General features: G+C 43.3%; 1 protein-coding gene across 1 annotated transcript; it reads right to left on the bottom strand.

Moving 5' to 3' along the window:
• Window positions 1-52857: 52857 nt before the first annotated feature.
• Window positions 52858-178477, bottom strand: LOC148540817 (calcium-activated chloride channel regulator 1-like). Its single transcript, XM_088482194.1, has 14 exons — window positions 178319-178477; window positions 162367-162507; window positions 156396-156552; window positions 148711-148819; window positions 137561-137744; window positions 130158-130382; window positions 87140-87364; window positions 85240-85417; window positions 77715-77821; window positions 76144-76365; window positions 70119-70389; window positions 67059-67223; window positions 61215-61442; window positions 52858-58258 (listed from the first exon to the last, which is right to left on the bottom strand). The coding sequence occupies exons 1-14, from the start codon at window positions 178475-178477 to the stop codon at window positions 57915-57917; spliced, it is 2715 nt and encodes a 904-aa protein (XP_088338320.1). The 3' UTR covers window positions 52858-57914.
• Window positions 178478-217293: the final 38816 nt, after the last annotated feature.

Genomic DNA, 217293 nt, shown 5'->3' with positions numbered 1-217293 from the left:
ATTAAGGCGCAACTCATTGTCAGATTTAATAATTGGCCACCTCTGTTTTGCTGCCGTATGAGTATTATCACTCGCTGCATTAAAGGTATTGACCCAGGGCATCCGTGTCCTGGATGAATTCTTCTTTTTCTTAAACAATAGATCATCTCTAGACACTGATAATGCTCATAGTTTAGCACATATTAATTGTTGTAAATTATATCCTCTATCCACAAAATTACCAATCATATTATCAATGTGCATCTCAGCATCATCATCGTTGTTACATATGCGGTGAGCTCTAATAAATTGTGAATACACCAAACCATATTTGAGGGATTTAGGGTGAAAGCTAGATGCATGTAAAAAAGTATTCCTATCAGTAGTTTTTTTGAACAGAGACGTACTCAACACTCCCTGTGACAACCTAATTTGTACATCCAAAAAGATCACTAAATCAGAAACAATATTGTAGGTAAATTTTACAGAACTATCAGTACTATTGTGCATATTAAAAAAATATGTAAACTCTTGCTTAGTACCAGACCATATCATAAATAAATCGTCTTATAACATGTATAAAAAAATCATATTTTGGAAAAATTTGGGTTATTGAAAAAGAGATCCTGTTCAATCTGAAACATAAAAGAATTTGCATATGATGGGGTCATATTGGACCCCATCGCACATCGAGATGTTTGTAGGTAAAATTTACCATTGTACATGAAGTAATTTTTGGTTAAGACCATCTCTAGGAGATCCATAACCAAATTAACATCATATCTTGACGGGTTGTCAGAAATCAATCTACGCACTGCATCTGGTATACAATCGGGAAACCGGCTGCCTTAATACCGACAGACGGCTTCCCGACTGCCATATCCCTGCAAGGGTGAAATGCCGGGTATCTATATCTAGATGCCTGTCATTTCCTCGACGCCAAGAGACAGGCACCCGGCATCCCGATCGAAGGGATGCCGGGCGCCACGAGCGGACAGCCGTGGGGGGGAGGGTTAGGTTTAGGGCACCCAGGGGGACTTAGGGTTAGGCACCCCCTGGGAGGGTTAGGGTTAGGCTAGGGGGAAGGAGGGTTAGGGTTAGGCACCCCCAGGGGGGACTTAGGCACTTGGGGGGGAGGTTAGGGCTAGGCACCCCTAAGGAGGGTTAGGGGGTTAGGTCAGTTTATACTTACCTTAGCGATGATCAGGATTTCCAATGCTGTCGGGCTTCCGCTGCCGGAAACTCTGCTTTTGTCAGCCAGGCGGTATTTCATACCGAATCCCTGCATCCATACCCAAATCATTGGGGATAACAGTGTATAGATTGGACACATCTATACTACACAAAAAAGCATCATTAGGAATATCCTGAACTGCAGATAATTTCTTCAAAAAGGCAGTAGTATCCAACAGAAAATGACAATGTCCCACTACACATGGTTGTAATAAACTGTCCAAAAAGATAGAACATTGTTGAAATAATAATCCCCGTGCTGCTATAATGGGCCGACCCAGCGGGTTATCCAAACCTTTATGTATTTTAGGCAGCATACATAATAGAGCCACTACCGGGTGTTTAGGTATCAGCGCCTTGACCAAAGATTGTGTAATGATACCCTCTTCAACAGCCATCATCAACCTTTTTTCAAGTAACCTCCTAAAATCTGAGGTAGGGTCAGATTGTAATAACCGATACACAGAAGAGTCAGCCAATTGTCATTCAATTTCTTCCATATATACATCTAAATCCTGTATAACAATAGCCCAATAACAATAGGGCAAATAATATTATTAGGATAGCCAGACAAATCTTTTAAAGTTTAAAACTCCTTAGAAGTTAAATTATATTTAATGTTGGATTATATAAATATAAATATAATGTTGTTAAAAATAAAAATAACTATAATAAATATAGACTGACAACAGATGGTACAAATTGTATGATATAATTTGAAATATGTGTTAGTATAGGGTTATGTGAGTATATATATATATATATTTATATATATTTGCTCAATGAGAAATAATATATGAGAATGTATCAGAGATGTGTCTACATATTAAATATGAATATACGAATTAAGGTAAATAAAGTAAATGTTTTATGAGGTTTCTCTGAATCACTGAGAGGTAATCTAAATGAATTAAGATACTTCACCTAGTACATATTGAGATGTTGAGATCCCTATATAAGGGAAGGACTTTGACCTATTACCCCTATCTTGAAAAAGCTCCCAGAGAGGAGTGAATTGCGTCGAAAGGGGTTAACACTGTGACCAGTATCACTGCAATTTGGATCAAAGGTGGACACTATTGCTCACCGCTACCACTGATATATTCTGATGAGAATATCACAGTGAACCAGTGTCACGACCCTGTCTAGTTGTCACCTTTTTGCCTTGGGACTTACCCCTGTCAGCTCCCCCATGGATCTGTGTGTGTAATTTGCCTGGAGGATTTGCTCTGATTATTGCACCTGGTCTCTCCTCTGTCTGTGAGCACTGCTAGCCCTGATTGGAATCACACAGGTGTGGTTCTGATTCTCAGAGCTGCAGAGATGAATACTCCCTCTGCATGTTGTGCCTTCCGCCACTCAGAATGCTACTACCAGACCACCTGTCCGTATCCACCAATTGCTACCAGACCCATGGTATATATATCCTCTCCTGATAGCATTCTGGGCCTGAACATCTCGTCTTCCCGTGGTGTATGGTTCATGCATTCAAGTCTGTCCCTGTAACCTGCTACAGCAATCCCTGGCGCTATCCAGAAAACCTGTTTCAGCTGTACCTGGCAATCCAGTAAATCTGCTGGCAGCAACCCCCGGTGCTTCAAGAAAACCTGTTACAGCCAAGCCTGGCAATCCAGTAAGCCTGCTGACAGCAACCACTGGTGCATCCCGAAAACCTGCTACAGTAATACCTGGCATCCAGACGTCCTGTTACAGCAATACCTGGCCTGTGCTCTGCTGCTAGTCCTACTCCTGGTTGGTCCCTGGCACTCTGTAAACCTGCATCGTGTTACCCTGCCTTGCTTCCTGCTGTGGATCAACTCCTGCCCCTGTTACCTACCTATTCCCTCCCTGAACCTAAAATTCCCAAACCTACCCATTCCTTCCTGAAACCTGTTATTTCCAATTATCCTGTCCAGCCTGCAAATTCCCAAACCTACCCATTCCTTCCTGAAAGCTGTTATTTCCAATTATCCTGTCCAGCCTGCAAATTCCCAAACCTACCCAATCCTTCCTGAAACCTGTTATTTCCAATTATCCTGTCCAGCCTGCAAATTCCCAAACCTACCCAATCCTTCCTGAAACCTGTTATTTCCAATTATCCTGTCCAGCCTGCACCTGAGTTCTAGCCTTTGTCATAGTAATTTCAGATTACCCTGTTTAGCCCTCGTCTCAGCATTACCTGACTTCCCTTCAGCCATTGTCACATTCCAGTCCTGAGTCAAGTTCCAAGCTCATCAGTTCAGTCCACGTTGTTCCAGTCCAGAGTCAAGTTCTTAGTTCATCAGTTCAGTCCACGTTGTTCCAGTCCAGAGTCAAGTTCTTAGTTCATCAGTTCAATTCAACAAGTCTCCCTGCTGGTCCCAGTCCGGTCCCTCCAGTTCCTGTCATTTATCATCAAAGGCAGTTTTCACTGCTACCCAAGTCTTGTAAATAGAGCTATTTACATTATCTGTGATTCCAGTCATGCCGGCCTCCGTTGAAACCCGATCACCACCTGAGACAGGTAACTCGCAGACACCAATCATGACAGAATGTTCAGGCCCAACGATGGTGGCGGATCAAGCACCTATTACGGGACTAGATGCTTTCCGTAACTTGGTCACCCGCTTGGATTCACAGGAGGCCATACAGCATCAAGTGCTACAGCTTTTGAAAATCCTGAATAACCGGCTAGATGTTACCCAAACCTTACCTGAACCCCTAACTACCTTCCATCGACTGCTGGAACAGCTTCAGGCTCTACTCACCAAAATTTTTCAGATCATTCCTGAATTTCTTAGAGCTGCCTCTATCTCGACTAAAACCTCTGCCTTGGAATCCCTAAGAAACAAGGATTCTTCTGAACCAAGTACTGTCAGACATCGTAGTTACCCACGCCCCAAGCTCTCTGTGGTCGAACGCCAGCGGCGCAAAGATTTACAGCTCTGTCTCTATTGTGGGAGTTCTGACCACTTCATTAAAGACTGTTTCCTTTGCAACTCCAGCAGTGGTTCTAAGTGTCAACGTCTCAGTGCCCGTTCCGGTTCCAGCCCGGATTCTGCCCGTTCCAGTCCCAGCCCGGAGTCTGTCCGTTCCGGTCCCAGCCCGGATTCTGCCCGTTCCGGTCCCAGCCCGGATTCTGCCCGTCCCAGCAGGGGACTCCAGTCAGCAGCCCCAGGAGGGGTTTCAAGTCTCGTACCCCAGGAGGGGGTTTCTAGTCTCGTACCCCAGGAGGGGGTTTCAAGTCTTGTACCCCAGCAAGGGGTCTCAAGTCCCATTCCCCAGAAGGGGATCTCAAGTCTGGCACCCCAGCAAGGGGTTTCTAGTCTCGTACCCCAGGAGGGGGTTTCTAGTCTCGTACCCCAGGAGGGGGTTTCAAGTCTCGTACCCCAGGAAGGGGCTTCAAGTCTCATGCCCCAGGAGGGGGTCTCAAGTCTCGTGCCCCAGGAGGGGGTCTCAAGTCTCGTGCCCCAGGAGGGGGTCTCAAGTCTCATGCCTCAGGAGGGGGTCTCAAGTTCCTGTTATCAGGGAGAAGTGTCTTGTACTACAAAATCTGATCATGATTCCTGTTCAGCGTCTCCTGCAAATATCGTTTCAGAAGATGATAATCTCTGTAGCCTGTTCTCAGCTTTGATTGTTGATGCCACTGTCTCTAGCTCCCCAGGACTCCTTCCAGTTCCATCAGTTGGTCCGAATACCGAACATCTGTCAGCTTCTGTTGTTTTGACTCCTCATAAATCGGAGCATCCTCAAGTCTCTTCCAGCCCTGCACCTGAATGTGCTCCACAGTCCTCGAAGACACAGGATTCGTCGGATACTTCACCATGCATTTATTTTGATGGGGACTTATCTCAATACTATGCTTTATTGAAACAATTCTTCGGTATGATGAATTCTTCTCTGCCATGTGGAGTCAAGTCTACTAATATTGTAGAGTTTGCTATCTCATCTTTTCAAGGTAAAGCTTGGGACTGGGTTGCCCCTATTTACAACTCCAAAGATCCAATGCTTCAAAATATAAAGACTTTCAGTGAAGCTGTTGTCAAAGAATTTGGTCCTTACCCTGTAAACCAAAATTCTAGTGAAGTTCTCAGTTCCAAAATATTGTCCAAGCACTCTGTTTGTGCTACCAAGAATTCGTCCTCCACTCCTCTGAAATCTGAACAAGGTCAAGTTTTCAAGGGCCAGCGTGCCGAATTCCAGGCATCCCAAGAGAGCAGTACTTTTGAATCTGTAACCCAGAACATGACTTGTGCACACACCTCCTTGTCCCCTTTCTGCTACTGTTCCTCCCAAAATTCTGATCCTGTCCTTCCCAGCCACATATTTCCACAGGAGTTACCAAAGATTCCTGGTCCGTTGGTTGGCACAAAACGTTCTCGCAGCAAAAAGAAGAATCGGCAAAGGTCTTGAACTATCTCTTTTGTAGACTTTCCACTCCAAGTATCCCAAGAAATTGAGAATTGGGAAGATGTCTGAAGAAGGTTTTTGTTTTGGTGTCCGGAGTCCACCCATAAAGAGGGGGGTACTGTCACGACCCTGTCTAGTTGTCACCTTTTTGCCTTGGGACTTACCCCTGTCAGCTCCCCCATGGATCTGTGTGTGTAATTTGCCTGGAGGATTTGCTCTGATTATTGCACCTGGTCTCTCCTCTGTCTGTGAGCACTGCTAGCCCTGATTGGAATCACACAGGTGTGGTTCTGATTCTCAGAGCTGCAGAGATGAATACTCCCTCTGCATGTTGTGCCTTCCGCCACTCAGAATGCTACTACCAGACCACCTGTCTGTATCCACCAATTGCTACCAGACCCATGGTATATATATCCTCTCCTGATAGCATTCTGGGCCTGAACATCTCGTCTTCCCATGGTGTATGGTTCATGCATTCAAGTCTGTCCCTGTAACCTGCTACAGCAATCCCTGGCGCTATCCAGAAAACCTGTTTCAGCTGTACCTGGCAATCCAGTAAATCTGCTGGCAGCAACCCCCGGTGCTTCAAGAAAACCTGTTACAGCCAAGCCTGGCAATCCAGTAAGCCTGCTGACAGCAACCACTGGTGCATCCCGAAAACCTGCTACAGTAATACCTGGCATCCAGACGTCCTGTTACAGCAATACCTGGCCTGTGCTCTGCTGCTAGTCCTACTCCTGGTTGGTCCCTGGCACTCTGTAAACCTGCATCGTGTTACCCTGCCTTGCTTCCTGCTGTGGATCAACTCCTGCCCCTGTTACCTACCTATTCCCTCCCTGAACCTAAAATTCCCAAACCTACCCATTCCTTCCTGAAACCTGTTATTTCCAATTATCCTGTCCAGCCTGCAAATTCCCAAACCTACCCATTCCTTCCTGAAAGCTGTTATTTCCAATTATCCTGTCCAGCCTGCAAATTCCCAAACCTACCCAATCCTTCCTGAAACCTGTTATTTCCAATTATCCTGTCCAGCCTGCAAATTCCCAAACCTACCCAATCCTTCCTGAAACCTGTTATTTCCAATTATCCTGTCCAGCCTGCACCTGAGTTCTAGCCTTTGTCATAGTAATTTCAGATTACCCTGTTTAGCCCTCGTCTCAGCATTACCTGACTTCCCTTCAGCCATTGTCACATTCCAGTCCTGAGTCAAGTTCCAAGCTCATCAGTTCAGTCCACGTTGTTCCAGTCCAGAGTCAAGTTCTTAGTTCATCAGTTCAGTCCACGTTGTTCCAGTCCAGAGTCAAGTTCTTAGTTCATCAGTTCAATTCAACAAGTCTCCCTGCCGGTCCCAGTCCGGTCCCTCCAGTTCCTGTCATTTATCATCAAAGGCAGTTTTCACTGCTACCCAAGTCTTGTAAATAGAGCTATTTACATTATCTGTGATTCCAGTCATGCTGGCCTCCGTTGAAACCCGATCACCACCTGAGACAGGTAACTCGCAGACACCAATCATGACAACCAGGGCTCATTAATGTAAAGCTGCTCCATATCACGAGGAGATACTGAGTGACGCGGTACAATTGACGGGGTAGATAAAGATAATATTTTCCAAGAAGACCGCAGCATCGGTTGGACACCTTCCCCCCGTCTTGGCCACGACTGTGTCCCAGTGCACAAATATACAGACTTTCCCACGCTCGACTCCAGGATTGCGAGTGGAAGTTAGCCATCACCGTACTTGCCGTCTGGATTACATCACAAGTGGGCCAACTCTTTTTTAACAAGTGTTATCTCCAGGCCCTATGAGCAAGGGGAAACCGACATATTACAAACACCAAGCTCCGACTTATGTGAGGAAGCACTGGATATAGTGGAAGTCCGAGCTACTCACTGGAATATTTAGTCGGAGAATCATAACTCTGGTTCTACATACAACCAAGCGGTGAGCACTTAAGTATAATTAAGTATGATATATTATACTTGAAAATCAAATAAAGACTATCCACATGTGGATCCACTATACAACTTATTTGGTATTTTAACTAACCATAAGTTACTTTTTATAGCAGTGTGCTGGATATATTACTAACTTTTTATAGATAGATACTATTATAAATACTAATATTTATAATTGTTTGTTCAATAAATGTATATTGGTGATTCAGGGAAGCCTATCTCTGTGATCAATCAAGCACTTGTTTATTACAGAACAGCAGTAGCGTAGCTTTTTCTTTTTTCTTTTTGAGGTTTTTGTCTTATAGGTCAGGCTAGCAACTGACACTAAGCTTTGCAGCACTGCCAATTGTGCAAGAGACTATATTTGATCAATTATAAATTTTCTGAATTTAAAATATGTTTTAAATTTCACAATTTCAATTGTGTTCTACAAGCGCCAGGTATTAACTGAGGACATTAGTTCTACTAATAAGCCTCAGTTTATTTTTTAGCATTTGACTCTGTTGACAACTCTCTTCTCATAAAAACACTACATTCCCTAGGTCTGCAGGACACAGCCCTATCCTGGTTCTCATCCTACTTATCTAATCACTCTTTCAGTGTTTGTTTCTTTGAATTCACCTCCTCTTCACTACCTGGAGTATCACAAGGCTCAGTCTTAGGTCTTCTGCTTTTCTCAGTATATACCATATCTCTTAGAAAACCAGCTCTTTTGGATTTTAGTATCATCTGTATGCAGATGCTACTCAAATCTACATATCCTCTCCAGATTTGTCACCATCTGTATTGGTCCACATTACTGAATGTTTCCCTGCCATTTCATCTTGGATGTCATCTTGCCACCTCAAACTTAACATTTCCAAAACAGAATTAATAAGATGTCCACGAGCAAATAGTAGTTACCAATCTGATATCTCTAACACTGGTGATAACTCGACAATCAAACCCACCCCACAAGTTTGCTGCTTAGGTATCATTCTTGACTCTGAACTGTCCTTTGTTCCCTACATTCAATATGTCTCCAAATCATGTTGTATGCAACTAAAAAACATTTTCAGAAGATAAAAATAGGATATATGAGCACAACAGTTTTGAATAAAAATATACAATTTATTTATAAAGCAGAAAAAATTAAATATACATGTATACAAACAATATTCAATGAGTTAATTAGAGAACGTGATCAATAGTCCCTGTGGTTTTTAAGTGATTAGTTTTCCTAATCACTCACTTTTGATATCGCTTGACACATAGTATAACAAAACATGCCAGGAGAAAAATAAGCACTATGATCCAGTGTTTTAATGCAACTTTGTAACAGTCCTTTGTTATTAGAATGGTATTTTAAAGATTACAGCTGTAAAGTCCACAAGGTATGCATACCGTTACAGATTGTAGTAGGTCTCAAACCTCCCCCCGTGTGCTCACTTCAGCCCCTCGCTTAACCCTTTGTTACTTTCAGGACTTAGCACAGTGCTATCATGGACGAGGATAGAACTCTACTTAAGGAGGTAGATTTCAGCGTGTTTCCATCTTGGTCTTTCAGTAGCAGTGGGGCGCAGTGAGTATTAGCACAACAACCGGAAGGGAGGGAGTCCAGAAGGCGGCTTAAGTATTTGAAAATTAGTGGTCTTAAAGCATCTGTCCAGCAAACACCGGGTCATCCCTTATGCATTTCTACACCTTGTACATTGGCGGTTTCTTTAAAGGTTCAAGCAATGAATATCCTGCTATGTCCTGGCTGTATATTTATTTGACTTTTGTCCAATAGAAATCTTTCTTTCACAGATGAATGTTAATCAACACCTGAAGGTAATTAGTCAATCACACATACTAAATATATTTGCAAGGTATATAAGAGAGAGTAGATACACCATTAAAACATATTCATATAAAAATATACAACATAAAAAAATATATATAAAAAGAAATATAAGAAGATTAATTCCCATACATCAATTTATACACAAAATGTAATAACAGGATGGCATCACATATATTATCATTATAGACCAAGAGATGACTATACAACTATATCTAGCACCTGATATTCTATTTAAACTGTATTTACTATATCTAGCACCTGATATTCTATTTAAACTATTTTCAGAGTATGACCATATCTTACACAAGGCACTGTAATAGCTCTAATACATGCACTGTTAAGGAACACATGCCTATTTTGCATAAGCCCTCTAGAACCATAAACTTCTGTCTATAACATCTGCCCTTATTCCCTTAGAGCACAGGTTCTCAAACTCGGTCCTCAGGACCCCAAACAGTGCATGTTTTCCAGGTCTCCTCACAGAATCGCAAGTAAAATAATTAGCTCCACCTGTGGATCTTTTAAAATGTGTCAGTTCATAATGAGTACACCTGTGCAGCTGCTGTGTGACCTGGAAAATGTGAACTGAGTGGGGTCCTGAGGACCGAGTTTGAGAACCACTGCCTTAGAGATTAATACTCTCAACGGTACTGAGTTGCTGCCAGGTCTTAATCTCAGAGTAGTAGAGGCATACAAAATGACAGGTGATCACATGATAAAGGCTGGAATAGTAGAAAAACACTTGCAATACAATGAGACTGAATGGTTCAATATGTGTGTAGATAATAACAACAGGAACTAACAATAGTAATAACAGACTGTAACAGGTGATAGCAAACAACGATGTCAAGGTTCCAAAAGTAAGGTGATACGTAGCAATAGATGTTTTGCAGGAAGCATGAGACCATAGATCAGACCGGCTAGGCACACAGCGATAAGAAATACAACAGCACTGAGTAGACACCAGGATCAGCAAGCTAACTCCAAAGCAAGAACCTATAACTGGCATGCAGTGAAAGGCTCGCTACCTTTTAACTAAAACATGGGCCAATCAGGAGTCTCCACAGAGACCAGCCCTCTAATGAATAAACCTAATGCAGCTGAACAGCTGAACATCTCAAGCAGCGTCCCAGCTGCTAGGTAACAGCCGGGACCAAGAGACACTTCAGCAGTCTAAACCCTGGTCGCTTACAGACCATCAGGACCATCAGCCTGTGCAGCCTGCATGATGTGGCATCCCTGTCGCCTGGCAAAGGAGGTGAGCCATCGCAATGGTTCATAACATGCACTCATTCTCTCCAGCATTGATTATTGCAATAGTCTCCTTACTGGTCTTCCTCAAAACAGACTCCCACCACTATAATCCATTTTGAATGCAGCTGTGAGGTAATCTTTGCTAATTGTTCGTCTTCTGCTCCCCTCTGTCAGTCCCTCCATTGGTTACAGGTTTTCTGCTGTATTCAATATAAAATACTTTTACCTACACATAAGGCTATTAACCAAACTACACCAATATACATCTCTTCACTTATTTCAAAATATCTCCCAACACAATCTCTCTGCTCAGCGCAATATCTGCACCTATCATCCACACATATTACTTGCTCCTATTCACAGTTACAGGACTTTTATTGGGCTGCACCAACTCTGTAGAATACCCTCCCACGCAAAATAAGACTTTCCTCTAGTCTCAAAATCTTCAAGTGTTCACTGAAACCAATCTCTTCAGACAAGCTTATCAGATTCCAGAACATAGCCTCCATAAGCTTTCCTACCCATTTACATCCCCACTATACAGTCGACACATCACTCTACATTTTCTTACTTTCACATCCTCTGTGTGACTGGGTCATACAGCCCATCTTATATCTCTGCAATCTGGCTGGACCCTTTTGCAATAGGTTGTACCTATCCTTGTGTATCAATGCCTATTTCCTATAGATTTTAAGATTTGTAGGATTTCAAGCATGTCACTCTTACCTCTATATCTGTCTGTTACTACCCAGTCTTGTTTTATTACTGTTTGTTCCCAATTGTAAAGCGCTATATAGGTAACTGTTATTAATAATAATAATAATAATAATAATAATAATAATAATAGCAACTCTGCCCATTACACTCCCACAACATGGTTCTCTTCTATGCATACATGCGCAGTTTGCTAAATATCACTAGATGTGACTGTATTTGAATTTACACGCACCTCAGACTCAAGCCCAATGTGTGCTATAAGAAAATGGTCACTGCTCTCCAGTATACTGATGACAGCATAGGTGACTGTGCCCAAGGATATGTGATTATTTTGATTAATTACAGGGGATGTTTGATGAATTGCATGAACCAGGTGGAAGGGATAGAGTTAGAGGAGGGTAATTTATTTTTCTCACTGCTGAGGGTTTCCTCACCCCTGTGCTGAGGCCAAATTCTGACATTGGCGCTCGTCAAATTCCAACATCAACATTGCTGCTTTTTCAGGCAGTACCCACACAAATTACAATTTTTTATTTTTAGAAAATATTATTAGTTTTTTTTTGCTTATTCCAACATGTAAAAAGAATAAATAATGAACCAAAGTGTGGAGTACATAATTCCTTCGATTTTTACAAAGTCATCAACAGCACCACCTCCTCCATACTTGACTGTGGGCTGAATGCAAGCAGGAAGCATTTGCTCACCTGCCACATGACAAAAGAACTTGCGCCTCTTGGACTCAAACAAATCAAACTTTAATTTGTCCGTGGAAATAACCTTCCACTTACTAGTGGTCCTGTGCTTTTTTGTCCATAAAAGCTGCTACTTTTTATTTATTGGCCTAAGCAATGGTTTTCGGCCTGCAACACATCACTTCAAGCCATCAGCTACAAGGCGGCATTTGACAGTCATGACTGACATGCTTCTCTTCCTCGTTTCCATCAGAATACCAAGGGTCTGACAAGCTGTTTGTAATCTGTGCTGTTTGGAACACATTCTGATACATTTTTTCTCCATTTTTGTGGTCACTTAAGGTTATCCAGTTCATGGGCGATCACGTATACTGAGGGTACACTGCACACTACTGAGAGAAACCTTCTCCAATCAAGTGGGCACCCAGCTGGTCAAGGGGATGGAAGCAGTGGGCTGAGCACAGGTTGAGCAGTAACACCAGGGCCCAGAGCCACACATTCCTATGCTTTCAGCAGCCCAGAGTCACGGCCAGCAGACTGGCAAGTGTTATAAGGCTCGGCAGTCATTGGCGGAGGCTATGATCACTCTCCCTCTGCAGTATCATCTATTCAGTACTGGGAGCATGGCAAAGCAGTAGCACTGCAAAGGGGGACATTTGTCATCCTCAGCAGCTGACCTGGGCCCCTCCAGCTGTTATGAGCCATTATGACAGCTCATTTCAGTAAGTTCTGGCCAGAGATGAGAGGGTTAACACGCAAAGACTGTCACATTGAGGTATGGTCCAGGCTTATTGCTCCCAGCTAGGAAACCTCTGTGAACATGCAGCATTCAGAAGCTCATAGTGGTAATTACCATAGGCTGGTCTCATTTGTTCACACAGGATTGGCTCTGACTTCTTTTATAGGGCAGTCAGCCCATTCCTGCCTTGCCAGAGATAGTTTCTTGTGGAAGTCTTGCCATCCAGTCCCTGTTCCTGCTGTTGGTATTCCTGGTTCCTGTCCTGGCTCTGCCTTGCATTACCTGTACGTGTTGCAAGTATACCTGGAACATTCATTATGCTGCAAATCCACTAAGCCGTTAGTGTTGTGTACTGTTGCTACACCACCCTGTAATATATGTACATATCTCTGGCTGATAATATCCTCTGCAAAACACACACTGATTAATATTTTGCTATTCCATTCTGCATTATATTTTATGCTGCAATTCCATACTGCCAGCTGCATGTGTTTATTGCTATACCATCTTGCAATATATCTGTTTTTTGTGATTGACACTAGTGTGTATATATGCAATCAATTTGTTATTGTCCACAGTGCACGCCACTCTGTGGTAATTACCATGCAATATTATTACTTAGTATTGCTAATATACATGCAACCTGTTATTAGTGTGCAATCTATTTTGCTTGTGTCCTCGGCTGCAGGCTGCTCCCTGGTTAATATTACCTTTGTACTACTACTCCAGTGTTACCTTGTGAACTCCCACTGTTTGTATAAGTCCCTAATGTCCGGAGATTAAGAACTGGCGGCATCCTAAGTACTGCTGAGTGCATCGTACTCTATAGGAACATGAGCGGTTGTTATAGGAAGAAGCCCTCCCTAGAATGACTCTAGGGAACTTATACAAATACAGGGGAGATTCATTTCACCAACAAGCCCAGGCTTGGGTAATCAGTACTAATCCTCCCCCCTCTCGGCTTCCCTGCTTACACAAGGGGTGGCCATAATAATTTTTAAACAAGCCGTATTCCTCAGAATGTGGACACTTTCTTAGAGTGTTGTGGTGCTTAAACATCTTAAACTCATATGTTGCTATAACTAAGACATAGGACCTGTTTGGAGTGCAGCATCTGTTATGTAAACTTCAGAGTATTCTAACTCCTACTTTTATGACTCTTCTAGTATTGGTAGCTATGCAATTAGTGTTAAAGTTCATGAGAAAAACAGATTTATCTACATAATTACACAGACAAATATATTATTGCAGAGCCTCGCCAGGAGATCCGGCTGTGTCGGTCAAAGGTCACTCTAGTTTTACTACAGAGCATTGCAGCATAACACTCTGCATATATACCTGCTAGTTTGACATAATTGCTAAGATACTGTATGTCCCTGCCTTACTCATCTCTTTATCCATAACAGCAGTGAGGATTGAGAGCTCATCTCCTGAGAAGCTTGCTGCTCTCATGCTTACAACTGAATGAGGCTTAAGAGCAGTGACAATACTGATTGACTGTTCCACAACATAAGGGCTGTCCTTGTCATCCTCCGCTCACTACTGCAACATCTTAAGCTAAAATAACTGATAAATGAACTTTTCTACTAAATATAATAGCCTTTTTGTGCACATATAACATGGACAGTTTACTGCGCCAAAAAGATCAAAATGTGCCAAAATGTGGTACAAAATACAGTATATTTTACCCCCAAGCAGTACAGTATATAAGGACCCACACCAAGATCATGCAGTCAGGGTAGGCAGAGTAGGCAGAGCCTCCCCTGTCATACTTCCTGTCAGACTGCAGAGTTTTGACTATAAATATTATTAGAATAATACAATATAACTTATAAATATCTTCTTTGTATTATTCTGATTGGTTTTATAGGCAAAACTCACAAAAATTGCAGCACTCCCTGGAATACAGGGAGATATGAAGCAGTAAGAGCTCAGCCTCACCTTTGATAGCTCAGACACTGTCTGGAGCTGGGGGCTGGGCCACAAAGCAGCCAATAAAAATAAGAGCTAATGGAGGCATGCTTCACTGTGAGGGGGCGTGCCTTGAACTCTGACGGACACCTCTGACGATCAGATGACCAGTCCAGGAAGTACTCAGGCACCAGAGCTCAGCACTGCAGGAAGGAAATTGGCATATGTAGACAGAGGAAACGCACAAAGGAGAAAAAATTATGGAGGGTCCGTTGCTAGGGGCAGATCTGCGTGTGTGTGTGAGGGATTTTTTTGTGCTAGGGGAGATCCTAGGTCAATTGTTCTGTGTGTTTGTGTGAGGGAAATCTTTTGTTCTAAGGGGGATCTTCTGTGCTAGTGGGAGATATGTGTGAGGGGGATTAGTGCTTCAGGAAATCTGTTTGTGTGGAAGGGAGACCTGTGTGAGGGGGGGGAATCTGTGCAAGTGCGGAGGTTCATATATCAGTGTGTTAATCTGTCTCTGATACTAGCCAGTGCCCAGGGGCATTTCAAGAGAGGAGGGGGCCCGTGTGCAGTCTCTGTCATTGGCCCCCTCCTCTCAGTCCAGTGGCTGGCAGTGCACAGAGTGCAGCACGGCCAGTGCCACACTGATAGACTCTGGGCACTAGAGTGTGTCCAGAGTCTATAGCGCATGTACTGTGCATGCGCAAAACGATGGAAAAATGTCTGCGGCGACCATTTTCCAGGCGTTGTTAAAGTGCTGACACCAGTGCTGACGTGGGACTCCGGAGAGGTAAGTATAATAAGGGTGCAAGGTGTGTGGTCCAGGCACCGCACACCCTGCACCCATTATAAATACGCCCCTGCCAGTGCCTCCCCATCCATTGACCTCATCGCACGACCCTGTCCCACACACATTGTTTTAAAAGCTATAGGATGTAAGACAGTCCAGGAAGCATGAAGAAGTATGACCTTTGTTCATGAATAATTGATTTGGGATCCTGAGTGTTCATTAAATGGATGCATAATCGTATAAAGGCTGGGCAATAGAATTTTGTCCACATATGATGACATTTTAAAGGCATTGGAGCACACCTGCAAGCCCTGGATATTACAATCTAATCTGATATGAGATGCTAGAGGTTCAACCACCAGTGCTAATATCGGAGGACAATGGACAGCCTTGTCTAGTTCCATTTTGGAGGGAGACTTTATCAGAAGGGATAGCAGTGATTTAAACTTTATCAGACAGGTTAAGTAAGGTTAAGAGTAAAGAGCCAATATACCATGCAAAAAGTCTCCAGAAATGACTAAAGCTTATAGAGTGTAAATTATCAGGGGCAGATTAGTCATATGGCCCCTATACACGGTGCGATTCAAAGTTGGTAAGATGTGTTGTAAGATTGCCCTTGAAATTCTTCATACGATGTGGTCAAATGGTGTACGATTGATCGTTACGATCATAGGATAAGATGCATAGAAGTGTGTCACATGGTACATGATCGGTTGAGATCTCTCTGCAAAACCATCTGATCTGCACTCCAGCTAGAGGATGGCAGGGATGCGCATCGGGGTCGCAGAACACCTATTTTCATATGATTGGTCTGTACAACCCGTATAAACTGTCCTAATCGGGTAAAAAATCGTACCGTGTATGGGCAACCAATAGTCCTTACCAGAACTTTTCCCATGCATCATGGGGCAGCCTGTAGGTTTCATAATGGAGGCTGCAAAGACTTTTGGGTGGAGTGCGAATGTGGGAGGGCATAGTAGTGAATTATATTGTTTGACATCATTAAAATGCTCTGTTATGGAGGATGTAGTTATTATACCTCCTCGATGGATGCGGCAATTGAAATCCCTGCGCCGGAATCCCGACCTGTGGCCAGAACACCGGCGCCAGAATCCCAATGCCAGTTGAGATGCTGATTCCAAAATCCCAACAACTGGCACCCTGAACGTAAGTATAGTGGACCAGGTTAGCTGTTATTCACCCGGGGGAAGAGGGTTAGTTTTAGGCACCATGGGGGGGTTAAGGTATGGCTGCAGGGGAGGGGAGGTTATGGTTAGGCACCACTGGAGGGAGATTAGGGTTAGGCACTATTGGGGGAAGGTTATGTTCAGGCACTAAGTGAGGAGGGTTAGGTTTAGGCACTAACAGGGATGGTTAGGGTGCAGGGGGGAGGGTTAGGGTTAGGATGTAGCAAGAGAGGGTTTGGGTTAGGGGGTGAAGGGAGGAGGGTTAGCATACTTACAGAGCCCCTGTAGTGATACAGAGCATCTGGATGCCATTGTTGTTTTGACAGCCGGCATCCCGACTGCCGGTCTCCCATACCCAACCCCTATCATGGTGGTCACTAGTTTGTTGTCTATATTATATGTCAGTCAAAATGTTGTTCCCTGTAATATATGATGGGCACTAGGATACTTTCTGTATTGTATTCACTCACTTGGCTGCTCTCTGTATCATATTACAGTCAGTGAGATACTATTTATATAGAGACCACTAAGATTTTATTTGCATTGTTTTTCGGTCACTAGGCTGCTCTCTGCACTGAATGGGAGTCACTGGGATGCTCTTTGTATTTTATGGTGATTACTAGTATGCTTTCTCTATTTATTTTGCCAGCCAATAAGAACCATTATATATTGTATGGCAGTAACTAGAATCTCTATTGTTTGGCTGTTACTAAAATGCTCTCTGTATTGTAAAGTGGTCACAAGGATACTCTGTCTATTGTATAATGGTCTTTAGGATACTCTTTGTATTGTATGATAATCACTTGGATCAGTATTTCCCAACCTCAGTCCTTAAGGGCACACCAACATGATATCCATGCTTGAGCACAGATGGTTAACTCAGAATAACTGTACTAATTAAGACACCTGTATGGCTATCCTTGAAACCTGGATTGTTAGTGTGCCTTGAGGACCATGGTTGGGAACCCCTGACTTGGATGGTTTATATAGTGTTAGGTAAGAGAGGTGGTCTCTAACCTGAATTGCTCACATTTCTGTGGGATCAGCTCCTTCCAATGGAGTCTAGAGTGAAGCCTGTCCAGATTGCAGCAGCAAGGGAGATTTGGAACTCTGGGTTTCGCAGTTGCACAAACCCAGACGGAATCCTCACTGGAGAACAGGAAGTTTAAAACTCTCATACGCCCACTACTCTGGGCACTGACACTGGCTAGCATCCAGTATAGTAGGCCAAAGTTTCCTTAGTGCCAGGGACTGATGATTGGCTATGCTGAAGGAGCATGACAGATTGTGGCTTCAGCCACTGCAGCAAGCTGCCTATTAAGCACTGGGAGTGCTGGTACATTTACTTTTAGTTGTTTATTTGTGTTAAATGCCTGTGTGTGTCCAGGCCAAAGCCTATGCATGCTAAAGTGCAGTGTCTGTTGCTATTAAAGACACTGCTTTACCGAGTACCTGCCTGTCTTAAGTCCTCATTTCTACACCATGTGTAAATCAGTTACAAGAATGCTCATAATATTCTATGTCAATCAATAGGATGCTATCTGAATTGTATGATGGTCAGAGCTTTACTCTTTGTATTGTAGTGCGGTCACAAGAATGCACTCTCTGTTGCACATCTACCTCTGGGTTGCTTTCTGTTTTGCTTCATAAGTCTATGGGATCTATATTGTATATAAATATAGATATACAGATATATAAGATATATATAGATATATAAGATGCTCTCTCTATTGTTTCCCACCCAACACCAAAGAAAAAGAGAAAGAAAAAATAGCCAAAGATTAGTGAGGGAGGGGGAAATGCTGAAAAGAGACAGCTTCATGTAGGGAGATGACCTAAATAAACTGCAGCTCCACTCGTAATCCCACTCATTAACTCTACCAACTGCAGCCGAGGGGTCAGTGAACTGATTAATAGGTCACTCTCCATTTGATATACCTTTTTGGCTGATTGTCCCTATTGGGGTCTGTAGTCTAAGGTTGGTTAACCAGGCTTTGAAGGTATGGTGGAGTCTCATGTGACCTATGGAATTTCTAAGTGGGCAATTGGTCCTGCAAGTTTTTCTAGACATCTGATTGGCAGTCATTGATCTTTGCCAGCTGCTGTTTCTATCAGTCTAATTTTTCTAAAACATAGATATATTTTATAAGAGTACAATAAAAATGATGTTTAGGTAAGTTCATCTTAACAATAAATCAATTCACTGACCTTTTAATAAGTTCACTGACCTCTTGGCTGCAGTTCTTTCCTGCTACATGGGGTACCGACCAGGAGCTAAATGGATGCCATCAGCCTGGAAAAGGGGATCATCAGTGTAACATATGTGGGGGTGTATAAACACAGAGCCAACCAAAGAAACCACCCTTCTAGCCTTCAAAGAGTTGACCTTCCTAGCTTTGTCCACAACCACACCATGGCCACCCTGCCACTGCAGACATGGAAAGACAGACAACTAAACCAGCGAGCACCAAGGCCACAACTGAGCGACCAATTCCAAGTCACAAACAATTGCGAACCACAAGCCAAGAGCTACCCGAGGCCCCAAATCATTCACACCAACGTGTACAACCAACACTGCCAGTGGCCCAAACTCTTCAGCAACAGCAAAAATAAAGAAATGCCCCTCAGCCACTATGACACTACCACACGTGAGTTACCAGCCGGATAAAGGCTCCAAACAAAAAAAGGCCAAACCTAATGCAGTGTCTTACCTTGCATACGCTTGTGAGCCAAAATTATGCCCAGGAAGCTCTAAGGGTCCTAGGAACAATGGAGCAAACCGCAAACCCCTCCAATCCAGCGAGATGACCTGCCAACAGTGAGAGGGGTATAAGTCACCAATCAAGGCAGCAGCGGGGGTGAGGGACCTAAACCATAATCATTGAAAGTGGGACAAGGCGCCAGCAACCAAATTCTTCACCCCATGGACATGACGCACTACAAAACAGATGTTACACTCCAGACACCAAAGCACCAACTGCACTAAAAGCCATAAAACTGGCAACAACGAAGATCGTTGACGGTTAACAGCCTGTACCATGCCCAAGTTACCACACCAGAAAATCGTGTGCCGGTTACAGAAGCACACTCCACACAGTTCCATAGACACCATGATAGGGACAATCTCCAGTAAAAGAAGGTACTTGATGAGCCCACCAGACACCCACTCCTCCAGCCAAGCGTCGGCCAACCAAGAACCCATCAAGTGTGCCCCAAAACCCATGGCACCTGCTGCATGAGTGAAAAGCTGTAACTGCAAATTAGAAAAAGGAAGGGTGGGACAGAAACGCAAACTATTAAACCAGAGCCAGAAATTAATCCCAAACCCTGAGGTCCTGCCATAACTCCGCAGGCAATCTAATTAAGTGGTGAGGCTTACGTACATCCACAGTTGTAATGCAATTTCCTACAAAAAGTCCTACCCATGGGAATAATTTGGCAAGTAAAATTAAACAATCTAGTAGAGACTGCCCCTGATACAGTGATACTTTGCCAAAATAGTGGCGTCATGTAATTTATCCACCATCTCCACCGACAAATGGCAACAGCAAGCCGCAATGTCAGTTTTGATGCCCAAATAAGAAAGACGAGTGCAGGGACCCTCTGCCTTATCTGCAGCAGTAGAAACCCAAAGTTTCATGAAATCAACCCACACCAGAAAAACAGCAAATATTCGCAAAGTGGGGAACCCCCGGGGCCGACACAGAGAAAGTCATCCAGGTAATGTGCAGTGCCCGACTCACCCATACCCTTTCTTCATTTGACCACTTTTGGTAGGTACTAACCACTGCATACCAGGAACACCACACAAGACCTGCCATTATGGAGATGCTTTGACCCAGTCATCTAACCATCACATCACAATTTGGCCCTTGTCAATGTTGCTCAGATCCTTACGCTTGCCCATTGTTCCTGCATCCAACGCATCAACTTAAAAAACGGACTGCTTACTTGTTGCCTAATTTATTCGACCCCTTGACATGTTCCACTGTAATGAGATAATCAATGTTATTCACTTCACATGTCAGTGGTTTTAATGTAATTGCTGATGGGTGTATAATTGTATAGTGGCACCTAGTGGAACTACACCCAATAACTACTGCTTTCAATAATGCAAGGTAATTCAAGGTAACAATTGGGATGGTGAATAATAAGGACAACCATTCCAGTGGGGAATGTTCAGTGGGAGTGACAAAAACCAGAGGAATACAATGAGAACACTGAGATACCAAAAATTCTATATGTAGTAAACAACTAGAACTAAAATGAACCCAATTGATAGCAAGTTACAAGAGGGGGCCTTCGTCCATAGGAATCTTCCTGCATCATATTTATCTGCCGAAAAGGGATTGCAGAGCCTTTCTATTTTTCCCCAGAGTCTGGGCCAGGAGTTGAGCTTGATGGAAGGTGCTCCCTGAGCCATCTTTGCAGTGAGGACTGACATTGCTGCTCCTGGTGTTTGGCCTCCATATTAATCCTGCCCAAAAACCCTTCCCTGGAGCCAGTGGCTGTTGGTTGCTCGACACCTCAAACCCTACCTTTGCTGCTGGGCTATCTACCGCCCATTTCAACCTGCTCGTTTTTGTCACTGGAGCATGCCATGGCTGTGGGTGACAGTGATGTGTGATCAGGTGAGGCAGGTTAGCAGAACCTTTTCCTTAGGTATACTCCAAAGTTTTGACTGTAAAAATTATAAGAAAAATGTAAAGAAACAATTATAAATATCTACCTTTGTATTATTCTAATAATTTTCTATATAAAACTCTGTAGAGTAAAAAATGTATGACAAATGAGGCCCTGTCTACCTTTTCTGCACATCCCTGATCAAAAGTACCAAATTTCCAGCACTATATACTGTTGCACCTTTGTATAATGCCCACATGAACCCTCAGGTTTATATATGTGTCTGTAAATCTGGCTTTGATACTAGCCAGTGCCTCCCCAGCCATTTACCTCACTGCACATCACTGGTTGGTGATGCTCAGATGGCAGGCAGTATCTCCTGACTATGTTCTCCAGGTGCCCCATGCGTGTGACTGTGTTACTGGCTATGCTACCTTGCTGCTGTTGGGCTGACCACTGAGTGCCCATTTCAGCCATGCTACCTCCTTACTGCCTCTGCTGCGGCTCTGCTATGTCTGGATTCTCCCTTCACTGAACTCATGGGCATTGTTGCCGGCCATTCCCCGATGATTTCCTACCTCTTGCACCTTAGCATAGCCTGGTTCATCGAAGCCTCTGCTTGTGAAGCACTGGGGGTCTCCTGCTGCAGTCCCTCTCTTGCTGGTCTTTCCTCTGCAGTTGGTGCCTGCTCTGCCTGACCTCAAGCCTCCTGTGTTCAGCTCCAGGATCAAGTTCTCTGACACCTGGTGTACCAGCAGTTTCTCTCCCCTGTCTGTCTTCTCCCCTCTTCTTTTTGTTTCTCCACCTTCCCTTCTTTCTATTCCCCAGTTTTAGTCCCATTACCTCCCCTGTTCTTCTCTCCATTCCCCATTCTTTTTTTTAATCTCTTTTATTCCCTGCAGGTTCTAGACCTCTTCTGTGCCTCCTTCTATCTTTCCAGGATTGGTTCCTGATCCCACTGTTTATGTCCTGACTCCTGACCATCTCCCTGCACAGAGCACCTTCCCACAACTTTCTTCCCTGGCTAGTGGATCTTGGAACTTTTGAGCCCTAACACCCTCTCTCACAGGTTTATCATACTCGATTTACGTCACCCCCATGCTTGCTTCACCATAATTTTTTATTTTAACATTGAGGTATGTCATATAACTACAAGTAACTCCAGTAATCCACTGCAGGGGAACAGAAAGGATACGTATAACAGAGGCAAGATTCCGCAGGCTGTGGCACAGTTAACTGGGTACCTTGTTCAACTGTTGTCCTTCTCATTAGCTCTTACTGTAATGTTATGATATTGCCACCCAGTGGTTCCCTTGGTGTATTACTGTATCTGCTCTTTAGTATTTCTTTTTACTGTGGCCATACTCATACTGTTAGCAACTATACTATGATATTGCCACCTAGTGGCCTTCTTGGTGTATTACTTGTGTTCTTATATTTTTATTTGATTGTGGTCATACTATTTTCAATTCTTTTGTTGTGTTTATTTTTTTTCCTGTCCCACTTTATTATAATTTGTCCTTTGTTACATGCATGTTTATAAATATATCTGTTTGATTATCTTGAAATAGCTTTTGAGTTGATAGTCCCATTACTTTTGGCCCCTTAAAAAGTGGGAGGCACATATAGAAACCATTGTAATTCCTACACCGTTCACCTGATTTGGATGTAATTACCCTCAAATTAAATCTGAAAGTCTGCAGTTAAAGCACATCTTGTTTGTTTCATTTCAAAGCCATTGTGGTGGTGAATAGAGGCCAAAATATGAAAATTCTGTCAATGTCCCAATATTTATGCACCTGACTGTATGTTGACACGCCACCTGAAAGGGTACTTTGTCATTCTAGCTATCACGCCTCTTGATTATTTAACCGTTACGCTTCCTGTTTTATTCCTTTCTCCTTCGTGCCCTTTGGGCATGGATAAATTCCTGGATAAAACCGATAAACAGTTAGCTCCCAGGCACTCTAAAACATCCTCTAAAATGGGCAAATCCAAACCTGCTTCCTTCACCGAGCGATGAGGCCCCAGTGTAATCAGGTTCTTCCAAACCCTTCATAGCTATAGAGATATCTGACATCAATATCCATTTTATAGATAAAAGGTGTGATAATATGGGGGCACACATTTATGCAACTCTAGCCCGAATTGACTCTAAGTCATCTCGTTTATCAGCACTTGACAGTAGACTTAGGGCCATATTCAATTTGAAGCGAAATGTCAGAATTGGCATTTTAATTATCGTCTGTTTTAATTATCCCCGTATTCAATTTCAAAGACTTTTCGCCGATGCGAAAAATCTTTGAAAAAAAATGGGGATAAGTTTTCACCATGTTTTACATGACGAAAAAAAGTGCAGAATTGGGGTTTAGGGGTGCAGGCTTAAAAAAAATTAGCTTGCACCCCTGGGAGTATCATTTAAAAAAAAACTGTCAAAAAAAGTTTTTTAAAAAATCGGGACATCCCAAAAGATTAACTTTAAATTTGGGAGTGAAAAAAAAAATAGGGGAACAAAATACCAAACTAACGAAATTAATTCTGGTGGGGTCCCCAAGTATGCGGCAGGTGTTTTCTTCATTGCACAGAGTAGCGGCAGAGTAGCGGCAGGTGCATTTTTGCTGAATTTTTAAAATTAACTTTAGGGACTTAAAAATATGATTATCCCCATTTTCATGTACCCCAAATTTGGTAGGAATAACTAATTAAAAAAAAAAAATCTAAGTGCTATTCTTCATCACTTCTTCATAGCCGCAAGAAAACACCTGGCGCGGCTATTTAAAAACCCTAATTACCTTCGGCAGGGAATGACAGGGGTACCCACAGTGATCCCCCAAGTCAGGACATCATTAGGGGGGTTCCAGGATGAATTCCCCCAAATTCCCCTATTTTTCCTGATACTTACCTTTCTGCAGGCTCCTGTTTTCGCCGGCTCCATATTGAATATGGGGATAAAGCAGGCATGTGCCTGATACTTTATCCCCAGAAAAGCTCTGATGTCGAGCGAAAAATCCAGCACGGACTTTTCACTCCCTAATTGAATATGGCTCTTGGGGCCATATTCAATTGGAAGCGAAAAGGCCGTTATTGGCTATAATTTATCGCCGATGACATCAATTTCAAAGACTTTTCGCCGGTGTGGAAAGTCTTAGTTTTCACCATGTTTTACCTGGCGAAAAAAAGTGCAGAATTGGGGTTTAGGGGTGCAGGCTTAAAAAAATAGCCTGCACCCCTGGGAATACCCCCTAAAAATGAACTGTGTCAAAAAAAAAAATTAGGGACACCCCCAAAAAAATTATTTCATTCAGGGGGGGTTCCCAAGTATGCGGTGGTGTTTAAAAGAATGCGGGTGGTAGAGGCAGGTGCAATTTTGAAGAATTTTCAAAATACACTTTAGGGACTTAAAAATATACTTACCCCCATTTTCATGTACCCCAAATTTGATAGGAATAGTTATTTTTACAAAAAAAAACTAAGTGCTATTCTGCACCATTTCTTCATGGCTGCAAATATGCTCCTGCTGCGGCTATTACAAACCCCGACTTACTTCAGCAGGCAAAAATGGGGGTACCCATAGTGATCCCCCATGTCTGGACATCTTTATGGGGGTCCCAGGCACATATCGTGTAGTGTTGTCCCCGGCAGGCTGTGCTCAATGTCGTTCATGACATTGAGCACAGCCTCTGAACGATATCATTAACGATATCGTTCAGCGCCGGGCTCTCTCCCCCATTTCCTGACATACAGCAACCTGACGAGATCATCAGGTTGGCCTGCATGTCAGCCCGATGAACGATGATGACGAACGACCCGCGGGAACGCGCGTCGTCGTCGTCGTTCATCTTTTTGGGGTTAAAAATGGACAATAAAGTGGACGACTGAACGATAATGATATCATTATCGTTCAGTCATCCACTTTATCGCCCAGTGTGTACGCACCATAATACTGATACTTTTCAAGATAAGATTGACGATTTGGACAACTGCCACGTCTGTACAAACTAGGAATTTGTAGGCATCCCTGAAAGCACTAAAGGTACACTTTTGTTAGAGCTCTTGAGTGTGGACATACCTGTGGCTTTGGACATTTGTGGTGAGCTCGTGGTTTCTTAAATTGAGCAAACCCATAGGTTGGGACCTGAAAGGGAGGGGGATTGGTCTAGACCTCATCCCATTTTTTATAATTTTTAAGATTACCTGGCCTAATAATACATTCCTACTGCCTATCATAGGGCTCAACAATTGCAGGTGAATTATATCAAAATACTCATATTCCAAGATTTTTCCACTCTGGTATACCAAAAGCATAAGGAATTTAAGAGGTGTGTCGTCAGTAACATACTCTAAACATAGGTTTTGCATCGTTATATCCTGCAAAGTTAAGATTGTAAATGGCTGCACTTTGTTCTTACAAGACAGATCACCCTGTAGATCCCCACATGGCTGAAATCTGTCTTATGCTCATGGGTCTTATCAGGGGCATTTTAAGAGAGGAGGGAGCCCGTGTGCAGCCTCCGTTTGGGCCCCTTCCTCTCTGACTACGGCTTAGTGGCACTGAGCGCTGTAGATTCTGACTTTATGCCAGAATCTACAGTGCATGCGCTGGACTCTGGGAAAATGGCGCCCGCGCCTACTTTCACGTGCCCGCCACCATTTTCCCAGTGAGTGTTTGCTGCTATACAGCACCGGTCTGGCACTGCAGAGCAGCACTTCGGGAATCAACGGAGAGGTAAGTATAATTACCTATGGGTACAGGGTGTGCGGTGTGGGCCCCTCTGGACCCGGGGGCCCGTGTGCCCCTCACACCCTGCACCCACTATAGATACGCCCCTGGGTCTTATCTATTGAATGTTGTTTTTATGTATGAATAGGATTTTGTTACCTTTCTATTTGTTATGATCCGCGACAGAGGATCATCTTGGTGGCAGGTCCTGGCTGTATTAGGTGACTGGGATACATCATCATGCCTTAATTCCAGTTCCGGCTCTTATAGGTTACTGGAACTCTGTGTCTGTGTGCAGATTACTGCTGTATTCCTGCCTCAGTTTGTGTTTAGAGCCCAGCTGCATACTATCCTGTCATTAGGTAGGTTTTCTGCAGGGATTACGCTGATTGGTTCCTGTTTCTGATAACTTACAGCCAGCCCTAGACTTCCTGCCAGTGATATCGTCTGACTTCCAAAGTACGTGTTTGGTCCTGTGCTCAGAAGCCTGATTTCTAGCCGGTCTCACCTTGTTCTGCAGTTCCAGTGTGCTGAGAGTATTTCTGCTGCGCCTTACGCCTGTCTGCCTGATCAGAAGTCGAGTCATCTGCTGTGGTTCCATCTGCTCACGTCCTTGCTGGTAGGACTTCCCGGAACAGTGACTTATTCAACCACAGTCTACCTCTCCACAGCCCGTGGCACTTCCTTACCGCAGTCCATTCTAGTCACGTCATTCTGTGTCTGGCTGATTCAAACCAGCAGTGTTCTCTACCTTGCTGCCTCCAGCCTGTGTTCAAGCTGCGCCTGTGTTCACCTGTCTGCTCAGTCAGTGGCTTGACGTACCTCAGCCCTCAAGGCTTTCACAAGCGGGTACTAGGGAAACCTCTGATGAGGTTAGGAACCGGTGGGTTACAGGCTAAGTCTCCTAATTGCGGTCAAACCCAGGTTTGACTAGACCTGCCCAAAGGCACGGAGTCTAACTCACTTGGTGGTTTTCTCCAGTGACCCCTGGGATTTGGGTTTTCGCCACACCAAGTGAGCAGGTCGCGGTCCTCTGGACAGGTACCTGGGAGTGACAGAATACTGAATATATATATATATATACACACATAACACATGGAAAACTAGGAATAACACAGAGGAATGGCTAGGACTGAAACACAGGGACTGAGTACACTTATATGCTACTTGGGGGTGCACTGGAGGTGTACACGGGACTTGTACAGAAGCACAGGGATAGGGTACACAAGGATTCCCCTTGGGAAGCACTGAAGGTATAGACAGGACTTGAACTGAAGCACAGGGATAGGGTATACAAGGATGTGTATTTTGTACACAAGGTTCGGCCCTGGATACACTGGCAGATGACTTTGGGATTTGTACACAGGGATGTGGATTTTGTACACAAAGGTGCGACTCCGGATATACCGGCAGATGACTTCGGAAAAGTACACAGAGATGCAACTTGAGCCACACAGGATGAACTTGTAACTTGTACTGAACATGGAAACTGAAAGCACAGAGGTGCAACTTGAGATACACAGGATGAACTGCTAACTTGTACTGAACAAGGGAACTGAATGCACAGAGGTACACTTGAGACACAGGATGGATTGGTAACTGAACACGGGGACTGAATGCACAGAGGTGCAACTTGAGACACACAGGATGAACTCATAACTTGTACTGAGATGAGGATTAAACACACGGAGGTGCGACTTGAGACACACAGGACGAACTCGTACTGAACACAGGATTGAATACACAGAGGTCTCAGGGAAAGCACAGCAAGCCAGGAACACCGAAGAAAGAAATACAGCCTCTGGAACATGAGACGGTTGTCACATGGAACGACTGCATGCAGTGATACAGTGATGTTGATCAGCAACTGCCTGTTGCAGGAGTCAGACCTAAATACCCCATGGCAGCTGGTCATTGGATCATGAGATCAGCTGGGAGACTGCCGGGCTGCCATTGGAGGAGACTGATCAGGTGAGATGAACCAACATGGCTGCACCCATGCCTGCTACCACAGGAGTCAGGACGCATGCATGGAAATCCTCAGCTCTAACCCACCACTACAACTGGCATCTGCATGCCTCAGAGCCTAGAGGCACCAGTACAGTGCTGAGTAAAGGCCTTTCCCAGGCTGCATTCTGACAGCCGCACCATGTTGCTTCTGTCGCACCTTTGCCCTCAAGGCTGCACCTCAGCCCTCAAGGCCTTACTGTGTTATTCTTGTCGTATCTCAGCTCTCAATGTCACACAGTGTTGCTCCTGTTGCACCTCGGCCCTCAAGGCCACTCCGTGTGGTTTCTGTCGCACCTCGGCTCGCAACGCCGCACCTTGAACCTATTCTGATACTTCAGCTGGGAGCTCTGCCACAGTATTGTGCATATCCTGTCTAGTCCTTGTTTGTTATTTGTATGTCTAGTTCATGTCTATTATTGGCCTGTCTAGTCCATGTCTGTTATCTTGCCTTTCTAGTTCTTGTCTGAAATCCTGCAATATCACAGTTCAGGTCACTCCTGATGTGCAGCCTGTATTGTTTGTCTAGTCGCTCCTTGCCTGACAAGGGAACAACGGGTGGCTGTTATTGGTGGAAGATCCTCCCATTGGCTCTAGAGGTTTCACACAACCATGCGAGAACCGTAACACTATTGAGGAGTGTTCAACTTTCCTTTTTCAATTTCCATGCCGCTTCCCACATTCCTAATTGATGCTCAACCAAAATGGTCATGTTTAGTATCGGACACGTACCCATTTGTTTAGAATGGTGCCCGTTTGCACGTTTTTCGTTTTGGAAGAAAAGAGTAGAAAATGCCGTTCGAAATTTAGCATTGCGATATTGTTTACCTTACTTCGGTTCTTACTGCAACATTATTGTGTTTTTTACTGTTTATGTATGACATGTTTTTGATTATTGAGAGTTTGCTATCATGTCTGCCTTATTTTGATGTTTCTTATTATTTCCCAGTGCCTGTGGGAGCACCATTACGACCCATGCTTTGTTCCTTTTATTATCCATTTCCACTTGGCAGTGAATTTGCCAAACTCCATAACTTCAGTTAGCTATGCTTCCTAATGTTTCCCATCCTACACTCCCTTCTTTATCCATACCATTGAAACTAGTCTCCTGGAATGTTGGAAGTTTAAACTTTCCCATTAAATGGAAACTCATTATTACCCATCTCAAATGACTGTGTTCTGATATTCTTTTTCTTCTGGAAACTCATTGGGTTGAGGGTGCTGAATCTGCACTGAGGGCTTTGTGGCTTGGGGCCTGTGTCTTGGCTTCTTTTCATTCTAAATTTTGAGGGGTAGCTATTGTTTTCCACAAATGCCTGGGGTCCCAGTGAAAGGGCTCCCCTGGCTGTGGCATCAGTCCCCCGCTAGAAAGGGTCCGGAGCTGGCTTTAAATATAGGGAGAACCATATGCAATTTTTTTCACCCTATATTTAAAACCAGCAAAAAAGTAGCAGCAGTTTATTGAAATAAATATGTCGATATTATCCTTACCCCATTCATAATTTGTTGTTTATATTTATACAACTTTCCCTCCAATTTTTATGGTTTTGCTTGTGTGGATCTATGATTCCTAATGTATGAATAATTGATCATCTGTCATAAAGATAAAGCTAGAAGTAATAGAGGGAAATGACAAAGAACAAATAATAATGGGAATCTATTCAGATATATTCAATTATAGTTTGTATAAATATATCCTTAGTGTATAAATATGTTATGTGTGTTCATTTTAATATAGTCCTGTTATAAATAGGGCTGTAGTTGCACCCATTTCTTCCTCTCTCGTCTATATATCTTTGGTCCGATCTATGGTGTCATTTCTGTAATATATCTTGTATAGATGGTATAACCTCACTATTCAGACAGAGCTGCTATTTAATCCACTATGGGTTAATGAATACTAGACTTAAGTGATTGATTTTAATCCGAAGTATAAATGTTAAGTCTATCAACATGACCTTGTGGTTAATCTCTCAAGATTGAACCAACAATATAGGGAATATATCTAGAAACTAATTTGACTCCACAACATGTGATTATAATAGTTTTCTTAATGTGGTACCAATTAAGTATAGATTTCACTGCTTGACGATGTTAATTAGAACTATTTATATTGTTTTAGTCTAAAAAGTGTCTGTATTATGAGTAAAGTCCAAGATAAGGTTGCTGTACTATTGTTTCCATATGAATATAAAAGTAAAAATAATATTCCTAAATAATTATCAGGGATAACAAACGGAAACATAAACTACAAATCCCATAATTCTCTGATCTGCTTGACCAGTGCTTGAGTCCGATCATGTGACTAATATCACATGACTCGATCACGTGACTAGTATCACATGACCGGAACAATGGCATCCTAAATCTATGTGGATGCCAATAGAATGCTGGGTGTCATGTGACGTGTGATGATAGACCGTTATGCATCACATGACACGTGATCATCATGACGTGTCACTGGACATGGGTCTCCACTATTGTATCGGATAGCGGAAAGATAAAATACCATGGCAACACATTGATACAAATGTTTAGAAGGAACTTACCCCTGGAGACACATGTTATTTATTTACATCACGTGACCGGAGCCGGTTCCATAGTTAGATGAGGTAAGAACAAGCTTTAAGCTTAATGAAATATAAAAAGAAAGTTATCTTATATAAATTAAGTGTAATATGTATGTAGGTCTGCCTCCAAATGAGTATGGAATTGGTTTTAGAAATATATAAGTTGATTGGTTGATAAATTGGAATCATGTGAATTTGAGCAATTGATTAGAAGGGTATAAAAAGACCCTCCAGGACATTATAAGTTTACCTTTGAAAAAGCTGCTAAATGTGCAGCAAAACGCGTCAGTGGACTGCCTCTGTCCAACAAGTGTTTTATTGGACACTGTAAACAAGCCTGGACCAGCCTCCTGATAATTCTGGACCTCCATTTGGGAATTATCCTGTATACATTCTTTGGATTTAACCATCTAATCCACACCATGAATTTCTGAGGGCTCCGAGTGCAGAGTATGGACAATATGCCAATAGGACCATCCCTCTATTGGTGACAGGACTTGGTAAATATTCCAGGAATTATTATACCCACAATACACATTTTTTTTTTTTGCTTTCAATTGAGACTGTGAAAACTTGGTACCTATCATCCGGAAGGCCTATACAGGAACAGGCATGAGATTATTTGTTGGAAGAGGCTAAAACGTTTATGTTATTGCTCATTTATTCCTACTTTTAATTTTTAACCTTAATTTTTATTGTTCATAATTTGACTGTATATTATTTATGTGATTTGCAATATTGAACATGTTTTAAATGTTTGTATAAATAAATATCTTTTACAACATTATCATATACACATATTTCAGTGCTGCTACTTTTTTATGTTTCTAATACTTGAGGGTTTGACGATCCCCCCTTAAGCAGCTGCTCCGTTAAACAGACCGTACCAGTGCCTGTATACATTACTTAATATATTTAAAACCAGGTCTGTCCCTGCTGTCTGGTGCTGGTTCTTAAATTACAGTGTAACCCTACACATTTTTTTCCCTGTATTTTTAAGAACCAGGACTGGCTGGCAAGTACGAGGCTGGTTATGCTTTAAAGGGGGACCTCATGTCATTTTTTTTTCAATAACATTAACCCATTTTTTACAGGTCTTAACACTTAAGCAGCCAGCACATATCTCACTGATGTGTGCAGGCTGCTAGCTCGGAAGAGATTTGCAGAGAGAAAATACTACAATCTCAGGGGAGTAATCTCATCTTCACTTGCAACTCGGTGGACATATCTTGATCTGCTTCACCATCGGCCAACTCACTTTCTGCTAAACTTTTAGTAAATTTGTGAGATGAAAATGGGAAAATCACCCGAGATTCGGCGATGCAAATCGAGAATAAAAAAAACTAAACTCGACCATTCTTGAGGCTTAGTAGATTTACCCCTAAGTGGCAGCGCAGTGTGTTATTCTTATTCATAAAAAATCTTGTGACATTGTAAGTGGTATCACAGTGTGTTATCCTTTTCTTATTCATAAAATAATCTTGTGACACTCTAGGTCATTGATACTGCAGTGTAATATTTAAAATAGTACAAATTGACATGTGTGCTGTACCCCACTTCTGTTCACTTGTGTTTGTTGATATGAAGAACGATCAGTTGAGAGGAGAGCAGGAACCACATGCTAGTGCTGTAACTACTGCCAGTGCCACCAGTCATGACGATACTAGTCCATCTACATCATCTAATAAAGCTGATGCCCAAGGGCATACAGGGCTTAAGTCAGGGCATCTAAAATCAAGAACCAGTCTTTTACAGTGGTAAAGAAAAAAATGTCAGAAGGAAAGTTAGCTGCAGAAAAACTTAAAATTGGCAATGTGCCTTTCGTCACATGAAGTGGCAAGGAAAGGCTAAGGCATTGGCCTTTATTTATGACTGGTGGTTCTGCTTATGATGATGTAAGCACAAGTGAACATGCTGACATAGAAATCAAGGATGCTTCTGTGGAAGTGCACCAGGATGAGCAGGATATTTGTGTAACTGATGCTAATAAGGATGTTGTTGATGAGGATGTTGTTTGTGTAAATCAGGCACCAGTGGAAGAAACAATTATTGCCCATGATAAGGAAAATCCCATTGTCAACAAAACAATCCACTTCTTATGTGTAGAATTATTTCTACCCAAATCCGGACAACAATTATTCTGTACCCTTTGTAAAGCCAAAGTAAGTAGAGGTAGGAACCTTAACCACCTAGGAATCTCCTCCCTGTTACATCATCTGCAGCGCATCCATCCAAAAAGTTTTTGTGTTTCGTGTTGACTCATCTGCATCACCAGTGGGTCTTTTGGGAAAGTTTTTTTTTTTCTTGGCAGGTGCACTTGCTGGAAAAACTGATGGAGAAGCCATCGCTACATCACTTGCCACTTGAGCTGATAATTTGCTTACCAACAGCTTTTTGCATCTCTTCAAATCTGTGTCCATAGGAAAGAAAGATACAACGTATGACTTAAACCTTATATCTTAAATCTTGCATTTGCTCTGTTCAGCTTGTAAACATATCTGTGCTTATGTGGACAGTGGGTACAATGGCATTTTGGAGGCCACTAATTAATTTTCCCTGTACAGGCTGAGAATTGCTTTTCCAGTGAAGTGGAATTTTGATGGGATTTGGTAGCAGGGACACAGGACTTCAATTCACTGTCTAAAACCCACTGCATTATTAGCAGATATTGGATGCACATCTAATACCAGCATAGATGTTATGGCATCAGTGATCCGCTATGCAACTGGGGGAATGCTATCATACTTGCTCCCCCTTGCAAAGGATTGTTTAACAGTCTATTGTTTTTTAAAGTACTACTAGTAGTCTTCTTGGTCCCCTTTTGGGATGAAAATCCAGTCCCAGCAGCAGGCATAGCGCTCAAGGATTCTTCTGTGGCAAGGACTGATGTGAATGATTTAAATATTTTTTGTAAATGCCTCCCCTTCCTCCTTAATTATATATTTGCTTCGGAATCAAACATTTTAATTAAATTTACTACTAATCAAATCATCCTTTCCATGCCTTCAACTACATACATACTCCAAATCCCTCAGGCCTCTTGATAAATGCAAACATGTTTCCTTATGTGCCATGTTGGAAGTTGAACTGCCATGTGTTTGTGCCGCCCACTGATGCCGCTTAGCTTAGTCAGCCTGCTAGCTTGGTGCAAATTTTGGGCCTAAACCAAATGAAACAAATACTGTGAGCTGTGTGGTGGTCCAAAATTGACTGGAAATGAGTGGAAATTAATGGTATTGAGGTTATTAATACTGAAGGAACAAAAAAAACAAATTATGTGATTTTAGCTGTTTTTATCATTAAAAAAAAAAAAAAGGCCAAAACCAATACACGCAAGGGGCGGTTTTTGTCGAAAACCAAATCCAGATCCAAAACACGCATAGATACAGTACCAAACCCAAAACACTGGGATCAGCACACATCCCTAATTATTAGTTATGTTGCTAAAAAAAAATGAAGCGACAATTGCTTATAACTATCTCCAGAGGTCCACTGCTGAGACCTTTAATGTGTATACTTCCCAGCCAAGTTACACCTCCCTTCAGGCTTAAAAACAGGCAAGGCAACTTTTGGAACAAATTCTCCTCTCTCAGGCTAAGAGGGATTTTGCCAAAAACAAGTACTATAGATGGGGAAATCAAATGGCAAATTATTGGCATCTTTGTCTAAACCTGGAAGCGGAATTTTATAGTAGCTGTGAGAGACCCTGCCTCTAACACATTACATAATGATGCCAAGGAAATTATTTCCCTTTTCCACATCTATGATAGAAATCTGTAGAAGGGTGCATCAGTGGATAGCACTGTTCAGACACGGCTATTTTGCGATGCTCAACTTTCCAAACTAAAACCCTCTCAAAGGGAGTTTCTTGCTCACGACATCTCTTTGGCTCAGGTCCTCTTGGCAATTAAAGGCTTACAACCTCACAAATCACCTGCGCCTGATGGGTTCTCAGGTGATTACTATAAAATTCTACAACATGATATTGGCCCTGCTCTGGTTGAATTATTTCAGCATTTACAAAGACATACAACTCCCATTCCAACATACAATGATACCCATACTATTTTACTCCCTAAGCAAAACACTGATCCATAATTGCTTACCTCATACAGACAGAGCACTCTAATTAACACAGACTTTAAAGTTCTAGCTAAAATGAAGTCCTCCATGATCCCGCCTATTTTGGCTGACCTATTCAGGCAAAATAGATGAGCAATTTGGTTTTGTGAAGGGGTGTCATTCGGTGAGGAGTATGCGCATAGGTTATTGCAGCAATCCTAGCCTCCAAAAGGTTTTGTGACCTTTAATTGGTGCTTCTTAGTATTGACGCACACAATGCTTTTGATATGGTGTTGTGGCCTCATCTGTTCGCTGTATTGGATAACAGGGCCTTCGATACAGAATGTATTAGTTTGAACCAATTTTTTTATACGTGTCCCAAGTCCTCTCATCTAATAAATAACTTATGGGAGGACTATATTGAGTTACCAATTACTGTTTAACCTTGCATTGGACCCCATTTTGAGGCTAATACAGAATCGGCCTACTTTTCAGGACGTTTCTTTGGGTAGGAAGAAGATTAAAATGTCGGGCATCATCATAAATACTAATAAATCATTGGCTATGCTTCTAAATACCACTCTCATCTGCTCATGTTGGAGAAGCTCTATTCCTTTACAATGGTTCACAACAAGCCTTCCATAATTGGAGAACTGGCTCCCTAAAAATTCAGCTCAACTTTATGATTTCAATATCACTAGTGCAATGAAAGGCCATCTATTACTTTTCTTTCTTGGCAGAGCCAATCTAATTAAAATGGTCTCATTCCCAAAACTGCTATATGTACTCCAGTCCCTCCCTATTCTCCTGAATCAAAAAGACACCAAACATAATCCTCTATGTTGTAATTTTATCTGGAGGGGTGGATGTGCTAGGATCAGCCTTAGGAAGTTACATCAACCCAGGAATAATTGAGGCATCAACTTTCCTAATATTACTGACTGTAATCATGCAGCCATTTTACGTTATCTGTGGGATTGGCTGAATGACACAGAAGTATACACATGTACTGGCCTACAGCAGAGCTTTGTTCACCCCCTAAACCTTTCTAGTTTCTTCAACCAGCACGAACAAGAGATTCCTCTGGACCTCCGGGATAACCCTTTGTTATGCAGCACTTGTACACTTTGGCTTATTCTTTTCCATAAATCCAATTTGAATGCACACAAATCACTCCTTGCATCATTTTTCAACAATCCAGAGTTTCTAGGTGGCATGGCTTCTTTACAATATGGCAGGTGGGAAGGTGTGCATTCTGTTTCCCATCTAGTGAACACCACAGGTAAATGCTCATTAACATTTACTGAAGCCTTGGAAAAATTTGAGGTATTAAGATATTATCCTATGGCTTTCTTACAGACCCAATATTATGTTACGTATATCATTAAGGCTTTCTCAGAACTGGATCGGAACAATACACTTGATCCGTTTCTAAGATAACCTCACCTCTGCATAAAGTTGTTACCTCATATTAAATGTTTTTAAGGGAGGTGACTGGTAGACTAATTTCTCTTCCCTTTCTACTGCCAAGTTGCTTTGTACATCCATTCTTCCTGTAGACTTTTACCTTCTAGCATATTCACTGAATTATTCCAGAATATTCTCCATCATGCTGTACCTGCTGATCACCTAGGAGGTGCTGTTTGATGGGGCTTTCAGAATTGCATCATTGTCCAAGTGTTCTTCTAGTGAGACTGTTCTATTTCATTGTCTTTGGGACTGTCCAGTAGTTAGGTGCTTCTGGTTACTGGTATGTAATTATGCTGCAACTTAGTTAGTGAACTATGGGGCTGATTCATTACCGTACGCAACTGCAATAGCGATTACACACGCAGTTCAACTGCTATAGTATGCTACTCAATGCCCATTGCAGCACTGCACAGGGATGCCCACTTTGCTTAGCACACATCTGTAATGTTTAGCTAGACTGCAAAACCATCGGTACAACCAAGTACCTGACCTTACTCTGAAATTGCTAACATTCACACATGCTATGAGACCAGACTACATAGGCCAGTGGCTAATTTATGCATGCTCCTGCAAAGGTGTGCGAACGCACTGGCACGCCTGCGTTTCCCCGATCACCCCCCATCAACAGACACAAATGGCATTTCCTGTCAATCACTCTGCGATGGGTCTGCATAGTCACTGCAGTCGTAGTCCTGATCGCAATAGCTAGTTCATGCACTGTGATGCTTACGCATGTGCAGAATGCAACAATCAGCTGATTGCTTGCATAATTGCAGTTGCGCACAGTAATGAGTCAGGCCCTATGTCCCATTTGGCCCCGAATAGGCAGTGTTGGTGGCTTTCTCTGAGAACCTAGAAACTTCTTCATAAGAGTTTATAATACACCTCTTAGTAGGAGCTTAGGGTTCGATAAAGACCTGCTCGCTAAGCCGCGGATGCACACTATGGTCAATCACTGCAACCGGGAATCGTGCGCTTGTAGTACACAGACTGGACGCTACTTTGAGTGACAGAATGTGCCGTTTGTGGGTGGTAACAGGGGAAGGTGGTTGTGAACGGGGCAGCGGTGCTGTGAACGCAGGCGTGTCTGGGCATCAAAATGGAGTTTTATGGGTGTGCATAATTAGCAAAGAAGCATCATTGTATAGGTCACTTGGTTGTATTTCAGCCTGCAGTGATCGCAGTGCTTGCGGCGGGGTAGGGTCTACCTCAAGCGCTGCGTGCAGTTCTGATGGCTCTCGATGTTACTGATTAATCATACACTTGCTGGAGATGACGTGTGTTGAGAGACAAAAGTGGGCATCTTTATACCGGCGTGCGCTTACTCTGCCGTCGCTCTCTAAGACATAGAGAGCGTCCTTAAACTAGACAGTGTGATCGCGGAACTTACATACCTGGCCACTTTTGGTTGCGAGAGAGCGCAGCTGAGTGACCGGATCTGAATTTGGCCCTTAGATTGCTAATGACCCTCCAATTTCTTAGTTAACTTTGATTGGAGTTTAGGTTATTGTTTCCTCCCTTTATTACATATCTCTCTGGGCGCACTTGATCTTCTACTTTATTGATGTTTTTGTTATGTACAGTACATGTACAGTAAGTGGCGGTTATTCCAGGAAGATCTTCTGCTACTGGGTAGCTCCCATTGTACATAATTTTATTACATATTCATAAAATTCTATTTTACCACTGTGGCCGGAGCCCGACCACACGTGATTAAATTGACTGCCATGGCACTGAAGGGATTAACCCTCATGCCGCGGCACCATTTTTAAAAGGACCTTTAGGCGCAGTGCTCCACATACTACGAATGTATATGTAATGTGTTTGAACATGTTAAATTCAATGTGCTGTGCGCAGTTGTGGAAATTTACTTTTAAATGTATAGCCTATGCACTTATAAGGAATGTATAAGTTATTTTGTTTTAGAAGGCTGTAACATTTAGAATCAAATGGTTTTGAGATTTTCTCACCTCCTAGTGATATGTTAATTATCCTGACATAGTGACCAAACCTTCATTTACAGCACTTTCATTGAAATGCAATGCAGAGGTCTCCGGTGTGTCTCTATGTACAATACTCAGCAAGTTTGGGGAAAGCAATTTGTGTTTAAGAAGCTTCTATTGTGTGTAAGAACTTAGAATGTGTTAAGACTCAGAAAGCCAAAACTGGTTTTAGTCATAGACATGTGAAAGGACGAATGCCATTGAAAATTTGCATTATATGTACATTTTCAGAAACAGTATATGCTAACTCAGTTTGTGCTTTAGGCAAAGCAACTGTTCTTTGGGTGGTGATGAGGAAATTATGTTAGTATCTTTAAAATGCAAGATGTGTTTATTTATATTTTGTAAGCTAGTATGATTGGCTAGAAGGAACACAGGGCGGATTTACCCCCTGTGGTAATGTGTATTGGAGTGACATATATAACAGGCCTGCGAGCCTGGGTTGTGTACATCCTTGTATATCTTTTGCGGAGAAGACCTGCTGTTTGATTTCTGTATTCTGGTATCCCCCTTCAATCCGAAGGGAGGGTCTTTTTTAAGACTTTGAGCAATAAACACCTTACCTTGACTACAATTGCATTTGAATCCTGTGACCAACAGAATTGCGCCAAACGCTATTCCATTCTCGTAATGTTCTGGGTTGAGCCAAGCATCTCCGAAGCTCAAGCCCTCTACCCGCTACCGTGCAGTGCCTGGTCCATTGCGAGGGATCAGACGGGAAAAGCAGACACCAAACAGGAGGTGTGGCTGCAGCTAGTCAATGCATACTCAGCAGAAGTGGTTCCAGGCGCTGGAGGCAGGAGCCTGAGTGTACCTAAGAAGCGGTTCCAAAGCCGATAGTAGAGTTTGGTGGTGGTATCATCGTCAAGCCCACGGCTCACTGGGTAGTGTCAGTGACAGGCGGTCACTGATGGTAAGCAGGAATCCCTGATACCCCAGTGGAGATCAAAACCCCAATCTGTGATCGGGAGTCGGGCTGAAGTCATCCAGTCACAACCACACCAAGGGACACATTTATCAATGAGCTTTATCAGCTCCCATCTGTCATTTTTCAAACAGATGACATTTGGGAGCTGACTGGCTAGAACACCATTATCATATGCAATAAATTTTATCACACGTTGTGAATGATAAAACTCGTTGATAAATAAGCCCCTTTGTCTCATATGTAATAGCCTACAAGTTGCAGGCACTAGCGTGATTTATGCAATCTAGTTGTTAGACTTACAGTGACCATAATTTAATAGGCAAAACCAACCATCTCTTGCTCTGCGAGCAACAGTGCTTGCAGCAGCCCTCTCCATAGTTTTCTGTGGCTACAGGTATTTAACAAGCTCAAAAAGCTTAGCTTTTCCTACATTTTTATTGGTCCTAATACAAATAATTTAACATTGGCAACCTAATATGGTTAATAAATAATAGTGTTCAATTAATATTATTACTCATTAATTTGGTACCTTAATACACTGAGGGCCTGATTCAGAGGTGTAAACAGTTGCCATGTTGGCTGTGTCTTTTTGCAGAGTGACAGCGCTGATATACAGATGTGTCCTGCTACATCTTTGCTCATAGCGCGCCATACAGGCTTCTAAGTCATGGCATGAGACTAGCACAGCGTGTGGCGGTAAGGCGCAGCGAGACTTGACAATATCCATGGCATGCAATACACAGCTTCACCGCTTGGTGGCCAGTGCTTCACTGATTAAAACTACTTTGGTGAATAATACAGCAGTTGATGGATATGGCACAGAATACAATAAAACAGTAAGCTCTGACAGGTGGGCCTATCACATACTGTACAGTAATGCAGAGTGTAAACAGTGTCTTAATACAGTATACAGTACTGTAGTAATTCTGCACGGCACACTATTAGAAATTAGTAGTGGGGTTTTAGCAGGGCTGTATGATATAATCACTGAACCACAAATCTCAGCGCAGAAAGAGGTGTCTCTGTATTACAAACTGTGTGTTTTATACCGTACTCTTGTGGCAATGTTGGCACTGCTGTGCAGCTTGGAGTTTGTACAACATGTCACAAGTCAGTACACATCAGTAAGTGCCGGTCACTGTGGCACTGTAGAAAGTGGTGTGTTATGCACACACAGTGATGACATGCCTTAGAAATGAGTAGTGGGGCTTGAGCAGTGGTGTATGAAACCATACTTGAACTACAAGTCTCAGTCCAGAAAGCAGTATCTTTGAATTACAAACTGACTGTGCATGTTATGCAGCACACTTGCGGCAATGTCGGCACTGCTGTGCCACTAGGAGCTTGTATAACATATCGCTAATCAGTACATATCAGTAAGTGCCTTCACTGCGGCACTGTAGAAAGTGGTGTGTTCCGCTCACACAGTGATGGCATGTCTTAGAATTTAGTAGTGGGATCTGAGCAGTGGTGTATAAAGCCATAACTGAACTACAAGTCTCAGCCCAGAGAGAGGGGTCTCTGGGTTACAAACTGACTGTGCGTTTTATGCTGCACACTTGCGGCAAATTCCACAGTGCTGTGTGGCGCTCACACAAACATGTCATGCCTTAGAAAGTAGTAGTGGGGTTTGAACACTATGAAACCATCAAGTTACAGGACATAAAAATAGTACACACTGACTACCTTGCAGCATAAATACACTGAAATTCACACACACACACACACACATAAAACATGGCCTACACGTGCGTACGTTCCGATGCATTAGTATCCAGTATTGTGCATCCTACGTGCTGCTCTGTTTCCACTATATACAAAATGGCTGTGAGACAGCAGCCATACTCAGGGAGGCAGCTGCATATCCTCCTTCAGTGATGGGTTCAGCTGCTGATCAATAATTTTGAAAAGCGATAGATCTATAACATAGACCTGGTAAAATCCATCAGTAGCTTCATCGCTCACCACAGACAGGTACACAGGATATGGTAGTTTCACAGGCCAGATGTCATACAAAGTCTTCCAAACAGCAATATTTTCTTCAGTGGACTCGCAGGTCCCGGATCCCTAACACTAATCACCCCAGGCCTATAAGCTGGGCAACTATCTCACCATCAGGCTCCATTTTCCCAGTGCCTCTGCAGTTCTTAAACCAGCCTCACATAGGTGTCTGTAATCAGCTGCCTTTCCAGACTCTGATTGAGGCAACACCTGAACTGGACATTACACATGCCTAATGCCTTTGCTCTGCCAAACCTGGGAGATCTGGATATTTCACATTTACTTCATGTGGAATTATGCTGACCCTGTCACAATATATATACTGTATATATTCACTCCCAAACTCGCAAGGGTGGAGGAATATCCTTCTGTTAAAGAAGCATTAGAGAAGTCTGGGAATTATATATGATCTGTTATACAACAGGAGCAAATAATTAAGGAGATAGTTTGTCTTAGTATGAGGATTATACACCTCATTCACATCTAAAGGTGGTTTCTATCAAAATCAAGATCCAAACCTGGGAGACCAGAATTAGGTCTGAAAGATAGAACAGACTTTATATGTTCCTATATTTAAGGATTTAAAAATACTCAGGAGCTGTCTAAGGAATAAACCAGTATTAGCTGACATTAAAAGGGTGTTTTTTACACATTTTGAGACAAGCAAATCAAAGATGCCACAGAACCCCAGTTGAAGTCGTGATCAATGAAACGCATTGGGTGATTGTCGTCACAATTGACAAAGATTTGTTCAATAATCCTATTCCTTATAATTGGGATAATGACAGGTTATATGCGAATAAGAAAAGCTTTATGTATTTTTGAATTTTAATAAAGTGTTTTGGAATGTTAAAGTCTTTTGTGTATCAACTCTCATCATCCATTGACTCATAATCTATATATATATCAATATTGTATTACCAAAGGGGATTGAAATTGTGAATATTAAGTGCTCCTCAGATTATCATTTAATTTATATATATATATATATATATATATATAAACACACAACGGAGAGAGGTGGCACTCAACAGACTTGTTGATAAACAATATCCTTCATTCCAATGGCGTTTCGGGGTAACCCCCCGTCTTCAGTCGGGGGGTTACCCCGAAACGCCGTTGGAATAAAGAATATTGTTTATCAACAAGTCTGTTGAGTGCCACCTCTCTCCGTTGTTTGCATATGGGGCTAGTACCCTTAGGAGGGCACCACAGCAAGTTATATTTGGTTCGGTCCGTGGAGTGTCGGGTCAATTTTGGTATATATATATATATATACTGTCCTCAAAGGCTTTCACTCCACACTTGCTGCAGCTTCATAGGGTGCCAGTTATAGTAAATAACAAATGAACATGTTCCCAGAACGGCACTCCTATCTCATACAGATCCATATAATAACCCCACTGGGACTGGGTATATCTTCATTCAACATTTCAAGAAATGTAATCTTTTCTTCAGGAATACAAAAGATAAAATGTACAACACTTACCTTTATAGCGCAGAGGTTCTTGAACTTGGTCCTCAGGACCCCACACAGGTCACATTTTGCAGGTAACCCAGCAGATGCACAGGTGAATTCATTACTCACTGACACATTTTAAAAGATCCACCTGTGATTCCTTGAGGAGACTTGAAAAACGTGCACTGTTTGGGGTCCTGAGGACTGAGTTTGACAACCTGTGCAGTAGCGTGCAGACAGGCACTCCAAAAAAAATCTGAATGCATCCTGCCTTGTTGCCTTCCCTCGACAGATCAATACTCACATCAACAAAGCTGGCGACACTCAGAGGACTGAAAAGAAAAGATTCAACACCAGGCCATAATTTCACCATTGTTTCCATCTCCTTTATTGGAAATTTTCCTCAGGGACAATAACAAGTACAAAAAAGCACAATAAATACCCACATGCAGATTGATCAGATGCCTCCACCAGGAGAGATGACATCACCAGGGCAGCGTGCTTACTGTTGACTTATCTCACAAGATGGATAGCGTCTGGTTACCTAGGTGACAGACATCTAGATGATGTCATCTCTCCTGGCGGGGGAGAGATGTGCTTTTTTTGTATTTACTTGTTATGGTCCCTGAGGAAAATCTCCAATAATGGAGATTGAAGTGTCAGTGAAATTATTGAGATGGGCGGCTGCAACCCAGCCTCCCAGCAGCTCACCCATCCACACCTCTGGCTCCGCACCACCAGCAGCACGACCAAGAGCCAATTTCAGCTGCATACTACGGTTGCTGACCTCCGCAGACCAATCAGAACAGCCATGCACTTGCAGCACACCAGCAACACGCTGATCCAGCTCACCAACAAACCTGCAGCTTCCAACCAATCTGCAACGGCCGCAACGTCGACCTAAATCACCACAACAAAAAACCTACCGGTAGGTAAGTACTGCCAAGACTCACACCAACACGCAGGACGCCGCACAGGTGTTCCAACCCACTCTGCAAATCCCCCCACCCCCCGAGACTTCCTAGACTGTTGACCATAGGTCCAGCAGGGGTGACGTGCAAGGTCACTGAACCGCACGGGAAGGAGCCCCCTAAAAGGGTCCACCTACCTCCCCAGTCTCATCACCACTCATCACTGAACCCCACCCACCTGCCCGGGATCTTAACAGAGCAGCATTGTGACTACTCAATAAAAGATTTTGCCCAAAATTACTGTGTCTCGCTGGCCTCATTTTGATCCTATTCCATTCCCCTTTTCACATTACTCCAAACTACACTCCATACCCAATCACACCCTCCTCAGTGAAATTATTACCTGGTGTTGAATCTTCTCTTTCAAGTCTTCTGAGTTCTGCCCACTTTGTGGATGTATGCAAAATTCCCTTGCTCTGGGCACCAAAGCTCCTAGTTACACCTCTCCCCATGGCTGCAGTGGCTCAGGCAACGCCTTTTGCATTAGGTACAGTATTACTGTACAGTTACAATAGTTAAGTATAGCCAATCAGGATTCTCCATAGCACCATTACTGTGTGACATAACATGAATGGGCTTTGTGTGACATAAACTGTTAGAGACATGAATACTGTGTGACATAATGTGAGATCAATGGTTAACCACCGAAGATTGATGGTTTTGCAATGCTAGGCGGCAAACCAATTGTTCACTGCCATCAATGGCACAGAGCCAAATGGTGTAGGGATGGCCATCAACCATCGATGTTTTCAAAACATCGATGGTTGCCAGCCGATGTTAACTATTTTGCTTGGCATCCTTTTGCACCAAATAATGCCACCATCGGCCCACCATATGTGCAACATCAACTCTCGCGCCAGCCTATGGCAGGTGCAGTGTCTTCGTCTGAAGTCCATCTAAACATGGCCTCTATGGCTGCAGCTCATGTCTGAGAACACAGTACATCTGAGTGGACTAAGTCAAACATCAAAATTACCTCTGCTGCTCTGTGTCTTGGAACATCTTCAGCCATCCAGGTTGCAACTTGGCGACTAGGCCACATCCTTGCCAAGTGTCTCCAGCCCTCAAGGCTGCTACGTAACCACCCGGTCACCATCCTTGCAAAGTATCTCCAGCTCTCAAGGCTGCTATGTGACCACCAGGTCACCATTCTTGCCAAGTATCTCCAGCCCTCAAGGCTGCTACATGGCCACCAGATCACCACCTTGTCAAACTTCTCCAGCCTTGGGCTACAACTGCACTATCCTTCGGTTGATCCCATCGCTCCAATAATCCTCAGAACTATTGCCTCCTTCTGAAGTGAATCTCCCTGGGATTCATTACATCTATAAAGTTCCCTATCCAGCGCAGATAGTCTCCTGTTTTCAATTCTATTCCCTTTGGGTTAAGTTGGGAAACTCACTCTTCTCCTTAGGTCGCAGAGATTGGGCAACCATTTGCACCACCCCTACATTAATTTGTTAACAGAGTAGTCAGAGAAGAAAAAAGAAAAACTTAAAGTATTTTGCAAAAAAACAGACTGAACCATGTGTCTAATCAATGTTTTAACATTATACAGTAGGTGCAGTGATGATTAGCTTGCTTATAATGTCTATGTAAACAAATAGTGTAGACATACAATGATCAGTCCTTGGTTTTAAAAGAGTTCTCTTCTTCGGGAGAGAACTCCAGCCTCTGGCTACCGCAGTGCTGCAGGTAAGGAGCCGGACGCCTGCTGGTAATAAAATCTCAGTGGGAATCCGGCTTGGAGTACCCCTGCGATGCCGGGCTGGAGGACACTGGCGGCAAGTGCAGTGGTGCACCCGGTGCACGTGCACCTCCAAGGTAATCTAGGACTCAATATGGCGGCAGTGTGATAAACATGTCCCTACGTGTTTTATTAGACACTTATCTTGAAAAAGACACTGCAGAGCATTGAAACGCATTCATAAAGTGTCTTTTTATCCAAACCCACATATCCTATGTGATCCACATTGCCTGCTTGGTGGTATTCCCGGGATCCATCTTCCCCAGTAGTTCTATGTTGGGAATCATTTAGGGTATGTGTGTGATTCACATTCATTTTATATTCTAATAAACAGATGGGTACAGCCATCATTTGTGATTTTACGTTTGTTTTGGATTTCTTGGGTTCCATATATCGCTGTCTGAGATCCTTCAGCCAGACAAATGAGAAGTTGGACCAAAAAAGAAACCACTATATGCATTTACTACATTTATCCAAAGTAAGCATACATGTAAGCACCAGTCTTTTATGCACCATTTACATTTTGCATGGGAACTTGGATACTATAAAAATCTACTTGGATTTGGACTTCACTCACACCCTCCATTATTCATCTGCAACAAGGGTGTGAATTATTGAATTTGGACAGTATTACTACATCTGTCTTTTCTGTTTTAATGTTTTTTCTATATGTACGGACTGCTAACTTGATAAACATCTGAGACTTCAAGTATTTTGGGAGCACCCACAGTGCAGAATTGTAAGATCATATCTGTTTTACCTCCAGCCCCAGTTCTATTGAAGAGATTGACTATCTCTTGTTTAGTAGCTGAATCAACTGAATCAACTTCTGTCAGCGCCGTGTTTTTAGTATTCTTTGCCATCACACATAGTCATTGTTCGGCAGCAGACATGAGTTGCTTCTCCAGTTTTGAAAATAGATACAATAGGAGGCAAACCTATATAACTAAATGGGATAATATAGAGAGTGTTACATCCAATCAAGAAAATTATAGTATAAGACATGATTTTTTCAGACTAGAGGAATTGTTAAAGCTGGAATCAAAAAATTGGTTCGACAGCACCAACCTACAAAAATATTTAGATAAAGAGATGATTCCTAGAGGGCTACGTATCTTCAAACCCTCTATCTTTCCAACCCATTTGGAGTTTCAGGGTGAATGGGAGAACATTTTAGATCAATGTTCACTATCTCTCATGAAACTAGTGATTATATATAGAAACTCTAAAGTGGATCAAATAATAAAAGAAATTGATGATTAAGACTAAATTAGAACCTTTAAACAAAAGAACGGAGTTTATGGATTATGATAACAGGATAACAGAGAAGATTCTAAAATTTGAACAGAATATCACAGAGAATAAATGTAAAAAATTTAAAAGGGATCTAGATGACTATAAGAAAGTACAAGTGAGATCCTTTAGGACGCAAAATAGAATTAAACACCTACCAAATCCATCTATGACAACTAATGTCAGAAATCTTCGAATTTCAGGCCAAACAATCCATCACCCATTGTCAGGGTGACAGTTTACGAGACGGAGAGTCCTCTCCGATCGTTACCAGCGTTCAAATGGGTATTCTAATCCTGACAATAGAGAACCAGAGACTATGCCTTTTCAGAAACTCTCTAGAGAAAATAGAAACCTAAGCGCACATGCCCTAAGATTAATCATCTTAATACTTATGAATATAGGGAAAAAGAGCAAGAGGTTTTTTGTAGGGAGAGAGAACAAATACCTTTAGGAGACAGGGTGGAGAAAAGTCAAACACCCACCCACACCAAAAAGATATCGGACTATAAGTGTAGAGGTAGAAGAGGTGGGAAAATGGAGAAATCCAAGAGATTAAAATTGAACACTATGGTTAAGAGTATCTTTAATTTGTCTTCTAAAAAACTGTCCAAAGTGGAATTATGTTTGTTAAGCAAATGTTTAAAGTTTTCTCCATCTGCAGAACTAAATATAGTTGATCTGTCTGTAGAGCTGAATAGGTTTATTCATAACCTTTGCAGACAAAGATTCTTCGCTAAAAAAGTAATGATTCAGGACAGTCAAGATACTCACCCTATTCTCCTTGATTCAATCAATTATCCCATTATAGACATCCTACAAAGCCTACAAAATGAGTCCAATCCTACTGAAGGCGATGAGACACCACAAAAAATATTCAATATTGATAAAAAAGGTCTGAAACTCAAATCTGAGTTTTTTCCCATTAGCTTTAAAAGTAACAGTAGTGAAATATTTTATAAAACTACATTAGAGAGCTTTAGAACCCTATGTACATCGAACGAGAAACCCAAAAGGAGTAATCTAACTAAACAAGAAAGGAAGGCTCTTAAAGAATTAACCAAAGATTCATCCCTTATAATAAAAGAGGTGGATAAGGGAGGGGGTCTAGTATTACAGGACAAATCGGTTTATATCAAAGAGGCCCTTAGACAGCTTGGAGACACTAATTTCTATAGTGTTATTCCAAAAGATCCCACCAAGATGTTCCTATATGAATTAGAAGGGCTTCTAGCAGAAGCATTGAAGGATAGAGTCATTACAAAAGAGGATTTCAGATTTCTTTTACCATCTTTTCCTACTGTTCCAGTCTACTATCACCTTCCCAAAATACACAAGTCCCTCACCTCACCCCCGGGACGTCCCATTATTTAGGGTGTTAATTCTCTGACTTCATTTCTTTCTGCATATGTGGATGCTTATCTTCAACTATGTGTCTCTCAGTTAAGATCACATATACGTAACACTACACATTTTTTACAATTAATCCAAGGAGTTAGGTGGCAATCATCCTATGCCTTCCTAACCCAGGACGTTCAGAGCTTGTACACCAATATTCCCCACCAGTTGGGTGTGGAGGTAATAAGGAAGATACTGACTCGTGATGCTGACTTAACCGAGAGACACATATGGTTTCTTTTGGATTGCATCCAGTTCATTCTATCTCACAATTATTTAATTTTTTCGAACACTTTTTATCTTCAGTCCATGGGAATGGCCATGGGGACCAGGTATTCACCGAGTTACACCAACCTCTACATGGGTCAGTTTGAGGAGGATGCTCATGTGGGGTGGTAAACTCAGTGACCACTTGGTCCTCTATGGCCATTACATAGATGATCTGTTTATTATTTGGGATGGGGATCTTGACACTGCTTTGGATTTTGTTAATTCTCTCAACACCAACACTTTTAATTTGTTTTTTCTAACTCATTTGACAAGAAGAAAATTAACTTTCTGGATATCTCTTTTGAGATTTGTAATAATCAGATCTTGACCTCCAACTTCATGAAAGAAGTAGGCAGTAATGCCTACCTCCATTTTCATAGTGCCCATTATACACCATGGAAGATCAACATACCCAAAGGACAATTATTAAGTCTTAGATGGAATTGTACTACTAAGGAGAGCTTTCTTGAACAAGCCATGACTATGTTAGAATCTTTTAAAGCAAGAGGTTATCTGAATTATATTCTTGATAGGGCTCTAAATGAGGTAACGGATACTAATAGAGATTCTCTTTTAGTATCTAAAATGAAATCAAATACAACATCAAAAACAGGACAAAATTCAATAACCAGTCATCGGAAATGAAAAGCATTATCAGATCAAATGATCATATTTTAAAGTGTGATCCAATCCTTAGAAATATCCTTCCAATGAACCCTAATTTTATTTTTAGAAAAAAATCGATCATTGAAAACTATTCTTGCTCCTAATTTAATGAAATGCGACCAAAATCCTGAAGAAGCAAAAAAGCTGACTTGGTTAAGGAGAAAACCAGTAGGTTTTTATAAATGTGGCAATGGAAGATGTATTACATGCAAACATGCCCAAATAAAACCAGTACAATACTTTCAGTGGCAGGTGATAGAAAATTACAGATTTACAGCTTTATTAATTGCAATACCAACTGGGTGGTGTATTTACTCAAATGCGGGTGTGGTCTCAATTCTGTTGGACAAACGACAAGACCACTAAAAGTGCGATTTCTAGAACATCACAGGAATATTTTGAATAGGGTCCACAATCACAATATTCCAAAACATTTTTTAACACACCATCAAAGTGATCCTAGCTCTCTATGGGTTATAGGTCTGGAGCATATTGACCGTACGGTGAGAGGAGAGGGAGATAGGTTCAATAGACTGTGCCAACAAGAGATATATTGGACCTTCCAGTTAAATTCATTGTTTCCCAGTGGACTTAACGAAGCACTGGAGTTAAATACCATCAGATAGCCCCAGTTCTATGTGGACTCATTAGGATAATAGAGGATATATAAATTTATGGGTCATCTTAGCTTTCTCAAGATTGGGGGGATTGCAGTTTAATCATCTAGCCTATTAGAATTCTATCTGGATCTTCTACCCTTATCTTGTTCCGTCCTTTATTCAATTGAATCGTGCTGGAATTTATTATCATCATCCAGTTATAAGTATCACTTTGTATGTGTGACCTTTTGGGAGCTATGGACTAATCTAATAATTCAAATAATCTGGATATATATCAATACTTGAGGATTATCGATATTCCAAGATTTGTTTTGTTGTATTTTGTCTTTATATCTATATGCAATCAGTGGGTGTTATTGCCATTTGAGGAATGTCTAAACCTATGTTGCTGAATGGGTCATTAGGGCATCTATTTATACTCCTTTATTTATATATCATTCCGATCTTGTCTTTGGACAGATTGGAATGTTGATTTCCATATACAAATGTCTGTAAAAGTGGGTTTTTCTTATCTATCAATGGAATGTTGGTTTTCTCATAGGGATCTACCTGAGGGACTGACGTTGTCAAAGGGAGGTAATATATGTGGAACGCGACACCGAGTGACGCTGCGCTCCATGGACCAATTCCCCCTTTGAAATTAGTGATTCATTCTTAGTCCCCTCCCTACGTCCGTTTCTCATGTCAGCTGACGGGAATGAGGCTTGGAACGCACCGCCAGGGGACACCTCGTCTCAAGCTACTATGGAAGTTGTCTCACTGTAGATCACTTGTCATCTCTCAACCAATGAGAAGGTGGTTAATCACTTCTCTAACGGACACAGAAGAGAACCGAATTTTAGTAAGTGTTCTATAAATATATATTATATTGCATGGGTTATTGGTTTGCCTCCATTTTTAATCTATCTATTTTTAATCCTTTTTAACTATGTTTTTAATTGATTCTGCAGATGTATGTTGTGGTTTTGATCCATGTGAACTCTGTGATTAATCACAGCTGGATCTAATCGAATACAAATGTTTGGCACTATTTAAAAGCTGCACTTAGACCACTATGGTCACCTTCAAAAAGCTGCCAGCAGGCAGTGAAACGCATTGGTGATTCACCCTGAATCAGACCTCTTTGCGAACCTTGCATCTACTTGGAAGGATTTATCCATTTGGAACGTTGTCCTTATTGGAGTTTCCTATTATTCCCTTAAACGGCTACAGCGAGTATGAGGAGATTCCTTTTGTGGTTGGGACATTGACTACAAAGACCATCGCTAATTAAGGATACACTGGACTTCTCTTCACCAGACAAAGTTGTTACTTTTAACGGGAGCATCTAAATGGACTTGGTGCGGTGCATATCGACAGTGACAGAGCCTGACAAGGGTGTATGCTTATACATGTGAGCTTTCTTTAAACTGACATGCATGTCTACCATTGATTATTTTTGTGCCATATACATTTGTCTATTGATTATTCCAATTTTTATCTTTATTTGTGATTTATGAACTCTAGTGTATATTAAACTGTGCATTACTTATCCAATCTGCGTTGTCCAACGCAGCAACGGTTAATCTGCGTACCATCAGTCGGCTGTGGTGACCCATGGGGTCCCGCAGCCGGCCACTGCAGTTTACCCGACGGAGATCCTGGCTTCTTCCCTCCCCCGCAAGGGCGGCGATACGCCTCCATTTCGGGAAATGGAGGGCATCGCCGCCCCCTCCCCGCCCACAAACGGCAGCAGACTGTCAATCACTGACAGTCTGTTGGCAGTTTGCGTGTGGTCTCGCAGACCTGTTCTGCACATGTGCAGAACGTGTCTGGCGTCTGTGCAGATTTCTGAACATCGGGACTCTGCGATCAGCAGTGCACGCTGAATCAGGCCCTGTGTCAGGTAGTATGGGGAATCGAATCATGTACTACATCTCTTGTCTGAAGGGGAAGATCATACTTGCCTACTTTATTAATTTCCTCTCCAGGAGATGCCCAGAGTGGAGATGCAGGTGGGTGTTGATGGGAGTGGGGTCGGTTATTAAGCCTCAGTGTCTCATTGCAAAATGCCACGAGTCGCGCATGTTTCAATAGGGGACAGGGCCAAATTACGCAATTCTTTTATAATCACATCATTATGTCTGCCCCATCCTCACGAATCCGTGGATACCTGGGGACAGGATGCGGGAGGAATACCTACAGTTCCGGGGGAGCGCGGGGAGGTTACCCAAAAAATCAGGAACTTCCTGCAGGTTCCAGAAGAGTAGGCAAGTATGGGGAGGATGTTGCATGTGATGTATTGGGGTGTGACATTACATGGGGGATGAAAGGGTGTGATTGCCACCATCCAGGATTCCTCCTGACAGTCCAGATAAAAAAAAAAATCACTTTTTATTTTAAAAGTGATAGTTTAGCTGTGGGGTTAATGAAAGCTTCTTTTGAATTATGCGTTGATATAAAGAGCAGACACCCTACACAGCATTAGAGTGTGTGCTTAGTCCTATCGGCAACTTTTTGACTTCAAGTTGAGAAAATACTGTATGAATTAATTAAATGCAGCAATTGAATATATATTTTGTTTAATTGTATGGTTATTGTGAAGTAAAATGCATATTACACATATTAAGGGACTAATGTGAATGGCTAAATATTCTCTGTAAAGCGGAATATGTATGCGCTATTTAAATAACTGGTAATAATAATAATAATATGTTGAAAGCATTGTCCTAAGATATGTTAATTTGTATAGGGATGAGGGGACGCCAAGGAATTTTTCATCCAGGGCTTCACTTGGTCTACAACCAGGAAACCCCTGGGTTACTTAATTTTAAGAGAACTATTCAATTGTTTTGGGCGCCCATCCTCGAGACTGCACTTCTAGTGGATTTCTGTGGCCATCATGACCAGCATGGGGCTGACTGTGGTCGGCGCTACACTGGCTAACTAGGGCGGGCGGGCCGGTACCGTGGCCGGCGGCACCCCCCCGCGCCGCCAGTCCAACGGTGCCCAGGGCACGCACCCCGCTCGCCCTGCCCTAGTTACGCCACTGCCAAGGATAGTAAATATTCAGCAAATACAGCAGGCATAAGCTCTTAGGGGTATGTTTAGTGTGGGTTTTTACAAGTGGAGATGTTGCCCATAGCAACCAATCAGATTCTAGCTATTATCTTCTAGAAGGTGCTAAATAAATGATAAATAAATCTGATTGGCTGCTATAGGCAACATTTCCACTCTTAAAAAACCCGAACTTTAGTAAATATACCCTTATTATGCACTAGTGTCACTTACAAATGTGTGCCAAATAAGGAAATTAAAGCATCATATTCTTTATTTGTTTTTTTATTAAGATTTATATAGCTGATATGTTTAAACAGACTTTTACAAACTGACATTATAATACAGACATTTAACAAAAATAAAACAAAAATCTAAATGGTCATCATTGTATAAAAAAATATACATATTTTTTGCCTTCCATACCTTTATTTTCTTTATAACACATTCATTTACTTCCACAAGCTATATATCATCCTTGGGAAAAGCACATGTATGACTTTTAATAGTAGCACCTATTATTATATTTGCAGTTTACATTAGTGAATACTTTGAGCCCAATCCACTAGACAGAGCTAATTGTGCTAGTGGTGACAGTGGTATCACTAAAAGGTGCGGGGGCTACAGGACGCACTGAGTGACACCATCCAATGGGGGGGGGGGAATCAAAATAGCAGAGCTGCTTTGCTATTTTGGTATCAGCCTTTGGATGGTATCACAGTACAGTGCAGATAAATGACCTGCACATTCGCCAGTCATCAGCAATGCGCTGGGAGAGGTTGGGGGCTGGCAAGCACCCCATCTTTAAGAGTAGGACGTGACATGTTGTCAAGCACTTAAAACATCACAGAATAGGCCATGGCCCCTTTTGTGTGCAAGCGTGGAGTCTCTCAGTGCCGCGATGGGTGTCACTGCCCATAATGATGCCACTGATGAATGTACTTGAAGGGGTTAATTTACAAGTTTACAAAAGTGGAGTTTTAGCTCATAACAATCAATGAGATTCCTGCTATCATTTATCTGGTCCATTCTAGAAAATGATGCCTCACATCTTATTTGTTGCTATGGGCAATGACTCCACTTTTGTAAATTTACCCTGAAGTGTATGCTTGGCAAAATAACTAACTTTAATAGTATGTGTAACTGTTTCCCATATTTTAACATTTAATGTAATAGTACTATACTGACAATTTAATGCAATAGTACTAATAAAGTAATTTTATTACGTGGTCTGTCTACGTGACATCGCCCAACACAGCACCTTTGTGTGGCTTAATGTTTGTTCTTAGGGGGGGATGGGCTGCACATCCTAATTACAACATTATAAGAGGTGCTACCATGCTGTAGTTCTTAAGCAGAAAAAGGGGGAAGCTGATGCACACTCTAAAGCTGCATACACACACAACAATTTTGTTACCAACGATTTTCTGACCAATTTTCTGACCGATTTTCTGACCGATTATCTGTCAGATTTTTTAAAGTGTAATCAACAATTTTTTTGAGCTACAAACGATTTTTGCATATTAACTTAATGAAAATCTTTGAGTTGGCCAGTCTGACTGAACTACAAACGTGAACGCACATGAACGATAATCGTTAATCGTTTTCACTCAGAAAGTGAACGATTTTTTCAACGATAAATGATATCGTTAACGATAATCGTTAAAAAATTGTTTTGTGTGTATGCACCTTTAGAACTAAGAAGAATAAATATAAAAAATATAATAAAATATGAATTAACATGGTTTTATATAGAGGTTCTTAGTACATGTTTGACCAGAGATGTTTGCCCACCTACCACTTCATATTTATTATTCTTAGTACTTAGATTGTGCATCAGCTTCCCCCTGTATTCTGCATTCATTTTTGTTCTTGTCTGATGAACTGATTTCATCTCGTCAATGCTAAATTAACTTAGTTCTTCTCACTAGTTAGAGAACATGAGCCACCTTTATTATTTAGCACCATTATTATAGTACCTTCATGTACATGTAGAGTAGATATACAGTACAATGGCCATTCCTTGGTTTTAAAAGTGTGACTCACTGAACCCCTTTTCCCATGATGCTCAGCTAGCAATTGGTCATGGACGAGCTGGTAATAATGACAGGGATGATGATAATGATGATGGCTATCCATGCCTGTTGAAAATAGGTTTTAAATCAGCACAGCCCAAGCTTTCCATAATGAGGATCCCTTATATATTTTAACTAGCTGTTGCGTGTGCTTTTGCCCACGATGAAATAGTTTCTACCAACATTTTTATTATTTGAGGTGTTCTAGATGTATTGTTTTGCATAGGGGCTCTGTAGTAGGAGAGGCCTACATGGTCAGCAGTTCTATACAGAATGGGGGCAGCAGCGCCTCCACTCACCACTCACACCAATGTTACTGTGTGCCCTGTGCACAGACTGCTACTGTATGTTGCCTATCATATTCAAGTAAATGCTGGCACCTCTCCCCTACCCCTTTCCGGATGTGCGCTTAGTGCCACTGACAGTCTGCTGCTGATCTGCGTGTGATCAAGCACACACATTCTGCCAGGGCCAGCCCTAGCCCAAATTTTTTGTTAAGCGAATATATTTTAGGTCCCCGCAGGCATATTGTTGTGCACGCCTGAAAAAATTTAGGCCATGGTCTCATGGAAAAATCCATACCCCATTTTTATCACACTGGATGCATGCTCTCTCCATTGAATAGATGCAGCATGCACGCGCACGGCAATTTATTCACTGCTAGCTCAAAGCAGCTACTGCCTTTTGTTTGTTTTTTAAGGAGGATAGATATGGCTACTATGCAGGTGTATAGAAGTCACCCATTGTCACACACACCAGTCAGACATTGTCTTGCATACCCACAGCAGTCATCTATTGTATCACATGCACACACAGACAGCAGTCAGACATTGTCACATACACATCAGTCATCCATTCTCTCTCACACAGCAATCAGCCAATGTCACACACACGAGTCACCAATTCTCACACACACGCACGCACACACACACACTACAGTCCCCCATTCTCTCTCACTCACACACACTGCAGTCCCCCATTCTCTCACTCACACACAGCAGTCCCCCATTCTCTCTCACTCACACACAGCAGTCATCCATTCTCTCTCTCACACACACACTGCAGTCCCCATTCACTCTCACTCACACACAGCAGTCCCCCATTCTCTCTCACTAACACACAGCAGTCCCCCATTCTCTCTCACTAATACACAGCAGTCCCCCATTCTCTCTCTCTCTCACTCACACACAGCAGTCCCCCATTCTCTCTCTCATACACACAGCAGTCCCCCATTCTCTATCTCACACACACACTACAGTCACCCATTCTGTTGACCCTTTGCCTCTGCGCAAAGCTGACACTGTGCTTAACTTTCCAGCCAGGGGTCATTACCTCTCCTTGGTGGGTTCCCTCCTCAATGTGCCCAGCATAATTAAAGAGCCGACCAAGCTGCACCACTCCTTCACTGATGGCGCCCACCTCAGTGTCCCTGGCGGCTTGGATGGGCAGTGCTGCCGCCTCAGCCCGCAGCAGGAATATGCCTGCTGATCCTTCTCAAATGTGGGCTGCAGCTCCCATGAGTCCCTCTGCATCGTCCAGCTCCCACAAGTCCCATCGCATCATCCAGCCCCAGCCCTGTCTGCGCCTGCGACGTGATGTCGCTCCTTACAACCAAGGGGCCACCCATTACAAGCACGGTGCAGCTGTGTCACAGTGACACAGTCTGCCCGCCCAGCGGCCCGCTGCCTTGTGTTACATAATAATTTTGCATTGTCGCAGCCAAGGCGCCCGCCCTACTCAGCTGCGTATCACGCGTAATTATAGAACTGGCCCTGCCTCTACCCCTACATACACAAAGTGTGACAGCATACTCTCTTACACATACACACTGCAACAGATACACCCCTTTCACATACACACTGAGTGACAGCATGCTCTACCCCTACATACGCAAAGTGTGACAGCACCTCTAGTCCTACATACACAAAGCGTGACAACTCTTCCCCATACATACACATAAAGTGAGACAGCACTCCCTCCCCCTAAACACAAAGTGCTACAGTACCCCCAACCCCTCTACACAGAATGTGACATCAGTCCCCCTCTGCACAATGTGTAACAGTACCCCTACCCTTTCTACACAAAGGACCTCATTCAGAGCCGCTTGCAAAAAGCGAGCGCACTCTCTGAATGAGAGCGGATGCTTTTTTTTTTTTTAAGTCGGCCTCCTGGCCGCTCACTAAGCTGTAGGTGACCACCCACAGCTTTTGCAAGCGGCAGGTGATGGTCGCGACCATCGGACTTGCGACGAGACCCTTGTGGTAGGGTCTTGTCTGCCGCAAGCCCCAGTGAGCTTCCGGCTCTAATAGAGCAAGGAGTCAGCAGCGAGCCCCCTCCTCCAGCATCACAAAGTGCAGGAGAGCGCTTCCCCCAGCACCTGGTGCAAAAGCATGGAGTTCGGGTGGACTTTGATGGTGCCACATATGCTGGAGGCTCTGAAGGTCAGGTAAGGACGGCAGTCCATCAGCAGGCAGTGGGCGCATTCCTTCCTGAGGAGGCGGCAGATGTCTATGGAGGTCACTTTCATGCCGACGTAACAGCAAAAATCAGCACTGGTGTGCGCTACACTTCCACCTTGTTTTTTTATTTTCACAGCCACTGCTTATTAGCCATTGTTGTTCTCCCTAGCACCCGATGTCGAGTTGAACCTCCCCCCCAACATGTACTTGCTGCACCCCCCCTGTCTGCACCAATGGCCATAGGTTGTCAGTGAAACTGCATACAATGACAACCACTGGCTATAGCATTCCCAGAAAATGGGCATACATGCCCCCCATTTTCAGGGACTCTAACTGACACAGCCCCCAAATGGCTGCAGCCTGTGGGACTGCAAGTGAGCTCACAGAAGGAGATCTGCACATGCGCAGCAATGATCCTGTGCATATAAAGATATTCGGACATCGGAGTTATACGCAAACCACTGGGTTTGTGTACGACTCTGAATCAGGCTCAATAAACATTAGCTGTAGGCCTGAGTATCAATGTTAACTCCTCCCACTTTTCCAGCAAGCCCTCCTACTAAAATTATTGCTCCTCCCTTTTTAAATAGGTAAGTTTTAATACCTCACAAGTTTTGTGAAATGAGTCAGTGGTTGTGGTACTATTGGGATTTTTACGTTGTTATTGTTTGTTTGCTTTCTTGTTCTTTTAAGCACTTCCAGAGCTACAGTATTAGCCTTTCACAAGCACTTTTGGACATTACCATCAATTATTATAGTGTAAAATGACTGACACTGATATTTTTCCCAGTGTGCAACTTAATAGACCTCAAGTAGCATTTTCTTTTTGTTTTCCAAATCTAATTACTTTCCAGCTCTGTCTCAAACATGGAAAGTAGTAGTTAATGTTGCCACAAGATTGAGAAGCAGTGTGCTCATTGTTATTGATATGCCAATGCCTGAATTGCCTGGTGGTGCTGGTAAGAACAGTGCTGCCCGTGCCAAATTAGATGGCTCTGACTTTTGATTGCTCTTGTCTATAGCAACCAATGTAAAATAAAAGACTGTCCCATTTTGAATAGCAATATTTTCAGGAGTAAAGCTGAACTGTTCTCTGGAGCCGGCTTCCAGTGGTATAAGACTGGAGACATTGATAGCTGTGCCATTCTCAAAGTTGTCTATTAATGCCTGGCTGTTGAAACCCATTCGTAAGTCATAACTTGAGGCTGAAAATTTTAAAATATAAGTATAAATGGTCATATAACTTACCAAAGCATATATAGAGTAGTTAATTAAATTCTACTTTCATTCCCACATTCACCTCCCCACACATGGCCAGCCAAATTGGATCTGTTACTCAGATCAAGAGGGTGGCTAATTTCTGGCCTGTTATTGTGGCTATAGAATTACTGTACTAACAGACGACCAGTGGTCATCTTCCAAATGTATTATCCAATCGGCAATCTGATCAGTTTTTATATGGTTTTCTGACATTGTGCTAGTTTTGGTACCACACACTGTGATAATGGGCAGCTGTTGATAGCCAGCGTAGCTAACACACATCACAGTTATAATCATTCTACCCAGATTATGAATGATTCCGAAGAGAGCTAATCTGTATTTTTTTCCACCTATTAAAGAAAGACACCGATTTCGGGCTAGAGATGGCCTAAGAGACCAAGTTACCCTTTTGGGCCCTCTCCAGATTCCAGGGTAAGTGCAATTTTGTTAGATCTATGATCTTTTTAAAGCCTCATGTGCTTAAATAAATTTTAGGGTTTTGAATTTGATCAAAAAGAATGTTAGCGGCTCCAGAAATAATTTGCCCCTTGAAACTGTGATTTAACCTCAGCCAAGTTCAGGAGTGTTTTAAGAGAGGAGGGGGCCTGTGTGCAGCCTCCGTTTGGGTTCCCTCCATTGAAGTAAATGGTGGGAACCACAAAATAAGCTTTTGTAACCCTGCGGCTCTCCATTGACTTCAATGGAGGGAGCCGGTCATTGGCTGAGAGAGGCGGGAGCTGACCTCTCTCAGCCAATGAACGCTCAGATACGGCTCTACAAAGGCAGAAGCCGCGTCTGAGATCTACATTTGGGAGGTAACAACCATCGTGGTTGTTGCCTGTTGTGTGGATCGCATTACTCATTTTTTTATTTTACCAAGACCATGGATGCCTACCATGGAGAAGTGGACCAGTCCAGGTATGTGTGAGTGTGTGTGTATGTATGTATGTATTAAAATTTTACAGTCACAGTATGTGTGTATTGTGTTTATTTAAATATTTCTTTACAGGTGAACTACAGGTACCAGGGAGCCCTTAATGCCCCGCATGCTGGTACTTGTGGTTCTCCAAGTACCAGCATGTGGGGGAGGCTTGCTGGGACCTGCAGTTCTACTGTAAAGACCATGTATATACTCTTCTTTTTTTACACTACACTTACACCATCAACCCGCCACCCACCGCCCAGGGGTGGCGGGGATAGCCCCAGGCTATCAGTCTAGGTCAGGGGTGCCCTGGAGAGGGGGACCCCTTTATTGGGGGGATCCCCAGGGATCCCCAGTCTGGACTGACTAGCGGTCAGAGTTAATGCTTTGGCTGGGGGGCCTGGTGAAAGGGCTCCCCTGGCTGTGGTATTAGCCCCCGCTAGAAAAAGTCCAGTGCTGGTTCTGGATAATACAGGGGGACCCTATGCATTTTTTCCCCTGTATTTCCAGAAACAAGACCGGATCAGAGCCCAGTGCTGGTTGCTCAAAGTACGGGGGACCCCTACATCATTTGTCTACCGTATTTTGGCAACCAGGGCTGGTTCTGACTAGCCCAGTGCTGGTTGTGCTTAAGTATGGGGGACCCCCTACGTCATTTGTCCCGCGTATTTTGCACATCCAGCACTGGGTCATTAAAGCCCGGCGCTGGTTGCTCTTTTGGGGGAGGGGTTACGCCATTTTTTTATTTATTAATTTTTTTTAACTTTTTTACACAGGTTTTCATTTTTATTAAACACAGATGCATGGACGGAGATCTGTCCATGCATCTGTTTCTTCATGCATGCAGTACGGAACTCCTTGTTCCATGCCTGAAAGCATTTGGAGAGAAATGTCACCGATTCCCGGTCTCGTCGCGTTATGTAGAGCCAAACTCTCTCGAGAATACGACGTCAGGAGGATGACATTTGGCCTCGCAGTAGGATCCGAGTCAGGTGGGAACACCCAAGCCGCGGCTTGGGTGGACTCAGATCCCCGATATTCGTAGCGTTTTCCACAGAATCCGAACCACTCATCCCTATTATTAAGTATCCAAGATATGCCTGGAAACTTGTGTATAAACCATTATGTCCATTTATGCATTGCCTGCAGTTCTTCCTACACGGATTCCAGTCACGTGGTCATTCACAAACATGTCGACAGGCACCATTTTGACATGCTCCGAATATCGTCATGTTCACAATGTCATGTTCACAATGTCATCATCTGAGATGTCGCCATGTGAAATAGTGACATTCTCAGAGATAGGCGCCAGTGGGAGGATTAGGTTGCAGGGAGTGGGTGGATACTTAGGGTTAGGCACTAGGAGTAAGGTTAGGGACAGGGACAGAATACTTGGTATGCCGCTTCTGAGACGCCTATTCCAGAACTGCACGTCACATGACCGCCGGGACCCAGAGGAAGACGATGAAGCCGCTGGGACCAGGCAAGTAACCATAGGGCCATCAGGGACTTTAAGTCGACATTCTATCATGTTGACATGTCATCCTTGTAGACATGCTGAATTTCAACATGGACACTCTCAACATGATAAGTATATTGACATTTCGGCCATGTTAACATCACCATGTCAACCTGATGCACGTTAATATGATAAATGTCAACCTAACATACCACACCCTTCCTGCACAAACTCACTAAATTTTGCCTATCCGATAATGCCCCATTACAGCCCAGTTACTCATCTTCGGTGGTAAGTGCAAATGCGAGTGAAATGCATAAGACTCTTGCATGTGCTCAGTTCGGGAGCATGTGCAGAGTGAAAACACGCAATATATGCTTTGAAAACGGTATTCTGCAGCATGCCCAGTATCTCTATCTAGATGTTTTGTTCATAGCTACATACTCCTGAAGGGGGCCCCTTAGCAGCTCACACAAAAGAACATAGTTTCGCCAGGTAAATAATTACATTTAGCACATACCATTTCCCCGATCCAGGTCATCGCCAGTTGCTGTCCAAGACAATATGACTTGTTGGCCTTCAATAACTGCCACCAAGTCAATGATTTTACTAGGCTTAAAGACATCTGTTTTAATTTCCGGAACATCTGATATGATAAAGGCACCTCCTGAAGATATTCGGCTGAAAGTTCCCAAATTCTGAGGTTCAGAGGTAAGTTTTGGCTTTGGTGGGTTGCTGATTATAGTACCTATTAAGAGAAATTAGTCAATTGTAGGGTTTTTTCTCCCCAACTTTAGAAGATGAAGTGTGGTAGAATATATAAACTGTAGGCTGTAAGATTAGTAAAAGACAAATCCCCTTAAAAATTAAATTATTTCAATACTTTATTTAGTCATTAAGGGAACCTAAAAGGCCAATTCTAAGACCATTTCTTTCTGATCACTCCTGGTTTATATAAATGTTATATGTAAATGATGTTATATTCATACTTAAATATTTACACAAGACTTCTTTGCGGATTGGACATGCCAAATAAACTTAATGTACCATTCCAGAACTTATTGCTGGAAAATAAAACTTTTAATTTTTCCTGCTTAGGATTTTGTATGTACTTTATTATTTTTAACAAATTGTGCTAAACTATTACAAGTTTTGAACTAAGGTATCTTGCAGAAAGTTGAGATCATTAAGAAGATTTAGTTCCTCTATACTAGATTTCCTGATTAAATAATAATTAAGTACACTAAAATCACAGTGCTCTAAAGTATCAGTATTTTTTCCACGACACCCCTACGAAAAAAGTTTCTTGTTGAGAAACTCAGCAAAAATCAATAAATGAAGTAAATTCTGCTTACAGATGTGCCCTCATACATCTAGCCTCAATACACCACGCAGCGTGACTTGCCTGGTGTGAGTAAGCCACCAGGTCCCATGAGATTCAGCTAGCGCCGGGTATCTTTTTTGTGCCTTTTTTTGCTGAAAATGCGTCTCAGGGCCGGATTATAGGGAGGGCGACAGGGGTGATCGTCCCAGGGCCCCACACATAGGGGGCCCCACACACTGTCCCCGGCCCCAATCCCCAAGAGGAACTGTTTTTTTTCTTCTCTTCATCGGAGCCGCCTGCTGCGGCCCACAATTAAGCCCCGCCCCTGGATTTGGCTCCGCCCCTTCTTCTGCCGCTGCTCAATATGCCTTTCCCTGCCTCTGAAACAGTAAGTTATGTACAGTTTATGTGTACTGTGTCTATGTCTATATATATGTGTGTGTGTCTATATGTATATATGTGTGTGTATATATGGGCCCCCACATGTTTGTTGCCCAGGGGCCCCCACAGAGCTTGATCCGGCCCTGAAGGGTCTGATTCAGCATGGATCGCAATTGCAACTGCGTACGAAGATCAAGCAATTGTTAGCCTTTGTGTACGCATATAAGCTGCACTGTATATGCAACTAGGATACTCCATGCAGACTGTCCTTATTCATTTGATATGTCACACTTGTATATCTGTGTGCACTTGAGTCTGTATATGAACAACAATGGAACTTGAAATGAAAAAAAAGCTGCGGCTGATACATTGTAGCACTTTGTATACAGGTTCAGTGGACCTGGGACACCAAGAGGGGCTTTTTTGTGCAACTGCAGCAAAAATGTACGAGGGTTGTTCAAAAAGTAATGCCTAAATGCTCATAACTCTGAAATAAAATGCAGCATTTATTTGAAACTTTGTCAATTTGTAGTTTAATATGTCTGCTAACTATATACAGTCAGGTGCATAAATATTGGGACATTGACAGAATTTTCATATTTTGGCCTCTAGTCACCACCACAATGGCTTAGAAATGAAAAAAAACAAGATGTGCTTTAACTGCAGACTTTCAGATTTAATTTGAGGGTAATTACATCCAAATCAGGTGAACGGTGTAGGAATTACAACGGTTTCTATATGTGCCTCCCACTTTTTAAGGGGCCAAAAGTAATGGGACTATCAACTCAAAAGCTATTTCATGGACAGGTGTGGGCTATTCCCTCATTATTTCATTATCAATTAAGCAGGTAAGAGGTCTGGAGTTGATTCTAGGTGTGACATTTGCATTTGGAATCAGTTACTGTCGACTCTCAATATGAGATCCAAAGAGCTGTCACTACCAGTGAAACAAGCCATCATTAGGCTGAAAATCAAAACAAACCCATAGCAAAAACATTAGGTGTGGCCAAATCAACTGTTTGGAACATTCTTAGAAAGAAAGAACGCACCGGAGTGCTCAGCAACACCAAAAGACCCGGAAGACCACGGAAAACAACTGTGGTGGATGACAGAAGAATTATTTCCCTGGTGAAGAAAAACTCCTTCACAACAGTTGGCCAAATCAATAACACTCTCCAGGAGGTAGGTGTATATGTGTCAAAGTCAACAATCTAGAGAAGACTTCACAAGAGTGAATATAGAGGGTTCACCACAAGATGTAAACCATTGTTGAGCCACAAAAACAGGAAGACCAGATTAGAGTTTGCCAAACAACATATGAAAAAGCCATTACAGTTCTGGAACAACATCCTATGGAAAGATGAGACAAAGATCAACTTGTACCAGAGTGATGGGAAGAGAATAGTATGGAGAAGGAAAGGAACTGCTCATGATCCAAAACATACCACCTCATCAGTGAAGCATGGTGGTGGTAGTGTCATGGCGTGGGCATATATGGCTTCCAATGGAACTGGTTCCCTTGTATTTATTGATGATGTGACTGCTGACAAAAGCAGCAGAATGAATTTTGAAGTGTTTCGGGCAATATTATATGCTCATAATCAGTCAATTGCTTCAGAACTCATTGGACGGCGCTTCACAGTGCAGATGGACAATGACCTGAAGCATACTGCAAAAGCAACCAAAGAGTTTTTTAAGGCTAAAAAGTGGAAAGTTATGCAATGGCCAAGTCAATCCCCTGACCTGAATCCGTTTGAGCATGCATTTCACTTGATGAAGACAAAACTGAAGGGAAAATGCCCCAAGAACAAGCAGGGACTGAAGACATTTACAGTAGAAGCCTGGCAGATAATCACCAGGGATGAAACCCAGCGTCTGGTGATGTCTATGCGTTCCAGACTTCAGGCTTTAATTGCCTGCAAAGGATTTGCAACAGTATTAAAAAGTGAAAGTTATATTTAGGATTGTTTAGTTTGTTCCATTACTTTTAGCCCCTTAAAAAGTGGGAGGCACATATAGAAACTGTTGTAATTCCTACACCATTCACCTGGTTTGGATGTAATTACCCTCAAATTGAATCTGAAAGTCTGCAGTTAAAGCACATTTGTTTGTTTCATTTCAAAGCCATTGTGGTGGTGAAAAGAGGCCAAAATATGAAAATTCTGTCAATGTCCCAATATTTATGCACCTGACTGTATGTAGTTTTGTTTAGGTAGTCCAAGAAATACAATGGAATCCAAGATGAAACAAAGAGCCGTCATTGAATTTCTGGAAAAAGAAGGCTGCAGTGCTACAGAAATCCACAGAAGACTGAAAAAAAGTGTATGGTGAGGGTACAATTGACTATAGCAATGTCAGAAGGTGGATGAAGCATTTTCAATTGGGAGAATAGTCCGTGTGCGACAAACCTCGTGGTGGCAGACCATCAACTGCAGCGACAGCAGAGAGCTGACACAGTCGATGCCATGATTCAGAAAGACCATTGTGTGACCATCAGAGATATCAGTGATGAACTTGAATGTAGCCATGGCACTGTAAAAACACTAATCAATGATTTGGGATTTCGTAAAGTGTGTGCTAAATGGTTTCCAAAGCAATTAACCAGGGATCATAAGGCCCAGAGGGTGGAAGTGTGCAATGACCTTTTGACCAACTTTGAAGCCAACCCTGAGACGTTTTTGGAAAATGTCATTGCAGGAGATGAGACCTGGGTATTCCTTTATGACCCAGAAACAAAGGCCCAATCAAAGCAATGGAAACACCCAAGTTCACCTAGGCCAAAAAAGTTTAAATCACAGTGATCCGTAAACAAAGTCATGGCCACATTCTTCTGGGATTGCCGAGGTGTTATTCTCATCGATTACTTGGAACAAAACCAATCAACAGTGATTGATACATTATTACACTTAAGAAGCTGAAAGAAACCATCCGCAAAAAAAGGTCAACAATTCGACTGTCAAATGTATTCTTACACCATGACAATGCCAGACCTCACACTTCGATGGCAACATCTGCGGCCATTGAAAAAATGGGGTGGGCAATAATGCCACATCCACCATACAGTTCTGATTTGGCCCCTTCTGACTTTCATCTGTTTGGCCCTCTCAAACACTGTTACTGTGGTCAATATTTTGAAGACATAGAGGTTGTTAAAAACGTCATACGTTCCTGGGTCAAACACCAACCACTGGAATTTTCCAAAATGCATTCACAGCTTGGGTTGAGAGGTGGAGAAAATGTTTGAGGGCAGATGGTGAATTTTTTGAGTAGAGTCATTCTGTTACTAAGACTTCAAAGTGTTTTACTGCAAATTTTCAAATCTGTATCTATAATAAAATTTGAGTTGTGAGCATTTAGGCATTACTTTTTGAACAACCCTTGTATAAGGACAGATATGTATGTGTCACCCTTAGGTTCAGTTATGTGGTGGTGGACAGGGTTGTGCTTCTGTTCGTCCACATAGTTTAAGGTTGGCAGCTGGGTCTGCCCATAACATTGATAATAAATAATTTGGTTTGGTACTCGACTACCATCTTGTGGCACCCCTGCAAGTGCTCAGTTTGGTAACCACTGTGCTAGGGATAACACCAGCATATGAGAAAGATTTGGAGCTCACCTACAGTAATAAAGCAGGAAATGCTCCATAGGATTTTCATAAAAACAAAAGACATAAATAGACTTAAACACATATATTAAGGAAATAATGTTGTGACATAATTTAATTAATTTTATTATTGTGTTCTGTTTTTGTTTTTAAAAGACTCTTATACCATCAGGTAGCCCGGAGAGGGTGAAGGCAAAACAATGTACCTGTATTATATATATAAAAAGATATATGGGCGACCTCCAATAAGGCCACAGCTCAGTCCCATCCTCCCTAGGGAAGTCCAGTGTTGGTCATACTGTACCAATAGCTTCCTACAGGTCTGTGAGGTTATACACCACTCTGCAGTTACAGCACCTACTTTTACTGGGGCCCAAGAAGCAACTGCACTGGTGGCCAATTTCCTCTCCACGGACTTGACTACACTTATCAAGTGATAACTACAGTTAGTTAATAAACAAGGCAGAATGTAATATAGTACTGTAAATATAGTACAGGTTGAGTCTCCCATATCCAAATATTCCGAAATATGGAATATTCCTAAATATGGAATTATTTTAACATGACTGAGATAATGAAACCTTTGATTTTTGATGGTTTAATGTACACAAACTTTGTCTAAGGCACAAATTATTAAAAATATTGTATAAAATTACCTTCAGGCTTTGTGTACAAGGTGTATATGAAACATAAATTAATTTAATTTCTGTACACAAACTTTCCTTGAGCCACAAAATTATTGAAAATATTGTATAAAATTACCTGCAGGCTGTGTGTATAAGGTGTATATAACACATAAATGCATTCTGTGTGTATATTTGGGGCCCATTCCCAAGATATTTCATTATGATATGCAAATATTCCAAAATACGGAATATTCCGTTATCCAAAATACCCCTGATCCCAAGCATTTTGGATATGGGAGACTCACCCTGTATACTGTATTTTAGTACTGTAAATATAGTATACTGTAATATAGTATGCACTGTAAATATAAATAAACCAAATTGAGTGTTATAAATATTGGCATTTCATTATTGATTAAATATTATTACCATTCTCAACATAACCAGGCAGGTATAGTGCTCGACTGTTTGGTAAGGCAACTTTTCCACCTTTGTCTTGATTCTCAACCTGCACTTTCAGGTTGTATCTTCCATTTCCTTGGTATTCAATGAAGCATCTGGTATAAATGCCGTCATTCTTGAAAATATCCGCACCTTAATGGAAAGCAAAATGTAAAGCAAACACATATTGTTACACTGCCCATAAGCAGTAATAGGGAGTGATTCTGAGTCAGACGCAGCAATGATGTCGGTAGAAATATGCACCCCCATTTATCATCGATATTAAACACCAGCGCAATTTTGTGTTTAGTATCAACATGATACAAACGAAAAATGTACCAGAATTTACCAATACTTACCCCTCCGGCGAGGTCCAGCGAAGTCCTCAACCTCGGGGCGGTCCTCCACTGGGCTGCTGGCAGCCTAACACTGCCAGCGACGAGGCTCCTGTGTTATGTGCATGCGCGATGGTCTGTCTGTGCATGTGCATTACATGGGGACCCGGCAGTGCCTGGAAGGCTTTGCTAAAGCCGGAAAGGCAGCCCCGGATCTCCATTGCGGGCTATGGGGCCTGCATTGCTCTCGCCATCTAAAAGATGCCAAAAGCGATGCTTGACAAACATTGGTAATCTTAGATTACCGCTATTTGTTAAATACAGAAACCTGCCATAACCCCTTTAGCGAGCGATTCGATAGTAAATGGGGACAATGGAGTCATGTTTTTTGCCTGTACACTCATCTGAGTAGCGATGCTCATGATCCCAATTTTGTACGTACAAAGTCGCAGAACAGAGTTGGATGCACAGTAGCAAAAGTGTATTGGAAATGTATGGGCGTTCCTGGAGGTGGCTTCTCAGATGCACAGAGATGTTGCATAGTATAGGAGTGTAGCAGGCGTGTTGCTGATAGTGGTTGCATTCAGTAATGCAGAACTGTCTACATAGGAGGCCACATTCAGGCTGATAATCTGTGTCTGCCAAAGAGATACTGAGTGTCTAAGGTCACTGACAGTGGGTGTCTCAGTCCTGGCACATTCATACACGCGAATGTACACCAGGGAAGGGCTTTGTAGCAGCATTAGCATACAGTCGCAGACGTGACTGCGGCAAATAAAACCCAGTCATGGGGGCGCGGCTGCATATGACTCAAAAAAGAGTGATTGGATAAGAGCGGAGTTTGTTAAACCTCAAGTCTGGGAGCTGGCTTGTGTGACACCATGTGATTGATTTGGTCCTATTGTGAGAAGGGTGTGTTTTAGTGTACTATGTGAGACCTTGTGGGCTGAGACAAAGCCTCTTTTGTTCCTGTCTGCCCACCCATTTAGGGTGCAAATTTGGTTGAGTTATTTAGTTAGTATAGTCTTTGGGTGCGCTCACCTCCATTGACTTGTTTGTTTGCTGAATCACCCTCCCAGGGCAGCGACATCACCCTACCGGGTGGGTAGTCATGTTAGAGGGTTGAGTGGATACCTATTGTTGACAGTTGTTTATTTATTGGTTAGTGTGCACCTTGGGCGATATCCACTGGCTATGCATGTCTGTGTAGTGCTTTGTTGGAGTGGGGCGACTCTGGACATCCTTTCTTTGCCACCATACTTTCCATCATTTAAGATTTTAATATAATTTTAATAAATAGCTAACAAATTATTCTGCCAAACTCATGTCTCCGAGTCTTTATTTTATATTGTTGTTTACTTAAGAATGTTTTTTTATTATGTGGTGTATGCACAGGACACCCCTCAGATGATTTTTTGGTTTAATTATTAGGTAAACAATAATTTGATTATCTCAATATCTTAGAGGAACTCTAACCCCTACTGTAGGGAACCGTATTAGGAGCTGCTGTAGTTGTCTATGCAGCTGTAGGTGCACGTTTGTGTCTCTGGTAGGGAAAGTAGATTAGACGCCATCAGTTCTAGGATTGAAGTGAATGAATATACACTATATAAAGTGCTGCAGAATATGCTGCCACTATATACACAAAGAGTAATAATAGTTAGAGGATACATTTTAATATACATGTATATAATTATGGAGATCTAATTGTTTAGTACAGTAGGCGGGCAGCACAAACAGGAATCGGTATGTAATCAAATACCGACAGTGGCAGCCCGGCAGGTCGAAATCCTAACAGCTGAAGGTAAGTACCCTAACCCTCCCCTCTCCCCCCTCTAACCCTCCCTTAGGAGTGCCTGACCCTAGCCTCCCCCTGCTAGTGCCTAAACCTAACCCCCCCATCCTCGCATCATAAACCTAACCCCCCCGGGGGGGGTGCCTAATCCTATCCCCCCCCTAGTGGTGCCTAACCACCCTCCTTCTACCCTAAACCTCCCAGGGGGTGCCTAACCCTAAGTGCCCCCGGGGGTCCCTAAACCTAACCCGCCCCACCCCTGCGCTAAGACACCCGGCATATCTTTGTTCGGATGCCGGGTGTCGGGATTCCGTAGTGGGACTAATGATAGGCGTCGGGATTTTGACGCCTATCTTTAGTCCCATGTCGGGATGTAAGTGTCGGGATATTGGCAGACGGGATAGCGCCCACCGGTATCCTGATTGCATCCCGCACAAACATATCTTTAGAAAACCCATGTTATCTAATGGCTGGATGCAAACATTTTTTTATCTAAAAAATGTGATTGTGGGTAGTTTAATAATGGCCACACATGCAGAAATATTATAAGTATATCTGGCCAATTTGATAACACTCTCTGTAACATCACGGTATAGTGTCAAAATAAGCACAGGGCAAGTTAATGAACTGTTCGAAATCAATATAATTTATGTGCAAGTCTAAACTTGTATTCCGCTTCGGAATAAACAGTTTAATGTCTCTTATGGGGAGATGTATCAATCCTTGAAGAGTGCTGAAGATGGAGAAGTTGCCCAAAGCTGTCATTTATCTAGTACAGTCTTTCAAATGACAATTAAAAGCTGGTTGGTTGCTTTGGGCAACTACTCCTCTTTATCTTTCTCCAATGCTTGATACCTCTCCTCCATTGATTCTTCAAATACCCTAATAAAAAAAGTACCTTAGCATCTAAAACCTTACCTGCTCCATTGTCCAAAAGCTGCAGTGTAACAACACTTCCATTCTGTGCTTCAATAAAAGCAGTAACCTTTACTCCTGTAACTGGAGCAAACCCCTGGGTTACCGTCACATACACAATCAGTGGACTGGGGTACCGGCTTGTGTCACTGTTCATGTATGCTTCAGCTACAATTGGCGGCACATTTGGATTGGCTGCTCTGGAACTCACTGTTAAACCAAGAACTTGCTCTGCTGGTTGAGCGTTACATAAGCTGTATTCCCAAGCACCTCTCTGCAATGAAATGTATACATATTTGCTTATTAAGGTGATATAACATTTACAAGTATATATACTGTATATATATATAAAATGTCAAAAAATATTGTAATGTTTTATGCTAAGGAAATTAGCAATTGATGTCATCCAAACCTGTTTCCATAAGAGTCTTTTTCAAAAATAATTGGGAATAGCCTACATGTCAGACAACATTTTTTTAAGGAGCAGTTAATACATAGGATCATCTTTTCTTGTAGTATTATAGACAAACTTCACATTTTATTAAGCTACATTAAGCTTGAGCACTATAACATGTTTAACCGTAATTGCCTACTCTTCCAAATTTCCAGGAGACTCACAAACTTGGGGGGATTTTTTCCTGCTCCCAGAAAAGAAAACACCTCTCCTACAATGAATCGTGTCATAGCAGCTCCTCTCCCTGCAATGTATTGTGGCATTGCAAACACATAATATGTAAGCCCACAACTCTCCTAGGACACTCCCATCAGAAGTAAAGGTCCTTGCGTCCTTATACTTGCCACCCGGTTACCACTCAGAAACGCCTACTTTATGCTGGTCTCCATTCGCACATGATGCTGCATTCATGCACCTACTTGTGACTTTAGACACATTGTGCGGCACATGCACACACCCTGTTTTGTGATTCAGATGTATGCGTCATGTTGGTGTGTCCGACTCAGAATCAGGCCCTATGGAGGTAAATGTAATAGGGTCCGAGTTTATCTTGTGGGACAAACTCACACATTTAAAGGTCAGAGGGCCTGATTCAGAGCCGGACGCTCTGACCAGAGCGCTCGCTCTGAATCAGGGCCCTCCTCCATGAAAATGGAGCGGCCTCCTGGCTGCTCGTATAGCTGTTGGTGACCAGTTATAGATGGTCGCGATGGTCTTGACCATCGCGACCATTGGACTTGCGACGGAGACCCTGCGGTAGGGTCTCCCTGCCGCATGCCCTGGAGTGATTTTGGCTCTATCAGAGCCAAAATCACTCCCACTGACATCACTAGTGATGTCAGTGGGGCCGGCTTCAGACGGTAGGCGTCCCCATGGGAACGCCTCCGTCTGGCAGGCACGCCCACCAAAGGGGGCGTGCTGTCAATCAACATCGACAGCACGCCCCCTTTGGTGTGAGACCCGGAGCGATGGAAAGCCCGTCGCTCCCCAGGTCTCGCGCATGCGCACGACGGAGCTCCCTCCGTCGTGCGCATGCGCAGTGGGGAACATCTACCTACTTGCGAGCGTACTGATGCTCGCGAGTGGGTCTGAATGACCCCCAGAGTTTGTCCCACAACTCACCAAATGTAATAGCCTGCAAACTTGTGAGTTTGAGGCTATTACATTATGCGACTGTGTGTTCCTATGAAAACTTGGACCTTTTAATGTGACTAGCATAAAAACATCAGAGTTATACAGAAGCCTTCACAGATCAGTGAGAACACCTCTATTAACCTTGTGGTTCCCATCATAGGCTACAATGTAGCGGTTCTCACCACAGACTTGAATGGCACTTTCCCACCATTGAAGTCTATGGGGGAAAGTTTGAGAGACGGGCTGACCGCTCAGAGCCATTCAGTGGGCAGCTACTATGGAGGCAACCCGCTGATTAGCTGGCAGCTCCTGTATTGACAAGAGTCACGCAGGTTCCAATCACTGTAAACACATACACTTCCTCCTGTCCGACCTGGTTTCACTTGTCCAGTTCATCGTTTTTAACCCCTTGCATGCCTACTTGCACAGATTATTAAATCAGGGATAAGGGGCTGGGAAAGCACTTCTGCACTAGGTTTAGGTTTAAGAAGGTATATATACTTGTGTAACGGCCCCAATTAGACAATTTGTGGTACATATGAAATCATTCTATGGGGGTGCTGCCAAGGACAATAAGTAGGAGTTTACAAAAAAGAGAAGAAAAGGGTATTGTCTCTTTGTTGGCGCACATAGAGGATAATTGTATATAAAATATAACTTTTATTAAATAAATTATTTAAAAAATGTTTCGCCTTATTAGTGAAATATTCCAAGAAAAAATATAATAAAAACATTGAAACAAATGTGTGTCATCAATTGATATTAAATTATTAATAATTCATTTGTCTCTGTGTCCCTTTCAGTTATGTTTCTGAGTAAAGATTCTATTAAATGTTGTTTTCTCCAGTGTCATTAATCATAACATATATTTATATAGTTGAAATCAATTGGCCCTGCATGTACTACCCACAATTGTAATTAGATATACTGTGTTGAAACTAAACCAAGATATAAATTCCATTGGTGATATTATGCTGCCATCTATTGGTTATGGTATGCCATTACACCTTTAGAACCAGGTTGATTTAATGGGTGCTATATTATGCACAATGTCCTCTATAAGGGCCACCTATTTGTATTCATGGAATATTGTCACATGGGAACATGTATACAGATCTTGATACAAATCTTTGTGTCGCCTATTGGGTTAAGAAATAAACAATCAACTGCAGCAATCATATAAAACTAATTAATATGTGGACATCTTAATGCCCTAGTTGATATTAATGCTTAACCCAAATATAAGGATTCCCTTGTATAGCTATAGGGTTTATTCGTGCAGTATGGTACTGTATTTGGTTTATGCTCAGAATGTGGCACCCCCTGTTGGTTTTAATTATACCTAATACAATACAGTGCTATTGTTATAGCTCCCTCTATAGGGCTGCAAAATTGTTCAATAAACTGTTACTCACTCAGACTAACATTACTGAGTGTTTAATGTGGGTTCCTCATGCCCAGCTGGAAGGTTTAATCACAAGTAGTAGTATTGGAGTAGATTATATATATTCACACTACTTGCTCAGAGTAACACTATAACATAGTCTGAGTACTAGGAAAGCATGTTAATGCATGCCATTTTCTTCACTGTGATAATCACATTTGCTTATACACACAGTGGATGCAGTGCTAATAACACAGCATAGGATTATCAGCAGCAGGAGCTACAGAATTTTTAAGAGTATCAGTCTGAGTGAGTAATAGTTTATTGGCATTCTGTAGCTCCTGCTGCTGATAATCCTATGCTGTGTTATTAGCACTGCATCCACTGTGTGTATAAGCAAATGTGATTATCACAGTGAAGAAAATGGCATGCATTAACATGCTTTCCTAGTACTCAGACTATGTTATAGTGTTACTCTGAGCAAGTAGTGTGAATATATATAATCTACTCCAATACTACTACTTGTGATTAAACCTTGCAGCTGGGCATGAGGAACCCACATTAAACACTCAGTAATGTTAGTCTGAGTGAGTAACAGTTTATTAAACAATTTTGCAGCCCTATAGAGGGAGCTATAACAATAGCACTGTATTGTATTAGGTATAATTAAAACCAACAGGGGGTGCCACATTCTGAGCATAAACCAAATACAGTACCATACTGCACGAATAAACCCTATAGCTATACAAGGGAATCCTTATATTTGGGTTAAGCATTAATATCAACTAGGGCATTAAGATGTCCACATATTAATTAGTTTTATATGATTGCTGCAGTTGATTGTTTATTTCTTAACCCAATAGGCGACACAAAGATTTGTATCAAGATCTGTATACATGTTCCCATGTGACAATATTCCATGAATACAAATAGGTGGCCCTTATAGAGGACATTGTGCATAATATAGCACCCATTAAATCAACCTGGTTCTAAAGGTGTAATGGCATACCATAACCAATAGATGGCAGCATAATATCACCAATGGAATTTATATCTTGGTTTAGTTTCAACATAGTATATCTAATTACAATTGTGGGTAGTACATGCAGGGCCAATTGATTTCAACTATATAAATATATGTTATGATTAATGACACTGGAGAAAACAACATTTAATAGAATCTTTACTCAGAAACATAACTGAAAGGGACACAGAGACAAATGAATTATTAATAATTTAATATCAATTGATGACACACATTTGTTTCAATGTTTTTATTATATTTTTTTCTTGGAATATTTCACTAATAAGGCGAAACATTTTTTAAATAATTTATTTAATAAAAGTTATATTTTATATACAATTATCCTCTATGTGCGCCAACAAAGAGACAATACCCTTTTCTTCTCTTTTTTGTAAATGCCTACTTGCACCAAAGAGGATGTGATCTACACTAGGAATAGGTAAGTATGGAATTTTTTTCCAGCTCCTGTATTGACAAGAGTCACGCGGGTTCCAATAACTGTAAACACATACACTTCCTCCTGTCCGACCTGGTTTCACTTGTCCAGTTTTCCGTTTTTAACCTCTTGCATGCTTACTTGCACCAAAGAGGACGTGATCTACACTAGGAATAGGTGAGTATGGAATTTTTTTTTACAGGTGTTGTGGATGCTACTGGACAAGTGGACGTGAATGGCTACAGGGATCATAGGTAAGTATGCATGAATGTGAGTGTGATTGTGAATGTGAGTGTGAATTTGAGTGTGCATGCATGTGTATGTCTTGTCTTTGTTTTAATATTTCTTTTGCAGATGAACTACCAAGACTGACTCAACAGAGCCTGGTGCTGGTTCATAAAATACAGGGGATCACCCACATTTTTTCCCCTGTATTTTAATAACCAGGACAGGCTCAACAGAGCCCAAGCAGGTTATGCTTGTGGGGAGGGGTCACACATAATTTTTGTTTTTTGTTTTTACTGTTTATTTTTTTAAACACACAAAAACGGGCACAGATCTCACGGATCTGTGCATGGTTCTGTGTAACTCAGACCTGCTCAGGCTAGCCTGAAGCAGGTCTGTTTTCTCAAGTTTTCAGGCAGTAATAATGGGCCTGATTAATTACAGATCGCAGCTGCAACAGTGTATGCAGATCAGCCGAAGGTGCATACTGTGCATGCATATGCTTCGCAGTGCGCGTGCGTGAATTAGCATTGCGATCACTCTGCGATCATGCACGCAGAAAGAAAGCCATTGTACATGGAGGGACAGGACATCAGCGTTTGGGGGTGGTGACAGGAGAGTGGTCAGAGAAACGCAGGCCGTTTGAATGCCGTTTCCTGGACGTGCATAAATTAGCCACTGCAACGGCATACGCAGCTTAAGCTCACTGCGTGCGACGAGGTTAGCAATTTCTGAGTAAGGTCAGACCTGCTGTAATTGTGCAAGAGGGGCCGGTGTTCGACTTGTGTTCCCGATGTATACGCAGGATTGCAAGGTATTACAGATACAAGACAATGGTAGTAAGCGTCTCTATGCTGGCTGTTCGACGGCACTGCAATTGCATTCACTAGCATATTTTCCCAGTAGACCTGCGTGTGTAATCACAGCCGTGATCGGATTAGTGATCTGTAGTGAATCAGGCCCTGTGTGCGAGTTAAACAGTCACACTCAATTACATTGCCCAACTTGTATCCTCACAATGGCAAAAACATCTGGATGCCTGCTTTGCCATTGCGAGTTGCGGGGGTGTGAGAAACATACGGGTTTGCATGTTCTCGCACCCTATTACATAGGGTAAGTTGTAAAAAGGTGTGAGTATAGCTCTATACCTGCACATTTTCCAAACTCCGGACTCGATTACATTTCGCCCTATATGTGTCAATTTTAACATGGATAAAGTAAAAAATATGGCAGCACCAAATAATTTGTAAATCAAAATATGAAGGGAAGACAAGACGCCTGGGTAGAAGGAACTATGCTTATATGTTTAGTTAAAAAAACAAAGGTTTTTTGCAAATTAATTTTATTATCACTTAAAATTTGGTACCATACCTCTGCGGTACCTGGGATCGTTAGACGAGAAGACTTTGAGATCGCATCACTGACAAACTGGTCATTTATATAGACTTTCCCATTTGGATCTGTTAGCTTGATATTTGGAATTGCGCTGGTCCATGTCACTAAAAAGAAAGTGTCATTCCCTATGGAATTGTCGATGGTAACTTTGCCATTCAGAAATTGATTATGTTGTATTGTTGCTGCAGTACTCTCAATCTGTTCAAGGAAGAGAAACAAGTTTAGCATTATGTAAAAATATAACCCCCAGCCCCGCAAAGGCAATACAAGTAATACCATTAAGTATGCAATGCCGGGGGAGGAATCTAAATGTATCCCTCTTTGCACTCCAGATTCTCTTTCCATTTTAAAGTACTGTATGTGTTAACGACAACCACAGATGATATCTGCCAGAGTCAAACTCAGATCTTGATATATAAATCACAAATACAATGTCCCCATTGTACATTGTATGGGGCCGCTGGTGTTCTATGATAACCATGTGGAAACTGCTGTTTCCCTTGATTAATGGGAAAGATAGGTTTGTGAAAAGGCCCCTTAGAATTTGATGCATTTAACGCAAGTTATGCTGCACACACACATGGGATGCAGTCAGGAAGCTGATGGACGAAATGCCGACCGCCGGCTTCTCGACTGTCAAATCCCAGCAAGGTACTAATGACAGGTGTCAAAATCCTGACGCCTGCTATTAGACCTACTCCAGGAGCCCGACGCCCGGCATACCGAATGAAGGTAAGCCGGGCGCCGGGCACGGACAGCCGTGGGGACGGAGGGTTAGGTTTTATGGCTCCTGGGGAGACTTAGGGTTAGGCACCCCCCTGGGAGGGTTAGGTTTAGGCTGCGGGGAAAGGGTGGTTAGGTTTAGGCACTTAGAGGGTGGTCTGGGTTAGGCACTAGGGAGGTAGGTTAGGGTTATGCACCCCTAAAGGAGGGTTAGGGGGGGGGTAAGGTTAGTTAATACTTACCTTTAGAGATGTCAGGATCTTCACTGGTGCCGGTCTTCTGGCGTTGGGATTTGAACCGCCAGACATAGGTCCGGCGGTATTTCATACCGATCCCACACATACACACACAAAAAAAAATTCACATTTGCCAGTTTGAGTGGCACATATCTCCTCGCTGATAAGTGTTTTTTGTTTGCAAATAGATTGAAAGCTGCAAGATATAAGAGAATGTCCTGGAATGTACCTGAACAATAAATGGGTAAAAGAGGGTGTCTGTGGTGTTGCCCTTTAACAAAATTTTCTCCTGGTGCACTACACTACTATCAAGGGCTGGTAGCAACAATTGTGCTGCAGTGTTTGGGCACCTGCAACAAATACAATACGTGGTTGGCTATTCTGCTGCTGTTCCACCGCTTCACCTGTACAGATGCACAGGTCATAAATATATTAAAAGCACAATTTAGGACACAGGGTTATACATTTTTCATAGGTATGCCAAGTACAAAAAAGCACATTTGTGTTAAAAATGGGACTTCCGTCTCACCCTAAATGACCCCAACAGCTTTATATTTTTATTCATGTTTTAATTACGTTATGACATACCAGAACAGACTGCTGTATATCATCTCCGCTGCTGGATTTGATCACACTGAAGGAGTCAATCAAACCGTTTGCATCAACTTTATCTGATGCATAAAGCTGTAAACCACCTGTGCACAAAATGAAATGAATTCAATTGAACATCATGGTGACAAAAATTACAAAATTGTTACACTTTCTATCGGATAAAATGTGTTGTGTGCAAATCACTTAACAACTAAAATATAACCATAAACAAAGACATTGAGAGTTAGATTTGGCAGAAACTGTTAGCTATTTATTAAATGAAATATTTATTTAAGGTAAAGTATGGTGTCAAAGAAAGGATGGACAAAATCAGTCCAATCCATAAATATATATATATATATATATATATCTGTGTGTGTGTGTATATATATATATATATATAGATAGAGAGAGAGCGAGAGCGAGAGAGAGCGAGAGCGAGAGAGAGCGAGAGAGAGCGAGAGCGAGAGAGAGCGAGAGAGAGCGCGAGTGAGAGAGAGCGAGAGAGAGAGAGAGCGAGAGCGCGAGAGAGCGAGAGCGCGAGAGAGAGAGAGCGCGAGAGAGAGAGAGCGCGAGAGAGAGCGCGAGAGAGAGCGCGAGAGAGAGAGAGCGCGAGAGAGAGCGCGAGAGAGAGAGAGCGAGAGAGAGAGCGAGCGAGAGAGAGCGAGAGCGAGAGAGAGCGAGAGCGAGAGCGAGAGAGAGAGCGAGAGAGAGAGAGCGAGAGAGCGAGAGAGAGCGAGAGCGAGCGAGAGAGAGCGAGAGCGAGAGAGAGAGCGAGAGCAAGAGAGCGCGAGAGAGAGCGAGAGAGAGAGAGAGAGAGAGAGAGAGAGAAGCCAGAGCTGAGGCAACTTTGTCTGTTCTTACACTGGCTAAGCTGATTGAATGTAGGGGGATGTATCCTATTGCAAAAGGGAAGATAAACTGCACAGGTATTAAAGGAAATTACTGAAAATAATATTTCTGATACCTCAAATATATCTAACTTCTATTGACATAATTTAATCACCACAAGGGTGTAACTGCTAACAAAATCTAATTCAGGAACACAAAAAGAAAAAAAAGTGTTGTTCTTGATGCAGTGCACTAGAGAAAGGTCAATGTAAATATAAAATGTAACTTTTGTTAATAATTAGATGCATAAAAGACAGCAAAATATTTATAAATAATTCCACAGAATTATTGAAACAAACAATATAACAGAAAAGTGTAAGGACATATAACAAGGTGAATCTTAAAATAAATTGGTAAGTCTCCCTTGGTCTCTAACAAAAAAAATCATAAATACAGAATTTTAGCATGTGATTATAACCCTAATAGACAGCTAATATATGAACTCAATGTACTATATCTGTATAATTTCATATAATTGTTTGGTATTATGTTGTGCTGTCATATGAGGGGCAAACTTCAAGCATTAGGGGATCCCCTGGATGTAGGCTGAAGTTAATATCAGCTCTATGTTGTGCCTTTAGCTTGAGTGTAACTATATAATAGCCACAAAGTAGAAAAAAGATGGTACCATATCTCTCTGTCACAGAGTATCTTATAAACAGTGATGGTAAATATATGACTACATTTGTCCTCCAGTGTAAACAGATTCACTCTAAAACTGCTGTATAGTAGTAAAATCTATAACTCACGAATGAGTGGTACTAATTTATTATAGTCATGACTGATAAACTTGACATCACTCTAATTAATTAGTATATACAAGCTCCTCTCAAGCTCATTTTTGTCCACTCTGCACTATGTTTTATATAACTGTACTACATACGATTACCCATTCATGATAATATGAAAAGTGGCTTCTAGTATAGTCACCTCCAAGATTCTACATTATCTAACTGATATGATTATCAGTGTCTTATAGATCTCTCTAATTGTAAAGCTGGGTACACACTGACAGATACATTGGCCGATCAATTGATCGGCCAATATATCTGCTGCACGCCGGCCAGTGTGTACCCGTGATATGTCGGTGAACGTCGTCGTTCACCGACAAGTTGCATTGGCTGTGCTGCACAGCTGATGGACAGATTTGTCTGCAGACATACCTGTCCAAGGGCAGGTGTGTACTGGTGGTCGGCAGACCGCCCATACACACACAGGGACAGCCTCAAGGAGGGGGGGTGGAACACGCCCCCGACCCGCCCACCGGCCGCCAAGTCCTGCCCACCAGCCGCCGGGAACCGAGGGCACAAGCAGATGATGGCCGTTCAGTGTGTATGAACGACCATCACCTGCAGATTTATCTGTAGATGACTCGATCTGTAGATATATCTGTCAGGTGTGTACCCACCTTAAGTCTCAAGGGAGGATCATATGATGTAATTATAGCTTACATAGCTTTAACGAAGAACTAGATTCATAATGGATTTTCTTTTCTTTTGGCATTAGTATGCGTGCATTCACAACAGAATAAAGTGCCAACTTTAATGCCGACAACATGTGTATATATTAAATTGTAATGTGCAGTTTGATATAGAAATAATTAATCACATATAGTGGTTATAACGCTGGTGTGTTTGTCTGTTTATGGACTAATATACATCCCTTTTTCCCCCTCCTCATACATATGATAGAATGCAGGATTAAATGTGAGGAGGGTTCGTTCATTATATACTTATCGCGCTAGTATGTCTTATGGTAAGAGACCAGGACTAGCCTTCATTCTCTAAACATCAGCAGCAGGATGCAATTGGGAAACCGGCTGTCTTAATCCTGACAGCCGGCTTCCCGACTGCTTTTTCCCATCGAGGGTTAAATGACAGGAGTCTATATGTAGACGCCTGCCATTTTCCCGACGACGGTAGACTGGCGCCCTGCATCCCGATCGAAGGGATGCCGGGCGCAGCAAGCGGACAGCCACGTGGGGGGGGAGGGTTAGGTTTAGGGCACCTGGGGGGGGACTTAGGGTTAGGCACCCCCCCAGGAGGGTTAGGGTTAGGCTAGTGGGAGGGAGGGTTAGGGTTAGGCACCCCTAAGGAGGGTTAGGGTTAGGGGGTTAGGTTAGTTTTTACTTACCTACGGACGATCGGGACTTCCAGTGCTGTCGGGCTTCCGCTGCCAGGATCTCTGCTTCTGTCGGCCTGCCGCGGACGGGATTCGAACTCCGGCCAGAGGGACGGCGGTATTTCATACCGTTTCCTCAGCAGCATATAGTTTATATACAAATCCCTCTTCTCATTCACACAGCAACCTTAAACCAAACTTAAACCAAAAGAAAAGAAAATCCATTATGAATCTAGTTCTTTATAAAAGCTATGTATGCTATAATTACGTCATATGATCCTCCCTTGAGACTTATAATTAGAGAGATCTAATAATAAGACACTGATAATCATATCAGTTAAACTGGGTACACACTGACAGATATAATGGCTGATCAATTGATCGGCCAATGTATCTGCTGCCCGTCGGGCATTGTGTATACTCGCGATATGTCGGTGAACGTCGGCGTTCACCTACATATCACATCGGCTGTGCTGCACAGCCGATGGACAGATATGTCTGCAGACATATCTGTCTATCGGCAGGTGTATACGGGTGGTCTGCAGACATATCTGTCCATCGGCAGGTGTGTACAGGCGGTCGGCAGACCGCCCGTACACACACAGCGGCAGCAGCGAGGAAGGGGGCTGGACATGCCCCCCGCCCGCCGGGACATGCCCCCTGGTCGCCCGGACCTGCGGACAGGCACAGATGATGGTTGTTCAGTGTGTACGAACAACCATCATCTGCAGATATATCTGTATAGTGTGTACCCACCTTTAGATTACGTGGAATCTCGGAGGTGACTATACTACAAACTGCTTTTCTTATTATCATGAATGGGTAATCGTATGTAGTACAGTTATATAAAACATAGTGCAGAGTGGACGAAAATAAGCTTGAGAGGAGCTTGTACAGTTATATACTAATTAATTTGAGTGATGTCAAGTTTACCACTCATGACTATAATAAATTAGTACCACCCATTTGTGGGTTATAGATTTTACTAATATACAGCAGTGTGATTAATCATAGAGGTTTTAGAGTGAATCTGTTTATGCTGGAGGATAAATGTAGCCATATATTTACCATCACTGTTTATAAGATACTCTGTGACAGAGAGATATGTTACCATCTTTTTTCTACTTTGTGGCTATTATATAGCTACACTCAGGATAAAGGCACAACATAAGAGCTGATATTAATTCAGCCTACATCCAGGGGATCCCCTAATGCTTGAATTGTGCCCCTCATATGACAGCATAACATAATACCAAACAATTATAATGTATGAAATTATACAGATATAGGACCTCATTCAGAGCCGGACGCTATTTGCGCTCGCTCGTTCAGAAAAAGGGGCTGGATATTTAAATAGAGCACTCGCTCTTTGCGGTCTGTTGACGCCTCTATGTCTGAGCGAGCGTCCAAAACATGCGCTCATTATTTTGTAAAGTCGCCCCTTTGCCGCTCGCATCATACGTCATCTCCGCTATTTATTAGATTAATCGAGTACATCGAAAGGCGTATGAACTGCTCGCAATTATTGTGGTAGCATTTTCCTACCGCAATCATGCGAGCAGTTCAGGCTAAAAGACAACCAAGTGACGTGATCGATGACGCTGCTTTGTTAATTATGCACACCCTTAAAACGCCCGTTTTGACCGTTTGGCATGCCTGCGTTCGGAACTCCACTCCCCATTTTCAAGCACCTTCCCCTGTTACCACCCACAAACGCCTCATCCTGTCACTCAAATTAGCAGGCATTCGCTATTTTGCGAGCGCACGATTTCCGACCGCACTGACTGGTTGGCGCATGCGCATTACAACCCATACGCATGCACAGATGTGCGAACATCACTCGGAGCGAACGAGCGGCCGCTTACGAGCGGCTCTGAATCAGGCCCATAAGTACATTGAGTTCATATACTAGCTATCTATTAGGGATATTGGGACTCATTCAGAGGTGGTCGTTAGATGCAAGCGGTCGCTCTGAATCAGGGCGGCTGCATCCATCCTGAACGACCGCCTCCTTGTTGATCGTTAAGCTGTGGGTTAACACCCACAGCTCTAATGACTGACATGGGTGATGGTCGCGATGGTCAAGACCATCGCGACCATCGGGGCTTACGACCAGACCCTAGGGTAGGGTCTGGGCACTCGAAAGCCCCAGGGAGCTTCCTGCTCTGTTCGAGCAGGAAGTTTCCCACTGACATCAGCAATGATGTCAGTCGTGCGCTCCATCGTGCGCATGCTCTGTGGGGCAACATCGAGTTGGTTGTGAGCGCTCAACACTCACGACCAACTCTGAATGAGCTCCATAATCACATGCTAAAACTCTGTATTTATGATTTTTGTTTGTTAGAGACCAAGAGAGACTTACCAATTTATTTTAAAATTCACCTTCTTATATGTCCTTACACTTTTCTGTTATATTGTTTGTTTCAATACTTCTGTGGAATTATTTAGAAATATTTTGCTGTCTTTTATGCATGTAATTATTAATAAAAGTAAAATGTTATATTTACATTGACCTTTCTCTAGTGCACTGCATCAAGAACAACACTTTTTTTCTTTTTTGTGTTCCTGAATGTAGGAGGAGCTGCAGCAACACTGTGCACCCCGTCCCAGGCAGTTCCCATGAGGCATTGTGAGAGGCTGAGGCCTGAGCTGCTGCCGTGTGGCTCACTGACTGTATTCTCGATGCCCTTTTCTGGAGCCGCAGGTTTGTGTATCATATGTGGGAGGTGCCAGTAGGAGGAGCTGGCAGGGGGCAGGTGTGCCGGCTGGTGGGATCTTTAATAAATTATGCTGTATTTATTTGCCTGTATTTGTGTTTTTAAGTGAAAGAGGTGTGTGTGTGTGTCTGTGTCAGTTTGTGTGTATGTAGTCTTTGTCAGCAGTGGCGTCATGAGGGGGGTGCGCGCCACACCCGAGTGTCAGCCTCGGATGGGGTGACACCAAAATGCCGGCTCCTCTGCAGTGACAGGAGCCCAGGTGCTGCAGTGTGACATTCTCCTGCAGCACCAGACTCCTGTCATAGAAGAGTCTCCGGGGCAGCCCTGCATCTATAGCGTAGGTATGGACATCGGAAGCCGATGGTTAGCAACTGTTGATGTTTCTGATTCAATGGAAGTACTTTTTCCATCGAATAGCGGGAATTTGATGGTTGCCAGCTTTCCGATGTCCATTTGATGGCTGGCTGCTGGGGGAGCAGGTGAGCAGTGGGATATAGATATATATATATATATATATATATATATATATATATATATATAGGGAATATTTATTGTGGTTAGATTTTTTTTCCTTGGAAGCCCCCCTTTAAAAATCCTGCATTTGCTACTGCAATCTACAAAGCACAATAACAACCGACACCATGCATTATGCATTGCAGGTGGATACCACCCAAGCTGCACAAACACAACTATAAATTGTCTACCCACCCATTTGGGTGATGACACTGCCCCCTGTTAAGATGGTACTGCCAACTACCAGTCAACGAAGGGAGCACACCTAAACTAAGTAATTGCACCAGGACTGGTGACCTGCGCTTTGGCCTATAGCCCAGCCCCCTTAAATAAATTCAGTACCCTGCACTACCATAGACTACTAAGCACAAAGTGATCAGCACCCATGCCAGCCCCATTCTAGAGGTTTACACTACCTCTTTTATATGTAATAATTCAGTTTCTAACAGAGTATGCTGGCACTGCATAACTAATATATCGTAAAGAACAATGAACAGTGCTTTATATGGGAAATGGCAAGATGATATTGTGGCGTATAATTGGTTCTCCCACTCACACATCCCCTCTGCCACCATTTAAAATGATGAACAAAATTGATTAGATGGTTCTATATTACAGAATTGCAGGACACTGGTTATACTGGCTATATGTATGCTGTAACTCAATGAAGCTCTCACCAGCACATTATAATATTTGTTTGTGAGGTATTGTACACCTTTAAACAATTATTTCTGTTAGTTTGTATAAGGGACCAGAAGGGTCTGACTATATTTGTGTATAATATATAAAAATATATTACAATGTACTTCAAAACCCACATATCCTACTGTGCATTCATGTTATGTATTAACCCAATTAAACCACATTATTTCCTAATTGTTAGTGATTTCCATTTGTATTTGAAGCAGATTGTTATCATTTTATTTTCATTCTTAATTATCTGTAGGTGGCCTTTGTGGGTTGTGGAACGAATTGCACCATTTAGGTCAAACTCCATGAGCTCAATGCCATGAAACATTGAAGAGTGGGGCCAAGATGACGCGATTTGCCAGGAATCACAGCATCTTGTACCCTCCCACCTATTTTGCTTAGAAGTGGGCAAGATATGGGAGAGTGACTTGCTCTCCTGGGAGTGGATTGCCTTGTAATTGCCTAAATATGATGGCCTAATAATGCAACAAAGATAGGAATTATCCCATACAATGTACTACAATCACATTGGTTCAATCAGCTGTCATTATGGATAAAGATGTACCTAATTGAACAGGGACATAACCCACCTGTCATGCTAGATAACTGTTCTAGTCCTGGTTCTGCTTTGCCTCCAAGTGCAATAGTGTGAATAATTACTCCACTGTTCTTTGCTTCATTTAAACAGCTGCTAATACCAGAGTCCTCACCATCTGTTAACAATACAATTTCTGTGCCATATGTGTTTCCATCCATACCTTTGTTTACCTGCACAAACATAAATACCAACATTCATTATCCAATGGAATATTTTCCTTTTAGGTCTTACTGCAAAGAATACACCTGGTTTGGGGTGTTCTGATGTTAGAACTTGATCTCTGTAAGCTTTATTTATCAATTGAAGATACAACTGTCACTTAGCAATAGCCACCAGCTACCTTCTTCAGCTACAGCACAGTTGGTGTAATGGTTAGCATTACTGCCTCACAGCACTGAGGTTGTGGGTTCATTCCCACTATGGCCCTAACTGTGTGGAGTTTGTATATTCTCCCTGTGCTTGCATGGGTTTCCTCCGGGTACTCTGGTTTCCTCCCCCACTTCAAAAATATACTACCATGTTAATTGGCTCCCAACAAAAAAAAAATTAACCCTAGTGTTTGTATGTGTGTGAGCATGTGGTAGGGAACATAGATTGTAAGTTCCACTGGTTCAGGGACTGATGTGAATATCCAAATATTCTCTGTAAAGTGCTGCGGGATATGTGTGCGCTATATAAATAACTGGTAATAAATAATAAACAAACTTCTATACTGAATTATATTTACCACTAGCTAGGATGATGTGTTTATACAAGTCAGCTGTGTAGTAGGAGGAGGCTGGTCTTTGAGACTTCTCTCAGTTGGGTAGTTCAAGTATAAATAGCCTCACTTTCTTATAATTCCTTATTACCCAGTTGCTGTGCGGTTCGGTTCTCCAGAAATCCGAACCCACCCGAATTTCATGAATCCGGGTAAATCTGAGTCGCCGTTCTAATCTCCTGAGGAGATCTGGGTAAATTTGGGTCGTGGTTCTGATATTTTTGCAGTTTGGAATTCGGATTTTAAATCCGAATTTCGGGTTTTGGATTGCATAAATTACATGATTTTAGCGGTTTTTAAAACTTTTTATCTATATTTTATTAAAAAATTCAGATCCAAAACAAAAACACTTGAGGGTGGTTTTTTTCAAAACCAAATCCAGATCCAAAACCTTGAAGGAGATACAGATCCAAAACCAAAACACGGGGGTTGGCGCACCTCCCTAGTTGCAATATACTGTATCTGTGTTCCAGTTTATTATAGTTCTTGGATTTCATTGTTATCTTGTGTCTTGACTATGGCTAGTTTTGGATCTCGCTTGCTTTGTTTCTGTCCTGACCTTGGATTGTATTTTGACTTTGCTTGTCTGTCACCAGCCCTGACCTCGGACTGAGTACTCACTATTCTTGTCCGCTATTAGTTTGTAACCTAAGTATGCACTATTCTACTTTTTGTGCTCAGTCCATCTGTAGATCAGTAGCCAATACCCTGAGCTATTGAGCTGTTATAATTTTCAGTCGAAGACCTGGGGCATCCGAGTACTGGTAAGCATATCCAGCTTTATAGAAAAGGTGTCTCCAAGGGGGAAGATATCTCAAAGTAGCTATAGGTTGTTCATTAGCACTATTGGTGCACCATCGGCCACACCATTGGCCACACCATCGGACTTTGCACCTGCCTATGGCAGTCACAGTATGTCCGAATGACCATGGTCGCCAGTGTCAGTGTAACTGTGTCTTTAGACGTCCACAACATTCCCACTCCTGTTAGCCACCCCACTTGTGCCTAATGCCTTACCTGCATCCACCTCTGTATCACCCCATCTATCTGCTTAGGGGACTTTTGCAGGCATTGGCACTCAGGTACTGCATAAACATTTTCACCTAAACTAAGCTACTGATGAAGGAAATACCTCAAATCCTTTGCGAACTCCAGCACATATGTTTGTATCACCAGTAGCATTCGTTGGAAGAAACCTTTTAACCTGTTCACGCTGGGAGGTGGAAACAATCTTAACTAGTGTGGTCATAACTGTTGCATCACTGGAGAAAGTGACAATTCCAACATATGATCCAGATTCAATGATTTGCATGATGTACACTTCAGAGGCCTGGTGCATACGGGAGATTCGATCTAACTGCAAAGTAAAAGGGACAGTTTTAAATGTTATGATGTAAATAAGAAAAAAAAATTCACAATGTATTTTAACATGATATACTATATACTTGCATTATACTAAGTGTAAATCATTGTAGTAAAGTGAAGAGCAGTTTGTTGAAATAATGTTTTATTATAAAAAATTATTAAGCAGATAAATTAAGGAACATGAATTACGTTGTGAAATCACTGGTCCTGATACTGAATGTGGCCACATCTTGCGATTTTGATCAAACTGTGCATGTGCAGCAGCCAACATAAGCAACTTAGAGCAGCTACGAATGTTTCTGAGCTGTAAACATCTTAGAAGCTTCTCAGAAACAGAGAATGGGTGGTAATGGGGCATTTGCACTTTGGAGAAGCATCCTGTCAGGAGAAGCATCTCTTACTGAGCATACGCATTAAGTAATCCTGGTCCAAACCCAGAAGTAAAGTGATAGTGAATGCGTTAGTTGTCACTTTACTTTTCAGCCTTCATCAGGATAGGCTATTTTTGGAGCCTGTATCTTAGCGCATTCCCCTAATAAATAATTCTAAAAAAGCATTCCAGAAAGGGGCATAACTAGAGGACTTGGAGCCCAGAGCAAGCTGGAATAAACAGCACCCCCCCCTCCCTATCATTTATATGATCTGGTGCTACGATCCGCTACCAGGATTTCTGACAGCCTTAGCAGTTTCTAGTCCTGGCTGTTGCTTTGTCATCAGGGAAGCTGTCAGTATTGTGGAAGCATTCAGCTGCAGCCAGTCTGCAATCTAGCTCTCAGTGTGTATGCAGTTCAGCTGTATTGCAATTAGGAGGATGGTTGCATTGGTTCCTCTTTCTGTTATATTGCATTCATTCCCAGTATTAATTATGGGAAGGCCTCATAGAGGGCCTAAAAACAGTAATTACTGTGCATGATGATATATAATATACATTCTATAATATTCTAAATAGATGTATCTGTGTTTGCTCTCTATTAAGATACAGGAGGCTTGTTATGAATATACCAATTATTGGATTTTAATAGACAAAAACATTAAAAGTAAAAAATTATTAAAATGAAATCACAAATTCCTTAGTATAGCAGCATAGTTCGCAGATGACAATAGTATCCAAATAAAACAAAAATTTCACATATAAAAGTAAATGTAGAACAATATTGTATATATAAAAAGAGCTCTTTGGAATCTGTTGTCTTGTATTAACAGTCAAAGTCCAGAACTCACTGAAATGCTTTTAGTATAAGCAAGTCTATAGCTTATGCTGGCCATACACGCTACAATTATCGGGACGATCCGCCCGATATCGGCGGATCGCCGCGATAATTGTAGCGTGGGGGGGCGACCGAGGGTTAAATATTGCTCGGTCGGGCATGCTGGATTGTCCAGCATGCCCGTCCGATGCGATATTACCCGGTAAACTGTCGGCCACATCGGGCAGTGTATGCCCAGCGCAGCCGACAGATAGACATTTCCTGTGTTCCTTCCTACGGAAGGAACAGGGAAATGTCTCCTCCCCCAGGGGCGGAGCGCAGATGTTGGGCTATACACTGTGAGATTTCCCTCACAGTGTATGCCGCGGACATCTGCGGCTGACAGCCGGCCAGATAAAATGTCTGTCTGTCTGACAGACATTTTATCTGGCAGTGTATGCCCAGCATTAGTTAAGTGTCTGATTAGAAAACATGTAGCGAATATGTTGCCATTCCAGTGTTATCATATAATATAAATAAATAGACAAGCCGGTTTGTTATAGTCAACAGCTGTTTGTAGTTTAACTTGTGTCCCACTTGCAGTATCACTGTCCACAGTCTCCTATGTATATATATATATATATATATATATATATTGTGACACAGTTAGGTTAGGGGGTCCCTCTCCTGGGTAGAGGACTCCTTCCTTTCACACACAGCAGCTGGGAAACAGTACGCCAGACTGGATGCAAGTACAAGCTGGTCGGCGCCAGTCTTTATTGTACAATGTCAGAAACAACATAAAGAAAACATAAACATAAATCCTAGCCCTGTCGGGGCACTAACTTCACAGGTAGTTCCCTCACTACCAGAACCTGGCAGGGCCTAATGCCCTCACCAGCAACAAGGGCACAGCACAACACTTACAGTTAGGTTTTCAAGTGTCTCTGAGCAAACTCCCTGTCTGCTCTCCCAGATGAGACAATCAGCCCTCAACACACTAGGCTTATATTGGCCACTCTCAGGTGGAAACCCTAACAAGCCTGTTACCAGGCTGCAAGAACCAAAACCTGGAGTGGCCGTGGGTGGAGCCCTCCCTCTCCTCTCACCCACAACCCCCAGGTCCCAAACCGGCTTTTCAAAAAGCCGAAACTCAAGCCTGCTACACTGCAGACTTTCTCCTGGGGGTTTAAAACACATAAGACAGGAATCTGGGACAAATGTACCTGCCACCGACCACTTTACCAATGATCCTATCACATATCCCCCCCCTTTGTTTCAACCTGTGGGGCGGAACAATTGAAGCCCCCAAACAATGAACGTGTGACAACGCATCAGCATTGGCCAGCTGGCTTCCTGGCCTGTGTTCCACTGAAAATTTAAAAGTTTGTAACGCCGAGAACCATCTTGTAATTCTCGCATTACTGTCTTTATTTTCGGACATCCACTTCAAAGGGGCATGGTCAGTGATCAATTTGAACTTTCTTCCAACCAAGTAGTACCTGAAAGCCTCTAACGCCCACTTTATGGCCAACGCCTCCTTCTCCACTGTGGCATAGTTTCTCTCATGTACATTCAACTTTCTGCTTAGATAGAAAATAGGGTGTTCCTCACCCTCCTTGTTCTGGGACAGGACCACTCCTATACCTACTTCTGATGCATCGGTTTGTACTATGAATTCCCTGTCAAAATTAGGAGTCATCAGGACTGGTTGGGAACACAACGCTACTTTCAACTCCTGAAAAGCTTTCTCCGCCTCAGGACTCCATTCTACCATGACTTTTTGTTTGCCTTTGATCAGGTCAGTCAGAGGGACTGTCATGGTGGCAAAGTTGGGTATAAACCTCCTGTAGTACCCCGTAATTCCCAAGAAGGCTCTCACCTGCTTCTTATTCAGAGGCAGTGGCCAGTTTTGTATGGCATCAACTTTATTGAGCTGAGGCTTTATCAGGCCTCTGCCAATGGTGTATCCCAGATATTTTACTTCCTCCATGCCTAGACAACACTTTTTTGGGTTGGCTGTCAAACCTGCCTTATAGATGGAGTCCAAAACTGCTTGTACCGTGGGTAAGTGAGACTGCCATTCAAGACTATGAATGACCACGTCATCCAGATAAGCAGCCGCATACCATCTATGGGGCCTTAGAATCCTGTCCATCATTCTTTGGAAGGTAGCAGGTGCCCCATGTAGCCCAAAGGGCAACATCTTGTACTGAAACAAGCCCTCTGGTGCTGAAAAAGCTGTCTTTTGTTTGGCGCTCTCGGTTAACGGTACTTGCCAATACCCTTTGGTTAGGTCAAGAGTGGTTAAATACCTTGCCGTCCCTAGTCTCTCAATCAATTCATCCACTCTTGGCATCAGGTAGGCATCGAATTTTGAAACACTGTTCAACTTTCGGAAGTCATTGCAGAAACGCACACTCCCGTCGGGCTTTGGAATCAACACAATGGGACTTGACCATTCACTATGTGATTCTTCAATAACTCATAACTCTAGCATATTTTTAATTTCTTTCGACACCGATTCTCTTTGTGCTTCTGGCAACCTATAGGGCTTTAGATTAACTTTAACCCCTGGGTCAGTGATGATGTCATGTTTAATGACCGAGGTTTTCCCAGGTACGTCAGAGAACAGCACCCTATTTCTGATCAGAAACTCCTTGACCTCTTGTTGTTGAATTGCCGACAGGGTTTTTGCCACTGTCACTTCGGGAACTAAGGGCCCTGGATTTACTGGAGGGGCTCGGACGGCCGACAGTGCCGTTCTATCTTTCCAAGGCTTTAAAAGATTTATATGGTATATCTGTTCCGGCTTTCTTTTCCCCGGCTGGTAAACTTTGTAATTGACCTGCCCCACTCTTTCTAAGATTTCAAAGGGCCCTTGCCATTTAGCCAAAAGTTTATTTTCCACAGTGGGAACCAATACTAACACTCTGTCCCCGGGAGCAAAGCTGCGTAACCGAGCATTGTGGTTGTATACCCTCTGCTGTGCCTGTTGAGCCTGTTCCAGGTGCTCTCTCACTATCGGCACTACCGCAGCAATTCTCTCCTGCATTTGAGAAACATACTCAATCACGGCTTTGTAAGGACTAGACTGCCCCTCCCATGTCTCTTTGGCAATGTCTAGTAACCCCCTTGGGTGTCTCCCATACAACAAGTCGAAGGGTGAAAACCCGGTGGAGGACTGGGGAACTTCTCTTATGGCCAACAATAAATACGGCAATAAGTAATCCCAATCCCTACCATCCTTGTCGACCACTTTCCTAAGCATGTGTTTTAACGTCTTGTTAAACCTCTCGACCAGCCCATCGGTTTGGGGGTGTTAAACCGAAGTTCTTAACTGTTCAATTTTGAACAGGCGACATAACTCTTTCATGACTTTTGACATAAACGGTGTACCCTGGTCAGTTAGTATCTCCTTGGGTATACCCAGTTTGCTAAAGACATGAACTAGCTCTCTGGCAATGGTCTTGATTGACGTATTGCGCAACGGGATCACTTCCGGGTACCTGGTAGCGTAATCCATTATGACCAGAATATACTGGTGTCCCCTGGCAGACTTCATTAAGGGTCCAACCAAATCCATCTCTATTCTTTCAAACGGCACCTCTATAATAGGCAATGGAACTAGTGGACCCATAAAATGTGGCCTGGGAGCATGATACTGACACTCAGGGCAGGATGCGCAAAAGTCAGACACCTCTTTATGAAGCCCGGGCCAGAAAAACCTCTGCATTATTCGCTCAGTGGTTTTCTCTACCCCTAGATGGCCTGCCGTTATATGACCATGGGCCAGATCCAACACTGTTCTTCTGTAGGCTTTGGGAACTATTAGTTGTTCCACAATATCTTCCCCCTTCTTAGTCACCAGATATAACAAATCCTGACACATTGCCATGTGGGGATAGGACAAAGGACTATCAGGGTCTACGGATTTACCATCAACTACTTTTACATTCTCCCTGGCTTTTACCAAAGTAGGGTCATTCAACTGCTCCACGGCAAAGACCTCTCTTCTGACCTCTAAATCAGGCAGATGATCACCTGGCCCAACAACACTTCCCACCTCAATGGGAGGCACATCAGTTGGCGGGCCACCGTCACGTTCCGCATTCTCTAGTTCGCCAACCATAGTAGAAAAAGGGAATAACTCTGACTCAGAAGAAACTCCCTCCTCCACTACATCGACAACCTTCTCAAATGGATCGGGGTTGTTCACCTCTGGAACAAAACGGCTTTCCCACAACTTCCAGAAGTGAGCAAAGTCTCTCCCCAATATTGCATCGTACACCAGACCATGCACCAAACCCACAGAAACTATAGCAGAGCCACATGGTGTCTCGATGTTCACCTCGGCCGTAACATAATATCGAGTATCCCCATGTATGCAGGTCACACCAACAGTTTTCCCTGTATGCCTCAAGGGGTTCACCAGCTCAGCTTTTATAAGTGTCACCAAGCTACCAGAGTCTAACAGTGCCTCTACACGGTTGCCATCTACAGTGAGTACACACATGTGCTTATCAGTCTCAGCCTGCCGGTCAGCCGTAGAGGCTGTCTGTGCAAAGAAAGACCCCCTGCGGTAGACATGAGCAGTATCACATTGCATAGGTTCAGTTGTAAGTGAACAATTAGCGGCAATATGGCCGAAGCCACCACATCGGAAACACTGAATCATATTAATGTCTAGTCGTTTACGGGGCAAGAACCTTCCTGGCCTGGCAGGCCTGTCTCCAGGTTCTACACCCTCAGTCTTAGGTACATTCCACCGCCCAGCACCCTTCTCCCCTGGAACAGTCTTACCAGTGTCTGTGGGAGTTCGCCGGTGCGCCATCGGGGCTCGGTGGGGCATACTCATCAGCTCCTCAGCCACCACGTACCTCTCCACCAGCTCGACCAACTGGTCCGCGGACTTAGGGTCTGCATGGCTCACCCACTTGCGCAGAGTCGCAGGTAACGATCGCAGGTACTGGTCCATCATGACCCTTTCCATGATCTGTGGTCCCGTCAGCATCTCGGGCTGTAGCCATTTTGAGGACAGATGGACGAGGTCATGCATCTGCGAACGTGGAGGCTTGTCCATATGGAACTCCCAGTGGTGGACCCGTTGGGCACGAACAATGGTGGTGACTCCCAAGCGAGTTAGGATCTCCTGTTTTAGTTTTTTATAGTCCTTGGCATCAGCCAGGCATAAGTCGAAATAGGCCTTTTGTGGCTCCCCAGACAAAAAAGGGGCCACCAGACTTGCCCACTGCTCCTTGGGCCAACTCTCCCTTTCGGCCGTTCTTTCAAATGCGGCGAGATAGGCCTCCACATCATCGCCCGAAGTCATCTTTTGGAGGAAGTGACTGGCTCGTACGGAGTGAGTGGTGGTGGGAGGACCAGTAGCAACATCTCTGGGCCGGGCGACCAGGTGCTGTACCACCTCTTTTATGGTCTGGCTGTTTTCTGCTAAGGCCTGGCGGGTTTCCTCAATGGCGACCTGTTGTTGCCTCTGGGCTGTCTCCAAGGCCAACAGTTGCACCCTGGTGGATTCCTGCTGAGCCCAGGTAGATTCCTGCTGAGTCCTGGTAGATTCCTGCTGAAGTTTGTTTGTCTCTTGCTGAGCTGCTGTAGCTTGGAGCAAGGCCTTAATGTCCTCAATTTTGTCCTGGGGTGTAGGTTGGAAGCTGAACCTTGCCTCTCTGAGCATTGGCTGACGCCTCCTCTATGGGACTCCAAGGACACAGTGTTATTTCCACACTCACAAATTGGGTGTCTGTCCCTTTAATTTTTAAATGGAAAGTTTTCCTCTTGCTGCAACTTCAGTGTGTGTGGTTGCCCGCATTCTCCACCATATTGTGACACAGTTAGGTTAGGGGGTCCCTCTCCTGGGTAGAGGACTCCTTCCTTTCACACACAGCAGCTGGGAAACAGTACGTCAGACTGGATGCAAGTACAAGCTGGTTGGCGCCAGTCTTTATTGTACAATGTCAGAAACAACATAAAGAAAACAAACATAAATCCTAGCCCTGTCGGGGCACTAACTTCACAGGTAGTTCCCTCACTACCAGAACCTGGCAGGGCCTAATGCCCTCACCAGCAACAAGGGCACAGCACAACACTTACAGTTAGGTTTTCAAGTGTCTCTGAGCAAACTCCCTGTCTGCTCTCCCAGATGAGACAATCAGCCCTCAACACACTAGGCTTATATTGGCCACTCTCAGGTGGAAACCCTAACAAGCCTGTTACCAGGCTGCGAGAAAAAAAAACCTGGAGTGGCCGTGGGTGGAGCCCTCCCTCTCCTCTCACCCACAACCCCCAGGTCCCAAACCGGCTTTTCAAAAAGCCGAAACTCAAGCCTGCTACACTGCAGACTTTCTCCTGGGGGTTTAAAACACATAAGACAGGAATCTGGGACAAATGTACCTGCCACCGACCACTTTACCAATGATCCTATCACAACATATATATATATATATATATATATATATTATATTACCTCAGTCCAAGTGAGCCGATATATTGTTGCACCTTATATCATAAGCGGTCTGCTGTAATCACATGGCCACGCTGTGGAAGTCCGCGGACCGGGTGCTTTCGTCCATGCAGGAAATGATGGCTGGCAATGTGGAGAGGACACGCTGTAAATGGCAATGAGTGGCCGCTGCTGATGTCGTTCCCACAGACCAGATGCTAATGTCCGTGCAGTGAATGATGACTGGCAGTGGAGGGAGGAGATGGTGTGAGCGGCAATATACTGCTGCTGCTGCTGTTCCCGGCTAATGATAATAGGACTCTTGAGTAGACACAGACATCTGGAGCAATATCCGGAACAAGAAATGACTGGAGGGTCTATGGTCAATTCGTTTCGTCCCGTGAAATGCTGGGACTTTTTCAAGACTGAAGACTTAGGTCCGTGGTGTCTCCTTATATTCCTCCAGGATCTCATTGTTTAATTATCTGATCCACAGCACCTGAGTCTTGTTTTTTGTGTTGCAGATTATCCCTATTTGTCCGACATTCATTTAAGTATATAGAGATCAATTCTATCTCTTATATATATATCTTTACCCAGTTTCAATATGAACATACTATAGATTGTAAGCTTTCAAGCAGGGCCTTCCTATATATATATATATATATATATATATATATACATATATACAACCAAAACCAACCTGCGCTATATTAAAAACAGCCGCTCCTTTCAGTAAGTCCACTGTTAGTAGGACCAACACATAAATACAAAGCAATTACTTCAAGGGCGCTACAACACACTTAATAATACAGACAATTCTTATATTCTTCGTAAATAACAATCCCTTCAGGGTTTATAGGCTCCAGTTATTTCTGTTTTGTGAATGTAGATAACAACTTTCGTGCTCGCTTTTCAGAGCTGATCGGAGAGTTCATATGACAAAACTTGTTTTAACGTCCTTCTTGAGGTTCTATAAGATACCCTCATACCAGAAAAACACCCAAGATAGGCCCAAAGGCCAACATTAATACAATGTAAAACAATCTTTATTAAAAAATTCGCAAATTCAGATAGATAAATGTATAAATATGTTAATACATCAACATCTTTTATACAGATAAAAATAGATTTTCCACACCTTACAAATGAATGAAGGTTTATAACATAATGTCCACCATTAGTGTAAACCCTACGCGTTTCGTCTTACGTCAAGACTTCATCAGGGATAGATCTATAAAATACATATTTATACGAATATATTGGGTGTTTCTGGTACAAAAAAAAAACACAAAAAAACCAAAAAAACCCAAAAAACTAAATACACATAAAAAGTTCATATCACAGGAAACGTACCTCGAAATACATATATTTAAGGATATAGTATGACAGTGATCAGAACGGCTCTTGGAATCAATAATTAACCTATTTGGAATTAAAATATAGATTCCATCAGTTCATTATTGTAACTTAACAACATATTCATCTTTCATCAATTTTAAACTTGAATTACATACCTCACACTCGTTGTACATATTGAGATAAATCAGATCTTTAGATCATCAAAATTAGGTTATACAACACCTGTAGATATTAAACGGTATAAATTCTTAATTATATGTCTCAATAACCTTATACTTTCTCATTATTATCACTAAATAAATAATAGCCCTCTAATATTTACTTATTTTCAAACTTTACACAAATAACATCAGTTGTTTGGATACTTTGATCTATATCATACATTAATCAAAGCTCCCATAATTTAAATAATTATTACTAAGTGCAAATAAGCATAATTAAATCACATAAACTCACTTATAGTGTTTCTCTTACATTTATCTTAAACAATAAGGCTATATAAATTCTATCACAAAAATAAAATAAAATTCCAACCCAGAACATAACTGGAACATTCCTTTAGTTAATCAATGCACCACTTACTTTTTAGGTCCTTCTTTCTCTCAATCCCACTGCCACAATGAACAACCCTTTACTGTTCATCCTTATAAACCCTTAAAGATGTGACATCACTTCCTCCCAAATCTTATTGGAGTATGGAACATATATAAAAAACCTCTTTTAAATATGATTCTAATAAACCCAATTTCCTAAACTAAATAACAAAACATTTCTACTAGTAGAGCGCTTAGAAATGGATAAGCGCTCTACTAGTAGAAATGTTTTGTTATTTAGTTTGGGGAATTGGGTTTATTAGAATCATATTTAAAAGAGGTTTTTTTATAAATGTTCCATACTCCAATAAGATTTGGGAGGAAGTGATGTCACATCTTTAAGGGTTTATAAGAATGAACAGTGAAGGGTTGTTCATTGTGGCAGTGGGATTGAGAGGAAGAAGGACCTAAAAAGTAAGTGGTGCATTGATTAACTAAAGGAATGTTCCAGTTATGTTCTGGGTTGGAATTTTATTTTTTTTTGTGATAGAATTTATATAGCCTTATTGTTTAAGATAAATGTAAGAGAAACACTATAAGTGAGTTTATGTGATTTAATTATGCTTATTTGCACTTAGTAATAATTATTTAAATTATGGGAGCTTTGATTAATGTATGATATAGATTAAAGTATCCAAACAACTGATGTTATTTGTGTAAAGTTTGAAAATAAGTAATTATTAGAGGGCTATTATTTATTTAGTGATAATAATGAGAAAGTATAAGGTTATTGAGACATATAATTAAGAATTTATACCGTTTAATATCTACAGGTGTTGTATAACCTAATGCTGATGATCTAAAGATCTGATTTATCTCAATATGTACAACGAGTGTGAGGTATGTAATTCAAGTTTAAAATTGATAAAAGATGAATATGTTGTTAAGTTACAATAATGAACTGATGGAATCTATATTTTAATTCCAAATAGGTTAATTATTGATTCCAAGAGCCATTCTGATCACTGTCATACTATATCCTTAAATATATGTATTTCGAGGTACGTTTCCTGTGATATGAACTTTTTATGTGTATTTAGTTTTTTGTTTTTTTTTTGTGTTTTTTTTTTGTACCAGAAACACCCAATATATTCGTATAAATATGTATTTTATAGATCTATCCCTGATGAAGTCTTGACGTAAGACGAAACGCGTAGGATTTACACTAATGGTGGACATTATGTTATAAACCTTCATTCATTTGTAAGGTGTGGAAAATCTATTTTTATCTGTATAAAAGATGTTGATGTATTAACATATTTATACATTTATCTATCTGAATTTGCAAATTTTTTAATAAAGATTGTTTTACATTGTATTAATGTTGGCCTTTGGGCCTATCTTGGGTGTTTTTCTGGTATGAGGGTATCTTATAGAACCTCAAGAAGGACGTTAAAACAAGTTTTGTCATATGAACTCTCCAATCAGCTCTGAAAAGCGAGCACGAAAGTTGTTATCTACATTCACAAAACAGAAATAACTGGAGCCTATAAACCCCGGAGGGATTGTTATTTACGAAGAATATAAGAATTGTCTGTATTATTAAGTGTGTTGTAGCGCCCTTGAACTAATTGTTTTGTGTATATATATATATATATATATAAATATAATGATACTTATAGAACGCGGCACTGTCAAGAGTTGTTTCTCCAAGCAGCTGCTGAATGAGAGATAGTCAGTCTCTTCAATAGAATAATAAAAGTAGATAGAGCAGCGCTGAATGAAATTTATAATCACAATTTATTAGACACAACAATTAATAAAACAATGAATACAATTATTAATAAAGCAAGTCTTCCTTCAGTATTGAATGTACAGATGTATAAGGCACATATAAATTAAATTATGGACATGCATGTGTGAAATAGAAAGCTCACATGTAAATGAGCATAGACCCTGGGCAGGCACAATCAATGTTCATAGACACCACACAGAATTCAGTTCCAAAAGGAATGCTCCAGTTTGAGAAGTTGACTTTACCGGCGTGAAGGATAGTCCAGCATTATCCTTATTAGCGATGGTATTTACTGTAAAGGTCACAACCGCAGATTTCCCTGGTATAGCGCTGTTGCCGGTGACAGGATACTGGGCAAAATCCAATAATGGACAACGTTCCAAATAGAAGAAATGGTGCTTCTGGATAAAGTGCAAATTGCAGAGTGCCTGGTTTGTGGTGTAACACCAACACATTCACTGCCTATTGGCAGCTTTTTCAAGGATCTAGCCTTTCATATAACACTGGTGGTATGTAATTAAAAGGATGTTTTTTTGCAATGGTGAGTGCCCTCACAGTGTGATTTTTTGGATACAAGTGGACCTCCAGATTTTTTCTGATGGTGTTATTGAGGTTGCAACCCTAATGGACGGCATTGCTGCAGTGAGTGTGGGCCTTATTGGAAATATATATATATATATATATATATATATATACTCCACAGCAGATACAGCGGCACTTGGGAGACTTCACAATGGGGTGAAACAACATGTTTTAAATCGACGTTTCGGGATACGGAGACCCCGTCTTCAGGAACACACAGATAACAAACATACAATGACAATAACCTAAAATACCTGTGACTGTGCTTGATTGAACCATCTGGTCTGCCCACCTCCGGCAAACGGACCCCACACATCCGGTCGCGGCACCCGCGAACCGGAAGTGACGTCATCCACTGCCCGGAAGATGATGCAGACACATAGTGCAAAACACAAACATTAATATATTGCAAAAGTTGTAGCAGCGCTGACCTTACAATAGACAGCGCTGTTTGGTGCCAACGATATACATCTAAAAAAAGTGAGAATATAAAACATTAAAAATAAACGTTTGGTACATACATGTATAAATGTGGCCACATTGCCATCTTGTGGCCAAACCACAGATATACACAACAATAATTTACTGTGCAACTTACATATTGAAGTATAAAAGTAGAGTGCCATCTAGTGACCATAAGAACAATAACAAAGTGTCAAAGGACACAAATACAATCAAAATAGTGTCATTAAAAAATAAAATAATAATAATAATAATAACTACTAATTACCACACCTGTGGTGTACAGGAAAATAATAATAATAAAAAAATAATGTCATTGAATGCCAACATTATCCTCAAACATGTATTAATAGTGCCAAAATATAAAAAAATGAAAAAAATTTAAAAGAATAAAAATGTATATATGCATACATATCAAAATACACAGTAAAGTCCCCCTGCACATACCAGAAGACTACTAGAAAATATTTTTATATGATCTCTGTACCACTATTATGGCTAGCTGTCATCCCAGGGTAATTACACAAAGACAAAAAATGTAGTACCATATAAGTAACCTAAGCTGTCAACTGCTTCAAAATGCATAAACTTCTTAAGGACAAATATATTGTAATCCCCTTTACAAAAAGTTATGGATCCCCAGAGACTCATTAAGGCCCCTGTGTCTAACCGGAAGATCCATTTTGTTTCCCTTTGCAATAGTTTTTTAGATCTATTGCCTCCTCTAATAGAGACCGGGACATGATCTATTATACGGTATCTCAACGTAGCCATACTGTGTTTTAAATTGGCAAAATGGCGTGCAACAGGTTGTTCGCTTTGCCCCAAAAGAAGGGCCGCCCTAATAGCAGACCTGTGCTGGGCCATTCTCTCCTTGAACTGACGTTCTGTCTTGCCCACGTAGTGTAATCCACATGGGCAAGTTGAACGTACACAACATACCTCGATGTGCAACTCAGATTCCACTGTATCTTAAAAAAAAATTTTGGCCACTGGTCTCTACTGACCCAGAATTACCCATGCTTCATTCGTCTAAAATCATGTCGAGTTATACAAGGAATAGAAGTATTAGGGACTGGTTGGTCAAAACAGACATCACTGGCTTTAAAACATCTACTAATGAGCCTACAGGATTGCTGTTTTCGTTGTCTGGGATGCACCACGTGCAATTATTTGGTTCCAGGAGAATTTATCTCCCACCCGTATACGGGTAAAAAATTTAAGATACAGTGGAATCTGAGTTGCACATCGAGGTATGTTGTGTACGTTCTGTCTTGCCCGTGTGGGTTACACTACGTGGGCAAGACAGAACGTCAGTTCAAGAAGAGAATGGCCCAGCACAGGTCTGCTATTAGGGCGGCCCTTCTTTCGGGGCAAAGCGAATAACCTGTTGCACAACATTTTGCCAATTTAAAACACAGTGTGTTCCTGAAGACGGGGTCTCCGTATCCCCAAACGTCGAATTAAAACACATTGTTTCACCCCATTGTGAAGTCTCCTGAGTGCCGCTGTATCTGCTGTGGAGTGAATAGAGGGGAGTGATCTCCGCCTCATTGAGGGCACCTGGAGCAAGGTATTTGCCCAGCTTGGGGCTTATGGAGTGCCGGGACTATTATATGCATATATATATATATATATATATATATATATATATTGCAAGTACACATATAACATAATAATAGTAAAACAATATAATAAAGAATTTCCTTATATTATTTATCTACATGATTAAAACAGGAGGCTGGATTTGTTAATCTTGTATGTTTATTTTACATCTTTATTTATATTTATGCATTTATGAAAGAGATAGGAAAAAACAGGATAATTGGAAAATCGCTATTTGTGTACTTGCTATATATATATATATATATATATATATATATATATATATATACACAATGGCATCGGCTCAGCACTCCTCATTCCCATCAACAGCTGCCTCTGTGCCCTCCTTAGTAAACTACTAATAGCGAAAAAGTGAGGCGGCACTAGAGTGGTGACATTTTGCAGCTCGCGAACCGGCGACCATTGAAGAGCGGCGTTCATTTCAATTTAGCTCAAGCCATGAGCCAATCACAGCTTGCGTAAAGGCAGTCAAAAGAAAGCGGCCATGGCTAGCCAATCACGACTCACCGCATCATGGCTGGCGGAAGAGTCAGTTCGTTGGCGGCAAGCAAAGGATGAAGACATCGCGCAAAGAGCTCTGGCGGGTGCGGAAGAGGCTAAAAACTGCCGGACTCAATAATTGCAATAACGCTATATGTGTACTTGCTATATATATATATATATATATATATATATATATATATATATATTCACAATCCCTTTAGGACCGGCACTCTCCCTCCGTGTTCAACTGCTCAGGTGCACTCCGTACAAAATTTCAAGGTGTCAACTTTATTATACACTATTTATTTATCTACATCAGTCTCCGATAGCGAAAAAGTGAGGCGGCACTAGAGGACTTTATCCATCTTTAATCGTAACCAACGTTTCAGGGCTTCAGCCCTTTTGTCAAGGTCATATACAAAATATAAAAACATGTCTTACCTTTAAGTAGTCACCCAGGTGTGATAGTGAAACTCGTGGGTAACACGCGCTTCCGCACACTGCAGTCGGCGTCCTATACTGATGACGTGGTTGCTGTGAGCAGCTCCATGTTACCGATTTAGCTTCCATAATCAAGAGGCGATTACCTCTGTCACCACCACGGATAGACATGGGCACATGATCAATAATAAGGTGCTTTAATTGTGACAAATTATGTCCTTTCTCAGCAAAGTGCCGAGCTACCGGCTGATCACTTTCTTTGCCTGCTAGCGCTGCTTTTATAGCACCACGGTGTAATGCCATTCTGTCGCGCATGGTTCTGATAGTTTTTCCTACATAAGCAAGTCCACATGGGCAAATTATCATATACACAATAAAGGTGGTAGTGCATGTAAGGACATGATTAATTTTATACATAATATCCCTATGTGGATGTTTAAACTGGTGTGCTACTACTATATTACGGCATGTGGTGCAGTTCAGGTGGAATTGGTATGAAATACCGCCGGCCGCCTGACAGGAGCAGAGTGCGACGCAGCGGAAGCTCGACAGCGCTTGAAATCCCGATCGTGGATAGGTAAGTATCCACTAACCTAAAATCCCATAACCCTAACCCTCCTTAGGGGTGCCTAACCCTAACTTCCCCCCCAAGTGCCTAACCCTAATCCCCCCTCTAAGTGCCTAACTCTAACCACCCCCTTCCCCGCTGCCTAAACCTAAGTCCCACGGGGGGGTGCCTAACCCTAAGTCCCCCCCGGGGGTGCCTAACCCTAACCCTCCCTCCCCCTAGCCTAACCCTAACCCTCCCAGGGTGATGCTGGGCGCCGGTCTCCCGGCGTCGGGGAATGCGGGCGTCTACATCTAGACGCCCGGCATTTCACTCTTGCCGGTATAAGACAGTCGGGAAGCCGGCTGCCGGTATTTAGGCAGTCGGCTTCCCGATTGCCTCCCGTTCAGGCACTTATAGCATCCATTCTTTCTCTTCAAGAAATTAGAGTCACTTTGTTGGTGTTGATCAAGTCCCGTGATGTCTGTGTGTACAATATTATCTTTGATATTACGTCCTCTGAGGAAGCACGTCATTGGTCTATATTTTTTAAGACCAGGTAGGTTGATATCTGTAGCTATAATTGGCCAACATGCTTTACTCGCATGTTGTATCACTGGGCTCGCAGTAGAGAAGTGATGCTTCCAAGGAATGACCATCTTGTCTTTTTTCGAAATAGATTGCAGCAGCTGTGTTCGTTCTATACTCAATACATCAGCCTTTTGTCTCCTAAGCTGTTGCATGTCATAACCCCTATCAACAAATTTAGAGATGACGGTATCAATCGCTGCCTCTGCTTCTTCTGGATTACTTGTAATTCTGGCAGCCCTCAGCATCTGTAAGCGAGGAAGACCTCTTTTCAGTGACGTTGGGTGATGGCTAGAGGCATGCAACAAATTATTTTTATCAGTAGGCTTATTGTAGAGATTGGTTATAATTTCACCGCCTTTGACAGAAACCTGAACGTTAAGATAATTGATCGTTGTGTAGCTATATTGAAAGGTTAATTTGATCGGTGAATCTCTACTATTGATTGTCTCCATCAGACTGACAAACTGCTGTTCAAGCCCCGTCCAAAACATAAATAGGTCGTCTATAAACCGGCAATAAAACAATATATGTTCAGAGATTCCAAAATCTTGAAAAAACATTAGTTGTTCCTCTTCCAACATGAACATATTAGCGTATGTAGGGGCCACGCTACTGCCCATGGCACATCCAGAGCATTGAAGATAGAATTTACCGTTATATAGAAAATAATTCCTTGTCAGTGTAAGTTCTAATAGTTGTAATAACAATCCTATATCCAGCTCACTTCTCTCCCGCGCTCTCACTATCCTATTAATAGCTCTTAATCCCAGTGTGTGTGGTATCGATGTATTTAAATTACAAACGTCCATCACACACATAAGGGTTTGATCTGGGACCCTCATAAGTTTTATCAGATGGTTAAGAAACATCGTAGTGTCTTTAAGGACTGATGGATATTTATTTAAGAGCGGCTGTAGGACACGATCCAATAATTGTGCAACAGGTTGGTACAGTGAATTACGCGCAGAAATTATTGGTCGACCTGGAGGTCGAATCATATCTTTATGAATCTTAGGAGTTAAATACAAGATCGGAACAATCGGAAAATCCTGTATGAGGGCTTGTCTTAGCTTTTTAGTGATCAGCCCCTGTCTCTCAGCGCCCATAAGGATTGTATCCAATTCGGTTTTATATTCGGCAGTAGGATCATATGGCAACTGGCGGTATGTTGTTGCATCCTTTAAATGGCGTTCTGCTTCGCACATATAGTCCTGCAAATTAAGGATTACCGTAGCTCCGCCTTTATCAGCCGGTCTAAAAATAACATCCTTGTAATTACTAAATTGTTTTAATGCTACAGATTCATCTCTGGATAAGTTGGTATGAACTCGCTTGCTGGCCACATTGTATCTATGTACAGAATCATTAAGTAACCTAGTATATGTCTTAATGGACGAGTTATTAGTTTGAGGATCAAACTTGGATTTAGATCTTTGTTGTAAAAACTCAGCATGAGGTTCTATTAAAGTACTATCTGGGGAATGTTGAAAATGTTCTTTCAACCTAAGCTTACGGGAGAATTTATGTAAATCCCATTGCCACATATATTCATTATGTTTAGTAGTTGGTACAAATGACAGGCCTTTATTCAGTACCCTAATTTCTGCTTCACTAAACGTTCTAGATGATAAGTTCACCACTAGATTTTCTTTCTGCCTGCTCTGCCTTTGGGTCCTCTTGGTCTGCCCACCCCGACGGGTGGCCGACCTATTGGTTCTCCTGTGATTACAGATGTTTCTCCTAAAGGGAAGGAAGGTTCAGTAGTGGGAATATCTGAATCAGGTGCTGCGAAGTCACTGTCACTATTCGATGTGGCCGGATCACTTGTGACATTTTCTCTTCTCCTACTCCGCTGTTTAGATCTAAAAAAAGGTTGCCTCCTTTGTTCATTTCCCATAATCCATCGATAGACTTTATTCTCCTCATAATCAGATTTGACAATTTGATATTTGTGTTGCTTAAATCTCACCAATTCCTTCCGATATGTTTCACACTAATTTCTAAGTTTCCATGGCTGATTCACTTTCAAAGGTGGATTTATTGCTGCTTTCAAATTGATTGATTTTTTCTCTAATATTTTTCAATTCCCTACCTACTTCAAGGTAAGACATGTTTTTATATTTTGTATATGACCTTGACAAAAGGGCTGAAGCCCTGAAATATTGGTTACGATTAAAGATGGATAAAGTCCTCTAGTGCCGCCTCATTTTTAAGCTATTAGTTGTTTACTAAGGAGGGCACAGAGGCAAGCTGTTGATGGGAATGAGGAGTGCCGAGCCGATGCCATTGTATAACGGGAACCCTTCTTAGGACTTCCTACCGGGTTAAGGCACCCCACGCTATTCTATTACCGGAATCATTCAGGTTATTGGTGAGCATCTGTACAATATTGGACATTATGGAAAATGCTGCAAGTGCGAGCAACAACACTGATTATCCAGGATGTAGAGGTGTTTATACCTCACATAAAGAACCCTTTAGTTTTATGGATGATGAAGCTGCGAATATACTGAATATGGATCAACTTACACCAGGAGACACAGCGAGCATCACAGATGATTTATTTCGCCAATTATTAAAAATGAAGAGAAAGGAAATTGATTTCCAACTACATGGCATTTCATTGTCCAATTATTATAGAGAGAAACTCATACCTCTTGGGTTTCGTGGTAAGAACACTCCTACGATTGGACGATTCAATCCAGAATTTTGTCACAGATGGATTGGTATTCTAAACAAATGTGGAATGGATTTAATGCTCCTCGTAATAGAGGAAGCAGGTAGGGAATTGAAAAATATTAGAGAAAAAGTCAGTCAATTTGAAAGCAGCAATAAATCCTCCTTTGAAAATGAATCAGCAATGGAATTACAACAGAAACTTAGAAATCAGTGTGAAACATATCGGAAGGAATTGGTGAGATTTAGGCAAAACAAATATCAAATTGTCAAATCTGATTATGAGGAGAATAAAGTCTATCGATGGATTATGGGAAATGAACAAAGGAGGCAACCTTTTTTTAGATCTAAACAGCGGAGTAGGAGAAGAGAAAATGTCACAAGTGATCCGGCCACATCGAATAGTGACAGTGACTTCGCAGCACCTGATTCAGATATTCCCACTACTGAACCTTCCTTCCCTTTAGGAGAAACATCTGTAATCACAGGAGAACCAATAGGTCGGCCACCCGTCGGGGTGGGCAGACCAAGAGGACCCAAAGGCAGAGCAGGCAGAAAGAAAATCTAATGGTGAACTTATCATCTAGAACGTTTAGTGAAGCAGAAATTAGGGTACTGAATAAAGGCCTGTCATTTGTACCAACTACTAAACATAATGAATATATGTGGCAATGGGATTTACATAAATTCTCCCGTAAGCTTAGGTTGAAAGAACATTTTCAACATTCCCCAGATAGTACTTTAATAGAACCTCATGCTGAGTTTTTACAACAAAGATCTAAATCCAAGTTTGATCCTCAAACTAATAACTCGTCCATTAAGACATATACTAGGTTACTTAATGATTCTGTACATAGATACAATGTGGCCAGCAAGCGAGTTCATACCAACTTATCCAGAGATGAATCTGTAGCATTAAAACAATTTAGTAATTACAAGGATGTTATTTTTAGACCGGCTGATAAAGGCGGAGCTACGGTAATCCTTAATTTGCAGGACTATATGTGCGAAGCAGAACGCCATTTAAAGGATGCAACAACATACCGCCAGTTGCCATATGATCCTACTGCCGAATATAAAACCGAATTGGATACAATCCTTATGGGCGCTGAGAGACAGGGGCTGATCACTAAAAAGCTAAGACAAGCCCTCATACAGGATTTTCCGATTGTTCCGATCTTGTATTTAACTCCTAAGATTCATAAAGATATGATTCGACCTCCAGGTCGACCAATAATTTCTGCGCGTAATTCACTGTACCAACCTGTTGCACAATTATTGGATCATGTCCTACAGCCGCTCTTAAATAAATATCCATCAGTCCTTAAAGACACTATGATGTTTCTTAACCATCTGATAAAACTTAAGAGGGTCCCAGATCAAACCCTTATGTGTGTGATGGACGTTTGTAATTTATATACATCGATACCACACACACTGGGATTAAGAGCTATTAATAGGATAGTGAGAGCGCGGGAGAGAAGTGAGCTGGATATAGGATTGTTATTACAGCTATTAGAACTTACACTGACAAGGAATTATTTTCTATATAACGGTAAATTCTATCTTCAATGCTCTGGATGTGCCATGGGCAGTAGCGTGGCCCCTACATACGCTAATATGTTCATGTTGGAAGAGGAACAACTAATGTTTTTTCAAGATTTTGGAATCTCTGAACATATATTGTTTTATTGCCGGTTTATAGACGACCTATTTATGTTTTGGACGGGGCTTGAACAGCAGTTTGTCAGTCTGATGGAGACAATCAATAGTAGAGATTCACCGATCAAATTAACCTTTCAATATAGCTACACAACGATCAATTATCTTGACATTCAGGTTTCTATAAAAAGCGGTGAAATTATAACCAATCTCTACAATAAGCCTACTGATAAAAATTATTTGTTGCATGCCTCTAGCCATCACCCAACGTCACTGAAAAGAGGTCTTCCTCGCTCACAGATGCTGAGGGCTGCCAGAATTACAAGTAATCCGGAAGAAGCAGAGGCAGCGATTGATACCATCATCTCTAAATTTGTTGATAGGGGTTATGACATGCAACAGCTTAGGAGACAAAAGGCTGATGTATTGAGTATAGAACGAACACAGCTGCTGCAATCTATTTCGAAAAAAGGATGCTATAAGTGCCTGAACTGCACCACATGCCGTAATATGGTAGTAGCACACCAGTTTAAACATCCACATAGGGATATTATGTATAAAATTAATCATGTCCTTACATGCACTACCACCTTTATTGTGTATATGATAATTTGCCCATGTGGACTTGCTTATGTAGGAAAAACTATCAGAACCATGCGCGACAGAATGGCATTACACCGTGGTGCTATAAAAGCAGCGCTAGCAGGCAAAGAAAGTGATCAGCCGGTAGCTCGGCACTTTGCTGAGAAAGGACATAATTTGTCACAATTAAAGCACCTTATTATTGATCATGTGCCCATGTCTATCCGTGGTGGTGACAGAGGTAATCGCCTCTTGATTATGGAAGCTAAATGGATTATAGAACTTAATACCATGGTGCCATGGGGTCTTAATGACAAAATTAGCTGGAACGCATTGTGATAGGTTTATTCGTAATTCACATTTGGATATACCTTTTATACAAGAATCTGGAGGTCATCTTATAACATGGAATTGTTTTTGCTTGATATCATGTGGCACGATACATCAGAGATGCATTAGTTATATGTATTATGTGCAGTGTGTATACATAGCAACTAATAAGAAGTCATGTTGTTTAGTAATTTATGATGCTCTATTTGTGCTTACATTGGGATTATCACCCCATGTTAGCATTTTGGTGATGGTTTATTAGTATGTCACGGTATGCACGATATTCCATATGTTTACTTGATGACGTGTGGTTGCCTCGGTAACAGGGAGCTGCTCACAGCAACCACGTCATCAGTATGGGACGCCGACTGCAGTGTGCGGAAGCGCGCGTTACCCACGAGTTTCACTATCACACCTGGGTGACTACTTAAAGGTAAGACATGTTTTTATATTTTGTATATGACCTTGACAAAAGGGCTGAAGCCCTGAAAGTTGGTTACGATTAAAGATGGATAAAGTCCTCTAGTGCCGCCTCACTTTTTCGCTATATATATATATATATATATATATATATATATAACACGTCCAAATAAACAGAGGCACTCGGAGACTGATGTAGATAAATAAATAGTGTATAATAAAGTTGACACCTTGAAATTTTGTACGGAGTGCACCTGAGCAGTTGAACGCGGAGGGAGAGTGCCGGTCCTAAAGGGATTGTGAATATATATATATATATATATATATATATATTAGGGATGTGCAGGCTCGGATAGGTTCGAGTTTGCACGTGGAGTTCGGATTTTTCCCTCCAAAAAAACGGAACTCAGAACGAGGCAAAACGTCATCTTACATGGACGAACATCATCATTCCTGGACAAAAGACCAGGAATGATGATGTTCGTCCATGTAAGATGACGTTTTGCCTCGTTCTGAGTTCCGTTTTTTTGGAGGGAAAAATCCGAACTCCACGTGCAAACTCGAACCTATCCGAGCCTGCACATCCCTAATATATATATATATATATATATATATAGCAAGTACACATATAGCGTTATTGCAATTATTGAGTCCGGCAGTTTTTAGCCTCTTCCGCACCCGCCAGAGCTCTTTGCGCGATGTCTTCATCCTTTGCTTGCTGCCAACGAACTGACTCTTCCGCCAGCCATGATGCGGTGAGTCGTGATTGGCTAGCCATGGCCGCTTTCTTTTGACTGCCTTTACGCAAGCTGTGATTGGCTCATGGCTTGAGCTAAATTGAAATGACCGCCGCTCTTCAATGGTCGCCGGTTCGCGAGCTGCAAAATGTCACCAGCCGCTGGGAACTGGCCATTGAGATGTATCCCGCTGTGGACACATCTCACCAGACTGCAGGACTTCTGGCACTGGGATCAACACTTGATCCCAGTGCTGGCCATTGCCCAGGCCGGCGGTGCCCCCCTCTGCCGGGCCTGTCAGATGGCGCCCAGGGCAAGGCACCCCACACACACCTTGTTCTTTACGCCACTGCTTCCACATCACTGCAATATGCATCAATAAGGTATGCTAATTTGTAGAACTTTATAATAGATAGTCTCATTTGAAAAACATCTGTTACACTACACATCAAATGCAATTGCCTTTGACAAGCGGTGGTACTGTAACCTCACTTACTCTTGTGGTTAGAGGGATCACCAATGATGTATCCTCCATTGATCCTCCACCCTGAGTGGCAAATACTGCTGCAAAAAGGCTACCAATAGCATTCTTTTTTAATGAGTTTAGATAAGGTGACTTTTTTACATTTATGTAATGGAAAGATCTGCTGATATTGTCATTGAAAAGGTCAACTTTTAGCCAAATCTAAATAGTTTAAATGGCAATTTAATTGTACATTTACTTTTTGTCACAAGCCCAGAGGTGGATTTAGACCTCACGGGGCCCTAAGCAAGACACTGATTTGGGGCCCCCTTCCTCAAACAAACCATACCACTACCTCAATGACAGCAGCACATCACTGCTTCACTGACAGCAGCACATCACCGCCTCACTGACAGCAGCACATCCCTGCCTCACTGACAGCAGCACATCACCGCCTCACTGACAGCAGCACATCACGCCTCACTGACAGCAGCACATCACTCCTCACTGACAGCAGCACATCACCGCCTCACTGACAGCAGCACATCACCGCCTCACTGACAGCAGCACATCACCGCCTCACTGACAGCAGCACATCACCTCCTCACTGACAGCAGCACATCACCGCCTCACTGACAGCAGCACATCACCGCCTCAATGACAGCTGCATATCACTGCCTCACTGACAGCAGCACATCACCTCCTCACTGACAGCAGCACATCACTGCCTCACTGACAGCAGCATATCACCTCCTCACTAAAAGCAGCATATCACCTCCTCACTGACAGCAGCACATCACTGCCTCACTGGCAGCAGCACATCACCTCCTCACTGACAGCAGCACATCACCTCCTCACTGACAGCTGCATATCACCGCCTCACTGACAGCAGCACATCACCGCCTCACTGACAGCAGCACATCACCGCCTCACTGACAGCAGCATATCACCGCCTCACTGACAGCAGCATATGTCCCCTAGCCCCCCTCACTGACAGCAGCACATCACCGCCTCACTGACAGCAGCACATCACCACCTCACTGACAGCAGCATATCACCGCCTCACTGACAGCTGCACATCACCGCCTCACTGACAGCAGCACATCACCGCCTCACTGACAGCAGCACATCACCTCCTCACTGACAGCTGCATATCACCTCCTCACTGACAGCAGCACATCACCGCCTCACTGACAGCAGCATATCACCGCCTCACTGACAGAAGCACATGTCCCCTAGCCCCTCTCACTGACAGCATCACATCACCGCCTCACTGACAGCAGCACATCACTGCCTCACTGACAACAGCACATCACTTCCTCACTGACAACAGCACATCACTGCCTCACTGACAGTAGCACATCACCTCCTCACTGACAGCAGCACATCACCGCCTCACTGACAGCAGCATATCACCGCCTCACTGACAGCAGCACATGTCCCCTAGCCCCTCTTACTGACAGCATCACATCACCGCCTCACTGACAGCAGCACATCACCGCCTCACTGACAGCAGCATATCACCGCTTCACTGACAGCAGCACATCACTGCCTCACTGACAGCAGCGCATCACCTCCTCACTGACAGCAGCACATCACTGCCTCACTGACAACAGCACATCACTGCCTCACTGACAACAGCACATGTCCCCTAGCCCCCCTCACTGACAGCAGCACATGTCCCCTAGCCCCCCTCACTGACAGCAGCACATGTCCCCTAGCCCCACTCACTGACAGCAGCACATGTCCCCTAGCCCCCCTCACTGACAGCAGCACATCACCTCCTCACTGACAACATCACATCACTGCCTCACTGACAACAGCACATCACTGCCTCACTGACAACAGCACATGTCCCCTAGCCCCCCTCACTGACAGCAGCACATGTCCCCTAGCCCCCCTCACTGACAGCAGCGCATGTCCCCTAGCCCCACTCACTGACAGCAGCACATGTCCCCTAGCCCCCCTCACTGACAGCAGCACATCACCTCCTCACTGACAGCAGCACATCACTGCCTCACTGACAGCAGCATATCACTGCCTCACTGACAGCAGCACATATCCCCTAGCCCCCCTCACTGACAGCAGCACATGTCCCCTAGCCCCCCTCACTGACAGCAGCACATGTCCCCTAGCCTCCATCACTGACAGCAGCACATCACCGCCTCACTGACAGCAGCACATCACCGCCTCACTGACAGCAGCACATCACTGCCTCACTGACAGCAGCACACCACCTCCTCACTGACAGCAGCACATCACTGCCTCACTGACAACAGCACATCACTGCCTCACTGACAGTAGCATATCACCTCCTCACTGACAGCAGCACATGTCCCCTAGCCCCTCTCACTGACAGCATCACATCACCGCCTCACTGACAGCAGCACATCACTGCCTCACTGACAGCAGCATATCACCACCTCACTGATAGCAGCACATATCCCCTAGCCCCCCTCACTGACAGCAGCACATGTCCCCTAGCCCCCCTCTCTGACAGCAGCACATGTCCCCTAGCCCCCATCACTGACAGCAGCACATCACCGCCTCACTGACAGCAGCACATCACCGCCTCACTGACAGCAGCACATCACCGCCTCACTGACAACAGCACATCACCTCCTCACTGACAGCAGCAAATCACCGCCTCACTGACAACAGCACATCACTGCCTCACTGACAGCAGCACATCACCTCCTAACTGACAGCAGCACATCACCTCCTCACTGACAGCAGCACATCACCGCCTCACTGACAGCAGCACATCACCACCTCACTGACAGCAGCACATCACCTCCTCACTGACAGCAGCACATCACCTCCTCACTGACAGCAGCACATCACCTCCTCACTGACAGCAGCACATCACTGCTTCAATGAAATATACATTTCTGACAGAAAAATTTTATTATTTTATACTATTTTATTCACTTACACTGCTATACAGTTAAATATTTATTCACTAAAAATATTTCAAATTACACAGCGTATTCTGAACTATTTTGTTCTCCTACTTATTTTGTCACAACAGGGGCTATTTTATAAGATGGATATACCACACTTGGTGTGTGGCTGCATTGATATTCGTATGACTTGGCATGCGTTTATCAGTGCAACCGCACACTGAGAGTGGTATATCTATTATATTTATGTATCAGTAATAAATATAACAGTTGCTATACTAGCTTGTCTTGTAACTGAAGCCCCTCATGACTACTTGAGAAAGAGGCAGGTCCCTTAAATAAAAATGGGACATTAATATTTTCTTGACCTTTAAATAAACATGCAGTAACCTCGCTTCCCCTATTGTGAAGGTGGATGTTGGTGAGCTCTATTGCCCAAGATAGTATGGGAAGCACTGGCATGCACCTCACCTCTCCCCCACCAACACCCACACACACACTGATTGTGAAGGTGGATGTTGGTGTCTGAGCCCAATTGCTGCAAATAGTAAAGACACTGGCAGGCACCTCACCTCCCCTACCCCCTTCCCTTGCTGCAAACAGTAAAGGCACTGGCATGCACCTCACCTCCCTTAGCTCCCCTTCCCCTAGCTGCAAACAGTATAGGCACTGCCAGGCACCTAACATGCCCTTAGCCACCCTACCCCATGCAGTAAAGGCACTGGCAAACACCTCACCTCCCCTAGCCCCCCTCCCAAAACAGTAAAGGCACTGGCAAACACCTCACCTCCCCTAGCCCCCCTACCAAAACAGTAAAGGCACTGGCAAACACCTCACCTCCCCTAGTCCCCCTCCCAAAACAGTAAAGGCACTGGTAAACACCTCACCTCCCCTAGCCCCCCTCCCAAAACAGTAAAGGCACTGGCAAACACCTCATCTCCCCTAGCCTCCCTCCCAAAACAGTAAAGGCACTGGCAATAACCTCACCTGCCCTAGACCCCCTCCCAAAACAGTAAAGGCACTGGCAATAACCTCACCTGCCCTAGCCCCCCTCCCAAAACAGTAAAGGCACTGGCAATAACCTCACCTGCCCTAGCCCCCCTCCCAAAACAGTAAAGGCACTGGCAAACTCCTCACCACCACTAGCCCCCCCAAATAGTAAAGGCACTGCCAGGCACCTCACCTCCCCTAGCCCTCCCCTTGCTGCAAAGAGTAATGGCTCTGGCTGGCATCTTACCTCGCCTAGCCCCCCCCTTACTGCAAATAGTATAGGCATTGCCAGGCACCTAACCTCCCCCCTAAGCAAATCCCCTCCCCCATCCCCCCTGGTGTTTGTGTAGGTGGTTAGCTTTATTGCCCATGATAGTAAAGGCAGGACTCGCAGGCAGTAACCTCACTTTTTATTCAGCAGCGAGCATCGCACCTCACTGTCTTCCTGTCTGTATTCTTGGCTCATCAGAAGGAGACACTAGATTAGATAGAGTGGTGCGCTATCCAATCGATGCACGGGGGCGGGGCTAAGCTCCATCTCATCCAGCCTGCTGGAGCCTGGAAGCAAGAAAATGCCCTCTGGCATGCTTAATTATACATCCCCATTGGCTGCTACGGCCGGGTCCTAAGCCTATGCCTGCATTGCCTAGCGGTAAATCTGCCTCTGCATGAGCTAGTCTTTCATATTTAATCAAATTAGAGGTTTCATTATTCTAGATGTAACACACGAGTAATAGTTTTATTATAAGGAAATTAAAGCTTTATCATTTGCTATTTGCAAGATATCCCCGGAAAACTCCCTAAATCTGTGTTGGCTCCTCCATTTCTGACCGCGATGCAGCCTTCATAGCTTTCTGCGCAGGCTGCTGAGCTGTCAGATTTACCAAGCTCCGTAATGCTGCACACACCGCCTTGGTCCCGATAGCTAACTTCATCTGAAGATGGCATTTAGCCTAAAGTAGCTATGGGCTACAGTAACGGGGATTTTTTTTGAAGAGGGATCCTCTGGATCCATCTCTGTCGGCCCCTACTGAAGCATACGCGGGCCGCTTGCCATGCATGCACAGTTTGTGTGCAGACTTCAAACTAGGAAGCAGAGTGATAGTGTAAATTTTCACTTTGCGAATTTAGGCATTAAAAATGTATTGCATGGCACATTAGGGTTTGGTAAACTTGTTACATTTTTTAATAAGTATCTCATTTATTGAGGTGTGGCCATGTCAGGGCTATTATGTTGGGAATTTATGATCAGTGTCTCATGTAAATTTAAAGGGGAAAGGATTGAAAGATACATAAATGTTATACTAATTAAACTCTAAATACTCAAGAGATTAACAAAGCTTGAGGGGATATAAGCACCCATTTTTTTTTATTGAATCAATACTAGTTTGTGCAGGGTAGGTGCTTTAGTTAAGGGTTGGGGAAGCCAGCTGTGAATCTAGATTAGCCAGCCAATTAGGGTGCCTTTGGGGGTGGGTTCTATCTTCATATATATAAATTGGTCGTGGTGCCAATTTCCCCTTTCCAGTTTTTGATCCAGACTGATTAGGTATACAGTGTTTTACTGAATTATTGTACTTTTTATCTTTGCCTTTTTCACTTTATACATTTTCTAACTTCTCTTCTATTATTTATTTACTTTTATTCCTGTATTCACTGTCCTCTGCTACCCTCCTTTATCTTTTACCTCAGCCTTTTACTCCCAATTTTCTTGTACTACTCAGGGCCGACACGATGTGATAAGCCCGCTCTGCGCAGCAAGGAGGTGCCGGGCTGGAGAGACGCTGCTGCCACCTTTTCCATTTGCCGGGCTCCCGCTGGAGATTTGTTACCAGCGGACTCGGCACTATGATTGAGCTCTTCCCAATTGTACCAGAACTAACCCCCAGCAGCAGAGATATAACCATCTCCCAGTTCATGGAACAGTTACTGGATAGCCCACTGGTGACCTGAGTGAGTGCCATGCATGTTTCTGGGGGTGCTGGAGGAATATATCTAAGTGTTCCCTAAATGTTATTACATTGTGGCTATGGATCTGTTAGGATCCACGGGTAGCGGCCATAGTTGAGCATGGGATACTACATACTGTCCTGTCCTTGTTCTGGCTGTTGCAGGCAGATAAAAATCCTGTCTTATCTGTGTACAGCTCACAGGCTGTCATTCCTGCCTGTCAGGTGCACACTAGTTAATCATCAGTCTGTGTGCAGAGTTCAGGTGCACACTAGCCTGTCATTAGGAATAGCTCTCTGCAGGAAATGTCTCTGATTGGACCCTGCATGTCAAAGTTACAGCCAGCCCTGCACTCAGTGCTGGTTATACTGTCTGACTACCACTGTATGTAGCTCTGTTCACAGTTACCTGAGTTCTTGCCAATCTTCCAAGTTCTACCGTTATGGTATCCTGATCCTGTCAGTGTTCAGCCCTGCTGTATGATTGCCACAGTCCTGTCTAGTCGTGTCAGTCTGCATTCAGGTAATGTTACCTGCAGTGTTCTCCACCTCACTCCCTCCAGTTTGTGTTCCTGCCACATCTGAGTACACCTGTCTGCTGTATGGTTCCTGCACCTCGGCCTGCAAGGCCGCATCTAGCCATGTCAGTTTATTCCCAGCTATTTTTCTAGCAGTGTTTTCCACCTCACTGCCTTCAGTTTGTGTTTTCTGCTGCGTCTGAGTACTCCTATCTGTCATCTGGTTCCTGTATAATGGTCTGCTAGGTCTCAAATTGTGTTAGTACTATCACGGCTCAGTAGCCGCATTTCGTCTGTCTCAGTCGCGTCACGGTGACTAGGCTGCATCCTAGTCAAGTCCTTCCCAGCTATCATAGCCACATATTGGCTCTCAGGCCAAATCCTTGCCAAGTACATCTCAGCTCACAAAGCTGCACCTTGGCCACTGGGCTGCATCTTGCCAATTACATCTCAGCTCACAAAGCTGCACCTCGGCCACAAGGCCACATCCTTGCCAAGTTTGTCTCAGCTCTCAAAGCTGCACCTTGGCCACTGTTCTGCCTCATTATTGTTTTTTGTCTATGTTTCTTGTTTATCTTGCCTGTCTTGTCCATGTTATTTTGCCTGTCTTGTTTAGTCTGTTATCCTGCTATATCCTCTTTCCTGGTCATTCCTGCTGTGCAGCTAGTTTAGGTTGAACATTCTCTGCCTGCCTGACAACTCAGCTTGCAGCATAGTCCCTAGGCTATCCTAAGATCCATTATCTGCCGCTGCTAGTGCGCTCTGTTATATCTGTTTAGTGTCACTTCTCTGCAGTCTCACTCCAGTTAGCAGGGCTGGACTGGCCATAGGGCACTTCTGGCATTTGCCAGATGGGCCGATGGCCAAATGGGCTGGTCCGGCCATCTGGAGGTCCAACCATCAGCAGGGCTGGCCCATAGGGGTGGTGCATGGCCACCACTGTCTGGATTGGAACCAGTGACATGCTCACAGGCGAATTCAGAGAGGGGCACCTATTGCAGCTGCATGGCTGCACCAGGATGCAGCTGCTTGTGTCAGCCATCCCCGGGCTGTGCAGCTACTACAATTTATATGCGGTGTTCACCCGCCGGCACATGCAATTAAGTTAAAAAAAAAAAGCCGGCATGCATGACATCACACTGTGCCGCATGATCGAGGAGCCACTTCATGTGAGCAGCAACAAGGTAAGTGTGGGGGCTGCGGCTGGGTACAAGGAGGGGGGCTACTGAGTACATAGGAGGGGGGCTGTTGGGCACACAGAGTGCGGCTGCTGGCTACATAGGAGTGGGGGCTAATGTGCACACAGAGGGGCTGCTGGGTACATAGGGGGAGAATGCTGGATACATAGGAGGGGGGGCTGCTGGGTACATATGAAGGGGGCTGCTGAGTACATAGGAGGGGGGCTGCTGGGTACATAGGAGGGGGGCTGCTGGGCACACAGATAGGGGCTGCTGGGTACTTAGGAGGGGGGCTGCTGGGCACACAGAGGGGCTGCTGGGTACATAGGAGAGGGAGCTGCTGGGCACACAGAGAGGGGCTGTTGGGCACACAGGGGCTGAGTACATAGAAGAGGGACTGCTGGGGCTGAGTACATAGAAAAGGGGGTCTGCTGAGCACACAGAGAGGGGCTTGCGGGGCTGAGTCCATAGAAGGTGGGCTGCTGGGGACACAGAGGGGCTGCTGGGACTAATTATATAGAAAAAGGGGGACACAGAGGGGGGCTGAATACATAGAAGTGGGGCTGCTAGGGCTGAGTACATAGAAAAGAGGGGCTGTTGAGGCTGAATACATAGAAAAGAGGGGCTGAGTACATAGAAGTGGGGCTGAGCACATAGAAGGGGGGTTGCAGGGGCTGAGTACATAGAAAAGGGGGGGTGTAGAGAGGGGCTGCTGGGGTGAGTACATAGAAAAGAGGAGCTGCTGGGGCTGAGTACGTAGAAGGGGGCTGCTGGGGACACAGAGGAGCTGCTGGGGCTGGGTACATGGAAGGGGGGTTGATGCTAGATCCAAGTTGGCAGAAGGACCTCTGTTGTCAAAACCATGTTACCACTACTACAGGGCTGGTCAGCTACAAGTAACTATACACATGGGCATAGAGGGGAAATATAAACCTGTGAATACTGAAGGAAGGTGGGGGTGTTGTGATATGATGAATGGGGAAGAGTGCAATGAAGTGGGGGAGTTTTGTGAGAGGAGGACATTGAAGGGAGGAAAGGGGTGCTGTGCCCAGACCAGCCTACAGACTCTCATCCTGTCACATCTGCCCCATGGACACTCACCCTATCACCTACCAGGCCTGTCCCTGCACACTCACCAAATCACCTACCAGACCTGTCCCCATACACTTACCCAGTCACCAACCAGACCTTTTCCCGCACACTTACCCAGTCACCTACCAGACCTTTCCCCGCACACTTACCCAGTCACCTACCAGACCTTTCCCCTCACACTTACCCTGTCACCTACCGGACACTCCCTGCATCCTCACTGTCACAGTTGGGGCTAGAGAGTTACCTGTATCAGGTTATGAACTGGAATAACTGGAGGCCGGCTGGACTGGAACCATGGGTAACATGAATAGCTCTTTTATTAGAAGAAGTGGGTAGCAGTGAGAACTGCCTTTGGTGATGAGTGACTGGAACTGGAAACTTGAGACGTTGGAATGAGACCAGAAGGAACTTGGAGGGACCGGACTGGGACCGGCAGGTAGGCTGACTGAGCTGGTTGGGGTACAAGTAGATGAGCTTGCAGATGGATGGTAGCACGGAAGCTACTTGGTGCAGCGAATGAGCCGTAAGAGTGGACTTGGAAGAACCGGACTGGGACCGGCAGGAAGGCTGACTGAGCTGGTCGGGTTACTAGTAGATGGGCTTGCAGACGGATGGTAGCGTAGAAGCTACTTGTTGTGGCTTGGGAGGCCGTGGGTAGACGTGGGTAGCTGGGTGGCTACATGGAGTGGCTGGATAGCCGTGGGTAGACGCTGGTAGCTGGGTGGCTATGTGGAGCGGCTGGATAGCCATGGGTAGATGCTGGTAGCTGGGTGGCTACATGGAGTGGCTGGATAGCCATGGGCAGACGCTGGTAGCTGGGTGGCTAGGTGGAGTGGCTGGATAGCCGTGGGTAGATGCTGGTAGCTGGGTGGCGACGTGGAGCGGCTGGATAGCCGTGGGTAGGCGCTGGTAGCTGGGTGGATACTTGGAGTGGCTGGATAGCCGTGGGTAGACGCTGGTACCTGGGTGGCTACTTGGAGCGGCTGGATAGCCATGGGTAGACACTGGTAGCTGGGTGGCTACGTGGAGTGGCTGGATAGCCGTGGGTAGACGCTGGTAGCTGGGTGGCTACGTGGAGCGGCTGGATAGCCGTGGGTAGACGCTGGTAGCTGGATGGCGACTTGGAGCGGCTTGATAGCCATGGGTAGACGCTGGTAGCTGGGTGGCTACGTGGAGCGGCTTGGGAGCCGTTGATGAGAGATGGTAGTGAGGAAGCTGCTTGGAGCGGCCTGGGAGCCATAGGTGAGAGATGGTAGTGTGGAAGCTACTTGGTGCGGCCTGGGAGCCGTGTGGAGAAGCTGGTAGCGTGGAAGCTACTTGGAGCGGCCTGGGAGCCATAGGTGAGAGATGGTAGCGTGGAAGCTACTTGGTGCGGCCTGGGAGCCGTAGGTGAGAGATGGTAGCGTGGAAGCTACTTGGTGCGGCCTGCGAGCCGTGGGTGAGAAATGGTAGCGTGGATAGTTGAGCGCAGCAGGCTTACGGATAGCACTGGTCTAGGAACCAGCTGGAGCCTGGGACATACTGGTACACAGAGGTACAGCTATAGCACAAGTAGTACACCACAGAATGTAACAAGATGTTCAAGCACAGAGTGCTATTAGAGGAGGATCTATATACCTAGAGTCTGGCAGCGATTGGTGGACACAGACAGGTGGTCTGGCAGTGGCATTCTGAGTGGAGCAAGGCACAACATGCAGAGGGAGTAATCATCTCTGCAGCCCTTGAGAATCAGGACCACACCTGTGATTCCAATTAAGACTAGCAATGCTCACAGACAGAGCAGGGTCCAGGTGATTAATCAGTTTGGGTAGGAGAGCAGTCTGCACACACAGAGATGTCACAGCCAGCATGATTCAGCCAGAGCAGATGTCCCAGGAGAATTTCAAACACAGATCCATGGAGCAGCTGGCAGAGGTAAGTCACAAAAGGTAAAAACTAGCCTGGATTGTGACACTCACCATGTCACCTACCATACCTGTCCCTGCATTCTTACCCTGTCATCCACCAGACCTGTACACAAAGACTTTCTCATCCTGCCAAATACCAGACCTGTGCTGCCCACAGCTTCTGATACTGACAGGTCAGTCTTCTGTGAGGGGGCTGGAGCATATTATTTTTTTTCCTGTGGGGTGTAATATTATGTGGTATGGAGGTGTATTAATGTCATCTGAGGGGTGTAATATATTGTGGTATGAGGGTGTATTAACGTCATCTGAGAGGTGTAATATTATGTGGTATGGGGGTGTATTAATGTCATCTGAGGGGGTGTAATATATTTTGATATGGGGTGTATTAATGTAATCTGAGGGGTGTAATATGGTATATGGAGGTGTATTTAAGTTATAGGTTGTATATTAATGATATCATGGGGGAATAATGAACTTTGGAGGGGGGAGTGTATGCAGGTGATGTAGCAATTTCACTTGGCAGCTGAGTGCCTTAGTGTAGTATTTTTAAAATGATGAATGATTTACTTTATCAATTGCAGGTATATCAGAGATAATAAAAGCTGGCATGTCAAGGAAACAGGCCTGAATGAAGTCAGCACTAATTCTCCGTTTCCTGAGTACAAGCTTTACAGATTGTTTAAGCGCGCTCCAAGATCTGTCCCTGGTTGATGACATCACTACGTCTGCTTTTCCAAAAGGAGGTTGCCACGTGGGACTCGGTTCAGGAAATGGACCGTTTGACGCTGACTTCATACAGGCCTGTTTCCCTAATATTCCATCTTTATCATCTCTGATGTACGTAAAAGTAAATCTATAATTGTTTTAAAATGAATACACTATTTGCACTCCCTGTTCTATATGTTTTAGACTATCCATATGCTGCCCTTGAGGGAGGGTAAAAAAGGGTGCTGCAACTGGTGTTATTACTGAACAATTTTTTGGACTACATACTTCACTTTGCTTTGGGCACGGTGGCTCGCTTCACTTGCCATAGGTTTATATTCCTCCTCTATACCCACGTAGATAGTAACACTGGTAGCTGACCGACCCTGCTGTAGCGGTCACATGGTTGTGACATCTGAGGTCCTTTCTCCAACTTGGATCTAGCAACGACAGTGACCTGACCCGTGACCTTACTAGAGTGTGCACTGTGCAGCATTTTTAACCCCCTTGGTTTAGTGGGCTCCTCTGTGGTTTGTGCCAACTTGCAGTGGCTGCCATATAAGAAGTCTTATTATAAGTACTGTAGTGTACACGGCCATGCATGCATATGAGGGACCGTATATTTCTGTTTTCTCAGTCCCACTGTTATAAATTCTTTAAATAGACAAACATCATATCTGCTGATGAGATACCTGCCAAGCATATCTTTATGTGTAGGCATTTCTATGTGTGGCATAATGTGGAAGGGGCATTTCTGTATGTGGCTTAATGTGGAAGGGACATTTTGTTGTGTGGCATAATGTGTAAGGGGTATTACGTGTGTGTGGCATAATTTGTAAAGGGCATTACGTACTACTGTGTGTGGCATATTGTGTTAGGGGCATTATTACTGTGTGTGGCATAATGTGTTATAAGGGGCACTACTACTGCATTTAATAATGTGTTATAAGGGTTACTACTGTGTTATACGGCGCTGCTACTGTCTCATTTAACGTGAATAAGGTACACTACTGTGTGGTGTAATGTGACTAAGGTTGAATTGGTGGTACTATTGTGTGGTCACGCACCATTCCCAGCGAGACCACACCCTTTTTTTTGGGGCATGCCTTCGGCACACACTCTCTCTGCTTCTAAAATGTATAGGGGGACACCAATGCTCTTAATATACTCAGGCACCAAAATATGTACTTACGACTCTGCTTTGGTGTGCACAGATGTGTCATCCTCTTTGTTCAGCACCTCTGCCCTAAAAACTTCCTACAGTGAGCACTATCTAATCCTCCACAATTGCTAAGCTAGGGCTTGGTCAATTGAAAAAAGGCCTACCGTTTTCTCTGTGTATGACCTACACTAATGTAGTGCCAGCTATACCTAACTGACCAAATACCAAATGTCTGCCTATAGCACGTTTGAATCCCCTGCAGGATGAGCTCTGTTGTGTGTATTTTAAAACTGAGAATGATATATACTTTTGTGTTTTAAATTATATGTTTTTAATTATATTTGTAAAGAGCATAGACTAGGTAGGAGGAGCCAGGAATAGTAAGGGGATGAGTCTATACCTGGGACCAGATGCTGGCCCCGTGGTGGGCCTGTGTGCTTGAAATGCCAGGGTCTATTTTTAGTCCCAGTCCGGCCCTGCCAGTTAGCCAGTTGGAGAAGGACTGCCACATCACCATCCTGTCTTGTCCTAGTCAGCAGTCCTGTGGTCTCGTCTCATCTCATCGTGTGAGATCGTAAATGAATCTGTGTTTTGTGCTGGGATCAAATTACTCTTATATTTACATTTCAAATCTTGCTTAAAGTTTAAATTTTTTTTTTATATTCACCAGACTCTGCTAGAGTGTTAGGTTGCTGCATACAAAGTACATGATACATGTGTGTACATTACACCCCCACCCTCTGTGCTCAGGCCACCTGCTGGTAAACCACAGCTGATTGTACTAAGTACCCCCAATACTTCTAGCCCTCCCCCAGCTGCCTATTCCTGTAGGACTGGGTTATCAAGCAGGTGATAATACCCTTGTAATGGCATCCTCACACAGGGGCAGGTAACTTACCCTCTTAAAGTTTATGGCCCTGTAACTATAATTCACTGGTAGGAAATTTGCAGTTCTGCCTGGGGCAAAGGTTATCTCTGAGTGGTCACAGCACAGCACAGCAACATTTCTGTACCAAGGGTAATAGCTGAAGAATGTAATGTTCAAGGGTGAGTCAAAAATTATCCGCACTCCAGTTGTATTAAAACTTCTGTTGGCCGCACAGTCGTGTCAACGCTTTCCATACTGTGTCGCTGTCTCCCCAGTCACTGGGTTTGAACATGTTACGTCAGTTCATTTGTGAATGCAGTGCAAGAAAAATTAACTGCCCCATTTGTGATTTGCACGAAAGACGACCAGCATACACTGATTAGTTTTATGTGGTCTGAGGGTGTGTCTGGTGGCGATATTTAACTGCCCCATTTGTGATTTGCACGAAAGACGACCAGCATACACTGATTAGTTTTATGTGGTCTGAGGGTGTGTCTGGTGGCGATATTTATCGAAGACTTTGTGAACAGTATGGAGAAAGTGTTTTGCCACGAAGAAGTGTGTATGGATAAAGAAGTTCAAAGAAGGTTGCACAAGTGTCAGCCATGAAGATGAGCCAGACGCCAATCCACGTCCATGACTGATGAGAACATTGAGCGTGCTCAATTATTCTGTTGAATAGAAGAGTGACAGTGGATTATGGGCCTGATTCAGACCCCCTCGTGAGCGCTCGCTAGCGGGTCGATGGTGCCCTAGTGCGAATGCACACGACGGAGGGAGCTCCGTCGTGCGCATGCGCGAGACCCGCATAGCGACGGCCAAGCCGTCATTATGGGTCTCGCACCAAAGGGGGCGTGCTGTCGATGGTGAGTGACAGCACGCCCCCTTTGGTGAGCGTGCCGGGGGCGTGGCTGCCCAGACGGAGGCGTTCCCATGGGAACGCCTACCGTCTGGGTCCGGCCCCACTGACATCACTAGTGATGTCAGTGGGAGTGCTTTTGGCTCTGATAGAGCCAAAAGCACTCTAGGGCTTGCGGCAACGAGACCCTACCACAAGGGTCTCGTCGCAAGCCCGATGGTCGCGATGGTCTTGGTGTGGTAACCCACGGCTATGCGAGCATCCAAGAGGCCGCTTCGCAAAAAAAAAGAAAACGCCCTGATTCAGAGCAGGCGCTCGTTCAGAGCGTCCGGCTCTGAATCAGGCCCTATGTTGCAAATAATTAGCAAATCAGACATGGCTCTGCCTATGAAATAATCCACAACAGACTTGGGTTTCGAAACGTTTGTGTGAGATGGGTACTGAAACATCTCACGGAAGAGCACAAACAGAAGTGTTTGGACATCTGCAAACAAAATTTGGACAGATACTATAAGGAAGATGAAAGTTTCTTTAAAAAAATCATTACTGGTGATGAGACATGGATTCATCACTACAAGCCTGAGAGTAAATGGCAGAGTATGGAATGGAAACATCCTCAATTGCTGACCAAGAAAAAGTTCAAAAGTCAACCATCAGCTGGAAAATTGATGCTTACAGTTTTCTGGGATTCTCAAGGGCCAGTATTGGAACATTGGAACTAAAAAAACAAATTATTGGGATCGCAATAGATTCAAATAAAAAGCATATTTATTAATAGCAGTGTTCTCTAAAATATATCTCTAAAACAGATCAATTAATGGATAAATACATGAATTAGATCAGACTGGCAACATATTAATTTGTCACAATAGAAGTCAGAAACATGAAATAAAAATAAAACAATGAATGCGTAAATGGAGTTATAGGTCTAAAGAGTCACTTGTAGATTTTGGTAGATGACCTTTAATAAAACCTCCTTTGGTTTTTGCTAAATACACACGTGGTAAAAAGCTAAATGTTGGTTTGAAAAGGGATTTGATATGGATTGTCATTTGGATCTTTTAAATGTCTAGATATCCATGTTAATCCTCCACAACGTGGCAAGCATGAATATTGTAACTGATATCCAATTTATCCGATACAAAAAAGTACCTGGGATCAGCATTGTTCTGTCTGGGTAAACTGAGTGGGGGGCAGTGACCGGATTGCCCCTCCGACAATGAAAGCTGGCCGCTCTGTTGAATCTGAGGGGGTCATTCAGACCTGGTCGTTAGCGCCGATGCGCTCGGACCGGGTCAATGGCCCCCCACAGAGCATGCGCACGATGGCGCCGGCGCCGTCGTGCGCATGCGTGAGACCCGCTATGACCGACAGCGCTGGTCGTAGCGGGTCTCGATCCAAAGGGGGCGAGCTGTCGATGTTGATTGACAGCTCACCCCATTTGGAAGGCAGGCCAGGGGGGTGGCAGCCCAAATGGGGGCGTTCCCATGACAGAGCCAGAAGCTCTCCAGGGCTTACGACAAGGGAGACCCTACCCTAGGGTCTCGTCGTAAGCCCCGATGGTCGCGATGGTCTCTGACCATCGCGACCATCACCTGAGCGGGCGTTAGAGCTGTGGGTGTTAACCCACAGCCTAACGACCGCAACAGAGGTGGGCGGTCAGGATGCAGGTGGCCGCCCAGTTTCTGAGCGACCGCTTGCATCCTCCGACCACCTCTGAATGAGGCCCAGAGTCCCGTAGAGAATAGGTGAGGCTCAATATCTTGAGCGCTGCTACTCCGGGCAATGGCATATGTAAGTGAGTCGATCAGCAGCCATGTCGGGTCCCGCTACGTTTTGAGATCACTGGAAGGGTAGCGCTCGGATGATACAGTGTTGGAGCATCCGGGGTGCATGTAGCGCTAAGAATCTCCTGATTGAATCCACCAGTAAGGTTTAAACCTAACGTGTTTCTCGGCCTTTGTAAGTCTGGCCGTTTCCTCAGAGGTAATGAACCTTACTTTAGAAGGGATTCTAATTATATCATGAACAATCAGTGTAATTACAAGAGGGTGTGTTCTTGTCAGTGTTGGAACATTGGGCCTGATTCAGCTTGGATCGCAGTTCCTAATACACATGCAATAGGATGATTTTTGTGTTCTGCGCATGCATATGCATCGCAGTGTGTGTGTGTGAGCCAGCCACTGAGATCGGGACTGCGTTCCTATAGGCTATACAGACCCATCGCAGATTGATTGACAGGATGTTCCATTTGTGAGTGGTGACGGGGGAGTTTTTGGGCGAATGCAGGCGTGCCAGTACATTTCAGCGCCGTTGCAGGGGCGTGCATAAATTAGCCTACGCAGCCTGAGGTCTCATAGCGTGCATGGCTGTTAGCCATTTCTGAGTAAGGTAAGGGCTTGTGCAAGTGTGCGTGTGGGTCAGATGGTACTCTATTGTACTGATGGTTTCACTATTCTGCTAAGTATTACGGATGTGCGTATGGTAGAGTGGGCGTCCTTATGTAGTGCTAAGTTTATGTATTTATGGGTAATGTTTAGATACCACATACGCAAATCACATGAACAACATGAACAAATAAAACTATAATCAATAAATGAATAAAGATAAAAAGTTGCAAAAGCTGTAAGATAGCAATTTTAAAAAATGATCAGCTCAAAAGATCACCTGTTTCACAAACACTATTCATTCATGAAAATCAGACCCAAATCCATATGGTGTATATTTTGTTGCAGTTTAGAGTGACAGTCCTTTAGCAACATTACTCAATATTACCAACAGAGGGTCTGATTCAGCAAGGATCGCAGTAGCAAAGACGCACACAATCGGTTGATTAATTTGCATTGCACATACTTATGCATCGCAGTGCACGAACTAGCAATAGCGATGGGAAATGCATTTGCAGAGGTTACGCAGATCCCAAGCACAGTGATTGGCAGAAAGTGCCGTTTGTGGGTCGTGACAGGGGAGGGGGTGGTCGGGTGAATCCAGGCAAGTCAGTGCGTTGGGGTGGTTTTGCAGGGGCGTTCATAAATTATCCATTGCAATTCCATACGCAGCCTGAGGCCTTACAGCGTGACCTGAAGTTAGCAATTCCTGAGTGATGTCTAACCTGCCTTAACTGTGCGTATGGGTCCAATGTTACTCAATGTTACTAATTTTGCTGTTGCTCAAGTATATGGATGTGTGTAAGGGGAAGTGGGCGTCCTTATGTCAGGCTGTGATCACAATGCGATTGCAAACATTTGCATTTCACCGCTGATATTAGCAACTGCGGTGCATGCGTTCTGGCAGAATAGCGATCCTTGCTAAATCAGGCCCATAGTCTCCATCCAGTAAGTATTAGGAAAGTTCAGTGTTAGTGGTGTATACTAAGCGTTAAGCAATGGATTACAATGTGATAAATCACATATACTAAATACAGTCTTACCCCTAAATGTACTGTGCAGGATCATATGAACAATAGTTACAAGTGTATATAAAAAGACTTTGAAGTAATATAATGAAACAGCTTAGAAGCCAAGAAACTCATTAAGCCACTCCTCTTTTGTGACATCAGCAGACACTTTTGAACAAATTGCTGTTTTTTATCTTTTGCAATTTATAAGTTATTCATTGATTACAATTGTATTTGTTTATGTGATTGTGTATGCTATCCAATCATTACTCATAAATACATTTTTAAATGTATTTTTTTAATGTTATCACTGTCATCTGACAGCGCTCATTTAGTTTGGTTAGCTCTTTACTAACCTAAGTTAGTTTTTTAGTAGCGGCAGCCACGGCTAGGGTTTTTAACCATTTGATTGTATTGCACATCTAAACTCACTGACGGGTGTAGTAGGTATTACCGCCGGCCACATGGCCTGCAGTTCAAATCCCAACAGCGGAAGCCCAGCAGGGGTGAAGATTCCGATCGCTAATTAAGGTAAGTATCAGTATCCTAATTTCCTACCCTAACCCTCCTTTAGGGATGCCTAACCCTAACTTCCCCCCCAAGTGCCTAACCTTAAACCCCCTCTAAGTGCCTAAACCTAACCCCCCGTTCCCTGCAGCCTAAACCTAAGTCTACCAGGGGGGGGTGCCTAACCCAAGAGGTTAGTTTTTACAGGTCCAATGTGGTACATCCCACTGGGGAAGGTTTAGAGCTCTTCATTAAAGACCTTTTTTTCATTTCTTTAATATAATGGAGGTCACTTTTATGGTGGTGGACTGTGATTCTATTAACTCGGTTTTGGCAGATAGCAGTGCTTCTCTGTGGCACAACTTGGTGCAACAGGACTTGTCAAGCATTTTCCCTTTGAGAGATGTGAGTGGGTCATTACCTCAGGGGAGAACCTGATCTCCATCTCAAGGAGTGACCAGTACCAGGCCAATTAAGGGAAGGTGGTAGTGCCCTAGGCGGTTTGCAAGGGGGTAGAATTCTGCCCCCCATCTGTCTGTTGGTTCGGGCTAATCTCGAGATTCTCTGAATGGATTTTGATGCACTTTTCACTGTTCTATAGAGCATTTGTCGAGGAAGGTTTAGGTGTATGAACCATTAATGTGTCAGAGAAGAGAGCCGAGAAGTGACGATTTTAGTGAAGAAAGACAATGAAAAAATGGTCCTTGGTAGGCGTCTGTCTGTTTGTTTGGGCTAATCTCGAGCTTCATTTGATGGATTTTGATGCAGTTTCACTATTCTATAGAGCATTTGTTGAGGAAGTTTTAGGTGTATGACAAAAGGGAGCCCGCAGTGACAATTTAGTGAGGAAAGTCAATGAAAAAACGTAAGTCCGAGCGCTTTCTTGTCTTATGCTGCCTTAACCATTAAAGATATATCACAACAATAAACTTTATTTTATACCATGTAGAGTTTATCCGTTTTTTCAATAAAAATTGATGTAAGCCCTGTTTACTACTACAAAATTTCAGTTTTCCCCTTTTGTTTACCATTCCTATTTCATCTATATAAAAAAATATTCTTTCATTCAATTCCCAGTAAGAGTCTGCTTTGGTAAGACAACAAATAAAGCACAGGGACAGACACTTAACGTGGCGACTTTTTCCTTTTTCTCATGGAGAACTTTACATGGACCTTTTGCGTGTCACATCAAAACTAAATCTATTCGTTTTGACATCAGGAGGAAAAACGACTAATGTCCTCTACAAGGCAATCTTATAGGACATTAAAAAAGACTATGACCGTAAATTCAAAATTGCTCCCGTGCGAAGCTGGGATGGGTCGCCAGTTTATAAACAGTATATACTGTATAGATGTACTGTATAAATTCTGTATAGCTGTACTGTACTGTAACCCCTTTAATGCAATTATACTGTATGTGTAAGCTTTGATAAGTCAATTACTAATTAATTAGACCAAATACATATAAAATTGATCATTTACTGACATTTCATTTATAAGCAAAATATACACTGAACCACAGCAGCCAATCAGAAGTTAGCTTTTACCGTCTAGTTAAAATTAGACAATGACAGCAAGTGTCTTGTGTTGCTTTCAGTGCACATAGTGACCGTACATTCAATGTTAGAAAATGAACATCAATACTTTGTTATGTTTTACAGTACATTACTATTAGTATTATTTGTACCATGTTGTAATATAAATTGTAATAAAATACTTTTTAAAATTGAAAATAGACCATTGTTCATCATGTGTGGCTGTAAATATGCACAAGTGTCCCATAAAAGAAATTGGTAAATGGAAAAATAACTTACCTGTTTCATGCTTCCTGAAACATCAAGAACCAAGGTGACCACTCTGTCTTTATACTGCAGCAGGCTGATAGTAGGTGGGGAGATATTGGTGTCAGGTAGAGGAGCGCTCTGTGATATGTCCGGAGATTGCATAATCACTTCCCATGTGCTCTGCTGGTTACATAATCTGTTATGTTGATTTGGAGCTTCTTTGTTATGGGTCTTTTCATTGCAGAATGCATGCACCTGGAGAAATGTTCTTATTAGTTCATTATTTTAAATGATTGCTGCTTCGAGAATGCCCTCCCTATTCTAGGTTACTATTATTATTGTATTGGGAAGTGGTCTCTTCTAAAGGAGGATTATTGGAGAACTTCAGCATTACGAGACCAGGGTCTATAATCCTGTTTTACTTGCTTCTCCCGACATCTCCCAAAGACACAAGGTAATAGCAAGGTAATAGCAGTGTGCATATGTGACAGTGTAGTCTCTCCAGTAATTGAGAAAAAAGAGATATATTTCCAGCGCACACCTGCTTGCACCTCAAACTCGTGTTGAATTGCTTCTATGTATAAGAAGCAAAATATGAATAAGTAAATAAATAAATAATCCAAGAGTATAATTCATAAATAAAAACTCATTTATTTGAACATACATAGTTCATAATATTAAAACCAATATTGGGTACTGTTGGACTATAAATATGTATAGTGGGGTGGTTTAATGGAGTTAATATGTATTGAATATGTTTCCTAATACCGGTATACACAATACATGGATAAGACAAAAGACAGAACAAACAGAGCTTTACAAAACATCAAATGCCACATGGGTGTGACAGCAGTTCAAAGGAATATTCCTTATGCAAAAAAATATTTGTGTAACAGCCTGTCACAGCCAGGGTATTTCAGCATGGTGCTAGGCGGGTGTTACCTGTGAGGTCGTTGTGGCGCGGGCTGTCTGGTGGCGGAGCTGGTGTCTGGCGGGGGGCTTTGGCTGCACGCGTTGTTGTGCGGGCCTGTTGTCACTCTGCGCTGGTAAGGCCTGGCGGCGTCTCCATTCCGTTTGGCATGGGCGCTGCCATCTTGCCTTCTGGCCATGTGATGCGGCTGGCCAATCCTGGTGAGTCACATGTTCCCTCCGGCCAGCAAACAGCACGGCATGGGGTATTTAGGAAGGGTCAGTGCCTTCCTTCTTTGCCAGTGCAACGTGTATCTCAGCCTAGCTGAGAGGGAGTTCTCTGTCCTTATCCTGTTCCTGTGAATTCGCTGTCTGCCAGTCTGCCTGTCAGCTCCTAGCTCCCGCTGGACTACCCCGCTTCCTCCACCACCCTTACCCATACCTGAGTGCCTGAGCCTGCTGACATCCTGCTCATTACCTTAGTTCACTACCTGCAAACCTGGCTTATTATTTTCCTGCAGCACTACCTGCATACCTGGTGGATTATTCCAGTCTCACTACCTGCACACCTGGACAGTTCTAATTGTTTCTACTTGGACATTAACCCATTACTCGCACCACAGAACTTTAGTGCACGTTTATATATACCTGGACTTTTATTTACTGCCATACTTTATGTTTACTCAAGCACGTATCAAACAACCTAGTTTTATTTTCAAACCCGCTTCTGTGATCGCTCCTGCTACCACCCCGGGTCCACAAACAACCCAGAACATAACAGGTACGTTGTACACAGTCTCTCAAAAAAGAGGGGGAGATACACTAATTTGCGTTTTACTCACCCCCGTTCATATCAAAAGCCTTAATCGGCTATATAGTCCTTTTGATGCTTTAAAAAAAATATATCTTGTATAGCATTTACCATGGGTAAAGAGTGGCTGGGATTCCCGTATAGTGCAGTGATGAACTTACCCCGCTCTCTAGCGCTGAGAGAGTTGTGGTGCTGTGAGTGCTGTAAGTATCATACAACGCTGCAGCAGTGAAGGGATGTCTGCCGGCAGACTCACCCGTCTTTCCGTCCTCCGTGTAATGCAATCAATTGGGGCGGTGTGAAGCGGGGTCGATACAATCTTCTTCCTCGACGTTTCACCTGATCACAGGCTTCCTCAGGAGTGTGTATACTATATCCACACTCCTGAGGAAGCCTGTGATCAGGTGAAATGTCGACATCCGGCAGACATCCCTTCATCGCTGCAGCTCTATGTGCAACCTTCTGGCACAAGGTACAACAATTTCAAGTTTTAGAACAAGAAACTTTTCTTTGGCCACATTTTTTGAAAAGGAAAATTCAATGTGTGTATGTACTGATGTTATCAGTTTAATGACTGAGGGCCTGATTCAGAGGCGCTCGCAAAAAGCGAGCGCTCGCTCTGAATCAGGGCGGGCGCTTGGTTTTTAAGTTGCGGCCTCTTGGCCGCTCGCATAGCTGTTACCACCCACAGCTTATGTGAGCGGCCATGATGATGGTCGCGATGGTCTTGACCATCGCGACCATCGGGCTTGCGACAAGACCCTTGTGGTAGGGTCTCGTGGCCGCAAGCCCAAGAGAGCTTTCGGCTCTAACAGAGCAGGAAGCTCTCTCACTAACATCACTGGTGATGTCAGTGAGGCTGCCCACAAACAGAACGTCTCCGTTTGTGGAGCTACCCCCCGGCCACACCTACAAAAGGGATCGAGCTGTCGATCAACATTGACAGCCACCCCTTTTTGTAGTGATTCCCGGAGCGGGCGCTTTCTGCACTTGCTTCGGGGCTCATGCACGGGCAGTGCGCACACCACACGTGCGAACTGGCCCTCCATCGACCCGGTTGTGAGCGCACAGCGCTTGCGACCGGGTCTGAATCAGGCCCTGAGTTTGGTGTTCAGCACAATACTAGTTAGTGGTTACTGTTTATTGATTCCTCAAAGAGTAGTCTGATCATGGATGGAATATTTGTTGTGTCTTAACCACTTAACTGACGAATTCTTTTTCCAAAAACCGCTCCGAAATTGTCGTTTTTTTTTATGATTGAATTAGGTCAAGAACATCTTTTTAAGACTATTCCAGCGCATTTTTTTTTTTTAAAACACCATATACCATAAAAATAAACATTTTTATGGAATACTGTAGTGATGGCCATTGACAGCTGTACCATCGATGACCGATGGGTTCAACCATCGATAAAAACAATTGATTGTTTGAGACCGCGGCTGGGGGGCTGCACACACACAATCTATATACTATATATATATATATACACATACACGTGTGTATGTGTATATATATGTATATATATATATATATCTATCTTCACATGTGTATGTGTGTATATATATAAATATATATATATATACACACACACATCTCCGTATATATATATATATATATATATATATATATTATAATGTATATAGATTGTGTGATTTTTATTTTGGGGGGGGGGGGCATGTACAATGCCCGATCACTGTGTCCAGCAGTGATCGGGACAGGAGCGGAGTTGTAGGCAGTAGGAGGTGCTGGGGACTGGACACAAATGTAATCGCCTGGCCGGGGGAGGAGAGAAGAGCATGAGGTGCTGCCGGCTGTGCGGGTTCGGGAATAGAGCAGCAGCCACCGACGATGCTGCGGCTGCTGCTTCGGTGGCTTTGATAGGGGCAGCCATCGCCGCTGAAGTTAGGGTTGGGCTAGCCGCTGGCTCCCTAGGCATAGAGCAGCAGCTGCGGCTGACAAGAGCCGCAGCTGCTGCTCCTGTAGTTGGATGTCACTGCAGCTAGCGCCGGTGAAGGAAGGGGAGTGCTAGCCACCAACTCCCCGAGGACAGAGCGGCAGCCGTGGCTGACAGGAGCTGCAGCTGCTGCTCCTCTACTTGGATGTCACCAGCAGCCACTGCTAGCCAGCGCCGGAAGGGGTGGGCTAGCCGCCCACTCCCCGGAAACAGCAGCAGCCGCGGCTAACAAGCTGCCACTGCTGCTTCTAGAAGTCAATGCCACGTCGGCGGGGACAAGGGGGAGGGGATCCCGCCGGCTGCCCAGGCCTGGGACACAGCAGGGCAGCCGCGCAAGGAGGGAGGTCACGCCCGCTGCCCGATCACTGCTGGCCACAGTGATCGGGACACACAGGAGGAGAATCCTGTGATGCAGAGGGACCAGGAGGTCCCTCTGATATAGGCGGCTACGGGAAGACTAGCTTCCCAAAGCCGCCCAGTGGCCATTTCTGACTGGTCGTATCAGATACGACCATGTCAGGTAAAGCCCAGTCTGGCATGGTCGTATCTGATACGACTGTGCCAGGCAAGTGGTTAAAGGTAGTTGTACTGCTGTTACGTTTGCAAGGTGGATTCACAAAGTACTGCTGTTTTCTGTGTTTAGGGGAAAAAATAAAATCATTATATCACAAAGACCAGAGAGAGAAACCTATGTTGCTGGAGAGAAAAACATCAAGTACACTCCATTGGTTGAGCCACATAAAATAATTTGACCTCCACTTTACATTAATTTGTGTATAATTAAGAATTTTGTGAAAGCTCTGGATAAATAAGGTCAGGCTTTCACTTATCTGAAGGAAAAGCAAAGCTAAAAGAAGGCATATTTGTTGGCCCCCAAACAAGGATACTGCTTACAGTTGAAATATTTATTACTAAACTGATAGAAATTGAATCAGCTGCTTGGTACACCTTCAAGGCTGCTGTGCGTCGATTCTTAGCGAACAGAAAAGAGGCCAACTACATGTCCATGGTGAAGGAACTATTGGACAACTACAAGAATATGGGTTGTAGAATGTCACTGAAAATTCACTTATTACATCTATACTTTTTCCCGACAACCTGGATAGTGTAAGTAATGAACAAGTAGAACATTTTCACCAAGACATTCTGACAATAGAGCATTGCTACCAAGGATGTTGGGACCCTGCAATGACGGGGGACTACAGCTGGTTCATTATTAAAGAGTCCAATGAGACGCTGTACATTTCATCTTTTATTAACAATTACATTACATCTAATTTGTATTGCTAAGAGTTTATGAAGTTTAGTTTCTGTAGTTGTTAGGTGTGTCTGTTGTTTTATTAGTATTTTGTAAATTAATATGACTAATATTTCAATTCTATAGAAATTAATTGAAATTTTCACTTATCTTATTTTATTCAGATACAGCTATTACCGCTTTTGTTATTTGTGTGTATCTAATAATTGCGATGTGATAGAGGAAATCAGATTTGTACACTGAACTCAGCATTCCTAAATTAGGCGAAAACACATATTCACATGCCATATGCAGTAAATCTTTCCAATTTTGTTGGGTAGTATAATGAAAAGATTTGTATGACAAGGAAAACCTGGCCTACGTGGCCTTTACATGAATCCAGGCCTTGTCAGCATATGAGGCAAATGCAGTACAATAAATGAAAAAGGAAAAGTACAGATTTAGATGCTGAACATGAGGCTGATGTGGAGTTGGATGTATTATGTGCCAAACACACAAACACATTTTGTTCTTGATGTATACAAATAGGATAAAAAAGCGCTTCAATAAATTGATGCAGCAGAGGGACACAAGAGTGGTCTCATACACTCCACACAAGGTAAATATCAAACAAAAAAAATGTATCCCCCTTGCACACCACAACAGGGATTTCTATTCTGAGAAAATTCTTTATGAGGAATCACAAATATTCCAAAAAGTTATAAAAAGTTTTTTTCAGTTAAGTCTTCTCTCTACTCCTCCTTTTTCACCGTCCCCTTGAACAGCTATTTTGCACTCTTAAATTGGCCTCACATTCGGAGTAACATAAAGGGGAAAGAGACAAAAAAAGCCTCAATGGTGAAAAGTATCGTTTAACTCAACAAGAACACATAAAAGAACACTTAAAAAATGTTTCACCATCACACTAAAAATATAAAGGCGTACCAGATATTTAGGGTGCAGTTGCCCGACACCCGTAAGCGCATATGATGTAAATCCACAAGGGCCTCCCGGGATTGATCGGACCTTGGAGCCTGCAGCAGCCTGGACAAACTGGTTCCCTTTCTCTCTGGTATTCCTATTTCATTTAAACCCACCGACGCGTTTCAATTCACTTTGGAGTCTTTTTCAAGGTGATTAGATGGTGATATCAAGAGGGGGTTTAAATACCTTATTTAATAATCCTGGCTCCGGCTACATATTTTTCATGTTGCAGATCTGGATGAATCTCAGGATGCACTATATCTTACTCTGCAAGGGCAGCATAAAAGCCAGATTTATGCCAGGAGAGAGCTGTGCTATATGCGCTAGTTTGACACCAGGAAAAGCCACTAGTAAATGCACCTGGTTTATGTCACATGATGCATCTTGACAGTAATAGTAGCACTGTAGATGCTAACGGTACAGTACCCAATTTACACACACAATATAGGGTCTGATTCAGAGACACAGCTGCTGCGTCTTGGTACGGAGCGGTGGTGCACAATTATGTAGAAGATGCAGGAGAAGTTTTATGTAAAAAGATGCCCACTACTGTCTTCTCTGATCCGATGCTACATCCAAAGACGCAGCTATCAGATCAACTGTGTGACCATCGGACAGCTGAGTAACCCTCAGGTTACTCAGGATGTTTGGTGAAATCATGTTGCCGGAGCCAGTGACACAAGGATGCAGCCACCAGTGATGTGCGGCCAGGTGAGGCAGAGCCTTTCCTGTCATACTTATTACTCCACAGTTTTTACTATAAAAATGATAAGAAAAATGTAAAAAAGTATTATAAACATCTTCTTTGTGTGTATAACTTTTCCACACATTACTGATCAAAACACACCAAATTTCCAGCACTATATACTACTGCACCTTTGTATAATGAACTCTCGGGATCATATATGTATGTGTAAATCTGGCTCTGATACTAGCCAGTGCCTCCCCAGCCATTTACCTCACCACACGACACTGCTAGCCATTGGCTTCAGCACTCCCAAAAAATGGGGCCTACATGCCCCTGTTTTCTGGAACGTTGGCCATTGCCGCAAATGCCAGTAGCATGTCAAACCTGCTGCGGCGTTCTAGGCACTGGAAGTGACATTGCAGACCCAGATCTCCATACAGTGCAGCTCTGACACATGCACAGATCTTAAATCATCAGAATTGTGTGTTAACATTGAATTATGATATATCTCTGAACCAGCCCCATAGTAGTTTAATGATGCACCATAAATATAAGGCAGTCTCTCTGAGTGCGGACAGTGATTGAATTTGCTGCAAAATGATTGCACTTATCAGTATCCTCCCTAATAATAGTGTTTATATTTGCATTGATTTGTCTGTCTTGTGTGGCCCTGTTTGATGTACATCCTGTATTCCCTTCTGTCATACAAATCAATGATGATAATATATATAAAAGCATAACAAAATGTAGGGAAAGATACTTATACAGATGTAATAATGAATATATTCCTACTAACAGAAGGTTTCTCAGGATTTACAACAATGTGAACCACTTTACTTTTCATACTTACAGGTTTTAGTGCTTGTCCATACATAACAGATTCATGCACGTTCTGGTCCATATTTGGATAAAACTGACAGTACTCCTCATAGAGGCCAGTGACAGGGTCAATCTCACAATCTAATCTTACATATATGTCTTCTTTAGGTTTGTGTTTTTCAATCTTAGTTGAACCACCCAAGCTCAGAGGACACCTGAAATGGAAAGAGAAACAAATGTTATAATTTGTATTTTCTACTTTACAAAACTCACTATGTTGCAGCAGCAAAAAGACTTTTGTAAGCTGATGAGATCTACTGTATATTTTAATTGATGGTGTCAATATATGTTTATGCTTATTTAAATTAAACCAGTTGATGCACAGGGCACTAAATTATTAAACGCATGTTAAATAGAGAATATGCAGTCATATTGTTGACATTCAGAATGTCGACACTAATGGCAAATGGTTCTGAATGTCGATATTCTGAATGTAAAAAACTTCATGCATAATATCGACATTCAACATTGACAAAATGTTGATATTATGCATTTTTACAGTATAAATATACCATTGTTAAAGTTAGATCAGGGTTAGATAGTATTGTCAACATAATCAATCTCGACATTATAACAGTGTTGATGTCACAAATGTTGACAATGACATTGAGATTCTGTTGACATTCACAATGTTGATATTCAGACCATGTCGACATTCTCATATGTAGTGAATGTAAAACTCATATACCTCACCCAAGTAGAGGCAATGATTCAGAGGTGGACACAATGATGATGTTTGCGCATTTGAGCTATTATTAGCTAGTGTGCATCAGTGAAAAGTCCTAAAAACCCCAATGACGCATGTGTTCCCTGAGTGTACTCAGAGACTGCTGTTGTGTATAAAGGCGCTGGCAAACATGGGGGTTTCTGGGCGTTTACTGGAAAGTGGCCTGAAGTGTGCCCAAAAAATGAGAGCTTTGATAAAACTTACCTTCGTTAACTCTCTTTCTTCGAAGTCTATAGGGTCCACAGGGATACTTTGGGGTTTAGGTGGAGGTTAGGACCAGACACCAGGCAGTTAAAGCTGTCAACTCCCAGGATGCACTGGTCCATTCCTACATACTCCACCCCCAGACCAGAGGCCCTTCAGTTAGTTAGCAAGCCAATGGCAGGAGGAGGACAGGAGAGAAGGAAGACTGGTACACAGAAGAAACACACTCTCAGACAAGGGAGACATGACCAGAAAAGCCAACCCAGAGAAGCCAGGGGCGCCAGGGCGGGCACCTTGTGGACCCTATGGACTTTGAATAAAGACAGTTAATGAAGGTAAGTTTTACCATAACTCATTTTCTTCTTCAGGGTCCATATGGATCCACAGGGATACCTTGGGGATGTCTCTAAGCAGTAGTCAAGGACGGGGATGCTCCTGAGATGATAGGAGTATCTGGTGCTCAAATGAAGCATCCTGAGAGGCAAATGTATCAAAGGCATAGAACCTAAGAAAAGTATGGACAGAAGACCACGTGGCCGCCTTACAAAGCTGTTCAGCCGAGGTGCCACGGTGTGCTGCCCACGGCATTCTGCGGGGCCAGCTAGCAAGGTCCCTGGGAGCCCCTCGAGAGTACCAGACTGAACTGGAGTTGCAACGCCCGGAGGGGTGATAGAGTGTCATCACAGACGTATCGTGGACAGTCTGATGCTGAACACTCAGTGGTAAAATCTAACAAATCAAATAAATAAAAGCTTATGGGCTGCCTAAAGCAGCCTCTGGCTTAGGGGCGGGGTATGGGGGCATACTGGAAGTCGACAGCTTTAACTGTCTGGTGTTTGGTCCTAACCTCCACTTAAAGCCCAAGGTATCCCTGTGGATACCTATGGACCCTGAAGAAGAAAAAGGCTATATCATGAGCATATTCTGGGAGGGTCATGGGTCACACTTGCCTACCCTCCCGATTTGGCCGGGAGCCTCCCGAAAATCGTGTGCCACTCCCGGCCCCCCGGAAAGAGGGGCAGTGATGCAATTCATGCTGAATTGCATCATTTTGGCCCCGCCACCCGCTTCACAATGCCTGTAATGTCGGCATTGTTCAGCGAGGTTAGGGCCAATTACGCAATTGTGTGGCCCCGCCCCATCCCACACACAAATTACCATCATCCATCCGACCATGCCTTCTTGTGCCAGCCACAGCCCCATGTCCTGCCGATCTGGCTGTTCCCTCCCGGAAGGGGCAGCCAGAAAGTCGTCAACCATGTCATGGGCGTGTCAGTGAACGTTGCTGCATTCCCAAACACAGAAGCCATGTTTAGAAGAATTTCAGAAGGCAACGCTGCGCCAGTCATACACTGGTTCAAGTATCGATAGTGAGCACAATGGTGCACTGATGGTACATTGTTTGGAACCACCAGTGGATTTGTACTTTCCACGGGCATTAAAAGAGGGCGTCTCAGGTCCTATACTGTCTAGTGCATGCTAGAACACAAGGGGTAAGCTGAAACTACCATTTGCATATTACCAACACTGCGACTCTGTACAAAATCACTTTTGCCCATACATTAGCTTCCACCTCTGAATCAGGCCCTACAGTATGTCCACCTTTTGCCTCAGATGCATAACAACAATGTGATCGTTTTACAGAATGTCCTGTTCTCAGTGTAACTTTCCATTCTCAAGGGCACAGCTGTAGTAACAACGTGCCAATTTGTTGGGAATGCCTCTCAGAATAGTGATAAACAGCTGGATGGATGCAGACCCATCCATCTCAGGGGCAAATGCAGGATCTGTAGGGAGGGAGTTTCATATATGTGCATTATATCTATTTGAGAAACATGGATGGATGCAGATATGATAACACCCCCTTAAAAATTTTCCGGGCTTTTTAAATTATTATTTGTAAAAAAACAAAACACTTTTGTGAACCTGCAGCCATTACCTGCTGTCACCGGAGCTACTGTGACTGCAGGATGCCACTCTCTGCAAAGGCCACTCTGAGAAGCTGCTGTACATGACAGCTGCGGCATGCGACCCCTTGGCCATTTCTGGACACATTACATCATGAGGTGCTGTGGCAGGTCCGATATCGAGCTATTCGGACCTGAGTGGCAGAAAAGGAGTGTAGACGGAAACAGAGGTCTCTGGGCCTGATTCAGAGCCGCTCGTAAGCGTCCGCTCGTTCGCTCCGAGCGATGTTCGCACATCTGCGCATGCGTATGGGTTGTAATGCGCATGCGCCAACCAGTCAGTGCAGTCGGAAATCGTGTGCTCGCAAAACAGTGAATGCCTGCTGATTTGAGTGACAAGATGAGGCGTTTGTGGGTGGTAACAGGGGATGGTGCTTGAAAACGGGGAGTGGATATCCAAACGCAGGCGTGCCAAACGGTCAAAGCGGGCATTTTAAGGGTGTGCATAACAAAACAGCGTCAACGACCACGTCACTTGGTTGTCTTTTAGCCTGAACTGCTCGCATGATTGCGCTAGGAAAATGCTACCACAAGAATAGCGAGCAGTTCATACGCCTTTCGATGTACTCGATTAATCTAATAAATACCGGAGATGACATATGATGCGAATGGCCAAGGGGCGTCTTTACAAAATAGCGAGCGCATGTTTTGGATGCTCGCTCAGACATAGAGGCATCAACAGACCGCAAAGAGCGAGCGCTCAATTTAAATAGCCAGCCCCTTTTTCTGAATGAGCAAGCGCAAATAGCGTCCGGCTCTCTGTCTCAAAACATAACAAACTAACAAAAAAAAGGAGCTGCCTCTGCGGGTTATCAATCTAGCAGATACTTAGAAACCCTCCCTGTGTGCGTCAGTGCATGTAAGTTTTGCCATCCATTAAAGTAGTTACAATAATTCTACATTTTTCCAGGGTGCAACTCAGAATAAGGGACTCATCCACTGATGTTTAATGTTGATCCTGACTAGCATTTATAATACTTGTGAAATAAAACCCATTCTACTACCTTTATGATTACCAAATAGTGATTACACCAGTGTTGTGCTATACAGTATTTTTCCGAGTCATGTCAGAGGCTTATTAATTCATTTTATTTAAATTGTTTCAATGGGTTTGGCCACTACATATGGTCTCCCTATGTGTGCCTAATCTTTCTTCTTCACTTCTAGGAGATGTGGAGGTGAGACAGGAAAGAAAAGGTGGGCAGGGAATGACTTGTCAAGTGAGTGGCTCAGTTACTGTATGAAATTAAGTCCTGTCCTCCTCAGTAATACACCGAGTGGCAGTGACAATAATGAGGCAATTGCATCATCAAACTATGCCACTCAGTGCTAAGGTTTGGCAGGGCTCACGCCATGTCCTCACCCAACATTCTCATATTTGTTATCTACAATCTTTCAGTTGTTATGTAATCTGCAATCTATAGCAGACGCTAGGATATCGAAACAATAATATTCAACCCAGAAAGTAGATATATTTTATTACATCTTACTATTCAAGGAGGGGGGATTTACTTATGCTCCCAATATCCCCAACTACCCCTTTTATGGAACATATCACATCTACTAATAGAGTCAGACACTCCAAACCTAATAATTGGGGGAAACTTTAATGTGGTGGATCATCCCATTCTGGATCGCTCTACTTCCTCATGTTCTGTGCCGCATGCCCTGGCTGGGATGCACCTCCTAAAAAATAGGATGGGTATGATTGTCCCTTGGAGGCTTACACATGGCAATAGCCGTGAATATATCAAGGTACATCAAATGTTCTCATGGATTAACTATTTCCTTGCTGCAAATAGTCTTTCCTGGGATCTGTTGCACCTCCATCAGTCCTATTTTAATTTCTGATCATGCTCCCATACAGTTAGATCTGCAAATTTCACCTAGAAGTTCCAACCACTTTTGATTCTACCCCTCTTATTTGTCCCACAATGTTGTTTTAACTTGCATAACAAATACAAATGGAGTATTGGGATACGCCTATACTGTTTTGGGAGACATCAAAAGTGGTCATGCATGGTTGGACCACCTCTTACAATAATTCTAAGTTTAATTTTTTTCTTGATCAGATGGTCTCTTCCTATGACACCTTTGTGACCAATCCATCCCCCAATAATATGACCCTATATACTAGTCATAAACAACTTCTCTAAACATTTTTGTTGGAACAAGCACAGCGAAGTGTAATGTGTTAGTAGTCTATACTAAAAATAAATTCTACGGTTGGGGTAATTACTCAGGGAAGATGTTGGCTTCCATCACTAAACAACATAGTAGAAAGTATTATATTATGTCCATAACTAATCCCTTTACTGGTACTAGAGATACATCTTATAAGACTATGGGGTCTATTTACTAAGCTGTGTTAGGAGATAAAGTGAACAGTGATAAAGTACCAGCCAATCAGCTCCTAACTGCCATTTATCAAACACAGCCTGTGACATGGTAGTTAGGAGCTGATTGGCTGGTACCTTATCACTGTTCACTTTATCTCCTAACACAGCTTAGTAAATAGACCCCTATATCTGAACAGTTTTATGACTCTTTTTCTTCTTTTGAATGAGGATGAAACCGGACCAGTGTGTGACCGTCTCCTTAATATTACAGAAATAATGTAAATTTACATACAAGGAGGTGCTACCAACTAAATAGACTTCACAAAGAAAGATATAGTATGAAGGTGCACTTGGTCACAAAAGGTGAATAAAATATAACTTGTATTATCTTATTTAATTTAACTACTTCATTCAAGAATATTGATTACTATGGATATCCATATAGCCCTACAAACATTACATTATATTCACTAAGGTAGGGTGAGAAAATATTCCTATAATACGTGACAGGAATTCCTAAGAAACACACTAATAACCAATAATATTTATGAGAGTTAATAATCCTGTTTATAGTGTTGGTGGCAGATCATTTGTAACATTCAATTCCAGTGTCTAGCTACTATTGCAACATAAGTTGCAGCTTGTCCTTAAAAATAGGGCTCTATTTATTAACATTATGTTTACTAAAATAATGTGAAAAAGGGAGTTTTCACACCCTTTTCTTTAGTTTCATCTAAATTTACTAACGCACAATTGGAAAATAATTCTTAAAATTCTACGCCAAGCCCTAATTATCATATAGTTTTAGCAATCAGATTGCATTTCCCATAATTGTAATGGGAAATGCAATCTGCCTGAGATTTACTAAAAATAAATTGTGAAAAAATACCGGGGGAAGCCCTGTGATAATATAATAGTAATAATAACAGGCAGAGCAGAGCCCAGAGCTGGCCCCAGTGATCAGCTGTATGGTCTAAATAGATCACAAGCTGATCACTGCAAAAAAAAAAAGTATCTGAGTCCATGACCGGTGATCGGTGCCCCGGTGATGTCCTCCGTGGCTCTGGTCAGCTGGTCTCCCATCCTGCACTGTGACCCGAAGGTGATGGGGGTTGGGGGGGGGGCAGTCACAGGGGGGTCACGATCATGCAGGGGAGTAGCGGTTTCCGGTCGGCGCATGCGCCGGCACCTTGTCACTGTATTTTTTCCCTGGGGGTGAGGCATTGGCTTCAGATAGGCGAGACACGATATTAAACACCTGGGAATATACCTTTATGGACTTAATGTATAAAAGCTTATATTGCGCTCTCTAGAGGAATTTAAGAGCTGATGTCACCTTCCTCTCTTTTTTTTTTGGGGGGGGGGATGGATCTTAAAAATTATTACAGGTACCTTTCCAAGAATCCTTTACCCACTTCAGGTCTTGCCCTTAATATTGATTAATTCTGATAAAAGAAAACTTCTCGAAACATTTTGCTAATTTTTTTTGGAATAATGAATAACAAAACTAAGTATGGTTATCCTGCAAAGATCTAGGGCGGAGTTAATTTCACGGATGGTAAATTACAGTGTATACCCAAGCTGTCATCTGTAGGTATTTATAAATTCTAGATACACAAACCTGACACATACTGTACACTAATACCCAATTAGAGCAGCTATTTATACCTAACACGGACTTATATCTCCCCCAAGATATCCTTGACAACCCTTTATTATTGTCCACTTGGTCTGTGTGGAAAAGCATAGGACAAAAATGGAATCTAAATAGTTATTACTCCTTCTTTCTCCCTTTCCCTTTCAACATGATATTGTGGCATTCCTTTTTACTAGGTGGGCTAGGAATGGTATTACATACAGTATATCCATGAGATGTTACATGTAGGAAACCACTTCACTATTCAACTGCCTGTTCAAGTTCTCATTTTTTTACGGGTTATAATTTAGCATTCTTACATGCACAATATTATGCTTCCAGGATTCTTTCATATCCACATTACTTTACACTAATAAAGCATTGCCTTCTACCATGAATAGGAAAATGCATTTTAGATTATATTTTTGGGGCTACCTCTTCCCCTCCAGAAGTTATCAAATTGGTCTTAGACCTCAAACTGCTTGTTCAAAATGTTCTTGTTGTAAGGCTTCTCTTTATCATTGTCTCTGGGACTGCCCACCAATTAAAAAAATGTTGGGTCCAGGAAATAAATTGCACTACGCATCTTTTGAAATATCTTTCCCTCTCACCAAAATGGACAATCTAGGGAGCCTCAAATTCTAAAGCTAAATTCACCAAAGGGAGTAAAAAACTATCATGATTACCACTGCAGCTACAAAAAAAATTATTTTACAGCACAGTCCTCACACAATAACTTTATTTAAACACAACTTGTTTTATCTCATCCAACTGGATTGGCTTGAGGCCTCTCTACATAATGAGGATAAAGCTGCAACTTTCTTTGACTTCTGGGAGAGCTTCATCAACACTCTCCACATTGTATTACACTACTGCTTACGAATGACTTACTGATTCAATTAGATTAGTTATATTTTACAGAGCATATGATGTTGTGACTATCCTTTGGAGACTTTTCTTGTGATCTTGTATAGCCAACTGCTCAGTCCCTTGGGAACCTACTCCCCTTCTCCCCCTCCCTGATTTCTACCCTTCCTCCTTTTTCCATTATGTTTACAGTTATTTCTATTTTGGTTTTCCGTATCTGTCTATTGTTCCCGAATAGATAATGTTCATATTAGGCCTTTAGTACAGTGAATAATCAAGATTGTCTTACAGTATCATTACTGTACTTCCACACTCTGCTTTACTATTGTTATCACTGTTATCATTGGATGATGTAATGATCTTTCTTAAGACTTGTTTGTTGTTTAAAAAAAGTTTAATAAAAACTTGTTTAAAAAATAATATTCATCACTGTCTACGATTCTGATAGATTAATCTGCTAACAGAGGGTTACATGTTTGGTTTATATGTTGATGTTTGCCTTAATTCTGTTTCTCATTATACTATACTAGTTGATGTACTCGGTTTCACCTGTGTAGACCTTAGATATTTACTGTTTCCATTTCCATGTCACTACTCCAATAAAACATTAATCCTTCACCTTTCCCTCCCTCGCACGTGTTGTAACTAGGGATGTGCAGACTCGGTTCTACTCGGTTCCATTCGGATTTTTTTCCCGAATCTTATTGGGTTTCAGCTGTCACGAGTTTTGGATAGCCAATAAGATTCGGTAAAAAAAACCGAACGGAATCGAGTAGAACCGAGCCTGCACATCCCTAGTTGTAACACATTCGACATTCCCCTCCCTCACCTGTGTAGAAATACAATCCCCCCCACACCTGTAGTAACACATTACCCTCACTCACACCTGTAGTAACTTATTCCCCTCTCTCACCTCTGGAATAACACATTCCCCTTCCTCACCTCTGTAGTAACTAATTTCCCACACTCACCCCTGTAGTAACACATTCCCCTTCCTTCACCCCGTAGTAACACATTTGACATTCCCCTCCTTCACCTGTATACTAATACATTTTTCTCTGTCACCTCTGTAGTAATACATTTCCTTCCCTCACTATTCAAATAGGGGAGCCACACCAACTGCCAATGATGTTTAGCAGCACTTGGGATGACAGTTGGTGTTTGGATATGAACTGTGCTGCAGTCACAACAAGAAAAGACATTGCACAGGGGGAGGAAACATTTTAGCTCTTTTCACCCCCTTGGGAGTCGAATTTCAAAAAATCCTTTCTTAGTGGGCAACTACATCTTGCACGGAATATAGGGTCTTATTCAGGGCCTCATTCAGAGGCGGTCGTAGGATGCAAGTGGTCGCTCAGAAACAGGGCGGCCACTTGCATCCTGAATGGCCGCCTCCATTTCGGTCGTTAGGCTGTGGGTTAACACCCACAGCTCTAATGACCGCTAAGGGAGATGGTCGCGATGGTCAAGACCATCGCGACCATCGGGGCTTACGACGAGACCCTAAGGTAGGGTCTCGTCAACCTTAAGCCCCAGGGAGCTTCCTGCTGTGTTTCAGCAGGAAGCTCCCCACTGACATCACTGATGATGTCAGTGCGGCCGCCCACATAACGGTAGGCGTTTGTAAAGGAATGCCTCCGTTCTGTAAACCACCCCCCCGGCCCGCCTACCAAACGGGGGCACCTGTCGATCAACATCGACAGCCGCCACTTTGGTAATGAGCTCCGGAGCGACAGAGTTTATCTGTTGCTCCGGGGCTTGCACACGCACAGTTCGGCCGCTGCGCGTGCGCAGGCCAAACCATCGAGTCGGTTACGAGCACATCAGCGCTCATGACCGACTCTGGATGAGGTCCTCAGACTCGGTCGCAAGCACCGATGTGCTCGCAACCGGGTCGATGGGTAGCGGCCACACTGCGCGTGCGCAAGCCCCGAAGCGATAGAGAAACTCTCTCACTCCGGAGCTCGCTACAAAAGGGTGTAGCTGTCGATGTTGATCAACAGCTCACCCCGTTTTGTAGGCGGGCCGCGGGGGTGGTTTCCAAAACGGAGGCGTTCCTTAAGGAACGCCTACCGTTTTGTGGGCGGCTGCACTGACATTATCAGTGATGTCAGTGGGGAGCTTCCTGCTCGATCAGAGCACGAAGCTCCCTGGGGCTTGCGAGTGCCCAGACCCAACCTTAGGGTCTGGTCACAAGCCCCGATGGTCGCAATGGTCTTGGCCACGCTCGACCATCACCCTGGTCGCTTGCTAAGCCGTGGGTGGTAACCCACAGCTTAGCTTGCGACAGGAGGCCGCACAAAAAAAAAAGAAGTGCCCGCCATCATTCAGAGAGAGCATTCGCTTCTTGCGACCGCCTCTGAATGAGGGCCATAGTCCTCGATTTTCATGTCTCTAGGTCCAGGGGTTTGGGCTGGGCATTGATGAGTTAGTGAGTTATTTGATTTTATATCTATAAATTAACTTCAAATTCCACCAGTGTTACAATATTCATATATTTGTATCACCACGGTATGTAACATTCATTCAGTAATGTAAAGAGCCTTTTATAATCAATTATGTGAACATATCCTTACTGTAATTGGCCTATGTTAGACCATCTCCCACATCTTACCTCCCACTTTTGTCAGAAGGACGCACCGGGTGACATCAAAATATCAGAGCTGCTCTGCTATTTCGGTGTCACCCCGTTGGATGGTGTCACCGACAAGCCAGAAATTGGAGAGAGGCAGGGGAGAGACTGTGGGCTGCCCCAGCAGCTGCTGGAGCGCTGGGTAAGCTCACTGTGTGCCAAGAACTGGTGGTGGGAATGGCCCCAAGATTGGCACACATACGCGAAGCAACGGTCTTTCTGTGAAGCCATGCCCCCTTTCACACACGCCTACGGCGTGCAGAAGAACTCCGACCAGCAGCACTGGGTGTCACCGAGATAAGTGACGCCTCTGCCACATCCCTAAGCATGATGAGGCGGAAGTGTCAGATCTGAACCCTTTTCCTGTAGGTATGTACTCGGGCCTATTCAATTAGGTTCTGCATACCCTCGCGTTAATCCCCATTGGGTGTACTTTTACTCAGAGCCTCAGGAGATCGTTAAATCCCTCTGGGTTTTAACGAGCGGGGAAACCCATAGATACCATCATTTTATACTGAATCTACTGGTTACCTCACGTTACCTGAGAGTTTACTGTGCAGGAAAATGGAGAATAATTGAATAGCTCCAGGTGTTAAACCCGGAGCTTTGCCCCATGCAGTAAATACTGTGCCTAATTAGATATGCTCCGTAGTATCTAAAAAAACTAAGCATGTATACTATAGCTCCTCAGTATTGTGATTGATTGTACAGGAGACATTGAATATAAGTTTCACAGATCTCAGAATTACCTGGTTGCCTCCACTTTGCCTACTTTACTATGGTAGAAGGGAATCTCTTCATTGTATTCATCAAAAACTCCCCATCTCAGGTGAGCCCATTCATGGACAAACACTCTTCCTGCAAATAGAAATAACATTTACGAGAACATCAATTCATATAAACAATTATTTCATGTCTCAATATTGCATCTTATGATTGCCTTGTATTTGCCATACGTTAGCATTTTGCTATTCACAGAAGATACATTTTCATGGTTACATACAGAGCAGCACACCATCTGTACTTATGACACAATTCTTACAGCTCTAGTAATCAATTTTTTTTTATAAAATAATGTGAAAAAGGGTGTTTTCACACCCTTTTCAAATATTTTAGTTTCAATGAAATGTATTAAAGGGCAATTGTAGTAGTTTTCATGAAAAACTACTCCAAGCCCTTTAATTCTCATTTCTTTAGCAAGCAGATCGCATTTCCTATACTTGTAATGGGAAATGCGATCTGCTTGAAGTTTACAAAGAGGCAATTTTAAAAAAATACCAGGTGGGAGCCCTGCTATAACATCGCCATCTGAAGATGGCCTTAAGCAGGATTCCCCCCAGTACCTGGACTCCTGCTCTGACAGGCAGAGCAGAGCCGGGATCCGGCCCCCTGTGATCAGCTTTGTGGTCTAAATAGACCACAAGCTGATCACTGCAATAAAAAAATAAAAAGTAAAAAAAAACCCCCACTTACCTGCAGGCGGGGGTCCACCGATCTGTGATCCGGTGAGCTCTCTCATCTGGTCTGCTTGTCACTGGGGGTTCTTCACTGTGACCCTGGTCAGCTGTGCTGTAAACCAGCATCTCAGACCTGGAGCCCCAGAGATTAGCTGACTGGAGGTAAGAGAACACCGATACCACAACTTACAGGGGTATTCAGTTTGGAGCGAAAAGTCTGTGCTGGACTTTTTGCTCCACATCGCTGATTTTCCTGGGATAAAGTATCGGGCGTGAGCCCGCTTTATCCCCGTATTCAATTAAAAAGCTACGAAAACGGGAGCCGGCGAAATAGGATTGGCGGAAAAAAACGGGATTTACCTGGAATAAATTGTAGGACCCCCTAAAGCTGTCAAAACATGGGGATCACTATGGGTACCCCCATTTTAGCCTGCAAATGAAAGTCAGGGTTTTAAATAGCCGCGGCAGATGTTTTTATGCCGACATTGAAGAAGTGATGCAGAAGAGCACTTAGGTTATTTTTTTTATTTTTTTAAGTGGTCCCATCAAATTTGGGGTACATGAAAATGGGTACTAGCATATTTTTATGTCCCTAAAGTAATTTTTAAAAAATTCTGCAAAAATGCACCTGCCGCTAATAATCTATCCTAGTAAACATCTGTCGCATACTTACAGAATAGTCCTGAACCTATTTCCCTATTTTTAAACACTTTTTTCCATAATTTTTTTTTTTTCACTCCAATTTTTAAATTATTTTTTTGGGGTGACCCTAATTTTTTTTTTTTACTTTTGTTGACACAGTTTATTTTTAAATGACATTCCCAGGGTTGCAGGCTATTTTTTTAAGCCTGCACTCCTAAACCCCAATTCTGCACTTTTTTTCGCCATCTATTCAGTGGTGAAAAGTTATCCCCATTTTTTTTCAAAGACTTTTCGAACCTGCGAAAAGTCTTTGAAATTGGATACGGGGATAATTGAAATTGGCAAAAATGACGTCATCGCTCCAACTTTTCGCCCAAATTGAATACCCCTGTAAGTGTCAGCGGTGAGACGGGTGCCAATCCCGGGGGGAGGAGGGGAAAGCGCATTCATGGATGCACTGTCACTATATTTTTTACTAAAAATACAGTGAGAATTGTGCGATGATGACTCGCAGGGACAGGAGCGTAGCTTGAGCTATGGGGGCCCCATAGCAAAGTTTCTACAGGTCCCCCATAGATCTAACTATAGTAGAAGGGTCCAGGTCCAGTGAACGGCTAAGCCAAACCTCCCGGAAAAGGAGTGGCCTCATGGGGAAGGGGTATAGCCCCCCTTTTCATTACTATGGGGGCATGCATGGCATTCCCGGAGATGCTGGGCTGCCCCCAGGCTCTCCTTCACACTGTGTAGATGCTATTTACACGCTGTGGAAAGAGTGCCCCCCCAACTCTCCTCACCTGTGGGACACAGAAGAGCAGGACTGTCCCACCCAAAGATGAAGATACTTAAAATACATGATATTAGTGGGAAAACTTTGGTTTTCATATTATTTATATTGAAAAAGTAATGATAAATATGCCTACATGTCTGAAAGGTGGAACAAGATTATTAATGGTCACTATCACAACGGATATTTTCATTTTGAATGAAAATATCTCGGCATTTACTATAGTTAACTCGCAGAGACAGCAGTAGCTCTAACAGCTGTCCCTGTGAGTTGCATCCCTGCCAAATTTCTGAAAGACTCCTCTGGAGGATATGACAGTGTGCTTGTGTCTGTGTCAGATTCGGGAGATTACCTCCATATGCTTAAAGTGGTTTATGCCATCTGAGGATGATGTGAACCTATGGGGCTAAATTCTAAAACATGCAGTTTACATTGCTAATTAGCCTTTTGTAGCATCTGCTTTTGTCAAATGTTAAGCTGCATACACACACAGGATGATTTTCCTGAACGATATCGTTCAACAATAAATCTTTCATATCATTCATTTATATGCAGTGATCAATCAACCAACTACCAACGATATGTGTTCCCACATGAACGATAACGATATTTATGGCCTTTCATGCATGCAGGCCAACTTGAACGATTTTGTAAAGATTTGCCTGTAAAAAGATAGCTTCACTGAAATATCTATCATAGATATCTATCAGCGTGTACAACCAAAATCGTTTGCCCTGCACTACAGAAAGTTGGAGGGAAATCTATCAACGATATATATGGTTGTTCAAGTTGTACCATGTGCACCATTAGTTGAATTGCATGATGGTTTGAAATGGATTTATTGCTACTTATTTTCTTTTATCCAGAGGTTTTTTCTGGAGCTTTTCAATTCACCGCGCTGCTTACTTTGATGGGAAGCTGTTATGTCGGAGAATGACGGTTCTTGTGACTTAACCTGGGTGTTTAGTCGCGAGAACCGACATTCTCAGACTAAAGTGCAAGCCGTGAGGCTGTTAACACCACGCTAAGCAGGCAAAAAGCCACGCGGGCGGCACTTTAGTTGGATTTCTCCTTGCACCCTCAGGAGAGTGCGAGAAGAAATAGTTTAGTCGGACCAAATGGCATGCTCAATTGAATAGTTCCGGGAACTCCCTTCTGGGGCTATTCAGCATTGCACTGAATCGAATTCCCCCCAGTGGTAGAACTATTAATTTTTTTTTCTTAAACCCAGCAGATGAGAATATAGGGACCTTTTTATTAACATTATTTTTACAAAAAGAATGTGAAAACAGGTGTTTTCACACCATTTTCATATTATTTTAGTATCACATGAATTTAACTGGAGTAGAATTTGCTAAATTCTACACCAACCCCTAATTATCACATATTTTTAGTAAGCAGATGGCATTTCCCATACTTATAATGGGGGATGTGAGCTGCCCAGATTTATTAAAAATAACTAATGTGAAAAAATACCGGGGGAAGTCCTGTGATAATAACACCAACTGGAGATGGCGTTTTTCAGGGTTTCCCCCAGTTCCCAGACTCCTACTCTGCTCTGACAGGCACTGCAGAATCGGGAGCCAGCCCCCTGTGATCAGCTTTGTGGTCTAAAGAGACCACAAGCTGATGATCACTGCAAAAAAAAACAAACTTAAAAAAAATACTTACCTGCATCCAAGGATCGGTGATTGGTGCTCCAGTGATGGCCTCTGGGGTTCCGGTCAACTGGTTTCCGGGCTCTTGCACTGCATAGAGCAGCAGACCAGGGACACAGTGCAGGAGCCAGGAGACCAGCTGACCGGAGCCACAGAGGACATCACTGGAGCACCGATCACCGAGGTATGTGTAAGCTGAGTATGGGAGGGTCATAAGGGAGTGGGGGGGCTGTGCCAGGCCCAGGAAAGGTGGCATGGCCTAATCGCAGGAGGAATGGCCATGTCCTATTAGGATAAAAAAAGTATTTTATGAGGTGCTGCGCACTGGGGATGGGGCCGCTGTGAGCTCCTCAGCTCAGCGCAGCTTCGGCAGCCTGTCCCGGAAACATTTGCACATACATTACCCATTTCTGCTGTTTTGATAGACTGATAGCTCAGATTTAGGCTTCCATATTATATCTGTTAAATTGTGGTTTCAAATGTGATTTGTGAGTCATCTTTGGAAATTGTAAATTTCTTTTAAATTAATCTAATTACATGATTGATGTACTGTATATATATATTAGCAGTTATGTTATTTATCAAATCATTTGCCCTTGCAGCTTATCCTATGTGGGAAAGACCTAAAGGAAATTTAAGGAAAGAATGGTGGTTCACCGCTCCTCCATTAAAACAGCCTTAATGAAGAAATGCAGTGAGCAACCTGTAGCTCACCACTTCTTTGAGTGTAACCATCCTTTAACAACGTTGCGATATAGAATGATTGACCATGTGCCCCCATTAAATCGTGGTGGGGACCGGGATAAAACACTGCTTAAACGCGAGGCGGAGTGGATATTTAGATTGGATGTTATAGCCCCCAAAGGGCTTAATGAGAATCTGCCATTATCATGTTTTTTGTAGGATTTCTATTTATAGGGGAGTAACACCCAAGGGTTTAGACTAGAGGTCCCTTTAGATAGACTAGGGTGTTCCCCATTTTCTATACCTATGTGTGTTCGAATACCTAGTATTTTATTTTATTTAATGTAGTTCAATGTAATTATATTAATGTGGCATTTCAGATCTTGTGGTATCTTATCCAAACTGGTGATATAGCAGGCTATTAATTAGATTTGCTATGGAATTTATTTAATCTTGGTGACGCTTAACACAGTTATATGGTTTGATATATATGATCCCTCCAAGCCAAATGACTTGACATAGCAATGAATAATAATCTCTGATCGAATCATAGATCTACTTGTTTGTTTACTGCAACACATTTGTGATCGGACGCCTTTAAGATAGTAGAGATAGAGTAAAGAGTAACATTAATATGTGTATAATCTGTTGCTAGGTAACTGTTTGTTTTGTTTGAGCACGTGGTGTGCGCTGTCCGGGGACATGCAGATGCGTCACTGGCAGCCGCTGATGACGTCATTGGTGTGAGCACCGATCGAACAACGTGGTCTGTGGATCAGTCACTTGGTGATGGTGGCGGGTCTATATAAAGGTCAGTAATTTTGTATGTTGTTGTATCCTGAAGACAATTTACCTCATAAATTGAAACGTTGAAACTCTCACCATACTTGAGTCATTCATATGAAGCCTAAGTGCCGCACTGCTGTCTGGGTATATATATGTGTATATATATATATATATATATATACATATATCCAACCACAATCCGGCACTCAATGGTAAATGTATATACTTCACCGGGTGCCCTCCTCAATGAGCCTGATGACCTAAAGTACACTGTCACATAGCGATCCCTCTGGCGGCTCTCCGGATAATTTGTAAGCTTGACAAAAGCACTTATTAAAGGCGATGAAACGTTGCTAAGTACAGCTCTGCTTGTCTGAAGTTTTTTATCTGGAGTGCCGCCAGAGGGATCGCTATATATACATATATATATATTGTGACAAGAATCACATAGACCGGAGTAAAAGCCAACAGAAGTTTATTTTCTCACCACAGGCAGATCTACAGGTCAGTGCAGCATTCACAGGCAAGATGTTACTGCAGGTACACAGAATCTTCCATACAACAACACAGTTCTTTTAGTGGACCTTCAAGTCCAGGATCCCTGACACTAGTCACCCCCGAGGCCTATGACCTGGGTGAATAATTCACCGTCAGGATCATTGTGGATTTGCACTGACTCAACTTTAAAGACAGATAACAGGTGCTGCTAATTAGCCTTGCTTGTGGGTTACAAGTGATCACAGGAAAACCTAGACTGGATCTCATTACCATGCTGTTTAGTGCTTCATCTCTGCACAAACCCTGCTGCTCCACATTAACTTCATGTGAAAGCATGCCATACCTGTCACAATATATATATATATATATATATATATATATATATATATATAGGAAAATAACAAGTGTACCAGTTGCTTTTAGATATGTAGCAACAACACTATTCATATAGAGTCCATATAATCTTTATCCTGACGGGATCTCCGTGTATAATGTCCCAGGTGTATATCTCAAAAAAAGAAGAGAATAAAAACCAACATAGTGTAACCTGATATAAAGTCTTAATAGAAGATATGAGACTGTGCTGATTGCACAGAGTAGAAATGGTGTCAGAGAAAATGAAAACCAGCAATCACCAGCACCCAAATAAATGTAAGCCTCGTACCGGATAACACTTTTTCATACAGCAATGTAATTAGGGTCTCTTCTCCTTAAGCACCAATCCGCTCCAAGGTAAATATGTAAATATAAAAGAGAGAGCCTCCAAATCATGTGATACGTTTTTTAGGTATTGTATATGTGTGTCAAGAATATAGAACTGTGCTGATTAAACAGAGTTATACCAAAATAGAAATGGTGTCAGAGAAAATAGCAATCACCAACACCCAAATAAATGTAAGCCTCGTACCAGATGACACTTTTCATACAGCAATGTAAACAAGATCTCTTCTCCTTAAACATAAGTCAGCTCCAAGATAGATATGTAAATATAAAAGAGAGAGCCTCCAGATCGTGTGATACATTTTTTACATACACAATATTTAATTAAAAATACAAAAAAGACTCGTACAATATAGATATTAAAAGTAAGCTTATCTGTCCAAAGTGTTGTGGAGGTAATTTACAGGTGGTCCAATCTCCCACTCAACATGTTGGACCACTGACACCATTTCTATTTTGGTATAACTCTGTATAATCAGCACAGTTCTATATTCTTGACACATTGTGTATGTTAAAAAACGTATCACATGACCTGGAGGCTCTCTCTTTTATATCTACATATCTACCTTGGAGCGGATTGGTGCTTAAGGAGAAGAGACCCTAATTACATTGCTGTATGAAAAAGTGTTATCCGGTACGAGGCTTACAGTTATTTGGGTGCTGGTGATTGCTGGTTTTCATTTTCTCTGACACCATTTCTAGTCTGTGCAATCAGCACAGTCTCATATCCTATATTAACACTTTATATCAGGTTACACTACTGTATGTTGGTTATTATTCTCTTCTTTTTATGAGATATACACCTGGGACATTATACACAGAGATCTCGTCAGGATAAAGATTATATGGACTCTATATGAACAGTGTTGTTGCTAAATATCTAAAAAGAACTGGTACACTGAAGGCGCCGTTCCTTCACTATTTTCCTAAATCTTTAAATGATTGTTTGAATAGATCATCCTTTGGAAGGATTGGCAGCCACCTTAAAAAGGGAGTATCCATACTTGTATGTGTATAATTATTCACTTTTTTATCTTATCTTTATTTATAGTGCATGATCTTTGTTTATATTGCATGAGCTTTGTGCATCACTTACACTATTTTATCTATCTATCTATCTATCTATCTATCTATCTATCTATCTATCTATCTATATATATATATATATATATATATACACACACAGATATATATACACACCTTACCTCTGGGTCCAAATACGCTCAGCAAGATGTCATTAAGTATGAGATTTGGTGTCAGATGTATGTATTTTCCCTTTTCTCCACAGCCACCATATTGCAAAGTGTATGGGGAATCTCTGTCAACTCTGTGAATTGAAGGCTCAGCAATGATAACATCAGCCTAAGGGGAAAAAAAAGCAAACCAGTAAGTCATTTCTCCCTGACTGCAAATTCCAGTGTACACATCAGCTGGAGCCCTTAAGCTGCATACACACTGACAGATATATTGGCCGATCAATTGATCTGCCAATATATTTGCTGCCCGCCGGCCAGTGTGTACCAGCGGTATGTCTGTGAATGACGTCGTACACAAACATATGGCATTGACTGTGCTGCACAGCCAATGGACAGATATATCTGCAGACATATCTGTTCATCGGCAAGTGTGTACGGGTGGTCTGCAAACTGCCCGTACACATGCAGCAGCAGCCATGGGAAGGGGGTGGACCCATCCCCGAACCGCCCCCGGCCAACCAGACCCGCGGCTGCCTAAAAGATTATTGTTGTTCAGTGTATATCAACGACCATCATCTACAGATATAAGAAAAAAGAAAGAAACAAAACAACCTCACTTGCGCTCCAAACTTGTTCAACTAAGATGATATATGGTGGTCTTTTTTCCTCCAATGATGGAGCCGTTCTCATATGCAAATAGAAAAAACAAAAAATAACACAATAGTACAATAAAGGCAATGGTAAAAAAGTTCAATCAATAAAGCGCTGCTGAGAAATGGAAATTTGATAACAAAGGATCCTCTCCACCAGGGTGACGCTTCAGAAAGGCTCCAAAGAAAATCTTCAAATCCCAAAAGCACCAAACTCATGAGAGTATCAGATGTATAAAATTCTTACACGTATGCTTACTTCTAATCAACTGGTGTAAAGCATATAGCAGTTTCTTTAGGTCCTCATACGACCATCGAGATAGAGATGATAAATGAAATCCATTTGTTCTCAATAAAAAATTAAAAAGAAATGACACTTGTAGTGTAATCCACAGGTAAATTTAATCAAAACAAAAATGTAAAAACAGAGGTAAGTAGACAGCTGTACCATATAGATGTAGGTTACTGAAGATGATACCCGGGTATGTTCAGTATAATATGGATGTACTGGCTGCAACCAAACCCCAATGTAAAACACTCCTTTCTACGCATTTCGATGCACTGCGGCGTCTTTGTCAAGTGGAGTGTAAATTTTCAATAAACTAAAACAAGAAAAAAACTTTCTAATATCCAGGTAATTAAAAAACCTTTGGTATCAAACTGGTTAAAGTTGTCTACATATACCAGAATAAATAGTCAAGGTGACTCACCACTTCTTATAATTCACCATGCATAAATGTCAGCTCCGCTGTTAGGCTTGTGATGAAACAGCCCCTCTATGCATAGTGAAGGCTTATTAAGCCCTGGTTGCATGGCAACCATAACACATAAGCCAATGGGTGATGGTAATAATGAGACACGTGCTCAGGTCAAGAGACCCGGAAGACGCCCGCTCCATGAGGGCTACAGGTGGTATTAATCACCTGCTATAACATTGCAGGAGCTCGACTTCGGGCTACAGACATGCGCCGTCACGGTATCCACTCTGGACGCCGTCCCCACGTGTGAAGTCTGAGTCACATGATCGGACCCTCCCAGGCATATTGACAACCAGGAAATAGTGTGGAACGCAAACAATGCATTCCACCTACGCTGAATGCAATGTATGAAGTTACCCGAGTAACATCTTATTACAATGAATATACATAAAAAAATATACATATACATAAAAACTGCAATGATCTAAAGAACAGATATTAGAACAATATTAAAAAAATATTACAAAAACCATTTAACCTCAAAATCGAGGTTGAGACCTTTAGGTTTTAAAGTATTAAGATCATAAATGTACTTCATCTCTGTTTTTGCCAATCTGATGTCTCTATCTCTGGTTCTCCAATTGTTTTTTATCCAGGCTATTCCAAAAAAACTTTTTAACCCTTTGACTGATTGGTCATGTTTCTCTTTAAAAGGTAATGAGAACAGATGATTATCATTGCCCTTAACAATATTGCGAACATGTCCGCAATATTGTTAAGGGCAATGATAATCATCCATTCTCATTGCATCTTACACAACTTGTACAGTAATTTTACATGCCATTAATGGAGCAAAATGTATTCTACATACAGTATTTTTCTTTTACCACACTAAGGTATACCCTAAATAATTACTGCAATATCAAGCCACTGTTAAAAGTATTGGCAGATGCCTACAAATTGGTAGGTGCGTACCATTTGTGAGCAAGCAGATGAGTCCACACTTTGATTCCAAATCAGAATAGGTTTTATTGAAAATAATGGGATACACATGATAGAAGAAAAACAGCAGTCAATACGACAACATTTCAATCCCTCTTGGGCTAAGCACTGTTCAGCCATACTATCAGGATGCAGTCTGGGATTGGCCAACACTCCCCGCTGCACCAGCGTCCTTGAGTCTAGGTGTTCAGTCACTGGGGTTGGAGGTAAGTGGTGGGCTGGGTATTCTCTCCGGGGGTCTGATAGGGCTTCTGTGTATGCGTACTCGCTCCCGTGGTGGTGGGCATGGGTGCAGCTATGTTGGTCTGTATCACCTGACTAGTCTCTTACAATGGTAGTCCTATGGTCACACAGCTGTTCTTCTGATCCAATGACCAACTACCTAAGGGTATTTAGTCTGACTCCAGGAACAGGAAGCTGCTGTTCAACTTCACTTTTCCAGTGACTGTGATTACTAGCTGTTGCAGCTTTACAGGTTCCACATTCTTTCCTACCAGAGTTATATACTTGTGCCTGGATTCCCTGTGACTTCTCCAATGATTTCTTCTGTACTTGTTTGTGTACTAAACTCCAGTTAAGACTTTAAACAGCATCTGGTTCTCCTGTGAATATTTCAGCACCTGTCTCTGTGCTGAAACTTCAGTTAAACAACTTCAGCACTAATCAGCGTCTGGTTCTCCTGTGAATATTTCAGCACCAGTCTCTGTGCTGAAACTCTGGTTAAGACTTCAGCTTTTTTTTTTACCCGGCCTCCTGGGCACTCACTAAGCTGTGGGTGACCACCCACAGCTTTTGTGAGCGGCCAGGTGATGGTCACGATGGCTGCGACCATCTCGACTATCGGGCTTGCAACGAGACCCTTGTGGTAGGGTCTTGTTCTCGCAAGCCACAGCGAGCTTCCTGCTCTAATAGAGCAGGAAGCTCACTACTGACATCACGAGTGATGTCAGTAGGGCCACCCACAAACAGCAGGCATTCCTTCAGGAACGCCTCCATTTGTCCAGCCACCACCCTCCCCGCCTACAAAACAGGGCGATCTGTCAATCAACATCGACAGCCGCCCCATTTGTAGCAAGCCCTGGAGCGAGTGAATTTCTCACTCACTACAGGGCTTGCACACACGCGGTGCGTGCGCAGTGCCCCACCATCGACCCGCTTGCGAGCGCATAGCGCTTGCAAGCGAGTCTGAATAAGGCCCTCAGTACAGCATCCATATACTGACTCCTAGTGTCATTTCCTGTGTCTATCCTGCATTTGGATTATCAGTGTGTGTGCTCAGTGCAGTATCCATATACTGACTCCCTAGTGCCATTCTCCTGTGTCTATCCTGTGACTGGATCACCAGCATATGTACTCAGTACAACATTTGTGTACTGACTCCTAGTGCCATTCTCTGTGTATACATTCCATATCGTTACACTGTGTATGCAGCCTCCTAGTCATCTTACTTATAGTGTCAGTTTCCAGTCTTCATCACTCCCAGATACCTAACCAGAGGGCAGCGACCTGCTCACTCTGTGTGGCGAAACCCAAATCCCAATAGGAGGAGTCACTGTTGAAGACCACCAAGTGGGTTAGACTCTGCGCCTCTGGTTAGGTCTAGCCAACAACTGGGTTTGACCTTTAAGGAGGACATTATTACTATCATCTCATCTGTTGCTTCCTAGCTGCCCTAACCCCCCGACTCCTAGTCCTCCAACTGAGGCATTCCTTATACCAGATCATGACACATACTGTACAGTACTGTGAGGCTCCAATAACACAGTGACAGTCTTGTGCACATACAGATGTTTTTATAGAGCCAGGTAAACAAGTATTGCACCAGGAGTCTAATCAGTCTGACCTTTAAGTCTAGCGACTCAGACATGTGATTTTATTGAGGCAGAGGAGTCATGCACAATAGCACAAGGTTAAGAGACAGCATGTAGCATTTAACCATGTAACTACACATCAACAAAAAGCACATAACAAGCAACAAATTGTTGTAGTAGTAGTAGTAGTAGTAGTAGTAATAATAATAATAATAATATAACAATAAAGTTTACTTATATAGTGCTTTTCTCCAAGTATTCTTAAAAAAAATTGCCTTGCATTTAATAGGTACGTAGTGCACATGAACGTTACATTCCTATAACAGAATTGGGGCAAAGATGAAGTGCAACACACACATACTGTATGTCTAAGAATTGCAGTTTCATATTCATCTGAGTAGTTGCCACAAATAAGGATGTGTTGACTGTGAGAATGTCTCCCAACCTTCTGTGATTAACAAGGTGTCTCCACTGCATTCGGTATAACAAATGGTCTTTTCTTGTAAAAACAGTCGCTGGGATAAGGACACACACACTATGATGCATTCACGCTCCTAAGGGTAAATTTAGTAAGATTCGTGTTAGTCTCGATTTGTCCCATTTTTCCATTCGGATAGGATCGATCAAAAACTGCAGTTTTTTTCCCTTTAAAAATCCGGAATTTACCAAGCTCCCAGTTTTGATAGGATCGTTTTGGTTGATGGTGTATTTGATCGATCCTGTCCATGTTGAAACCCTAAATTCCCTGCCCGACTTTCTCTCCCAAACAAGCATCCTACATATATCAGTGAAATATGTGCAGGCTGCTTGTTTATTTTTTAATTTTTAGGAAAAAATTTTACGTGGGTCCCCCCCAAAAGCCTAACCAGCCCCAGACTGAAAAACGAGTAGGGTTTCCCCGTAATTTAGGAACCAGCACCTGGCTGCAGGGCCAGTGCTGGTTTTAAATATAGGGGGAAAAATGCGTAGGGGTCCCCCTATATTTAAAACTAGTACCGGACCCAAACCAACCGGGGTGAAATCCCACAGCCAGGAGACCCTATTACCTAGTTTCCATGGCCAAAGCATTCTCACCCCAAGCCAGTCAGGCCAAGCCGGGGATCTCAGGGGAGGTGGGGACCCCCCAAAAAAGGGGTCCCCCCCTCTTCCGAAACCCCAGACTTGGTCTGAAGCCCGGGGCTCTTCCCTGCACCCCTCAAGTCCAGCACCCAGGGCATGTGCCCCCTTAGCAACCCCCCTAGTTGGGGCCCTGCTTCTGACTCCTGAGTATTTGTCTTTGTTAGTAATTCTACTACCTCTAGTATCAACATTTAAACATTGTTTACCACCCTTGTTATTTGAACTTTGGGATTCTTACTTTTCTATATAGATTAAATAGTTTTGAATTATATAATTACACCCATATTTATATAACTTCCACCTCTCTACAATCCTTCAAATGGGCTCTCAAGACCCACTACTTCATCAATGCCTTCCAGCTCTCATCCTAACTTGCTGCTATATGTTCCCTCCTCCCTATATCACGCTTGTGTTCTGCCCCCCCCCCCCTTCAGAAAGTAAGCTCTTCTGAGCAGGGACCTCTACACTTTTGTGCTTCTCCTTACTTTATTTTCATCTAATTCTTACTCCCCACTAGGGCACCTAACACTTGGTTGGATATGCTCTGTTGCTTATTTTGGTATATTTGTATATTATACATGTCCTTGTTCTGCATTGTATTGTTAGTCACTTTGTAAGGCGCTCCAGAACACTTGTGGCACCATATAAATAAACAATGATAATAATAATAATAATAATAATAATAATAATAATAACTTACCTTATCATAGGACTCTGTCTTTGGCCTTTCAAACATATTGCTGCTTGTCCAGTGTTTGGGAACTAAAATTTTTGCACTTCTAATAAAAACTCTGTTTCCCGTAGCTTGCAGCATGTAGGTAGAAGCTTCTGTCACCATTTTCTGTAAACACATTTGAAAACAAAATAGTACTGTAATAGATGATCCTATTATATATCCTGTTATGGCAAACATTCTCAGGAGAAAACATGTAACAAATGGAAGAAGTTTGATCAGTGATTATATATGGACTGTCAGGTCAGTAAAATGTAATAAAATATCCTTGCCTTCAACCATATAAGGCCAAATGTAATAGGGTGAGAGTTTAGAAAATGTGAGACTTTAGCAGTAGTCACATTATTACATTGGTCGAGTTGTATTTCAAAACGGGAAAACATCTGGATAAGAGTTTAAATCGTGAGATTTTTTTTGGGCTGAAAAACATGCAAGATTGCATTTTCTCTGACTCTATTATACTGGCCGAGTTTATAAAGTGTGAGAAAACTCTCACATTTTCTAAACTCTCACCTTATTACATTTGGCTCATAGCAGGGCCGGACTGGCCATCTGGCCAGTTCTAGGAGGTCAGAAGTAGCCCAGCTCTCCACCCCACGCCGAGGCGGCAGCAGTGTGCCGGAAAGAGGGGAGGAATGCCGCAAGGCCAGGCCCCTTCGCGAGTGCGCGTGCACAGGACAGACTGCCAGGGTTGATGTACAACCCCAGTTCCTCCCTGGCTCAAAGAGTTTGATTTGTGGGACTCAAAGCCACACACACTAAGGGGTAGATTCAATTAAAAGTATTAGCTGCTGGAATAACTTCAGGGCCTAAATCAGAGATGGATATTACTGCACACACGCAGGAAAGCTGCTATGCAATACCATCCAACTAAAATGCAAATGCAACAGGAAGTGTCTGTAGGAAATAGACACCTCCTGCATGTATCTGCGTTTTGTGGGGCTAATTCAGCAGAGGATGGAATATTAAAGCTGCACGCAAGCAGATTGCAATTTCATCCTTGCAAATATACAAAGGCAGCAGGAGGTGTATGACACCCACTGCTTCAGGGGTTCCCAACCACGGTCCTCAAGGCACGCTAACAGTCCAGGTTTCAAGAATAGCCATACTTGAGCATACAGTATCTCAGTTATTTTGATTTAACCATCTGTGCTTAAACATGGATATCACTATAACCTGGAATGTTGGTGTGCCTTGAGGACCAAGGTTGGGAAACACTGCCCTGCTGCATTTGTGATCCCAGCACTGTGACCGAGGTCACAGGCTGGGATAACCATCGGTGTTGGCCAGCTGAATAAGCCTTGGCTTATGCAGGCTGGCCGACTTGCGAGGCCAGGAAACTGCATCTATTGACACAGCCCCTGGCTTTGCCATTCCCGGAAAACTGGGCTAACAGGCCCCCATTTCCGGGAACAGTGGCCGTCCCCATCCCTGCATCGCACATTAATTGTCTTTGCCTGTCAATCAGATAGAGGCATAGCAGGGTCTGCATGTAATCACGCGGGACCCATTCTGCACATTTGCGCACGCGGAGATTCCTGATAATTGGGAATCTGTGTTCAGCATTACACATGTGTGCAATGTTAAATAAGCCCCTGAGTGCAGCGTCCGTAGATGCTACTTCGGATCACTATTGCGACCATCGGTCACAATGGTTGCTGCTCTGGCTAGGCTGCGTAAGCTGAAACTTACTCAGCTTGGCTGTAAGAACTGGATAGCTGGGTCCTGGAAGTCTGCATGTGGTGACACAGACCCTGGGCTTGGCACGCCCCCAAAACAGGGGCAACACTGTGCATGCAGAGACCCCCAACAATCTGAGATGTATGCAAGCAATCGTGTTTTGCGAACCTCTAAATGGGCCACTTGGAGGAGCGGCTCATTTGGGGTGGCAGATTCTGTGCAAAGCTGGTCCTCTTCAAACAGTTTATAGATTATTTATTTTTTGTTTGGTATGGGGATGAGCAATCTATTGTAGAATTTGTGGAGTATCTCAATCAGAACGATTATAATTTAACCTTCACAAGCACTTTTCACTCTTCCACCATCACGTTTCTGGATATTAGGCTTAATATTGTTGAGGGCACCATACTAACTAGCACCTTCCACAAGGAAGTCAATACCAATAACTATATCGACTATACCAGCAATCACCGCAGGAACTGGCTTGACAATATTCCATCGGGCCAGTTCAGGCGGTTATGCCGAAATTGTTCCTCTAAAGATGTATTTACCACAAAAGCCTCTAGACTTATGGAGGTATTCAAGGGAAAGAACTATCCTGAACCCTTACTAATGGATTCTCTCAGATCCATTGAAGAATTGGATCGTAGCACTGTTTTGAACCCCTCTATCAAACAGAAGTCTGATTTCCCATCAGATAAGTCCAGCATTTTCATTACTAAACATAATAGCTGCTCACATCAGATACAGTACGTAGGATCTTTGCCAAGAACTACAGTATGTTACGTCTAGATCCACTGTTGAGAAATGAACTTGAACCCAAACCCACTAGTATTTAAGAAGGCTGATTATTTGAAGAATTTGCTAGCTCCGAGCTTTTATAGGAATATAGGTACTGGTTCTAGTTTGGTGTCCAAGTCTTCTAGGTGGTTACCTAAAAAAAGGGTGGGCTGTTTCAAGTGTGCCAGTACACGCTGTATCACCTGTGGACACATCAAACATTAAAGTAGTTCCTTTTGTCTTCACACTCAGATGTTGTATATCCTATTAGGTCATATATCAATTGCAAAAGCACATATGTAATCTACATGCTTCAGTGTCCATGTAAGCTCAAGATCACTCCAAACTAGGTTCCTAGAACATCGTAGGAACATTTTAAATGGTTTTAGACATAGTGTTTCTAGATATGTTGCACTTCAACATTCCAGAGATCCTAGGGAACTGATGTTAGTAGGCAATGAACATATTTTTCCAACTGAAAGAGGAGCGACAGGTTTCGCAGGCTGTGTCCAAGAGGCGTATTGGATACACACCCTGCGGTCGCTGGCTCCCGAAGGACTAAATGAAACAGTGGATTTAGTCTTTTAGGGTTGATTCCTGCTCTATTATCCTTAGGTTTCCTTTGGGTTCTGTCATCTGTCCTGCAGGTCCCCTACATTTTTCTATTAGGTGTCCTGCAGGGTGGTTCCCTTATGGGTCATTTGGGATGCATGGGCAAAACCTCAGTACTGCTGTTTTTTTTATTTATGACAATAATCATTTCCTTTTAAACGCAATTTGTATTTTGGGATTTAACAAATTGGTGCTTTGTTGTGCTATTGTACACATATAATTTATATTCATTAATATTTGTATTTGTTATATCTTATCTCTCTGTATAAATTCTTTTATTTACCATTTTTTTTACATTTATATTTATTTATTTTATTTTTATTTTTTTGACTGCTGATATATATTTTTCTATTTTTCCTATTTAGATAATTCTGTTCTAAGTACCCAAAATTGAGTAATATAACAAATAAATTAAAGTGATCCTGATTCCCACATTCTATGTGATATGCTATTGTTGTATTAAAAACTTTGCATGTTATTAGGCCATTAGAAAATGCTGCTAATTAAATGATTGTGTCCTGCTGGACAAAGAACTCTGTGATTTGCAGCCTTGGATATATAATCCCATCCAAATGAGGAGGGATCTATCTTGCCTTTTGAAAAAACTCTGTTACTGAGGAGAAACGCATCAAGGTCTACAGGTTTCCCTATTGAACTGCCTACCTTTTCTGGATTACCAGTTTATTATCAGTTTACCTCTTACTGTGCTACTGGGGACCTGCTTTCTGGGTACGGAAAACACTGGAGTGTGGGAGCACGGTGCACGGATCTTCCTGCCATCCTTGTCCTTTTGGTACAGCCTCTTTCAAACAGCCGAGGCACGGCATCTGGGCTGCATGCCCTCTGCAATTACCTGTACCACATTGGTGACACACAGGTCCAGCAGCTGCGGCATGAATTCAGGCTGTCATCCACTCGGCAGCCGATTCCCAGCTTTCTGCCAATCTTGGCTAGGACAAATGGCTGAGCTCTACCTACCTCCCGGGACTTTGATCTATACCCAGGACTGATTCCATTTGAGTGGTGAGTGGCCGCAAAAATATTGCGGTCTCAAGGTCTTCCCTTCAACAGGGAGAGAGACACTTATGTTTTTCAATTTGAGCAAATAAGTATTCCATTTCCATTTGTTTATGGGATCTATATGTTGAATTATCAACTCCTACAATACTATAGACAATTTACACATTTTGTCCCCCAGGGATCAGCACGTAATCCTCAGCACTGGTGCTTATATGCAGATTGTTACACTGCTTCTGATATGTGATTTTATGTTGATTTTAGGAACTGCAGTTCTATTAGTAGGATTCACTGTTTCTATAGTGATATTAAATCTATTTCTAGCTATTATCATTGGTCTGCTGTATATGTTTCTGTGATTTCAGCTGCAGACACATATTTCTATTCCATGTTCTGGCTTTTTTGGTGTATTTAGGCAGGAATCCCCTTGTGTCAGATGCCAGCGATTCACTGATGATCTCTGTCTGAATACAGCGCTCCACAACGTATTTTTCTAAGCAATCGTGTTTGCATATATCTCTGACTGCTGTGCGCCTTAACTCACAGAAGGTTGATTCTGGTCGCAGCCTATGGAGGTGTGAGCAGAATAAGCCAACTGCAGCAATGCATGTAATTGAGGGGTCTATGTACTAAGCAGTGATAAGTAACAGAGTGAAAAGTGATAAGTCTGTGATAAGGTGCCAGCCAATCAGCTTCCAACTGTCATCTCACAGGCTGTGTTTGAAAAATTACAGTTGGGAGCTGATTGGCTGGCACTTATCACAGACTTATCACTTTTCACTCTGTCACTTATCACTGCTTAGTACATAGACCCCCAAATCTTCCCCAAAATTACACTTTTATACACTGTAAACAATAATACTGAAAAGATAAAACAAACTTTTAACATGTGAAAAACTGGCTGGGATACCTGGCATTGCCTGGGTTGAAGACTGGACCCTGAAGTACACCTGGAGCCTTTATTTGTATACATTGTCCTCGCCTATAACCCTACTCCATTGATCCTGAAAAGGACCCCACTGTTTGCTAGCATGCATGCAAATAGTGGCGTAACTACTGTGGTTGCAAGGGGTGTGGCTGCTATGGTGCCCGAGCTGCCTCTGTGGACTTCCGTTCCCCCTGCATCCAGTCACGCTCACAAGGTGGGCCCGGGTGTTAGCGATGTCGATTTGGTGCAGCCCGCCAGCTAATTACAGCTGGTGCACCGGCAAGCAGGCAGACATGGAGAGACAGCACAGCAGTAATCAGTTTACTAACTTTATTGTTATTATTTCTAGTATACTTATTTATTAATACCCTTATTTTACTATGTTTATATACTACAGTACATTATACTATAAAAATTCTTCAATAGTTTTGCATATGAAGTCCAATAGAGGGCGATATGAGTTTGGATACACCACTTATTTATATGACTACAGTATATGAATATTTAATATTGGGGAGAGACATTTGAGGGGTAGATTTACATAATATCACAATGTATAATGGATATGGTGGTGTGTCCAGGATATTCCTATAGGTGTAAAATTTGTAAAAAAATATATGTAAAATATATGTAAAATATATGTAAAATTTCTACATATATTTATATGACTACAGTAATGCATTAATTTACATTAGGGAGAGAAATCCAATATATGCTTAGATATATTTATATAAGAACATGGGAAATACCTGATCTGATGAGAATTATATTCACCACACACTGAGTCATATGATGATATATGACCATAGGATATGTATCATACATGCCTACAGTTGCGGGAGGCTCCCGATTTTTCTGGTAACCACCCATACCCCCGGAAGAGTAGACACTACTCCCACATCCCACCACCTTCCTAGTGAAGTGGGCTGGATGGGGAGATTGTACGGGAATTTTTGGGTCTGCGAATAGGGGGCAAGGCTAAAATTACGTGAATTGCATAATTTAGCCCCACCCCCTACTTGCAGACCCGCAAATCATGGCATTTTCCAGTGGGGCCTAATGACATATACAGTCCGACCCTGCGTCTCTAAGATGTCAACAGAATCTCCTCTCCGGGCTTCTCCCAGGGGGTGTGGTATAAGAGATAGACAGTAATAAGATACACAATATCTATGGAGGCACGGGATGTAATAGAGTTCGAGTTTTCAGTCATTTCTAAACTCACACATTCTCGCACATTTGTTTTGATCATGTTTCCCATACAACTCGTGTGATGTAATGGGGTGCAATTTTTAGCCAAATTGCATTTTTGCATGCATGTTCTCGCGAGAATACAGATCCGGAAGTATGCGGTTTTTTGGGCCAACCGGAATGCGAGTTTCATTTACTGTTCTGTCAAGTTTAAACAAAGTCACTCATTGGCCCTCCAAAGTCTCCTGATGCCTACCTCACACACCCTATATAAACCCCTATTCTCCATTTTGTCCTTTCAAAGGTAGTGAGGAGTTTTGTGAAGGAGTGGTGGGAGAGAGAGTAAAAAAAACCCCTAGTATTGTATTGGTATTGTGCTGCAGCAGGGCATCCAGAAAAGCAGTGAGGGTAGCCAGGATGGTGGTGGAGGAGGAGGAGGTTGTACTGCAACCTGATATTGGTGAGGAGGTGAGCAGTGAAGAGGTGGAGGAGCAGGAGAGTGTGGAGCAGGAAGCGCAGGAGCTGGTATCTGAGGCTGAGGGTAGTGTTGAGGATGAGGAGGCTGAAGCACCCCCAGCCCCAGGGAAAACACGTACACGGGGCGTAATATACGCTTCAGTTATGATGAAAATTGCGCCCTGGTCCATGCAATAGTACCTGTTTTTCCGAACCTACTTGGGGCACTGTCACACCGGACGTCAGCAGTGCGTTGAAAGGCGATGTGGAATAACATCATTGATGCAGTGAATGAATACTGGCGTGACCTTAAAAATATAAAAAAGTGCTATAATGATATTAAAAGGAACACAAAAGAGAAAATGGCTGAAGAGCATAGGCAGCGATGCATGACAGGAGGAGGACGAGCAGTGAGAGTTCACTTCACTCCATATGAACAGGAGCTGAGGCCGGTTTTTGCTCCTGAGGTTTTTCCAGGTCCACATATTGTAGACACTGACCGGCCAGCAACCCCATGGCTTCATGGTGAGTATGCAAACAAATGTTACTACTTTTCACTGTCTTTTTTTCAAAGTATTGTGGATCCCATGTTTGTTTTTTTATTTAAAATGGTGTAGTGTGTACGCACCTGTATTCACTCCCATAATGGCCATATTCAATTTGATTTGCACCCGTGATACTTTTCCGCCTCCCGGACTTTCCACCTACTTCGCCTGGTTTGCATGGCGGAAAAGTATCGCGGGTGCGCTTCAAATTGAATACGGCTAGTGATCCCTCATGTCAGTGCATCTTTTGGGGGGGGGTGTCAGGCTGTTTTACACCAATCTGACAGGCTTTTTTGCCTCTTTTAGTTTAGGCGGGTGCCCTTTTTGTGTCCTTTCCAATTGAATACAGGCCAAATTGTTTTGTTTTTGTATAATCTCTTTTTTTTTTTTTTATTAAAACACAGCTGCTGCACTAAGGAGGTCAGGAACTCCTAAAAGACCTCGCATGGAAAGGTCAATGGAGCAGGCTGGTGAGTTAAGCCAACGTTTGAAAAACCCACTTACACAGATTTTGTTTTATTTAAAATGTTAATTTCTACAAAATGTCACATTACTTAATTAACCTTAGCATTGTGACATTAAAGTCTACAACAATAGAAAAGTCGAAATTATGTTCTACACATATTATTTATTTTAAAGTATGAATTAAAAGATAATAATAGAGATGTGTACACGGAATACATATGTTACAAGGACGCCCGCATGGCTGTCCGCGCTCGGCGCCTGGCATCTCTTCGATCAGGATGCCGGGTGCTGGTCTCCCGCGTAGGTTAAATAACCCTTGCCGGGATTCTGTAGTGGAGATGGCTGTCGGCATAGCGACCGCCGGCATCATAAATGCATACATTGTACACAAACATAGCCTCCTTGCATGTTAAACAGGCCTTATACATTTTTTGTTTTTTATTTATATTATAGACATTTTAATTGTAACAATGTGTTTTATTTGCACATCAATGGCAAAAGAATAGACAAGCAGCTTCTGCTGATTCAAATGATATGCGGCATACCTATATTTTTTGACAGACAGCGGGTATATCTGCATGCCAAATGCTATGTTACAGTGTCATAAGCGATGCCACTGTAACGTAGCATTTATCATGCAGATACACCCGTTGTGTCACTTTATTGCAGTCACTACTGAATGTACCTGTTTTGGTTTTTATATATGTGAAACTCAAACTAAAAAATAAATACAAACACACTTTTAAACATTATATTTTTACTATATTTTATTTTAATTTTTCAGGACCATCAGGAGTTTCTGTGCCTCCACTGCGGATCACACACCACCAGAATCTAGGGTCCCAGGAAGTCATTTTGGATTGGTGGCCTACACATCTGAGGAGGAGGAGGAGGCGGCTGAGGCAACAATTCCTCTTACTCCTGTGGTGGCAACAAGGCAAAATCCACCTGTACAGCACCAACAACCACCAACACAGTAACCATCACAGCCATACACCCCCAGTGCAGATGAGCTGGCTCAGTCCCTGCACAGCTTCCGTCAACACCAGATGCAGTACATGGAGATGCAAAAAATTCAAATGGACAGCATCACACACCAGCTCAGGAAGCTAAATAGGACCTCCGCAGTAGCCCAGGGGATACGCACCCGTATGGTTAGTGACTTCAGTAGGCATCTGGTGGAGCTAACAACGGCCGCCAGAGACCAAAATGCTGCCATACAGGAGCAAACACAGGCCTTTGTGGCACAAAGGGAGCTGGTGGCACAAAGGGCCCTTAGGGAAGTGCCATCAGCATCTACATCCAGCTCACAAGCCACCAGTCCCCAAACAGCCTCACCAATGAGTCCACCGAGGCGAAGTGCCCATACATGGGGGGTGCAACTACAGGGTCAGGGAGGGGTAGAGGTTCATCTGCCTCACAGTAATTTTTGTTGTTTTTAAAATTTGTGGTTTGTTTTCCTGATACCTTACTAGTTTAGTAAAGTAAGTTGAATTAAATTTGTGTCTGTCTTCTTACAAATGAAACTTAGATTGTATCGTTTATTTTGAACTATATTTAAATGGAACATATGTTTGTATTTATTTATCAGCAAAAAGTAGGTTTCAGAGAATCAAAAACACTGATTGTGACTTTACGCCGGGGAGAAAACTTATCCCCAAGACTTTTCGCCAATGACGACATTTTGGCCTGTTTTCACTTTCCTCCGTATTTAATTTGGAAGACTTTTCGCCTAGGTGGAAAGTCAATGCAATGTAATAGGAGGAAAAGTTTCGCCTATGAATAGCACTTAAGGACACCCAAAAACACCACTTTGAATTTGGGGGTGAAAAAAAAAAGTTTTGGGACAAAGTTAAAAACTAGTGAAAATTGACTCTGGCAGGGTCCCCAAGTATGCCCCATGTGTTTTTTACATTGCAGGGGCTTGCGGCAGGTGGATTTTTCACGTTGTTTAAAACTTAACTTTAGCAACTTTTAAATATGTTGGCCACCATTTTCAAGTATCCCAAATATGCTGGGATAAGTTATTTTAGGCGGAAAAAAAAAAAATCTTCACCACTTACACAAAACGCTATTTAGCAGCTATTGAGCCCATTTAAAAACACCAAATACCTTCAGCAAGCCAAATCTTTTGGGGGGTTTCAGGCTGATTCCCCAAAATCTTACAGTACTTTCCGCCTATTCAAGTTTCGCCGGGTCCCGTTTTTGCCTACTTTCAAATAGAAAACGGGCATACGCGGCCACGCGCGCATTACTTTTCCGCCTGCAAACCAGGCGAAGTAGGCGAAAAGTCCGGGAGGCGGAAAAGTTTTGCGGGTAATAATTAAGAAATAGAAGTATTTACATCCTTAAAAATGTGTTTTTACACTTATAGGCATATTTATATATGTTTAAACTTTTTAACATACAACTCTCCATTGTCACTTTGGTCTATTTTTTGGCGAGATTATGGTAATGTTTTATGTGCGAGTTTCGAACTCGCACCCTATTACATTGCACGAGTTGTATGTACAACCTGGGGAAACATCTGGATGCGAGTTTGAAAAATGTGTATTTGGAAAAATGCGAGTTTGCAGGATTGAGCGCGCTATTACATTGGTCGAGATTACAAAATGTTTCCGGGAAACTCGCAAAATCTAAAAATTAGAACTCTATTACATCCCGCCCCAGATGTTAGACAGTCAAAAGATCGACAGGTACAAATGGTTGACAGGGTCAAAATATCGACATGAAAATGGTCAACAAAAAATGGTGGACATGATTTTTTTTTGTTTTTTAGCCCTAATCTTCACACTAACCCTAAACCTCCCTTGGGTGCCTAACCCTAACCCTCACTCCTGGTGCCTAACCCTAACCATCGGGGTAGGTGTCTGACCCTAACCTTCCCTTCTAGTGCCTAACCCACCGGTAAGTGCCTAACCCTAACCCTCCCTCCTGGTGCCTAACACTAACCGTCTGGGTAATTGCCTAACCCTAACCGTGGGGGTAAGTGCCTAACCCTAACCCTCCAGTTAGTGCCTAAACCTAAAAAAAACAAAAATGCATGTGTCGACCATTTTTGTGTCGACCATTTTCATGTCGACCTTTGACCATGTTGACCATTTGTACCTGTCGACCTTCTTACATGTCAATCTTTAGTGTGTCGATCTTTGACCCTGTCGACCTTTTGTCCCTGTCGATCTATTGACTGGCTAACATCTGGTGTCTATCTAGACATTATCTAATTACTGTCTATCTACAGTCCGGAACCGCTCCCGGGTAGGAGATTTACAAAGTCGGCAAGTATGATATGTATGTATGTATATCTGATTTAATTTATTTCATACATAACACTAATAACAGCAAAGCATGCAACATGGGAACTTTATAATTCATTATCTTTTATATCTGGAAGGGTATTGTATATAGATATTCATTACAAATCTTATAGGTTATTAATCTACTTTGTATTTTGAGGTATCCAGTATGATAAAATAGGGGTTTCCCCATTAGTATATTGATAATGTACTATATGGCAATGATAGGTGATCCACAGATTGAGCTTCTTGGTGTGAATAGTAGATCCTTGTGTATAGGATGAATAGCTGCTCTGATCTACACACGGGGCGTTGTTTCCCAGTGATATCAGATTGAAAGGGCAGACCTGAGACTGGAGGGGAGTGGTGATTGGAGGATAATGAGGATATGATACTATATACAGGGGCGGCGCAGGGGGGGAGAGCGGGTACTAATTAACTGGGCCCGGGCTTTCTGGAGAGGCCCGGCAGGGGCCTGGGTCCAGCACCGTACCCTCCATCTTACATCACAGCAGGCCAGCACACGCTGCTGTGTGCTGGGCTGTCCTGGGAGACTGCTCGCGGCCGCTAAGAAGCAGCCACAGCATTCTCCTATGCCTGTAGGGGAAGCGATCAAGCTGATCGTGCCCCCCACTGGCTGTGCTCCTGGCTGAGGGGGCTCACTGCCACTCGCCAGCGCGCAGCAAAGCTTTTCTTTTTCTTTACCTAAGGGGTCATGATTAGGCCACGCCCCCTTTTACCCAGGCCCGGCGCAGCTCTTGGCGGACCTGACTATATAAACGGTTTCCGGGCGCCCATGTGGTTGCTCTGATGAAGAGGACACTGCGAAGTGCGCACCGGCTTTTTGAAGATGCGTGCAGGCCAATGGCATCACTAGGTGGGTGCGGGGGGTGCGGACCGCAACCGGGTGTCACACTTCAAGCTTCAAGGGGTGACACCAAAAAGAGTTGCTCTCACACCCCCGCACCCCCATCCACAGACGCGTCCACAATCTCCTTTCACAATCTCCAAGTGCCGTGGCCGCAATCAATCACCACCGCCGACTCCGTGAGCTGGAGTCCACTCTGCAATGACAACCCTACACTGACTGCCTTTACCTGCCGCCGCTGGGTCCGTACATACTGTGTCTGTGGACGCCGGCCGCGGTGACGTCACGCTGCGATGACATCATCAAGCACGTGGCACACTAGCTCCGCGGCACGCTGGTCATTCTGGGAGGGAGAACGAGGAGGAGAGGAGACTGAGTGCTGTGCCAAGAGGGAGGAGGACCTGACCTGCATTCAAGTGCGCACCAACCCAGTGCAGGCTCAGTCCTGGCTGGCTCAGCTGCCTGCCAGTGCGCATTGAAAGTTACTAATAGTATGTGTTTTACAGACCTGTTTATTTACCAATTGTCATATATACACTATACTGTATGTCTTTTTAGTTGAATATATATATTTTATAAAGTTGTTTTTTTTGCTGAAGTAAAAGTGGATTGAAGTTACATGTGTTTGTAACAAGAAATAGTTAATTTCAATATTAATCCAATAGTATTTCAGATGTTGTGCTCCCCTGTTCCCCTCTCCCCAGGTCTGTATCCCTTCTGCTCTCCTGTGTACTCTTCCCTCCCACCTGAGCCCCTTGTTCCCCTCTCCCCAGGTCTACACCCCTTCTGCTATCTATGTAACCTGCCCTCCCACCTGTGCCCCCTGTTCCCCTCTCCCCAGGTCTGTACCTATTCTGCTTTACTGTGTACTCTGCCCCTCCCACCCTGTGCCCCTTGTTCCCCCTCTCCCCATGTCTATACCCCTTCTGCTCTCCTGTGTACCCTGCCCTCCCACCTGAGCCCCCTGTTTCCCTCTCCCCAGGTCTGTATCCCATCTGCCCTCCCACCTGTGCCCCCTGTTCCCCCTCTCCCCATGTCTATACCCCTTCTGCTCTCCTGTGTACTCGGCCCTCCCACCTGTGCCCCCTGTTCCCCTCTCCCCATGTCTATACCCCTTCTGCTCTCCTGTGTACTCGGCCCTTCCACCTCTGTGCCCCCTGTTCCCCTCTCCCCTTTACACTCTGCTCTCCCACCCCCATTCCCCAATGTCTGTACCCCTTCTGCTCTCCTATGTAGTCTCCTCACCCACCCCTGTGCCTCCAGTCCCCCCCCCTCCCCTTCTACTCTCCTGTGCACTCTGCCCTCCCACCCATGTGCTCCTTCTACCCATTTTCATCCTCAGTGCAAAATATGCCCTGTGGGGTGTTTTTTATGTGCTACAGACAGTGAGGCATAAATTGTGATGGGACCCAGAAACTGTCTATTAGGACCCCAACTTTTTAAAGTGAAGAGTCCCCGGGACCCACTTTTTATTTAGCTCAGAGCAATCATTGAATTTTATACAAGATGTGACCTGTGAGAAGTAGATTAAAAAGTGAGGAAACCTTCCTGGGGCTGATTCAGCACGGATCGCTAATGCGGCAGCAAACGCTCACGCAGTGCCACGAAATTATGCAAATGTGTGCGATCGCAATGCCGCTGCAGCACAATATAAAGACTCCCACTTCCTTTTACTCACATCCGTAATACCTTGCAAGTTTACAAAAATTATTTATGCGTTGAGTTTACTTTGCATAACTCTTATGTAAATGTTATTGTATTGCATTTAGTGATATACAGGAATTATGATTTACATGTGAAACTAGTACAAAACATTAAGGATTCCATGTGGTGTGATACAGGAGGAGGTAATTTTTTTTTGGGGGGGTGACACCATGAGCTACCACACCAGGTGACACCAACCCTAGTAACGCCTCTGGTGCAGGCTCTAAAGCTGTGTCCTTGTACATGTATCGACTATGACTGTATTGATTGCGCCCACACTGTATGTTGTTTATCGAACCTGAGAGAGATCATATATGTTTTAAACAGTGTGATGTGAGAGAGTTGTTATTAAAGCCACAGAGGAAATATTTCCACAATCAGACAACACAGATTGGCCTGTGAGAGTTATATGACAGCATACAGCACTCCAATTACAACAATAGCTTAGTTGTGGGAGTGCACCATATGTGAATAAAAGATTGGGTTGTGAATGATTGGTGTATGACAGTACACACCACTCGTATTACAATTAAATCTGATTCTTTAAAAGTGCACTATTTGTGAATAAAAAAATACTGGTATATATTTATATAGAGATATTCAGTTTATTAGAGAGATTCATGGTAATAGATGCATACAACAGAGAGGGGTCACTCTCTGTGAATTTCACATTTATACTGTATATACCAGTGAGCATACAATATCTGGTCCAAGCCTTTGGAGTTTATGATCTACTGCAGGGGTAGCCAACCTCGGTCCTCGAGAGCTACCAACAGTTCACATTTTCCAGATCACCTAGCTGGTGCACAGGTGTATTCATTATGCACTAACACATTTGAAAAGATCCACAGGTGAAACTAATTATTTCACTTGTGATTCTGTGAGGAGACCTGGAAAATATGCACTGTTGGTAGCTCACGAGGACCAGGGTTGGCTACCCCTGATCTACTGTATACTAGAGGTTCCCAAACGCGGTCCTCAAGGCTCCCCAACAGTTCAGGTTTTAGAGATATCCGTGATTGAGCACAGATGGTTAAATCAAATTGGCTGAGGTACCAATTAAGTCACCTGTGCTCAACCATGGATATCTCTAAAACCTGAACTGTTGGGGAGCCTTGGGGACCATGTTTGGGAACCTCTGATCTATACAGAATCTTAGTATTCTCCAGGACACTGGCAATGTTACATAGTTGCCATCTATGTTAAGAACACTTTAGTAAAAGTGGATATGACACCACACTGTGGATATCCTCTGCAACACGTCACCCCTATTACATTGTGCAATATCAATTTCTTGATACAGCGTATAATAATTGAGACACAAACAGCGGCATTCCTGCACACAGCAGTTTTTAATCACTATTTGTCTGTATTCGCCTTATCATTGTACCTTAGTATTACTTTGCAGTCATTTTTACTTGATTTTTAATATACATAATTAAAAGTCATATTTTATTTTATTTGGTCTTTGTGCACTACAGAATACAAGTCTTTGTCTTTCCATTTTTTCTGTATTCAAATTGATTGTGAAGTGGTAGCACTATACATATTTATGTTCTATAAGAAGGCATTAGGAGTTGTATAATCAATAGGATATAATCTTTACCCTGTGCGGTTGTTTTTTTTCTTTGGTGTATAAAGCACCACAGGTTGCGAGGCAATCAGAGATTGTGGACCAGCAGCCAATCAGCAGTGGCAACTACTGATTGGATGCCAGTCCATCAAGCACCGATTGGCTCGTAACCGGCATCAAATTGAAATTGCGCCGGCCCTGTCTGTCCATGACTGCCGCTGCCTGCTGATTACAGCTGGCATACTGGCAGGCAGTCATGGAGAGACAGTGTTGACAGTCGGGAGGCAGTTGGAGCTCACGGACCAGCACCAAATTCAAAATGCATCTGCATTGTCTGTTCTTTTAAGATCTTACTATGTGGCCCACAAATTGTACTTCCACCCTTGCATGCAAACATAGAGGCTCTGGATTTAATATGACATCAAGTTTGTACAGACTGAGATTAAAATTAAACTTTTGTAGCTTTCTCACAGGTTTTTGGCAGACTGCCAGTTTCCACTGGAGACAGCCTCAGAATTTGTGTAATTTAAGAGTGTCCCCATTTTTAGGGATTGTATGAGAATGTGGCCCTGACGAAGTTCAAACCTAGACAAAAACTTAATCCTGATCAAACTATACCACCATGCCAAATTTGGTGGAGCTAGGTCTGTAGCTTTGCATAAAGGACAAACAGACGGACAGACAGACACGCTTTCTTGCTTATTATATAGATTTAAAACACTTTTTTTTATCACTTCTTTCTCAACACAAATGGCAATTTTGCCCATTCGCATACTATAAATTATACAAATATAACATACCTACCTTTAGTCTTTCAATTAACTCTCCATTTTCAGTAATGTTTGGGCTTATTGCAATAATAATATCTTCATATCCATTATCTTTGAGCATTACAAGTGAATCTCTTGCTGAAAGTGTAATTTGAAGTATAGAAATCAATATGAATACACCAATAATCTTCATTGTTGCCTCTCCGGAATCACCAGCTTCTTGTTGTTGCACTTTTTAATACTTGTTTCTGTGCAGCCAACCCCTGTTTAAAGGTGCATACAATGTTATCATGATATCTTGTTATCCTGTAATTGGTCAACAATTTAGCAACTGGTTTCGGTATAAATTTATCAATACTACTGTATATTGTGTGTCTGTCCACAACCAAACTAGGGGGGTATTCAGTTGGCCGCAGGGTTTCCCCAGCAACTAATTAACTGCAAAAATCTCAGCGGCTATTCAATTAAATCGAGATTCAGGCATTGAAACCTGTAATCTGCGGAATCAATGTTTTTTTTGCCGCACGCTAACCCGATTTTCTGGTTTTTCCGCGGACTTTACCTCGCACCTCCATGTGCTGCGAAATTAGGTCTGACTGCGCGCGGGGTTTGAGGACTCGTGCGTGGGGTAATCTAGCTAATTGAATAGATCTGACACGGCAATTATCCGGAGGGTTTAATTGATTCCCCCCCTATTATTCACATTATTTGCTATGATAATTATTAGGTATTATTTGCTAAGTATAATAATAATAATAATAATAATAATAATAATAATAATAAAATGGCTTATGTAAACTATTGCCTGATGTGTAAAAAGACACAAAAACAGATGCAGCAACAGATAGGCATAGCATGCAAGTGTCATGCTTCTAGCAACCATATTTATTTATCTATTTGGGGAGGGAGGTGGCACTTCCTAGCCCCTCTCACTTAGACCTTCTGTTGGCATGAACAGGTATTGTGCTAAAGCTTGTACAGTATCAATTGCAATTAGGGGTGAGCGGGTTCGGATTTCTGAAATCCGAACCCCCCCGAGCCCCCCCGATCCGAGTCCGATCCGAATCAGGCTCGACTTTTCCCGCCTGACTCGGATCTGAAATCGAGGCAAAACGTCATCATCCCGCCTTCCGAGTCTCGCGGGTTTTGGATCCTATATAAGGTACCCACGTCGGCGCCATTTTCTCACTCGGCTGTGGACAGTGAAGAGGGAGGGTGGGAGTTAGGGCTGTGTAGTGTAGTGTAGTGTAGTGCTGCTGTTGTCCACTACTTCAAAGTCCATAGGGGCTGGCTGTGTTGTGCTGTGCTGCTGTTGTTAATAGGGGCTGTGTCCACTACTTCAAAGTCCATAGGGGCTGGCTGGACTGTGTTGTGCAGTCAGTTCTCCATAGGGGCTGTGTCCACTCCAAAGTCCTGTGCAGTGTCCCAGTCCTAAAGGAGTGCTGCAGTGTTGTCCAGGGGGTGCTCTGTCCATCAGGGGTGCTCCCCCCAAGTGCTAAAAAAATAATATATTTTCTGTGTTTGTGAATTGTGTGCGCAGTAGCCGCACGTGCATCAACAAAGTAGTGCCAAGCGTGCGCCTGTGTCATAAGTAAAGGGCCGGCTGGCTTGACCGTTAAGGGTGCTGTAACCCCCGAAAGTACACTCCAGTCCAAACCAAAAAAAAAATTATTTTCTGTGTTTGTGAATTGTGTGCGCAGTAGCCGCACGTGCATCAACAAAGTAGTGCCAAGCGTGCGCCTGTGTCATAAGTAAAGGGCCGGCTGGCTTGACCGTTAAGGGTGCTGTAACCCCCGAAAGTACACTCCAGTCCAAACCAAAAAAAAAATTATTTTCTGTGTTTGTGAATTGTGTGCGCAGTAGCCGCACGTGCATCAACAAAGTAGTGCCAAGCGTGCGCCTGTGTCATAAGTAAAGGGCCGGCTGGCTTGACCGTTAAGGGTGCTGTAACCCCCGAAAGTACACTCCAGTCCAAACCAAAAAAAAATTTATTTTCTGTGTTTGTGAATTGTGTGCGCAGTAGCCGCACGTGCATCAACAAAGTAGTGCCAAGCGTGCGCCTGTGTCATAAGTAAAGGGCCGGCTGGCTTGACCGTTAAGGGTGCTGTAACCCCCGAAAGTACACTCCAGTCCAAACCAAAAAAAAATTTATTTTCTGTGTTTGTGAATTGTGTGCGCAGTAGCCGCACGTGCATCAACAAAGTAGTGCCAAGCGTGCGCCTGTGTCATAAGTAAAGGGCCGGCTGGCTTGACCGTTAAGGGTGCTGTAACCCCCGAAAGTACACTCCAGTCCAAACCAAAAAAAAAATTATTTTCTGTGTTTGTGAATTGTGTGCGCAGTAGCCGCACGTGCATCAACAAAGTAGTGCCAAGCGTGCGCCTGTGTCATAAGTAAAGGGCCGGCTGGCTTGACCGTTAAGGGTGCTGTAACCCCCGAAAGTACACTCCAGTCCAAACCAAAAAAAAAATTATTTTCTGTGTTTGTGAATTGTGTGCACAGTAGCCGCACGTGCATCAACAAAGTAGTGCCAAGCGTGCGCCTGTGTCATAAGTAAAGGGCCGGCTGGCTTGACCGTTAAGGGTGCTGTAACCCCCGAAAGTACACTCCAGTCCAAACCAAAAAAAAAATTATTTTCTGTGTTTGTGAATTGTGTGCGCAGTAGCCGCACGTGCATCAACAAAGTAGTGCCAAGCGTGCGCCTGTGTCATAAGTAAAGGGCCGGCTGGCTTGACCGTTAAGGGTGCTGTAACCCCCGAAAGTACACTCCAGTCCAAACCAAAAAAAAAATTATTTTCTGTGTTTGTGAATTGTGTGCGCAGTAGCCGCACGTGCATCAACAAAGTAGTGCCAAGCGTGCGCCTGTGTCATAAGTAAAGGGCCGGCTGGCTTGACCGTTAAAGGGTGCTGTAACCCCCAAAGTACACTCCAGTCCAAACCAAAAAAAAAATTATTTTCTGTGTTTGTGAATTGTGTGCGCAGTAGCCGCACGTGCATCAACAAAGTAGTGCCAAGCGTGCGCCTGTGTCATAAGTAAAGGGCCGGCTGGCTTGACCGTTAAAGGGTGCTGTAACCCCCGAAAGTACACTCCAGTCCAAACCAAAAACAAATTATTTTCTGTGTTTGTGAATTGTGTGCGCAGTAGCCGCACGTGCATCAACAAAGTAGTGCCAAGCGTGCGCCTGTGTCATAAGTAAAGGGCCGGCTGGCTTGACCGTTAAAGGGTGCTGTAACCCCCAAAGTACACTCCAGTCCAAACCAAAAAAAAAATTATTTTCTGTGTTTGTGAATTGTGTGCGCAGTAGCCGCACGTGCATCAACAAAGTAGTGCCAAGCGTGCGCCTGTGTCATAAGTAAAGGGCCGGCTGGCTTGACCGTTAAGGGTGCTGTAACCCCCGAAAGTACACTCCAGTCCAAACCAAAAAAAAAATTATTTTCTGTGTTTGTGAATTGTGTGCGCAGTAGCCGCACGTGCATCAACAAAGTAGTGCCAAGAGTGCGCCTGTGTCATAAGTAAAGGGCCGGCTGGCTTGACCGTTAAAGGGTGCTGTAACCCCCAAAGTACACTTCAGTCCAAACCAAAAAAAAAATTATTTTCTGGGTTTAGCCGCACGTATATATCAAATCGATATAACATAAATGGAGGACCAAACTTTCTCCGATAAAAATAAAATAGAGAAAGATCAAGAACCACTTCCTCCTAGTGCTGAAGCTGCTGCCACTAGTCATGACATAGACGATAACATGCCATCAACGTCGTCTGCCAAGGCCGATGCCCAATGTCATAGTAGAGGGCACATACAATCCCAAATGGCAAAGTTCAGGAAAATGACCTTGAAAAAGACATTTAAATCAGCTGAAGAGAAACGTAAACTTGCCAATATGCCATTTACGACACGGAGTGGCAAGGAACGGCTAAGGTCGATCCCTAGTATGTTCATGACTAGTGGTTCAGCTTCACATGACGATGGAAGCCCTCCTCCCACTAAAAAAATCAAAAGAGTTAAGCTGGCAAAAGCACAGCGAAGAACTGTGCTTTCTAAGAAGATATCACAAATCCCCAAGGAGAGTCCAAGTGTGGTGGTGGTTGCGATGCCTGACCTTCCCAGCACTGGACGGGAAGAGGTGGCTCTTTCCACCATTTGCACGCCCCCTGCAAGTGCTGAAAGGAGCACCCACAGTCCACTTGCTGATATGCAAATTGAAGATGTCACTGTTGAAGTACAACAGGATGAGGATACTGGTGTAGCTGGCGCTGAGGAGGAAGTTGGCGAGGAGGATTCTGATGGTGATGTGGTTTGTTTAAATCAGGCTCCGGGGGAGACAGTTGTTGTCCGTGGGATGAAAAAGCCCATCACGGTCATGCCTGGGCAGAAGACCAAACATTCCACCTCTTTGGTCCGGCAATATTTCTATCCAAATCCGGACAACAACTGTCTTGCCATATGTACCATATGTAAAGGTGAAATAAGTAGGGGTAGGGACGTCAACCACCTAGGAACATCCTCCCTTATACGGCACCTGCAGCGCGTTCATAAAAAGTTACTGTCAAGTTCAGAAACTTTGGCTAAGACCGTAAGCAGTCCAGGGACACCTAAATCCCGTTGTCCTGTTGTATCCAAGCGCCTGCAAGCCACACCGTCAACTCCCTCCTCGTCAATTTCCTCCTTAGTCAGGATCGGAAGTAGTCCTGCAGGCCATGTCACTGGCATGACTGACTCTCCTATCCGGGATTCCTCTGGAGGATCCTGCATTGCTACGCCTACTGCTGCCGCTGCTGCTGTTGCTGCTGCTGGGAGTCGTTCATCATCCCAGAGAGGAAGTAGGAACACCACTACTTTTACTAAACAATTGACCCTCCAACAGTCCTTAGCGAGGAGGATGAAGTACGACAGCAGTCATCCTGAAGCAAAACGTATAACTGAGGCCTTGACTGCTATGTTGGTGTTAGACGTGCGTCCGGTATCCGCCATTAGTGCAGTGGGATTTAGACAATTGATGGAGGTAGTGTGTCCCCGGTTCCAAATCCCGTCTAGATTCCACTTCACTAGGCAGGCGATACCGAGACTGTACAGAAACGTCAGAAAAAGTGTCCTCAGTGTCCTGAAAAATGCCGTTGTACACAATGTCCACTTAACCACGGACATGTGGACAAGTGGAACAGGGCAGACTAAGGACTATATGACTGTGACAGCCCACTGGGTAGATGTATCACCTTACGCAGCAACAGCAGCAGCGTCACCAGTAGCAGCATCTCAGAAACGCCAGCTCGTTACAAGGCAGGCTACGCTGTGTATCACCGGTTTCAGTAAGAGGCACACCGCCGACAACCTCTTAGAGAAACTGAGGGAAATCATCGCCCAGTGGCTTACCCCACTTAGACTCTCCTGGGGATTTGTGATATCTGACAACGCCACCAATATTGTGCGGGCATTACATCTGGGCAAATTCCAGCACGTCCCATGTTTTGCTCACACAATAAACTTGGTGGTGCAGAATTTTCTGAAAAGCGACAGGGGCGTGCAGGAGACGCTTTGGGTGGCCCGAAAAATTTCTGGCCACTTTCGCCATTCAGCGACTGCGTGCCGAAGACTGGAGCGCCAGCAAACACTCTTGAACCTGCCCCGCCATCACCTGAAGCAAGAGGTTGTGACGCGGTGGAACTCAACCCTCTATATGCTTCAGAGGATGGAGGAGCAGCAAAAGGCCATACAAGCCTATACATCCACCTATGACATAGGCAAAGGAGGGGGTATGCACCTGACTCAAGCGCAGTGGAGAATGATTTCCGTGTTGTGCAAGGTTCTCCAGCCCTTCGAACTTGCCACACGTGAAGTCAGTTCAGACACAGCCAGCTTGAGTCAGGTCATTCCCCTCATCAGGCTTTTGCAGAAGCAGCTGGAGAAAGTGAAGGAGGAGCTAAGACGGAGCGATTCCGCTCGGCATGTGGGACTTGTGGATGAAGCCCTTCATTCGCTTTGCCAGGATTCCAGGGTGGTCAATCTGTTGAAATCAGACCACTACATTTTGGCCACCGTGCTTGATCCTAGGTTTAAAGCCTATGTGGTGTCTCTCTTTCCGGCCGACACAAGCCTGCAGAGGTGCAAAGACCTTCTGGTGAACACACTGTCAGCTGAAGCGGAACGTGACACGTCAACGGCTCCTTCTTCATTTTCTCCCGCAACTGGGGCTGCCAGGAAAAAACTTAGGTATCCTAAGCAACCCGCTGGCGGTGATGCAGGGCAGGCAGGACCAAGTTTGGACATCTGGTCCGGACTGAAGGACCTGGCAACAATTTCTGACATGTCTACTGTCACTGCATATGATACTGTCACCATTGACAGAATGGTGGAGGATTACATCGGTGACAGCATCCAAGTAGGCATGTCAGACAGTCCATACCTGTACTGGCAGGAAAAAGAGGCAATTTGGAGGCCCCTGTACAAGCTGGCTCTATTTTACCTGAGTTGCCCCCCCTCCAGTGTGTACTCCGAAAGAGTGTTTAGTGCAGCCGGGAACCTTGTCAGCGAAAGGCGTAGGAGGTTGCTTCCACAGAATGTGGAGAAGATGATGTTCATCAAAATGAATTATCAGCTCTTCCAGGGAGACCAGCCTCCAGAAGGTACAGAGGGACCTGTGGTGGTGGATTCAAGTGGGGACGAGTTAATACTTTGTGAGGATGAGGATGTACACACTGAAGAGGGTGAGGAATCGGTGGATGAGGAGGATGAGGATGACATCTTGCCTCCGTAGAGCCAGTTTGTGCAGGGACACATTAATTGCCAGCTTGTTTTGTGGGGGCCCAAACGAACCAATCATTTCAGCCACAGTTGTGTGGCAGACCCTGGCGCTGAAATGATTGATTTGTTAAAGTGTGCATGTCCTGTTTATACAACATAAGGGTGGGTGGGAGGGCCCAAGGACAATTCCATCTTGCACTTCTTTTTTTTCTTTGCATTATGTACAGTTTGGGGCCTAGTTTTTCTAACTGCCATCCTGTCTGCCACTGCAGTGTCACTCCTAGATGGGTCACGTGTTTGTGCCGCCCACTCGTGTCGCTTAGCATAGTCATCCAGCTACCTCGGTGCAACCTTTTGGACATGAAAACACTATTGTGAGGTGTGAGGTGTTCAGAATAGACTGGAAATTAGTGGAAATTAAGGTTATTGAGGTTAATAATAGCATAGGAGCAGAGAAACCAACAAATTCTGTGATTTTAGCTGTTTTTATGCTTTTTAAAAAAAAAATACAGATCCAAAACACAAAACCCAGAACCCAAAACACGGAAGGGTGGTTTTGGCAAAACCAATCCAGATCCAAAACACGAAGAAAGATCCAGATCCAAAACCAAAACACAAAACACGAAAAGTGGCCGGTGCACACCCCTAATTGCAATACATAATAAGTAGCCTTCCCTTTGCAAAAGCCAGTGAAACTGATTACTGGCAAGGATATTGGTGGCAAAATGTTGTTGTAGCTGGAGGTAATGTTTTTAATGTATGGGACAATAAAAATCCCTATCTGGCTTCATTATTTGATCTTCAGGGATCTACACCATTTGATAAATAAACTTTTTAGTGCTTGAGAGAGCCTTATAAGTAGGGGGTCTCTGAACTAAGCAGTGGAGAGAGATAAAGTGGGTGGAGATAAAGTACCAACCAATCAGATCCTAACTGTCATTTTAGCTTAAACATATTAAGGATACCTAATTAAAACCTCTATGCAATCCTGTCTATACCTTCTAAAATCCTGCCTATACCTTCTAAAATCGTCACTATTTAGCATAATTAGTCGCACAGTAAATAAATGCTTTCAGACTTTGAATGTGGTTCCAAAGCACAAAAACTTATTATTCAATACAAAAACAGATGGTTACATGCTGTGATCTAAAGACAATTAGCACAAATAAATCATACAGACCCAAGGTACAGTTGTTATATATGCACGTGCTCTGGGCCCAGATACCGGCATCAGCATTGGAAACCTCCATCAACAGCACAGCAAGAAGACTCAAGACTGGGGTCAGAGAGCGCACATATATACTCTTACAGGGATAGGCAATACAATAGACAAGTTTGACATGATTCCATTGGTTCTTCTTAAAGGTGCTTCTGTTACAGGATAGTTCATAGGTCAATTCGAATGGACGCAAACAGCCTCTAACAACCCTTTGTGTCCTTTTTCCCGCTGCATGCTAATCTAAGCTGCTAACATTACAGAGTACATCTTAATGTTTTAACTCTCTATAGTCCATAGTTTACAGACGCATGCAGCAATCTTCTCACCGATGATACCAGAAATCTGTGGAGACACAGTAGATCAGTACAACACCAAACACGGTCTGCTTACCATGTACTAAACCTTAGATATCAAATAACCTTTATTACACAACATTAATAATTACTGCATAAACCTTGGATATTACACTTTAATGCTAGGGAACCTTTTATGTAAGTGTGCAGTGTGTAAGTATTGGGGAATTGGGAAAAGACGCTAGTTAGCGCTGTGCGACTGTGTTTTGTGGAGTACACCATGGTACGTGTTTTGCATGGTTAATCATTTTATGTTTTAATTACTGTCTGTATTTGTATGGTGAGGACTTTTAACTTCTTTCTATTGCATGGGAGTCGCACGATGCTAAATAATAGCATCGCCGTATGTACTTACAATGGCGTGATTCACTAAAATGGCGCTGGGCGGCCAGTCGCAAAATGGTGTCTCATTGCCATTCGCAAAATGGCATCGCCCCGATCTAATTTTAAACCGACTCTGTCTCAGCCAATTATCCGGCTTCGACAGTCTACCCTTTGATAGCAAACAACATGCTATAATACTGTGATCTGAAAATTAATTTATACTTACATTATGACATATTATTCAATGTTATATTATGGGATGGCACAAGGTGGTTCTTAATCCATCAATAATGTGTCTCTGGGAGGGGACATAAAACTACCCCTATGCGCACACCGCAGATCTTGGGAGATCATGGGAAAGATGTGGGGATGCACCAATCCTATAAAGGAAGTCTTGGGGGGAATAGGGACTTACATTATTTAAGATGTTTCAAAATAACATTTTAATAACACATTTTATGCATGTCTAAATCTTATACATTATACGATGGTACCTTCTAGTTCTGGTTTGTAATGCAGTTCTACATTTACCTCAATATTCATATTATCACTACTGACCACCATCATAATTTCATTCTTCTGGTTTACCTTATCTTTACATTTTCCATAATTCAATACAGTAGGAACACACCTGACACATATGCCAATTACTATGATGACAACCAGTATGAGGATCAGGAGTTTACCTATGCTCGCAATCATTTCCTGGACCCACTCTCCTAGACCTGAGAACCATTTCACTGGGTTCAACCATGAAACCCATTCCTCTACCTTCTCCTCTACTTCAGCCACTGAAGCATTATAGTTCTTCCGAAATTCCCATTTTAGCTGCAGAATTTCATCCATCTTCCAGTCTATTACATCCTTGGGATCGCTGGTATCGTTTGTAATGTAAGTGCAACATTTTACACTAAATTGGGTGGCCAAAGTTATGCAATACCCTCCAGTGACAGCTGTTAAATAATGTAACACTAGTCTATGCTGCACGAGTACGCTATTACCTACCTGTATACCTGAATGTGTCATCATACATCTCGGTGATATTATCTATTAATTTAGCAAGATCTTGGATATATCTAACATTTTGTGTACCCCGAGCGATCCTGGTGGGATCCAATGCTACCAAAACTTGAAAGCCAGTTGTCTCACTAATTAACTGAGTGGCTTTATGCACGTCACCAGGTATCATATTTCTTTTCTCTCTGTGTTCATACCATGTGTGAAGATATGGTGATGGTGTGTCTTTATGAATACCAAGCATTTCACCATGTGTGAGGGTCATAACCTCTGGGACTACTCTTCCCAAATAACACAAACCTTCAGAGCTCGGAGAGAGCCATTTATACGCTTTCCTTCCACGTATAAAATATACATCATCGGGGAGAACATAAGGAATAGTGAACATCAGTAACCCACACATTTCCCTAGCAAGTGATCCTACTTCAGGTTCTCCCATTTGACTCATACAAGTTTCTCGTTATAATATCTTGGCACAATATCCTTCTGGTACCCTACCAATCATTTCTTTGGTGGAACTTAGTGTATATTTATACCGGAAGTGTCTTCCACCTGCCCTAATAGTGCGTAACAGTTCATAATTCATAGGCTCACTATCAGCTCTTAGTGAGAAGGTCATCGTCTGATTATTCCCAGTCACCTCCCAACTTCCTGGTTCATTGGAGTTGGTGATGTTTAAACATAAAAGTGATTTATCTATTTGGTACTGGTGGAGTTTAAAATGAGGGGGTTTGGACTTAAGAAATTTTCCATCTAGTGCATGCCCTCTTTGTGATTCTAAAATGTCAGAGACATTTAATGGGAATGGCACTAATCCTACATTATGCTGTCCTTGGGGCACGTGAGAGCACACCCAACAATCGGTTTGGTTCAAAATTTTGCCCACCATGGTGTGATAATCCTCTAAAGGATACCCACCCCAATACTGGTTATACTTAGGTTGACACTGTTGGATGCATCTCTCGTTGACTACGGACCCACAGAACTCACACATACAAAAATCCTCAGACGATAGACTTTCACACTGTCTCCGAGTATCCAAAATAGCAGATCTCTTAACAATTACAGTACTAAGATTGGTCAGACACTCCCCTGATTGGCATAGCACTCCTCCTCTCGACTCCACTCCATCAATACTGCCATTAGCTCCCATCTCCTCTTTCGGTCCCCCGTCACAGAAATCAGAAATCCCTGAACAAACCAGGATGATGGAAACTGTGGAAGAGAATACAAAAATGAACACAGCAGACCAGTCCATTGCCATAGCAAGAACCTGCAAATTTCTTTAGTTCAGATATCTCACTGCAACCTTATCTGCCTCGTCTCTGCCTTGTTTCTTCACCGGTTGGTTGACCTTCTTGCAGTGAGTGGAATGGACCCAGGTATCTCTCTCAGCCACCTTCAAAGATGTGGTACTCGTTAGCAGCACCTGATACGGACCTTCCCAACGATCAGTCAAACAACCTGAACGCAAGAAATTTCTGATCATAACATATTCTCCAGGTTCAACATCATGACAGTTTGACAGTTTGTTTCAGGCATATCACGGGACAACAATTTCAGTTTCTGCTGGTGCTGTTTTAACTGTTTACTCATTGATATAAGATACCTTACAGTTACCTCGTTGTTACCTTTCAAATCTTCCTGCGGGCTTATAGTCAAATGAGGTTGTCTACCAAACAGTATTTCAAAAGGGGACAGATTTAGAGGGGGTCTCGGAGTGGTCCTTATGCTATGTAGGACCAACGGTAGTGCTTCTGGCCATCCTAGTCCAGTCTCTGCCATGATCTTACTTAATTTATTTCTAATAGTACCGTTCATCCTCTCCACCTTGGCACTGGCTTGCGGTCGGTAGGGGGTATGAAGTCGACTATTAATACCCATCAGTTTACACATATTTTGGAAAACATCACATGTGAAATGATTACCCCTATCACTCTTGATGATTTTAGGGATACCGTATCTGCACACAAACTCCTGAACAATTTTCTTGGCAGTAAATGCAGCAGTATTAGTGGCAGCTGGGTATGCCTCAACCGAATTGGAAAACACATCAGAGCATACTAATACATACTTGAGATTCCTGCAGGGTGGTAATTGGATTAAATCAATTTGTATTACCTGAAAAGGTCCATCAGTCAGAGGAATGTGAGATGGTTCGGTAGGGATCGTTTTCCCAATGTTTTTCCTCAAGCAGGTCAGACAGGACATTGCTCTCTTTTCCGCTTGAGAAGAAAAACCTGGTGCGCACCAGTATGCTCTCACCAATTTACACATACCTTGCTTTCCCAGATGAGTCAGACCGTGTGCTGCCTCAGCCAGGCTTGGGTAATATGCCTTGGGAGACACTGGCTTACCTTGTCCGTCTATCCAGAGTCCAGAGGACTCTTGCCCACATCCCTTGGACCTCCAGACTGACTTTTCCTGGATAGAACACAAATTTTGCATCTCAATTAATTTAAGCATATCAATTGTTTGGAAAGTCATGATTTGTTCAGTTGGTACATTCATTTTTAGCCCTGCTGCCCATTATGCAGCTTCGTCTGCCCTGTTGTTGCCCAGTGACACAGGATCATCCTCACATGTATGGGCTTTACACTTAATTACTGCCACTGCCTTTGGCAATTGGATTGCTGTTAGTAGTCCTTTTTATGTGTTTGGAATGTGCAATTGGTGTGCCTGCTGCTGTCATAAATTTTCTCAGACGCCATAAGGCACCGAAATCGTGTATTACCCGAAGGCGTACTTAGAGTCAGTGTAGATATTAGCGGATTTTCCTTCCGCTAATTCACACGCTCTCTTTAGTGCCACCAGTTCCGCCACTTGGGCCGAGTGTGGTGGGCCTAAAGGTTCGGCTTCTATAACGTCCTCGTCATTTACCACAGCATAACCTGTACATAACTCTCCAGTATCAGTTTGTCTATGACAACTCCCATCCATGTAAAATGTCACATCTACATTTTCTAAAGGTGTATCCCGTATTTCAGGTCTTGCAGTAAAAGTTTGATTCAGATATTCCATACAATCATGTGCATCAATATACCTGCAGAACTCACCTGTTGCCAGCGGCTCACCTCTCTCCATCCTTTGTGCATCATGTTGCAAATATGGTAAATACGTAGCTGGATTTAACGTACTGCACCTTTTGATGGTGATGTTTGCAGGTGCTATTAAGGCTAGTTCCCATTTTGTGAACCTAGCTGAGGAGACATGTCTGGTTTGGGCACAGTTTAGCAAAGCAGATACAGCATGGGGAGTATAGACAATAATATCATGGCCTAGTACCACATCCTCACTCTTACTGACCAATAGAGCAGTTGCTGCTACACTTCTTAAACACGTTGGGAGTGATCTTGCCACAGTGTCCAATTGTGCACTGTAGTATGCTACGGGCCTACTGGCATCACCATGTTTTTGTATGAGGACACCTGCTGCACAACCATTGGCTTCCGTACAATACAAATCAAAAGATTTTTCATAATCAGGAATTCCCAATGCAGGTGCTCTTGTCAGACTCTCCTTAAGATTAAGTAAAGCCTGCTCTGATTCCTCTGTGTGTATGACATGATCGGGCTTTGAGGAAGAGACTAGGGACCTCATTCAGAGTCTGTTGAAGCGGCCGCACGGTCGTACGCAGCCGATGTTCGCTTTTCTGCGCATGCGTACAGTTCGCAATGCGCATGCGCAAACTAACGGCTGCGATCAGAAATTTCTCTCTCCTTCAACACCGCCAGGTCGGTAGTTTGAGTGACAGATCGCAGCGTTTGTGGGTGGTAACATGGGAAGGTGCTTGAAAACGGGGGTGTGGAGATCCGAACACAGACGTGCCTCATTATGCGAACAGCATTTTAAGGGAGTGCATAATTAACAAAGTAGTGTCATGGCACACGTAACAGGGGAGGTTTTACACTGACATGATCGTAGAGCTTAAGAGAGGGTAAGGTCAACCTTTAGCTCTATGACCAGTTCCGATGGTAAACGATGCTTGCGATTAATCCTTATGTAGCTGGAGATGACGTGTTATGCGTATGAGATGTGGGCGCATTTTTAGCGATCCGACCACATCCACCCCTTGGTCGGCCAGCTAACAATCCTACCTTAGGGACGCAACATGCGTGTGCATCATTTGCATATCCGGCCCCTTTTGCTATACGACCGTGCAGCCGCAACGACCGACTCTGAATGAAGTCCAAAGTCCTGTAATGGCAAGGCCAAAATAGAAAAACCTGGGATCCACATTCTACAGTATCCACACATTCCCAAGAAGGTACGAATTTGCTGTTGGTTCTGCGGCAGTGTCATGTTCTGTATGGCCTGGATTCTGTCGTTCATGAGATGTCGTAACCCCTGAGTTAGGCAGTGTCCCAAATATTTAACCCTGGACTGGCATGGCAGTAGTTTGTCCTTAGCAACCTTGTGTCCTGTTTGCGAGAGATGAAGCAACAAAAGTTTAGTATCATTTAAACATGACATAAACAACTCAGAACATAACAATAAATCGTCCACATATTGTATTAGGACAGATCCATTGGCAGGTTGAAAAGATTGTAAACAGTCGTGTAAGGCCTGGGAGAAGATACTGGGGCTATCTATGAAACCCTGGGGCAATCGTGTCCATGTGTATTGTACACCCCTGTATGTAAAGGCGAATAGGTACTGACAGTAAGGATGAAGAGGCACAGAGTAGAAAGCAGAACAGAGGTCAATGACAGTGAAATGGGTTGCATTGGGTGGGATCTGCATAAGAATGACAGCTGGATTTGGCACTAAGGGAAATTGGCTCTCTACCACCTTATTAACCCCTCTAAGGTCTTGTACTAGCCTATAACCCCTCCCACCAATCTTCTTTACAGGAAAGATGGGACTGTTGGCTACACTTGCTGTACGAACTAAAATTCCCTGCTGTAACAATCGCTCAATTATGGGATAAACCCTTAATTCTACCTCCTGTTTTAATGGGTACTGGGGAATTTTAGGAACTTGCCTACCACTTTTTAGATTTACCATTACGGGACTTACGTTTGCCATTAATCCAGTGTCCTGTCCATCATTGGTCCAAAGTGAATCTGGAATTTGGGATAACATTCGATCTACCTAAGATGGATTTTCACTTAAACCAGTAGAGTGATACATTATCCTTTGGAGAGTGTCCAACATATCCCTCACCTCGTGCGCAACTCTTTCTGGAATATCTAGAAATACAACATCAGGGGTACAATATATGACACATCTCATCTTACATAACAAATCCCTTCCCAGTAGGTTGGTAGGAGCTGCTGCTGCCAGGAGGCAAAAATGCCTGGTATGCAATGGTCCTATAGTGACCTCTGTGGATTTTGTTAAAGGATAATGTTGCACTTTACCCGTTACACCCATTGCTGGTACTGTCTTGCTGGTCACCTGTAAGTTAGCAGGAGATTTTATAACTAACCTGGTCACCCCTGTGTCTACAAGAAAAGGATATTTGTACCAGCTACATCACCCATCATCACTGGTTCTTCCCTAGTACTTCCCGTTAACCTGACTATCTGTAGACTACAGGTATGACCTGACCCCTAGCGTTGACTCTCACTCTCCAATACAGCATTTAAGGCCACAATTGGAGCTGGTGACTGTTGTAGGTTTCCTGTACTCTATGGGGATATCTAGATACTCCCTGGTTAGGGGGTCCTACCTTCTTCACCCTAGAGTTCCTACTTACATGTCCCACTTGGTTGCAGTTAAAGCACTTTCGTGAGTGGGGTGGGTGAAAGAATTGCTGTGTGGGTTGAGCGGAAGGGAAAGATTGTGGGTGTGGATAAGGATATTGAGAGAAATATGGTGGTTGTGGATAGTATGGGTTTTGTGGCTGTGTGATAAGTGGGGTAGGGTTATGTTTGAGGTGGTGCAGGATTGGTGAGGACGTGTAGCTGTGCAGGTGCATGTGTGTCTATTGGCTGTGATGTTATAGTCATTCCTTCTAGAGCTTGAATACTAACAGCCATTAGCTTCTCACTCTGGGTCTATGGAAGAATAACCAGGCTGCTTCCACGCACCAAATCCCTTTTTGACTACCTTTCAACTGCTAGCATGTAGGTATTCCTATAACACCTACCCTTTTCAGTGATTTCGTCCACCCTCTACCCAGTTCACAATCACAATTTAGCCAAAACTGTGCGGTTCAATTACAATTCTCAAATAACTCTAACTGATCACTGAATACTGTAATCACACTGAGAGCAGAACCTACAACAAAGACAACAAATACACATGCTTATGTGTTTGAACGGTATCTATTACCGAGCTACTAGGCCAACAATTGCACCTAGTACTTAAGGGTCCTACAATACCCTTAACTAGGGAACATGTTGCCCCTACCAACAAATACTCACTGTTACACACCCTTATCCTGCACAGAAAAATACACGTTTTCCCAGATTATGGTAACACTGATCAAGATGCTTACAACAATGCTATCTATCAATGCACTCTCAACGGCTTTGTTTAAAACACGTGGTGGCAGCAATACAGGAATTACATATACGCTATTGTGCGACTAGTCGCTTTCACTATAATGTGACTACTACACAACACCTATTATGATTTTTACTCTATAGTGCGACTTGGTCGCATACACAATAATGCGACATCCCCTTTTTAACACAACAAAAAAACTATTGATGAAGGAAAACAAACTTTTTCCTCCCTCGTCCCTGGATTCTCAATCAGCACTCCTAAAACCACAATAACAGGTAGCGGACTCTCAGCAACAAAGTGGTAACAGATTTCGAAGGCAGAACGCGTTCTCTTGCTAGGCGCCTCCACCCTTTTGCTGAGAGATCGCTACCGAGTGTTACCTAGTGACCGGTAGCGTGATTTCACACTGCGAGCCCCCAACTATGGATACCTAATTAAAACCTTTATGCAATACTGTCTATACCTTCTAAAATCCTGCCTATACCTTCTAAAATTGTCGCTATTTAGCGTAATGAGTCGCACAGTAAATAAATGCTTTCAGACTTTGAATGTGGTTCCAAAGCACAAAAAGTTATTATTCAATATAAAAACAGATGGTTGCACGCTGTGATCTAAAGGCAATTAGCGCAAAGAAATCATACAGACACAAGGTACAGTTGTTATATACGCACGCGCTCTGGGCCCAGATACCGGCATCAGCATTAGAAACCTCCATCAACAGCACAGCAAGAAGACTCAAGACTTAGGTCAGAGAGCACACATATATACTCTTACAGGGATAGGCAATACAATAGACAAGTTTGACATGATTCCATTGGTTCTTCTTAAAGGTGCTTCTGTTACAGGATAGTTCATAGGTCAATTCGAATGGACACAAACAGCCTCTAACAACCCTTTGTGTCCTTTTTCCCGCTGCATGCTAATCTAAGCTGCTAACATTACAGAGTACATCTTAATGTTTTAACTCTCTATAGTCCATAGTTTGCAGATGCATGTTGCGATCTTCTCACCGATGATACTGGAAATCTGTGGAGACAGTGGATCAGTACAACACCAAACACGGTCTGCTTACCATGTACTAAACCTTAGATATCAAATAACCTTTATTACACATCATTAATAATTACTGCATAAACCTTGGATATTACACTTTAATGCTAGGGAACCTTTTATGTAAGTGTGCAGTGTGTAAGTATTGGGGAATTGGGAAAAGACACTAGTTAGCGCTGTGCGTCTATGTGTTTTGTGGAGTACACCATGGTATGTGTTTTGCATGGTTAATCATTTTATATGTTTTAATGACTGTCTGTATTCGTATGGTGAGGACTTTTAACTTCTTTCTATTGCATGGGAATCGCACGATGCTAAATAATAGCATCGCCGTATGTACTTACAATGGCGTGATTCACTAAAATGGCGCTGGGCGGCCAGTCGCAAAATGGCGTCTCATTGCCATTCGCAAAATGGCGTTGCCCCGATCTAATTTTAAACCGACTCTGTCTCAGCCAATTATCCGGCTTCGACAATATCTTTGCAAAATGCAAATATATGCAAACTGAGATCTCTGTATTTCTATTATCATGTAGTATTCAAGTCTCATTGCTGGTCCTTTGCAGTGTGCTGGGGAACATTATTTATTTTTCAAATACAGTCTGTAAAGTTACAGGAGATGTTTGGTTGGTACTTTATCTCCATCTACTTTATTTCTCTTCAAGGCTTAGTACATAGAGGGGTATTCAATATGAAACGTTAACTTCACTGTCAAAGTTAACGTTTCATATCGGAGTTTTTACCTGCGTTAAAGTATCGGGCGCGCTCCCGCTTATCCCCGTATTCAATATGAAATTAACGAAAACGGGATCCTCCGAAGTTGGATTTGCGTAAAGTTACGAATTTTTCCTTAAAAAAATTGTAGGACCCCCCTAAAGTAGTAAAAACATGGGGGATCACTATGGGTACCCCGTTTTAGCCTTTAAATGAAAGTCGGGGATTTAAATAGCCGCAGCAGGTGTTTTTTTCCCGACATTGAAGAAGTGTTGCAGAAGAGCACTTAGGTTATTTTTTTGGTTTTTTTAAGTGGTGCCATCAATTTTGTGGAACATGAAAATGGGTACTAGCATATTTTTAAGTCCCTAAAGTAAGTTTTTAAAAATTCTGCATTTGTGCACCTGTCGCTATAAATCTATTCTAGAAAACACCTGCCGCATACTTGCAGAATAGCCCTGAACCTATTTCCCTATTGTTAATAATTTTTTTCCCATTTTTTTTTCACCCCAATTTTTTTATTAATTTTTTGGGGTGTCCCTATTTTTTTTAAAACTTTTTTGACACAGTTCTTTTTTAAATGTCATTCCCAGGGGTGCAGGCTATTTTTTTAAGCCTGCACCCCTAAACCCCAATTCTGCACTTTTTTTCGACACCTATTCAATGGTGAAAATTATCCCCGTTTTTTATCAAAGACTTTTCAAAACTGCGATAAGTCTTTGAAATTGAATACGGTGTAAAACTAAAATCTGCAATAATGACGTCATACCTCCGATATTAACGCAAAAACAATGTTTTCGCTCCCATATTGAATACCCCTCATAGACCCTTAAATTTGAAACAATAAGGGATCTGTGTATGAAAGGGGGATTACACTTTTCTGCATTGAAAACAAGGCTTCTCCCTATCTATTGAATTGTTATTAACAACTTTTGGAGGAACTATTCACCGTAATTCTCCAGGGAAACCTTCCCTATGCAATGCCTATTTTACCGCAATCTTCAGGATGGTGATAGAAAAGCTACCCACAGGAAAAATACTTTATTAATTGAATTAAACAATTAAAAAAAAAAAAACAGAATGATTTTTCATTTTTTTCCTATATACTGTATTTATTAAATATTTTAACAACTTGTTTCTTTTAACTTGTTTCCTTTATTGATGAAAGTGAAATTGGAATCCAAAGCCTGGGCTTACAGTCCACTGTGCCTGTGTGATCCATACTTGCATACTCTTCTGGAATGTCTGGGAGTCTCCTGAATTGGGGGAATTCACCCAAATCCTGGGAGATTTGACACCCTTCCGCATTCTTCACTGCTCTGTAAGCTTCATCCCCCCACCCCGTGTCTCTCAGCTTCATCCACTACACTGTGTCTCTCAGCTTCATCCACTACACTGTGGGGGTCATTCAGACCCGCTCGCGAGTGGCAGGACGCTCGCAAGCGGGTCGATGTTCCCCACTGCGCATGCACACGACGGAGGGAGCTCCGTCGTGCGCATGCGCGAGACCCGGCGAGCGACGGGCTCACCATCGCTCCGGGTCTCGCACCAAAGGGGGCGTGCTGTCAATGTTGATTGACAGCACGCCCCCTTTGGTGGGCGTGCCTGCCAAACGGAGGCGTTCCCATGGGAACGCCTACTGTCTCAAGCCGGCCCTACTGACATCACTAGTGATGTCAGTGGGAGTGATTTTGGCTCTGATAGAGCCAAAATCACTCCAGGGCTTGCGGCAGCGAGACCCTACCGCAGGGTCTCCGTCGCAAGCCCGATGGTCGTGATGGTCAAGACCATCGCGACCATCATCATGGAGGCTCGCTATAGCTGTGGGTGGTAACCCGCAGCTATGCGAGCGTCCATGAGGACGCTCCAAAAAAAGGTAGGAGGGCCCTGATTCAGAGCGAGCGCTCTGGTCAGAGCGTTCAGCTCTGAATCAGGCCCAGTGTCTCTCAGCTTAATTCCCCAGTGTGTCTCACAGCTTAATTCCCCAGCCCCTGTGTCCATCAGCTGCATTTCCCAGCCCCTGTGTCCATCAGCTGCATTTCTCAGCCCCTGTGTCTCTCAGCTTCATTCCCCAGCCTGTTTCTCTCAGCCTCAAACCCAGCCACTGTGTATATGAGCCCCAAACCCAGCCCCTGTGTCTCTCATCCTCAAACCCTGCCCCTGTGTCTTACAACTCCAAAACCAGCCCCTGTGCCTCACAAACCCCGTCGCATCGCTGGGTACACACATCGTTAAGTATGTACCCAGCTTAATACTAAAATAATGTGAAAAGGGGGTTAAACACCTGTTTTCACAATATTTAAGTAATAACATTGGCAATGTTATTTGTAAACTCAATGTAGGACAGTGTGTCCAATAACATGCCGGCAAAGAGATTGCAGTATAGTAATAGCTATCACTATCACTATACTTCTGGATTCTGACCTGGTCATAACTCTGTGCATGTGCAGCCATCCTGCTGTAGCATTAGTCAGAAGAGGTAGGGGAAGAGAGTACAGAAGGCCCAGGGAGGATCAGATCTATTTTAACTATAGAGAAAATAGGAGACAAACTAGCCTTTTTAAATAGCCCCATTTCGCTACCTCAATGGACAACTATGGGACTGGCAGTACTTTAGTCAATGGTGGAAATATCTGTGATATCTTTGGTGTTATAGAAATAAAAAATAGCTCGTTATATAATTTTGCCAGTTGTGATATGTATTACAGGCGGGTGCATGGCCGGCTGTTCAATTCCCGACAGTGGCTACCCGACAGCGCTGGAAATCCCGATCGTCCTAAAGGTAAGTATCAACTAACCTAACCGCCCTAACCCTAACCCTCCTTAGGGGTGACTAAACCTAACCTCCCCCCCTGTGACTAACCCTAACCCCCCTTCTAAGTGACTAACCCTAGCCCCCCCTTCCCCGCTGCCTAAACCTAAGTCCCCTGGGGGGTGCCTAACCGTAAGTCCTCCCCGGGAGTGCCCAACCCTAACCCTCCCTTCCCCTAGCCTAACCCTAACCTCCCAGGGGGGTGCCTAACCCTGTCCCCCCCCCGGGAGCCCTAAACCTAAACCTCCCCCCCCGCGGCTGTCCGCTGCGGTGCCCGGCATCCCCTCGATCAGGATGCCGGGCGCCGGTCTGCTGACGTCGGGCAAATTACAGGTGTCTACATTTAGACGCCTGTCATTTGTCCCTAGTCGGGATAAAGCAGTCTGGAAGCCGGCAGTCGGCATTTAGACCATCGGGTTCCAGACTACATCCCAATTTTGCCATTATCCTGTGAAAACAGCCAGCATATTGCAGCCATCACTCTTAATTGATTTGTTTTCAAATACAAAAATGCCAAAATGAGTGTGTTTAAAAATAAGTAAATGTATAGCTTCAATATCATAAGGAAGGTCATTTTAGGTTTGTGCTACCACACAATGAAAAGTATAAAAGATTTGTTCAATGATTTCTGAGAAACATGGTTGCTGGAAAGGGTTATACAGTAAGACCATTTCTATACATTATGAAGTCAATCATTCAGCAGTGAAACAGATTATTTTTAAAATGTAGGACACAGAAGGCAGTTGGCAGTGATCCCCAGAGTGGGTATCTCAGCAAAGTCACTCACACATCAGACTGTATTATGCTCCAATAAATCAGAAATAATCCAAGAGCTACATCCAAGGAAATGTGGAGGTTCATTATGATTCCACCAGAAAAACACTATGGCTTCATGGAGGGGTAGCATGGAAGGGGCTCCTCAAATGAGGGGGAGATTAAGTGAGGAGAGGGCCCATGTGCAGCCTTCGTGCTGCCCTCCTCTCTCTTGCTAGCACAGGCGCAGAGTAAGTCTGGCATAGCATACGATGTCTCAAAGTAATTTTGTGGTCAATCCCCCCAAAACAGCCACATCTAGATAATATATGCATAGAAATTAGCATATGAAAAATGCAATTATCAGAACACATTGTTTGTCATACGTTAAAAAATTCAGAAACAGACATGACAAAAGTCACACACATGGAGTCCATACTGTATGTTTGTTAAAAACCTTTAGCTACAGTATGTTGAAATTGTATACACACACAGGTGACATGGTGACATGGTGACAGGTCCATCACCTTAAATTTGCGGTATCTTTAATTGTTACAATGTAAAAAAAAAGGTAATTTAAAACTTTTTAAAGAAACACTCACAAATATGCACTGAATAAAAGAAACATTTACATGACATTTTCTAACTTCTGTACAATAAATGGATTACAAAAATTGAATCATGAGCACCTCTATATGTACAATAGGGTGGGTAAAAAAAAAAAATTGCGAGTTCGAAATTCCAATAGTGTGGAAAAGTTGTGGGTCCATAACAGTAACTCAAGTACAAAATTTCAGCTCGGTCGGATAATTTTTTACTATCCCCGCAGGCGCTTGACACCCCCCTCTCCCCCAGTTGGTGCTTAAACCTAACCCTCACTTGCCACAGCCTAATCCTAACCTTCCCCCCTCCAGCAGCCTAACCCTAAATCCCCCGTGGTGCCTAAACCTAACCCGCAGCCACAAGCTAACCCACACCCACCCCACTATACTTACGTTTGGGATGCCAGTTGTCGGGATACCGGCATTGACAACTTAACTAATGTTGAGATTCCAGCGCCAGTGTTCTGGCCACGGGTTGGGATTTTGGCACTGGGATTTTGACCGCCAGCATCCAGTGTGGCAGTAAACTAACTACATCCCGTTTGATATTGCAGCTTGCAAAGTGTCAGCCTGTGGAATCTTGCACTTGCGACAAGTCAAAAAAGCCTCTTCCTTCTGAACGGGAGTTTTTGAATGACCAACAAACTTCCAGGGTTATGTTTATAGGAGGAATAGATGTTAAGGCGAATGATGCACCGAGAAAGTGTCTAAACAGGAAAGACATACATGTACCAGCTCAGACTAGTGACTTAGCTCCTGGTCCTTCGCCGCATTCATCTGTTCTTCAATTTGCACGTGCACAGAGGAGTAGCATGGAACCATGGCGCCCGGAGAAAGTGCATGTCATAATGCCCCCCTTCCCTTCTCCCTGTACTGAACTATGCCAGTGGGGTATGGCCAGCCTGCAGGGGAATACTGAAGTGAAGCGAAAAAAAGCAAACAGTGGAAGTGTGACAATTCGCATTGTGGTATCATTGGGGGAATGGAATGCTTTGATGAGGCACTGTCTAACATTTAGAATCTTATCTCCTTTGAACCATTGTTATTAGTCAATAGAGGAAATTGTATTATGTATTCTGATCATTTAACTTTAATTGACAAAATATATGTGCAAGAGTGAGATTCCACAGGGTGCACAGCTTATGAATGCAATTACTACCCCAAACAGTTTTCACTGGAATGGGGACACCTATGGGAAGCTCCCTTCTCAGCTATGCTCATATTTAACAAATATACATTGCACCTATATTAATGTGAGTACTACTAATCATGTTCTGTCTACCACCATTATTATTATTTCAGGTCTCCTAATATTTTTTAAAAGACCTTTCAAATAACACTTTGTGGTTATGCCTGGGAACACCTCCATTACTTTACATAGCAAAGCAGTGACTTTGTTTAATATAATACCTTATAATTGAAATTTAGGACTTTACCTCAGATGTGTCACTTTTAAGTCCATTGAAGCACAATGAATGAATGAGGAGAGAAGGAGGGAGGGGATCAAATAGGAGAGGGGAGAGGAAAGTGCCGATCAGAGAGGGGAGGTGACAGAAGCCAATAAGAAAGGAGTGGACAGGGGCAAAGAGCCAAACACAGGGTAGAGAGGGTAGGGAATTAAAGAGGTGAGAAGTGAATGTAATCAATCTGACAGGAAAGGGGCCGGATAGGAGGCAATCTGTACAGCTTGATGAAGCTTGAAATGTAGAAACGGATCTCAGATCCGTAACTTATTTAGGATATAGAGCAAACAAACCGAGATAAAACTAACAGGCGGCCGTCATACTGAGTAGCGCCCATGAATTCCTGAACCCTGGATGGCACACACTGTCCATTTTGGTGCCCGGAGCTCATGCTCCACTGGAACCACCCTCACTACTCCCCTGCACGTGCACACATATGTCTTCTAGTGAATCTAAAAGTGATTCAGACACCAGCGAAGATGATTGTAAACCATCAAAGCTTAAAAGCGCCTCATCGCAGATGCGCATTAGTCTTCGAAACACTGCTCTCGTTAGTGACCGATATGGTATGTCAAATAGGGAAACTGCTGCCATATCAACTGCAGTTTTGCAAGACTTAGTTCTCATCATTGCCAGTGACAGTCATTGATCACTCCACAGCACTCACCCAGCAGCAGTCACTCACACAGAGACACACTGTCAGTGTCACCATGTCTCTGCTCCTCACTGCCTGGCTGTAACACACTGGACTCACTTCAGTGGCCTCCCCACCAGTGCTGGGCATGATGGACTCTGGAGCCTGACTGTATATGTAAATATAGTGTACCGTCCAGTCCCCACAGCACAGCAGCGCTGCTAGATACTGTACACTAGTGAGGACACAGTATGTATGTTGCTCAAGGCCCTGCCCCTAGCCACGTCCCGATCCCATCCTCTGCCAACTGCGCTGCAGGGTTTTTTGCGCATGCTTAAATCATATAAATAGTTTTTACCATCAAATACTTTTGATGTGATGGTTAGTTCCCGATACGAGCCGGGAACCGAGTCCGGCTCAGGTTTTCCCGCCTGACTCGAATCTGAAATCGAGGCAAAACATCATCATCCCGCTGTCAGATCTCGTGGGTTTTGGATCCTATAAAAGGTCCCCGCGTCGGTGCCATTTTTCACTCTGGCTGTGGACAGTGAAGAGGGAGGGTGGGAGTTAGGGCTGGCTGGGCTGTGTTGTGCTTCTGTTGTACATAGGGGCTGGCTGGGCTGTTGTGCTGCTGTCATAGGGGCTAGCTGTACTGTGTTGTGCAGTCAGTTGTCCATAGGGGCTGTGTACACTCCAAAGTCTATAGGGGCTGGCTGGGCTGTGTTGTACGGTGTCCCATAAAGGCTGTAGCCCTAAAGGGGTGCTGTAGTGTTGTCCAGGGGGTGATCTGTTCATCAGGGGTGCTCCCCCCAAGTGCAATTTTTTTTTTTTTTCTGTGTTTGTGAATTGTGTGTGCTGTAGCTGCATGTGCATTAACAAAGTAGCGCCAAGCGTGCACCTGTGACATAAATCATGGGCTGGCTGGCTCGTCCATTTATAGGGTGCTGTAACCCCCAAAGTGCACTCCAAAAAAAAAAAATATTTTTTTTTTCTGTGTTTGTGAATTGTGTGCGCTGTAGCCGCACGTGCATCAGCAAAGGAGTAGCGCCAAGCGTGCGGCTGTGTCATAAGTCTGTTAAAGGGTGGTGTAACCCCCAAAGTGCACTCCAAAAAATTCAAAAATTCTTCTTTTCTGTTGTTGTGATTTGTGTGGGCTGTAGCCATATTTGCATCAACAAAGGAGCAGCGCCAAGCGTGCGCCTGTGTCATAATTCTGTTAAAGGGTGGTGTAACCCCCAAAGTGCACTGCAAAAAAAATAAAAATTCTTCTTTTCCATAAATGGAGGACCAAACTTTGTCCGATAAAAATAAAGTAGGGAAAGATCAAGAACCACTTCCTCCTAGTGCTGAAGCTGCTGCCACTAGTCATGACATAGACGATCAAATGCCATCAACGTCGTCTGCCAAGGCCGATGCCCAATGTCATAGTAGAGGGCATATAAAATCCCAAATGACAAAGTTCAGTAAAATGACCATAAAAATAACATTTAAATCATCTGAGGAGAAATGTAAACTTGCCAATATGCCATTTACGACACGTAGTGGCAAGGAATGGCTAAGGTCTTTCCCTATGTTCATGACTAGTGGTTCAGCTTCACATGACGATGGAAGCCCTCCTCCCGCTACAAAAATCAAAAGAGTTAAGCTGGCAAAAGCACAGCAAAGAACTGTGCGTTCTAAGAAGATATCACAAATCCCCAAGGAGAGTCCAAGTGTGGCGGCGGTTGCAATGCCTGACCTTCCCAACACTGGATGGGAAGAGGTGGCTCTTTCCACCATTTGCACGCTCCCTGCAAGTGCTGAAAGGAGCACCCACAGTCCACTTGCTGATATTCAAATTGTGGTGTAGCTGGCGCTGAGGAGGAAGTTGACGAGGAGGATTCTGATGGTGATGTGGTTTGTTTAAATCAGGCTCCGGGGGAGACAGTTGTTGTCCGTGGGATGAAAAAGCCCATCACGGTCATGCCTGGGCAGAAGACCAAACATTCCACCTCTTTGGTCTGGCAATATTTCTATCCAAATCCGGACAACAACTGTCTTGCCATATGTACCATATGTAAAGGTGAAATAAGTAGGGGTAGGGACGTTAACCACCTAGGAACATCCTCCCTTATATGTCACCTGCATATATATATAAAAAGTTACTGTCAAGTTCAGAATCTTTGGCTAAGACCGTAAGCAGTCCAGGGACACCTAAATCCCTTTGTTCTGTTGTATCCAAGCGCCTGCAAACCACACCATCAACTACCTCCTCGTCAATTTCCTCATTAGGCAGGATCGGAAGTAGTCCTGCAGGCCATGTCACTGACATGTCTGACTGTCCTATCCGGGATTCCTCCGGAGGATCCTGCATTGCTACGCTTACTGCTGCCGTTGCTGCTGGGAGTCGTTCATCATCCCAAAGAGGAAGTAGGAACACCATTACTTTTACTAAACAATTAACCCTCCAACAGTCCTTAGCGAGGAGGATGAAGTATGACAGCAGTCATCTTAAAGCAAAATGGATAACTGAGGCCTAGTCTGCTATGTTGGTGTTAATGTTCATCAGGTATCCACCATAAGTGCAGTGGGATTTAGACAATTGATGGAAGTACTGTGTCCCCGGTACCAAATCCCATCTAGATTCCACTTCACTAGGCAGGCGATACTGAGAATGTACAGAGTCGTCAGAAAAAGTGTCCTAAAAAATGCGGTTGTACCCAATGTTCACTTAAACACGGACATGTGGACAAGTGGAACAGGGCAGACTAAGGACTATATGACTGTGAGGGTAGATGTATTGCCTTACGCAGAAACAACACCAGCATCATCATAGGAGCAGCTCAGAAACGCCAGCTCGTTTTAAGGCAGGCTACACTGTGTATTACCGGTTTCAGTAAGAGGCACTCCACTGACAACCTCTTAGAGAAACTGAGGGAAGTCATCGTCCAGTGGCTTACCCCACTTAGACTCTCCGGGGGATTTGTGATATCTGACAACGCCACCAATATTGTGCGGGCATTACATCTGGGCAAATTCCAGCACGTCCCATATTTTGCTCACACAATAAATTTGGTGGTGTAGAATTTTCTGAAAATTGACAGGGGCATGAAGGAGACGCTTTGGGTGGCCCAAAAAATTTCTGCCCACTTTCGCCATTCAGCGACTGCGTGCCAAAGACTGGAACGCCAGCAAACACTCTTGAACCTGCCCCACCATCACCTGAAGCAAGAGGTTGTGATGTGGTGGAAGTTAACCCTCTATATGCTTCAGAGGATGGAGTAGCAAGAAAAGGCCTTTCAAGCCTATACATCCACCTATGACATAGGCAAAAGAGGGGGTATGCACCTGACTCAAGTGCAGTGGAGAATGATTTCCGTGCTGTGCAAGGTTCTCCAGCCCTTCGAACTTGCCACATGTGAAGTCAGTTCAGACACTACCAGCTTTAGTCAGGTCATTCCCCTCATCAGGCTTTTGCAGAAGCAGCTGGAGAAAGTGAAGGAGGAGCTAAGATGGAGCGATTCCGCTCGGCATGTGGGACTTGTGGATGAAGCTCTTCATTTGCTTTGCTAGGATTCGAGGGTGGTCAATCTGTTGAAATCAGACCACTACAGTTTGGCCACCGTGCTCGATCCTAGGTTAAAGCCTATGTGGTGTCTCTCTTTCTGGCCAACACAAGCCTGCAGAGGTGCAAAGACCTGCTGGTGAAAACACTGTCAGCTGAAGCGGAACGTGACACGTCAACAGCTCATTCTTCATTTTCTCCTGCAACTGCAGCTGCCAGGAAACAACTTAGGTATCCTAAGCAACCCTCTGGCGGTGATGCAGGGCAGGCAGGACCAAGTTTGGACATCTGGTCCGGACTGAAGGACCTGGCAACAATTTCTGAAATGTATACTGTCACTGTATATGATACTGTCACCATTGACAGAATGGTGGAGTATTACATCGGTGATAGCATCCAATTAGGCATGTTAGACAGTCCATACCTGTACTGGCAGGAAAAAGAGGCAATTTGGAGGCCCCTGTACAAACTGGCTCTATTTTACCTAAGTTGCCCCCCCTCCAGTGTATACTCCGAAAGAGTGTTTAGTGCAGCCGGGAACCTTGTCAGAGAAAGGTGTAGGAGGTTGCTTCCATAAAATGTGGAGAAGATGATGTTCATCAAAATGAATTATCAATTCTTCCAGGGAGACCTGCCTCCAGAATGTACAGCGGGGACAAATTAATACTCTGTGAGGATGAGGATGTACACAACACTGAAGAGGGTGAGGAATTGGTGGATGAGGAGGATGAGGATGACAATTTGCCTCCATAGAGCCAGTTTGTGCAGGGACAAATTAATTGCCAGCTTGTTTTGTGGGGGCCCAAACAAACCAACCATTTCAGCAACAGTCGTGTGGCAGACCCTGGCGCTGAAATGATTGCTTTGTTAAAGTGTGCATGTCCTGTTTATACAACATAAGGGTGGGTCGGAGGGCCCAAGGACAATTTCATCTTGCACCTCTTTTTTTTCTTTGCAGTATGTACTCTTTGGGGCCTAGTTTTCAAAACTGCCATCCTGTCTGCCACTGCAGTGTCACTCCTAGATGGGCCACGTGTTTGTGCCGCCTACTTGTATCGCTTAGCATAGTCATCCAGCTACCTTTGTGCAACCTTTTGGACTAAAAACAATATTGTGAGGTGTGAGGTATTCAGAATAGACTGGAAATGAGTGGAAATTAATGTTATTGAGGTTAATAATAGCATAGGAGCAGAAAAACCCACAAATTCTGTGATTTTAGCTGTTTTTATGCTTTTTTAAAAAAAAATACAGATCCAAAACACAAAACCCAGAACCCAAAACACGGAAGGGTGGTTTTGGCAAAACCAATCCAGATCCAAAACACGAAGAAAGATCCAGATCCAAAACCAAAACACAAAACACGAAAAGTGGCTGGTGCACACCCCTATTTAATAGTCAAAATACCTGAAAATAATGGCAGTTGATCTCAGGGACACACGCAGCAAAAATGGCATTTCGTGGAAAATTGCTATATTTTTAACTTTTTTTGGGGGGGGGTATGAACCCCCTCTTAAACATCTACCCTGAAGATTTGTATGTAACTAAGTTCAACTGAAGCATTTTCACCTAAAACAACTTAATTGCTAAAATATGTGCCCCAAAACCTTGTCTTCACCTAATTACAAATTATCCTATTTTGTGTAAAATTTAAAAAATTTCATGTGCCCGCGGGGATAGTAAAAATTATCTGACCGAGCTGAAATTTTGCACACTAGCTACTGTTATAAACCTACAACCTTTCCGCACTGTTTAAAATGCTAGTTTGAAATTAATTTTTTTCGACCCACCCTAATGTACAGGGGCTGCAGCTCCACGTGAAAATATTTGTTACATACACCACACAGATATCCAGCTTCAAACTAGGCATACTGTATATACATATATATATTAGGAGTGTGGACCGGCCACTTTTTGTGTTTTGGTTTTGGATCTGGATCTTTCTTCGTGTTTTGGATCTGGATTGGTTTTGCCAAAGCCACCCTTCCATGTTTTGGGTTCTGGGTTTTGTGTTTTGGATCTGTATTTTTTGGAAAAAAGCATAAAAACAGCTAAAATCACAGAATTTGGTTTTTTTATTGTTCCTATGTTATTATTAACCTCAATAACATTAACTTCCACTCATTTTCAGTCTATTCTGAACACCTCACAATATCGTTTTTAGGCCAAAAGGTTGCACCAAGGTAGCTGGATGACTATGCTAAGCGACACAAGTGGGCGGCACAAACACGTGGCCCATCTAGGCATGGCACTGCTGTGGCAGACAGGATGGCAGTTTTAAAAACTAGGCCCCAAAGAGTACATACTGCAAAGAAAAAAAAGAGGTGCAAGATCAAATTGTCCTTGGGCCCTCCCACCCAACCTTATGTTGTATAAACAGGACATGCACACTTTAACAAACCAATCATTTCAGCGCCAGGGTCTGCCATACGACTGTGGCTGAAATGATTGGTTCATTTGGGCCCCCACAAAACAAGCTGGCAATTAATCTGTCCCTGCACGGAGGCAAGATGTCATCCTCGTCCCCCTCATCCAACGATTCCTCACCCTCTTCAGTGTTGTGTACATCCTCATCCTCACAGAGTATTAATTTGTCCCCACTAGAATCCACCACCACAGGTCCCTCTGTATTTTCTGGAGGCTGGTCTTCCTGGAAGAATTGCTAATTAATTTTTATGAACATCATTTCCTCATTTTGTGGAAGCAACCTCCTACGCCTTTCGCTGACAAGGTTCCCGGCTGCACTAAAAACTCTTTCGGAGTACACACTGGAGGGGGGGCAACTTAGGTAAAATAGAGCCAGTTTGCACAGGGGCCTCCAAATTGCCTCTTTTTCCTGCCGGTACAGGTACGGACTGTCTGACATGCCTACTTGGATACTGTCACTGATGTAATCCTCCACCATTCTGTCAATGGTGACAGTATCATATGCAATGACAGTAGACATGTCAGAAATTGTTCGCAGGTCCTTCAGTCCGGATCAGATGTCCAAAATTGGTCCTGGATATCTAAGTTGTTTCCTGGCAGCCCCAGTTGCTGGAGAAAATGAAGAAGGAGCTGTTGACGTGTCACGTTCCACTTCAGCTGACAGTGTTTTCACCAGCAGGTCTTTGCACCTCTGCAGGCTTTTGTCCACCGGAAAGAGAGACAACACATAGGCTTTAAACCTAGGATCGAGCTTGGTGGCCAAAATGTAGTGGTCTGATTTCAACAGATTAACCACCCTTGAATCCTGGCAAAGTGAATTAAGGACTTCATCCACAAGTCCCACATGCTGAGCGTAATCGCTCCATCTTAGCTCCTCCTTCAGTTTCTCCAGCTACTTCTGCAAAAGCCTGATGAGGGGAATGACCTGACTCAAGCTGGCAGTGTCTGAACTGACTTCACATGTGGCAAGTTCGAAGGGCTGGAGAACCTTGCACAACACGGAAATCATTCTCCACTGCACTTGAGTCAGGTGCATAACCCCTGTTTTGCCTATGTCATAGGTGGATGTATAGGCTTGAATGGCCTTTTACTGCTCCTCCATCCTCTGAAGCATATAGAGGGTTGACTTCCAACGCATCACAACCTCTTGCTTCAGGTGATGGTGGGGCAGGTTCAAGAGTGTTTGCTGGCGCTCCAGTCTTAGGCACGCAGTCACTGAATAGCGAAAGTGGCCCGAAATTTTTTGGCCCACCCAAAGTGTCTCCTGCACATCCCTGTCATTTAAAAAAAAATTCTGCACCACCAAATTTATTGTGTGAGCAGAACATGGGACATGCTGGAATTTGCCCAGATGTAATGCCCGCACAATATTGGTGGCATTATCAGATATCACAAATCCCCAGGAGAGTCTAAGTGGGGTAATCCATTGGGCGATGATTTCCCTCAGTTTCTCTAAGAGGTTGTCAGTGGTGTGCCTCTTACTGAAACTGGTGATACACAGTGTAGCCTGCCTTGGAACACGCTGGTGTTTCTGAGATGCTGCTACTGGTGACACTGCTGTTGTTGCTGCGTAAGGTGATACATCTACCCAGTGGGCTGTCACAATCATATAGTTTAAGGTCTGTCCTATTCCACTTGTCCACATGTCCATGGTTAAGTGGACATTGGGTACAACCGCATTTTTTAGGACACTGAGGACACTTTTTCTAACGTCTCTGTACATTCTTGGTATCTCCTGCCTAGTGAAGTGGAAGCTAGATGGGATTTGATACCGGAGACACACTACCTCCATAAATTGTCTAAAACCCACTGCAATAATGGTGGATATGGGATGCACATCTAACACCAACATAGCTGTCAAGGACTCAGTTATCCGCTTTGCAACAGGATGGCTGCTGTCATACTTCATCCTCCTCGCTAAGGACTGTTGGAGGGTCAAATGCTTAGTTAAAGAAGTAGTGGTGTTCCATTTTCCTCTCTGGGATGATGAACGACTCCCAGCAGCAACAGCAGCAGTGGCAGCAGTAGGCGTAGCAATGCAGAATCCTCCGGAGAAATCCCAGATAGGAAAGGAGTCAGTATATGCCAGTGACATGGCCTGCAGGACTACTTCCGATCCTGATTGAGGAGGAAATTGATGAGGAGGGAGTTGATGGTGTGGTTTGCAAGTGATCGGATACAACAGGACAAAGGGATTTAGGTGTCCCTGGACTGCTTACGGTGTTAGCCACAGTTTTTGAATTTGGCAGTAACTTTTTATGAACACGCTGCAGGTGACATATAAGGGAGGATGTTCCTAAGAGGTTAACATCCTTACCACTACATATTACACCTTTACATATGCAGCATATGGCAAGACAGTTGATGTCCGAAATTGGATAGAAGAATTTCCAGACCAAAGAGGTGGAATGTTTGGTCTTCTGCCCAGGCATGACCGTGATGGGCTTTTTCATCCCACGGACAACAACTCTTTCCCTTGGTTCCTGATTTAAACAAATCACATCACCATCAGAATCCTCCTCATCAACTTCCTCCTCAGCACCAGCTACACCAATATCCTCATCCTGTTGAATATCAACAGTGACATCTTCAATTTGAATATCAGCTACTGGACTGTGGGTGCTCCTTCCAGCACTTGCAGAGGGCATGCAAATGATGGAAGGACCCACCTCTTCCCGTCCAGTGTTGGGAAGGTCAGGCATCGCAACTGCCGGCGCCACTACACTTGGATTCACCTTGGTGATTTGTGATATCTTCTTAGAACGCTCAGTTCTTTGCTGTGCTTTTGCCAGCTTAACTCTTTTAATTTTTTTCTGGGAGAAGGAGTGCTTCCATCATCATGTGAAGCTGAAGCACTAGTCATGAACATAAGGAAGGACCTTAGCCATTCCTTGCCACTCCGTGTCGTAAATTTCATATTGGCAAGTTTACATTTCTCCTCAGATGATTTAAATTTATTTTTTATGGTCATTTTACTGAACTTTAGCTTTTTGGATTTTACATGCCCTCTGCTATGACATTGGGCATCGGCCTTAGCAGACGATGTTGATGGCATTTGATCGTCTATGTCATGACTAGTGGCAGCAGCTTCAGCACTTGGAGGAAGTGGTTCTTGATCTTCCCCTATTTTATCCTCCTTTATTTTTATGGAGTGAATAACCCCAGCGTACCCCTGCACAACACACAGGACAGTACCTGTACAAAATTGAAGAAGGGCAGCGACCTACACCACAACACACAGGACAGCCCCTGTACAAAATTGAGGAAAGTCAGCGGCCTGCACCACAACACACAAGACAGCATCTGTAAAAATTATTTGTATTTTATATTTTTGGGCAGCGTAGCCCTGCACCATACAGAACAGCACTTGTAAAAATTATTTGTATTTTGGCAGCATAGCCCTACACCACACAGGGCAGCACCTGTAAAAAATATTTGTATTTTTGGGCAGCAGCCCCTTGATAGGAGCACAGCACCCCTGCACACCTACCTACACTGATGACAGGTGTGGCTGGCTAACACGGCACACACACAGAAAATACATTTTTTTTAACACTGGTGGTGGTTGGTGAAGAGAGCACCCCTGAAGGACGAGCACCCCCTGAACACAGCACTACAGCCAGCCATCCAGCCCCTATGGACAGGACAACAGCCAGCCCCTATATGGACAACAGTAGCCAGCCAGCATCAGCAACAGCTCCCAGCTCCCTCCCTCTTCACAGTAGCCAGCCAACACAGTATTGTAATGTATATAACTATATAAGTAGTGTACTACTAAGCTTATTATTTTTATTTATTATCATAACAGTACAGTAGCCAACAGCTGTCAGCTCCCTCCCTCTGCCAGCCCCTATGGACAGGACAACAACCAGCCCCTATATGGACAACAGTAGCCAGCCAGCCCCTATGTATGGACAACAGTAGCCAGCCTCTTCACAAAAGCCAGCCAGCCCAGTATGTAATGTATCACACAACACTAGCCAAAAGCTCCCAGCTCCATCCCTCTGTACACATGCTCCACAGCCGAAATGAAAAATGGCAATGATCGCGGGACCTTTTATAGAATCCAATATACAGTTAGGTGCATAAATATTGGGACATTGACAGAATTTTCATATTTTGGCCTCTATTCACCACCACAATGGCTATGAAATGAAACAAACAATATGAGCTTTAACTGCAGACTTTCAGATTTAATTTGAGGGTAATTACATCCAAATCAGGTGAACAGTGTAGGAATTACAATGGTTTCTATATGTGCCTCCCACTTTTTAAGGGACCAAAAGTAATGGGACTATCAACTCAAAAGCTATTTCATGGACAGGTGTGGGCTATTCCCTCATTATTTCATTATCAATTAAGCAGGTAAAAGGTCTGGAGTTGATGCTAGGTGTGACATTTGCATTTGGAATCAGTTGCTGTCGACTCTCAATATGAGATCCAAAGAGCTGTCACTATCAGTGAAGCAAGCCATCCTTAGGCTGAAAAATCAAAACAAACCCATCAGAGAGATAGCAAAAACATTAGGTGTGGCCAAATCAACTGTTTGGAACATTCTTAAAAAGAAAGAATGCACCGGAGAGCTCAGCAACACCAAAAGACCTGGAAGACCACGGAAAACAACTGTGGTGGATGACAGAATTATTTCCCTGGTGAAGAAAAACCCGTTCACAACAGTTGGCCAAATCAAGAACACTCTCCAGGAGGTAGGTGTATATGTGTCAAAGTCAACAATCAAGAGAAGACTTCACAAGAGTGAATATAGAGGGTTCATCACAAGATGTAAACCATTGGCGAGCCACAAAACCAGGAAGACCAGATTAGAGTTTGCCAAACAACATCTAAAAAAGCCATTACAGTTCTGGAACAGCATCCTATGGACACATGAGACAAAGATCAACTTGTACCAGAGTGATGGGAAGAGAAGAGTATGGAGAAGGAAAGGAACTGCTCATGATCCAAAACATACCACCTCATCAGTGAAGCGTGGTGGTAGTGTCATGGCGTGGGCATGTATGGCTGCCAATGGAACTGGTTCCCTTGTATTTATTGATGATGTGACTGCTGACAAAAGCAGCAGAATGAATTCTGAAGTGTTTCGGGCAATATTATATGCTCATATTCAGTCAAATGCTTCAGAACTCATTGGACGGCGCTTCACAGTGCAGGTGGACAATGACCCGAAGCATACTGCAAAAGCAACCAAAGAGTTTTTTAAGGCTAAAAAGTGGAATGTTATGCAATGGCCAAGTCAATCCCCTGACCTGAATCCGATTGAGCATGCATTTCACTTGATGAAGACAAAACTGAAGGGAAAATATCTCAAGAACAAGCAGGAGCTGAAGACATTTGCAGTAGAGGCCTGGCAGAGCATCACCAGGGATGAAACCCAGCGTCTGGTGATGTCTATGCATTCCAGACTTCAGGCTGTAATTGCCTGCAAAGGATTTGCAACAAAGTATTAAAAAGTGAAAGTTAGATTTAGGATTGTTTAGTTTACCCATTAATTTTGGCCCCTTAAAAAGTGGGAGGCACATATAGAAACTAGGGGTGTGCACCGCCCACTTTTCGTGTTTTGTGTTTTGGTTTTGGATCTGGATCTTTCTTCGTGTTTTGGATCTGGATTGGTTTTGCCAAAACCACCCTTCCGTGTTTTGGGTTCTGGGTTTTGTGTTTTGGATCTGTATTTTTTTGAAAAAAAGCATAAAAACAGCTAAAATCACAAAATTTGTAGGTTTTTCTGCTCCTATGCTATTATTAACCTCAATAACCTTAATTTCCACTCATTTCCAGTCTATTCTGAACACCTCACAATAGTGTTTTTATGTCCAAAAGGTTGCACCAAGGTAGCTGGATGACTATGCTAAGCGACACGAGTGGGCGGCACAAACAAGTGACCCATCTAGGCGTGATACTGCAGTGGCAGACAGGATGGCAGTTTGAAAAACTAGGCCCCAAACTGTACATAATGCAAAGAAAAAAAAGAGGTGCAAGATGGAATTGTCCTTGGGCCCTCCCACCCACCCTTATGTTGTATAAACAGGACATGCACACTTTAACAAACCAATCATTTCAGCGCCAGGGTCTGCCACACGACTGTGGCTGAAATGATTGGTTCGTTTGGGCCCCCACAAAACAAGCTGGCAATTAATCTGTCCCTGCACAAACTGGCTCTACGGAGGCAAGATGTCATCCTCATCCTCCTCATCCACCGATTCCTCACCCTCTTCAGTGTGTACATCCTCATCCTCACAAAGTATTAATGACCTGACTCAAGCTGGCAGTGTCTGAACTGACTTCACGTGTGGCAAGTTCGAAGGGCTGGAGAACCTTGCACAACACGGAAATCATTCTCCACTGCGCTTGAGTCAGGTGCATACCCCCTCCTTTGCCTATGTCATAGGTGGATGTATAGGCTTGAATGGCCTTTTGCTGCTCCTCCATCCTCTGAAGCATATAGAGGGTTGAGTTCCACCGCGTCACAACCTCTTGCTTCAGGTGATGGCGGGGCAGGTTCAAGAGTGTTTGCTGGCACTCCAGTCTTCGGCACGCAGTCGCTGAATGGCGAAAGTGGGCAGAAATTTTTCGGGCCACCCAAAGCGTCTCCTGCACGCCCCTGTCGCTTTTCAGAAAATTCTGCACCACCAAGTTTATTGTGTGAGCAAAACATGGGACGTGCTGGAATTTGCCCAGATGTAATGCCCGCACAATATTGGTGGCGTTGTCAGATATCACAAATCCCCAGGAGAGTCTAAGTGGGGTAAGCCACTGGGCGATGATTTCCCTCAGTTTCTCTAAGAGGTTGTCGGCGGTGTGCCTCTTACTGAAACCGGTGATACACAGCATAGCCTGCCTTGGAACGAGCTGGCGTTTCTTAGATGCTGCGACTGGTGACGCTGCTGCTGTTGCTGCGTAAGGTAATACATCTACCCAGTGGGCTGTCACAGTCATATACTCCTTAGTCTGCCCTGTTCCACTTGTCCACATGTCCGTGGTTAAGTGGACATTGGGTACAACGGCATTTTTCAGGACACTGAGGACACTTTTTCTGACGTTTCTGTACAGTCTCGGTATCGCCTGCCTAGTGAAGTGGAATCTAGACGGGATTTGGAACCGGGGACACACTACCTCCATCAATTGTCTAAATCCCACTGCACTAATGGAGGATACCGGACGCACGTCTAACACCAACATAGCAGTCAAGGCCTCAGTTATACGTTTTGCTTCAGGATGACTGCTGTCGTACTTCATCCTCCTCGCTAAGGACTGTTGGAGGGTCAATTGTTTAGTAAAAGTAGTGGTGTTCCTACTTCCTCTCTGGGATGATGAACGACTCCAGCAGCAACAGCAGCAGCAGCAGCAGGAGGCGTAGCAATGCAGGATCCTCCGGAGGAATCCGGGATAGGAGAGTCAGTCATGCCAGTGACATGGCCTGCAGGACTACTTCCGATCCTGACTAAGGATGAAATTGACGAGGAGGGAGTTGACGGTGTGGTTTGCAGGCGCTTGGATACAACAGGACAACGGGATTTAGGTGTCCCTGGACTGCTTACGGTCTTAGCCAAAGTTTCTGAACTTGACAGTAACTTATTATGAACGCGCTGCAGGTGCCGTATAAGGGAGGATGTTCCTAGGTGGTTAACGTCCCTACCCCTACTTATTCCACCTTTACATAAGGTACATATGGCAAGACAGTTGTTGTCCGGATTTGGATAGAAATATTGCCAGACCAAAGAGGTGGAATGTTTGGTCTTCTGCCCAGGCATGACCGTGATGGGCTTTTTCATCCCACGGACAACAACTGTCTCCCCCGGAGCCTGATTTAAACAAACCACATCACCATCAGAATCCTCCTCGCCAACTTCCTCCTCAGCGCCAGTTACACCAGTATCCTCATCCTGTTGTACTTCAACAGTGACATCTTCAATTTGCATATCAGGAAGTGGACTGTGGGTGCTCCTTTCAGCACTTGTGCAAATGGTGGAAAGAGCCACCTCTTCCCGTCCAGTGCTGGGAAGGTCAGGCATCGCAACCACCACCACACTTGGACTCTCCTTGGGGATTTGTGATATCTTCTCAGAAAGCACAGTTCTTCGCTGTGCTTTTGCCAGCTTAACTCTTTAGATTTTTTTAGTGGGAGGAGGGCTTCCATCATCATGTGAAGCTGAACCACTAGTCATGAACATACTAGGGATTGACCTTAGCCGTTCCTTGCCACTCCGTGTCGTAAATGGCATATTGGCAAGTTTACGTTTCTCTTCAGCTGATTTAAATGTTTTTTTCAAGGTCATTTTCCTGAACTTTGTCATTTGGGATTGTATGTGCCCTCTATTATGACATTGGGCATCGGCCTTGGCAGACGACGTTGATGGCATTTTATCATCTATGTCATGACTAGTGGCAGCAGCTTCAGCACTAGGAGGAAGTGGTTCTTGATCTTTCTCTATTTTATTTTTATCGGAGAAAGTTTGGTCCTCCATTTATGTTATATCGATTTGATATATACGTGCGGCTAAACACAGAAAATATTTTTTTATTTTTGCTGGAGAGTAGTGCACTTTGTGGGTTACACCAGCCTTTAAGAAATGAGCCAGCCGGCTCTTTACATATGGGACACAGGCGCACGCTTGGCTCTGCTCCTTTGTTGATGCACATGCGGCTACTGCGCACACAATTCACAAACACAGAAAATAATTTTTTTTTTGGTTTGGACTGGAGTGTACTTTGGGGATTACAGCACCCTTTAACGGTCAAGCCAGCCGGCCCTTTACTTATGACACAGGCGCACGCTTGGCACTACTTTGTTGATGCACGTGCGGCTACTGCGCACACAATTCACAAACACAGAAAACTATTTTTTTTTTGGTTTGGACTGGAGTGTACTTTGGGGGTTACAGCACCCTTTA

This window comes from Taudactylus pleione, unplaced genomic scaffold, assembly GCF_031769625.1.
Source record: "Taudactylus pleione unplaced genomic scaffold, aTauple2 ptg000017l, whole genome shotgun sequence".
Taxonomy (NCBI): domain Eukaryota; kingdom Metazoa; phylum Chordata; class Amphibia; order Anura; family Myobatrachidae; genus Taudactylus; species Taudactylus pleione.
This window is presented reverse-complemented; position numbering and strand designations above follow the sequence as displayed.

Excerpts from the sequence above, each read along its gene's own strand:
- LOC148540817 (XM_088482194.1), bottom strand. The coding sequence starts at position 178,477 with ATGAAGATTATTGGTGTATTCATATTGATTTCTATACTTCAAATTACA. Across the intron at positions 156,553-162,366 it reads AGACAGAGTCCTATGATAAG|GCTGATGTTATCATTGCTGA; the intron begins GTAAGTTATTAT and ends TTTTCCCCTTAG. Across the intron at positions 67,224-70,118 it reads GCTTTTGGACAATGGAGCAG|GTGCGGATATTTTCAAGAAT; the intron begins GTAAGGTTTTAG and ends CTTTCCATTAAG.